General features: G+C 46.9%; 1 protein-coding gene across 1 annotated transcript; it reads right to left on the bottom strand.

The window, feature by feature from the left end:
* Positions 1–5173: 5173 nt before the first annotated feature.
* On the bottom strand, positions 5174–207463 carry TENM4 (teneurin transmembrane protein 4). The gene is made up of 27 exons (XM_033146027.1): positions 207222–207463; positions 199167–199265; positions 195737–195972; positions 168600–168770; positions 164014–164231; positions 162549–162759; positions 138238–138339; positions 137555–137749; positions 131856–132056; positions 120214–120399; positions 99591–99737; positions 93834–94050; positions 78461–78580; positions 73544–73805; positions 67643–67910; positions 65507–65650; positions 62855–63104; positions 58917–58937; positions 55482–55714; positions 54067–54221; positions 39451–40328; positions 35193–35365; positions 29333–29568; positions 24231–24527; positions 20750–22364; positions 11979–12121; positions 5174–6124 (listed from the first exon to the last, which is right to left on the bottom strand). Exons 2-27 carry the CDS (start codon positions 199211–199213, stop codon positions 5366–5368), a joined length of 7485 nt encoding a protein of 2494 aa, XP_033001918.1. The 5' UTR covers positions 199214–199265; positions 207222–207463; the 3' UTR covers positions 5174–5365.
* Positions 207464–209941: the final 2478 nt, after the last annotated feature.

The raw sequence follows: 209941 nt of genomic DNA on the forward strand, positions 1-209941 counted from the left end.
AAACATATTTATTTGGGACTGGAGATGGGAGAATCTGCCTTTTACCAATCATAAGTTCAGTTTTCCACATCTGCATATTAGCTTGTGCAAACTTTAGTCCAAATCTCTCCTAATATGCACAATTGTATACATTTCCCGAATTTTCACATTTTTGCAAAGAAATCCCCAATAGAATGCATTTTTGCATTTGACTTTCAGCAAGATAGGCTTTTTTTTGTATACCTTACTGGATAACTGCATTGCAAAATTCAGAGAAATGTGAAATTCCAAGTAAAGTTCAGTTATCATTTCAGATATTGTTTTGGACAGTGCCAATTGCTTAATTTGCTTTTAAATGCAAACTGAATCTAATTTTTCTCCTGCCCTCCCCCCCAAAAAATCTATTTGGGAGTAAGATTAACTGGACTCAGTGGAGCTTCTTCCTGAGTATACCTGCATAGGATTGCCCTATAATAAAGCTTCTTTTCCCTCTTCTTGCCTATAGAGCCATAGTGCACACAGACCATCGCATCCAAGAGTGGCCTTTACTCTATGGTGGCATTTAGGTAAAGGCGACTGCAACTCAGCCCCATTGAAATGAATGGTCCTCAAGTATTTAAACATGCACTTCCATGTCACTGATTTCACTGGGACTCCTGGTGCTGTTAACTTTCTCTGGACTGTGCCCTGTGGCCAGAATCACATCATGTTCTCTCTTTGGTGAGCAGGAGAGACTTCAGTGGTGAGGATAATGGCAGGATCACCCATAACCCCCAGAAATTCATTCTTGAAAACCTGCTCCGACAGAACAAGATCAGGAAAGGTAGATCCTATGCATAAGGAAAAGGGGAGCTGTAATGAAGTTCCATGTCTTCCGCAGCAGATCTCAAAACACCTTTGTTCTCTTATAATACACACACTGCATTCCCTTTAGCAAACAGATTCCCTTTCCATCTCCTTTCCAATACCTTTCCTGTCCTCCCCACGCTTCTCCCTTAGCTCTTGTCTTACAAATCTGATTCACGTATACCACCTGTGAGATAGAAAACAAATAATGTGCACTAATTTAGCGCACTGTATGCACAAGTTGCTCCCTGACTTCTTGCTTTGGTGTTTGAATAACACCCAATGTCCTTCTTAGGTTAAGGTTACCATACTTTTTTCAATGAATCCGGGGACACTTTTCAACTTCAGTCGGAATGATAGTGGAAATGATAGGGGACTGATTTGTAAATCCAGGGACTGTCCCCGGGAAACGGGGACGTCTGGTAACCTTATCTTAGGTCCCCACATGGATCAATGGATGCTGTCAGGTGCCAAGAGCATGCTATTGAAAAAAACACAGCTAAGACCCGACTTCCTAGTGGTGCGTTCTTACTGCTCAGCAACACACATGGTGGAGATGTGCACAGATATGTAGGATGGGCATGTACACGTGCAGAAGAAAGGTTTAGGTGTGGCGAAGTTTTCTGAAGCTCCTGCCCCTCAGTTTTCATGCATTCAGCAGTAAGTTCTCTCTAAAAATAGTAATATCTGCAGTCATTGAGAATGCTTTCCCGATATATTCAAGAGGTTAAACACCCTCCAATACATCTCTTCTGTCTTGCATGGTAGAAATCTTGATTTGCAAGTGTGTGTGCGGATATCTTAGCCCTAATTGGTTTTGTTAACTTGGGAGCCAGAAATTCTGGAAAGGAATGGTGGAAGAATTTGGTCCCCAAAACTGAAGCAGTTAAAACGTTTTGTAGAAAAGACCCAATTGCGGCCGCGAGGAACTCCCAACCAAACACGCTACACGAGGAGAGCTGTTGGGAACAGATACTTGTTTGCTTTTATATCAGATCAGTTACTGGGTTCATCAAAATGCCTTTGGACGTGCAGGCCCTTGGGGTGGCAACCGTCAAGAAATAATCTTTTGGGTGTGTTATATTAGTCTTCTTTTCAAAAGGAGCTCTGGTGTTCTTTGGAAGCTTACTGAGGATTACGCCGCGAGATCGATAATGGCAGACAAATGTCACTCAGAGACAACTTTAAGCAGAGGGAGCATTCGGGTGGGCTGAATTCAGTAAACAGTGGCGTTAAGACTGCGCTCTCAAACACAACCCAGACGCCTGCATAATACACAAAGAGTTTGCATGGCAGTGGCCCAGGGAGCCCTCAGCAGATCGGAGGATTCCCTGCACACAGGGAAACAAACCCACCTCAAGAGAAGAGGTTGCAGTAGACACACTAGGAAGACCAACGCCCATGATATACGGCATTGAACAGACTGCTCTCCTATCTCTCGACAGTTGCCAGTTTCAGTTTAGTCCCTGGTTGCTTTTCTGTCCTGTCCTTCCCCCAATAAGCTCAAGGTCATATCCTGGCTGTCTCACCTCCAGATATTGGCCAGTGCCTGATTGGAGCCCATCGATACATGCGCTTCCTATTTCGTGTCAAGACTTGACATCTGAGATGCCACCAATGGCCCTTGTCTGAAGTTCCTTCTCCTCGCTTACAAGATGAGGTGTAAACAAGGTCCAACCAATGGCACAGGATTCCTGTGAGTTAAGGATTTGCCAGGCAAAATTTATCTTGCTCCTTAGGGGAACGTTCTATAAATGTGTTATGGCCTGCCAGGTTCCAAACTACATGTAGGGTAGGTTTCAGCTGCTGTAGGTGAGGCAACTACACAAACCATCCAGGTAAGGCCAGAATTGTTGAAGTCATCCTGGTGCTGTGCAAAGGGTAGCTCTGGATTTTTCAAGGACTTGAAGTGGCAGTAATTTTCCTACAGTCTCCTCCCCGCTTCTCCTTGAGGAGGTCCTCTACTGCCCTCCTCACAATGCTAAAATGGTATGATCTGGTGCAGGGAGTGCACCTGCAGTCTAGACACATGGCAGTCTGTTTATCTCTCATCCTGTATCCGTACAGAACACTCTCCAAGGCATACACGCATAGACCAGTGTCGTCCTCCACTTCTCTCCCGAGTACAGCATTGCAGGAGAAACAACCAGCTGTGAATGGATGCAACCCATGAAGGCAGAAGACAGTGCCCCCTTTGGGCTAGCCATCACTATTTTTACTCTCTCACTCTATGGCTTCCTGAAACTCAGGAAAGCAGCAGGGAAGGACCACATGCCAGGAAGCTTGCTGGTTGGCCAGGAAGGACAAGGGTGGTGAGCAGTGAAATTTTAGAACCTTAAAGCCCTAAGAAGCCTTGGGTCAACTTACCCCACACTGTGCCCTGCCTTCTTCTGGGACACCATATTGGTGGCACCTTCTTACTTTATTGACGGCATGCAAGAGATGTTGCTTGCACCATGTTAAATGATGCAAGCAGCCCTGCCCTCCCCGCGCCAGGTTGCAGCTTCAGCAATAAAACACTCTTTTGAGATCTGGTGGCGTTTTCACTGCCGTGCAAAGTTGCACAACCAGGGAGAACGTGCGGGCTCACTGTTTTGGGTGCGTCACCAGATGAAAACCTTCTTGATGGTCCAGCTCTCACTTCCGTATATTACTACTGGGGAAACCATAGCTTTAACTATACGGACCTTTGTCGGCAAGGTGATGTCTCTGCTTTTTAAGATGCTGTCTAGGTTTGTCATTGCTTTTTTCCTAAGAAGCAGGTGTCTTCTAATTTCGTGACTGCTGTCACCATCTGCAGTGATCATGGAACCCAAGAAAGTGAAATCTCTCACTGCCTCCATTTCTTCCCCTTCTATTTGCCAGGAGGTGATGGGACCACTGGCCATGATCTTAGTTTTTTTTATGTTGAGCTTCAGACCATATTTTGCGCTCTCCTCTTTCACCCTCATTAAAAGGTTCTTTAATTCCTCCTCACTTTCTGCCATCAAGGGCAGTTAGGCCCAGAATTTGACCAAAACTGTGTGTGTGTGTTTGTGTGTGTATGTGTATTTATCTTTCCTCACAGACTATCTGCCCACTAAATATTATCCCCAGCTACTTTTCTACTTGAAGGGGAAAAGATACATGGACTGAATGCCTTTGTTTCCTGAGGGGGGGAAAGCATCAAGGGAGTGGGATTCTGATTGGGAAAATGGCCCTCTGAGAAAGGGGGACGCACCCCATTGCTGTTGCTCCAATCACACCTGATTCCCCCCCGTCCCCACAGCAACACTGAATTAACAACCAAAGCCATTGATTCTCCACACACTCACACAGCCTCTCACATCCACATCTGGTTTGGTCTATCGCCCTCGGGAAGCACCAAGAACACCCCACCATTAATGGCGATACTGCTGTTGGCCAGTTGCTGCCTCTGCAGTCCTCAAAAGATAACGGTTAAGACACTCAACCTGGTGTACAGAAATACTATATATTTAAGGAAGGTTTTGCCATTTGACAAATATACATCATAGGTGCTTTTTTCCATCCAACAGCATGTGCAAGAAATTTTTTTCTAGTAGAGCGTCAATCTCTCCCAACCCCCGCACCCTGGGACACCTCCCCCCCCGGTCTGAAATGGGGTTTCAAACTAATAGAAAAACAAACAAACAAAAAGAAGCAAGGAAGATTTGCAGCGATACGTACTCTTGTCGCACTCACACACAAAAAACCCAAACCAAACCGGTGAACAAAATAGCCTATCGTAGTAAAAAAGACTCATTTAAAAAAAAAAATTAAAAAAGATTATTCCGTCTCGGGAAGGGAAAAGACTCATCTCGCAAGTCTATAAGACGCAGCTATTTCGCCTTGCCCGGCTACTTCTGAGCTGCAGGATGGCCCAGAAACAAGTGTGAAGTGTGAAAATGACCAAGTTCTCATTTGGAGGCTCACGTTTCTCACGTAAAGAAGATTCAGAACAGTCTCTGGCTGCTGCTACTGCTTCGCTTTGCTGTGTGCAGCGCAGGATGCTGAGAGCTCGCATCCCTCCCTCTTCTTCTTCTGCCTTTTCTTCTTTTTCAACCCAAACAGGGTTTGCGCGGAACTTACGCAGAGACCCCTTTCTCGTCGCACAAAGAAACCTAACGGGTTTTGCATGGACAAATTCCCCGATTTTTCAGAACGTTGCACAAAGGGGGTAAGGGGAGAAGGATGGACGAAAAGGACACAGGATTTCCACCGTGCTCACACAAAGGTGAAATATACCTTCTGGTCCGTGTTTGTGTGTGTGTGTGTGTGCGTGCGTGCGTGTGTGCATGGAGGGAAATGATGATAGTAATGGGTGAGAAGGCCATTTTTTTTAAGAGAGAGAGAGAGAGAAATTAAACAATAGGATGTTGCATGAGTTACAGTGCAACTGTATTATCATTCCACCCCAACCTTTTTCATCACCGTTTCTTTAAAAAAGAGAGAGAGAGAGGATTGAGTACAACACAGTCTGGTATGCGGCCACAAAAGAGTAGCTGTCTTTGGCAAGAAGTCAATGCGCCGACCCTCCCTGTCACCTCCTGCCCATCTCGCTCTGTCTCATGAAATGAATGTTGTTGGCGCTGTCCGAGAGTTCTGGGTACTGCTCCACCGAGATCACAAAGTAGCCGTCGTAGCCCTGAACCCTCCCTGTGCTCAGCAACTGCTGCTTCTCCCCTTCTGTCCAGGAGCGTGTTCCCTCCTCCCCGTCCCGCAGTCTCTGCTGCTCCTGCGCCCAGGCTTGGGCCACAGCTCGCTGCCTGGCCAGCTCCAGCACGCGGGTCTTTTCCTCGTCCAAGGTGGTCCCGTACCGGGCGTTCAGGCACAGTGCTCCGTACTGGAGCTGGATGTCAGTGTAACGTCTAGTCCTTCCATTGAGCACCGTGTTGATTTGGGAGACAGTGACATTCACACCATTCTCCAGGGTCCTCCTGCCACCGCTGAGGCCCAGGATGGACAAGTCTCCATCCGACGGCCCTTGTTTGACGAAGTAGTGGGTGTCCACGCCCTCGATGGTGAAATGCAAGTCCTCTAGGTAGTGGGCGTTGTTGAGTATGGCCGCAACCCTCCGCCCGTCTTCGTTGGCCGTGCTGATGATGTCCGTGGCCACCCTGCCGTCTTTCATGGCGAACTTGACCCCTTTGCCGATGACGGAGCCCCCCGAGGCAAAGTTGTGGTTCTCCTTGGTTTCGTGGCAGCCGGCGATGCTGGAGCTGTAGATCTGCTCAAAGCGCTCCAGGGTGACAAAAGCCTTCAGCTGCTTCTGTACTTCGCACTGAACTCCCAGGATCGACTGAGAAAGTGGCAGAGAGAAAAAAAGAGGGAAGAGAGGGGCTCGTGTTAGCGATGGGTGCAGGTTGAGTAAACAACAGCAGCAGCAGCAGCTACAACAGCTTACGGTGCCTTAAAGACGAACACATTTAGTATTTACAGCACAGACTTTCGTGAATTAGCTGCAACACTTGTTAATTGACCTCCAGACTTTCCCCGGTTTTTGCTAAATAATAATAATAATAATAATAATAATAATAAATTTATTATCTATACCCAGCCCATCTGGATGGGCTTCCCCAGCCACTCTGGGTGGCTTCCAACAAAAGATTAAAAATACATTAAAACATCAAACATTAAAAACTTCCCTAAACAGGGCTGCCTTCAGTTGTCTTTTAAAAGTCAGATAGTTGTTTATTTTCTTGACATCTGATGGGAGGGCATTCCACAGGGCAGATGCCACTACCGAGAAGGCCCTCTGCCTGGTTCCCTGTAACCTTACTTCTCGCAGTGAGGGAACTGCCAGAAGGCCCTCGGAGCTGGATGGGGGGGTGGAGACGCTCCTTCAGGTATGCTGGGCCAAGGCTGTTTAGGGCTTTCAAGGTCAGCACCAACAATTTGAATTGTGCTCGGAAACGTACTGGGAGCCAATGTAGGTCTTTCAAGACCGGTGTTATGTAGTCTCGGCGGCCGCTCCCAGTCACCAGTCTAGCTGCTTCATTCTGGATTAGTTATAGTTTCCGGGTCACCTTCAAAGGTAGCCCCACGTAGAGTGCATTGCAGCAGTCCAAGCGAGAGATAACCAGAGCATGCACCACTCTGGTGAGGCAGTCTGTGGGCAGGGAGGGTCTCAGCCTGCATACCAGATGGAGCTGGTAAACAGCTGCCCTGGACACAGAATTGACCTTCGCCTCCATGGACAGCTGCGAGTCCAAAATGACTCCCAGGCTACGCACCTGGTCCTTCAGGGGCACAGTTACCCCATTCAGGACCAGGGAATCCTCCACACCTGCCCGCCTCCTGTCCCCCCAAAACAGTACTTCTGTCTTGTCAGGATTCAACCTCAATCTGTTAGCCACCATCCATCCTCCAACTGCCTCCAGGCACCCACAGAGGAACTTCACCGCCTTCACTGGTTCTGATTTAAAGGAGAGGTAGAGCTGGGTATCATCCGCATACTGATGAACAACCAGCCCAAACCCCCTGATGATCTCTCCCAGTGGCTTCATATAGATGTTAAAAAGCATAGGGGAGAGGACAGAACCCTGAGGCACCCCACAAGTGAGAGCCCAGGGGTCTGAACACTCATCTCTCAACACCACTTTCTGGACACGGCCCAGGAGGAAGGAGCGGAACCACTGTATAACAGTGCCCCCAGGGTGGAGAAATACCTGCATGCAACCTTCTCATGGCCTTTCAGAGGGATGAGCAATGCATTCAATCTATGTGCCAAGCACATTTTGGGCTGCTTTATCTTGTTCACTGTAAGCCGCTGCGTTAATTGTTCTGCATATATTGTCTTTGAAAGGGAAGGTCCCATTTTTAACTCTCATGACTCAGGAAGATCGCCCCAATTACCTGTCGCGAATTGCACAACACCTTCCATGCTAAGAGCCGTCGCCCCATCTTGTGGTACTGAACCCCACAAGCTAATTTATTAATTTTTCACTTAAGAGAAAATGCTCAAAGCAGCTTCCGAAAGGTAGTAACCCCGTCCCCACAATATTCAGTAGATTCAGTGCTAAAACGATTTTTTTAAAAATGTGTTGAGTTACTTCCTTTGGCCTGTCTCCAACTTACTGCCAAAATTTCACCAATAAAAATGCAGTATTTTTAGAGGGGGTGTACCTATCCACACTCTCAGTGCCAACGATATCACACTGATGCTGATGATAATGATAATAATTTTTATTATTTGTACCCTGCCCATCTGACTGGGTTGCCCTAGCCCCTCTGGGCAAGCTTTAATAATAACTCCTCTATAGTTCCCTATGCTGTCCAGGACAGCCTTGGCTTCAAGCAGAAATCAGGCATGGCTCTGTCCTTCTGGCTCCCCAGCCGGCTCCCCCAGCTCACATAGCTCAACTCTCCACTCTGCCTTTTGTCTCTCTAACTACTAGCAAGTTGAGGGAGGGGGGCCCACCCACTTTCCCTCTGGCACCGAGACACTTCCTTTGTTACCTTAGTGACCCATAATTAGGGCATCATCTCGCCTGGAAAGCTAGCCTGGCTGTTCTAAGAATTGAATCCAGGAATGAGAAGGGGGCCAAGGCATGAAGCCTACCTGTCCCCCCAAACTCATAACACTATTGTTGCTTTTTTGTGCCTCGGAAATTGAAAATAAAAACAACTGCGAACAGGATATCCCCTTTCATGGCTGGTTTAGGTGTAAATGAAGAAATCACGTTTTCTCCAAGACTTGAGAGTGTGGCACTCCTGTACTGCTCCCGGATTCGTTGGCAAGAGCTTCTGGGTTGTGCTGCACAACGTTATCAGGAACCTGGCTGTGATTGTAATTTTAAAAAAGAAGGGGGGAAAAACCACTTCCCTGTTATCTCAAAACAAGCTCTGTGCCTTTGAAAAGCTGCTTAATTTTAAGATCTAACGACCTTGAATGCACCCTTTTAATAATACAGCAATGCATTTGGGAAGAGTGTTTTCTTCCGCGGGAGAAAAACAACTCTTGGGCTGTGTGGCTGTGGAAATAAAAAAGGAAGGGGCACAAAACAGATTGTGCAGAGTTCAAAGAGACAGAGTACCCTGCCTTTGAAAATTGCTATCTGTTCCGTTTCATCTTCTACTAGCATGTATTTCCCCACCCATTTGCCACTGAATTAGCGAAGATGAGCGGTAGAAAATGCAACTTGAATGGAGCTAGCAGGCCTCTCATAATGCGGAAGCTTTCAGCAAACTGTTCAGGTAGAGAGAAATGGTACAATAAAACCCAGAAGTATCACAGATGGAAAGGAGAGAACTCATGTGCATCAGAAGAAGAAGAAGAAGAAGAAGAAGAAGAAGAGGAGAGGAGGAGGAGTTTGGATTTGATACCCCGCTTTATCACTACCCGAAGGAGTCTCAAAGCGGCTATCAATCTCCTTTCCCTTCTACCCCCACAACAAACACTCTGTGAGGTGAGTGGGGCTGAGAGACTTCAAAGAAGAGTGACTAGCCCAAGGTCACCCAGCAGCTGCATGTGGAGGAGCGGAGATGCGAACCCGGTTCACCAGATTACGAATCTACCGCTCTTAACCACTACATCACACTGGCTGAGGGAAAATCTGGGGATGGTGACATGGAGTCCTAGCTAAACCCTGGGAAAAAAGCAACTGTTTTGCTTGGTACAAAAGGAGCATCTGTCAGGACATTAGCAGCATGTCTGCAGGTTGCCAAAAGTGACTATTAAATGTGGCTGCCACATCTCACGAGGAGGGCAGATCTTTGGTCTGGTGAAGGATAAGTTAAACCACCACACCCACCCAATATGTTTTGAATGTGAGGGCAAAAGAACCAACTTTCTCCACATGTCAGGGGCGAGCCAAAATACCAGCCAATCTAACTGTGGAGCAAATTGCAGAAGCCATTCTGGCTTCCGCGATCCATTTCGCAGAATGGAACCAATTCCAGCCTACTCACTGCCAAAACCCTGCAGAGTAGAAACGGAAGGAAGGAAATGCCATGTTGCTCCTCCTGGGAGGCAGCATCGGTGGTGGTAGGAGAGCATGGCAGCACTTCCAAGTTGGAAAAAAGAGAGCTACAGCAATATCGTGGTTCACAGTGTAGGGAATTGTGGTTACGTGTTCAATTCCCTCCTTCACCAGCAGAGCCTGCATTTCACGTGAGACAGTGGACATGTTCGAGAAATACCTTGCCATGGTCAAGAACAAGTTCCAGAGACGATAGCAGAAAAGAAGTCTTCTTTTCCTCATCAAAAGGCCTAGGAGTCAATTGAATTTTCTGGATTTTTGAGATGGCTACTGTAGCTTTTGATAGTGATCTAGGCCGAGGCATGCCTGTGCTAAATGAACATAATTTTGTGCACTGGAAGCAATGCTTAATAGCACTTCCAGATGCAAAAGGAGTCCTGGGTGCTATAAAAAGCCCTCACAAAGATCCTACTGTAATGACACAGGGAGGCTGCTTCCCCTGGGTGAGGGGGGCGGGCCTGGATGGCACAGCCACGGCAGTTGCACATCGGTCTTTTAAGGATAGAGCACTACTCAGTCTTTATGGCACAGAACTGATTGGTGCTATGGCCAAGAGTTATTAGGGACGTGGGTGGCGCTGTGGTCTAAACCACTGAGCCTCTTGGGCTTGCCAATCAGAAGGTCGGCGGTTCGAATCCCCGCAACAGGGTGAACTCCCGTTGCTCGGTCCCAGCTCCTGCCAACCTAGCAGTTTGAAAGCACATCAATGTGCAAGTAGATAAATAGGTACCGTCCAGGCGGGAAGGTAAATGGCGTTTCCGTGCGCTGCTCTGGTTCGCCAGAAGCGGCTTAGTCATGCTGGCCACATGACCCAGAAGCTGTCTGCGGACGAACGCCAGCTCCCTAGGCCTATAGAGCAAGATGAGCGCCGCAACCCCAGAGTCATCCGCAACTGGACCTAACAGTCAGGAGTACCTTTACCTTATGGCCAGGAGTTGAGCGCAAGAGGCTGAAACACTAGGTGTTTATTTATTTAATGCAGTTTATTTAATGCAGCTTACCTGAATGATTTCCTCCTCCCATATATACCCAAATCAACCAGACATTGTGCATTCATTACTGTCTGTGCTCATGGCGATATTCGGGGTGGCTATTCGCAAACCCGTTTTTAATACTGTGGCGGCAAAAGTTTCCGGGTGGGCGTGGACCCTGTTTCCAACCAGTGCGTGTCCCGTAACTTCCTGCTGAAACCTTGTAACTTTTGACACCACCAGTACTCTGTTTTCGTCCTGCTTCTGTTGTGCAAGAGCTCCCCTCCGATGCAGTAACATTGGATGTGTGGTTTGATACAAATCATGAATGCAGTATTATTGTACCCACAGCCATTTGCAAATGAGGTATAGTGGGTAACGACTAAAGACACGGTCTTTTTAGTGGTGGTGCCCATTTGTCAAATGCCCTCCCCAGGGTGGCTTGCCTGTCACCTCTCAACATTTTGCATCCAGTTATGGTCTTTTAGTCCCGGGTGAAGATCATTTTGGCTTCCCAGGCTTTTCAATCTTAAAATCTTTTGGTGCTTTAAACATTATTTGCACTACTGTTGTTTGATTTGCATTTTTCTTCTTTACATTTCAATTCCCCCCCCCCCTGTAAACTGTCCAGGGAACCTTGGCTATCGGGCGGTATATAAAATGTTGTAAATACATACATATGAGTAAGGTTCTGTGCACCTGGAAGCAGTTATGGTTAGATCTGGAGAAGTGGTCCGCTGGCTATTTACCCCACTGAACAGGAGGGTAGTTTGTAAAATAATTTAATGACTCCAATAGAGGGCTCTCTAGAAACAGACAGTGGCCTGGTTTACACATCACATTAAACCATAGTTAACGTTTAACTATAGTGTAACGTGAATGAGCAGAATGCTGGTAGAATTATGCTTCGAAATCCCTCCTTCACACCTCTGTAACAACGGAGAAGCTTTAGCTTGTCATGTTAAGACTTGCAGTTGGCTTCTTTCCAAACAAAACAACCCAGGATTAATCTTGGCTTACTTCTCATGGGTTGCTTGTGGGAAACAAACCATGACCCTGGGTCCAAGCATCACGATAAACCAAGGCTTGTGGTTTGTAACTCAACGCATGGCTCAGCCAAGAGTCTGGGAGGAGCAAAACTGGATCTTTTGAAAAATTTAACTATGGCTTAATGTGATGTGTGGACAGTGAGGTAGATTACCTTGCTATTGTCCCATTCTTGAGTCTTTAGTTGGGTGTGGATGAGTTCATAGGACGGCTCCACAGCATCCATGTCTGGCTTAGGATATCCAGGGATGACGTTGTGCAGTTGAAACCCAAATGTGAGCAGCCAGCTGTTGACATCTGGGATGCGATAAACGAGAAACCGAAGGGTTAGCTTGTTCATTATACTTTATTGCCCATAGGCACCTGGAAAGAAAGTCAGGTAACTTGGAAAGACCTTCCACCCAAAGTACCGTATTTTTCGCTCCATAGGGCGCACCGGACCATAGGGCGCACCTTGTTTTTAGAGGAGGAAACAAGAAAAAAAATATTTTCCTGGTTTTCCTCCTCTAAAAGCCCTGTTTTTTGAGGATAAACTAAAAGTTTTGCAGCTTTTTTTGCAAAGGGAAAAGCCCTGTTTTTCTGAGGATCAGCTAAAAGTTTTGCAGCTTTTTTGCAAAGGGAAAAGCCCTGGTATTTTTTAAGGATCAGCTAAAAGTTTTGTAGCTTTTTTTGCAAAGGGAAAAGCCCTGGGTTTTTTTTTTTTTAGGATCAGCTAAAAGTTTCACAGCTTTTTTGCAAAGGGAGAAAAGCAAAGCTCCTTTTGCAAAGGGGGAAAAGCAAAGAGGAAAAGCCCCATTTTTATGGGGTTCAACTCACATTTCTGCAGCTTCTGAAGGAAAGGGAGGCATTTCTACAGTTTCCAGACAGATAATCTAATCAGCCAGTCACATGTCGCTGGGGAAACAAACAACCTCCCTCTGCAGCACATTCCACAATGGAGGGCGGGGCTGAAAGGGAGCCGGGACTCTTATCTCTCTCCCGATCTCTTGCTGATCAGCTGCTGAGCGGGGTCCTTTCAAAAACCCCTTTTCTCTTTGTAAAATAAAAAGCACTATCTGCTTTTGGCCCCTGGGCAATTCGGCTCCAAGGACCACCATTCACTCCATAAGACGCACAGATATTTCCCCTTAATTTTTAGGAGGAAAAAAGCGCGTCTTATGGAGCGAAAAATACGGTATGTGTGTGTGTGTGTGGGGGGAAGGAATTGGCTATATTTGCTCATGTCCATTCATGCAATGAATGATGTGTAAATTTGAAGCTGCAGATTTCCTAAGATGTCTATAGCGGCCACACAGCAACTCTGCTTTCTCCAGATTTTTGATTACATGCATTGGCCAAATGGGAAACACATCATGCAAGCAGGCTGCTGGCTTGCTTCTCCTCGCTATATTCTCAGAACTCCGTGTTATCTGCTAAAGATTCAGGAGAGGGAAGATCCTTTGCTGGCCACGGAAAAAGCCTTCCTTCTGTGCCTTTGAAAACCTGACAAAGAGGCAATGTTGCTTTTTTATTATTTCATTAAAATTAAAATTAAAGTACTTTGCTCTCAACAGCCATTTACTCTCTATATTAATAGCAGCAGTAACCTGTTTCTTAATAGCTTTGCGTTGTGATCTTCTAAGTTAGGCAGAAATCTACCCTGCTTCTCAGCAGTAGAGATCTCAGGTTATTATACCGCTAGGAATAAGCCAGTGTCATTTATTGGAAGGGATAGAAGTCAAGGGGGAGACATTTTTTTGAAGATGTCCGAATGCTCAAAAGAGAAAGGGACAGTCAGGGCAACATCCAGCCATCACAACGCAGAAGCTTAGTCCGATCGTTAAAACCAATGGAACCCCCAAAGAATTTAGGGTCTGCCCCCAATATCAATCTGCTGAAAATGAAGCAGCATTTTTTTTATCTGTTAAGTAAAAACAGTGCATTTCATACGACACTGGGTACATTTTGGCTTCCACTCAATTTGGTTCCCTGTATGTCAGAATGAATTCGTTTTGGGGGCAGATGGCTATTGGAAACAGGGGGGTAACAGAAATGTCAACTCAATCTGCTCCCTCCACACAAGCCAGTCACAAAAGAATTCCTTCTCCACTATAGGGGGGCTCTGAACATAAACTCCAATTAATCCTCGGTATCCTTTGCCAGTTCTCCTTTAGGTGATCTTTTGCAACGCTCACAGCAGAATCCTAACATACCGTGTTTCTCATAATATAAGACGTGCCTATAATATAAGCCATGGCAGGATTTTGAAGCAATCCAAAAATATAAGACATACCCCGAAAATAAGCCGCCTGGAGCCACGTGCCAGCGGGACGCAGCAAGAGCCGCCTCCTCCTCCTGCTGGCTTCCGGAGGCTCGGGGCGCTCAGTGCAGCGCTGCTGGGCGCCGACCCGGCAAGCCGCCTCCTCCCCCTCCTGCCGCCGCGGCTCGGGGCGCTCCGTGCGGCGCTGCTGGGCGCCGACCGGGCAAGCCGCCTCCTCCCCCTCCTGCTGGCGCGTCTCGGGGCGCTCCGTGCGGCGCTGCTGGGCGCCGACCCGGCAAGCCGCCTCCTCCCCCTCCTGCCGCCGCGGCTCGGGGCGCTCCGTGCGGCGCTGCTGGGCGCCGACCCGGCAAGCCGCCTCCTCCCCCTCCTGCCGCCGCGGCTCGGGGCGCTCCGTGCGGCGCTGCTGGGCGCCGACCCGGCAAGCCGCCTCCTCCCCCTCCTGCCGCCGCGTCTCGGGGCGCTCCGTGCGGCGCTGCTGGGCGCCGACCCGGCAAGCCGCCTCCTCCCCCTCCTGCCGCCGCGGCTCGGGGCGCTCCGTGCGGCGCTGCTGGGCGCCGACCCGGCAAGCCGCCTCCTCCCCCTCCTGCCGCCGCGGCTCGGGGCGCTCCGTGCGGCGCTGCTGGGCGCCGACCCGGCAAGCCGCCTCCTCCCCCTCCTGCCGCCGCGGCTCGGGGCGCTCCGTTACGCGCTGCTGGGCGCCGACCCGGCAAGCCGCCTCCTCGCCCTCCTGCCGCCGCGTCTTGGGGCGCTCCGTGCGGCGCTGCTGGGCGCCAACCCGGCAAGCCGCCTCCTCGCCCTCCTGCCGCCGCGTCTCGGGGCGCTCCGTGCGGCGCTGCTGGGCGCCGACCCGGCAAGCCGCTTCCTCCTCCTCCTGTCGCGGCTCAGGGTGCTCCGCATGGCGCTGCTGGGCTCTTTGCCAGTACTTCAGCAGCAGCACCAACAGCCAGTTCCGGGCGCCAAGCCGCAGCAGGAAGAGGAGGAGGCTTGCCAGGTCGGCGCCCACCGCCCCGAGCCTCCGGGAGTCAGCAGGAGGAGGAGGTGGCCTGCCGGGTCGGCGCCAAGCAGGGCCGTGTGCCCGCCCCAAGACAGCTGGACCAAGCAGCAGCAACACCGGCCGCGGCAAGAGGAGGCAGGTGCCCAGAACTATACAGTACTTAATTAAAAAAAAATAAGACACCCCCGAAAATAAGCCATAAGCTTATTTTCTTAAGTAAAATAAATATAAGACGGTGTCTTATTTTATGAGAAACACGGTAGGTTGAATCAGCCGTCCCCCTACATTCAATCAAATCTTATCCACCCTAAGTGTGTTTCGAATCTCAGTCTCCAATTCTGACCCCCCCCCTCAAATCCCCTCTACTTTAGGGATGGGAGAATCTGTAAATTGTGGTTTCAATCAGTACCTCAGATTTTCAATCTCATATTCAGTCCATATTTCTAAAACAATTTGCAATTATTATTATTATTATTAAGGGGTCCTCATGAAAACTGACCATCATCTAAGTGTGAATTTCTCTTAGCATTCGCATGATTGTATGCAATTCAGTCTAATACTGTACATGCTTTTCGCAAGCCAATATTGTCTTGTAATGCATTATCGGATGTTGTTTCTTAACTATATATTATTGATTTTGTTAAGAACAGCAAACAGAAAGAAAGAAAGAAAGAAAGAAAAGAAGACAAAATGTCAACTGTAAAGCATCACAGCCTGGAAGGACAAAAAGTACAAGCAGCTCCGAAGGAATAAAGTATGGACTCATGCAAAGATTCCCTCTGCAAATAACAAAGGTTTATAAAAATAAAGGCATTCCTCCACCTGTGAGTACAGTCATTATTGAAAATAAAGGTTCCCAAAAGGCTTAGATGAGCCAGAAATTTGCCTATACTGGTGACACTGAGCTACCGTGGGCCACAATATTCATATTAGAAATAAAATCATACCATATAGTAAAAATGCAACAAACAAACCCTGGTCATTAGAGTTTTCTTAATCTCAGGGTCGTGGGTTTGAGCCCCACACTGAGCAAAAAGATTCCTGCATTGCAGAAAAACCTTGTGGGTCCCTTCCAACTCTACAATTCTATGACAAAACAGGATGCAATTTGCTCAGCCCGCTGTCCAAATGCTAACTATGGATGGTCAACTTCTAGTTCACCCTGTCTCCCAACCTCTCAAGCTCTCCCATTTTATGGTTCTTGTAGCTTTTGACCAGCCAGCACTCCAAAAGAAGGCGATTACTATTCGATACCCTCTCTAAAATAGGACACTGGGAAACCCTCTCTCTGGGGTCTCTTCCAGCTCTATAATAATAATAATTTATTATTTATACCCCACCCATCTGGCTGGGCTTCCCCAGCCACTCTGGGCGGCTTCCAACAAAATATTAAAATACAATAATCCATCAAACATTAAAACCTTCCCTAAACAGGGCTGCCTTCAGATGTCTTCTAAAAGTCTGGTAGTTGTTGTTCTCTTTGACATCTGGTGGGAGGGCGTTCCACAGGGCGGGTGCCACTACCGAGAACGCCCTCTGCCTGGTTCCCTGTAACTTGGATTCTCGCAGTGAGGGAACCGCCAGAAGGCCCTCGGCGCTGGACCTCAGTGTCCGGGCAGAACGATGGGGGTGGAGACGCTCCTTCATATATACTGGACTGAGGCCATTTAGGGCTTTAAAGGTCAGCACCAGCACTTTGAATTGTGCTCGGAAACGTACTGGGAGCCAAGTTGTCTTGTGCAGAGTCACGACATGGACCATGTGGCTAAGCACCATGCCTTCCACTCAGACTGGTAACAACCACGCAAGGTCTCTAGCAGGAAGCTTTCTCACCTGTTCTGCCTGAGATCTTTTAACTAGCAATCCCAGGGGCTGAACCTGTGATCCTCCGATGCAAAGCATACGCTCTACCACCTGAGCTACGGCCTGCCCCCCTCATATATACTCTGCCATTCCTGTCTCTGTATCTTTTGCTTTCAAACCATCTCCCCAAACTTGCTGTGTTTTCCCACCCTACCCCTCTTTATCTGGCAGGCCATTTCCTCGCTTCAAGTCCTTCGAGACACGCTGGGATCTTACTGTGCCACTGAATCCTTCCCTACCGCATTCCTGATACTGTTATATCAGTGTGTTGTGTCTGTCCAGGCTGTGCTATCCGCCCCCCCCCATGCACACTTGCTCCCACCCGCAAATTACCGTATTTTTCGCTCCATAAGACACACTTTTTCCCTCCTAAAAAGTAAGGGGAAATACCTGTGCGTCTTATGGAGCGAATGGTGGTCCCTGGAGCTGAATTGCCCAGGGGCCAAAAGCAGATTGTGTTTTTTATTTTACAAAGAGAAAAGGGAGTGTTGAAAGGACCCCGCTCAGCAGCTGATCAGCAAGAGATCGGGAGAGAGATAAGAGTCCCGGCTCCCTTTCAGCCCCGCCCTCCATTGTTGAATGTGCTGCAGAGGGAGGCTGTTTGTTTCCCCAGGACATGTGACTGGCCGATTAGATTATCTGTCTGGAAACAGTAGAAATGGCTCCCTTTCCTTTAGCAGCTGCAGAAATGTGAGTTAAACCCCATAAAAATGGGGCTTTTCCTCTTTGCTTTTCCCCCTTTGCAAAAAAAGCTGCAAAACCTTTAGCTGATCCTCAAAAAAAAAAAAAAAACAACAACCCAGGGCTTTTCCCTTTGCAAAAAAGCTGCAAAACTTTTAGCCGATCCTCAAAAAAACAAAAAAACCAGGGCTTTTAGAGGAGGAAAACCAGAAAAATATTTTTTTTTCTTGTTTCCTCCTCTAAAAATGAGGTGCGCCCTATGGTTCGGTGCGTCCTATGGAGCGAAAAATACGGTACTTGCTCCAAATTTAATTTCGCAGCGACTCTGGTGGGAGTTTGGTCAAAGGCTGCCGCCTCTCTGCTCTGGCCTATATTTAAGGCACATGATACTTGTTTTTCCTCCATCCCTTAAGTAGCGCTTCTCATGGCTGAATTAACGCTTAATCGCATTGTTATTTTTAAAAGGCTTGATAAAAAGGTCATGATTAGAAAGGACTCAGCCGCTGCTCTCCTGGAGCGAGCCTCCTTAATGCAGTTTATTTAGATGCAATTTTGAATTTGGGCTGCCAGCTGATGCACAGAAGGATACCTCTGTGCAACTGATAGGAAATTAGGAGAACATTAATCATCCTTTAATCTGCAGGAAGGGGATTATCGTGTCTGGCTGAGCCCCTTGCAAAACGGAGAGTTTTGGAACGGGGCTTCGCAGAACCCAACAATCAGCTGATTGTCAGGCCGTGAGGAGTCCCTTGCAAAATCCTTTGGACAAGCATGGGTCACTTGACCCCTGCCCACTTGCCAAAATTGGCCATCAAGACCAGATCCAGCTCCCTTCCATGTGAAGGACTAAAAAGGGGGAGAGGGACCCTTTTTGCACGTTGGCTTAAACTACCAGGGAGGGTTTTTGATACAACCAAGCCAGAGAAAGTCTAGTGTCCATTGTGCCCTCTCTGGCAACCTCTAGGTTAGTTACAGGTAGGTAGCCGTGTTGGTCTGCCATAGTCGAAACAAACAAAAAAAAATTCCTTCCAGTAGCACCTTAGAGACCAACTAAGTTTGTTATTGGGATGAGCTTTCGTGTGCGTGCACACTTCTTACAAAAGCATCCATGGCAGATGGCTATCCAACCTCTGCTTAAAAAACCTTTCATTAAAGCCTACTGGAACAAGGTCATCTTCACCTGCTGCCAGAAGGACAACAGGGAGGGAGCTGGTTTAACTTCTCTAGGCAGGGAGTTCCAAAGTTATCTGGGAGCAGCCACCGAGAAGGCCCTCTCCCGCATCCTTACAAATATTATTGCTTAAGAAAACACTATATTATATTTTTTATTATTTACAAGACATTGTTATCATTGCCTAGCATGTGTATCTGAAGAAGTGTGCATGCACACGGAAGCTCATACCAGTAACAATCTTAGTTGGTCTCTAAGGTGCTACTGGAAGGAATTTTATTTTATTTTGTTTCAACCTCTAGGTTAGATTACTGCAGCGAGTTATGTGTGGGGCTGCCTTTGAAGATGGCCCAGAAACTGCAGCTGGTGCAAAAATTGGCAGCCAGATTGTCGAACAACACAATACGGTCTGAACATATAACACCAGTTTGGGCACAACTGCGCTAGCCTCCAATGAGTTTCTGGGCTCGCATTGAGGTGCTAGTTTTGAACTATAATGCTGTATGTGGTTCAGGACCACAACACCTCAAGGAAGGACCACCTCTTCCCACTTGAACCCGGACCCTGCATTCATCATCTGTGTGCCCCCTTTGAGGGAGGTAGGACTCATAATCTTGCTCCAGTGGGCCTTGGGGGCATTTCCCTTCCACCATGAGTAGGACTGTTCCCAAGTTAACCCCTGTCAAACCCCTGTCTGAAACTTGAGAGCGCTGCAGTCAAGTATAGATGATTTTGAGCTACACTGGCCAAAAGTCAGCTTTCTAAAATTATTAAGTTGTTTATGATGCACAGGCGGCTCGGCCAGCATCTGTCCACTTCCAGCTCACCTAAGTCAGTTTTACTTTGTTTTTCGAAATGAGGTCTGCTCATGCAATGGGACTTCCCCATCTTCTCCCTAAATCGGCTCTGGAGGGATGGGAGAAGCCCCAGATCAGGTTTAGGGGGCATGGGAGAGGAGAGATTGGAGGGAAGTCCTGTTTCATGAGTGGACCTTGTTCCCTATGTATGTACTCCTCTTAGTGCTACACCTTTAATGTTTTTGGGTGCGACAGAGATTTGTAGTCTTTTATAGCGTTTTCTGCTATAAACCAGTTTGCATAATAATAATAATAATAATAATAATAATAATAATAATAATAATAATATTTATACCCTGCCCATCTGGCTGGGTCTCCCCGGCCACTCTGGGCGGCCTCCAACACATATTAAAATACAATACAAAGTCACAGATTAAAAACTGCCCTAAACAGGGCTGCCTTCAGGTATTTTCTAAATGACAGGTAGTTGTTTATCTCTCTGGCTCCTGATGGGAGGGCGTTCCACAGGGCGGGCGCCACTACCGAGAAGGCCCTCTGCCTGGTTCCCTGTAGCTTTGCTTCTCGCAGTGAGTTTGCCGAGTGTTTAAAACAAAGGTTTCCACCTAGCTAACTGACCTGAGAGAATAGAAACCGCTGCATGAATCAATTATAGGGAAGGTTTTAATGTTCAATGCTTTATTGTGTTTTTAATACTTTGTTGGGAGCCACCCAGAGTGCCTGGGGCAAACTGGTCAGATGGGCGGCATATAAATAAAAATAAAAATATTATTATTATTATTATTATTATTATTATTATTATTATTATTATTATTTAGCTTGAGATACTCTTCCTTAGCAATCTAAATTAACATTGCTTCTTTTTGGCTTAGTCATGCTGGCCACATGACTTGGAAGCTGTCTGTAGACAAATGCCGGCTCCCTCGGCATGCAACAGTTGAAACAAAACAAGTATGGTGAGAGATTCAGCTTTTTAGCTGCTCTTCCCAATGAAGGAAAAAATAATTCGAGAGCAACTGAAAATACCTGGGTGCAGATTTGAAAACTGGCATTGTTTTAAAGAGACACATAGTCAAATACGGTGCAATTGAGCTGACTGGTGGACTCGAGGCCAGCTGGGCTGGCCAAAAATGAAACTTACCTGTCATATAGCACTTGATATCCTGAGAGTTACTGATAGGATTGTTATTCTTGAACATGTAGAGACTGAAAGGCATTATATTGCTGCTGCTGAGACGTTTCCAAATGTCGTGGTCTGGGCTGGTCCACCGGCCGGCGAGCACATCATAGTCTCTCTTCCCCATGTGTATCAGTTTGGTGAGGGGATCGTAGAGGCCTCCATGGTAGCCGATGATGATCTGGAAGTTTGGGTTGGTGTCAATGTAGATCTCCCCATAAGCCGTGTACAGGATCTGCTTGATCATGAGGCCTGTCCCGCTGAAGACAGCCAGAGGAGTCCCGATGTTGTCGCAAGCGATGTAGAACTCGTCCCCGCTGCTGAGCTCCATGGCAAAGAGGTGGCCCTGCAGGTCATAATAGAGGGACGTTATCTCAGAGCTGGAGTGGTTGTACAGGTGGGTGACTTTGGTGGGGTTGGTGAGATCCGCGTAGAAGAACTGCAGGTGGTGGCCATGGGCCGTTTTGCTGGAGACCCTCCTCCCAAGTCCGTCGTAGCGGTACTTCACGCTCCATCCACTGGCTTTGTTGTACGCCTTGATGAGCAGCCCTGCGGAGTTGTACTCAAAAACATCGTTCCCTCTTTGTCTCAAGAAGCCATCTTCGTCCATCTTATATTGCACGTCCCCCAGTCTCGTGATCCTGTCCCTGAGGTCGTACCTCAGAGGCGTGAGGCGGGCGCTGTTGCCGGGACTCAGCAAATGGAGATTCCCGTTCAGGTCATAGCTGTACCGCCATAGCGGCTTCTCATTGATCGACACGGTCTGCAGCTGCCCGTCGGCATCGTACTCGTAAGAATACCTCGTCGTGTTTGCATACGGGCCGACCTTCAGCTCCTTCTTCACCACCCTCCCCATGTTGTCGTACTGCACCGTCATCCAGTACATAAGGGACCTGAATATCTCGTACTGCACTTCCTTCATCCTGCCATAAGCGTCAAAGTGTTTCGTGTGAGTCATGACGGCGGTGGTGATGATCTGGTTGATGTCGTAGTAGATGACCCCGAACTTGCCGAACTGCTCCGTCTTCCCTGACACGTCGTCGTACCGGTAGAGGTCGATGGGCAATGGCGTCTCATTGATAACCGCTTGCATGCTGGTCACCCGGAAGCTGTTGTCGTAGTTGTAATCGAAGCGGGCGTTCACCATGCCTTCCTCCGTGAAGCGGAAGATCTGCCGGTCGATGAGCGGCCCGATCTGCCGGTACCGGATGGTGCAGGTGAACCCTTCGTTTTGCAGGTTTATGGTCTTCAGCATGCCGGCGGTTTCGTCATAAGTGAAGCTGATCTTGGTGGTGTCGTACAGCATTTCGGCCAGCTTGGACAGCTTGCCGTACTTGTAGATGACCCGCCTCCCTGTCCCCAAATGATAGGTGTGGAGAAGCTGCCGCTCTTCGTTGAAGTCCTGAACGACCGTGGCATTTCCCTCGGGGGGCCTGTAGATGTTCCGGTAGTAGCCGATGGAACGGATCGTTTCAAATGTCTGCCGGGCTACGTTGGGCATGGTCACCGATGACAAGCAGTCGTTCTTATCGAACTCGAATATGTACTGCCTCTGGCTGTGGAGAAGCAGCACCATGGACTGTAACCAGGAGAGAAAGCAGTTATTATCCTTCATTTTATAGCCATTGGAAATCTGAACTTTCTCAAGCAAGGAAATTCTTTAGGGCACTGGGGGGCATTCAGTGTAGCGCTATGGCAATTACCCCATCAGCTCAAGCATTTCAGCTTGCAAGACAGAATGATCCCCCCCCACTCCCCATGTGTACTAATTTTTGGGTGTGTGTGTCCCTGTGTAGAGTTCTGCTAGAAGGATTCGTGAGTTGGATCTGGTCCATTATTTTAATTTTAATTATTATTTGCAATTCTGCCTCTTTTAGAAACAGTGCCCGTTCCCCCTGAAATTTCTGTAATCAGGGCAGAGGAAGTACACTTGAAGACTGAAACATCGGAAAACGCCTTGCAGTCTCCTATTCTGTGGTACTGATAGCTTACTTCCTCCTGGTGCCCCTGTAATAAAAAATTTGGTGGATGTCAGGGACTGGCTGGACGATGAGGTGCCAGCTGGGGAACCCCTAAGGAGAACCCTAGAGAGGAGGGCTCAGAGCCTGGGGATTGGTGGTGGGGTGCTGAGGGGGAAGATTGGGAAGAGGTGCTGGATACCGAACAGACAACAGGGTTTAGTGAGCAGGAAGAACCTGTGACAGGGAGCAGTTCAGACTCTGAGGCTGAAGCAGAGGAAGGGGGCGGGGCCAAGGGACTGCTCAAGAATCCCGGGAGTCTCCCTCTCTGGCTGCAACAAGCTGTCCTCCCCCTGGTCTCCAAGAATGTGCAGGATAATCAGGAGAGCGGAACAGAGGCCAGAGGTGTGCAAACACCATTCGAGACTGCTTGGGAAACATCTGGGAAAGGAGGAGCCTTAGGAGGGGTGGAAGGCAAAAGACTGCAGTCCTGGCAACTTCTCTTTGTGGGTAAGACCTACTGGGAAGGTTGTATGCCGCTTCCCTTAATAAAGAAGACACAGACAACTGACTCTGCTTCTTTGTGCTGACCTGCATCTGACTCCAGCCCTGACAGAGGAACGATAGATAGCTCCAGTTTCCAGAGGGGTAGCTGTGTTGGTCAGCAAAACTGGTAGCGTGCCTTGCGGTACCTTAAAGAACAATGACTGTATCCAATGTAGCACTAAGTAATTCATTAGTGCAATGATTTACTGCCGTGTAATGGAGCTTCTTTCCCCATTCTCTTCTCTCTGTGCGCACTCAGTGCCTTGCCCAAATCTGCTCCAGGGAGTGTACGGGGTGGGACAAGGAGAGACAGGGAAAATTCTGTTGCACAACTGTAAATCCTTGGATTAGCTGGATACCATAGCAACAAATTGATTATGGCATAAGCATTCATGGACTGGAGTCCACTATCATCTGACGAAGTGGGCTCTAGTCCACGAAAACTTATGCCATAATTAATTTTTCAGTCCTTAAGGAGCCACAAGACTCTATTGTTGATAGATCCAGTTTCTGAAACAACCAAAATCCCCCCTTAAACTCCACCGCTGAACGCTAAACAGCCCAGAATTCTGTGAGAAGAGGGAATTGCTATGCTCAAAATTAAGAATAATGTGGATTTACTTGTCGACAAAGCGGGCTGGTGTCTTCTTGGCTTGTGTGGGGTATGGGAGTAGTGCTGTTGCGACCACCTCCAGAATCCCCAAAACTACGCTCCTTAAGACTGAATTTCAGGGTCACGTACATGAGCTGTTAGAATTATTAAATGGGAGTAAAAATGAGGAATAGGAGAAAACATAAATCAAGGGATGTCTGCATTAACTGAGACTCCTGCACTGCAGGGGGTTGGACTAGATGACTCTTGGGGTCCCTTCCAATTCTACAATTCTACGACTCTGTGCAGGCTACAAGTTTAGCAGCATCTTTTTACAGGCGGCCCTCACCTTCTCCAAGTAGGTGTAGCTCCAAGATTTGCCATCGGCAAAGATTCTGGATGTAATCCTGCCAGACTGGTCGTATTCCATCCTTTCCGACATGGTTCCCCTTTGGATCCCAGCAATATGTCCTCCCGAGGAGTAAGTTACGTTGACCCCGTTCAACCTGCTGCTAGGAGACCAAAGAGTGGGCCGGCCGGCTTGGTCATAAAGAATCCTCAGGGTGAACTTGCGGTGGTCGTCGTAGATCTTCTCTGTCCTCGTCACGCGGTCAAAGTCTAACGACAGCAAGTTCCTGTTATGAACCTGCAGCAGATAAAGGGGAACAGTTAAGCATCAGAACTGAACAGAAAGCTAGAGGGTGAACTGCTCTGCAAAGCAACCAAGTCTTCTGCAGGGTTACAATTTCGGGATTTCAGTTTCTTTCTTTCTTTTTTTCTTTCTTTTTTGCAAGCAACTCTAAGGGGGTCTCTGACAAGTTCCAAGACCCTGGATGCTGTTCAAATCCAAGTTGTAAGCAAAGAACACCTCCTGAAATGAATGGACATAACTTAGTCATGTCCACCAGTTTCAGTGGTTCTGCTCCTGAGTAAAATTTAGTTGCTGGCCTCCCGCAGCAAGAGAACAGGAAGGACAATAAAATGAATCTTCACACACAGCTCAGTTGCTGAATAGAGGAATTAAGGCCGCAATCCTATACAGCAGCCTTACTCAAGTTGGAGCCTTCCAGATGTTTTGAACTATAATTCCATCATTCATGACAATAGGCTGTGCTGGCATGATGGGAGTGGTGGTCCAAAACATCTGGTATGTATGTGTAAATTTGGGAAAGGCTGCTATACACAATTACCTGGGAGTAAGCACCACTGAACTCAGTGGTTAACCACACTCGCGTATCTTAGACTTATAGAGTTGGAAGGGACCATAAGGATAATCTAATCCTGGGGTCAGCAATCTTTTTTGGCTGTGGGCCGGTCCACCATCCCTCAGACAATTTGGTGGGCCGGACTATATTTTGAAAAAAATAAGGTGAATGAATTCCTATGCCCCACAAATAACAGAGATGCATTTTAAATAAAAGCACACATTCTACTCATGTAAAAACACCAGGCAGGCTCCACAAATAACCCAGGGATGCATTTTAAATAAAAGGACAAATTCTACTCATGTAAAAAAAACCAGGCAGGCCCCACAAATAACCCAGAGATGCATTTTAAATAAAAGCACACATTCTACTCATGTAAAAACACCAGGCAGGCCCCACAAATAACCCAGAGATGCATTTTAAATAAAAGCACACATTCTACTCATGTAAAAACATGCTGATTCCCAGACCGTTTGTGGGCCGGATTCAGAAGGCGATTGGGCCGCATCCAGCCCCCGGTCCTTAGTTTGCCTACCCCTGATCTAATCTAATCCCCTGCAATGAAGGAATCATTTTGCGTTTGACAGTGGAATTTGCTGCCAAGGAGTGTGGTGGAGTCTCCTTCTTTGGAGGTCTTTAAGCGGAGGCTTGACAGCCATCTGTCAGGAATGCTTTGATGGTGTTTCCTGCTTGGCAGGGGGTTGGACTGGATGGCCCTTGTGGTCTCTTCCAACTCTTCTATGATTCTATGATAGGGCTTGAACCCTGAGATTAAGAGCCTCATGCTCTGTCCTCAACCACTTCTTTATTAAAATAAACAACTCACCCATAGCTGCGTTTCGGTTAAAAAACACAACAACCTACCGGTACTTTTTGGAGATCCACCAACTCAGGTATATTAAGTATAAATGAACGAATGAATGGATATTAAGGAATCACAAATCTCTCAGTGCAAATATGGTTTGGCCCCAAAGACGTTTTAAGGTAGGAGTTCAGCTGGCAGTCAACAGAACTGTTTGCAGACATCTGTGGACAAGACCAAGCCAGGGGAGACATCGCTGGGATAGGAGAACATGCTAGGAATTCTATCCTGCTACGTTCAGCTAGGGATTTGATGGCTGAAATATACCGTTGCTAGTAATCTTGCAATTATAAGGTGTGGGAGTGTGTGATTGCTTTTAATTTTCCCGAGATTTTTATTTTATTGTTGCGTTGCTTACGCATTTGCTAGCCTGGGCTACCTTGGAAGGCAGGGAAGGATATAAGTTTGATAAACTAATGGCCCCTTGTAATAAGAGCTTATATCCCCGGCATAATGAGTCACATCTGCAAGGCAAAATCGTACGACCGCTGTGGATATTTCAGCACCAAATAAGTGGAGTGTAGCAAGCTGTCTACAGCGTGACTGTACACCATGTGAAAGGTTGTAGGGGCAAGGTTAGGACACTCTACTTAGCCAATCCACAGCTTAACAGTTGGCAAGGTAATCTCCGTGGTGCAGCTGGGAGCCATGGTGCAATCTGTCATTGTGACAACCGCCTTTGCTGTCTCCCCACCGGAATCCCAAAGACAGACCCCCCGTTTTAAGCACGTCCCAGGATAAATAGCCAAAGTGAATGTATCAGAATGCGAAGACACCGCCCACGCAACCAAAGCGACGGGCCGTTTTTGCACCGCTATTTGCGGAAGTTTGCGTTTGTGCGAAGGTTGCGGCATTATCCGGAGCGGTGTGGCATAGCAAGTGTTTTCGATCCAAGGGGGTCCGGCGAGTGACTGCTGGCTATGGATTTGTAACGTTGCTGAAGAGCGGGGGCAATCAATCCGTAATAGCCACAGGACCAATTAGAGGTCTAGAATGTTACAACAGCTAGAGGGCCATTGAAAGGTGTTGGCCTGTGAGGTGCTGTAAGAGGAAGCAGACACTGAAAACCAGGAGAAGGATGGAGTCCTTGAACAAGGCACGAAATGCAAACTTTGGGTGTGCAGGGGTGTCTCCTTTTTGTGTGTCTCCAAGGGTTCTCCTTGTCCTAATGAAACAGTCTGTACAAATAAGATGCCCTATTTGGACACAAACATCTTATGGATGCTCAGTAATGTATTTCTAGGGCAAACGGTACCCAGGGAAGCCAATACAGATTACTCCCCAATCCACAGATGTGGCAGATCTTGGTGGTTTTCTTTGGCTCAAACGCATTCCCCAGTGGTTATGTGGACTGACTTATTGTCCCTTGCAGCTCAGATGTCAAAAAGCGGGATGGGTGTGAATAATCAGTGTGGAACAACCTGAATACAATATTGGGAGTGGGGTGGTTTCCAGGTAAGTTCTGCTCTGCATAATTGATCACATGACACAGCACATGCACACCATTTGAATGGCAATGCACAGCAACTTTGGAGGGCCCAGGTCCCCTCTAATATTTTTTTTTGGGGGGGGCCAGGGGCGTCGCTGGGGAGTGGCGGTAGGGGCGGTATGCCCCCAGTGACAGGGTGAGCAGCGGCGGGCGGGGGTGTCAAGCGGCGGCCCCTCCCGCCACTCCCATGCGTCGCCGCTCCCTCCGTCACCCCGGGAGCAGCAGCGCTGCACGGACGGGGTGCTCGCCCGTCCGTGCAGCGCTGCTCCTCCCGGGGTGACCGGTGGTGCGTGGGGAGTGGTGGGAGGGGCCGCCGCTTGACACCCCCACCCGCCGCTGCTCACCCTGCTCACCGCCGCTTGCTCCGTTGCCGTGGGAGCAGCAGCGCACAGTGTGTGCGGTGCTGCTGCTCCTGGGGCGACGGAACGAACGGCGGCAAAAGGGAAAGGGGGGAGCAAACGGGCGCTCCCCCCCTTTCGGCCGCTTAAATGCGCCAGCTTTGCTTCTCCCCCCCCTTTCGGGCGCTTCTTTCGGCGCTGGCTGGGCTGCGGAGCCGAAAGGGGCGGCCGAAAGGGGGGGGGGAGAAGCAAACAGGCGCGTTTAGGCGGCCGAAAGGGGGGGAAGCGCCCGTTTGCTTCCCCCCTTTCCCTTTTGGACGCTTCTTTCGCCGCTGGCTGGGCTGTGGCTCTGCAGCCTAGCCGGCACCGAAAGAAGCGACCGAAAGGGGAGAAAAGCGCCCGTTTGCTTTCCCCCCCTTTTCACTTTCGGACGAAAGGGGAAAGGGGGGGAAGCAAACGGGCGCTTTTCTCCCCCTTCGGCTGCTTAAACGCGCCTGTTTGCTTCTCCCCCCCCTTTCGGCCGCCCCTTTCGGCGCCAAAAGGGAGAGAAAAGGAAGTAAAGCTGGCGCGTTCAAGCGCCCGCTTTGCTTTCCTTTTTCCCCCCTGCGGGGGCATCCCCAGGGGCGTGGCATCGCGCTGTGCACATGCGTCATGACGTCATGACGCATGCACATGCCGCAATGCCCCGCCCCCAGGGGTGCCTCTTGGCTTGCCGCCCCTGGCAGCCAAGGGGCTAGAGACGCCCCTGGGGGGGGGGGGGCTGAAGGGACCTCAAGCCAAGGAGTTGGCCCCTATGGTGTGTAGTTAAGGCAGTCAGGCTATGAGTTGGGAGAGACCAAGTTCATATCTCCATTTGACCCATGAAGCTCACTGGGTGACCTTGGGCCAGTCCAGGGCTGGATTTAGGTTTGATGAGGCCCTAAGCTACTGGGGCCCTTTATATGTCCAGCTGTCCTTTGTCAACAACAAATTGTCGCTATGTTTTGTGTTGAATATATGCTATATGGTAATTTATGGACCTCATAGGTTTCTAAAGCCATTTGCACATAACAAAATATGTATTTTATCAAAGTAATTGATATAGAAATGAGCAAACCAGTGATATTTTAGGGAGCAGGCTAGCAGGCGGGGCCCATTCCTTACATCATAGGAGCCTACACAACACAAATCACTGTTGTTGTATGTAGTTTTTATTTTATTTGTTCTTTATCTTATATTTTGGAAATGTACATCCAGTTTTTTTCCCCTTTAAATTTTTTGGGGGCCTCCAAGAGAGTGGGGCCCTAAGCTATAGCTTTTTTTAGCTTATACATAAATCCAGCACTGGGCCAGTCACACTGCCTCTCAACCTAACCTACCTCACAGGGTTGTTGTGTGGGGACTAAAGGGGGAGAGGGAGAACTACGGCATGTAGGCATGCCACCTTGAGCTTGTTGGGATGGAAACGCAACAAATAAATAAGCATCAATACCGCCGCCAACACCAGTTTCTTGTTCCGCATGGTGGTAAAGGTGATGTTTGGGATTGAACCTACAATGCACAGCTTTTTCCACTCACCCTCAACCTGCGCCCGAAGACGGTGATCTGACCCCTGGCCTGCTCTTTGCGCTGCCTCCACTCAACCAGGTTGAGACCATTGTCAATGGGGAGGGTGACATTCCTCTTCCCCACCGTAGGGTTAACTGTGCCGGCCAGAAGGTGAGGCTCAGTCTGCAGGGCCACCTCCATGCCGTTAGCCAGGATGAGCCGCAGGGAGCCATCTGCACCAATGTAATAGCTGTTTCGCACCTGATCTGTAAGAAAGAGGATGGGGAGAGAGAGAGAGTGATCCAGAGGGCTGAAACTCAGCTGCTGAAGTCATGTAAATGAGATGCAGAACGGGTGAAGCCAGGGAAGAAGAAGAATTGGGCTGTAGGCTCAATGGCAGAGCAGCTGCTATTCTGGTTTAACCCCTAGCATCTCCAGGTTGGGTTGGGAAGAACCCTCCACCTGAGACTTTGGAGAGATGATGCCTGTCAGCGTAGACCAGGGTTTCCCAAATGTGGGTCTCCAGTTGTCGGACCGCCATCATCTCTAGCTAGCCATCTCTACATGAACCATATTCTGACTCGGTATAAGATATTGTTACAAATGTTGGGTGCCTCCCTCTCTCTCTGCTGAGCGGTGGCAAGAGCTCATGGGGTTCCAGGCATTCGCCCAAGTTCTGTGTTCCTTTGGAGAACTGAAGACACGGCAGAAACTGTCGTTGCTTTAAGAAATATCCTTTATTCACCTATTTGCACCTTCAGTCTGCATGGATGGGGTCCAGATCTTACAGCATGGTCATTTCAAGAGGGGCTACTGCAGTGCAGCCTTGAAGAGAAAGGTCTCTCTCCAAGCCAGCCTTCAGCCAACCTGCCCAAGATGAATCCAAGTCTTTCTTCTTCCTTCTTCTTCCCAGTACACCTTCCTAAAAATTCTCTTTTCCTGTCACCTTATACCCAGCTACCCTGGCAACCTTCCAAACACCCAGTCTCTGTTTACACCTCAGGGCAAAAGAGCAGAACACTTAATCTTGCCTTGCCAATGGCTCTCAACGGCCCCATATTGTTTCTTACTGGAACTTAGCTTGGCCAGGTCATTTTGCATAGGCTAGCTCAAGAATTCCTGTGCAGCTTGTATCTTCCCCTTCACTTCCCAAATCATCAAAATCCTACCATTTCTTAATTTCTAGGGTTCTGCGACAATATTTTCTAGGGTTCTATAACAATAGTTTCCTATGTTGCTTTTTCATTATTAGAATACGGTAGAATTATTGTGTGCCCAACCAATTGCTAGTTTCCAATTATATGAATACAGCGGTATTCAAACTGCTTTTCAAACTGTTAGAATTGTCTCAAGAGTTATTTATTGCCGCTCTTGTGCCTTTAACAAGCTGTAAAACAGGCAGCAATTCAGTAGGTGAAGCTACACGTTTCTCCATGTTGGAAGGAGCATCCCCTGTTAATTTTCAGCCTCTCATGTTGCTGTTAAAAAGCCCAAGGTCTCACTGCCAGTTCACATGCGTTTATGTGTAATTAAGATTTTTTTTTTTTTGCCCTGATATGCATCGCTTTACACTTTCTTTTTTTAAACATTGCATGACATTTGTGATTTTTCCAGGTGAAACTACAGGGTTTGCCTTGCCCAGTTGCCCAACCCACCCCACTCTCCAGTCCTGGAGCTGGTGCTGATTTAGAATGATGTACCTTTATAGCTGTGCCGAGCTGCCAAACACTGAGATGCTTGACCACAAGACAATTATTAGACCCTCACCCCCAGATGCATAAATCTCAGCAAATCAATTAATTCCCCGAAGAGCCCTGAGCAGCAGCTACTGTGGCTTAATTAGACTCATGAGGAGGCTCTAAATTCCCTTCCCAGCATTTGCCAGACATCTGAATGCTTCTAAAATCCGGCTGGTCCAATTAGAAATGGGCTTCATTTGTCCACATGACAGGGAAACTTATGGGGCTGTAATATAATCCGGAAAGGGCAGGTAACATTTCCATCTCCTTTGCCAGGCATAATCAGTGTGGTCACTTTCAGATTGTTGCTCCTGGACTCCCAACTCCCATCAGTCCTGACCCCTGAGCCCTGCTGGCTGGGGCTGATGGGATAGGACGTCCCAGCAAGATCTGGGGCAGGGGTCAGCAACCTTTTTCAGCTGTGGGCCAGCCCACCGTCCCTCAGACCATGTGGTGGGCTGGACCATTATTTTGAAAAAAAAATGAACGAATTCCTGTTGTTGTTTAGGCTAGTCTTGTCCGACTCTTCGTGACCCCATGGACCAGAGCACGCCAGGCACTCCTGTCTTCCACTGCCTCCTGCAGTTTGATCAGACTCATGTTGGTAGCTTCGAGAACACTGTCCAACCATCTCGTCCTCTGTCGTCCCCTTCTCCTTCTGCCTTCCATTTCCCTCAACATCAGGGTCTTTTCCAGGGAGTCTTCTCTTCTCATGAGATGGCCAAAGTATTGGAGCCTCAGCTTCAGGATCTGTGCTTCCAGTGAACACTCAGGGCTGATTTCCTTCAGAATGGATAGGTTTGATCTTCTTGCAGTCCATGGGACTCTCAAGAGTCTCCTCCAGCACCATAATTCAAAAGCATCAATTCTTCGGCGATCAGCCTTCTTTATGGTCCAGCTCTCACTTCCGTACATCACTGCTGGGAAAACCATAGCTTTAACTAGACGGACCTTTGTCGGCAAGGTGATGTCTCTGCTTTTTAAGATGCTGTCTAGGTTTGTCATTGCTTTCCTCCCAAGAAGCAGGCGTCTTTTAATTTCGTGACTGCTGTCACCATCTGCAGTGATCATGGAGCCCAAGAAAGTGAAATCTCTCACTGCCTCCATTTCTTCCCCTTCTATTTGCCAGGAGGTGATGGGACCAGTGGCCATGATCTTAGTTTTTTTGATGTTGAGCTTCAGACCCTATTTTGCGCTCTCTCTTTCACTCTCAATAAAAGGTTCATTAATTCCTCCTCATTTTCTGCCATCAACGAATTCCTACGCCCCACAAATAACCCAGATACATTTTAAATAAAAGCACACATTCTACTCATGTAAAAACACACTGATTCCTGGACTGTCTGCGGGCCGCATTGGGAAGGCGATTGGACCGCATTCGGCCCATGGGCCTTAGTTTGCATACCCCTGATCTGGAGGGTCATGCGTTTCTCGTCTATCTGGATCACACCCCTAGCAAAAATCCAAGTACAGTAGTACCTCGATTTATGAACTTAATCCGTTTTGGAAGTCTGTTCTTAAACTGATACTATTCTTAAAATGAGGCGCACTTTCCCTAATGAGGCCTCCCGCCACCGGTGCCCTTCCACCATTCGGATTCCGTTCTTAGACCAAGGTAAAGTTCTCAAACCAGGACACTATTTCCAGTTTTGCAGAGTTTGTAAACCGAATCATTCTTAAACAGGACTGTTCTTAAACCGAGGTACCACTGTATTATGCACAGAATATATGAAAATATAAATTTAATGTGGTTTTCCTTGGTGCAGAGCTGGGCTGTTCGTTTTGCATGAAGTTGTCCTAACCCCATTCCCTGACCCCGATGACGATCTCCGTGCTATGACAACAGCAGCAAGGACACTGGAAGACTTTTGTCCTGTGAGAAGAGCATGCAAGCAAGGAAGCTGGCTGAGCCCCCAACAGAAAACAGCTGCAGTACCACGACAGGCCTGGCAAGGGCTCTGCCTCTTAATTAGGTGCGAGTGCGCGCCAATCAGCAAAGGAAAGCATTAGAAGGCGCCAGGATATGGGGGTCTCATGGTGCTGGGATTACCACGATGAGGTCTGTTTCCTGCTGCATAATCCAGTGTGTGCCGCTCGGCCCTTCCCAGCCCTTGCCAATAGCTGCAGAGCGAGATGCCGGTTCGTTATCTGAACGTATTTGTGTTAATGGCCTGACTTATCTCCGAGACTCTGGGGAAGTTACAGAAATAGTTTCGGCTTTACATTAACGCTCACCCCGGCCCCCGAAAAGGGATTCATACCAGACCTTGAAGCAAGCTCATAGTTGTAGGACGGAGGAGGTGGAAAGAGGTGGGGGGGGGGCTTCCCCCCTATCCTAGAAAATTGCATAGAGTTTAATTCTCCCTTTCCCTTTTGCAGATTCGGTTCGCGTTCCTTTTGGTCAGGGGTCTGCAAACTTTTTCAGCAGGGGGCCGGTCCACTGTCCCCCAGACCTTGGGGGAGGGCAGAGTATATTTTGAAAAAAAAATATGAACAAATTCCCATGCCCCACAAATAACCCAGAGATGAATTTTAAATAAAAGGACACATTCTACTCATGTAAAAACACGCTGATTCCTGGACCATCCATGGGACGGATTTAGAATGTGATTGGGCCGGATCTGGCCCCCCGGCCTTAGGTTGCCTCCCATTGCTTTCGGTGCTCGTAGCTGAGCACCCCTGCTTGAAATCTGGAGAGTAGAATTTCGGGTGGGCACAGTCTGATACAAATGGGCTCCCTTGCCCAAATTGATCACTGCACTCTGCACAAAAGGGCTCCTGCTGATACCATCTTATCAGGAGGTCTGTGGCACCTTCCCCCTTGGAATTCCCTCTCATTACATATTGAAGAGGAGCTGCCTTTGTTGTCTTCCCAGTGCCTATTGAGACCTCCCTCTTCCAACAAGAGGCACTCTGTATCCCAACCTGCACTTTGCTCAATCTACTTTTAACTGCTTTTGTACACGGAATTCTTTTAAAATGTTTTACACGTGGAACTGTTTCTACACTTTCCTTGGTTGTTTTTTTGGTTGCAGCTGTTGTTTTTGGTTTATAATGAGTGGCATCTGTCTGTCTCATACCCTCCAACATTTCTCCAATGAAAACAGAGATGTCCTATTGAATAATAAGGGATGCGGGTAACTCTGTGGTCTAAACCACTGAGACTCTAGGGCTTGCCGATCAGAAGGTCGGCGGTTCAAATCCCCGTGGCGGAGAGAGCTCCCGTTGCTCGGTCCCAGCTCCTGCCAACCTAGCAGTTTGAAAGCACCCCAAAAAGTGCAAGTAGATAAATAGGTACCGCTCCGGTGGGAAGGTAAATGGCGTTTCCGTGCGCTGCTCTGGTTTCGGTGTTCCGTTGCACCAGAAGCGGCTTAGTCATGCTGGCCACATGACCCCGAGAAACTGTCTGTGGACAAACGCCGGCTCCCTCGGCCTATAGAGCGAGATGAGCGCCGCAACCCCAGAGTCGTCTGCGGCTGGACTTAACTGTCAGGGGTCCTTTACCTTTTTATTCAATAATAATAATAATAATAATAATGATAATAAATCATATTTAAACCCTGCCCATCTGACTGGGTTGCCCAAGCTACTCTGTGTGGCTTCCAACATATATAAAAACACAATAAAACATTGAACATAAAAAACTTCCCTATACAGGGCTGCCTTCAGATGTCTTCTAAAGGTTGTATAGTTACTTATCCCCTTGGCTCAGGGGGTCGGATAGCTCCATACCCTCCAATCTTTGTTGGATGGAAATAGGGACGTCCTAAGGAAAAGTGGGACATTCCGGGATCAAATCAAAAACCAGGATGGCTTCTGTAAATCCAGGCCTCTCCCCGGAAAATAGGGATACTTGGAAGGCCTACAGAGAGGAGTGCACCTTCAGGGGTGAAGTCAAACCATTGGAGAGTTACAGCACCTGCTGTGGCTGTAGAGGCTGATGAAGGAGAGACATGTTTCGTTGCAGCTGGGGCAGATGAAGGCATCCGGTTGTGCAGATGCAGGTGCACCATAGCGTTGATAATAGTACGTTTTATTGCTGAAACCTGGCTCGGGATCTTTAGGTAAAGGGCAGGGCTGAAGGACAACAAAACAAAACCAACCCCTTCCCCCCCCCCGGACAAAGCCCGTTCAGCAGATCTGAAGCTCACCTTGCAAGAGGGTGTAGAAGGCACCTGAGGCTGAGAGGTTGGTTGTTATGGTGACGTCATCCTTGCTGGAGGTCTCCACCTGGACATGCACTGAGCTGTCCGTGTCACTGCGGAAACTGCTAACCTGACCGGTAGGGAATGTGATGTTGGTGAGGCGGCCAAAACTGTCGTACCTGGAAAGGTAGGAGATGCATGAGCAGCAAGCAGAGGAGAGAGAGAGAGAGAGAGAGAGAGAGAGAGAGAGAGACAGGAACCTCCACCCCAAAGCATTGGGTTTTTAATTTGCTGCCATCTGACCTAAGCCTTGCAGTACAAGAAAAAGAAAATCTTTTTTTTTTTAAAAAAAAGAAATGTTATCACTGATGCTGCGAACCATTTGAGCAACCACTTTTTAATTTTTATTTATTTGAGTTCCTGCCTCCGAGAGTGGCACATACTTGCTTCTTTGCTCACCAGTTAATGACCTCACTTACCATATTTTTCCATCTATAAGACGCCCCCATGTAAAAGACTCAGATTTGGGGACTCAGATTTAAGAAAATGGGGGGAGATGGGCCAGAGTATAAAACGCCCCTAATTTTTGGCTTTTTTTTTGTTAAAGGAAAAAAAGCTAGTCTTACACATGGGAAAAATACGGTGTATCCCCAGTAGCTGCTAAAAGGTTGCATGTTATGGAGGAAGGTTCTTTTGACGGTGATTTTTTAATTAGTGGCAGATGAGGTGTAAAATATTCTTGCCCAGAAACAAAGTCTGCTCTGCTACCGAGGAGGCTGTGCGAATGCAAATTCTGAACAGAGTTTGCTGCCGCCGTTCCTCTTGGCCACACAGGAATGCTTCTTTTAGCAAACGCTTTGTGCAACTCTTCATTCCTTCCTTCTGCCCGCTTTGCCCTGCTGTTCCTAAAGATGTCATTAGGGCTTTGCATACTGCTTTGCAGCAGAGTTCCTCTCACCCCTGGGCCCCAATCCGCACACGGCTCGACAGGTAAGTTTTGAATATGCAGAATTCTCGGCTTGCGAGAAAGCGGTTTTGATTCAAGGAGTGCGCGTGGAAAAATGGCACAAGGTGTTCAAATACACTGCTGATCTGGGCAGATGAAGTAAAAGCCAAAATGGCTTGAAATCAAAAGGGCTGAGTTAAATGTATTCTATGAATGCAAGTCCATAAGTGTGGACATTTCTAGCCTTTAAGGAACTGTTTTTACACATTTTTTAAAATTAATTGCGACCTAAAATTCAAATAGCTTATATCTATATATGTTTTTATATATGTTAGAAGCCACCCAGAGTGGCTGGGGCAACCCAGTCAGAGGGATGGGATACAAATAACAAAATTATTATTACTTATTATAATAACTGATTTGTCTGATTGAGTGATATCCTAGAATCATAAGAGTTGGAAGAGAGCACGAGGGTCATCTACTCCAACCCCCTACAATGTAGGAATCCTTTTGCCCAACGTTGGGCTCAAACTCACAACCCTGAGATTTAGAGTCTTGTACTCTACCGACTGAGCTATCCTGCAGGCTTGTTTATACTAACCACCCCCTTCATACTTCAGGAGTCGCCTGAACAGAAACGAACCAAGTTTCTCCTTTCTGTAACATCTTTTTGATGTGTGCCCTTTCGTAAGTGAGGAAACCCAGGGAAGCTGCAAGTTGGGGCAGACCTACAGAAAACCCCTAAAAAGAGTGTCCAGAAGACCCGTTCAACAACTGCATTGTTAAAATGAAAACAGACAAACCAAAAATGCCACCACCCAAAGGACATATATTCTGAAAACTAGGTAAATACAGATGGTGTCAACGACTTGCGATCTCTGCTCATTTCCACCTGTATGAAGGTGCATAATTCGGTTTGAAAAGGTAAAGGTAAAGGGACTCCTCACCATTAGGTCCAGTCGTGGACAACTCTGGGATTGCGGCGCTCATCTCGTGTTAATGGCCGAGGGAGCCGGTGTACAGCTTCTGGGTCATTTGACCGGCATGACTAAGCCGCTTCTGGCGAACCAGAGCAGCGCAAAGAAACACCGTTTACCTTCCCGCCGGAGCGGTACCTATTTATCTACTTGCACCTTGACGTGCTTTCGAACTGCTAGGTTGGCAGGAGCAGGGACCGAACAACGGGAGCTCACCCCGTCGTGGGGATTCGAGCCGCCGACCTTTTGATCGGCAAGCCCTAGGCTCTGCGGTTTAACCCACAGCGCCACCCGCTGTGGCACTGCAGGTGTATCTCAGTATCTGTAGGGAGACAAACCCTCCGCAAGTCAATTCATTCCACAGCTAAGCTGGCTGGGCTCTGTTTCCACAGTCAAAAGGATTCAGACGGTAGGCTGGTCTCCATCACACCCTAATGTTCTCATGTTCATTTAATGCTCCGACTTGCACCAGAATTAAGGACAAATGCCGTGACGCAGGGAGACTCCGAGCAGCCGGCGCCGGCAATGAATTCATCAACCCCCCCCAATGTAACCTGCCGCTGTCCGACCGAGCTACCCCAGCCTTTACAATCACGGTGGCAATTATGAGGCTGACAAAGGAAACCACGGCCATCCATCCCCAAATGGAAACGCATTTAGCCGCGGTTCACTGCACAGAATTAATGCAGTATTTGGTGCTTATGAGACCTAATTGTTTGCTTGTGAACATCCGACACCGTCATTTATCACATTACTGGTGCGGAAAGGAGGCAGTTGACTCCAGAAATGCCTGCTCAGAAGCTTCCAATCCCCCCCCCAGTCCTCTGCTTTCAGCAACCTTTGGCAGCTAAATGATCGGTGGGAAATGAGTCACCTTGAAATACTGCTACGTTCAGTGACTAGGAAGCAGAAATAGCATCAGTTTTTTTCCCCAAGGCACGGGGGTTTGGGAGAAAAGGGAAAAGGGGCCATATCCTCCAATTTCAACTGCCTCGCTAAACTTTCAGTAACTAGCAATGCCGCAGGCCTTGGAAAATGGGATGAGGTTCAAAATGCAATTTTCAGTAAAACAAACCTCCTCTTGCATGTTGGATCAGCCCAGGCTTCTCGGGAATTTAGCACAGCTTGACATGGGTTTCCTACTGCCCCTGTCCTAGTCCCAAACCTCTCAGGCTTGCGCTGGGGCCTCCATTAGGCCTCAGATTGTTCTGCACCAAGGCACTGGCTCCTGGGCTCTGAGGCAATGTGGCACCCCCCAATATTATTTTTTTTAGGTGGCTGGGCCCCCAGTGTTCAGAGGGCACCCTGAGCAAAGTTGGGCCCCCTTGATCCTACAGAGAAGGTGGTGTCTCTGTGGTTTGCACATGGTTTCAGCAAGGGGAGGAGTTGGGGGAGAATTCCACGCCCTGAATTCCAGGGGGCAAAATTAATTCCATAATTTGTTTGTGGAATTCGCTGCTGGAAGATATGGTGACGGTCACTGGACTTGATGGCTTCAGAAGGGGATTAGAGGGAAAATTCAACAAGGATGGGGAGGTGGTCTAACAGCAGCCATTAGCTTTGACGGCCACATGAGCAGACTTTCTTTGGATGAATACAATGATATTTGATAATATATCAGGCTACTGTCAATTACAGTCGTACCTTGGTTCTCAAACTGAATGCATTCCGGGAGTCCGTTCAAACTCCCAGAACCGTTTGAAAACCAAAGCGCGGCTTCCGATTGGCTGCAGGAGCGTCCTGCAGCCAATCGGAAGCCGCGTCGGATGTCTGGCTTCCGGAAATCGTTTGAAAACTGGAACACTCAATCGTTTGGGAGCCGATTTGTTTGGGAGCCAAGGCGTTCGGCTTCCAAGGTACGACTGTAGGACAATAAGAATACGCACATCTATATATTAATGTATGGTAACATAGCGGTATTTTTTCTTTTTTCCATTCTCACTCACTTTTTTTCTCTTTTTTCTTACTCTATCTTTTTATAAATGAAATTTATCATCATCATCATTATCATTATTATTAAGCTTTGGTAGCTATCTGGAACTTTCATGTCCCAAAAAGACAGTGTGCCACTGTTTACTGTTGTGGGAGGGCAACAATGGGAGAGGCCTATTATGTTCATAGTGTTCTGTGGGTTTCTCAAGAGTATCTGCTTGGCCACTGGACTACATGGGCCTTTGGTCTGATTCAGAGAGGCTCTACCTATCTCCTTAATGTTGGCTGTGGTTTTATTGTACGTGTAACCACTGTTGGACGATGCCACGGGGGATTTGGTTGGTGCAATAAATGATCGTGATATTCTTAATGCGATCTGGGTTTCTGTTACGCCCAACAAAATACTCACTCATAAAACGTCGTCCACCCGTTTTCATTGCTCTTGGTGGCAAGGAGGCCAGAGATGCCATGATAGGTCATCATGGCCACCTCGTGACCCTGGGCTGTCACGCTCTTCAGGGCGCTGTTGGTGCCAATGGTCAGCCAGTAGACCTGCCCGTCTGGCACCACCAGCCACAGCGGCATCCCAGTGGAATCCCTCCGGATGTTGACCAGGTTCCCATTGTTGTCGGTGATCAGGGTGATGTCCCCATCTCCTGTGTAGGTGAAGTTGTAGAGGTAATCTCCGGTGGGGAGGCTCTGGGTAAAAAGGTGTTTGCCACTGGTGTCAAACAAGTAGAGCTCTTGGTCGATGGGTGAGGACAATTCGTACAAGTTCTGCGTGTTGAGGAACGGCTTGTTCTTCCGGATGAAACGGATCCGGATGTTCCCGAGGTCGGCCACGTACAGCTCTCCATCCGCGCACACCGCGAGAGAGGAAGGGGCGTTGAGCTTGGCATCCTTTGCATAGCCATCGTCGCCGGAAAAGCAATCGCAGCTGACATCATTTTTGCAGTCGCAGCCGCTCGGGGCGCCGGCCACCAGAGAGATTTCCCCGTTGGTGGTGACCTGCCTGATGCGGTTGATCTTCTTCTCATCCGTCTCCGTGATGTACAGAACGCCGCTGTGAGAGACGGCCAGAGCTGTGGCCGATTCCAAGGTCGCATGGATGGCCACCTTACTGAGAAGGAAGTGGTCGATGCCCGGAACTTGGCAATGCATTGGCCTCCCTGCCAGGATTCGCACTTGGTGGTTTTCGGAGATCTGCAGCACGACATTGTTGTCGAGGACGTACAGAGAATTGTCCATTGGGTTGACCGCCAGGTCCGTAGGCCACTCCAGGCGGACCTAACAGAACGGAAAGAAGCAGAAACGGTTTTTATGACCACCACCATTAGTGTTAACATTTGAAGAATAGTGTCTTGGTTTATATGTGGGTTATGCAAGAATAAATGGATTGTTATTGTATCATATATCTGCCACGAGGGTGCCGTCAACAGCTCGCTGGGCTAACTGCCCGGTGAGATCGGAGACGCGGAGAGCTTCATTCAGTTCTTTTATTTAGATGGCAAAATTAACTGGGAGACTCAGGAATCAAGAAGATAAGGACTTTAAAAAAGAATGGGGAATACTAATAACCTACCTAAGAGAACATTGTAAGCAAATTAAAACGTGAGCTGGACTCTAAGAATCACTTGTAAAGCACCGAGGTGTATGCATAACTTATAGTAATGAGAATTATGGAGAATATATTGATATGTAGATTGGTAAAAAAAATTGTTACTAGGATCCTTGTAAGGGATGGTGGGGAAGTAACGAGATTCAGAGAATCTCATCGATTGATTTTATAAAGAATTTTGTTATTACTCTGTATATATAAAAACCATTTAATAATTATTGCAAAAAGAATCAGCAGAAATACACAGAGACATGGAATGTACTCTCCCTTTCTTGAGCTGTTGCTCCGCGTGCCCGCTTCTCACCCCCAGCAGTTACTTCCTAGCTCCTGCTGTTTACGGTGGCCAGCAAGGAAATATTTCTGGTTCTAGGAGAAGGATGAGGCTCTAGCATACTTGGCACAGACAACACGTCATTTGGCTGCTGCACTGTTTCTAACATATCTGACTCCTGTCTCTATTCAGGGCTAGTGCACCTGCTGTCTAGCTCCTTCTCTTCAGCACCCATTGTCTCCCAGCTCCACTGAGAGCCAGTGTGGTGTAGTGGTTAAGAGCGGTAGACTCGTAATCTGGGGAACCGGGTTCGCGTCTCCACTCCTCCGCATGCAGCTGCTGGGTGACCTTGGGCTAGTCACACTTCTCTGAAGTCTCTCAGCCCCACTCACCTCACAGAGTGTTTGTTGTCGGGGAGGAAGGGAAAGGAGAATGTTAGCCGCTTTGAGACTCCTTCGGGTAGTGATAAAGCAGGATATCAAATCCAAACTCCTCCTCCTCCTCTTCCTCTTCCTCTTCTTCTTCTCCCTTCTTCTGGGGGTGTGTCCCGTCTTAAACTACCACAGCCCTGGGTCCATACTCCCTTCCTCTTCCCCCCTCTCTGGAAGCCCCTTGGAGTGGTGGTCTCCACCACTCCTCCCCATCTGCCCAGTCCCTAAACAGTATCATACGATATATTATGAGATTAAAAAAAAAAGATGTTTAAAATGATTATACCAAACCCACCGAAGCTTTCCTTCTAGGGATTACAGGGACAGAAGTCCCTGTCCCCCCCCCCAAAAAAACGATTACCTTGTTTACATCTGTTAAGACAGCAGCGAGGATTTTGTATGCTCAAAAATGGAAGGGAGAAGAAATTCCCACAAAAGATGACTGGATAAAATCTGAAGAAGTGTGCATGCACACGAAAGCTCATACCAAGAACAAACTTAGTTGGTCTCTAAGGTGCTACTGGAAGGATTTTTTTGATTTTATATTTTGTTTCGGATAAAATAAGGTGATGGGCTATGAAGAAATGTCAAAATTAACAGCTAAAATAAGAGAACCCACGGCGGATGACAGTTTTGTGGAAGAATGGAAGCCCTTTTTGGACTATTTAAAGAAATACTATAGTTTGATGAATTCGCGAGCGGGATTTGAAGCATGAGCAACGGAAATAATTAGAACTTACTGTAATATTGTTATGACATAAGAGACAAACGACAGCTAAGGGGGAGAGAACAAAATCACCATGGGAAGCGGGATGTGAAGTCAACAAAACAAAACAAAACAAAACTAAATTATGTACTGGAGTGTATACGTGGAATTTTTTTAATTAAAAGATTTAAAAAAATAAAATAAAATGGATTATTATTTTTTGTTTGATGCATTGCTTACTAAAGGGACTTAGTAAGAGTGACCTAAAACACAATGTAGAACAGCAAAAGTGAAACGGGTTTGGGAACTGGGTCCTTATACTAAGATTCTGATAGGTCCTGATCGTAGCCCTTTAAACCCAAACTGCCACACTCTTAAAATCGAAGCACATCCTGCAGTTATAGAGAAGGGCTCATTGTGGCTCAGGATCCCCGGCAAATGAAGCATGGAGCCATTTCAGCTCAGGATCCAGGTATCCTCACCACGAGAGTGGCTGAATGTCCTGAGCAAAAAGCAGGTATTGATTTAACCATGGTTGAAGAGAAGAACGGACAAGAAACACGGCCACAAAAAAATTAAAGATGGCTGTTTTGGCTCAGCCCTAATGGTTGTGTTTTAGTTCGCAACATGTTTTAGAAAATGCAAATTGGATAAGATCCACCTTTAAATGTGAACCAAGCTGAGCCTGAATCCGTCCCTCCAGCCCAGCCCTAATTAGGTGACATCTCCTTATCTTCTGGACCTGAACGGCAGCAGCTTACCAGCTTGTGTTAGGCCCCAAAGCAAAGAAGTTGCTGCAAGGTTTTTCACCTGTCCATCTTAAGCAAAAGCCACTGTCATTGAGGTCGTCTGGGCTGGTCCCCTTTAGAATGCCAATGGGGGCCCATGTAAACCAATGCTCTTCTCTATAATTAGACTGGCATGCACCAGATACAGTGGGGAGACCCCCCCCCAAGTATATACATTTGGACATCTGTATTGGTTTTTAAACAGGCTTTTGAAAACCCATTAATTTCAAGCTGGCGAGCTTCTGATTATTTAATGGTTTATTAAATTGCTGCTGGTGGTTTAAAATGCCCCCCACCTTAATTGTTTAAATTGTTTGTGCTGGGCTGTGAAATGTCTTTTCAGACTGCTGTTTCAGTGCGTTCTAGTTTCACCTGAATGAAATGTTTTATTTTCTCAGTTTCATTTAGCCGAGGGCGCTGCTGCCTTGGAGGCACGATGCCCCCTGCAAGATGGCAAAGAAATATTTGAAAAGAAATAAAAATGAAATAAACAACATCAGATGTCCTGCAGATAGTAAACCGGTATATCATGGAGAGAACTAAGTTGGAAGGTGCAAAGTTGTTGGGTTTTTTTTGGGGGGGGTTTCTTTGAAAGTTTTGTTCTTCTTAAGCTTTTGGACGCAGCATTGCTAAATCAGAGGGCCATCTAACTTAACGCGCTGCACAATGCTGGATATCCAGGCCCAACCTAACCTCAAGAGATGGCTAATGTCCTCTTTTTTCCCAGGACACATCCTCTTTCCCAGGGGTAAAATTTCTGTCCGGGTGGATTTTTTTTTAAAAAATTGCCACAATAACTTGCCTACATATAATAAGGTAAAGGTAAAGGGACCCCTGACCGTTAGATCCAGTCGTGGACGACTCTGGGGTTGCGGCACTCATCTCGCTTTATTGGCCGAGGGAGCCAGAGTACAGCTTCCAGGTCATTTGGCCAGCATGACTAAGCCGCTTCTGGCGAACCAGAGCAGCGCACGGAAACACCATTTACCTTCCCGCCGGAGCGGTACCTATTTATCTACTTGCACTTTGACGTGCTTTCGAACTAGTCGTCACAGTGTCCCCTTTTTAAATATGGCAACCCTAGACATTACTGTTGTATGCAGTATAAGGTACCTAAGGGACCGCCTCTCCTGGTGTGTCCCGTGTAGGACCTTAAGATCCTCAAATAATAATATTTTGGAGGTCCCGAGCAACAAAGATGCTAGGTTGGCCTCAACTAGGGCCAGGGCTTTCTCGGTATTGGCACCGACTTGGTGGAACGGTCTGTCACAAGAGACCAGGGCCCTGCGGGATTTGGCATCTTTCCGCAGTGCCTGCAAGACGGAGCTGTTCCACCTGGCCTTTGGGTTGGTTTCTGTTTGATAGTTATGCATCATTCTTTTATTGGTGGGCTATTTGGAAATGAGACTGCAGTTTTAATTTTGAATTTTTAAATTTGTATTTTAAATTGATTGTTTTTATGTTTTTGCTGTGATTTTAAGTAGTGTTAGCCGCCCTGAGCCTGGTTTTTGGCTGGGAAGGGCGGGGTATAAATAAAAATTTATTATTATTATTATTATTATTATTATTATTATTATTATTATTAAGTTTGGGGAGGATGGGGGGAGAGACATAGTCTTCTACTTAGTGTTGGGCTTTTGTGTCAGCATCACTTGGGTAGGTTCTCTTCCGATTCGTTTATTATATTTCGTTGGTAGTGACAGAGCCACTGAGAGAGAGAGAGAGAGAGAGAGAGAGAGAGAGAGAGAGAGACAACCATCCCTTCAGGTAGACGAGAGATCAGTCCTACCTATACTCTCAAATGGTACCACCTAACAACGTAGGTTTACTGCCTCGGTGGGAACTAGGCCACCGACAAAGCTGCGTCTGGTCTCTCCCGCCCCCTTGGGCTCCTGGCCCTCCTTAACCCTTCCTGTAGTAAAACATGACAGCTTGTGGTTTCTCCTTCAATAATGCATGCCTCTCTGCCTTGCCGACAGCCTTCTGAGCGCCTGCTACTACGCTTGCAGCCTTGAGTTAGCATCAAGAATGTGAGTTTATTCGGAAACGACGAGGGAATTCCAGCCCCTCCCCCCTTTCTTAAAACCAATTTCTTGTCAACAACAACGGCTAAATATTTTATGGCTGCTGGTCCCTCACTGCCTGAGGGGCTCTGACTGAAGAGACCTCGAGAGCTTCTTTATAGGATGAAAGAAGGGAGAGTTCCCTAACAGGAGTGGTTTTAAAGAGACCTCTCGGCAGCATCTGTCTTCGGCGAGCGGGCGACTCGAAAATGGGTCCCCCGCATTTGAAAGAAGGAAGAATGGGAGCCTGGGCTCCAGATGGCTGCTTTCTAAAAGCTTTTGCAAGGACTACATAGAGAAGACATATTGTATGCATTTTTCAAAACACATCCAACGATGAGGTGGAGTTGGGGAAAGCTTAGGAGCTGGGGAAATATAATGGACCGTAAAGCTTCCTAAAGTCCAGTTGGAATAATAATAATAATAATAATAATAATAATAATACCGTGTCCATCTGACTGGGTTTCCCTAGCCACTCTTGGCGGCGTCCAGATAAATATAAAAAATAATAAAATGTCAAACATTAAAAGCTTCCTGATACAGGGCTGCCTTCAGATGTCTTCTAAAAGTTGTGTAATTCTTTATCTCCTTGACATCTGGTGGGAGGGTGTTCCATAGGGAGGGTGCCACTGCCAAAAAGGCCCTCTGCCTGGTTCCCTGTAGCTTCACTTCCTGCAGAGAGGGAACTGCCAGAATGCCCTTGGAGCTGGACCTCAGTGTCTGGGCTGATTGATGGGGTGGAGACACTCCTTCAGGTATACAGGGCTGATGCTGTTTAGGGCTTTAAAGGTCAGCACCAACACTTTGAATTGTGCTCGGATACGTACTGGGAGGCAATGTAGGTCTTTCAGGACCAGTGTTATGTGGTCTCGGCGGCCACTCCCAATCACCAGTCTAGCTGCCACATTCTGGAGTAGTTGTAGTTTCCGGGTCACCTTCAAAGGTAGCCCCACATAGAGCACATTGTAGTAGTCCATGCGGGAGATAACCACAGCATGCACCACTATGGCGAGACAGTCTGCGGGCAGGGAGGGTCTCATGCTGCGTACCAGATGGAGCTGGTGGACAGCCGCCCTGGACACATGCGCCTCCATGGACAACTGTGAATCCAAGATGACTCCCAGGCTGCACACCTGGTCCTTTAGGGGCACAGTTACCCCATTCAGGACCAGGCAGTCCTCCACACCTGCCTGCCCCGTTTCCCCAAAACAGTACTTCTGTCTTGTCAGGATTCAACCTCAATCCATTAGCCCGTTAGCATGCATATATATATATATATATATATATAACATACAAAAGTGAATTACATTAGGGGGAATTGCATACAACGTTGTGTACGTTCAGACAAATGGCTGCTGGCTTAGATGGCTTTAAGAAGGGGGCTGGACAAATTCACGGAGGAGGAGAGGTCTATCAACAGCTATTTAGCCATGTTAGCCAAACAGGACCCCCACATCCCAAGAGAGTATATCTCTAAATAACACCGTCTGCCAGGCGGGAAGCAAACAGAGGAGTGCTGTTGCTGCTATAGCTTTGGACATAGGTGCCAACTCCTTGGAGCCCTGGGTGCCTGAGCACCCACAAAATCCCCCATGAAGGGGCAGGGAACCCACAAATTTCGGTGCACGCTGCATGGCACCCACGGCACCAGGTACCCACAGTTGCGGGGTGTAACGGATCTGCCCTAAGTCAAGGTATGGTCAATAACCCCAGCGTGTTAGGAGTTAAAAATACACTGTGTGAATGGCAGCGCGTTCGCAGGAGGCGGGACTTTTCGCCCTTTAAAAGGAGGGAATGGCAGTTGGTCATGAGGGAGAAAGAGGGAGTGAGTGGTGACTGAGGGAGAGAGGGTTAGAGACCAGGATAGTGGTGGGTAGGTTAGGCTAGGTCGAAGGTTTAGTTGTTGTTGTTGTTGTTCAGTCGTTCAGTCGTGTCCGACTCTTCGTGACCCCTTGGACCAGAGCACGCCAGGCACGCCTATCCTTCACTGCCTCCCGCAGTTTGGCCAAACTCATGTTAGTAGCTTCGAGAATACTGTCCAACCATCTCATCCTTTGTCGTCCCCTTCTCCTTGTGCCCTCCATCTTTCCCAACATCAGGGTCTTTTCCAGGGAGTCTTCTCTTCTCATGAGGTGGCCAAAGTACTGGAGCCTCAACTTCAGGATCTGTCCTTCTAGTGAGCACTCAGGGCCGATTTCCTTGAGAATGGATAGGTTTGATCTTCTTGCAGTCCATGGGACTCTCAAGAGTCTCCTCCAGCACCATAATTCAAAAGCATCAATTCTTCGGCGATCAGCCTTCTTGATGGTCCAGCTCTCACTTCCGTACATTACTACTGGGAAAACCATAGCTTTAACTATACGGACCTTTGTTGGCAAGGTGATGTCTTTGCTTTTTAAGATGCTGTCTAGGTTTGTCATTGCTTTTCTCCCAAGAAGCAGGCGTCTTCTAATTTCGTGACTGCTGTCACCATCTGCAGTGATCATGGAACCCAAGAAAGTGAAATCTCTCACTGCCTCCATTTCTTCCCCTTCTATTTGCCAGGAGGTGATGGGACCAGTGGCCATGATCTTAGTTTTTTTGATGTTGAGCTTCAGACCATATTTTGCGCTCTCCTCTTTTACCCTCATTAAAAGGTTCTTCAATTCCTCCTCACTTTCTGCCATCAAGGTTGTATCATCAGCATATCTGAGGTTGTTGATATTTTTTCCGGCAATCTTAATTCCGGTTTGGGATTCATCCAGCCCAGCCTTTCGCATGATGAATTCTGCATATAAGTTAAATAAGCCGGGAGACAATATACAGCCTTGTCGTACTCCTTTCCCAATTTTGAACCAATCAGTTATTCCATATCCAGTTCTAACTGTAGCTTCTTGTCCCAAATAGAGATTTCTCAGGAGACAGATGAGGTGATCCGGCACTCCCATTTCTTTAAGAACTTTCCATAGTTTGCTGTGGTCGACACAGTCAAATGCTTTTGCATAATCAATGAAGCAGAAGTAGATGTTTTTCTGGAACTCTCTAGCTTTCTCCATAATCCAGCGCATGTTTGCAATTTGGTCTCTGGTTCCTCTGCCCCTTCGAAATCCAGCTTGCACTTCTGGGAGTTCTCGGTCCATGTACTGCTTAAGCCTGCCTTGTAGAATTTTAAGCATAACCTTGCTAGCGTGTGAAATGAGTGCAATTGTGCGGTAGTTGGAGCATTCTTTGGCACTGCCCTTCTTTGGGATTGGGATGTAAACTGATCTTCTCCAATCCTCTGGCCACTGCTGAGTTTTCCAAACTTGTTGGCATATTGAGTGTAGCACCTTAACAGCATCATCTTTTAGGATTTTAAATAGTTCAGCTGGAATATCATCACTTCCACTGGCCTTGTTGTTAGCGAGGCTTTCTAAGGCCCATTTGACTTCACTCTCCAGGATGTCTGGCTCAAGGTCAGCAACCACACTACCTGGGGTGTATGAGACCTCTATATCTTTCTGGTATAGTTCCTCTGTGTATTCTTGCCACCTCTTCTTGATGTCTTCTGCTTCTGTTAGGTCCTTTCCACTTTTGTCCTTAATTGTGGTAATCTTTGTACGAAATGTTCCTTTCATATCTCCAATTTTCTTGAACAGATCTCTGGTTTTTCCCATTCTGTTATTTTCCTCTATTTCTTTGCATTGCTCGTTTAGAAAGGCCCTCTTGTCTCTCCTTGCTATTCTTTGGAAATCTGCATTCAATTTCCTGTATCTTTCACTATCTCCCTCGCATTTTGCTTGCCTTCTCTCCTCCGCTATTTTTAAGGCCTCATTGGACAGCCACTTTGCTTTCTTGCATTTCTTTTTCATTGGGATGGTTTTCGTTGCTGCCTCCTGTATAATGTTACGAGCCTCCATCCACAGTTCTTCAGGCACTCTATCCACCAAATCTAAGTCCTTAAACCTGTTTTTCACTTCAACTGTGTATTCATAAGGAATTTGATTTAGATTGTATCTTACTGGCCCAGTGGTTTTTCCTACTTTCTTCAGTTTAAGCTGGAATTTTGCTATAAGAAGCTGATGATCAGAGCCACAGTCAGCTCCAGGTCTTGTTTTTGCTGAGTGTATAGAGCTTCTCCATCTTTGGCTGCAGAGAATATAATCAATCTGATTTCGATGTCGCCCATCTGGTGATGTCCATGTGTAGAGTCGTCTCTTGTGTTGTTGGAAAAGAGTGTTTGTGATGACCAGCTTGTTCTCCTGACAGAACTCTATTAGCCTTTGCCCTGCTTCATTTTGAACTCCAAGGCCAAACTTGCCAGTTGTTCCTTTTATCTCTTGACTCCCTACTTTAGCATTCCAATCCCCTATAATGAGAAGAACATCCTTCTTTGGTGTCATTTCTATAAGGTGTTGTAAGTCTTCATAGAATTGGTCAATTTCAGTTTCTTCAGCACTGGAAGTTGGTGCATAAACTTGGATTACTGTGATGTTAAAAGGACTGCCTTGGATTCGTATCGAGATCAATCTATCATTTTTGAAATTGCATCCCAGTACAGCTTTCGCCACTCTTTTGTTGACTATGAGGGCCACTCCATTTCTTTTACGGGATTCCTGCCCGCAGTAGTAGATATGATAGTCATCTGAACTGAATTCGCCCATTCCCGTCCATTTTAGTTCACTGATGCCTAGGATGTCAATGTTTATTCTTGCCATCTCATTTTTGACCACATCCAGCTTACCAAGGTTCATGGTTCTTACATTCCAGGTTCCTATGCAATACTTTTCTTTACAGCATTGGACTTTCCTTTCGCTTCCAGGCATATCCGCAACTGAGTGTCCTTTCGGCTTTGGCCCAGCCGCTTCATCAGCTTTGGATCTACTTGTACTTGTCCTCCGCTCTTCCCCAGTAGCATGTTGGACGCCTTCCGACCTGAGGGGCTCATCTTCCAGCGTCATATCTTTTATATGCCTGTTGTCTTTGTCCATGGAGTTTTCTTGGCAGGGATACTGGAGTGGGTTGCCAGTTCCTCCTCCAGGTGGATCACGTTTGGTCCAAACTCTCCACTATGACCTGTCCATCTTGGGTGGCCCTGCACGGCATAGCTCATAGCTTCCCTGAGTAATTCAAGCCCCTTCGCCACGACAAGGCAGTGATCCATGAAGGGGAAGGTTTAGTATGTTATACTGAATAGAAAACCTTTTATGCTGTTATGAAACTACGTTTAAACATTTGATTCTCTGAAACCGTTATGCTCTATAAAGAAAATAAAGACTAGTTTTGTTGCTATAAGTCAGTTGTTGTCAATTTTTGGGTCCAGCGGGTTATAACTGCTCATGAAGAGGTGAACCCAGGGAAGAGACCAAACTGTCCTGCGGGGTGTTAGTTTGTGTCTTAGGGGTTTCACTCAGGAGGGGCTGGGGGGCTGAAACATTGTGAATGCCACTGAGTTGCTAAAAGGGTTTAGCAGACTGCTACAGTGGGTGATCTAGAGAGAGAGACCCTGGGGCTGTAGGCAATAAGGTGTTTAACCCCTGAAGCCCAGAGCAAGGATTATAAAGGCCGCGGCAGCTGGACAAAGAAATTCCAGTTACTAAGATTCTCCCATATTATATCTACAAGGGAGTTAACTTCATTGACAGACCTCCGAGGGACAGGTGGGGTGGCTAATTCAGTCTGACCCGGAACACCTGAGCAATAAAAAAATATAAATAAATATACTTAGTAACAGGGGAGGGGAGTGTGACAGGGAGGTTCCTTGCACGCGGCCAAGTTGTCACTCCTGCTGTGGGATTCCCCCAAAGATGGCTACCGTGGGGAAAGAAGAAAGGAGCCACATCAGAGCTATGATTGTGTTACATTCCCTGTGTACCTTCTCCAGCTGCTTCCCCCAGGGAAGGCTGGTGCGAGGAGGTCTGGAGGCAGCCATTCCGAAGGCCCAGCAGATAACTAAGCAGGCTGTAGTTTGGTGCTGCTCTTAAAGAGGCCTATATATATATATATATATATATATATATATATATATAGTTTTGAGTGGACAGGTGGTGAAGGAAATCACAGGTCTAAGTTTATATTAAGCCCCTGCTTGCAGACGGGAAGCCACAATGTTCGCCAAGACAGATTTTTTATTTTTTTTTAACAATCAAACTTTACCTCTGGTCCACCAGGCAGGTGACTTTTGTAGGGCTGTAATTTTTATCCCGCTCGTAAATGGCAGACGGTGGGATAGCTGCCACAATGGAGCGGGAACAATCTTTTCAAATTAGGGGGAGAAAGAAGCAAAGGAACAGGTGCCAGGTGGACGCCTGGAAATTACATGGGTGGTTATGGAAAGAAAAGGAAAAAAAAACCTATTGACTTCCATTGTGCCTAACTTACAGTGCTCAAGCTTTCCAGCTAGGAACTGTGGTTCCGCAGAACAAAGTTTCATCCCCCAAGCCATAATAATAATTATTTGAGGCGTGCAACCCTTGGCAGATTTAGAGGTTATGGCTCCAGCCTGGTGCTGATTATCGGGACGGACAGTGCCCCTCAAAACCGAGCCCTGAGCAGCATCAGTTTGTCTACCTTGTGCTAAGAAATGCAGGTGTCAAAATAGATTTTTTTTCCTATATAAAAAATAAAATAAAAACTGAGCAGCTGGACTGAAAAAGCCCAGCATGAAAGCCATTTGCAATCTGAAGCAATTCAAGATTCTTCGTTTTCCTGCTGTTGATAATTTGGGCAGAACAGACTTCAACCACTGTTTCTGAGACATTAATTTGAACCAGTCCCACTCCAAAATGTGCTGTGTCCAATTTATGAAGTCTCCAACACAGACGGAAAGAAAAAGTACTTCCGATGAGCAAATGAGCTGTATATGTAACAGCAGACCTGAAGCCATTTTGAATTTGGGCTGCATTGCAATGTATATGCTGAGTCCTACTATCATATATTGATTCATATCTCTCTCTCTCTCTCTCTCTCTCTCTCTCTCTCTCTCTCTCTCTCTCTCTCTCACACACACACACACACACACACACACAAATTGCCAACTGCAGTAGTCTCTTAGCCATTGGCTGAGCTGCAGTGATGTCAGAGAATGCTCACATTCTGAGGGCAGAATGTTGACAAAGCAGTTCAGTGGCTGGAAAAGTGAAATGGCTTGAGAAGAATCCTCTTACAAGACTGGAAGGCAGGCGGGAAAAAACAGGGGGCTTAGATGGCAAAGGAAATGGGGACAAAGTCAGAAGGCAGCCGCAAAGTGTTCATCTAAGCCAAGGAGGCCGAGGAATCAGAGAAGCTAGAGAATATGAGCAGCTAATGAGAAAGGTTGGACAGTGTTCTCGAAGCGACTGGCATGAGTTTGGCCAAACTGTGGGAGGCAGTGGAGGATAGGGGTGCCTGGCGTGCTCTGGTCCATGGGGTCACGAGGAGTCAGACACGACTGAACGACTGAACAACAACAAATGAGAAAGGAAGATGAGATGGAAACCTGAATGAGAGCTGGGAATGGGCTTTCTCGTTACTACGGAACACCCAACCTGGTGTCTTCCAGGTGTTTAGATTCCAGGTGTTTAGATTACAACATCAGATCTGACCTGCTGGCTGGGGGCGATGGGAGCGGCAGTCCAAAATCTCTGGAAGGCCCAGGTTGGCAAAGGGTGTTGGCAGGCGAGAAGCAAATGAGACAAATAATCTAGAGGTCTTCATGAGCACTAGGGGACAGGCAGCCGAACGGGCCATGCAGGTAAAAGATAAAACTGAAATAAAAATGCATATGGATTTGACACAACCAGCAAAATATTTGCAGGTCTCCAGCTCCAAAATATTTATTGTGTGCACACTGGGTGCCAGTTACTGCTCTGATGTGACAAAGACGCTGTCCAGAGTGCTTACAGTCAAAAGGGATGTTTAAAGCCCAGCTTGGAACACAGGAAGGGGCTTGAGAATAAGGAGACAAAGTCAGGCTGTTTCCCCTCCCAGAAGACCTCTGCATTCAACCGGATAATCCAGTTTTCCAGACTGCAAATGTGTGATGATACAGAAGGGAACCCAGCTCCCCCTACATTACTGCAGTTTGAGGGCAGCTTGAGAATTCCCATGTACCTTCTTCCCAAAAACATTGCAGAATGCTGATTTCAGTGCAGACAGGCCAAAGATGAAGATATTGGAAGGTGGTGACTTCCTTGAGGTTGCATCGGAGACAGGAATGAAGAGGATTTATACGTGGTGGATAGTTTGGAATGAGCAGAGCTGGAGCTGCCCATGAGAACCTTTGCGGAAGAATCTCCTATTGAGCTGTAGTGATGCCACACAATAGCTTGACCGAAGTTGCCCATGCGTTGGCAACCTCAAGGTCAGATGACTGCAATGCCCTCTATGTGGGGCTTCTCTTGGGGGCTGTCTGCAGGCCAGTTAGGGCAGATCAAGGGGCAAACTGGTGCCAATTGATGCAAATACACCTCTCTTGTAGTATTCGCAATGGGTGCCAATCTGCTGCCAGGCCAAGTATCAGGATATTGATATTAAAATAAAAGGTCTTATGTAGCTCAAGACCTTATACCAGGCACCCCCAAACCCGGCCCTCTAGCTGTTTTGGGACTACAACTCCCATCATCCCTAGCTAACAGGACCAGTGGTCAAGGATGATGGGAACTGTAGTCTGAAAACAGCTGGAGGGCCAAGTTTGGGGGTGCCTGCCTTATACACTCAGAAGGTGACTCACTGCAATCTGCAGGAAAGCTTCTCCTACAGGTTCCTAAGATGTCAGAAGCCTGCTTTGCTGAAAATGTGGGAAAGCATTCCTGTCGATACATGACAGGTGCTCAGGATCTGTTTTTTCTCTGCTGCAGTAAGCTTTTCCAACTGGATGAAAAGCCTAATTTTTTTGAATTAAAAAAAATATGTATATTCTGTTGGGGGTTTTTTGGGGGGGAGTTGTTCTGAATTGCTTTTTAGTTGTTTTTATCACGCTCTGCACATTGCCTCAGTTACTAAATGGTGACAATAGAATATGCACAAACATTCCAACTTCTGAGCGAGAAGGCGCTGCGACAGAACGCGGTCAGGCAGCGCAGCCTGTAAGGAGAAGGTGCCTGGAGGAGGAAAAGTTAATTGGCTTGCCAGACAATCGATGGAGAAGTTCTGCTGTGGCAGATGACGCACAGTTTTGACAGTGGAGAAGGAATGAAGGGGCCTTAAATACCTGGGAGATATCCATGACTGAGTCACAGCTCAGAGGCCGGGCGGATGTTAGGTCATTGGAACCGAGCACCGTTGAGATGATCCCATTCTGATCGATGCGCCGGATCATGGTGCCATCCACAAAATAGATGAACCCAAATTTGTCCACGGTGATGCCTGCAAAGAGGAAACAAACCCAGCTTAGAAAAACACACACACACACACACAAAAATGCATGCTTGTTCTGAATATGTGTTTGGCATCAATGCATGGCTGTCAGGCACTTCAGAACTACGGCGCAAGGGATTCTGACCCCACCTGTCAGTCTTCTGACATTGTGATGATGTCATGTGATAGGCAGGTTGGACTGCCCCTCCCACCTGTCAAGGTTGCCCTGCAGGAAGCCTAAAAGCTTCACCCACTTCCTGGAAGGCTGGGATGAGGACTTTGGCAGCAACTGTTTTACAGGTAGTGACGAGATAATTTGAAAGTGAACCAAACTGTGCTTGGCTGAGCCGTTGACATACACCAATTAAAATTACATCTGCAACATAACTCCGGCAAAATTGGCAAAAATGCATAAAGGTGACAATAAGTGTTGGAAGTGCAAGGAAAATGTTGGAACTTTCTATCACATGTGGTGGGAATGTAAAAAGGTTAAAAATTATTGGAATGAAATATATAATGAATTGAAAAAAAATATTAGGATATAATTTTGTCAAAAAACCAGAAGCTTTGTTATTAGGCATTACATGTACAGAAATTAAAAAAGACGATGTAAAACTTTTCCAATATATGGTAACAGCAGCCAGAATTCTAATGGCACAAAAATGGAAACAGGATATATTGCCGACGAAAGAGGAGTGGATTATGAAAATATTGGAATATGTGGAGTTAGATAAAATGACAGGGAGAGTTAGAGAACCGCGAGATCAGAAATTTATTGAGGATTGGAGAAAATTGGTAAATTATTTGAAGAAAAATACACAATTAAGTACGTTAGTAGGATTACAGGAGGCTTTGTAGTAAAGAATAAATATTATTGTATGATGAAATAAGCAATGATTATGTTAGCTATGAATATCAAAGCAATAATATATGGAATAAATATAAAAACAAAGAGGGAAATTTTTGGAAACCATATGGATGGCTTGAGGGAAGTCCTGGCCTAGAGAGGTCAAAATACAGAATGTTCAATAAGCAATGAATTGTAAATATATTGTATGTTTGTAAAACTGAATAAAAAAGATTATGAAAAAAAATAAAACCACAAAAATAAAATAAAATAAAATTACATCTGCAGTGCTGCCAGCCAAAGATCAAAGGCATTAGGTCGCCCCATTTCTTTAAAAGTAAAACAACCTGTACCTCCTAGGTCAACCCAACCTGCCTGCTTCCAAGCCACCACATTCTCCCAAGGAACAACTGCTCTCTTACCTCTAGGGTTTGTGAGTGTAGCCTCAGTCGCTTTCCCCCCGTCTCCGCAGCGGGTGTCATCAAAGGGAAGACACTGGTCTCCTGTTCCGGCCACCACCTCCGAGTTCTTCACAACGTCTTTCACCACGGTGATCGACTTGATTCTAAAGACACGGCGGCTGTTGGTGTCGGAGAGGTAGATGGATCCGGAAATGGGGTCCGTGGTCAGGTAATACTTGTGAGCGGGGCTATGGCTGCAAAAACAAAGGAGGTGGGATATTGAACTTGTTCCCATTGAACTGGTTCCTACATTCGCAGGACAACCCATCAGGAATCCCGCTGCAAGTGCGATGATGTCACAGCACCATGTAGCCAATCAGGTTTGGCTATAGGAGCGATGTCAAATGAAGCCCACACATTGCCTGAGGGCAAAGACAGAATGTCCTCCCATTATTGGAGGAGGAGGAACAATGAACCTTTGTCCCCTGACACTTGGGTCTTATGTAACCGTGCAATATTTTTCAGACTCTTCCCCCCGAAAGCTGAAAGGTGGGGCACAAGAGCGAGACTTGTGAGACTCAGGCCTCACTTTATTCATGTGTGGCTCTGATCTGATCTTTTTATTCATTCCTTGATTTGATGTCACTAGACAGAGGGCGGGAATGAGTTATGTGGAGCGCCCAGTCCAGTGGCTGCGTTCACACATTACAATAACCTTGGTTTATTATGCACAAACAGCACGCTAGTGCATGCTGCTGGATCCTTCCCACTTTGCTCTTTCCCTGGAGCAAGATGGTGAAACAAACTAGGAGGCTGTGATTACGCTTGGCTTCCCATTACATCCAAACTTGGGATTGTGGCTTTTGGTTCCCTGATAATACCAGCCCCCCTGCTCCAACCCTCTTTCTGAAGATGTCTGAGAATTGTAGATTATGGGCTCATCCGCACTTACCTTTTGTCTCACATTTTGCTAGGCACTGATCCACACTTTCCTGGTTCGTCTCCAAGCGTGTTTTTTTTTGTTTTGGTTTGTTTAACCCCACCACTTTCCCCAAGAAAGCCAGATCTCTACTGCTGAATCGGAGCAAATGGCAATTCAGGTTTTCGCGGGGAAAGTGGCAGGGAAGCTCAAACCTGTGCCTAGAAATACGGAACAAAGATTAAGTGTGGATAAGCCCTTTATTGAGGGGAACAGGAGTCTCCCAGTGACTTTCAGAACCCTTAGCAAACCGTAGCTCCCAGGATTCTTTGTTTGGAGGAATCCACAGCTGTTTAAAGTGCCATGATACTGCTTTAAATCTATAGTGCAGATGAGGCCTAAGTCAGGAACCCTGGCCTATCATGGCAAGCAAGTCTGGCCACTGCCTTAATTTTGTAAAAACAAAAACAAAACCCACCCAAAGAACATGTTGCAAATTACTTAACCTAGCTAGCGTCCCACCTGGCTCATTCAAGTCTCATGCCGTGCACCTTGCTAGAAATGGCCATTTTACATAACCTTGCCCCTTTCTCTCACCTGTCTTCCAAATGCTCTCCATTCCTCAATTTGTAAAAAAAATTAATAATATAATAATACCTCTCTCCTCTGCCCTGCCTATTGAATTAACTTAGTACCTTTTTCATAGAGCGAGGGAGCTGGGCAGAAGAGAGGGGTGTTTGTGGGAAGACCTATCTGATTTATCCCAGAATATCCCCCTGTGATTTTACCTTATTAAAGTCTGAGCAGATTTCATCTGCGCACGATGACACTGATTCTTGCTAAATAAAATACTCTGACCTTCAGCGACTCGGGATGGCAGTTTGGGCTCCATCTGTATTCCTTCCCGATGACAGCCAACTGGCAGGGTATTATTTCATTTACCTGCCCGTCACTCAACCTGAGCATCCACTTTGTGTGTGTGTGTGTGTGTTGGAGGGAAGGTGCCCTGCGGGAATCCGCCATCCATTTGTATCAGGCCCCCAAGAGTTCGCCGCTCTTCTCCAGCAGGGCTCGGCTGAATGTCAGTCAGCTTTTGAGCGGCTCATAATCACCGGAGGTGGGCCGGAGAGGCATTAATAACCACCAGCTGACATTCCCCAGCACCTCGTTCGCTTCCAAGACTTTCAAAAGCACTTTCCGCGGAGCCTCTCGTCAAATTGGACGAGGCCGTGGCGGTGATTTACACACAATGACACGCAGACAATTTGGACAATGTGACCCCTCTAACCACTTCAGGTGTGGAGCAGGAGTGACAGGTGCTGGCAAGTCTCCCCTGATGGTCTTCTAGAAAAAGCATTTTTCACCTCAGAAAAGTGACGGACAGGTAGCAGCCGACAGGCCAGGTCCACCTCTTGAGTTAATTTGATCTGGCTGCCCGACCAAATTTCAATCAGCGCAGGGTTTAAAAAAGGAAAAGGAGGTCGGCCACATTTTTATGTAACCCTCAGGTCTGGCCTGCATTTGGGGTGGACTGAACCAGCTGCCTTGGGTGATGGAATCCTGTGGGGCGGCGACCCTGTGGGTGCCCTACCCACCTGGCAAATTTTTGCTGGAATTCACCACCACACAACCCTGATAAGTGAGGCTTCGGTGGGACAGGCCTCCCTTGAAAATATATTCCCACTTATGTCTCAATAGGCACACAAGCACCAACCCCCCCCCAGCAACAACAAAGATTTATTTGTGCTAGGAAAGTCGGATCTCCTTCCCTGCATAAGTGGTTTAAGATATCCGGATTCCCATACAACAACGTAGTAAACAAGTGCAACATTTTGATACCCAAAGCAGTCTGAAATGTCTGTGATTTATTCTAACCTAGGTATTTTTGTGGGGAATTTCCATTTATGCATGGATGAGGGCAGATGTAGATCTAAGTTCTAGTGTGCTTGGAGCAATCACCATTGTGCTTAACTCTGCTACCAGAGAATAAGAGATATCTCTTCCAAACATTTCTCTCTGGCAGAAAAGACCATTGAAGTGCAGAAAGCACATCATCTTGGCATGTCCTGAACATGTCCCTAGGAATATAAAAAAAATGCCCTGTTGGATCAGACCAATGGCCCATTTGGTCCAGCATCCTGTTCTCACAATGGTCAACCAGATGCCAATGGGAAGCCAGACATGAGCACTCTTTCCACTTGAGATGGGCAGCAACTTGTATTCAGAGCCAAAACACCTCCAATATTGGAGGCAGAATGTAGCCATTATGGCTAGTAGCCGCTGACAACCGTTATCCTGCATGCATTTCTATACTGCTCTTTGCAAGTATGTGGATCAGGCATGTTTCGCCTGTACTTTTGTGTGTGTGTGTGTGGCATCTAGCAATAAAATATCATTTGAGAAATAATCAATACACAATGTAAAAAACCAACCATCTACATATAGCTCAACAGGAAAGAAGTAATAAATAATAAATAAGAGAGAACACGCAACGGAGGAAGTGAGAGAAAGCGACGGTTGTCCGCTTGTTGGCTTACCTATGTCTGAAATCTTTATTTCTGACAGAAGAGCAGGAAAGCAGAGGAAGAACAAGACAGGAGGAGGAGGAGGAGAAGGAGGAGGAGGAGGAGAGAGAGAGAGAGAGAGAAGGAGAGGTTAGCGGCTGAGCTCCGAAGCATTATTAGCAGGCTGAAAACTTGACAGTAACAACCACATTGTACAAGGCAATAATAAATAAAGATTTAGCAAGCCTGACACTGATACATTTCATAATGGAGATTACTTGTCAGCGGAGCTGACTTATGCACTGCCGCTGCCCATCACTTGGGGGGTGGGGGGGGGAGAGAAAGTGATCTCCTGGATCCCTTTGGAGTTGCAGCTCAGGTACGGAGGGATGCAGAGCAGTTGTCACGGGGTCCGCGGTTCCCACGGTTGCCTCCGCCTTGAGATGTCATTTCTCGAGACGGATCTCCCTGGCGCTTTAGGGACAACTCATACAGCCATCCTTGCACATGGGTGGGGGCGGGGGGTACCTTTCCCCTTTCACTGCTGTGTCCCTGGGTATGCAAAGAGCAGCTGTGCGAACAGGCCCCATACCGTGAGCATTAATGTCTTAAGAGAAGGGGGGGGGGGAAAGCAGATTGTACCACCGGTCAGTGTGCTTCTTCTGTTTTACAAAAAGGCAATTTCGTAGCTGCAGCATTGCGGGCAACAATGCACGTCAGTGGTTTTTTATATATATATATAAAATGTTTTTACAGTGTGAGGCTCAAAAAGCAGCCACAGGGGAGAGCCGCACTGATGTTTAGGCTGCTTTTTTTTTTTTTTTTTTGCTGTTGCTCCCGAACAAAAGTTACAAACCTTCCTTCGTGGCAATCTTTTCTGAAACCCCATTTTACAGCCCTCTGGAAAACAGGGCCTCTCATAAATAAACCACACTGAAACGGCATTCATCTCCGAGGGAACACGCTTTGAAAAAGGCACAGAGTTTTTTAAAATGTCTGCGCCCTCCGAAAAGGCACAGTTTCCCCAGGTGGCCGTTAGCCGAGACCAGCCAGTCTGTGGGCCTTTAATAATTCCTTGATCCTTGAGTGTTTAAGCACAAAAGAAACAGCAACGGCTGAAGCCTTGCTTTCATACCAGAGTGAGTTTCGCAGCTACTTTGTAGGCAAGGAAGTAAGTTGTTCTTTTGAGGATCTGGGAAAGGATTTATTGGGGGGCTGGGCAGAAGGTTGCCTTTCAAGTGATTGAGACTATTTGCCCACCTAGACCAGTGTTGCCTGCTCTGACTGGCAGCAGCTCCCCAGGGTCTTTCCGACACTTGCTGCCTACTTGGAGCGAGTGATGCTGGAGACTGACGCTGGGACCTTTGGCATGTAGAGCATGGCTCCTTCCCCGATATGATCAAATCTAATTTAGGAATGGCTTTGTAAAGTCTAGGGCACGTCTGTCCTTTGTTCCAGACCAGGATTCCAGAACTAAGCTCTGAGCTAAGCATAGGCCAGTCCACCCCAGGATTTACAGAGAATTATGGAAAGAAGAGCTCCAGTTTGCATGGGATCATGGGCAAGGAAACTATTCTAAAGCAAACCTCTTTACCCAAAGCAGTCACAGTCCAGAATTTTTGTTTCTAAGAGCCCAGGCCATTGAATAGGTAAAGGTAAAGGGAGCTCTGACCATTAGGTGCAGTCGTGGACAACTCTGGGGCTGCAGCACTTATCTTGCTTTACTGGCCGAGGGAGCCGGCGTACAGCTTCTGGGCCATGTGGCCAGCATGACTAAGCCGCTTTTGGCGAACCAGAGCAGCGCACGGAAACACCATTTACCTTCCCGCAGGAGCGGTACCTACCGTATTTTTCGCTCCATAGAACACACCGGACCATAGGGCGCACCTCATTTTTAGAGGAGGAAACAAGGGAAAAAAATATTTTTCTGGTTTTCCTCCTCTAAAAGCCCTTTTTTGTGGGTTGTTTTTTTTTTTTTTTTGAGGATCAGCTAAAAGTTTTGCAGCTTTTTTTGCAAAGGGAAAAGCCCTGGGGTTTTTTTCCCGATGATCAGCTAGGTTTTGCAGCTTTTTTTTTTTGCAAAGGGGGAAAAGCAAAGCTCCTTTTGCAAAGGGGGAAAAGCAAAGAGGAAAAGCCCCATTTTTATGAGGTTTAACTCACATTTCTGAAAAATCTTAAGGAAAGGGAGCCATTTCTACAGTTTCCAGACAGATAATCTAATCAGCCAGTCACATGTCCTGGGGAAACAAACAACCTCCCTCTGCAGCACATTCAACAAAGGAGGGCGGGGCTGAAAGGGAGCCGGGACTCTTATCTCTCTCCCGATCTCTTGCTGATCAGCTGCTGAGCGGGGTCCTTTCAACACTCCCTTTTCTCTTTGTAAAATAAAAAGCATGATCCTCTTTTGGCCCCTGGGCAATTCAGCTCCAGGGACCAACATTCGCTCCATAAGACGCACAGGCATTTCCCCTTACTTTTTAGGAGGAAAAAAGTGAGTCTTATGGAGCAAAAAATACGGTATTTACCTACTTGCACTTTGACGTGCTTTCAAACTGCTAGGTTGGCAGGAGCTGGGACTGAGCAACGGGAGCTCACCCCGTCACAGGGATCGGTTTTATACCGCTTAATGTGCCGGCAATTTTGTCCCTGCATATATATTTTTAATGCTAACTAAGGAAGCAAACGTTAGCTTGAGATTGGGCTGTGGGAAAAGACCGCAACACTTCCTTTCCAGAGCACTTGGATCTTGAGTGCTTAGGAAAGGAAGTTTGGAAGCAGGAAGGCTGCAGTCTGGTTTGGACCACTGCAATTTCTTTAGAAGCCCCAGACTCAAACCGAAGGTAGGCTTGGAACGGACCCTTTCACAATCCTTAGATGTGTGGACATTATGGGTTGCATCCAACGTAGTGCTACGCTAAAGACACCTTAACTGTACTACTTGCTCTGCTGGAATGTTGTTGCACAAAGAGAACGCAACAGCAGGTTGCACAAGCACTTGTGCAAGGAGTTTCTGCAAAGCACAACTGTTGCGCCGGATTCTGCTGCTGCACAATATAAAAACCCAACCCTCTACGGCTCGGTGAGAGCCCTTGCTTGCGTTTCCGAGACAGTCGCGGGAGTCAAGGACAGATCTTTCTGGCAGCTTCTCAGCGCTGTTGCCGTTCCACTAATATGGACACAAGGGAAGCGCACAAGGGGAGAATTCCTTCAGACGGCAGGTCACCTTTCCATTAATTCTGATGGCAGAAAGCCCACCCTCAAATCCCTAAAGAGGCTTCCTGCCTGCCTGCTTCTACATCACCTATGAACTTAAAGCCCTTATCTGCAGAGCTCTCCACTGGCTTCCACTGTTCCTCCCTTTCCCTTCCAACTTGTTCCTGTTCTGCAGGGAGTTGGTAGGACGGCCAAGAAGGCAGCTTCAGAAAGGTTTGGGACCTATAAATCACAGCTAACTTGCTGTCCTACTTATGAATGACTCCATAATGTTGCCATTACCCCTGCTATCCTTCCAATATTAGATATTTCCTTGGGGCTGCATGTTATTTTTGCAGCGTGGGCAGCAGAAGCGCCGTCAAGGAGATGCCCGGCTTCTTAGGCAAAGCCTTCTCCATGCCTGTGCTCCATTTGCCCTGTCCGTCCTTTCATTGCAAAGTTTTGCTCTCACTTAACTACTGGATCCCATAATAGTCGGAGCTCAAGCTGGCTATCAGAACTGGGGGACTTGTGGAACTGGCTCTTTGCAGATTCTGAATGTGCAGGCGGTGTTGTCACAGTCCCTCGGATTCTGCATTTCTCTGGATTTTAGGATAAAATACGTTTAAAATGCACATTTCGAGAGAGAGAAATATTCATTTAAAACGTTACTTAAAAGAAAAATCACAGTTTAGCATAAAAAATGAGACGAAAGGGACTCAAATGTATGCACAAATTCAAAAGAGACACAGTAATAGACAGGTCTATCCCCTCCTAACCTTAATTCCAGTACATTGGTGACGTTTCCGGAGGGGAAGATTCTACGGATGTAGTTGAAGTCCCCGACATAAAGGCTTCCGTCCGAGCCGCAAGTCAAGGCAACAGGAGCCAGAAGCTTGTTCCCATCAGCAAGGCCATTGCAACTGGGGCAGGAGATGCTCCTCCTGCGGCCGTTCCCCATGATGCTCCCTATGACAGGTGGCTGCTGGGAGATGAACTGGTTCTCTCCATTCCCTTTGTGCAGGATACCTGGAGAGCAACAGAAAGCAAAACAGAGCGGGGGGTGACTCTACTGCGAGGGGTTTGGAGGCTGCAGCCAGGGTAGCTGTCGGGAAGCCAGCCAGCAGTAAATCACACAGTGTAAGTGAAGTTAACTCTTTACTAGAAGAAGCAGGATCTGCTCAGGGGTCTTGAAACTATGAGACAGATGTGGAGGCTGAAGGTCCCCAACGGCTGCCTAAATCTCCTCTCCTGGGCCCTTCCCAAGCAATCTGAGACTATGCCGACGCGCCTGTCTCCACTCCTCTCTCCTCGTTTCAGCTTCTGCTTCTGGACTTCTCTCTGCCATAGCCTCTTCCTGCTCACTAAACCCTGTTACCTCTTCAGCTTCTGACAGCGATGCTCCCTTGCCTTACCTGCTTTCTATACCAAGCCTCAGAGCAAGATAGGAACTAATTTTCGTATGCCGTCTCCACGAGATGTCCGGAGGGTGACAACACGAGAATGGGGGCTTTTCTGCAGTGGCTCCCCGTTTGTGGAATGCTCTCCCCAGGGAGGCTCACCTGGCACCTTCATTATACATCTTTAGGTGCCGGGCAAAAGCATTCCTTTGGCTGATTAACACTCTATGTCCTTTTAAATATGCTTATGGGATGGAGGGCGGCATTATTAGTTTGCTTTGTTTTTCGTTCTTGTTTTTATTTGTGTTTTTATGTTGTGAACCGCTCTGAGGTCTTCAGATGGAGGGTGGTATACAAATAATAATAATAATAATAATACAGTTGTACCTCGGAAGTCAAATGGAGAATCCGTTCCGGAAGTCTGTTTGACTTCCGAAACCAAAGCGCGGCTTCTGATTGGCTGCAGGAAGCTCCTGCAGCCAATCAGAAGCCACAGAAGCCCCATTGGATGTTTGGCTTCCAAAAATAGTTCACGAACTAAAACAGTCACTTCTGGGTTTGCGGTGTTCGGGAGCCAAAACGTTCGAGAACTAGGCTGTTTGATAACCAAGGTACGACTGTAATAATAATATTTTTTTCATTAAACACCTTCAAAAACACGACAAATATCGACCATCTCAAAAGGAAACATGACATCATGGGTAATCCTTCAAAAATCTCATATTTAGTACCTTCTGCTCCCCTGTCAAGGTCAGGGGCCTCTATTGGCCCACTCTAGTTATGTGTTAGGGACGTGGGTGGCGCTGTGGGTTAAACCACAGAGCCTAGGGCTTGCTGATCAGAAGGCTGGCGGTTCGAATCCCCGTGACGGGGTGAGCTCCCGTTGCTCGGTCCCTGCTCCTGCCCACCTAGCAGTTCAAAAGCACATCAAAGTGCAAGTAGATAAATAGGTACCGCTCTGGCAGGAAGGTAAATGGTGTTTCCGTGTGCGGCTCTGGTTTGCCAGATGCGGCTTTGTCATGTTGGCCACATGACCCGGAAGCTGTACGCCGGCTCCCTCGGCCAGTAAAGTGAGATGAGCGGCGCAACCCCAGAGTCGTCCGCGACTGGACCTAACGGTCAGGGGTCCCTTTACCTTTACCTAGTTATGTGTTAGTGAGCCACCAGCCATGCAGGAAACAACCGCTCTGCTAGATCTCCCAGGAAACGTCCCTGGCTGTCCCCCTGTGATCTACCTCCCTCTAGTCCTGCTCAGGCTTCTTTGCAATGCAGCTCCTCTAAAGAACACACCTGTGTGTCGTGAGCAGAGGAAATCCAGGGAAATCCAGGCTGGCCACCCCCAGTCTGCATGCCTGGATTTCCTCCGCTCACCCCAGACGCACCAGAATTCAAATGCTTACTCTAGAAGGACGGCGGAACCCGAGGCAATCTCTGCCAGGAGGAAAATGCTTGCAAGGGATTTGCAGAGGCCAGTTAGAATCATAGAATCATAGAATCCTAGAGTTGGAAGAGACCACAAGGGCCATCCAGTCCAACCCCCTGCCAAGCAGGAAACACCATCAAAGCATTCCTGACAGATGGCTGTCAAGCCTCCGCTTAAAGACCTCCAAAGAAGGAGACTCCACCACACTCCTTGGCAGCAAATTCCACTGCCGAACAGCTCTTACTGTCAGGAAGTTCTTCTTAATATTTAGGTGGAATCTTCTTTCTTGTAGTTTGAATCCATTGCCCCGGGTCCGCTTCTCTGGAGCAGCAGAAAACAACCTTTCTCCCTCCTCCAGTTGCTCCCCGGCTCCCCGCATGCACACCCAAAGAGGTTGGCACCGTATGTAGGTTGCAATAAATAATTTGTTAGCAATGTATGTGCGCACGCACACTTTGTGTGTGCGTCCACCCCCCCCCCCCCGGTTTGGGCTGAATTATTAATGGCGATCAAGCTACCGCTTGCCGTGCAACTGTGTCAACCCCTGTGCTATTTTTATTATTGCAAGTCGGGGAGGAGGAAGCTGGCACCAAGAAGACCCGACGCACCGCTCTGGATGTTGAGGGCGTGGTGCTTGTCCACAGACCACCCTCCGAGTTTGGAAGCGTCGATCTCGTAACCTTGAAGCACCGCCGTTCGCTTCTCCCACAGGATCAGGTCCGGACACGATTCGTATTCATAGCCCACCGAAACTGGGAGGGAGAGACAGAGAGAAATGGAGGCCCGCAGCTTAATCGCCTTAGAAGTGCACACTCAGCATCGAACGGAGGTTTCTAATTGGGTGGCCGGGTTTGGAAGAAGGGCATTTCTGCAGGCTGCAGCAGATACTTATTTAAATCACCATCACATCCATTCAGAGCACCCCTCTTTAAAGGCTACGGAGCATTATAAAAAAAGGTCAGCCTAGTAATAGGTGTTGGACAAATGCGCTAATTATTTAAAAACGGCCGGATCAGGGACGTGTTTATTAGACGCGGAACGCTCAAGGTCTTCCAATTTGCATTTTGTGCCTTTTTTCTACTTTAGTGGGCAGAGATGTCCACTGGTGCAGGAAAGGAGGAGGAAGATCAAAATGCAGAGGGAACATGCCGTGTTTCAGAACAACCCACATGTTGATTAAGCAGGTGAGCAGTGAGCTGGGGGGGGGGGAAGCTCCTTACTGTCTCCCTCTCGGGGCCTGGAGGCTGATGTTTGTCTGGGGGCAACAGAAGGTACCCCAGTTATGGAGTGTAAGGAAAGAAGGAAGTTGCTGCAGGATCAGGCCCAAGGCAGATCTAGCCCGGCATCCTGTTCTCACAGTGGCTAGCCGCATGCTCCAAGCAGTAGCTGAGCGTCACAGTATTCTCCCTGGCTTCAGTTCCCAGCAAATGGTAAAAAAAAAAGCAGGCTGAGCGATACTCCTTGCTCTGCCCATGATAATTGCTTAAGTCTTGGGTATAGGCTGGGCCCAGTTTTTCCACTTGGAAGGGAGGAAGCAACAAAATTTCTCCAGCCCACTCCCGTTCTTCCAGCTTGATGGGGGGACGGGACTGTCGGCACCAACAACCTTTTCCTCCTCCCATCATAGAAAACCCTTGAAGTGACTTGAACCAGACGTTTAAAAGCAATCGGTCCTCCCAAAAACCAAGCCAAGCCAAGCATAAAAGAAGAACAAGGAGCAGCAGATTAAAAAGAATAAATCACACACCCAAAAGAGCCAGGGGAAAAAATAGAAATGAATGAGAAATATATGAGCTGGGCCGAAGGCATGCAAAACACAAAATGGTATTTAGAAGTGCCAGGAAATCAATAAGGTGGAAGCCGGGGCAAGGAGTTCCACAGTTTAGGAGCAGCGATGGCAAAAGCCCTCTAGCGCAGACATAGGCAAACTCTGCCCTCCAGGTGTTTTGAGACTACAATTCCCATCATCCCTGACCCCTGGTCCTGTTAGCTAGGGATGATGGGAGTTGTAGTCCCAAAACATCTGGAGAGCCTAGTTTGCTGATGCCTGCTCTAGCGTCTACCAGATGGTGGTGGGCTCCTGTCTGCCAGATAGTGGTGGGCAAGTGCAAAAGGGCACCAGCCAATTGAATGGACAGGCAATGGATGAATTGAATGGATAGGCAATGGATGAATTGAATGGATAGGCAATGGATGAATTGAACGGATAGGCAATGGATGAATTGAATGGATAGGCAATGGATGAACTGAATGGATAGGCAATGGATGAACTGAATGGATAGGCAATGGATGAATTGAATGGATAGGCAATGGATGAATTGAATGGAATGGATAGGCAATAGATGAATTGAATGGATAGGCAATGGATGAATTGAATGGATAGGCAATGGATGAATTGAATGGATAGGCAATGGATGAATTGAATGGATAGGCAATGGATGAATTGAATTGATAGGCAATGGATGAATTGAATGGACAGGCAATGGATGAATTGAATGGAATGGATAGGCAATAGATGAATTGAATGGATAGGCAATGGATGAATTGAATGGATAGGCAATAGATGAATTGAATGGATAGGCAATGGATGAATTGAATGGATAGGCAATGGATGAATTGAATGGAATGGATAGGCAATAGATGAATTGAATGGATAGGCAATGGATGAATTGAATGGATAGGCAATAGATGAATTGAATGGATAGGCAAGCTCATGTGATAAGGGATGGAGAGTGAGCTCTTACCAAAGGCCTCTGATAACCCATACACCTTCTGGTTGTAGACGTCAGTCTTGTCCCAGATGAAGTAGTAGGAGAGATCCGGGGCTGCAGCGAACCACTTCCTGAACAGGCGTCCCTCTACGGCTACCATGAGATGGACTTTCATGAGGTTGAACGGGATGGTAGGATGGGTCAAGCTGATCTTCAGGACCGATTTGTAGCCGGGCGTACGGCTGCTCAGGTAGCTCAGCTTAATTTTGCTGCCCGAGATTTTAATCTCTTCTTGCAAGGCCTGGGAAAAAAGCATCCCACCACAAGAAAAAAGGTGTTATTATATCACATACTGAGCAGGTAAAGAAACACACGCAGAGCTGCGATTTATGAGATGTTTATGTGCCTTTCTTAAAAAGAAGAAGAATGAAAACTGGATAGAACTCTGGTTTTATACACCCACATAAGACACACGGATAAGAAAAAAACAATCTTATCCATCCATACCTTGAACTCAGCAGGACTTACTGAGAAAGAAATAAAACAATGTCTCCCCCACCCCTTTTGAGCTTTTGTTTTTTTTTCATGCATTAAGATTCATCTAAACTTAAGCAATCCATTGATTAGTCGACTTAAATCTCATATATTTTATCAACAGAGATTTCTTTGATTAGGTAAATCCTACTAGTCATTTTTTTAATGTTAGTTTTTTTCATCTGTCCCCAAGCCACTTTAAATTGTGAAAATGAATGAATGAATGAATGAATGAATAAATAAATAAATAAATAGGGTTGCTTTGAGCTACTTAGCAAGGACCCAAAATATTTCCCAGAAGTGGTAATTCGTAAGCCCGGAGCTTTTTGCATCTCTCGACAAACTGGTAGACCTGGAAAGTTAATAGTGCCGTTTCCTTGATCTCATACATATTTACTTTCCCCGAATGCAGCCTTTTCAATTTACTTAGCTTGCTGGGTATGAGGCGAAGAAACAACAGAACTGGGAAAAGCCAGGGACTTGTCTGTCTGTTTGTTTTTAAAGTTATTCTACAAGCTTATCTGCCAGGCATGCTGGAATCCAACGCAGCCAGTTACAAGCAGAGGACGGGGAGGTAGCCCTTTAATGCAATCTGTCTTCGCAGCCAGCTCACATGGGAGAGAAAGCGTTGTTTGCAACATCTTGTGCCCCGGTGCTGCGTTATTAAATTATTGCTTCGCTCTGCCGTGGTCCATCTTCCTTGCCCGACTGCAGTGTCTCGTAGCGAAGGTCAGTTGTGGGAGAAAGCAAAGAGCAGCGAAAGGCTTTTGTTGCAAAACGGTGGAAGGAATTCCAAAATGGCAGCACTTCGGAACACACACGGTGCGGTCATTCCTCCTCTGGTCGCCGCTGTGGATACACAATCTTGACTGCCTGCCTTCAGGTGCCATGGCAGAGTTTGGGCTTTAACATTTTTGTGGCGCCCTAGGCAGTGACAAAATTCCGTGCCCCCCATGCCTCTCGCCTTCCATTGTTCATCATTGCTGCAGCATCCCCCTCTCGGCTCAGTGCCCAGTGCACGCGAACCCCCTAAATCTATCTCTGCCAGGCACTGACACGGGTGGTGCTGTAGTCTAAACCACTGAGCCTCTTGGGCTTGCCAATCAGAAGGTCAGCGGTTCGAATCCTTGTGACGGGGTGAGCTCCTGTTGCTTTATCCCAGCTCCTGCCAACCTAGCAGTTCGAAAGCACACCAGTGCAAGTAGATAAATAGGTACCGCTGCAGCGGGACGGTAAACAGCGTTTCTGTGCGCTCTGGTTTCCATCACAGTGTCCCGTTGTGCCAGAAGCAGTTTAGTCATGCTGGCCACATGACCTGGAAAGCTGTCTGTGAACATACGCTGGCTCCCTCGGCCTGAAAGCGAGATGAGTGCCACAACCCCATAGTCGCCTTTGATTGGACCTAACCATCCAGGGATCCTTTACCTTTACCTATTTACCTGGTCAAACAGTCCTCTCTTCTAACTGAAGGAGTTACGTGGGTAGGTTTCTCCCTAGAGTTGGACAGCCTGCCACCCACACACCCAGTAGCTTCTCCTCACTTACGGAAACGGGTGGCGCTGTGGTCTAAAGCACTCAGCCTCTTGGGCTTGCCAATCGGAAGGTCGGTGGTTTGAAACCCTGCGACGGAGTGAGCTCCCGTTGCTCGGTCCCAGCTCCTGCCAACCTAGCAGTTCGAAAGCATGCCAGTGCAAGTAGATAAATAGGTACTGCTGCGGCGGGAAGGTAAATGGCGTTTCCGTGCGCTGCTCTGGTTTTCGTTGCGGCAAAAGTGGTTTAGTCATGCTGGCCACATGACCCGGAAAGCTGTCTGTGGCCAAACGCCGGCTCCCTCGGCCTGGAAAGCGAGATGAGCACCACAACCCCATAGTCACCCTTGACTGGACTTAACTGTCCAGGGGTCCTTTACCTTGTGCCCGAAGCCAGCTCTCCTGTCATTTTCTATTTTGTGGACACGACCAAGTCAGCCGCTGTGGCACAAGTGCGAACATGCTGGGAACGTGGGCTTGGGAGAGCACATCTATGCTCGAGACTCTGTCCTGCCATGTGATGGCCAAAATCTCCCTGACGCAGCACATTTAGAAGGCGTCGAGGTGCCGCTCCTAACGGTTTTAAGATGCCCATTACTCATTTCCATAAAGCAGCATTCTCTTCTTCATTTATTTATTTATTTATTTATACTTTTCAGAAATATGCATTTCACTGCTTTTACAATTATTTTAACATTTTAAAACAGGGGTCAGCAAATTTTTTCAGCAGGAGGCCGGTCCACTGTCCCTCAGACTTTTTGGGGGGACAAATATATTTTTTGGGGGGAAATGAACCAATTCCTATGCCCCACAAATAACCCAGAGATGCATTTTAAATAAAAGGATACATTCTACTCATGTAAAAACACGCTGATTCACGGATTGTCCGTGGGCCAGATTTAGAAGGCGATTGGGCCAGATCCAGCTCCCGGGCCTTAGTTTGGGGACCCCTGTTTTAAAGCTTGACTTCCTTCCTCCTCTTTCTGTGGTTCCTTAACTTTTAATTTTAATACCTTCTGCATATCCAAATTACCGTAATTTTCTCTCCATAAGACGCACTTCTTTTCCTCCTAAAAAGTAAGGGGAAATGTCTGTGCGGAATGTGTGGTACCTTAACTTACTCATTTATTTATCTTCTTTAAATATATACTCTTATGTAGCTGCAGGTTATTACAATAACCCAGGCAGTGTTTTTATCAGTTTACAATTTATCTGTAAATATTCAACAAACCATTTCCATTCTTTTATTAAAAGTTCTGTTATCTTCATTTCTTATTCTTCTGGTAAGTTTCGCCATTTCTGCGTATTCCGTAGGTTTTTGTATCCATTCTTCTTCTTTCCATTTTTGGGCAAGTAACTTTCTTTGCCGCTGTCGTCGCATACATGAACAAATTCCTACACAATTTAGGTTGTTCTATCCCTACAATTCCCAAGGGATAGGCTTCTTATAAAGCAGCATTCTCAACCCACAAGCCAGGTAGGTTTCACACTGGGATCTCCCTCTGCTTCTGAAAAATCTCACCCCATTGCTCCTTTCACCCAGTGGGGGCTGAGCATGAACAGGAAGTAGGAAAGGCAATGCAAGAGGCCAGATTCTCTGGATTCCTTTTGCCTGCTTCATTCCCCCTCTCTGCACACTGCAAAGCCTTGAGTGATAATTTCCCAATCCCTTTTCTTTCCTGTGTTTCCCTCCCATCGAATTGTAAATAACATAGCTCTGGGAGTGAAGGGTTCCCCCCCCCCCCCGCCTCCTTCTCCCCAACAGAGACAATTGCAGATTGTCTCTGCTGGTGACTGTTGTTAACCGGAGTTTCCCTGCCAGCCGATCAGATACGGGCAGAAACAAATAATGGCGACGTGAGCGGCAAGCTTTAAATATCAAAAATATGCAAATGCCTATGCAAATCAGTCCGAGACCCGGAGGGGAAGTCAGCATTTGTGCAGAGAGAAGTGTGTGTGTGTATTTGTATAAGGAGGGGAAAGGCCATGTGTACTTTGCATGAGTAACACAGGGAGCTGTTCTTTTACGAGTCAAAACTGCTGGTGCATCTAGCCCAGTTGTGTCTACTCTGACTGGCAGCAGCTCTCCAGGTTTCAGGCAGGGCTCCTTCAACACCTTATGCAAGGATATCAGGGATTGGAAGTAGGACCTTGTGTATGCAAAGCGTGGACGCAACTCCCCTAAATGCTAAAACCCTGCCCTCTTTTTAGATGCAAAGCATTAAAAAAGTTGTATCAGGTTGAAAAGGAGGAAGGAATGCTATGCGAGTGACTGTTTAACCCTCTCTTTGAAGGCATTGGTCTATTAAAGATTCTCCCCAGTTGGTTTTCTGTCATTTAAGGAAAGGGCATGGCCCTCCTGTATCTCTTTTCCTTCTCGGGAGGAAAAAAAGGCAGCTGAGGAGGATTTTGAACAGAAAAATTGGGGGCAAGGGAAGTGTTTTGCCTGCCCCTCCTCCAAACACATTGGTTCTTAAGTCTACCATCCATTGCTGCTTTGCATTTAGCAGTGCCTGCCCAGCAAATCTTCTTCTTCTTCTTCTTTGGTGATCCCTCGTAGCCGAGTAAGATTGTCTTCCATAAACATGGTTTTAACAGTGAGTCCGTAAGTGACTGTGGAGGCCAATTGTGGATCCACACATCCTTCCACAGTGGGGACATTGGTTTCCGGGCGGGAATTGATCCCAGTGTGGATTTGCCAAGCATGCCTTCCTTTTAGCACGTTCCTCCCTTGCATCCTGAGTTCGAGTGTCTTCAAAGCCCATGACACCTTTGGTAAAAGCTGTTCTCCAACTGGAGAGCTTGCAGGCCAGTGTTTCCCAGTTGTCAATGTTCATACTACATTTTTAAAGATTTGCCTTGAGACAGTCTTTAAACCTCTTACGCTTTCCATTTTTAAGTTTGGAATAGAGTAGTTGCTTTGGAAGACGATCATCAGGCATCCGCACAACATGACCAGTCCAACGAAGTTGATGTTGAAGAATCATTGCTTCAACACTGGTGATCTTTGCTTTTTCCAGTACACTTATATTAGTTCGCCTGTCTTCCCAAGTGATGTGTAAATTTTTTCGGAGACACTGTTGATGGAATCTTTCGAGGAGTTGGAGATGGCGTTTGTAAGTGGTCCATGTTTCATAAGCAGACAGTAAGGTTGGTAGTAGAATAGCTTTGTAAACAAGCATTTTGGTTTCCCTGTGAATGTCCCAGTCCTCAAACACTCTGCACTTCAATCGGGAGAAAGCCGCACTCGCAGAGCTCAGGCGGTGCTGGATTTCGGCATCAATGGAATTGATGGAAAGATAACTGCCTAGGTAGGAGAAGGGAAAGATAACTGCCTAGGTAGGAGAAGGGATCGACATTTTCCAACGTTGCACCACTGAGTTGGATTTGTGGCGCTGCAGAGGGGTTATTTTGTACTTTGGTTTTTTGGATGTTGAGTGATAGGCCAAGCTTTTCGTAAGCTTCTGCAATGATATACAGTGGTACCTTGGTTCTCAAACTCCTTGGTGCTCAAACAACTTGGAACCCAAACACTGCAAACTCGGTTTGCGAACTCTTTTCAGAAGCCGAACATGCTCTGTTTTGAGTGCTACGCTGATGTCTGTCTGGTTTTACTACTGTATTTATTTTGCATTTTTGTTTTTGCGGCTCTTTTTGTTTTGTTTTTGTGACTGTGTGGAACCCAGTTCAGCTACTGATCGATTGTGTGACTGCAGTACATTGTTTATTGCTTTCATTTTATGGATCAATGGTCTTGTTAGATAGTAAAACTCGTGTCAAATTGCTGGGCTCTGAGACCACAACCTCCCTGCTCAGTACCGACAAGCAGGACCTGCGATCAGAAATGCCCTTTCCCCCCCTTGTTTCCTACCTGTATCTCCGGGACGATGGGACCTCTCTCCGAGCAGGAGCTGGCGAACGCCGTCAGAGGGGAAGGCGAGACCACAGGGTTGGGCCGGGCGAAGTTGCTCAGGTCACAGCTGGGGATGTCGTTCTCTTCGTGCCTCATGACGATGGTCTCCATGACGAAGAAGCGGTCCCACGGCAGCCAGAGGGTGTGATCCTGGGTGATGAAAGGCGCCCGCTCAAAGTGCAAGATGATGGAGATGCCGCCGTTGGTCACCAGGTCAAAGCTGTCAATGTAAACACAAGAACCAGGCGTTGGAAATCTGTGCAGCTCAACCTTTCACTGAGCTTCTCAGTTCCTGGGTCACGCTGGAAACTGACCACCGGATGGAACCTAAGAACCAGTCTAATTTAAGCGGTGTACACAAGGGGCATTTTGTTATAGAATCAATAGAAACGACTGTACTTTTCCATGTATAAGACTAGTTTTCTCTCTCTAAAATTTATGCTAAAAAGTTAGGGTCTTCTTATACATAGATAGTGCAAAGTGAGGACATTTGATTGGTTGCTGCTGCTGCTGCTGTCAGCGGGCATTGTGCATGTTATTGGTTGCTGCGTCAATGGGTGGTATTGATTGGCTGCTCTTCAGGCAATTGGGCGGGTGATTGGCAGCTTCTGCCAGTGATGGGACAGACGAGAGGTGGATTTTTGCGGCGCCTGAGCCGTTTTCAGCAATCCTCCCCCCCCAGAAAGCTCAACAACCCTGGGTAATCCCTCCTCCCCAAAATTCAACAACTCTGGGCAATCCTCCGAAAAAAGTGCCATCTCCCCCCATTTCCTTAAATTTGAGTCCCCTCAAATTTATATGAGGGCATCTTATACATGGGAAAATGTGGTTATTTTTTTGTCCACAAACACACAATCGTGATCTATGGAGTATTCTTTGCCCCTGAAAAGTGCTTCCTGAGAAACCAGATTCATTCCGAAAAGAAACACTCGTTGCAGTTTTGTTCTGCGTTCCCCCACAGCGTGTCAGCTTGACAACGAATGAAAGCAAACATAGTAAGAAGAAGAAGAAGAAGAAGAAGAAGAAGAAGAAGAAGAGTTTGGATTTGATATCCCGCTTTATCACTACCCCAAGGTCACCCAGCAGCTGCATGTGGAGGAGCGGAGACGTGAACCCGGTTCCCCAGATTACGAGTCCACCGCTCTTAACCGCTACACCACACTGACCCACCACATAGGGGGTCCCAACAATGTATTCACACCTGCCCAATGGTACTGAAACCACCAAGATTGCTGGACTATATAAAGAAGACACTATGGAAAAAAAATAGATTTTCAGAGGTGGATATTCTCTTGAACTGTATGCCCATTGTATGGAAATTGACAACAGGATAGCGAAAATGGATTCCATGTGCCCTAATGGTGGCTGAGAGACTGATGCTGATGAACTAGAAGAATAGAGATGTGATTCTCCTTAATCAATGGCTTGACAACATGGCAACATTGGCAACTTATGAATGGACAGCTTATTGACACAGAGTTTCTTTGGATGAATACAATGATACCTGGAATGAACTTACAAAGAATATATTAGGTTATGGGCAATTATATGTATTTTAATTTAGGATAATAATATACATATCTGTATATTAATATGGTAATGTAACACCATTCCACCCCTACCCCTTTTCCCAATCTCACTCACTTTTTTATTTCTTTTCTCACTCGGTCTTTTTATAAATATAATTATTCTAATAAAATATCAATAATAATAAAGATTGCAACCACCACTTCTTTCTTTTCTTAATGTATTTTTATTAAAGATCTTCTTGATTTACAAATGTATGTGCAATGTCTCTCTCTCTCTCTCGTATTTCTTTCCATGTAACATTTTTACAAATGAGTTTCATTTGTTGAGACATTAGGAAGAAAAGGGGGAAAGAGGTGGATGGGGGGAAAGATGGGTGGGGTGGGGTGACGATGTTTCTATTTTACTTAATATATGTAGGGTTTTATGTCAGCGTCGCTTGTGCAGGTTCTCTGCTGTTCGCTTGTGTTCCTTTGGTGGTGAGAGAGGTTGGGGTTGGCTTAGGGTGTGGTTGTTCATTTGTGATTGGCTGTGGTGGTTGTTGTTTTCATGTGTGAGTGGGGTGTGTGTGTGTTTTGGAATCAGGTTAGCCGGATTGATTCGTATGCTGTTGGTGGATCCTTGTCATTGTCTTGTTGGGCTGTGTGTGTGATAAAGGGGAGCCATACTGGGGTGAAGGCATCTTCTTCTATTTGTCCCCGTGTCAGTTTCAGCTTATTGGTTAATTTTTCTAGTAAGGCTATTTCCCATACTATTTGGTACCATTGGTCCATGCTTACTCCTGACAGGTCTCTCCAGTGTCTGGTTATGATGTTTCTGGCTGCTGAATAACCTCAGGATAAGCAGGATAACCTCATGAAGAGGACAGCTTCCGACTGCGTATAAATAACTACACCCAGCTTTGGTTGATGGCAATCTAAAATGCAAACAGTATGATAAGGATAGGCACAAACAGCTCCACATTGGGGGAAACCCACACTTTTGTGCTTTGAACGGGTTAGTGTGTATGCAGCCTTACAGCCCTGGAGACAAAACCTGGGATCATCCCAAATGTGTGCTTTAGAAAGGACAGGTTTTTGTGTTTTTGTTTTTTTGCCATGAAGTGATAATAAAACACTTCCATTTTTAAAAATCTATTTTTATATATATATAAACGAAGTGTGATGTTTATTCTGCAATTCAAATAGGGACATCAAAAACTCTGGCCGCTCACTTTTAAAAGCCTGTGTTTGTTGCTTGCCAGCGAAATGAAGAGCATTTAAGTCTTGAGGAGGGCATTTTTAACAGTTAGTTAGCATTTGGCAAAGGCTAGAACGCAGCCTGGGGCTGAGTATCAAATGTGGTGGGGGGGGGCGACTACAAAAAGCGCTGGGGTTGTTTTCCTTTTAAACACTAAAAACAAAAAAGAGTTCAGCAAGCGGCTGGAAAAAGAAGGGTCGTTTATAAATGAAAACATCTCTTCTTTGCCTCACTGGCGAGCGGAGTTGCTAGGAACAGTGAACTCTAATGAGCTTTAGAAATGTGCTTCCTTTCGGCACAACCCTGAAACACTGCTGAGGGGGGGGAAAAGGGAAGGAATCGATCTCAAGCAGGTGATGAAAACACAGAGGCTACACTGTTGTTGCGGGAGATGCAGTTAGTCATCAGCTCCTGCCTTCGCCTTGAAGTTACCTTGATGAGGCCAAGAAGCGATGAAGGAAAGAGAAAGAGAGATAAGACCCACAGCGGTGGAATCAAAAGCGAAAACCGGCAGCAAAACTCTCCTCCTATCAAGAAGCATCAAAGCATTCTCTCTGACAAGGGCCGCCGATGATGCCCTGGCCTTTACGAAAGCTGTTCAGAAGCTTGTGGTCTGCAGGCCCACCTAGTCAACGGCTCAAAGCAAGAATTTTGTTGTTGAGAAAGAAGAGAGAGTTTTACAGCTCGGCCCTGCGAACTTTTCCACTGAGGTGGAAATACATGCAGCCTTAGTGGGGCTCTCCCCAGTCCCCCTGGAATATCCCATTTTCCTGGCACGGCTAGGACTCAGCCACAGCACCAGAATACAGCCACTACTCCACCGAGGTTTCCAACGTTTCAACGCAACATGCACCTGAGATGTTTAGAGGGCGCCGTGCAATAAGGCAGCTAAAACCAGTGTCAGTGGAGAGGAATGGCATGCCAGAGGCCGTCTCATATTGACACATTGTAGCTCGGCATCATCTACATGGACTGCAACCATCGCTCTGGGGGTTCAGAGAGGAGTTTACCTGGAGACGCTGGGGAATGAGCCAGGGACCTTCTGCAAACAAAGTAGATGCTGTACCACTGAATCATGACCCTTATTCATTGATTTAGTTACAGGTAGGTAGCAGTGTTGGTCTGCCATAGTCGAAACAAAAATTTTAAAAAAATTCCTTCCGGTAGCACCTTAAGAGACCAACTAAGTTTGTTCTTGGTATGAGCTTTCGTGTGCATGCACACTTCTTCAGAAGTGTATCTGAAGAAGTGTGGTATCTGAAGAAGAAGTGTGCATGCACACGAAAGCTCATACCAATAACAAACTTAGTTGGTCTCTAAGGTGCTACCGGAAGGAATTCCCTTATTCATCGAGGCAGCTTCACAAACCACAAAAGTATAACTCAAGCGCCTTCCATTGAATTTTCTGGAATTTGGCTGGTTTGGTCTTTTACTGTCTACACCAAGGCCTTCCATGTATTGTTGGATTCTATTTCCCACCAGCTCCAGGTTCCTTGGAGGTTTCTAAGCAGAGGTTGGATGACTGTCTTTAGTTTAGATTCCTGCATTGCAGGGGGTTGGATTAGGAGACACTCTGGGGTTCTTTCCAACTCTATGATTCTATGCACGGCGACCAATCCCTACTTTTTCCGCTGTAGTTTTAAGCCAATTCTTTCCCTTCTTTGCTGTGCCTTCTTTCATTCAGAATAGCCTAGTGGGCTCAGAGGCAATACCCCGTGGTGGGATTTATCTGGCTACCACTAACTAATGAATCAGGTGGGAAGGATTGTCTATTTTCCCCCTTTTCGGGGATGGACGGACAACGACTTTCCTCAGAGCTTGGAAGGTTCTAACTTCCCCACCTAATTCACAGCCTACTTATTTATTAAAAACAAAATAAAAAATTCCTTACAGTAGCACCTTAGAGACCAACTAAGTTTGTTCTTGGTGTGAGCTTTCGTGTGCATGCACACCAAGAACAAACTTAGTTGGTCTCTAAGGTGCTACTGGAAGGAATTTTTTATTTTGTTTTGACTGTGGCAGACCAACACGGCTACCTACCTGTAACTGTACTTATTTATTACTTGCACATCATGCAACGAAAAGGCAGAAAGGGGCCGACATACATACCTGCCATCCTGCCTACTGATAGTATAGCCGAAAAGAGGGTTGTTGACAAAGCTGATATTCACGCCGACGAGCGGGGTCCCGTCCGATGTCATCACCTGCCCACGAATCACACAAGGGTGGCTGCACGGAGGAGAGAAAGCACCACAAGCTTATTTCTTAATCCTGTCCTCTGACGTATGTTGAAGGGAAACTATATGAAAACGATGTACCCTTGGTACCTAACTCCTACTAAATCAGCAAAAATGTATAGAACAGCTACAAATATTTGTTGGAATTGTAAAGAAAAAGAAGGCACATTCTGCCACATGTGGTGGGGCGTGCAAGAAAACAAAAGCATATTGGGAAATGATTTATAATGAGTTGAAAAAAATGTTGGAAGTAACTTTTGTGGGGGGGAAAACCAGAAGCTTTTTTACTAGAAATTTTAGGTCCTGAAATACCGAAGGAGCAGAAAAGACTGTTTATGTGCACAATGACAGCTGCGAGGATACTTCTAGCCCAGAGATGGAAGGAAGACAACGTCCCTACCAGAGAAGAATGGTTAATAAAGATGATGGACTATGCCGAAATGGCTAAAATGACTGGGAAGATCAGAAACCAAGAAGACAATAAATTTAATAAAGAATGGGGAAAATTTATAATGAAGAACACTGTAAACAATAAAAAAACTGACAGGATTCTAACAACACTTGCAATGTAACAAGATCTATGGTAGCAATTAACTATTAAGGAAATATGGAGAACATTGTATGGTGCAGTTGAAAAAGAATAACTATGGAATCCATGGAAGGGTGGAGGGAAGACTGGGATTCAGAGAATCCTATTTGTATATGTAAGAGGGTTTAGTGGTTGCTCATGAGTAACCAGGCTGACGCAAACTTCTGGAACTAAGTTCCTTTATTGTGCAGATATATTCAGTGCAGCTAAAGAAAGAACGTCCAGCTCATCCTTCTGCAGAGTCCGGGAATGACCCCTTCCGGTTCTTAGCCCAGCATAAAAGGCGCGGGATGTGGAACCCCCGCCTCCCCCCTCTGAGTCTTTCCCCCCTGTGCAAAAGGGGAGACGGAAGGGGTGCTTCACCTCCCGTTTCTGCTCGGTGCGAAGGCTCTCCTCCCCTGTCACAGCCCCGCCTCCCACTTCCTGTCTCCATCTCCCCCTCCCCATTGCTGCTCCTCCCACTGGACGAAGATGAACAGCTCAGCACCGGAGACGGGGGCTCGTGATACTGATAAAGCCCTGGTACCTTCCTGGCTTCCGGCGAGGGGAGTCTCCTGACAGTATATGATTATGATCAATATACGAATGCAAATGTTAAATGTAGAACTCCTCCCAGTGGCCGAGAACCACCCCTGGAGGCTTTCAACAATTTGAAATCCCAGTGCAATTAACAAAAACAACAACATGTATTGAAACTGCAAAGAAATTGACAATAAAAAAATATTGTGTTTGTGTTTAATACAGTACATTTGGAAATAGAACTTACACCAAACCTTTGCACTAAATCTTCAGTACATAGCCCCAGTTTATGCAGTCAGCTCTGTGCTTTTGCTACTGCAACCTCCATTTGCGTATGGGTGTGTGGCGAAGGATCCTTCCGCATAGAGGGAAAGTCCCTCTAAGCACAGACTACTGAGGAGAGATTAGGCGGAACACTTCCGTTGAATTGCTGACACGCAGAAACTGTTTTCATGGAGAAGCAGCTCAAATATGTGAGTCCCCCACCCCAAGCTGCCTGAAAGGATCCTGCTCAGGGAAAGCTTTATCAAGGTGTGGAAGAACCTCTCCCAAGTTGTTGGACTCCAGCTCCCATCAGCCCCAGCCATCATGGCCACTAATTGGGGATGATGGGAGATGTAGTCCAACAGAATCTGGAGGGCTGCAGGTTCCTCATCGCTGCCATATTACTAAGGTAGCCTACCTAGGAGAAGGAAAACTCTGATCCTAAACCTCTGCAGCCTTGCAGGACCGATCCGGGAGAAGAAAAAAGCCAAGGAATAAACTTAGGGATTGGAGTCCCTAAGACGGTTGGATGGCGCCTTGTACGCTTCCTTCTGGCAACACCTGCAGCCAAGCTGGTGCCAAATGTGTTCATAGAATCATAGAATCCTAGAGTTGGAAGAGACCACAAGGGCCATCCAGTCCAACCCCCTGCCAAGCAGGAAACACCATCAAAGCATTCCTGACAGATGGCTGTCAAGCCTCCGCTTCAAGACCTCCAAAGAAGGAGACTCCACCACACTCCTTGGCAGCAAATTCCACTGTTGAACAGCTCTTACTGTCAGGAAGTTCTTCCTAATGTTTAGGTGGAATCTTCGTTCTTGTAGTTTGAATCCATTGCCCCGTGTCAGCTTCTCTGGAGCAGCAGAAAACAACCTTTTCCCCTCCTCTATATGACATCCTTTTATATATTTGAACATGGCTATCATATCACCCCTTAACCTTCTCCAGGCTAAACACACCCAGCTCCCTAAGCCGTTCCTCGTAAGGCATCGTTTCCAGGCCTTGGACCATTTTGGTTGCCCTCCTGCATTTTGGGGCACCTAACTAGCCACTGGGAGAACAGGATTTATTTATTCTCATTTATTTATTAAATTTGTATGCCTGCAAATCTCTATCCATTCTCAAAGAAATCAGCCCCGAGTGCTCACTAGAAGGACAGATCCTGAAGTTGAGGCTCCAGTACTTTGGCCACCTCATGAGAAGAGAAGACTCCCTGGAAAAGATCCTGATGTTGGGAAAGATGGAGGGCACAAGGAGAAGGGGACGACAGAGGATGAGATGGTTGGACAGTGTTCTTGAAGCTACTAACATGAGTTTGGCCAAACTGCGAGAGGCAGTGAAGGATAGGCGTGCCTGGCGTGCTCTGGTCCATGGGGTCACGAAGAGTCGGACACGACTGAACGACTGAACAACAACAACAAGATCTCAGGGTGGTTCACAACATAAAGTTACATTTATAAAGGTGGGCGCTGGGTTGATCCAGCAGCCAGAAATACGGTCCCTTCTCCTGCCTCATCCTCCTGTGGTATAGACCCACCCTGAATCTGGATTTAGAAAGAGGGAGGGAAGTGGCGCAGTCATCCCTGCACTTGGCTGAAGGGAGCCCAAGAAAGGATGGGAGGATGAAAAACGAAGAAGTTTAAGTCCTACACTTTGCCTGATGATATTTCTTTTCTCTCTCCCCCCCTTTTCTATTTCCCCCAAGTGATAAAAGTTACCCCATTTGGGAAAAGCAATTAACACCATGCCTTGTCAGCACCTGGCCTCTACTGGGTCAACGCGTCCTTTCTGGAGGCGAGGCTGCCTCTCCCACAATGCACCGAGCCCCACAGGAACCTGGTTAATGCTAATTTAGTCAGTCGTTTCCTTCAGAAGACCTTGGTCTAAATGCAATTACACTGCAAACAAGCTAACTGGTACTGCAAAGACCCTCCCCCCCCCTTCTCTCTGTCTCTCTGGTCTGCCCAGGGAAGTCTCTCGATATATGTACATAAAATTACCTCTCCTGTTAATAGGAGGAGATCTCTTTCAATCAGTCTTGCCTTGCTAATATGGAATGCATATTCGGTAATTTAGCAACACTTATTTCCACCCCCCTTGTAGCCGAAGCCTCAGCGATCCAATGAATTATTAACATATTTCCTCTTATGAATTTGCTTGCTTTTAAAAGTTATTTTGGAAATTGTTTTGATGCAAGGCTGGAGAGCTCTTTTCAGTGAAAACAGCCATTTAGTCAGCATTTTTAATTAGTCCTTCCCAAAGGGGCCTTCTCTACTAGGTTTTTTTTTTAATGGCCGTTTGGGGTTTCTTAATATTTTGGGAATGTTAATTCATCACTGGATTTCAAGAAAGAGGGCAGCAATTTAGGCATGTGGTAATTTCGGCCTGTCATATTATTAAGTAATGCATAATTCACTGGGAGAATAAAATTAATGTTTCTGTTTTCCCTTAGGTGAAATGGGACAGTTCTTCTCAGAGCAAAGGCAGTGCTGGGGTTCATGGTCCATGCACAGCCAAGGAAATAAAATGCCCTGCATTCTGCAACATGTCGCATGCAACCACTCCTAAACATTAATTTACCTTGTTGTCTAGGAAATAATAGACAGACAAGAGGGGAAAAGGCCCTGAGGCGACACTCGGTCCCATAAGCACTACACTTTCCCTTTTCCTGTGAAAGAGTTGCCTGTGTTTAAATGCAAGTGTAATATGTAAAATGCAATATTGTTGTTGTTGTTCTTCAGTCGTTCAGTCGTGTTCGACTCTTCGTGACCCCATGGGACCAGAGCACGCCAATCTTTCACTGCCTCCCGCAGTTTGGCCAAACTCATGCTAGTTGCTTCAAGAACACTGTACAACCATCTCGTCCTCTGTCGTCCCCTTCTCCTTGTGCCCTCCATCTTTCCCAACATCAGGGTCTTTTCTAGGGAGTATTCTCTTCTCATGAGGTGGCCAAAGTATTGAGCCTCAGCTTCAGGATCCATCCTTCCAGTAAGCACTCAGGGCTGATTTCCTTCAGAATGGATAGGTTTGACCTTCTTGCAGTCCATGGGACTCTCAAGAGTCTCCTCCAGCACCATAAGTCAAAAGCATCAATTCTTTGGCGATCAGCCTTCTTTATGGTCCAGATACTATAGGCTTGTGGTTAGCTACTTGCCAGGTCACCTGGGGCGAAGTCAAACAGCTCCCAGGTGAGCAGAGACGGCCCTTTCCAGTTTCCCTTCCCAAAGAGTCTGGTCATTCTTGAAAAACGAAACACACTGAACATGCTTGGTTTAGCCCCTCATTCATTCTTTCATTGCAGCCTATGTCCAATTCAAAGTGGATAAAGCGGGATATCAAATCCAAACTCTTCTTCTTCTTCTTCTTCTTCTTCTTCTTCTTCTTCTTCTTCTTCTTCTTCTTCTTCTTCTTCTTCTTCGGCTCATGGTTGTACATACCCAGTTATAACAGGTACTGTTGCTTTAGGTGTGAGCTCCAGTTGCTCGATCCAACTGCTGCTCATAATTGCCACCGTTCTTGACTGCACCACTGGCAGAAATTAACTCCACCGTTGGCTCACAGCTGCTTAAAAGCATTATAACTACAGGAGCGGAGAGAGAAAGGTATACACACACAAGGCCTAAATAGTTTTCAAGAGTCTGTTTCTGTGTTTGTTTGTCCCCACCCCACTTTCCCAAGTGTTAAATAAGAATCTAAAAGACATTACAGGAGATTGCTGGCAAGGGAAGCCGGAAATGCAAAAAGTAGCCATCCAGAAATGCTTGTGTACATCTGTGTACATCTGCAAGGGAGTTCTTAGAAGGAGCTGGTAGTCAGGAAACAAAACAAGCAATTAAGCTCAGCAGGAAAGCCCGGCAACAAACACAGAACCAGGCAGCGAATGTCAGGCTGAGTGTGGGGACCGCAAGCCTTGACGCGAGACCCAGAACCTGCCTTGGGGTTTCGTCAAGTGACATTGACAGGTGACAGGTCCCAGGCAGCCATTCGCTGAGGAACGGGCAGAGTGCAAGATGGAGGAAAGGAAGAAGAGTGACAAAATGTGTAACCAAACTGGAATTAAAAACGACAGCAGCACGGGTATTTTGCAGAAGACAACAACAACAACAACCCAGAATCGTTCTACTACCACGATTTGCGATGTTATGCCCTGCATCTACTCCAAGAAGCTCCATTGTTTTTATTATTTGCTATAGTCATTTGCTGGCTAAAGAAGAAAGAAAGATCGAGCCCAAAGCCTTACCAAAACTGAAGTTTAAAAACAGATATAAAAACAACCTATAATATGCACAATAAAATCCGTACAAGAGCAAATCAAACTGCACCCCACTTAAAAAATATGCAGAGAAATAAAGCCCAAAGGCCTGGGGGAATAAAAATGTTTTTACCTGATGCCTAAAAGGAGACAGTGAAGGTGCCAGGCATGCCTTTCTAAGGAGAGCATTCCACAAGTGGGGAGCCACCACTGCGAAGGCTCGTTCTCATGTTGCTATCTCCTGCACCTGCCTTGGAGGGGGCACATTAAGAGGACTTCAGATGAAGAACAGAGTTCGCAGGTTGCTTCATGTGGGGATAAGTGGTCTATGAGGTATCGGGTCCCTGAAGTGCGATACTGATTCTACAGGTCAAAACCAGCACTTTGAATTGGACCTAGAAACTAATCGGTGTCGGATGCAGCCATGCCAGAATTGGTGCTGTGTTCAGCCTGCCTTGCACCAACGAGCAACTTGGCCGCGAACCCAGCACCAGCCGCAGTTTACGAACCATCTTCAAAGGCAAGTCTCACATTTAATGCATTGCAGTAATCTAACCCAGAGCACCTCCCCTGTTCTCCATTGTCTCCTCACAACCACCCTGTGAGGAAAATGAAGTTTAGAGATGGTGCCTGGCCCAAATTCACCCAGGGAGCTTTATGTCCGAGCATGAATTTGAACCCAGATCTCCCAAGGCCAAGTGCCACACACTATTCACCACACCACTCTGGCTCACGGCTCCAGTTGAGATTTTTCAACTGAGATGTGACCAAAAACCACACAGCCAGCTGCCTTCCCCCTGACGTGCAGCGGGAATTATTTAAGCAGAGTTTTCATTGAAACAAATAAAAAACTTTTATTAAGCTTAAAATAAACTTCTTCTGAAAAATAGATCACATATAGAATATAGGCTCTTCTCTATACTGGCACACACTCTGAGAGAAACTAGTCACCACAGTCAAGGTAAGTAACTCACATAGCACTGACAGACAGTTACAGACTAGAATGGCAGTTATGGCAGTTAGACTCCAACAGCTGCTCCTGCTCTCATGCGTCTTTGTCACATGACACCCCCTTCATAACACCTACCATAAAGCCATGGTATTATGGATTTCCCTTTGTGTTCCACCTGATGGAACACAGACCACTGTGATGTCTTTAGGTATGCCCAAACATCTTGGGCGATGCAGGTTTGGGGTCTTTGGGAAATTTACACTCTTTAGGCATCCTTTAACCTAAATCAGGGATGGGGGGGCAGGGCTTTGATCATCCAGATCAGTGTTTCTCCAATTTTGGTCCCCAGCTGTTGTTGGACTACAGTTCTCACCACCCCTGACCCTTGGTCTTGCTAGCAAGGGATGATGGGAGCTGCTGTTCATCAACAGCTGAGGACCCAAGTTTGAGAAACAGTGCTCTAGGTCTTGTTGGACTCCACCTCCCATCAGCCCCAGCCAGCATGGCCAATGATCACACAAGATGTTGAGAGATAGGAGTCTGACAACATTTGGAGGACCACCTGAAGGCTGTAGGGTCAGGTTATTTGAAGAACTCTCCCCCCCATGGATCAACCTTTACCCTAAGACTGGCTTTGGAGACCTTGTCTCTTGGTTCAACATTCAGGTTGCTTAGATTGGTGGGCACCAGACCAGGGGTCCTGATCCATGGTGATGCCACCACCAAGGAAAGGTGATGTCCAAGCAAGGTGGAGATAAGTAGGTCAAGGAAGAGATGGAAGGTGAGGTCAGAACTGTGGATGAGGAGCAAGGTGTCAGTTCAAGACCATGGTCAGCGGCTTCAACACTATCATGGAGCTATTGGCACAGCTTTAGGTTGCTGAGATAGAAGCCAATTCTAGCCTTTTTCTAGGCAGTGGGGTTTCAGATTGTGGGAATTGCTTTGGAATAAGCTCCCCAGAGCTCTCCTGCTCCTCCATGGAGCTTGTAGTCCAGTCATTGGAGTCCAGTGGCAGAGATGTCTCAGGATTCAGGGCATGGGATGTGGGCTCTAGCAGTTTCCCATGAGAAGGACTGGGCAGGTGATTCATCTCCTCACCATCTGAAGATTACTGGTCCAGAGCCATGACAACAGGGTCTTTTTATTGGTTGCCCCTAGTTTGTATTAATCCCTCCCAAAGGATGTGGGATTGGCCCTGTCTGCGGCAACCTTCAAGAAGCTGTGATGATTTTACCTGTTGCTCCCTTTGGCTTTTGCCTAAGATTACGCTATCAGGGTCACTGGGCTTATTTTTTTAGATCACTGGGTTTAGATTGTTGGTTATTGGATTCTAGCATTATATTTATGCCGAGTTGACAAACGTTTTAAGCGATACCCAATTTGCATTCACTGCTCACTGGCTTACTGACATTTCGTTAGCAATTTGTTTTTAATTACACTGTATCATTGCAGTTCGTAAGTTGCCCAGAGAGGATATTTGTTCTGAAAGGAGGCCCCAAAATCCTCTGAACGAATTAACGAACAAACTGGAGAAGACCGGAGGTGTGCAAAAATAAAAAAGGGACAACTCTCTCGTGCTGGCCCTGGCTTTCTTGAGAGGCTCAACCAAGAATTAAGAGCTGATTAGGGTGTGGGTCCTTTGTCAATCTTGGGGTGCCAGCAAATGCCCGACCCCATGACCCTCTGGGATCAGCCTTGATGGAGACAGGGAGGAGTTAGGAGAGCAGCTACCACTTTCACAAATGATGGGAGTTATTGCTCTTCCACCGGCTACAGCCGACTGTCACAAATCCCAATTCTCCCCTTCTTGTCTTAGTAACGGTGGGGCTTTTGACAACTGAAGGAAGAACGCAGATCAAGGAGACAGAAGGGTGCTATTTTTGATGCTTTCCCCACCACCCCAAGGGACTGCCAGTGATTAAGGAAGTTTCAACACAGGAAAGAGAAAGAAATGGACAGGTGCTGCTGGCTGCCTGTCAGTCACACCAACAGGCAAGGGGAGCATTCTCTCTCTCTCTCTCTCTCTCTCTCTCTAGCTTCTACAGTGCTGCTATACTGCCTGTTTTATAACTACCAGGCAGAATTGTTCTACGAAACCAGGAATGGTTGCAAAACAAAACAAAACAAAGTGGTGAAACTTAAATGCCCCAGCAAACACAGTGGGTTTGGATTAACTTAGCTTTCTCCAGGAGCTGGGTTTTATTTATTTATTTCATTTCACAAAATTTATACACCGCTTGATTGGTAAAAAAAAACCCACACAAAACTCACACACCCTTCAAAGCAGCCTGCAAAACAATAAAACGGGGGGAACTTGTTAAAGTTAAAATACTAAAACAGCCTGGGAAAGAGGAGACCGAGAGGAGAGATGATATCCGTCTTCAAATAGCTCAAGGTCTGTCTCACATGGAAGATGGGTGCAAGCTTGTTTTCACCTGCTTTGGAGGGTGGGACTCGAACCCATGGCTTCAAGCAACAAGAAAGCAGATAATCGACTCAACATCAGAGAAAACTTTCTGACATTAAGAGCTGTTCAGCCATGGAAAGGAAGGTTGTGGGCACGCCTTCCTTGGAAGTTTTTAAGCAGAGGTTGGGTGGCCATCTGCCATGGATGCTTTAGCTGAGATCCCTGCATTGCAGGAGGTTGGACTAGATGACCCTTGGGGTCCCTTCCAACTCTACGATTAAGTGATTCTATGGTTCTCGGTTAAAATTCGCACCAACTTCCTAAGCACTTGGGTAGGCTTCTCTAAACAAGAATGTTTTAGCAGGTGCCGAAAAGAATACAGTGAAGGCACTTGCTTGATGTCAATAGGCAGGGAGTTCCAAAGTGTAAGACCTGTCGCAAGAAATGACCAAGTTCTTACAAATAGGTACTATGTGGCACTTGTGGAAGTGCCAGTTCTGCAGAAGGAAGTGGTTGAGTGGGCCATGTAAGGGGTTATACACTAATAGTATATGAGTAGCTTGGCCCAGTAATCAGATTATGATTTTCAAATCAGATTCTGATTTTAGGTTGCATGCTGTTCCTTGGGGCCGGGAGCTGATTCCTCCTGGATTACCCAAAATGCCTTAGACTTTGCTGCCTGCATTGATTCTGCCAATTACTGAAGCTCCCACCGTTCCATCTCAAATTGGTAATTTGTGATCGAGGAGTTCTTCATGTCCTTCAGTCCGGAGTCCTTTCCCTTCCAAAGGAAACTGATCTTACTCAGGCTGCCCTGAGCTTTCTGTGGCTCAGGAAAATGGAGATCAAACTGGGAGGGCTCAATTTTGGGTTAAGTAAAACAAGCTGTTCTGGTTCCTCCTGAGTGCTCCTAGGTTTCTGGGAAAAACGTGATCTCTAGTTGTTAAGGGATTCAATTAGGCAGAAAGCAATGGAGGGGAAACTGGAAATTCCTTGGGAAGTAATAAAATAGATAGGCAAAAATCCTGTTCCTTGGCTTAAAACACACAGATGTCATCCTTGCTCTGAGGCAAACGAGAGGAAGAGCCTGAAATGTTCTTCAAGCCCCCAAGTTTGGTCATGGCTGGGACTCATGTGTGCTAAGAACATAATAAGAGCCTGCTGGATCAGGCCACAGTCCATCTACTGTCACAGTGGCCAAACAAATGTCTGTGCGAAACCAGCAAGCAGGATACGAGCCACCAGGGCACCCCCCCCTGTGGTCTTCAGCGACTGGTATTCTGAATCCAAAGGAAGAAAGGGGAAGGCAAGTAGGGTGCCCTGAACCAACCAGGAACAACCTGAACCAACTAGACTGTAGGAGGGGGGACAGGGAAGGGTCTATCCAGCTAGAGTCCTAGGGGGAGAGGCTGGAATGGCTATGCTAGCAAGAACAGAAGATGCAACTTATGTGGCTCGATGCCTGCATAAAATACCCCAGGGGTGTTAAAAGGTACAGCTTAGAGCAGAGGTCAGCAAACGTTTTCAGCAGGGGGCCGGTCCCCTGTCCCTCAGACCTTGTGGGGGGCAGACTATATTTTGAAGAGGGTGGGGGAGAACAAATTCCTATGCCCCACAAATAACCCAGAGATGCATTTTAAATAAAAGGACACATTCTACTCATGTAAACAGGTGGGTAGCCGTGTTGGTCTGCCATAGTCGAAACAAAATAGAAAATTCTTTTCAGTAGCACCTTAGAGACCAACTGTGTTTGTTCTTGGTATGAGCTTCCGTGTGCATGCACACTTCTTCAGATACACTGAAACAGAAGTCCATGCTGATTCCCGGACTGTCCGTGGGCTGGATTTAGAAGGCGATTGGGCCAGATCCGGCCCCCGGGCCTTAGTTTGCCTACCCATGGCTTAGAGCTCCCCTTGCAAGGGAACAGCAGTTGCTCAATTGTCTGGTGGAGTGCAAGTCAGGGGCGCCACCTGGGAGGGGGCTGTGCTCTTTGACCCCCCCCCCCAATATTTATTTGGCCAATGTTCAGGGGGTGGAGGAGGCAAGGCTTCCATGGCTGGCTTCTTCTCCTCTTCCTGCTGCAGCTGCCAGGGAATGAAACCTTGGCTCTTCCCGATGGGGAACCGGCACGCGATGGGCAAGCACCATGCATGGAGCTAGCTGCACAAGGTGCAAAGGGCTTGCACGGCACCCAGGGTGCTCAGTGCAATGTCTGCAGGAGCTGGGGGCTCTTTCCCCGGCAGCCGCAGCCAGATCTTGGGATGCTTGGCATGCAGTGTGACATCATACACACACACGGACGCACGCAACACCGGCCCCCCAATCTGCCTCGCAAGTTGGCGCGTACAGTACAGGTAAACCAGTGGCCGAAGACAGTTCATGTTGGGCTGAACTTATCACGGAATTACACTCTGGCTTTCTAGAAGAAGAGTTAGGTTTTGATATCCCGCTTTTCACTACCTGAAAGAGTCTCAAAGCGGCTAACATTCTCCTTTCCCTTCCTCCCGCACAACAAACACTCTGTGAGGTGAGTGGGGCTGAGAGACTTCAGAGAAGTGTGACTGGCCCAAGGTCACCCAGCAGCTGCATGTGGAGGAGCGGAGATGCGAACTCGGTTCCCCAGATTACGAGTCTACCGCTCTTAACCACTACACCACACTGGCTCAAGCACTGACCCACCACATGGGGGTCTCAACAACGTATTCAAACCTGCCCAATGGTACTGAAACCACTGAGATTGCTAGACTACATAAAGAAGGCGCTGTGGAAAAAAATTGAGATTTTCAGAGGTGCATATTCTCTTGAACTATTTGCCCATTGTATGGAAATTGACAACAGGACAGCGAAAATGGATTCCATGTGCCCTAATGGTGGCTGAGAGACTGATGCTGATGAACTAGAAGAACAGAGATACGATTCTCCTTAATCAATGGCTTGACAATGCGGCAACATTGGCAACTTAATCTGGTTCACCAGATTACTAGTCTACAGCTCTTAACCACTACACCACACTGGCTCTCAGCAAACAAGCAGTGCCGACAAGCTGCCTCAACGCTGCTATAGAGAGAAAAGAGTGTAGGGTAAAGAGAGAAGCAAGAGATATAAAAAGGACAGTGATGAATTAGCCCAATGTGTAAAATGTAAAGGCCTCGCCTTCTTCAAAATATCTGTGCCGTGCTGCATTATTCATGGGCAAGAGGTTGGGTTTTGGTTGGTGGGGGGGGGGGTGTTGTGAAGCAAATGACTAAACTCAGAATGAGCACCCATACTGAAAACAAGTATTTTATGATGGCAAATCGAGCCTGCTGAGACAGATTCCGAATGCAAAGGACGTCTCTCCGCGTCATCTTGATGAACAGATAACAAGTGCTCTCGTGCCACTAGATCATTCCCTTTATTGATTTCCCGGCCACTTACTCCCGCTGTTTGCTTTGTATCCTTTAAGCCATTTTTAGCTGTCCGTCACCGTAAAGATTGGCACAGGAGATCCGCTTGCGGTATCAAGTCTCCAGCTTTCCAGGGCGACACCCAAGAGCCCTCTTCTCAATCTCTCCGGAGTGGCGAAAGGTCGCCGGATTGCAGTAGAGGGCAAAACACTTGACGCCTGCATGTCACAAATGAATACGGGTGCGGAAGAGCGCTTGCAGGGAGCTCTAAGTGCAGGCTGGTTTGCTGCGTATGGCCTCCTAAGTCTGGACCCGATAGGTGCTCAAGAATCGGTGCACAAACAGCGATATGTGGATCTAGGGTTATGTTGAAAGGAACACAATTTCCTTCCTTGTCTGCTCCAGAAATAACCTTGCAGAAGGAAAGAAGTTGAATTCTTCAGGTGTCCACTAGATAGTCCAGTTTTGAAATGGAGAGGATGGGAGCAGGCTGATGACCCAATTGTTGCTGCACACTGGAGCCTTTCTTGCGAACCATCTCTGGAAGTAAGGGTGCCAAAGAATTTCCCACCAGCAACTCAGGCCCTGGATGTGCTTGCAAGGAGGCTACAAACCCCAGGGGCTAGCCTGCCCAGGTCTTCCTGTGTGGCTCTGGACTCAGGACACATCCAGAAACTAAGTTCCTGCTTACAGCTTAACGAGCCACAGAAATGGTCTCATTTTTGCTGGATTATGCTTCATTTATTTATAAACACACACTGCAGGAAGGCAGAAAGCAGCATGTTCACTCTCCAAATGTGAGTGTGCTGGGCTCTACTGGCAGGAGATGCAAGGAGGAGATGCAGCGCACAGATAGATTTTGCAATTCCTCCAACCGGTATCTCTGCAGACTCTGCACAGTATTCAATAAAGAAGTTCCACTAGTGCAAGGATCTTTGGCTGTGCAACAGAACTACCCCTTCCTCTCCTCTCCTCTCCTCGTATGCTCCTCCCAGGTCCCCCTAAATCTCCTCTAAGTTTCCCCCCCCCCAAATCCTCCACTGCAGATTTGGGGAGTGCGCCGGGAGAGGAAAGGGAGGGAAAGTTAGTGGAAATCCTTGCGTGAGCAGAAACGCTTGACTGGATACTGCCCCCCTCTCCACAGGCATTCTGCTTATCATAATGATGGCAGGTGGTCTCCTGCACAAACGTGAGCTTCCCGATTCATGGGCACCACAAGCAGAAACCAAAACAAAGCATTGCAATATGGTGTGTTTCTGTTCATGCCAGCCAGTCAGCCATACCCTTCTCCGTGGAACTCCATTCCACTCTTCCCCTCCCCAACCAGTTTCCTTTCATTAATTGCCAGTCAGAATTTGCGTCCACAGAGCACACTCAATCCTCATTGGGCTATAGTAGGGCTTCTCCTTTTCCCTTAGGCTCCCCCTCCCACCCAAAATATATTTTTTGGTACTTTTGCAAACCTTGGGCTGGGGTGGGGAACTGCGGGCCTGCAGGTATTTGCAGACTTCTGGTGTTTGGACATTGCACATTTTTGGCTACCAATGCCTGGAGAAATGAAACCGCTATCAGTTTATATAGGCAGGTTTCCTAGCTAGCTGGTTAAGACGGAATTTAGAGCAGTCTGTTTGCAGGGAGAACATTAGTCGAACTGCAACAGGCAGGCAGGCAGGCAGGAGAAACCTTGCAGGTCATTGGGCTGCCAACTGGAAAAGCTCATTAAACGTGACATCAAATCTACGCGTAACAAAACCTACCTGCCTGTCGAAAGAGCATACAAACCCAAACCGAAAACAGCAGCACCCCCCTCCCCACCCCAAACACAACCTTATTAGGTATGGCTCTGGTGTGGTGTTCACTTAAAAGGAAGTTCCTGGGAGACAGAAATGCCACAGGAAATGTTTTTTTTTCCTGGTGGTGGGATGACATTTCCAACATCATCACTCCAGCGCAGGCTTGTTTATTACAAGGCTCGTGTTGGCACCGGAGAGCAGATCATAGCTTGTTTACTCCACCGAGATTGGGAGATTGATAACTCAGGGTCGCTGTCCTGAGAAAATAACTCCTAGCTACAGGATGAAGGCATCCTGGGGTTTTCTTTAGCAACAACCCTTTGCCGACTATTTTGGACCAGCCCTGTCTGCGCACACAAGGGAGTGAAGTGGTAGATCGCTGAGGCAACAGGCTGCTCCACTTCAGATTGCAAACCGGTGTGTGTGTTGTGTGTGCACCATTTCTGAACACTCCATGTAAAAGAGAAAATGGACAGAGAAAATAAGTTTCTCCTTCTCCCATAACATTAGACTCCAGGGTAGCCAGTGAAGTGGAAGGCCGGAAAGCTCCGGAAAGATTCTAAAATTACTTATTCACGCAGTGCAGGGTTTAAACTATGGAACTCCCTCCCACATGAGGCAGTGATGGCCACCAATTTGGACGGCTTTAAAGGAGGACTGGGCAAATTCACGGAGGAGAGTGCTAACCAGCTGATTTATTCCAGGGTCGTGTGTTCCTGACTACTATGCCCATGGCTACCAGCCACATCATAGAATGGATAGCTCAGCTGGTTAGAGCATGGTGCTGACAATGCCAAGGTTGCAGGTTCAATCCCCGTATTCCTGCCTTGCAGGGGGTTGGACTGGATGATCCTCAGGGCCCCTTTCCAACTCTGCAACTCTATGATTCTATGACCCTGAGGACAGAGCGTTGTTACGCTCAGGTCTTGCTTCTGGGCTTCCCATTGTGGCATCTGGCTGGTCAGCCAGGAAAGCAGGGATGCTAGACAGAGCAATCCTTTGGTCTCTTCCATCAGGGATCTTTCTTATGGCACAATAACACTTTTGATCCTTGTTGGGAGTGGGGCAAAGGAAAGAACTTACCCTCCGTTGAAAGGATTCTCCCCAGGAACGATGTGTGTGCTGTCCTTGCCAACCAGGAATTTGATCCGATCGTAGAACGAATAAAGGTTCTGCTGTGACACCGGGGGCTGTGTCTCTTGTATGATATCCAGGGGGTCCGGGGAGCCAAGGCAGAGTGTGTTGGTATGGCACAGGGGCTGAAGGCAGCAGTCTGGATCCATGCAGTCTATCAGTCCATCTGTGGGTCAAGCAGGAAAGGAAAGGTACACACTCAATAGGCATTGCGGGGAAGAAGAAGAAGCAGGTGGACAGAGCAATATTCAGAGAAGCGATAGTGTCAGGGCTGGTTCAGCTGCTGGTCAGCACAGAGTCTCGGAGACAAGCAGTGAAGTTAATTGTTTGTCCAAGAAAACAGTATACAAACAGAGAATACTCAGGGCAAGACTGGACCCCAGTAAAGCAGTTTGGTGCACCCTTCCCTCTGTGATTTGTTAGACTCTCCTCCTGAAAACAGCCCTTTCCTGATCCTCTAAGTTTAGATTCTCCTTCTTTGCTCGTCTGCTATTTTTTATTTTATTTTGCTGTTTGTGCACAGTATCCATGCAACTCACTCAGCCAGCCCAAGGATCCCCTTCTCGGTATTGGCGCCCGCCCTGTGGAACACCCTCCCGTGAGATGTCAAAGAGATAAATAATTGTACGATCAGCCAGTGTTTTGACCGCTTGCAAGTAAGTGAAGATGCCTGGGCGCCAGGATGCTGCCCGACATCTCCACTATCTGAAGATGAGGATACTTGGATCTGGGCTGTTTTCACACATGCCAATACCCCATCCTGTATAATTCTATCCGTTATATTTTGTCTGCACGATTGGAATGAATTTCAGGAACCAAAATGCTTTATCTGCATTTAGTTAGTTAACTGATCTCACTTGTCTTCACTTACCCCAACCCCACTGCCCTGCTCACAGTTGTGAAGAATATTCTTATGTTATGAATGGTCTGTGTTCACCATTAAGAAAAAGGGGTTGGAATGGGCCAATGTATATGCGTACCAGCCCTGGATCAAGTGACTTTTCTTCTTTAAGTTCTCAAAGCTCTTAACCCAGCTCAAGGTTGTCATCTGAACAAACCAAATGTTTTAACTGAGAATCAATCACAGTCGGTCCATACTTTGAAAAATAAGATTTGAGAGCCGCCTTGCCCCCAAAATGGCAACTAGACATTCTGTTTTGGCAACTGCAACCTTGGTTTAAGGAGACCATTTGGAACGTAGCTTATATATATGAGTTCCTAATACTGACACGACCTCCTGTAGACGTGTGAAGGCACCCTGCATCGGGAAGCTTTTCATGCCTGATGTTCTGTTGTGGTTCTGTAAATTGTGGGAAGCATTTCTGCCCCAAAATTGGTAGTGTGTGGGGGCCCTGATCCAGATCGGGACCCTGGATGGGGTTGGGGCTTTAACCATGGCCCCAGCTATGGGTCCGATGTGGATCCAGTCCTCTGCACCTACAATTTGCTCCCACTGACTTTGGAAGGCAAGAAGCTGCTGTACACAGAGTCAGACGATTGGTTCAACCAGCTCAGTACTGTCTGCGTTAACCGGCAGCAGCTCCCCAGGGTTTCAGGAGGGGCTGTCCTTTGTCTCCTCCAAGAGTGAGCCACGAGCAAAAGCAAAAGCTATACAGAACACGGAAGTTCCCAGCAATCTGTGCTGGTTGTAGACAGACATGTGACACACAACAGTTCCATGTCTGCAACTTAAGGTGGAACGGAATTTCCTAACACTCTCTACCAGTCCAACATTTGAGCTTGGACATGGGACCTTCTGCATTCAAAGCAGGCACCCTACCAGTTAGCTACAACGTAAGAACAGAAGGAGATCCTGCTGGATCAGACCAATGGCCCATCTAGTCCAGCATCCTGTTTTCACGGTGGCCAATGAGATGCCTGTGGGAAGCCTGAAAGCAGCACCTGAGCACGAGAGCAACTCTCCCCCCTCCTGTGGCTTCCAGCAACTGGCATTCAGAAGCGTTTCCTGCCTCTGGCTGTGGGGGCAGAGCACAACCAATCTGGCTCATAGCCATCGATGGCCCTTCTCCCAATGCCCCTTTGTCCCTGTTGCAGTTCCAACCTGGATCTTGTCCCCCCACCCCCCGCACTTGCAATTTGTCCTCATCCGCTTCAGCAGGACAGCTGGAACGGATGACTGCATCCGTTGCTGGCTTCCGCCTTGGCTTCTCTGCCTCAGATTAAGACTGTAAAGGCCAAAAATTAAACTGCCAATGGCAGTAGGCATGTGTTTCGGGGGGGGGGGAAACCATCAGCAGAGCATCTGGGACGAGGCAAGGATGCTGCAGAGGCAGTTCTTGCACCTAATATTTCTTCCTGTCCGTGTGCAGCTGAGTTTTCTTCCCCCTCTGCCGGCTCTCCTCTTTCCTCGTTTCCTTTATTCTGCTAGCATGACAAAGGACCTTTCCTCCCCCCTGACATCTTTAGAGCTCTTAGAAACTCTCTGAAAGCGAATCCTCAGCTCCCCTTGACTTTTAATGGGTGTTACAGGATTACGCTCCCTTTGGCTCAGGGAAAGTTTAGGAGCTGCGTATGCCGTACAGATCCAGCCACGCGCAACCTGCACAGAAACACACACGCACACAAAACCAGGAAGGCTTAAAGCCTCAAAGAGAAAGAAGCAAATAAACGGACCCTTGCTACCGTGTTCTTTCTTTTTCTTTTTAAATGACGACCATAAAAAAACACACCCAGTTGTCAACATGATGTCTTTTGGCAAACGGCAAGGATTTAATAAATAATGCTGCATGTTGCTCTCACTTCCCACAATCGCTTATCTGGTTATTCTGGGCGTCAGGAGACCAAAGCCACATTTATGAACCTGAGCTGCTACAGCTCAGTGGTTATGAGACTGAGCTATTGACTAGGAAAGGTCCCTGCCTGAGTCTTCCCACAGCCACGAACTCACTAGGTGGCCTCAGTCCAGCTGCCTGATCTCAGACTCTGCAGCCTTCCCATCTGCCAAGAAAGGGATAATATTATTGACCTTTCTTACAGGTAGCTTGAAGCAGGGACTGGGAATCTACGGCCTTCTAGATGTGGCAGCCAGGGGCATAGAAGCATAGAATTGTAGAGTTTGAAGGGACCCCAAGGGTCATCCAGCCCAACCCCCTGCAATGCAGGAATCTCAACTAAAGCACCCATGACAGGTGGCCCACCCAACCTCTGATTAAAAACCAACAAATGCATTGGTTAGGCACACTTTCTCCAAATACATGCATCGTTGTACACACTAGTTGGTCGGGAAACTGCACTGCAAAATCCAGAGGTGCGTGAATGGCACAGGGGACAGCTGTGTTTTGCTTCACATATTATTATTGGTAGTTTCCAGTTAAAATGCAATAATAATACTAATAATAATAATATTAAAATTTCTCCCCCATCCCGAGTTCCAGTTATAGTCCAAGCTGTCAGCTGAAAGCGCTACTTTGTGGGAAGGAAATTCTTGTGCAGGCATGTCCCAAAATTGCTCCACAGATAAATATATACAAATTCAGATGAGGAGCAACCCCAGCTTTGAGCAACACTCTCTGACAATAACAACCACAGCTTCCATTCTTCCATTCTGTTTTGGGTCCAGATTGCCTGTTCAGAAAACCATGTTTTCCCCCCCTCCAATCCCCAAAAAGGCAATATTTGGTCCTCTCTCGCAGAAGCAGAGATTACAGCCTAAGTCCACATATTTGACACATCTGGTGTGGTGAATGGCACCGCTGCTTTGAGCCTGTTGTAAACAGAAATGAAGACGGCGGTATCTAGTTTCGCGGGAGAGAAGAAAGTGTCCTTTGTTTTACAGCATGTATGTTTTTATACCGGCGTGGGGGAGCGAGAGACGGGTGCAGTTTCTGCACCTTAATTTCTGAATCTTTTTTCCAAAGGAAGTAATCTGGGCCATTTACCACACCAGATGTCAAAACTATCTCAAGCATTCAATATATGTTTTTTAAAAAACCACAACCTTGGGTCCTTCTGCAACGGATAATCTCCCTTGGTTTTACCTCCAACCTCCCTCCCCTTAAAATAGCATTGCTCTTGTAATAAGGTAACACAGACAATGCTTGTGTTTTACTGCTGTCTTAGGAACACAGGGAGCTGACTTGCAGAGTCAGGGCATTGGTATCCCTAGTTCCCTATTGTCTACACTGACCGGCAGCAGCCAGGGATTGAAACTGGGAACCTTCTGCATACCAAGCAGTTGCTCCTCCACTGAGCTACGACCCTTCCCCATAACTCATACGGCCCCTCACGACTGTATGGGTGACGTTGATGGGGTTTGCATAATCAAATTATTAATTCCTCTATCTCCCTTGCAGTGTGACGTCTCCTAACTTCTAATCCAAAGCTAGCAGCCGGCTAGAGCTTTCTTGGCAACACGATCCTAACCTATGCTGTTAACAGCCAATTTTAAAAAACTTGGCTGACGCTACTCAACGAAGCAGTATTGAAAGAAAAGTAAAAAGGCATGTCGCAGGAGAGGTGGTTTAGCCTTATGAGAATTTAAATTTGGGGCAAATAAACAGGTGTTTGGTGGGCAAGAGGGGCTTCTATATGGTTGCTCACTGGGGCAAGACGGGTTGAGCATATTACACCGATCCTGGTCCGACTGCACTGGCTACCAATTAGTTTCCCGGCCCAATTCAAAGTGCCGGTTTGGACCTATAAAGCCTTAAATGGCTCAGGGCCGCAATACCTCAAGGACCGCCTCTCCCCATATGATGTGTTCATCCTCCAAGGCCCTTCTTTGTGTGCCTCCTCCAGGAAAGGTCTGGAGGGTGGCAACATGAGTACGGGGCCTTCTCTGCAGTGGCTCCCCATTTGTCGAATGCTCTCCCTCAGGGAGGTTCGCCTGGTGCCTTCATTATACACCTTTAGGCACCAGGCACTTTAGGACATGTTGTGCGGATGCCTGATTATCATCTTCCAAAGCAACCACTCAATTCCGAACCTAAAAATGGAAAGCGTAATGCTGGTGGGTCAACAAAAGAGGTTCAAAGACTGTCTCAAGGCAAATCTAAATAAAAAAAAAAATGCAGAATAAACACTAACAATTGGGAAACACTGGCCTGCGAGCACTCCAACCGGAGAACAGCCTTTACCAATGGTGTCATGGGCTTTGAAGACACTCGAACTCAGGATGCAAGGGAGAAATGTGCTAAGAGGAAGGCACGCTTGGCAAATCCACATCATGATCACCTCCCGCCCAGGAACCAATGTCCCCCCTGTGGAAGGACGTGTGGATCCAGAATTGGCCTCCACAGTTACTTACGAACTCATTGTTAAAACCGTGTTTATGGAAGACAATCTTACTCGGCTATGAGTGATCGCCAGATAATGAGAAGGCAAAAATGTCCCTCTTCAGCCAGGCCTTTGGCCAACTAACAGTCCACGTCCTCTGCAAGACATTGAGCTTAATTCCAGAAGAGTTTGCCTGAATGCAATAATTTATCGAACCAGACCACTGGCTCATCTAGTTTAGCATTTCTACACTGTCCATTGTTTCAGGTGGGAGACACCCCAGCCCTACCTTGCGATTCCAGCGATCAAAGCTGGCACCTGGGACATGCAAGGCAAACTCTCTGCCTGGGAGCTACAGACCTTTGCCATTTGGGGACATTCAGGGACACCACCACCCCTTCTCCGATTTTCAGGGTGGTGCAGGACAATGCAGACCTGCGGTCTGACAAACCACGCCGTTGGGTGCCTTACCTCCATCATTGTCCTTCCCGTCGCCGCACGCTGTCTCCATGGACGTGTCGCAACCGGCCCCTCTCCAGCCCAGCTGGCAGACGCAGCGCCATCCATTCATGTCGAGTGTGCACCTGCCGTTGCCATTGCACAACCCGGGACACCCCTCTGGAATGGCAGAAAGGGAAATAACAGTTCCATCGTGCCAGGAAGCCATTGGGAAATTAAAACAGGGTTGGGGAGCGAGAGGAATACGCAATCTATCTGTTGTGACTAGACAAACAGGGACTTGCAAGGACCGTGGTTAACGGTCTTCCCTTGGAGAATCTTCCCAGGGCCGGATTTAGGTTTGATGAGGCCCTAAGCTACTGAATGTAATGGGGCCATTTATATGTCCAGCTGTCCTCTGTCAACAACAAATGGTCACTGTTTTTTTGTGTATGCTATATGAACAGGGACGCGGGCTTGCTGATCAGAAGGTCGGCGGTTCGAAACCCCACGACGGGTGAGCTCCCGTTGCTCGGTCCCAGTTCCTGCCAACCTAGCAGTTCGAAAGCACGTCAAAGTGCAAGTAGATAAATAGGTACCACTCTGGCGGGAAGGTAAACGGCGTTTCCGTGTGCTGCTCTGGTTCGCCAGAAGCGGCTTTGTCATGCTGGCCACATGACCCGGAAGCTGTACGCCGGCTCCCTCGGCCAGTAACGCGAGATGAGCGCCGCAACCCCAGAGTCGGACATGACTGGACCTTATGGTCAGGGGTCCCTTTACCTTTTTATATGCCAAATGGTAATTTATGGACCTAATAGCCATTTGCCCATGTTGCCATGCAACCAGTCCATGCAGAATGTAGGCACCCTACAGGTGAAACTCGAAAAATTAGACTATCATGGAAAAGTCCATTTATGTAAGCAATTGTTTTCATTAGCTACCGGAGTTTAATATATGAGATAGACTCATGACATGCAAAGCGAGATATGTCAAGCCTTTGCTTGTTATAATTGTGATGATTATGGCGTGCAGATGATGAAAACCCCAAAGTTGAAATTGTTAATTTGGGGTTCTCATCAGCTGTATGCCATAATCATCACAATTATAACAAATAAAGGCTTGACATAGCTCACTTTGCATGTCATGAGTCTATCTCATATATTAGTTTCACCTTTTAAGTTGAATTACTGAAAGAAATGAACCTTTCCATGATATTCTAATTTTTCAAGTTTCACCTGTATATATATAGAAAGGAGCAAACCAGTGATATTTTAGGGAGCAGGCTAGCAGGCTGGGCCCATGACCTATATCATATGAGCCTACACAAAACTAAACACTCCTGCTGTATGTAGGTTTTATTTTATTTGCTTTATATCTTATATTTTGGAAATGTCCATCCAGGGTTTTTTCCCTTTAATTTTTTGTGCACCCCCCCCCCCCACGGAGAGTGGGACCCTAAGCTATAGCTTGTTTAGCTTATATGTAAATCTGGCACTACAAAAGGAGGCTCGCACCATTTAAGTCAACATTTCTTTTTTTAAGAGGGCATGCAAGCATCTGAACCTGATTTGTGGGTGGTTGGACATGCAATCACAATGGAAGATATATGGGAATGCCCCCCCCCCTAAAAACAACAACTTCTTTTCTCATCTCCAAATGGAACAATTTGCAAATTACTGTAGCGAACGTCAAAGAAAGATTATACGCTGCATCAATTATACTGCAATTTTTCTTATTCCGAAAAAAATATGTGGAGGATCCATTTTCATTAACAAAAAATACTTTCGTTCGCTTTGCTCCTTTATGCCATAAATATGCCCATCAATTTATCCGTTTACATTATCTCTCTTCTTAGCCAACTATTTACAAAAATAAAATAAAATAAAATAAAATACATTCTCTCTTTTAAAAAATCCTACCCCAAAAAGTGATCGGGATTATCCTTTTTTTTTTTTGCTTCAGCATCTTCGTAAACAATTTCGTTACCTCCGTTATAATGGTATATTTTAAATAATCTAGTAATAACCGAGGAAACAAAGTGCCAAGTATTTGAAAAGAACTGGCAGTGACGGATTTATCGACTGCTGGGAATGTCAACAAGGTATTAAACACAGAGTTTGTCTTATCGAATTAATCATTGATCTGTTCCAGTGTGTTGCCCAAGTCCTAATTTTGAGTACCTTTTTGTCAGAGCAAATGAAAACAAAGTTAAGGCAGGGCCTAGCGTAAATTATACTTCCAACGGGCAGGGTTTCTCCCCGTTTTTAGCAAAATAATTGCAGGCATCCATTTTCATTTGCTTCTTGCATTTATCGTTGGCCAATTTCAATCTGTGTGGTGACTATCAATACGACATAACAATACAGTACATCTATTCATCCATCCATATCCTTTATTCGACCAATAGTCAGAAAGAAAAGAAAAAAAAAACATTTCTCAATACAAAATTATAGAACTAAAAAAACAAACAAACATCAGAGGGATACACAATTAAAATAGGACAGCACTAGTAAACCTCATACAGATAACCCACATTGAGGCATTCGATTTTGCGCTTCCATACTTGAGCGCCAGGAAGAGGAATTTAGCCACAGATAAGGCTATTTTCCCAGTGGGCTTATTCAGCAGATATGCTACCTGCCTTTCTCTTAATCGAGAGCTAAACTGTGATAAATATGGGGCTATGAGATATTGCCCTAAATCGTTATAAAAGGGACAACTGAGTAGAATGTGTTCTGTGGATTCTACCTCTCCTAAAGCACAATGGCGCGTTCTCTGATCATATGGAACTCCTCTAAATCTTCCCCTCAAAACTGCCGAGTCAAGAACGTTCAGTCTGGCCGCAGTGAGTAGTCTGCAGTATTCCACATAGTTTGGAGGATCTAGCAGGGGAGCGCAGCTATCGTATACCCTTGACCGAAGAACGGTACACTCCTTCTATCTGGGATGGTCGTCCTCTTCCACCGAGCGCGCAGCTTCGGGAGGGACGCACATGGAGCGGTGAGGGAGGAAGGGGACACCCGCCTAGCCAGCCAGATCAGCCAAATCAACCCTGGCGATCAATGGGGTGACATATGTCGCAGCCAGATAGCCCTCACATCCTGTTCCACATAGTGGATATCCGCCAGGAAACTGGCTGGTGCAGCCCGATACACCTGCTCCCCCAGAAACATCCCAGGTTTCATGCGGGCTATGTCCTCGTGTCTGGCGATATCCCCCAATCTCTGAGCGATCACCGCTTTAGCATGGCTATACGTCATGGACTCTATATAAAGGGAGGACAGTCCGCACTTCAGCACTTCCTCCACCACCTCCCCTTCCCATGGTGATTTAAAATTATCCCTCAGTATCAGAGGGGCCAAACCCACCGGTCTAAAGCATAACATCTATCCTTTGTCTGCAGTCTTCAGTCATTATCCTGTTTCCATTTAAACTTACAACCAGATCTTCCTGAGATTCTTGTAACTTATATTTTGCCTAGAAGCATGGTGCTGTGTCCCTCCTTCATTCCCTGAGTGCATATGTTCATATTATCTCAGACCCTCCAAGTGTCCCGGTTTTCCAGGGACAGCCCTGGATTTACAGAAGCCGCCCCAGTTTCTGATTTGATCTTGGAATACCCTGCATTTCCATTGGACATCCCTATTTTCATTGGAGAAACGTTGGAGAGTATGCTATCACAGGAGAGTCTCCAGTTCTCTCAATTTTAGTTCATTGAAAAACTCATTATTTGTCCTAAGCACCTGATAACAGTATGGATGGATAGCAGTTCAGGATAACTATTTCTGCTTTCCGAAATACAGTGGTGCCCCGCTAGACGAAAATAATTCGTTCTGCGAGTATTTTTGTCTAGCGGGTTTTTCGTCTAGCGAAGCGGCAATGTAAACCGCGGTTTTCGCTAGATGAAAAAAAACCCCGAAAAAATTCGTCTTGCGAGGCAGCCCCATGGACTTTTTCGTCTTGCGGGGCAGCCTTCCGCTAGACGAATGCCTTCGTCTAGCGAGTTTTTCGTCTAGCGAGGCATTCGTCTAGCGGGGCACCACTGTAGTTATAATTGGCTAGCATATCCAAACTAACTGTGGTAGAAGTATTCTTATCATGGATGGGGAACCTGTGGCCCTCCAAGATGTTGCTGGACTACAACTCCCATCAGCCCTGACCATTGCCCATGCTGGCTGGGGCTGATAGGGAGTTGCAGCCCAACAACAGCTTCCTCATCCTTCATTTGTAAGTACCCTACTTCCTGCAGCAACACAAGGGGAATTTCCTGTAGGAGAGATTCCACGACTAGAATGTCACCGTATGAATGGATCTCGGGTAAGGAGACCCAAATGGGAGTTTTAACAAGCGTGGTGCCAAAACCGAGCAAGCTTGAGTGCTCATCTGTTAGCACAGGTGAGCACCACCTGTTTATCATGATAGTTTGAGGGATAATGGACAAGCGGTGAGCACAAAATCCATGGTGCAGGAGGGCTACAAGACTGCTAAGCCAGGCCACTACTAATTTTTGAAAATGAGGTTGTCTGAGCCTTGCGACTGAGCATCCTCTCTCCCTTCACCTCCTTTAGCAATGCAGTGGAGGAGGAGACTAGTAGCATCTGCTTCCAGGTTTAAATTATGAGCTTTCGTGTGCATGCACACTTCTTCAGATACCAGTGTGCATACACACGAAAGCTCATACCAAGAACAAACTTAGTTGGTCTCTAAGATGCTACTGGAAGGAATTTTTTTATTTTATTTTGTTTTGACTATGACAGATCAACATGGCTACCTACATGTAACAGGTTTAAATTAAATGCAGTTTGTCATTGTGTTGGAACCAGGGTCTGTGTTAGTTTTAGCTATGGTTTGTTGGAACACAGCAGGACCACAAAACACGGTTTCACCTCGGCTCATTTCCGGAAGCCATAGTTTAAACCAGGGGTCCCCAAACTAAGGCCCGGGGGCTGGATGTGGCCCAATCACCTCCTAAATACGGCCCACGGATGGTTTGGGAATCAGAGTGTTTTCACATGAGTAGAATGTGTGCTTTTATTTAAAATGCATCTCTGGGTTATTTGTGGGGCATAGGAATTCATTCATATATTTTTTTTCAAAATATAGTCCAGCCCCCCACAAGGTCTGAGGGACGGTGGACCGACCCCCTGCTGAAAAAGTTTGCTGACCCCTGGTTTAAACTAACCACAGGTTGCCCTTGACTAACCACAGCTCATTTACACCTGGAAGCGGATGCTTCTCATCATCTTCCGTGGCACGCAGCAGAGGAGGTGGTGAACAAGACGCATGGGAGACTGAGGCACCAGGAGTACCAAACCGAGAGTCATTATTGCTTTCCCATGCACAGCTCTTGCCTGACATTCCGGCACAAATAACGAGCCAAGCTACGTTTGGGAGGGTGGAAGCAAACAAAACCAGTTGCTCCGTATATACAATGACATTTTCCCTCTTTCTGCCAAGGCTATTTACTCAGATTAGCGAGTGATTACCTTGCAGTTTTTAGAGACTGGTAGCCGGAATAATCTGCTGCTAATGATCTGGGCAATTAGAGCTCTTTAATTAGTCCCAGCCATAACCCTCCTATTTCCCTCAGAAGGCTCCTTCTAGAGGGTTGATTTAGAGATTAGAGTTGGACGCTGAAGGAGCTTGAGTGGGAGGAGGGATTAAAATTGGTTTCCTTCCTTGCCCACCCAGCAAAGGAAGAGGGGATGCCCTGGAATCAACATTTCAAAATCCCTGATAACTTCATCGCATCCCTGTCTACAAATCCAGATTACTTGCTTCTCTAATTTAGAGCCTTCACCCCCTGCCAGTCTTTACATGGCGTTAGCAGCACTGAAGTGACCTCCTCAGGACGCAAGCCTGAGGGCAGTGTGTCTGGAGGTCCTGGGCTGCCCAGATGACAAGACCCCCCTTTTTTGGTCTTGCTAATGTGGTCCAAAGGAAAGCAGAGCAAAACGTTTGGCACCAGCTTGGTGGCAGGAGCGGCCGGAAGGAGGCGGACAAGGCGCCATCCAACTGTCTTAGGGACTCCACTCCGGATTTGTGTAGTGTCTACTCCTTAGCCTTTTCGTCTCCTGATCTCTTGCAAGGCAGTGGAGGTTTAGCATCGGAGCTTTCCTTCTCCTAGATAGGCTACCTTCCCATCTCCAGCAGGGTTGTCCAACTCCCAAGAGACTGCGAACTACAAAAAACTGGCAGTGATCTACCCATTGGATTGACCAAAGTTCAACTTTGAGCTTTTTTGGGGGAACCAAAGTTGTTGAGCTTTTTATGGGGGGGTACCCAATTTTGGGGGGAGGGGGGTGATTGACCAGGATCGGCCAGGGATGCCCCGCGATCAACCATTAGATCACGATTGACCAGTTGGACATGCCTGCTCTACAGCATCTGCAGAAACCACCTTGACTGTTGGGTCTCGTCTGCTCAATCTGCCAGAGCCTGGCCTCACATGCAAGGGAAATCTTTAACTCACTGAGGGTTTGAGATCTCTCGGCGGCCCTCACCTGGTTTAGCCCGCAGGTGTATGTCTGTGTAAATCAACTCTCTGATTCCTTTTCGCACCCTATTAGCACACCACAAGTCATGGACTTTTAAAGCAGAACTCACATGGTGACTCTGCGAACATTCGCAGACCAAAATATGAAGGGTTAAACAGAATCACAAGCTTCAGATATATATATATATTTAAAGTATGGGATAGTTGTGAAAGTCTTATAGGACTGGAAAATATTTTCATTACCACCTGGTCTCTAAAAAATAATAATCCTTTAATTAATTTATTTATTGTGTTTCCTTTCCACGTTTCTCCTCCAATGAGCTCTAGGTGGCTTAAAAGGTTCTCCTGCTCCTCAACTAATCCCCAAGACAACCCTGCAAGGTAGGCCAGGCCGAGAGGCAGCCACTGGCCCAAGGTCCCCCAGTAAGCTTCATGGCCAAGTGGGGGATTTGAACCCTGCTCTCCCAAGCTCCTGATCAGACACTCTTAACCACTACTCCAAATTAGTTTTTGTATGTCTTGAGAAGATGTGGCTGGACTTGTTTTTCCCCAAGCTCAGTGTGCAGCAAAGCAGTTGTGCAAAAGTTTCTTCCGAGACTCCCTCAGCTTCTCTTTCAGCCTGCAACTGTATCTAGTTCCAACCCCTTTCCCTTAATGTTTGCTGACAGAACAGAGTGATGTATCCCTTACTGAGATGATGCGTATGAAGTGCTATGTACACGCTGCATGTGTTTATCACCAATCATTCCACCGTGCGACTGGGTCGAGTATAAAGATTTGCAGAAGCCTCGTCTGGCTGCGTGGATGGAAATGCAAACTGGCTCCTGGCCGCTGCGATTTGAGTTTGGAATTTCTTCAGCCACGGGCTTTGCCCCAAAGAACCCTGGGGAGTGTAGTTTTCTGAGCGTGCTGACAATCTGATGCTCGAGACCTGCCTTCTCTCTCCCTCAAATGGCTGCGGCTCCCCACAGTTAGTTCTCTGGGGGTGAGGGGACGGCTATTAAACCAATTCGAGTCTCTGGTGTAGATAACGCCCAGAAGATTTCGATGGTCTTGCTGTTTTGGGTTAGAGAAGACCAAAACCAACGGAGTCTCTCCCAGCTCAGATCAGAATGGCTGATTTGGCAATTCCAACCCAAAACGTGCTAATGATTAGGAATGCCTAAACGGCGTCTTCCTTCCAAGCCATGCATTCTGCTCATGTGAGCAAGTAAGAGTTATGGAAGCTGGAAGCTACAGCAAGTGCCGATCTCTCCGCAGTGCGTCGTAAACGCGAAGGTTTACGGCAAGCACGCTCGCTTTAACCTGCTGCAAACTTTATGGGAGGGCTGGCTAACCCTCGGACTGGGGCCTGATCTAGCCCCCAAAGGCATTTAATTCTGCCCTTGCCCTCCTCCGATTTCAGTGGTAGAAGCATAGAGAAAAATAATGTAAAGCAGACACAGTGCGGGTGGGGTGTGTCCCCCCCCCACCAGTCATCATATGAATGAATCATCTGATGAGCAGGTAGAGATAACCCTCCGCTTCAGCTGATCTGCATATATTCAGCAGGGACAGGGGGTATTTGCATTTGTGTGTGTGTGTGTGTGTGTGTGTGTGAGAGAGAGGGGGGGGGAGAGAGAGGGAGAGAGAAAGAGGGAGGGAGAGGAGGTTGCTTTTGGCCAAATCCATTGGCCTGCCAAAGTGTGAAGGTAACCTTTGTGTCCAACAACAACAACAGCTGAGGACCGCAATACCTCAAGGACTGCCTCTTTCCATATGAACCTTCCCGGACCCTGAGATCATCTTCTGAAGCCCTCCTTTGTGTGCCTCCTCCTCAAGAGGTCCGGAGAGAACGGGGCCTTCTCTGCAGTGGCTCCCCATCTGTGGAATGCTCTCCCCTGGGAAGTTCGCCTGGTGCCTTCATTATACAGTCAAACCTCGGATTCTGAACGCCTCCGTTTTGGAATGTTTTGGCTCCCGAATGCCGAAAACCCAGGAGAAAATGCTACGGTTTTTGAAAAAAAAAATTGGAAGCCGAACGTCCGACGTGGCTTCCACTTGAGTACAGGAAGCTCCTGCAACCAATCAGAAGCCACGCCTCAGTTGTTGAACATTTCAGAAGCCGAACAGGCTTCCACAATGGATTACGTTCGACATCCAAGGTTTGACTGTACACCTTTAGGCACCAGGCAAAAACATTCTTTTTAAACCAGGCCTTTGGTTGATTTGACTGACATCCTATGCTCTTTTAAAACGTGGTGGGCTTTTTTTTGGGGGGGGGGGGAATTGGGTTTTTGTTTTTATTCTGATTATATATTTTGTAGTTTTATATTTTGATTTTGTTCTGTGAACTGCCCTGAGACCGCCGGGTATAGGAGTGGTATATAAATTCAGTAAAGAAATAAAATAAAATAAATAATAGTAATAATAATAATGATAAGTTAACCAGCCCTGCTTAACAAAGTACAATCTACCCTCTCCAGTTCCTGGCTTGCAAGGGTTAATTCGAGGAAGATAAAGCAAGTATTTTATAGATGACTTTTTTAAAGGGGGGGGGATGAAAGGAGGGCAACGAAGAAGGAAGAATGGAGATATTCACTTCTTCACGTCTCTGAATCTGAAGGAGATGAGGTATGCCTTTAAAACCTCTTTCTCCACCCACCCTTGTTCCTCTGTTATCTTTTGATTTGCTCGGCCCCCCAGTCCTTGTCCCCCCATGTAGATGAGAGGCGGAAATAGAGTGACGCCACTCACATGCACCCTATTGTTCGCAAGAATTGCCACCCCTCTAAGTGGCTAAACAGAGACAAAAGCAGACCCTTGTCCCTTGAGCTAACAAAGGATACTTAAAGGGGGGGTGGTGGAGGAAGCAACATAAAGAAATTCAGGGGAATTTCATTCATTCAATTAAGGGAGAGCCGCAGAGATGGGCAGCCCTTCCGAAGCACAAAATTTGGCAAGGAGCAGTAGCCTTTGTCGCAAAGTTTCTCTGTTCCTGAAGGGCTAACTGGCTCACCAAAGCAGCTTTTGCTTGTTCCCGGGGATTAGCGTTTGTTTGGCGTCTCTTGCCCTCCCCTGTTTGCAAGCACGATTTGACCCCTCTCTGCTTCTTGGATGTCCAAGAGGGGCTGCCAAGAGGGAGAGGGTCAAAAACTTGATCCGGAGGGTTCGCCACCACCGGGAGGTCAAAGTCTACCACCGCGTAACGGAGAAAGGAAAGGCGGCAGCGCATTGCAAAGAGGGAAAAGCATATGAGTTGGGCAGGAGATATGAGTTGGGCATGTTCTGCTGAGGTTAAGGGGGCCGAGTTGGAGAAGCTCACGGAGGGTTAGGTGATAAATGGCTGTTTAAAGAGGTATGAAACTGCTACAGAGGTATACTGCACACAGGGCTATTGTCTAGAAAGGCTGCCTGATCAGCTGAGGGAGAGCTTTTTAAAAATTAAATTGCAAGTTGATTTATCTAACAGATTCATCAACCAGCAGCACGATCCAAAACATGTTTGCTCTGAAAGAAGCCCCATTGAATTAAATGGGATATACTCCCAAGTTCGACTGCACAGGGCTGCAGGCCTACGCATTGATATAAAAGGGAAGCGACCTGGTTTTGCTCTGTAGCCAATAACCTACCATCAAATGCTTTTAGTGGGGCAGGGGGCCTTCTTAACAGCACCCTCCCCACACACCGGCCTCACAACTATGCGCAGCAGTACCACTGCAGTTTCAAAAGGATGTGCTTGTCCAAGTCAATCAAATCTACTGCCATCATGACAGCCATAACAAGAAACCATTGCTGCCTGTGGCCGCTGTATATAATGTGCATAATTAGCAACACGTTTTGAAATGGCAGGCAATACTCTCCAGCATATCTCTCTCTCTCGCTCTCTCTCCGGCTGCAGCTATAATTCCATAAATTAAATTAATAAAGTGCGGCCTCCAACCCAGGAGAGTCTTGAAAGAGGAAGACTGACTTTGGAGCAGTCCTTTTACGGCTTTTTTTTGGGGTGGTGGTGAGACATTTTAGAAAGTGTGTGGTTTCAAAGGCTGCAAACAAAACCTGAATCTCATTCTCGCGTAATTTTGATGGATTTACTTGAAAAGCGGCTCTCTACTTTTTGTTTGTGAGGACAGACGCCAGCTTGGTTGTAAGCCAACATTTCTCTCAAGTGGGGATTCGGGTGGGTTTTGTGTTGGGGTGTGTGTGTGTGTGTGTGTGTGCGTGTGTGTGCGTGTGTGTGTGTGCACAAGCAGTGGGAAAGCTTCCATGTTTGGGGGCTTTTTCAGCAATAGAGGCTAGTTCATTAGTGCAAAGGTTCATTAGGGAATGCCCCACCAACTTCAGTTGACCCTCAGCCAAGAACTGCCTGCCTTATCCATCAGGCGTTAGATCTGTGAGGCGCAGATGGGGCTCATCCACCTGCGCAGGTAGCCCATCTAAGAGAAAAACTCTCATCCTAAACCTCCGCTGCCTTGAGGGATACAAGAAGAAGAGGAGGAGGAGGAGGAGGAGGAGGAGGAGGAGGAGGAGGAGGAGGAGGAGTTTGGATTTGATATCCCGCTTTATCACTACCCAAAGGAGTCTCAAAGCGGCTAACATTCTCCTTTCCCTTCCTCCCCCACAACAAACACTCTGTGAGGTGAGTGGGGCTGAGAGACTTCAAAGAAGTGTGACTAGCCCAGCAGCTGCATGTGGAGGAGCGGAGACGTGAACCCGGTTCACCAGATTACAAGTCTACCACTCTTAACCACTACACCACACTGGCTCTCACATCGGTCAGCCAATGATGCTGAATTGTGGGAGATTCAGGACACAGGGAAGGAAATTCACACAGCACAAAGTTAACTCATGGAGCTGGTATCTGCTTTTGGATGCGTGCACCAGAGCGGCAATACTTTGGCCCCCACCTGTTGCACAGTCACCAAAACCTCCGGTCACTGTTGCTGCACGTCGGGCTGCAACGTTGCTCAAGGAATCACAAGTCGGTTGACTGCATGCACTTTAGTCAACGAAATATGCATTAAAAAAAATTAAGATAACCCACAGTAGTTCTAAAGTAGCAAAAGCATGGTGTTGCAGGAAGAAATGCCTCTTCTGAGATGGAGCTTACAATCGGCAGTTTTTTGTTTCTTTTTGTAATGGAAACAACAGCAACAAAATTAAAAAGTCATTACCTGATTAATCAAGGGCACCACTTTAGTTGATGGAGACATTTCAATTTAAGCTTTTAACTGAACTGGGTGAACGTTGCTGCAACAGATGAACTGCCGACGAATGCACTTGAAACACGTCGCTGGCCTTTCTTTCGTTGCAACATGATGTTGAATTTAGCCAGTTTGTATAAACTGTGGCCCACCCTGACACCCGGTTGCAAGCCCACGCAGACTGCTGCATGGTGTGAACTGGCCCGTTTGTAAGCAGATTCACTCGCTGCTTTTCTTAAGATAGCAAAAGGACATGCTCTGATGCAGTCTGTGGGGCAGGTAGCGTATCACCCAGAAATCTTAGCCGACACAGTGCAGCCCAGATATTCCTTGATTCCAACTGCCATCAGCCCCTGTCACCATGGCTGGTGCTTAGGGGATGAGGAGGACTGGAGCCCAGCCAACATCCTGTGGGGCCAGCTGTTCTCTAGCCCTGATCTACAGCACGTATGCACCAACAGGTCAACTTGGCTTGGGGATTTGGCCCCGCTGAATTTTGCTGCAGTCAATATTACTCATTTCAAACTGAAAACCAACTTATCACCAAACTTAAAACCATGGAGAAACCTGGTCTGAACAAAGACATTGGATTCTTATCTCATTATACACAACAAAGCTATCTTAAGCTATCTCACCCCTTGCCTTTCCCTGCAAGACTAATTACAGCCGTTAAGAGTCGTCAACAGGTTTTCCACACCCATCAGCTGATCACCCATTCCCACCACCCTTCTGAGTAATACCCCTCCCCACTCCCTCACTATATTTAAGGATCTGGTGACTTCTGTTTCAGTGTATCTGAAGAAGTGTGCATGCACACAAAAGCTCATACCAAGAACAAACTTAGTTGGTCTCTAAGGTGCTACTGGAAAGAATTTTTTATTTTGTTTTGACTATGGCAGACCAACACGGCTACCCACCTGTAACCAAGAGACTTTGTATATCAAACACACTCACCTGTGTCTTCACCTCTTGGGCCATACAATTATTATTATTATCATTATTATCATTATCTTAAACCACATGCTGATGCAGTAATTGCTGCTATCTCCCCCGCCCCGAATAACTTGGCTAGGTGGGAAGGAGAGATGGAATGGGTAGGATAGAGGAATCATGGATATGGCATGATGGAAGTTGCAAAAAACAACATTCCCCCCTCCCTCAGCCTAAATGCCTGAAAAGCCAGTCTTTTCATACATTAGGTGAGAGTGCCTGTGAACATGGAGAAAAGATGGGATCTAATTTATTGACTTTTTTGGGGGGGTGCGTGCAAACAAATGGGGAGGGCTGTCTACCTGGGTTTCAAACACAGAGACAAACGAGGGAGAAAAAAGAGGAAGGAAGACCACCATACCTTTCACTACCTTATCCAGATAGTGAGCTTGGGAGATAAAAGACAAGGACAAGTAAAGTAGGGTTGAGTCAAGTGCAGTACGGATTAGTACGAGACAGTGCAGAAATGTTACAGAGGCGCGGGGAAGGCGAGGAGAAGGGTCAGAGGTTGGGGAAGGGGGAAACGACAACATCAGCAACAACAACAACAACAACAACAACAACAACAGGAGACCGAGCCTTTGTTACGAGAGAAACAGGAAAGCGGCAGGGAAGGAAGGGGGAGCATGTTGGTCAAAGAATGGCAAAAAGGTCTGTTTATTTATTCTGGGTGCTGTGAGTAATAAGGTCAGAATAAATAGCAGGCGGCCTGAAGCCTAGCCTACGAGCCTTTTCACGGCTACAGCAAGCTCTTACCACGGCCGCCGCTAAATGCATCCCCTCCCTTGCCTTCCTCCTGCCTGCCTATCATTCATTTAGAGGGCATCAACAATGCACACAGTGCTTTATGGGGTAACGTAAAGCAGAAAAGACCAGCCGCCAGCTCCAAGGGCCAGGGAATCCGGAAAAAAACAATTCCTTTTCTCTGCAATTAATAGTCCGTGCAGCACCATCATTGTACGTGCTGCTTTACGTTCAGCAAAAATGCCAGGTCTCTCCCGCAAGGAGCTTACAATCTGTAGCTTCCTGCCAGTTTACTGCCGGAAGCCCGGTTTTAGTTTTTAACCTTTCAATGATCCACATGCGATCAGCATTTCATAAGAGGCAGATAGCTCAGTTGGTTAGAGCGTGGTGCCGATAATGCCAAGGTTTGCAGGTTCGACCCCCCGTACGGGACAACTGCTTTGGGGGGGGGGTTGGACTAGATTGTACTCAGGGTCCCTTCCAACTCTATAGAAACGTGAGGTGGTAAATGTGTGCCAAAAGTAAAATCGGAACAAGTGGGTCACGAGTGCTTCAGTCCTGAGACAGGAAAGCAGCACCGAGTCTGAATATTCCTACCTCTTCCCTAGAGAGCTATCAGCACTAAAAAAAGGAAAGGGGGAAAAAACCCAACCCTGAGTGTTCTGAATTTTGACCGACCAGCTGTCTATCACAGTGGTCACAACTGGTGACGTCATCTCGCAACCCAGACTCTGAGAGGACCCTTCAAAATCTCTGCTAAGCCAAGGGAGACACAGTTTCTCCCCTCCACCTCATGTCTGGGGTGGTCTCATCCAGGTCCCCGGCTAAAAGGTGGCACACATGGACCAAGGAGTGTGACCACCTACGGGGGTGTGTATGTGTGTGTGGAAGTGGTAAGGTGGTAGATAAAATTCAGAAATAAGCGAATGACATGGGCCCCTAGGCCAATTTACGGCAAAAGCAAGAGTAAGTTTTGCAGGGAGTTCTCTAGTTGTCAGGCAATTCCCCCCCCCCATTTGTGCTTGCGGTCACTGTCTCTTAAGAGGGGTGTTGAACCAGGCCCCCCCCAAGACAGCCTGAAGCCAACTGCTTTGACTTTGTGGATTAACCTCGCTGAAGGGGCAGGGCAAATACCACGATGATATAAAGGGACTCGGCAGAAGAAAAGAGAGTTTAAATGGCTGGCTTAAGGTCAGAGCGGACGGGACGCGGGTGGCGCTGTGGGTTAAACCACAGAGCCTAGGGCTTGCTGATCAGAAGGTCGGGGGTTCGAATCCCCGTGACGGGGTGAGCTCCCATGCCTCGGTCCCTGCTCCTGCCAGCCTAGCAGTTCGAAAGCCCATCAAAGTGCAAGTAGATAAATAGGTACCGCTCCGGCGGGAAGGTAAATGGTGTTTCCGTGTGCTGCTCTGGTTCGCCAGAAGCGGCTTAGTCATGCTGGCCACATGAACTGGAAGCTGTACGCTGGCTCTCTCAGCCAGTAAAGCGAGATGAGTGCTGCAACCCCAGAGTCGTCCGCGACTGGACCTAATGCTCAGGGGTCCCTTTACCTTTACCTTTAAGGTCAGAGCGAGAGTGGCGAAAATATAAAAGCAGCCCGGGAAATTTAGCCGATGGGATGACTGAACAGCTCCTTTTCTTTCTGAGCAGTTGACGACTTTAGAAGTGGGCACTGGGGGCTGGGGGGTGGGGCTGGGGCTGGGGGATGCTTTAGGGGAGGGGAGGGGTGAGATATTTTTGGCTAAATCTCTCATTTGCTCTCATCCTGCCGAGCTCTTTGCTCTTATTTATAATGTTGTCCAAGTAAGAACCGGGCAGAGCTTGCTTCTCCAGTTTGGGCAGCGTTCCCACGCTCCTTCCAATCTGGCTCTCAAACAACTCCTTGTATTTTCCATTTCTTCCCCCACCCCACCCCACCCCTCCTGCACTGGCTCGGCAAGACCACCCAACTAGTAGGGTCGTAACCTCCGCAAGAATTTTTTTGGCGCGTCCCCGTCCCGTCCCCCACTTTCGAGTCTAGACTCTAGCGTGTCTAAACGGGCAGGCGGAAGCACGAGATTCATATTGGCAAGTGGGGAGGTGAAGAGATTGATGACTTGGCTCCAGGATGGGACAACCTCAGCCGTCGCCTGGCGGTTCAGAACATTTGCCCAAGGATAATGGAGAACAGAAGCTCCTGGGAACACCCTCAGGAGGAGACGCCTGGCAGGTTTAGAGCCTCATCCAGGCAACCCAAGTTACCTGGGTCACCATTGCAGTCTCTGGGGGAAGCTGCCATCCTTTTGCAGTGAAGAGCCAGGCCCGCAGAGTAACATGGTGCGATTCTTGGTGCACCCCTCCACTTAAGGCTGCTTAAGGTGGGAGATTCCATGGTGGGATGCTTTATTATTATTATTATTATTATTATTATTATTAGCCCAGTCCAAATCTCGTTGAAAGGTATAGGAAGTAATAAATGGGTAACTGACTGGGCAAAACATGAATTGGCTCAGTAGGTTGTAAGAAAATAAATAAAAGAAGAAACCCTAATAAAGGAAAGCAGGAGAGACCCTGACTGTCCATCAACAGCATGCTGTTAAATCAGAAGACTGGTGGTTCGTACCTACTCAGGGCAGGATTATTGCATTGCAGGGGGTTGGACTAGATGACCCCTGGGGTTCCTTCCAACCCTACAATTCTATGAGTCTAAGCATCCGGGAAGCACACTGAACAGTTACGAAACTCACCTGGTCACTGTCTCCCTCCGTATGGTGAGGTTCATTGCATTTCTGATTAAATTATAGCAATCATTTGGGTCTCTGGCTGTTTTATTGGGGACTACAATCCCCATCATGCCTAGCAAGCAAGTCCAGCAGTCAGGGATGATGGGAACTGTAGTCCAATTGCAGACCCAAATTTGGGAAACCCTGGTCGAACGTTAAGGAGAAGCCTCTCCTGCTTCTGCAATGTTTAACTGCAATGTTTAAATGTTTTCTGCAATGTTTACCTGCGCACATGTCAATTAAGGGTTAGGATGGGGGTTCAGCCACTTGGGGGGGGGAGGATGGGTTGGGGTGGGTGACACAATTTTTATCGGGGATAAAGCAGGATGGGAGACAAGATGTAATGGCAATTTATGGTCCATGATGTGTGTGCCCATGCAGGAAAATCGCACTGGAATAAGAGGGAATGCTTGCCACACACAATGACCTTCCACGCCAATGTCCTATCACATGTGCCTGTTCTGTTACTCCTCTCCGCTCTCTCTCCCCCCCCCCCGCCCAATATTGGATTTTTATGGTGGTGCAATGCTTGTTTTTTCAGCGATTATTGTGTTCATGAGCCTATGGTGCAGAGCCACTGGGAAGACTTTCTGGGTGGTGGAGAAAAGGGTGTGTGTGAAAAAACTCTCTATCTCTCTCCCTACACCCTTGACAGATCACACTGCATTGCGGGGGGTTGGACTAGATGACCCCCCCAGGGTAAAAGCAGCAATGGGGGCAGAGACAGCCTGCTAAACATGGACCGTCACCATGTTTTAAGCGTTCGGAGTAGTAAAGGCAGTATGTAAGACTTAAAACAGGGCTGTCTCAAATACTGCCCTGGGTTCCAGACTGGAAGAAAGGGTTGTGTAGAAATAAATGGGCATCTCCAACCCCATCGTCCAGCCCAGTCACTGAGGTCCAGCTCCGAGGGCCTTCTGCCTGTTTCCTCACTGTGAGAAGAAAAGTTACAGGGAATCAGGCAGAGGGCCTTCTCAGTACAGTGGTACCTCGACATACGAATTTTTTGACTTACGAATGAAAAAAGTGCCCGCACGCCTACAAATTTTTCGACATCTGAAGGACATCCGTTGGCGGTTTTAGATGGGGTTTACTTGACTTACGAATTTTAAATGCGTTTTACTCGACTTACGAATTTCTCCGAATTTTTCGTTTCCAATGCATTCCTATGGGAAAATCGCTTTTTTGACTTACGAATTTTTCGACCTACGAATGTGCATTCAGAACGGATTAAATTTGTAAGTCGAGGTACCACTGTAGTGGCACCCGCCTTGTGGAACACCCTCCCATCCGATGTCAAGGAAATAAACAACTATCTGACTTTTAGAAGACATCTGAAGGCAGCCCGGTTTTGGGAAGCTTAAAATATTTGATGTTTATGTGTGTTTCCTTTATACTTTGTTGGAAGCCACCCAGAGCGGCTAGGGCAGGCATAGGCAACCTTCGGCTCTCCAGATGTTTCGGACTACAATTCCCATCATCCCTGACCACTGGTCCTGTTAGCTAGGGATCATGGGAGTTGTAGGCCAAAACATCTGGAGAGCCGAAGGTTCCCTATGCCTGGGCTAGGGCAACTGAGTAAGATGAGCAGGGTACAAGAAATTTATTATTATTATTATTATTATTATTATTATTATTATTATTATTAATACTGCCAAGTACTCCTACTTGAAAAATCTGGCTGCTTTTCAGGCCACACCTTGTTGCTAAGGCCCCGATCCTGTGCAGCTCTTCAGGCTACCTTCCCCGTGCAAAAAACCCTCATTTGCATTTGGGTTTTTTTTTTAAGAAAGAAAAGAAAGACTTTCTCTTGAGTAATGCAGCAAGGAAAGCTGGAAACTACTCTTGTTGCATCATTTCCTGTGGCAGAAGTCAGTTTTCTAACTATAAGCTCCAGGTTCCCTTTGCAGAAAATGCTAGAAGTCCCCACCCCCCAAAAGAAGCCCAAATAGTTTTTACAGCGAGTTGGAGAAGGCTTGCAAACAGCTGATTAGGAGGTACAGAACAAATCCAGTGCAAACTCTCCACCCTGCAACTGGCATTCCCCATCTGCAAGAGCATTTGTTTGTTTTTTAGAATTTCTGCCTTAAGACAAAACAGTTTTGAATGTGGCTGTCCACAAGTGCATTTATGCAAAACAGAGAAACCAGGGGAAAAGATGTTTGGAGAAAGGGTAATGCCCTGAGATGGCAGCATGAAGGAGTTGGTCTGGGGAGGGCTGTGAAGCGGCTGGTTTAAGGTTGTGCTAAAATGGGGTGGAGAAACGACAATTGCATGCTGAACGACATGCTGGAACGGGCTCCCTGGTGAAATTGGGCAAAGATTCACCAGGAAATTGGACAGAATTGGAGGGAAAAAATTGTCAGGTGGGGAAGACCACACAAAACTTCCGGTTACACAAATGGTGCAAAGGTTTGTCTCTTGTTAAAGTGAAAGTTATAGTTAAAGCTATGGTTTTCCCAGTAGTGATGTACGGAAGTGAGAGCTGGACCATAAAGAAGGCTGATCGCCGAAGAATTGATGCTTTTGAATTATGGTGCTGGAGGAGACTCTTGAGAGTCCCATGGACTGCAAGAAGATCAAACCTATCCATTCTGAAGGAAATCAGCCCTGAGTGCTCACTGGAAGAACAGATCCTGAAGCCGAGGCTCTAATACTTTGGCCACCTCATGAGAAGAGAAGACTCCCTGGAAAAGACCCTGATGTTGGGAAAGATGGAGGGCACAAGGAGAAGGGGACAACAGAGGATGAGATGGCTGGACAGTGTTCTCGAAGCTACTAATATGAGTTTGGCCAAACTGCGGGAGGCAGTGGAAGACAGGAGTGCCTGGCGTGCTCTGGTCCACGGGGTCACGAAGAGTCGGACACAACTAAACAACAACAGAGTGAAAGAAGCCCTTGTGCCTAACTCAATGGTAAAAAAGGTAAAGGACCTCTGGATTGTTAAGTCCAGTCAAAGGCAACTACGGGGTTGTGGTGCTCATCTTGCTTTCTGGCCGAGGGAGCCAGCATTTGTCCACAGACAGCTTTCTGGGTCATGTGGCCAGCACGACTAAACCGCTTCTGGCGCAACGGGACACCGTGACAGAAACCAGAGCGCACGGAAACGCCGTTTACCTTCCCGTCACAGTGGTACCTATTTATCTACTTGCAGTGTTATGCTTTCGAACTGCTAGGTTGGCAGGAGCTGGGACAGAGCAACAGGAGCTCACCCCGTTGTGGGGATTCGAACCGCCAACCTTCCGATCAGCAAGCCCAAGAAGTTCAGCGGTTAAGACCACAGCACCACCCGCGTCCCTCTAGCTCAATGAATACTCAATGGAAGAAACGTTCTCAACAAGCTGGTAGAGAGAAACAGGCAAAGAACAGGTCTTGGGGGTTTTAAATTTGAAAACGAAGCACTTTTGTTGCTCCCTCTGTTCCACTTATTGGTAAATTTCAGGCTTTGGCGATAAGCTGTCAGCAATGCTTAGATGAGGCCCTTGTGTTTCTTGACTTGTTCTACTGAGAGCAAGAAAGAGGGGGGGAACCCCCAGGACTTGTCCGGGGATGCGGAAACTGGGGAACAACAAGCAGGTTCCTAGTCTGGGGCTAAAAGGGGGGGAGAGACCCAACCCGCCATGTCAGCATGGATCCCTCAATTCAGTTGAGCCCAAACCCCCATAATCTTGCAATTTATATGCGGTAAGCAAAAAAAGCAACTATTTTCCCATTTTGGATAAGTATTTCCCCCTATAATAGGAAACAGTTCCCCCGGAAACTCAAGATTCCCCATATCTAGGCTGCTGTAACGTTTCTGGTCACTTTCGTTTAGGGAAGTTTTTAATATTTGATGTTTTATCGCTTTATTATTATTATTATTATTATTATTATTAGTTTGTCAGGAGCCACCCAGAGTGGCTGGGGAAACTCAGCCAGATGGGCAGGGTATAAATAAATTATTATTATTATTATTATTATTATTATTATTATTATTATTATTATTATTATTCCTATGCACTCTGAAGCTTTACCTTAAACTTTTTTTATCTTGTGAACTGTCCTGAGATCTTCAGATGAAGGGTACTATATAAATTTAATTAATTAAGGCCTGGAAACTTGCTCCCCATGGGAAAAAATAAATAAGTGGAGGAGACTCTTGGGGTGCTGGGTGGTGTGTGTATACTCTGTGCCCCCTTTCTGAGCTGCTGGAGACTGTGCACGGCCCTGTCTTGAGCATGGGCAGAGCGTCAAAGGACATTGTGGGGGGCTGCGGGATGGGGAGTGCTGCGCATGGGAATGTATGGCACTGGAACACGGAAATCCAGGAACGGAAGGAAGGAAGGGGGTGTGCATGCTGTGGGGAATGTTGCGGCAGTTCGATTAAGCATGCTCCTTTCACCCACTTCCTCCACCCTTCCTTCAGCCCCACCACCCCACTGATTATCCCTTTCCGCATGGGTTTATCCCCGTAGTCGAAAGCGCTCTCCCCCTACCCCTACCAATGGTGCAGTGCTCTCCGTTCCAGCCCGGGCTGCATTCGCACTTTCCGTCCCGGCACGTCCCGTGCTCGTTGCAACGCGGGTGACACGATCGCTGGTCGCAGGCGGAGCCCATCCACCCTTCCTCGCAGCGGCAGGTGCCTCCCACACAGGTGCCATGCCCTCCGCAGTCTGCGGCACAAATCTCTGCGGAAGAGAAGAAAGGGGAGGAGGCCCAGGGTGGCGGGCGGAGGGGAAGGGGAGAGTCGGGTGAAAGGGAGAGAAAGTCAGAATTTTAGTGTTAGGGTGGAAGAAAACAAGGAAGAAGACACACTCTGCTACCGGGAAAAAAAGAAAGGAATTTCTGCAGCTCATAACGGTAATCCTTTCTGGCAATAAGAATCTAATAAGCAGATTACAAAACAGAGGAGACGGACACGAATCTGGCGAATGAATCTCCTGTTTACTTCCGGGTGCTATCACGGCTCCAGTGGCTTTTGAGTTGAGAAGGGCGAATCCAGAAGCCGTACGCTACTCTGCCACAGCAAAGGAACAAAAGCCGCTTTTTAATTAAAAACTGCTTAAGCGTGAAAACAACGAGGCCCCGAGTCGCCCTAAAATAAAGTTTAGTGTCCCAGGCAAAGTCTATTTATTTGCGGCTTGTTAGCCCTTCAGTTATGAGGCCGGGAGCCTATGAAAGCCTCGCGTTTTTGCTCTCGGACATTGCTAACCTTCGCAAAAGATGTTTCATTTTCTCTCCAATGTCTTGCAGGACTTTGAAACCTGGCGGGAAATTGTGGGTGCAGCTTAAGGAATCTGCTGGGCAATTGAATTTGGTCCCCGGCCCCCCTTTCTGAGGTCGATACCCACAACCCCAAGCGCTGCGGTTAATAAAAAAAAAATATGCTGTGGCCTTTCAATTCACTTCATCCAGCCCTTTCGGTGCAAGATGGACTGTAACCCAGAAAGCTCTCCTTTTGTGCACCTTGCTACATTAAGGGTAGGGCTAATCCCCCCAGAGAGTAGCTGGGGAAGAAGAGGGGTCTGGCGTTATGCAAGACATTTGTTTCAGGTCACTGCCTGCTGGAGGGGAGGCAATAGCGCCCAACCCATCTCAGCCTGTGCTAACGTTACACCTGGCTGAAATCCAGCCTTATATAACCATCCCTCAAAATATAATAGGCGGAGGCAGCAGCAATAGCAATAAATGAGAGCAGCAACACTGCGGCAGGAAAGGCCGTAGCAGAAAAGCAGATGTTCCCAGGATCAGTTCCTGCAGGCAGGGGCGTAGCAAGGGGGGGCGAGCCACCCTGGGTTCCATAATGGAGGGGGCGACAAATTACCAAGGAACATTTTTTTTTAAAAAAAATGTTTTTTTGAAATGTTTTTTGAATTTTTTTTTAAAATTCCTGCTCCGAAGCTCTTATCTTACTATACTAGGGATTATATAGCTATATATGAAATTTCATGCATATCAATTAATATCTTGACCCTCCTCCACCAAAATAGCTGTTCACTTGGCTGTTTTCCTATGTCGTGAAGGCTGGAATTTCAGTTCCCAACCCTAACCCCGTGGAAAGCCATCTAATTAGACTTCAATTTGATTTTGAGATGTTTTTAGGAGGTGATTTAATTATTGTTTGATTTTATACCAATGTTATGTATCTGATGTTAGCCACCCTGAGCCCGACTTTGGCCGGGGAGGGTGGGATATAAATAAAAGGGTTTTTTTATTATTACTTGTTATTATTCCTTTGTAAGAAAATATGAAATAATGTAAAACCATTTTTGTGGTGGGGGGGGATCAATGGGGGGGGGTTTGACAAGAATCTTTCCGCACCAGGTACCACCTGACCTTCCCATGCCGGGGGTGTGTGTGACAAAATTTTTTTTGCCCCCGGGTACCAATTTACCTTGCTACACCCCTGCCTGCAGGCATCTCCGGGTAGGGCTGGGAGACGCTCCCTGCATGAAACCCTGGAGAGCCGCTGTAAGTCGGTGTAGACACTACTGGGAACTGCAGTTCGCCCCTATAGGGAGCTACAAGTCCCAGGACCCTGAACGAGCTGCAGTTTGTTGCACCAGCCTACAAAGCTGCCTTGCACAGCATCGGCCCATTGGTCCGTGGAGCCATTGCCACGTAAACACAAGAGGTTCCCCAGCCAAGCTACCTGTGGTGCTTGTGAATGGGAACTGCTCAAGGCTCATTCAGGTGGGGGGCATTCTGCTAACCTGTGGGCGCTCCCCACAAGGCAGTGTGCACTGAGAGGTTTCGCCCGTCTAGAGGAGAGAATTAAAGCCTGCGTAAATAAAAGGAAAGGGAGAAGGCAAAATACATCATACGGCAATTAACACACATGGTTATCTTCCAGAATGAGCCCGCTTGTGGTTAGTGGGATAAACTTCCCGATGACTCTGCCTATTATTCTTGGCAACTTGGTGAAATTGAGGAGGAAATCCTCGAAAGATTTCCTTCCTGTTCCTTAAGAGAACATATTTACCAAATTTGGGGAGGCTTTACGAGAGATATTTTTCGGGAAGGAAGGCTGACGGTTGTCTGGCATCTTCTCCTCTACAGAAAGCATAAGCCATCCCTAGCCAGACTGATTGCATTTTACCCTTTGTGGTCTAGACAACTAAGAAAGAAATGTTGTGTTTTCTGTTTCTTTTCTCAAGTTGCATTTTTGAAACCTGCCTTTTAAGATCATCTCGCATTTTATACTTGAGAGAGATGCTCCCTGGGGGGCTCGGCGGGCTATAGACCCTCATCCCAGCAGGCTCTGCCAAGGCCAGGGTAAGTTAAGAAAAAAATTCACCCTGGATTGAGGGCAGGGGTGGGACTTGGCGGGGAGGGGGGGAGACGTACCCCTACTCCAAACTCCTTTCCGCTCAGTCGTTTGACCTAGCAACCCAGCGGAAGGGTAGAGTGTGGAGTAAGTCAAACTCCGTTTTAAGAGTCTTGTTTTCTCTCTGCAAAGCTTGGGCTGGCTCTGAAAAGAGTTTGGAATGCAAGCAAGTTGCGCCGGTCTAACTGACCCTGGAGCAAATTGCACCTGATTCCTATGGTTCGGGTTGCTCTTTGAGTTGGCTCTGGCTCCACCTACTGGTGGTCTCCCTGGCTCCCACCCAACCTAGTCCTCCTTCGCTGCCTTCCAAATGCCTAACCTTAGTAATAATAATAATAATATTTATTATTTGTACCCCGCCCATCCGGCTGGATTTCCCCAGCCACTCTGGGCGGCTTCCAACAAAAATCAGATACAAAAATATCACACGTTAAAAACTTCCCTGAAAAGGGCTGCCTTCAGGTATTTTCTGAATGCCAGGTAGTTGTTTATCTCCTTGACCTGTGATGGGAGGGTGTTCCACAGGGCGGGCGCCACTACCGAGAAGGCCCTCTGCCTGGTACCCTGTAGCTTAGATCAGTAGTTCCCAAGTTTCACTGGGGCCACTATTCCCTTGGTTCCATAAACTCATCCCCAGTGCCGCCTACTGTCTTGCCAGAGACTATCTCGCCAGAGTGGTACATGCTCTGGTTATCTCCTGCTTGGACTACTGCAATGCGCTCTACATGGGGCTATCTTTTAAGGTGACCCAGAAACTACAACTAATCCAGAATGCGGCAGCTAGACTGGTGACTGGGAGTGGCCGCCGAGACCATATAACACCGGTCCTGAAAGACCTACATTGTCTCCCAGTACATTTCCAAGCACAATTCAAAGTATTGGTGCTGACCTTGAAAGCCCTAAACGGCCTCAGCCCAGCATACCCGAAGGAGCGTCTCTACCCCCCTCGTTCAGCCCAGACACTGAGGTCCAGCTCCGAGGGCCTTCTGGCGGTTCCCTCACTGAGAGAAGTGAGGTTACAGGGAACCAGGCAGAGGGCCTTCTTGGTAGTGGCACCCTCCCATCACATGTCAAGGAAATAAACAACCACCTGACTTTTAGAAGACATATGAAGGCAGCCCTATTTAGGGAAGTTTTTAATGTTTGATGTTATGTCATGTTTTTAATATTCTGTTGGGAGTCGCCCAGAGCGGCTGGGGTATACCCAACTCTACAAAAAAGATTATTCAGAAGAGCGGTTTGCACAATCTGCTAAGGAAGGTAGTCACGCGATAGAATTCAAAATGGTAATGATGAACTGCACTTTCCTTCAAACTCCAATTGAAACTATTTAGCTCCATCTGGTATGCCGGCTGAGACCCTGCCTACGCACAGACTGCCTTGTCAGAGTGGTGCATGCTCTGGTTATCTCCCGCTTGGACTACTGCAATGCGCTCTACGTGGGATTGCCTTTGAAGTTGACCCGGAAACTACAATTAATCCACAGTGCAGCAGCTAGACTAGTGACTGGGGAGTGACCCTATAACACCGGTCCCAAGGATCTACACTGAGCACAACTCAAAGTGTAGGTGATGACCTTTAAAACGGTAAATGGCTTTGGCCCTGCATAGCTGAAGAATTGTCTCCACTTGCATTGTTCAGCCCAGATGCTGAGGCCCAGCTCTGAGGACCTTCTGGTGGTTCACTCATTGCAAAATATGAAGCAACAGGGAACCAGGCAGATGGGCTTCTCAGCTGTGGTGCCCGCCCTGTGGAATGCCCTCCCATCAGATGCCCAAGAGATAAACAATATGACTTTTCAAAGGCATCTGAAGGCAGCCCTGTGTTGGGAAGTTTTTAATGTTGGGTGTCTTACTGTTTTCTAATTTGTTGAAATCCACCCAGAATGGCTGGGGCAACCCAAACAGATGGGTGGCATATAAATACATTATTGTTATTATTAGCTTAACTAATTCAACAAAACTGATGAAGTTGATGTGCTGAGAGTGCGTTTTCAAAATCTCATAGTTATTTACAACTCCCAATGCCCCACTAGGAATCCTGGCCCCTACCTGGAGAGCATTATCACTGACTTTAAAGGTAAAGGTAAAGGGACCCCTGACCGTTAGGTCCAGTCGCGTCCGACTCTGGGGTTGCGGTGCTCATCTCGCTTTACTGGCCGAGGGAGCTGGCGTACAGCTTCCGGGTCATGTGGCCAGCATAACTAAGCCGCTTCTGGCAAACCAGAGCAGCGTACAGAAACGCTGTTTACCTTCCCGCCGGAGTGGTACCTATTTATCTACTTGCACTTTGACGTGATTTCAAACTGCTAGGTTGGCAGGAGCAGGGACCGAGCAACGGGAGCTCACCCCATTGCGGGGATTCGAACTGCCGACCTTCTGATCGGCAAGCCCTAGGCTCTGTGGTTTAACCCACAGCGCCACCCGCGCCCCACCACCGACTTTAGAAACCACTAATTTAGACTGCAACTTAAATGGCGAAGGAACCCTTCTATTTTTATTTGTTCGATGCTGCAAAGCACCTGGCGCAAGGATAAGGCTGTCTCTGTCTACACCATGCCCAATTTTTATGGGATGACAATGAATTACGACATTGCTGTTTGGTCCAAACAGGCCAGCTGTGGTCTCTGGTCCCCCTACCGCCCTCAACATAAAGGTTTCTGAGTCATATGTGCAGACTAAATTTCAAAGAATAATAATAAAATATGGGTTTTTTGGGGGGGGATGCAATGAAAAACGAGATTATATCAAATCTGAGAAAAGAAAGCTGGGGGGGGGGGAGGCTTTAAATACTCTTATTACAGCACTGCGAGCCCGTGGGGGCAGCTGCGTTGTGCCGTCTCCGCCTTTCTGAGCAGATCTAACAGACTCTCCGCGGGCATCAAAGCTTTCCCCCCAACAACAAATATTTTCACACCAAATGTTTCCCTCTACCCCTCCCCTCAAAAAAAAAAAGATGGTTAAATATTTCCTTTCATCTATAATCTCTTTTCACCGTTTGTGAGAGCAGCTCAGGCTGCTCCCTGCGCCTTCGTGGGGTGCTCAGCGCACTCCCGCTGTTTTTGCCTTGCACACCGATTCATTCGCCCTGCTGCTCAGAAAGTCTCGTGTAGGAGAGGGTTCGAGACTGTTTTTACGGCCGGAGAGCTCTCCCCCTTAAGACTTTCAGAGTGAATTTTGACTTTGGAGTTGCCTACAGGTCCCTCTTCAGACAGGGAGAGCTAAAATGTTAAGGGAAATTGTTATGTCTGTAGAAGGCATAGAAGACACTCTCTCTTTCTGCTCATGGTACAGGTAAAGAAAGGCACACACACACACACACACACACACAGAGAGAGAGAGAGAGAGAGAGAGAGAGAGAGAGAGAGAGAGTTGTTGCTGTACAGACACCAAGCTTCTCCCATGTGACTTTACTGGTGCAATTATTTTATTTTATTTATTCATTGCACATAAAGGACCTAAGGGTGGCAACACAAGAACAGGGCCTTCTCTGTGGTGGCTCCCTGTTTGTGGAATGCTCTCCCCGGGGAGGCTTGCCAGGAGGCGGATTGCCTGGCCTGGCACATTATACACCTTTAGGCACCAGGTGAAAACGTTCCTCTTCAACCAGGCCTTTGGCTAATTAACATCTTATGCCCCTTTTAAATGTGTCTGCGGGAGGGGGTGGTTGGAGGGGGTTTTCCCTCCTCGTTTTTATTATGTGTTTTATCTTTTTATCTTGTATTTTATGCTGTGAACCTTCCCGAGATCTATGGAGGAAGGGCGGCATACGGATTTAATAAATCAATAAATGGGAAGGTGATAAGATGAAGCAAACAACCTGGGTGAAGCTCATTTGTTGACGGTCAATATTTCTCCTTCGTTTTAAAGCACGTTGCTAGTATCAGATATTAAGCTCACAATTACCGTATTTTTCACTCCATAAGAAGCACTTTTTCCCTCCTAAAAAGTAAGGGGAAATGTTTGTGCGTCTTATGGAGCAAATGCATGGTCCCTGGAGCCAAATTGCCCAGGGGCCAAAAGCAGATCGTGCTCTTTTTTTTACAAAGAGAGAAGGGGGTATTGAAAGGAAGCTGCTGAACAGCTGTTCAGCCAGTGATCGGAAAAGAGATAAGGCTCCCTTTCCAGCCCCGCCCCCTTGCCCAGGCCTCCATTGTTGAATGCAGAGGGAGGCTGTTTGTTCCCCCAGCGACATGTGACTGGCTGATTAGATTATCTGTCTGGAAACTGTAGAAATGGCTGTAGGACTAGAAGCTGCAGAACTGTGAGTTGAACCCCATAAAAACGGGGCTTTTCCTATTTGAAAAAGAAGCTGCACCACTTTCAGCTAATACTCAAAAAAGCAGGGCTTTTCCCTTTGCAAAAAAGCTGCACCACTTTCAGCTGATACTGAAAAAAGGAGGGCTTTCCCCCTTTCGTCCTCTAAAAACTAGGTGTGTCTTATGTTCAGGTGCGTCTTATGGAGCGAAAAAATACATTAAGCAGCCTGGAGATGAAGAACCTGGAAAGGCCAGGATTTCATCCACATGCAATTCATCAACCGATATAAAGAGTGTGTTTTCCAGTTTGTTTCGAAGCACGTCGCTAGTGGCAAGAGAGTGCTCAGGATGAGCCGTGCGCAGTTAGGCGCCGCGCTGATTCTGCGCCACCGGAGGAGGGGGGAGGTCATGCACTGCATGCGCTTCCCGCAAAACACTGCAAAATTTACTAAATAAAAATAGCGAATGCCTGGCTTGAGAGTGCACTTCTTGTCTGTTGGAAGCAATCCCTCTTGGCTGAAGAAAATCTGCTTCGACAAAGTAATGAATTGTTCCTGGCTTGAGACAGGCTAGTTTTCTGGGGGAGGGAGAGGGGATTGGCTCACGAAACATGTGAGCGGGCTTAAGACGCTTGCTGTTTGCTTCCTGGCCAAACCTTTGATCCCAGCAAATGTCCTGTTCTTTCTTTCCCAGCATAACAAAAGCCAAACACCCAGGGGTGTGTTCTCGGGGCTTGCTGGAAACGGGAGAATTTGCAAACGTGCAGCAATGAGTGTGTAACACAGGCCTCCATCAACTGCTGCCCTCCAGAAGTCTTAGGCTACAAGTCCCATCATCCATGGCCGTTAGACATGATGGCCGGGGATGAAGGAAGCTGTAGAATCTTAGAATTGGAAGGGACCCCCAAGGGTCATCTAGTCCAACCCCCTGCAATTCAGGAATCTCGATCTGTAGCATAAAATATCTGGAGGACACCAGGTTGGTATAACACTGCAGGGGAAAGACAATTCTCACAAGTCTCAACAATGCAACTCCAGAGATACTATAGGCTTGTGGTTAGCTACTTGCCAGGTCGCCTGGGGCGAATTCAAACGGCTCCCAGGCGAGCAGAGACGGCCCTTTCCAGTTTCCCTTCCAAAAGAGTCTGGTTATTCTTGAAAAATGAAACCCACTGAACATGCTTGGTTTAGCCCCTCATTCCTTCTTTCATTGCAGCCTATGTCCAAATCAAAGTGGAGCAAGGCATGAGTAATATTACTGGCACCCCCCTCACTTTTCAAGCACACACCCTTCTCTCTATTAAGAGAAAGATCATACATTTGCCACCCAAAAAAATCTTCCACTCGTGGCGCTTACTGGTTTGCAAGGTGGCTGTTGGAAGGGGGGCGGAGATTACATTTGTATGCAAGGGAAACAAAGAGAGAGAGATAGCCGCTTCTGTTACCCGTGCTAAATCCTTTAATAAATGTGGATTTAATGCTAAGATAGAAGATCAGGTAAAAATTGCCCAGAGCTGCTTAAAAACTGGAACCGTTCCACTGACCTTCAAAACGTTATTAGAAAATTTAATAATTACAAACTGTCTTAAGTTGGATTTTCTGGTTTCAAGTGAGCTTAATTAAGCAGCCTCACCCCACCTCACTGGTACTCTTGATTCCCCCCCCCCCAGAATTGGAAGGGTGCAAGTTTCCTACTGTGTTGCAATCAAAACAAACAAACAAACAAACAAACAAACAAACAAACAAACAAACAAACACCCTCCCGGATAGGCTGCTCGCTGTCAGCTCTCACGCTGTATCACAAGGATGAACCCATGTGGAGCCACAACGTCAGTCATTCAGGCTACATAAGGACAGCAAAGTTGAAATAAATTATTCCTTATCTTCAAATGATCCCTGGGTGATGAATCAGCTCCTCTCTTTTAGGCACCACTTGGGTTATTTCTGATTTTTTTTAAAATGTTCATTAATTTTAATTTTAATTAAATACAAGCAGGTGGTGGTAGGGAACCCATGAAAATTTGGACGCCAACGGTTGTTGATAACACTCTGTCCCTCTGTGATGTTATCCCTCCACCCAACAGCTCCATGTTGGCCTTATGAAACACCTTGGCACCTAAACAGGGAGGGGGGGTCTGTCCGGATGAGGCCCTAAGCCCCTTCCAGTTTGAGGGTTCCTGTGCCCAGCAAGGACCGAAAACTAATGAAGGAGGTTGCTGGAATGGTCAGCAAATTTCTTTGTGCGACAATGACTTTAGCTGGCCACCTAGAATCATGGAATCAGATGTCGCCTAGTACCACCCCCTGCAATGCAGGAATCCCAGCTAAAGCACCCACCAGCATGGATGTGTCCAACAGCAACCCACCAGCAACCCAAAAGAAAGAGTTAGGTTGTAAGAGCTGCAACCAAGAGATGGTGCCCTCCGGGCTAATGGGTAGTCCACAGCAGTGACCAGAGGATGAATGGCCGCTGGGAGGAGCTCAGAGAGAAGAAACGCCATGGTGCACCTGCAGCAGCACAACCGGATGCCTTCCTCTGCCCCAGCTGCAACAGAACATGTCTCTCCCCTATCGGTCTCCTACAGCAACAGTGGGGAACAAAAAGACTGGGATCTATTGGCAGATCTCTGAGTAGAACGCAAGCGGCAAGCGTAGAAACAGCAAGGATTTCTGGCTGTTGCTCGCAACCAAAAAAGGAGGCTTTTCTCTGCATGCTAAATTAGGCTGAAAAGAAGAGTTTTGGGGAGCGCAGGAAAAGACCAGGAGCAGATTTCTGTTTTGCGTGGGAGGCGTGCGAGTTCAGTTCTGGCACTGAAACCATATTCCTGGGCTCCTTAACTTTAACTTAGGTTGCCTGTCTGCAAAGACCACCATTTCCAGGTGGCTGACTTTGGGATCCTAGTAAAGAACACAGACCCCATAAGCTTATATCCTGCCATTCCATTCTTTAAAGGTCTCCAGAGATGAGGGAGATATGATTATGCCTTCCAACCAACAACAACAACAGCAGCAGCAGAAGACCCCAAAACCGTTAACTATAATTCCTGAAGAAAATGAGAGGAAACTACAATTTGAGGGCTGGTTTAATACGGCAGCCTATCCTCTTTCGTTATTTCTGCTTATAACTCCTGTCCCCCAGCCCCGCCCCCCACCTCAGCCCCACGGAAAACAACCCCCTCCAGGGGTCGCATAGCAAAACATAACCTTTCCCCTTTCTGCATTTGCAGAATGCACCTTAAGTCACTCTTGTCAGGCAGCTCAGTATTACACTCAACCTTCGGCTCCAGGACTCCATCCCTCACAGAGCTGTTTCCGATGTTAAGAAAGTTATTATTGTTCCATGCCTGGTGGCGAGAAATCTCTGCCAAGGTGGTTTGTAAACACCCATTTGTTACCCAGACCTCTCCAGTCTATCTCGGCCTCAGCTCCGAAAGATGGATTTGCACGCCAACCGTGGCTGTACTCCTGAGACTGGCATAGCTCCCCCACCCCACCTCCCCCGGCCCCACAAAATGAATAGTTTGCATGAACTATGGGCCTGTATCTACACTGAGGAGCAAGGAGAGTTATGGGTGCAAGCCGGCAGGTGTCTGGAGACTACTGCAGCTAAGCGGTACAGTGGTATCTTGGGTTAAGAATTTAATTCGTTCTGGAGGTCTGTTCTTAACCTGAGGTACCACTTTAGCTAATGGGGCCTCCCGCTGCCGCACAGTTTCTGTTCTCATCCTGAAGCAAAGTTCTTAACCCGAGGTACTATTTCTGGGTCAGCGGAGTCTGTAACCTGAAGTGTCTGTAACCTGAAGTGTCTGTAACCCGAGGTACCGCTGTATATTGTTGGCATCCAGAGACAATGGAGTGCGGCTCTGAGGGCTGAAGTCAAACGGCTGTGTTAGCAGCACCGAAGTTACTTTCCTGGAGCGCAAGCCTGGGCAGCGTGAATTGAAGTCCTGGGCTGCCCAGAAGATAAGGACCCCCCCCCCCCAGCCTTGCTGATGTGATCCAAAGGAAACTGGAGCAAGATGTCCGGCACTATCTTGGCTGCAGGAGTTGATGGAAGGAGGCGTACAAGGCGTCCAACCATCTTAGGGACTCCGGAATTACCTCCTTAGCCTTTTATTCTCCTGAAGATATCCCACAAGGCAGCGGAGGTTTAGGATCAGAGTATTCCTTCTCCTCAATGGGCAACCTTCCCATCTGCCCCTCACTTTCCTCTACAGCATGTGCAGAAACTGCCTTCTTGACCATTGGACCCACTCTTGGTCTCATCTGCTCATTCCATCAGAGCCTGTCTTTGCATGCAGGGAAAGTCCCTAACTCACTGAGGGTTTGAGCCCCATCAGCTCCCCTTAATCAGGCCAGCTGGAACCATATCTCAGAGTGTGGCTGCTGTCACATGCTGGCAGCTTCTAGGAGCCACAGGTGAGATCGGAGTGCAAGCTAGGGACCGACGGTGGGCAAACTACTCCAGAAGGAGCCGGACGTGTCTCCCACCACCCCTCCCCTAAAACCACCATATACTGTTGAAATAAATAAATGGGGGAAAGCCGCAGGTGCAATTACCGATGGCACAGTCGTGTCCAGTCCAGCTGGGATCACAGCTGCACAGGCCGGTTTCGGGCACGAACGTGCCGTGGCCAGAGCACTGGTCCAGGCAGGTTGCTCTGGGGGTCTCGCAGTTGGTCCCTCCCCATCCAACAGAGCAGTGGCATTCTCCTCTCACGCACACGCCACGTCCGGAGCAGGTGGGGTCCATGCAGTCCACTGCAGCAGGAAGGGAGAAAAATAGATGCACATGTAAAACCAAGCATAGGTTCGCATTCATTGCCTCATTTCTTCATTCATCTTATGCCCCTCCAGGGAGTGCAAGGAGGCCAACGTACTCCGCCCCCCCATCTCATCCTCACAACAACCTTGCAAGGTAGGCAAGGTAAGAGAGGGAGCGGCAGGCCCCGAGTCACACCCAGGTGAGCTTCACGGCTGAGCGAGGATTTGCTATAGATAAATGTATCTATTCAGCGCTTCCGTTTGCAGATTTGCTTCCCGTGGAAACATCGCCAAGTGCTTTAACAGCAGAAGCACCAGTGACAGAAACATAGTGAAACAATCCCATGCATCAAACCACAGGGCAGGAAGGTCTTCCATATGTGTTGGAAAGAGAACATGAATTCCAAAAGGATGGGCGCTGCCATGCTATGTCTCCACTTCCTCCCTCTTAGCTGCGATTCCTGTGGGTCTAGAAGACCCTCTGGGTCCACCCCCCCCCGACTCTACAACTCAACGACACCCTCCCATGTGCTGAACAATAGATTTCAAGCTCATCGGGGCAGGGACCCACCCTCCTGCACTATGCAAAGCCAAATGTGCATCTAGGCATGGCACAAAGACAATAGGACCATAGAGCTGTAGAGCTAGAGTCTAGTCCAGCCTCCTGCAATGGAGAAATCCTGTGTAGGGCTCGAACCCACAACCCTGAGATTAAGAGCCTCATGCTCTCTTGGCTGAGTTACCCCAGCAGACAGACGCCTTTGTCAGATTCTCCTGCCAGCATCAAGCTACCGGACAGACCACGTGTCTGGTGTGATAAAGTCCCCTGCATTTTACCTAGGGACCGAGCTGGCTGCCCAGCCCTTTCCCCGAGCTGCGCAAGGATATATTTCTGTGGCATGAAGACTCATACTCTTTTTGCATCATCAGAAAAGCAGCAGGAGGAGACCCAGCCTATAAAAACTTCCAAGAGCGAAGGCACCAATTTTAGAATGCAGGGACCTCTCTCAGCCCCCCGACTTGTCTTCTTCCTCAGAAGTAACAGCCATGAAAGGGAAAACAGGGAGAGCAAGCTGGCAGCACCTTACGGCCCCCGGCAGATGGTTCAACTGTGGGGAACAAAGATTGCCGGCTAACTGACAAGGGGCAACGGAGAGGCAATTAATCATCCTCTCCGAAGGCCAACGGGGGGAAGGAGGTGAGCGGTACAGGGGTCTCCATCACAGGCGGCAAGAGCGCTCTGCTACCTCAGCGTTAACACAGGATTACCGGGGGGGGGGGAGGAGGTTGCATGCATGTCAGGACACCTCATTCATCATAATCCCAGGGCCATTTTTCATGTTGAAACGAGCCCTTTCAGAAGGCGCCCGGTTACAATGGCTACTTTAATCTTGCCCTCGCTGGCCGCATCGCTTCAGACTCTTGGCACCGTGGCAAGGGGTCTCGGATCGGAGCGTTTCGCCGCCTCCTTTGTGAACAAAAGCTTCAATGTGTGTGCGTTTTCTCCCTTTTCGTTCCCCACTTTCTTCTTCTTCTTCATGGTTTCTTTTTTTTTGTTTTAACGGGAAGTTCTGCTCAGCAAATCCCACTGCTCCGCTGCAAACGAGCGAGTGGAGGTTTCCAGCCTCTTTCTAGAGATCCGTTCCGGGTGCGAACGGCAGAAGCCGTGATTCGGGGCACCGATCCACCGGGGGACGTCTCCCGGGTCAGTCCCACTGAAATGACAGAAGCCTCCCCGTGGCTCCCATTCATTTCTGTGGGGCCGGCGCCGGAGAACTTCCTTGGCCCAGTGTGGCATTAGGTTGCTGAAGCTAAAACAGCATTCTCCGCTGAGCACGGAATCGTAGAATTGTATAGTTGGAAGGGACCTCCGGGGTCATCCATACCAACCCCCTGCAATCCAGGGATCTTTTGCCCAAAGGGCTGCTGGCAATTTCAAAGGTAAAAATGGAAAAAAAACGCCGCAGAAGCTGTTTTGACTTCCGAGGCACGTTGGAAAACGGAAGCAATTACTTCTGGGTTTCCGGAGCTTGGGTTCCGAAACGTTCGGCTCAAAAACCGAGGTTCCACTGTATAGGCTTAATACAGTGTGTGTGTGTGTGTGTGTGTGTGTGTGTTTAGGAGATAAAAGTTAAGAGAACATTAACCAGAAAAGGCATATTTTAAACATTGGAGGAAGAAGCACTGAGGCTTCAAACCAAAAGAGATCAAGACCAGATGGCCCTCCTTTAAAGAAAAGAAATAATATTTGTGAAATATTTGAAATCAACTTTTATTAGAGGGATTTACAGGTTTTTTTTTAGGGGGGGGAGAATCCCACAGATTTCCTAAGTAACATATTTCATAAATCCTTTTTAATGTTCCTTTCTTCTTGGCAGAAATACGAAATATTGTCTTGCATATGGGGAACAAATGCTGAGTAGGAAAGGGGAAAGCTCCCAACCACTCAAAGGCTCCTAGGAAAATGTGCTTCATTTGGTGCCTGCCCTGCTAATTCGGGGCTGCCATCCAATTAAATAATATTGGGCTTTTTATTTTATTTTATTTAAGAATCTCTGTCCAACTTTGTATCCTTAACAGACTTTCAAAGCAAAGCTGTCTGAATAGAGCTGTAATAAAATTGCAACTGATATGAACAAAATCAGAACCATAATTATCTAAAAGCAGCAACCATTGGAATAATCAGAAAAAGTTCTGCCTGGTAAGTCATGGCTTGGCAATACGATGGAAATTCATCATGGAGAGTGTTATGTATTGAAGTTCTCACCCTAGGCCACTAGGGGTGTTGTGTATATAGTTTCACTCTGCCCATCGTGACTGCAGTTCTCACTCAGGTCCACATGCAAATGAAGGATTGAGAGTGCCGTTCACGGACTGGGTAGCTAGAGAGAGTTGTTACTGTTGCATGTTACTGAGTACTATATAAGCAGGCTGGCTCAGCCCTTCAGTTCAGTTCTGTTCCAGCCTGGGAATAAAGAGAGCTGCTTGGAGAATCACTGTGTCGTCTGCTATGTCCACCCACTACTTAATAGAGAGGGTTCCATTTTGAAATGTGGTGGTGGGTGGTGGGGTTGGGGGGGGGGAGAGGTTATTGGGTTGTTGTTTTTATTTTGATCATGTATTTTGTAGTTTCATGATCACTGCAGATGGTGACAGCAGTCACGAAATTAGAAGACGCCTGCTTCTTGGGAGAAAAAGCAATGACAAACCTAGACAGCATCTTAAAAAGCAAAGACATCACCTTGCCGACAAAGGTCCGTATAGTTAAAGCTATGGTTTTCCCAGTAGTGATGTATGGAAGTGAGAGCTGGACCATAAAGAAGGCTGATCGCCAAAGAATTGATACTTTTGAATTATGGTGCTGGAGGACACTCTTGAGAGTCCCATGGACTGCAAGAAGATCAAACCTATCCATTCTGAAGGAAATCAGCCCTGAGTGCTCACTGGAAGTACAGATCCTGAAGCTGAGGCTCCAGTACTTTGGCCACCTCATGAGAAGAGAAGACTCCCTGGAAAAGACCCTGATGTTGGGAAAGATGGAGGGCACAAGGAGAAGGGGACGAGATGGTTGGACAGTGTTCTTGAAGCTACTAACATGAGTTTGGCCAAACTGCGAGAGGCAGTGAAGGATAGGCGTGCTCTGGTCCATGGGGTCACGAAGAGTCGGACACGACTGAACGACTGAACAACAACAACAAAATTTTGTGGTTTTATATTTTGATTTTATTCTGTGAACCGCCCCGAGACCTACAACCTGCTGCTGTACTAGCTGAAATCCATAAAGAATCCTTTCTTTAAGAAAGAAAGAAAGAAAGAAAGAAAGAAAGAAAGAAAGAAAGAAAGCGTGGATCGTGATGACGCCAGGGTACCACGTGTTGGGACAGGGAGAGGAGAAGGCTTGCCATTTTCAAGGGCAGCCTTGCACTTGCTATAACATGCTGTCCCTGCTTGTTGCCTCCGAAGGAGCTGACTGACGGGTGTCTTGCTGACACAAGCACATCCGCCCGCCAGCGCTGTCCCAAGAGCCGCTTTGTGCATCGCATCACAATAACGGGAGGTCTGGTGTTAAGAAAGCAGCTCCAGCCACCCACGTTAGCAACAGGGCTTCCATCTATCTTCCACGCACATAAAGGAAAGAACGAAAACACAGCGCCTTAGAAAAGACATGGAAATGAATGCAGATCAAGGAGAATCGCCACAGCATTTCCATCTCGGGCCCAGAACGGAACGGAAAGTGTTTCTTAAGGCAAGACTTTTTAAAAAAGAGACGTTCGGTTCTGAAGCTGGAGGACCGCCTGCTGAGGGCCTGAAGGACCCTGCCCTTGCCTCTCTCCCCCTGGCTTGGGGCGGGGCTTGGCAGGCTTCACAAGGACGGCAGCTGCTTTTAAACTGTTTTTTAATTTTTATCTGCATTGTTTTAAATGAGACCATCGTGGCTGTGAGCCCCGGACGACCTGCACCCTGCCTTGCTGCCCCTTTCCCATCTGGCCTGGGAGAGTGGAGTGCGGACTGACTCCAGCTACGAAAGCTGAAGCTGTTGAACGGAGTGTTGTTTATGGGGGGCTGAGAGAGAGCTGTTGCTTGCTGTTCCTGATATTATTGTTCTATCTTTTGTTTTAGATCTGATGATTTACGTGGAAATTGTTTCCATTCGGTTGTGTACTTTTTGATGTGTTTCATTTATCGTTTATGACTTCGGTTATGTTTGTAATTATGTAAAGTTTGTCATTTTGTAAACCGCCTTGAACATAGTTTCAACTGTGGAAAAGCGGCATACAAATAAACTGATGATGATGATGACGATGATGAAGCAATGCTTGAATCCAAGGCCAGAATATGACACGGCTTTCAGACTCTGAAAGGCAAAGCAGCACACAGACACACCACTTCACATGCGCTGCCACTCCAGAAACAATGGAATCAGTCAATTGCTTACTATGGCACACCGGCGGGGACGACGACTAGTGCATATGTTTAGATGTGCAGATGGGGGAGGAGTTTCAAGCATGTGATTATATGAACTGCCTCTGAGAAGCCCTCTCAGGAGGATTGGCCGTTTTCTCACCCAGTTACTGTACCAAAAATGAAAGATAACCAGCCTCAAACAGTGGTGTTGGCACATGAAGGTTTGTGCAAAGTCTCAGCCAGTGTGGTGTAGTGGTTAAGAGCGGTGGACTCGTAATCTGGTGAACCGGGTTCGCGTCTCCACTCCTCCACATGCAGCTGCTGGGTGACCTTGGGCTAGTCACACTTCTCTGAAGTCTCTCAGCCCCACTCACCTCACAGAGTGTTTGTTGTGGGGGAGGAAGGGAAAGGAGAATGTTAGCCGCTTGGAGACTCCTTTGGGTAGTGAAAAGCGGGATATCAAATCCAAACTCTTCTTTGAAACGGCCTCGGCCCCTAGGACTTGGTGCGCCTGTGAACAACTCCCCTCTCTCTTGCGCTGAAAACCCAAGGAGGGAAAATAGGACCCATTGGCCAATGCTTGCAAATACCTTCCTCGCAGCTCTCTCCTTTGTATCCCGGGTTGCAGATGCAGGTGCCCATGATGCAGGTCCCGTGGCTGTTGCAGGCGATGTCGATGCACTGGTTGGTTGGGACGTCGCATTCGGCCCCTTTCCACCCACTGTGGCACAAGCAGCGCCCTTTCATATACTGCCCGTTGCCGCTGCATAAGACCGGGCAAGATGCTGGGAAGCAGGGAAGAGGAAACAACAACAAAAGCAACAGTTAAAAACTCTGTTCGCAAGGAGCCGAGGACTTTGCAAGTACTTAATCATTTTGCATTTGATTAGCATCGCTCCTACTGATAGCCATCCTTACCTGTTGGAGCACCTGCCTGTTTCATGAGCAGTTGCTCTGTTCAGTTGCAGGGGTGAAGGAAGGGGGGGGGTGATGGGAGCACACCGCCCCCATTGGTGCGATCCCGGTGGGGTTCCATTGTGGCGGTTTGCGCGCTTTGGGCAAAACACATTTTTCGGGTTACGTATGTTTCGGGTTATGTACAACGACCCGGAACCAATTAAATACGTAACTTGAGGTACGACTGTGTTTATAGACTAGGGGGTGGGCTCCGAATCCACCCTTGCCCTTTGCCTGGAAGCCCCCCCTCCCCACCTTCCACAAGATACAGTAGGGACAGTAACAAACAACAACGAAAGTTAACCCGAATCCCTACCTCGTCCACAATCGGGACCCAGGAAGCCGAGAAAACAATGGCAGGTCCCGGAAACACAGTCCCCGTTCCCGTAGCAGTTGCTAGGGCAGTTATCCACTGATTCTGCGGGAAGGAGAAACAGAGGCAACAAAAGAGTGTTTGAAGGAAAAGCAAAGGACATCAGTCATGGGAGTGGAGAACATTCATTAAAAAAAAGGTTAACGTAATTCAACAGCAAACTCCTAATAATAAGAGAATATATTTTGAAAACAGAAAGAACAACACTTAACTCATTCTCTGCACCAGATGACTGAGCAGAAAGCATTCCTACGTAAGGGTGACAGCAATTAAGTACGCTACACTAAATGCCAACCATTGTGGATTTCTCCATACAAGTCCAGAGAGGAGAGGGTTCTATGCGCCCAGTTTTGCACGAACAGCAGGTTCCCTTGCATTAAAACAAACACGTGGGCACTTTATGTGCCAAAACGTCCAAGCTTGTTGTAGGAACATAGGAAGCTGCCTTATACTGAGTCAGACCACTGGTCTATTTAGCCTAGTCTAGTGTTGTCTACACCAACGGGCAGCAGCTTTCCAGGGTTTCTTATAACTTGAGTCCATTGGTTTGGGTTCTACCCTCCGGAGCAGGAGAAAACAAGCTTGCTCCATCCCCTACATGACATCCCTTTAGATATTGGAAGATGGCCATCATATCTCCTCTCCAGACTCCTCTTTTCCAGCCTAAACATACCCAGCTCCTTCAACCGTTCCTCATCAGGCTTGGTTTCCAGGCTCTTGATCATCTTATAGCAATAAATGTAATTTAATTATATTAACACCGCCCATCTGGCTGGGTTGCCCCAGCCACATCTTGGCTGCCCTCCTCTGCACACATCCCAGTTTAACATCCTTCTTAAATTGTGGTGCCCTGAATTGGAAACAATATTCCGTGTGCGTTCTGACCAAGGCAGAATAGAGTGGAACTATTACTTCATTTGATCTAGAAATAATAATAATAATAATAATAATAATAATAATAATAATAATAATTCATTATTTATACCACACCCATCTGGCTGGGTTTCCCCAGTCACTCTCGGCGGCTTTCAACACAGCATTAAAGCATTAAAACAGAATAAAACTTTAAACATTTAAAACTTCCCTAAACAGGGCTGCCTTCAGATGTCTTCTAAAAGTCAGATAGTTGTTTATTTCTTTGATACCTGAAGGGAGGGTGTTCCACAGGGTGGGCGCCACTACCGAGAAGGCCCTCTGCCTGGTTCCCTGTAACCTCACTTCTTGCAGTGAGGGAACTGCCAGAAGGCCCTCGGAGCTGGACCTCAGTGTCTGGGCTGAAGAATGCAGGTGAAGACACTCATTCAGGTATACTGGGCTGAGGCTGTTTAAGGCTTTCAAGGTCAGCACCAATACTCTGAATTGTGCTCAGAAACGTACTGGGAGCCAATGTAGGTCTTTCAAGACTGGTGTTATATGGTCTTGGCGGCCGCTCCCAGTCATCAGTTTAGCGGCTGCATTCCGGATTAGTTGTATTTTCCGAGTCACCTTCAAAGGTAGTCCCACATAGAGCACATTGCAGTAGTCCCAGCAAGAGATAACCAGAGCATGCATCACTCTGGCGAGACAGTTTGCGGGCAGGGAGGGTCTCAGCCTGCGTACCAGATGGAGCTGGTAGACAGCTGCCCTGGACACAGAATTGACCTGCGCCTCCATGGACAGCTGTGAGTCCAAAATGAACTCCAGGTTGCGCACCTGATCCTTCAGAGGTACAGTTACCCCATTCAGGACCAGGGAGTCCTCCACACCTGCCCGCCCCTTGTCCCCCCCAAAACAGTACTTCTGTCTTGTCAGGATTCAACCTCAATCTGTTAGCCGCCATCCATCTTCCAACTGCGTCCAGACACTAGACTTCGGTTGATGCAGCCTAGAATAGCATCAGTTTTTTTGTTTGTTTTTTTGCTGCTACATCACACTGTGGACTCATATTAAGCTTGTGGTCCACCAAGAGCCCCAGATCCTTTTCACATGTACTGCTAGTAAGCCAGGTGTCCCCCGTCTTATATTTGTGCAGCTGGTTTCAAGCCAGAGACATTCCCAGCCCCTTCCTGGAGACGCCACCGGGGATTGGACCTGGGACCTTCATGCAAAGCAGATGCTGTCCCACTGAGCTGTAGCCTTGCCCCCTAACAGATCCACAGATTAGGATACTTGCCTAATTGTTTATTTTCTTACAGCGCATTTATTTATTTTAGCAAATTGCAACTTCCGAGGACGTCAAAGTCAATTAACGGCAAAGAATCAAAAAGCTGTATCAAAATCAGAGACATCCAGAGCAACTTCTACAAGGACGACATCCGTAAAGATGTGTAGTCATTTACATAATTCAAAATAACTAAGTAACAGAACTGCTGCTTCTTGCCTGGGCAGGCAGCATTAATTTATTCCATATACGATGTAATGCTTTTGCTAAGTAACTCCAGAAAAACCAGAAACATAAGCTATTTCTCGTCTTCCAAAAGCCAATAAGCGAGGGAAAACTGTGCCTAGCACTTCGTTTTGTTTTAATGACAGCTCAAACTATTAGTGTTTACAATTTGCTTTTAATACAGGGAAAAAAACACATGGCTTATTAAACACACTTTCTTTCTTTTTTCAACCCCGAAGAGAAAATAAAGATCATTTTGATGATTTATTCGCCGGCGTTTGCATAAAGACAGGTACGGCGGGGTGTGTGGCGTTTGGCGAAATGACAAAATAGCATAGTTCGTTTGAGTCTATTGTTTCTGGTCCATACTCCATGCAATGTGTGTCATATTAAAATGGGATGTAATTATATAGGAGCAGCCTTAACTTAGCTAGATCTGTGTGTCCCCCCTCCCCCCTTGAAACAGGTTAGAAACAATGGAAGCGGTGAGCAAACAAGTCCTCTCTCTCTCTCTCTCTCTTTTTAAAGACCTTGATTCAGGTCTTTGCGGTAACTGAGCCATTTGACAAACCTCTCACAAAAATTAACCATTGAACTATCCAATAAAAGAGGTCTTAAAAACACGAGCCTTTCTAGATGATGCACTGCTCACTGTGAGGCACTGGTCACTATACTCTGACGTGAAAGATATTCGTACTGGGTCCAATCTGGTGGGATGATGATAATTTCAATTTACTTCATCTCCAATAAAAGGAGAGGGGTACACGCCGCTCCAAAGAGAGGTCTAAACTTGTAAGTCAAACCCCGCTGGGTTAGAACACAGGTTATGCCACATGGATCTGATTTGCCCAAGATCACAGGGATTTGAATCCGGCTTAGAATAACAGAATAGTAGAGTTGGGAGGGGACCCGGGGGTCATCTAGTCCAACCCCCCTGCAATGCAGGAATCTCAGCTAAAGCACCCATGGCAGATGGCCACCCAACCTCTGCTTAGAAACCTCCAAGGAAGGGGAGTCCATAATCTCCCAAGGGAGACTGTTCCATGGCCAAACAGCTCTTGTTGTTGTTCAGTGTCCGATGCTTCGTGACCCCACGGACCAGAGCACGCCAGGCACCCCTATCCTTCACTGCCTCTCGCAGTTTGGCCAAACTCATGCCAGTCGCTTCGAGAACACTGTCCAACCATCTCATCCTCTGTCGTCCCCTTCTCCTTGTGCCCTCCATCTTTCCCAACATCAGGGTCTTTTCCAGGGAGTCTTCTCTTCTCATGAGGTGGCCAAAGTACTGGAGCCTCAGCTTCAGGATCTGTCCTTCTAGTGAGCACTCAGGGCTGATTTCTTTGAGAATGGATAGGTTTGATCTTCTTGCAGTCCATGGGACTCTCAAGAGTCTCCTCCAGCATCAGAATTCAAAAGCATCAATTCTTTGGCGATCAGCCTTCTTTATGGTCCAGCTCTCACTTCCATACGTTACTACTGGGAAAACCATAGCTTTAACTATACGGACCTTTGTCGGCAAGGTGATGTTTCTGCTTTTTAAGATGCTGTCTAGGTTTGTCATTGCTTTCCTCCCAAGAAGCAGGCGTCTTTTAATTTCGTGACTGCTGTCACCATCTGCAGTGATCATGGAGCCAAAGAAAGTAAAATCTCTCACTGCCTCCATTTCTTCCCCTTCTATTTGCCAGGAGGTGATGGGACCAGTGGCCATGATCTTAGTTTTTTTGATGTTGAGCTTCAGACCATATTTTGCGCTCTTACTAGGTCTTAATCCAGCAGTTGCTGTTTTTCTCCTCTTTAAAGGACTGTGAGCTGAATAGAGCATTGTGCATGCACAAGGACAAACTTAGTTGGTCTCTACTAAGGTGCTACTAAACATTTTTTAATTTTTTTAATATATATTTCGACTATGTCAGACCAACACGGCTACCTACCTGAACCTAGAGCATTTTGCGGTGTTTAATCACCTGCCTTTTACCTCATCAATCCCAAACCCAACATCTGTCAGGGTGAGTGAGTTTGGAACAGGCGGATATTGGGCTGTCCTGGGGCTACGTTAGTCCTTCATCCCAGCTCAGGCACGACCGCATCAGTGGAATATTAAAATGGTGGAATTTAAGTAGGCATTAAAAGGTAAAGGTAAAGGGACCCCGGACCGTTAGGTCCAGTTGCGGATGACTCTGGGGCTGCTTCTGGCGAACCAGAGCAGCACACGGAAATGCCATTTACCTTCCCGCCGGAGTGGTACCTATTTATCTACTTGCACTTTGATGTGTTTTCGAACTGCTAGGTTGGCAGGAGCTGGGACCGAGCAACAGGAGCTCACCCTGTTGCGGGGATTTGAACCGCCGACTTTCCGATCGGCAAGCCCTAGGCACTGTGGTTTAGACCACAGCGCCGCCGTCATTGAGTCCCCCCCCCCAAAGGGTGTTCCGGGAGCAGGACAAGGGCAAGAGAAACTTACAACCATTCCAAACCTTTCTCAGCTCTGCCACGTGACGGAGAAACCTGGCGCAACTTGCGCGGGGCGAACATCTAAGGGCACCACATTGACTACTCCTGTCTCCTTAGTGGCGCACCTCTCAGGGCATCCGTTCACGGAGCTGTGGGAGCCTGTTTAGCCCCCCGCGACCCACAACGCAGACCTCGGAGACAGCAGAGTCACGAAACACTTGCCAGTTGGCAAGCAGCGAGCCTGATATAGTGTGGCGAACTTGTTAAAGCTGCCTTGCCCTGTCCTGCAATTACCCATGTGAATTACTTTTTCGCTGGACAAAATGCAATTATATATATTAAAGAGATGGACAAATTGGCTGGTCTCCCAATAGATCTTCCTCCTTTCCCACCCCCACCTCGCTTTCCGATTAATTATCCACCCTCTGGCAGGCTTGGGTGGGCCAGCGGAACAGCAAATGTTGCAATATTTCTTCCTTATTTATCTACTGGGTAGCATCATGCTTAATTACTAGGGGTCTCTCTCTCTCTCTCCCCCCCCCTCTCTTGGGCTAGAGGCCAAGGCAATGCCTTCCCGACACCAGGCCTTATTAGAGGCTTTGCTAATGAAAATGCATGTTAAGAGTTACATATTTTATAGCCGTCGTGCATTGCTTGCGGCTCCCCAGGCATCGAGGAACGAACAAGCCGGCGCCATGGAGAAACAAAACCAAACAAAACCCAAGCACTGCGAGTTTAGCAGGGCAGACTCAGGTGGGAGGGCAGCAGTTAGAACCAGCAGCAGTTTCAAGGAACAGATCTCGGCTCTGGTTTGTTCCTGCAGCCAACTGCCTGCAACACCTGTGCCCATGTTTTTGCAACAGCAGCCGCTCCCCGTCGAAACCAACGGGCTTCTGGACTGCAGAACGGCCAAAATGGGCTCAGGGCAATAGATCAGCTACAGTACTCTGGCTGCTTCCCTTCCTCCTGGTTTCCGTGTTGTGGTGCACGACGGAGCTGGCTGGGGACACTGCAAAGGTACGCTAATACGTGTCACAAGCCAGAAGACAAACTTGTACAGTGGCCTTTCTGGAAGCTGCAGCTAAATCCTAACTCTTGCGTACCTTTGGGTGTTGAGTCAAATTGTTGGAAGGTTGCAGCGCCTGCAGAGAGACACCAGGCCCGTTGGCCGACCAGCTCTGTGTTACAAAGACGTCTGCAAATGTGAGATTAAGGCTGGCAGCAGCAACCCTGCTGTGAGGGAATCCTTTTCTGATGACTGCAGGGCCTACAGATTTGTAATGAAGGCGCCTGGCGAGCGTCCCTGGGGAGAGCATCCCACAAGCGGGGAGCCACCGCAGAAAAGGCCCCGTTCTCGTGTTGCCACCATCCGGACCTCTCACGGAGGAGGCACACAAAGAAAAGCCTCAGGTGGTAATTGCAGGGTCTGGGTTGGTTTCTATAGGGAGAGGCGGTCCTTGAGTCACTGCAGTCTTGAGCCATTTAAGGTTTAATAGGTCAAAACCAGCACTTTGAACTGGGCCTGGGCACTAAGTGGCAGCCAGGGCAGTATTCACATTATATGCTCAAGCCAACTTGCCCTGGTGAGCAACCGGGCTGCTCAATTCTGCACCAGCTGAAATTTCAGAACCATTTCAGAGGAACCCCCACATATAACATGTTGCAGTAATCTAGCCTAGATGTTACCGGAGCATACAGCATTGCTTTTGACTGTACAACAAATCTTTGTTTGTTTTGTTTTGTTTTCCCTCTTCGCTTTAAAAAATAATATCTGTAATTCTACATATTATTATTATTATTATTATTATTATTATTATTATTATTACCCCGCCCATCTGGCTAGATTTCCCCAGCCACTCAGGGCGGCTTCCAACAAAAATCAGATACAAAAATATCCCACATTAAAAACTTCCCTGAAAAGGGCTGCCTTCAGGTATTTTCTGAATGTCAGGTAGTTGTTTATCTCCTTGACCTGTGATGGGAGGGCGTTCCACAGGGCAGGCGCCACTACCGAGAAGGCCCTCTGCCTGGTTCCCTGTAGTTTTGCTTCTCGCAGTGAGGGAACCGCCAGAAGGCCCTCGGCGCTGGATCTCAGTGTCCGGGCTGAATGATGGGGGTGGAGACGCTCCTTCAGGTATACAGGACCAAGGCCTGGTCTTCCTCATGAACACTGAGAGATCCCTCTCATGGCTAAGGCTGTGTGCACCTCATCCCTTACTCCTGGGTCCATTATGCTCCCACTACTAGTGCCTGAAGCCAAGTGGACTTGCTTTTTAAGTCGCAGTCCATAGGTATCCCGCAGCTTCCTGAGAAACACTCCTGTTTCATGTGCCTTCCCTCAAGCCAGCTTCCGAACGATTAGAAAAGGAAAGCCGTGGTTCAGCTGAGGTGTGTACAGTTCAGGCAACCATTGCACATGCTCAGATGATGGCTCCAGTGAACTGGGGTTTGGAGGGGGAAACCAATGGGTGTCGGGGTGAAGACATCCACATCCTCTCTCAGGTGTGAAAGGCAACATAAAAAAGCACATTGGAACACAGCTTGGGGGGGGGGAAGGGAGGGAGGAGGACAACCTCACTGCTTTTCAGGCCGCTAATGGGTACACAGCAGAATTTCTGGCTCCACAGATATTGGCATGCATCACCCGAGTTCGCTATTAGGGTGTTAAGAGGATACATTGCAGAAGGATAAGGTGATTTTTGGTTTCAGCTAATTATCACTTAAAGAATTTGCAAGACACTTTACTGCTGTTATATTCAGGCGATGTGCAACCATTACAATGCAAATTAAGAACTGGGGAGTGGGGTGGAATCCACAATTAATCAGCTGCACAACAAACAAGTTTATATATATGTATATGCAGGTCTCAGCACTGACTAGTTTTGCTTCCCTGCACATCTGTCACAAATCGTATTGCCCAACGTGTCCGAATGATGGAGACTCAGCTCACCGCCACCGCCACCCTACAGATAATGTGGCGAAACACAGTTTAATACTGATTGATGAAGGCAAGGGAAGCCCAGCAAATAAATGATAATTTCTCGGGAATCACAAGGCCACGTCCTCAAAATTCTTGCTCTGTCTTATTCCTTTTACGGAACCTTCTAATGTTGGTCATTTATCACACACGTCAGTAAGCTGATTGGTGCAGACACCCTCGCCAAGCAGAATGCTTCATCTACGCTTCTGCAGACTTAAAGACACGGTTCTCCGAGTGGAGGCTCAAAAATGTGGGCAATTAGAAAAAGGACTTGGTGCCTGTCCCAAAATTTGCACGCTTTGACCATTGCTGCTGTCCCCCCCCCCCGGTATTGGCTGAACTTTCTTCTTGGGCCTAAGTGCCTTTAAAGATAATGGCCATATTCACATCACTTATTCAATAGTATAGAGTGTCACACCTTGATGAGCATTACTTCTGACCAGACCGGGCGGGGAGAGAACATTGGAGCAATAAACAAGCCATGCTGGATCAGATCGAATGACACATTCAGAATCTTTTTTCCAAAAGCATACAGCCCTTGTGTCCAGCACATGAATGCAACAGGCCTCTCACACTGCAATTCAGGGTTGAGTATGCTTCCTCTGAAGAAGAAGGTCCTATATACAGGTGACTCCCCATTTACGCAGAGGTTGCATTCCAAACCCAATCGTGCACCAGTGAAATCGTGTAAAATGGGGAGTTATTGATTCATAGGGGCCCTGTGGGTCACCTAGCCACAACATCCATGACAGATGGCCAGACAACCTCTGCTTACAAACCTCCAAGGGAGGAGAGCCCACCAACTCCCGAGGAAGACCAACAGTCTTTCTGTCAGAAAGTTTTTCCTGATGTTTAGTTGGAATCTCTTTTCCTGTTGTTTGAAGCCACTGGTTCAAGCTGTATCCTCCAGAGCAGGAGAAAATAACCTTGCTTGTTCCCTCTTCCACATGACACACCTTGAGATATTGAAGGTGGTTATCATCACAGTGAGAGCTGGGCCATAAAGAAGGCTGATCGCTGAAGAATGGATGCTTTTGAATTATGGTGCTGGAGGAGACTCTTGAGAGTCACATGGACTGCAAGAAGATCAAACCTATCCATTCTGAATAGCTCACTGGAAGGACAGATCCTGAAGTTGAGGCTCCAAGACTTTGGCCACCTCATGAGAACAGAAGACTCCCCAGAAAAGACCCTGATGTTGGGAAAGATGGAGGGCACAAGGAGAAGGGGACGACAGAGGATGAGATGGTTGGACAGTGTTCTCGAAGCTGCCAACATGAGTCTGACCAAACTGTGGGAGGCAGTGGAAGACAGGAGTGCCTGGTGTGCTCTGGTCCATGGGGTCACGAAGAGTCGGACATGACTAAACGACTAAACAACAATCATCATAGCTCCTCGCAGTCTCCTCTTTTCCAAGCTCATCATACCCAGCTCCTTCAACTGTTCCACATAAGGCTTGGTTTTCATCATCTTGGTTGCCCCATACTGCACACCTTCCAGCTTGTCAACATCCTTCTTAAATTGTGGTGCCCAGAACTGGACACTGCACTACAGCTGTATAAGTTCAGCTGGTGTGCAGTTTCTGCACATGGCGTAGAGGGAAGTGAGGGGCAGATGGGGCTCATCAACCCAGGAAGGAATCTAGAAGAAGGAAAACTGAAGCTCAAAACCTGCACTGCCTTGCAGGATATCTTCAGGAGAAGAAAATCCTAAGGACTAAACCCTACAAATCTGGAATCCCTGAGATGGCACCTTGTACACCTCCTTCTGGCAACTCCTGCAGCCCAGCTGGTGACAAACGTCTTGCTCTTCTTTCCTTTGGACCACAACAGCGAGGCCGAGAGAGAGGCCTTGTCTTCTGGGCAGCCAAAGACCTCCATAAACACTGCTCAGGCTTGTGCCTCAGGGAGGTCATTTTACTGCTGCTAATGCAGCGGTTTGACTTCATCCCCGGAGGCGCACTCCATTGTCTCCTGAGGCAGATGGATGTCAGTGTGGTGTAGTGGTTAAGAGCGGTAGACTCGTAATCTGGTGAACCGGGTTCGCATCTCCACTCCTCCACATGCGGCTGCTGGGTGACCTTGGGCTAGTCACACTTCTTTGAAGTCTCTCAGGCCCACTCACCTCACAGAGCGTTTGTTGTGGGGGAGGAAGAGAAAGGAGAATGTTAGCCGCTTTGAGACTCCTTCGGGTAGTGATAAAGTGGGATATCAAATCCAAACTCTTCTTCTGTTCTTCTTCTTCTTCTTCTTCTTCTTCTTCTTCTTCTTCTTCTTCTTCTTCTTCTTCTTCTCAGAGCAGTTATTAAACTACAGAATTCTCTACTGCAAGATATAATGGTCGGTACCAACGTAGATACAGTGGTACCTCGGTTTTCGAACGTAATCCATTCCGGAAGACCGCTCGAGTTCCGAAACGTTCGAAAACCGAAAACTGAATACAGAAAACTCATTACGGAAAACTCAATACGGAAGCCGCATGGCATGTTCGACTTCTGAGGCATGTTTGGAAACTGAAGCATTTACTTCTGGGTTTACGGCGTTCGAAAACCGAAATGTTCGTCAACGGAGACGTTCAAAAACCGAGGTACCACCGTGGTTTAGGAATGGGTGGGGGACAGTTAGGGAAATTCATGGAAGATTAATTAGTCATGGTGACTGTATTACCTCTGCTATCAGACACACTGTGCCTCTGAAAGCATTGTGATTGGGAATCACAAGCAGGAGAATGTCACTGGACTCATGTCCCGCTTGGAGGCTTCCCATAGGCATCTGGTTTCCCGCTGTGAGAAAAGAAGGCCGCAGCGGATAGGCCTTTAGTCAGATGCAACAGAGGTGGGAAACGACACAAAGGGAATCAAAGGAGCAGAAAGGAGGCAGGTAACTGTGCATGCTTCAATTGAATTTCAGAAATCCTCCTAGTTAAACTGGGATTCAGGAGCGGCATGGTGCAGGGCAGAGGAACAATGCAGGAGAAGAGCCAAAGAAACCCACTCATCGCTGCTCTGAATGTCAGGCGCCTGGGGACAAACGAAGAAAGCTACTGCTTTTTCAAGCTCTGCTTGTGAGGTTACAAAGACATCTGGCTAGCTGCTGTTGGGGAAAGGATGCTAGGCTGGTTTGGCCTTGGTCTGATCCGCCAAGTTTGATTTCCTAACGCCAAAAGGTATGCTGCCCAAGCTTGCTTTAGACGGGGGAAGAAAAGAAAGGGAAATAGCAGGCTGCGGTTAATTCCCCTTTTTGTTTCTAGGTCTTGCTCTGCCCTCCCCAAAGTCGGGATATTTTTAAACCTATGTTTTGCTGCACTAAAACGAAGCACTCTTTTCTCGCCAATTTTCCTCAGGGACTGAATGTTAAGTCTAAAGGGTTTCTGTGTATATATATATATATATATATATATATATATATATATATATATATATTCTCTCCCTCTCCTTTAAACTCATACCAACACTTGCAGAAGACTAGAGGAAACAACAATTATGCAACCTTTGGAGTTCAAGTCGCAGGCCCTTTCGCTTGTAAGCAGGAAGCTCTTTTATGTTCAGTATATTACAATCTCTGCTTTTCTAGCTGGGGGCAAGGCCAGTGCTGGCTTTTGAGTTTCGCTGCAAATGATAAGTTGAAGGCCATTTTAGAAACAAGGGACAAATCATGTTCACGAGTGCATATTAGCTTGGAAGGCCAGGCAGGAGCCACAGAGGTGGGTGGAAACAGCTGCAGGAGCCTGGCTCCTTCAATATTACTGCTGCCTCCCTTCTTGACTTTTCAGCTTTCTGTCATTTTCTCAACCCTCCCCCCCCCCGAAAGTGTCAGGAAATCTCCTACACACAAGTAGGACCTTGGCAGAGACACATGCCCGACTGGCATGTTCCCTCCTTCCTTGACGATCATTCGGGAGCTTCATAAGCATTCCTTAGCCTGAACATCACAGCAACTGATGCCAGAAGACATCAGCACACTTAGGGATCCGCAGAGGTTGCGCAGCTGTCTAACAGAACTCAGCAACTCAGCATCTTGGCTAATCTACTTTATTTACATATAAACACACAATGAGCTCTTCATCATGGCTCCCTCTCTCGCCAGCATCAGGCAGCAAAGAGAAAGAACAAAGGACAACAGTCCCACTTCACGGAACACAGCAATACAAACATCCTGTCTTCCGTCACATCCCATTCCTGTGGAATCAAAACACATACCCAGTCATGTGATAGACAATAAACCCATGACTGCACACGGGGAATGAATCTCTGACAGAAATATGCCTTTAGCCCTTTTACCTAGGAAGCTACTGGGAAACACAAGCACACAGTATTCAAAAGAGAAACCGAAAGCAAGAGCGAGTGTTTCCCTGTCTTCCTCCTACTGTTGTGGCCAGTGAGTGCAAGCGATCTAGGACTTGGGCTGTGTGGCACTTACTTCTTTAAATCAGAGCTTTCCAAACTCTGCATGGCGACACGTTAGTGCATCAGCCGTAGTGTGTAGTTGCATCTTGTGAATGCCCCCCTATGCTCTTCCTGGGGCTGGAAAGGGGTTAGTTTAACCTCTGGTTTGCTAGTGAAAGTGAATTACTGTGCCATGAAATGATGCATGTCACCAACATGAAAAGTTTGGAAAGCTCTGCTTTTAAATATTACTAAAATTAAAGTGGAACTGAAATAACGTCAATGGAAAACACACTAGATTTTTTATATCAAGGCTGTTGATGCAAATAAGCAATGCCTACCCCCTCCTACCGCACAGGAAACTTCCAGAGACCTAATGAATGTTTCAGACTAAATATAGGCCTGCAAGGATGGTATGGTCTAAATTTATTTATTTCATAAAATTGACAAACTGCTTGAGCGTAAGAAACCTCAAAGTGGTTTAGCAAGAAGAACGAAACAGTAAAATGATTAGTAAAAATCTATTCAAATTTTTTATAAATTAAATTAAATTAAAACCCATAAACTGGGTGGGTGGCAGAGGCGGAGCTAGGTGCCGCCCACAGCAAGCGTCCCAGGGGGCGAGACATCCAGGGGGCAGAGCGAGCCGCCCATGGCGGGCTGCTTCATGGGTGGGGTGGACATGTAAGGTGGTAAAAGAATTTTGGGAAATGATATATAATGAGTTGGGGGGGGGAGAAATGTTTAAAATCACTTTTTCTTAAAAAAAACCCGAAGCCTTTCTTTTAGGAATTTTAGGTGCCGAAATCCCAATGGAGCAGAAAAGACTATTTTTGTATGTCACCACGGCTGCTCGGATGTTATTGGCCCAGAGGTGGAAAGACGATAAAGTCCTGACCAGAGAAGAATGGCAGATCAAGTTGATGGATTATGCTTAAATGGCAAAAATGACCGGAAGATTCAGAAATCAGGAAGACCAAAATTTTTAAACAGAATGAAGGAAATTTAAAATTTATCTTATAAACCATTGCAAACAAACTTGTTAGTAGGACTGGAATAACACTTGTAGTTTAATGGTGAATTTTGGATATATAGGTAATAGAGATGCAAAAGATTTGGATTATTATAAAACATGCAGGAGGAAATGACTACCTGTCAGGGAACTGCCCTCGGCCCCGCGAGGGCTGTTGCCGATGTATAGAGAGCCCAGACACTTCCTCAGCAGCGATACCCCTCCCAGCGGGCAGAGCGACTCCTCCTCTGGTGGGGAGGGGCAGGGAACCAGCAGTCCGGAGAGGCAGCAGCTTGAGGATATTACTGAGATCCCCAGAGCCTCCCATGACATTTGTTTAGAGGGGAGCACGCCACTTCCGTCGCCCCAGTTGCACAGGGGGGGGGGGTCAAAAGGAGACAGGGGAGGAGGCACTTGGGGATGCCGAAATTCCTTCGTTGGGGTCACAGCCGGAAACCGGCACTCCCGGATTCTGCTAGCGACTGATACAGTCACATTTTTCAGCTCTCTGAATTGTAAATAGCTTAGCACAATAAAACTGTTAAAAGACAGTTCGGACTCATGCCTGCTTGTTGTTGTTGTTCAGTCGTTCAGTCGTGTCTGACTCTTCGTGACCCCATGGACCACAGCACGCCAGGCACGCCTATCTTCCACTGCCTCTCGCAGTTTGGCCAAACTCATGTTAGTAGCTTCGAGAACACTGTCCAACCATCTCATCCTCTGTCGTCCCCTTCTCCTTGTGCCCTCCATCTTTCCCAACATCAGGGTCTTTTCCAGGGAGTCTTCCCTTCTCATGAGGTGGCCAAAGTACTGGAGCCTCAACTTCAGGATCTGTCCTTCCAGTCAGCACTCAAGGCTGATTTCTCTAAGAATGGATAGGTTTGATCTTCTTGCAGTCCATGGGACTCTCAAGAGTCTCCTCCAGCACCATAATTCAAAAGCATCAATTCTTCGGCGATCAGCCTTCTTCATGGTCCAGCTCTCACTTCCGTACATCACTACTGGGAAAACCATAGCCTGCTTACTCGTGAGCAACTCAAGCCACACCTGGCACTATCACTAGCGCTTTGGTTTTTGAACGTTTTGAAAGCTGAATGGACTTCCAAAACAGATTCTGTTCGACTTCCAAGGTACAACTGTATATACATATACATATATATATATATATATAGAGAGAGAGAGAGAGAGAGAGAGAGAGAATTTTCCTAATGTTTGGATTTTTGCAGTGAAAGCCGTCCTTTGAATGAGGTAGGTCAAGTCGCAGTATTTTCATCCGCACCCACCCACTTCGAGAAAAACTCTGGTTAACAGTCAAAAAGTGTCAGCTTTTTAACAGCGTCATACGTACGGATGTGCTCAATTGCACAGTCCTGTGTGCAAGCTCTTCGCTTTTATGGGTACGAGTTAAGAGCAAGTCTCGGGGAAAAAACTGCCGTTCTTAAGAAGCCCCATTGTTTGGGGGCCATAAAGATTTTATATCTGATTGCCAAAACATACAAACAGTTCGGTACGCGCCCCCTCTCCGAACCTCCCCCCCCCCCCGCAGCCGCTAATTTATACTCTACACTGTTAGGGCTTACATGGAAATAAGAGCCAGGCAGTTCTATAATGTGAAACAGGAACAAAACATGCTTTGCTTACATTATCCGAGGGTCCAAGAACATTATACACCTAACAGAGGCTGCTCAGTCTTATATAAAGGGCAGAAACTCAAACCATACTGACTCGGGTTTCCAGGTTTGTAGGGGGCAGGTTCCTCCAGTAACAACTGCGGCTAACACTGCAAGCCTTGTCGCAAAGGTTGAATTCGGGTCTTTGGAGAAATGTAATAGCAACAACCCCCTCCCTCCCCAAAATGCATGTGAATTAAGTTTTAAATTATGTAAACCTTTCACTGACCCCGAAGCTAAAAGTAATTATGCCAGTCAATGAGCTTTTTGTAGAAACTCTGAGATCAAGAGAAGTTACCTAGCTGAGATGCTGAGCAAATTGACAAGCTGTGGTTGAGAGGGAGTGGCCGTGAGGAAACAATGGACACACACTGGGTATATATATATGTGTGTGTATATATTTAATGGGGAAAGGAAGAAAAATAGAAGTAAATTTGATGCTGCTCGTTTTCAATAGTGCATGAGACCGAAGGAAAAGAAACCTCCTTATGCAACAACTGGCTTGCTTTTGGTATGCCTGTGGTGCTAATAATAATAATAATAATAATAATAAACCTGCTATTTTTCTAGAAAAAGAGGTGCCAGGACTCACCATGAACGCCTCCCTTATTTTCTTATAATGGCAATGGTGCCCACCTGAGAGGTGCTGGAACTGAGTTCTGGTGAGTTCTGACTGAAAAAAGTTCTGATTAATAATAATAATAATAATTATTATTATTATTCACACACATATCTTATGGGGTACACTTGTTTTCACATTTAAAGGCAAACCTACCTAATCCACACTTTTTGAAACAGTACACAAACATCTTTTAAAATTCGTTCTTCTCCGAATTTTGCAGCGTGGTTCCCCAGCCAAATGATGGGCACAAAAACGCAGAGATAAAGTGTGCATAAAATTGCCCACCTTACCGAAACTGACATTAAAATGCATTATAGATGGGGAAATTGCTTCAAATGTGAAGAAATGAACTGAAGATTGGAAAAAATGAGAAACGGACAGATCCGCCTGTCACTAACACCCCCATACCCCCAGAGCAGGCAAAGTTGGTCTTGATAGCACTCCACAAATCCCTGGTTGCATAAACTTCCCAGAGCTCTTTGCTTGGAGCAAAGCCTAGACTTGCTGACTCAAGAGCCTTTTTGCGGTATAATAATTCATTTATCCTTCATCTAACCACTCGGATCTAAGATCAACAGGATGCATGAAAGAATGCAAGTAAGAAGGAAAACACATGAGAAGCATTGGGGCTTGGGAGGAGGGGGCTGGGAGATGGGATTTCTGGGTTTTGACAGAACTGCAGGATCACATAGAAGCATTCGTTTAGCTTACAAACGAGCAAGAGTTTGGCCACCAGTCTACCTTGAGTGGAGATTCCTCTGGAAAGGAGGATAAGAGATGGGAGATGACTGATCAGTGATCTGGGATGTTAGGAAGCCAGTGTGGTGTCGGGTTGGAGTGTCGGACTAGGGTTAAAATCCCCACTCAGCCATGACCTTGGGCCAGTCACCAACTCTCAGCCTAACCTACCTCTCAGGGTTGCCGTGGGGGTGAAATGACGAGGGGGAGAACGATGTACGCCACCCCAAGCTCCTTGGAGAAAAAAGGTGGGATGCAAATGCAATGAGACAAATCAAATCAAGGAAAGTGAAATGTGCAAGGATCATGAAGAGAACGCAACGGATTCCTCATGGGGTAACTACAGAAGAATGGCTCCAGAAGGACCCCATGGAGACTCTGGGCAGGATCCAGCAAACTCATTCTGCCAGCATCAAGATTTCCGCTTGCACAACCTAAAAACATAAGAAGAGACTGCTGGATCAGGCCAATAGCCCATCTAACCCAGCATCCTGTTCTCACAACAGCCAAACAGAAGTCTTTGGGAAACCTGCAAGCAGGACTCGAACGTAAGAGTCACCTTCTCCCCTCCTGTGATTTCCAGCAACTGGTCTTCAGAAGCATTGCTGTCTCACAACTGTGGAGGCAGAGCTTAGCCGCCATGGCTAGGAGCCATTGATAGCCCTCTCCTCTGTAAATTTGCCTAATCCTCTTTTAGAAAACAGGAGCACCGAAGTGCAAGAGCCAATTGGCCCACCTGGAAGACCTCTCTGACTTGACGCCACACCAACCTTTACCTGCAGAGGACATGCCCTTATTCTGACATAACAAGGCCACTCTTTCTTTCTTTCTTTCTTTCTTTCTTTCTTTCTTTCTTTCTTTCTTTCTTAAAAAATAATAATAATATTTTTGTCCTATCTTATATATTCCTCCTCCCTGAGCTGCCTGGTTCTTCAAGCTTGACAGCAACAGCTGCGGAAAGGCTCCATAGATGACTCGAGCCGGGCTCTCGGCTGTTCCTTGCCATCTCCGAACAGGTTTTTGGCCAACATCTGTCCCAGATGCGCTGACTCTAGCTCTCCCTTGACCTGCTATTTTGTTCTACTTAGACCAGATTGTCCCAAATAAATCACTGCTATCTGGCAGAGGTGAATCCGCCAGGCGCTTTGGCGAGGAGCATCTGTGTTAGAAAAACGCTGCCAAAGTCATTTACAAGGAGGTTAATTTATTACGGAGAGAGACCTTGGTCTTCCTGTGCTGTAATTTGTAAGGACAGGGGATGAAATGGGCTTATTGCAAGGAGAAACCTCCACTTTGTAGTTCCTTCCTTTCGTCCACTGCCAAGAGGCCAGCATTAGATGGTTGCAATAGCTTAGAAGTGGACTATAATGGGCCTCTTTCCCAAGGTTTTCCTGACATGGAAAGAGACTCCTGGAAGGGCAGCTTTTGAGAAACGCGGGTGCTCTTGGCTTTGACCTTCCTGCATTGGAGTGGACTGTCCTGACTAAGAGGGGAGATGATGGTGGCTTACAAAATAATGCATGGTGTGGGTAGAAAACCAGTGGGTCAGGGCCAGTTGTAGAGCATCTGCTTTGCATGCAGAATGTCCCAGGTTCAATTCCTGGCATCTCAAAGTAGGACTGGGAGATAGTCTTGTCTCAAACCCTGAAGAAGCTGCTGCTGTCAGGCGGCACTGACAATACTGAGCTAGGTGAGGCAATGGGTCTGGCTCAGTATAACTTGGTGCTTTGACGTCCTGTCTTCGAGACGTCAAAGCGCAAAGACACCTGACATCATGCCGATTGATGCTGCACTACGAACTAGAGAGTCTTAGTGGGTTGAGCCAAAGCCAAAGACTTTGTGAACAGCTTTGAGGTTTTCCACAATCAAGTGGTTATAAATCTTATGAAATAAATCTGTACATGAATAACTAGGGTTGTTTAGCGACGCAACGGGAGACCATGACGGAAACCAGAGCGCACGGAAACGCCGTTTACCTTCCCACCACAGTGGTACCTATTTATCTACTTGCTTTGTTATGTTTTCGAACTGCTATGTTGGCAGGAGATGGGACAGAGCGACGGGAGCTCACCCCATTGCGGGGATTCGAACCACCGACCTTCTGATTGGCAAGCTGTGTGTGGAAGCAACACCAGAGATGCAACAGAAGGGTGATGTAGGGGAAAGTGTCTAGACAAACACTTTTCTCCCTCTCTTGCAACACTAGAACTCATGGGCATCCCAGTCATGACACCTGCAGCCCAGGGGCGGAGGAAGGAGTGTGCAATGGGTGTGGTCCGCCTTGGGTGTCACCGCTGAGAGGGGTGACAAAATGTCGGGCAACACTCACTGCTGGGCCTGCAGCATGCCTGAGCCTCGTGTCTCTCCTGGGAGAGATGCGGTGGCTTGGGCGCATGCAGTCCCTGTGCTGCCCAAACGGTCCGCCCACTGCCTCCCCCCCCCAGCTGTAGGCCGGCTGAGTGGGAGGAGGCAGGCAGACTTCGGAGGCGCTGCCCCTATGGGCAGCTTGCCCCACCCCCACCCGGACCCCTAAGGGCGGCTCATCCCACCCCTGCACGCACCGCTCCAGGCACCCAAGCGGTTTCCTCCATCGCTGCTGCCGCCTCTCCCTTGGGGGGGAAAAACCCTGGCAATTGAGCCAGGGACATTCTGCATGCAAAGAGCTGAGCTATCCCCCCTTCCCCAAAAAGTCAGTAATAAACCACTCTTCAAGCCCCTCTGTACAAGGCAGCTAGCTTTCCACCACTTGGGCAGAGAAAACAATTGTCTCTCCGCGATTCTCCCCAAGACTCTGCCTACATGTTTATATTTTTTTTAAAAACACTCATGACTCAGCCACCATGCCTTTATAAGCCAAAACAAACCGAAGCGTTTAAAAGAGGCGGGTGTTGACAAGCACACAGCCAAAAGTCTCGAAATAACTCCCGATTTAGACATGCCAGCACTCATGCGTCTTTTTTGCCTGCCCGTATTCTGGCATGGCACAAATGTGCACATCCCACCCGCATTTCTTCTGATTTTTGAAAGCCAGTCACAGGGAGACGAAACGTGTTTAACGGCTCTTGTATGAATCACAAGATCGCGGTTAAAATTAGGCATCTTGGAGCTTGCCTCTCACCCTGCAAACTTGCCCTCCTGGCCCAAATCAATCTATTTCCCCTCTTCCTGCACAGATCGAGCCTCCCATCTGCTTGGTGACCTGGAACATCGCACCCTAGTTAGTATATGCAGTGTCTCACTCAAAACCTTATATCGCTCTTCCTTGCTGCACAGCAAAACACACACACACACCCCAAAAACCAGAAAAGGAGGCTAAAACTCCTGAGAATAATTTAAAGTGTGCCCATAGTTCTTTCTAAAATATATGAAAATAAACAGCCTGCCTTTTAGCCCCACAAATGGGCTCTCGGTGTGGTTTTGTTCTCTTACCTTTACTTACAGATTTAACAAACTTTGTACACAGTACTGCTTGACAGTGATAAACCCTCAAAGAAGTTTATAAAAAACAAAACCCCACTGTAAAATCATCAACAAAGGACAGTTATAAGCAGGTATTTAAAAACTGATTAAAACCAAGCTCCAGATTAGAACGCATATAACTTCTACATGTCTGGCTAGGCTTGTCTAAACAAAAATGTTTTAGGCAGGCTCCTGAAAGGGTACACAATCGTAGCGTACAGCAAAGGTGCCTGCCTGGTCTCAATAGGCGGGGAGTTCCAAAGTGTATGTGCTGCCACACTAAGATATCTATTTATTACCGCTGTGTAATGGGAATTATTGTTATAAGATGATCAAAGGTCTGGAAACCAAACCTGATGAGGAATGGTTGAAGGAGCTGCGTATGTTTAGCATGCAAAAGAGGAGACGGAGGGGAGATAGGCTAGCTATCTTCAAATACAGTGGTACCTCGGGTTAAGTACTTAATTCGTTCCGGAGGTCCGTTCTTAACCTGAAACTGTTCTTAACCTGAAGCAAAGTTCTTAACCTGAAGCGTTATTTCTGGGTTAGTGGAGTCTGTAACCTGAAGTGTATGTAACCCGAGGTACCACTGTATCTCAAAGGTTGTCACATGGAAGATGGAGCAAACTTGTTTTCTCCTGCTTCCCCAAACTAATGGCTTCAACTTACAGGAAAGGAGTTTCCGACTCAAAATCAGGAATAACTTTCCCATGGCAAGAAGAAGAAGAAGAGTTTGGATTTGATATCCCGCTTTTCACTACCCGAAGGAGTCTCAAAGCGGATAACATTCTCCTTTCCCTTCCTCCCCACAACAAACACTCTGTGAGGTGAGTGGGGCTGAGGAACTTCAGGGAAGTGTGACTAGCCCAAGGTCACCCAGCAGCTGCATGTGGAGGAGCGGAGACGCGAACCCGGTTCCCCAGATTACGAGTCTACCGCTCTTAACCACTACACCACACTGGTTGTTCGACAGTGGAACGGTCTCCCTCGGGACTCTCCTTCCTTGTTGGTTTTTAAGCAGAAGTTGGGTGGCCATCTATCATGGATGCTTTAGCTGAGTTTCCTGCATTGCAGGGGGTTGGACTAGATGACCCTTGGGGTCCCTTCCAACTCTACAACCCCACAATTCTCTGATAGGGACACTGAATCCGACCCCATGGGTCCATCTAGCTCAGTACTGCCAACACTGGCCGGCAGCTGCTCTCGAGGATTTCAGGCAAGGCTATCTCGCAGCCCTACTTGGAGATGCTATTGGACCTAGGAGCTTCTGCATGCGAAACAGATGTTCTACCACGGAGCTACGGCCCTTCTTGATCTAGAGGCCAACTCTGCAAGTGCATCGTAATGCGGACGTGAATATACTTTTGCAGTTGAAGTGGGAGCTTCACGGGCAGGGGATGTGGGACTAGATGGAAAACCTTCAGGAGCAACCTTGCAAAGTCCTCTGGAGGGGAAGATCCTGTGCAGAGGGGTAAAAGCTCATCTCATTTCCAATCGTAAGCTGCAAGAGGATCACGTAATTAAAAAACTGCATTCCGTAGGGTCAGATTACCACATGGTAAATTAAAGTGCAATTATTTTCCGCACTACTTAACGATGAATAGGCTCATGCACACACACACATACGTGTGCATGAGAAAACGTATGCGTTCCTGACAGTGAATACCTGTTCGAAGTTCCCACCCAAAAGCAGAATATTACCATTGCATTTCAAACTGTGATTAAGTAAACTTTCATGGTAAAAAAGAAAAAAAAGAAAAAAGGTATATTGCAGCCTTAATGACTTTGCTTTAATAAGACCTAAACTTTTAATTAACCTGCCAAGACAAATTACAGCCAATAGCTCTCAGGTAACTACTGCAGACAGCTGAGACTCAGAGCCAAGGCCTCTTTGGGGAAGAAGGATTAATGGAAAGCTCGGAACGGCCCCTCGTTTCGCAGTCCAGGGAAAAAAAAAATTGAACCATTAAATAATCATTGTGGTTAGGAGAATGCTAAGTGTTAATTTTTATGGGAGGGTCTGTGAATTACAACAAGATGGATTAGGGGCGAAGGAACATGGTTGGCCTGATTCCGTGAAATATAAAATAGCTGTTAATTATGGCCACCCTGTGTGGTTTTTATTGAGAGCCTCCTGATATTTAGTAGCTTTAAAAAATATATAAAACCAGAACAAAACCAAATACTGACTCTTGAAAGAATTTCCGTCTCAGCTTTCAGCAGAGCAAAAAATAATCTAGGCTACTTGACGAGGCTTCGTAATGTAGAGGCTGCGAGCTACAAGCAAAGAAATTCCTGGATCAAATCTCTCACCAGCCCTGAATTCACTGGGTAGGCAGAGGCAAAATGCTCTGCCTAAATGCTCTGCCTAAACCTCACCCTGGCCCAGCAGTATGAGCAGATTAATGCTGCCCCGCAATGCAGGGTTGTTGTAAAGAGTGTGGAAATATACAACGCCCTTCAGACAGGACCAAATCACGACACAATTACTAATTGATTTATTGTTGTTTTTCTCGAGCTGCAGAAGCAAGTTTGGGAATGCGGCTGTCTTTAAGATGAGGGCTGAATCCCACATTGGAGAAATCGTGGCTCCCTGCATCCCCACAAGTGTCTCACCTGTAGCATGCTGAAGGGAGGTATACAAAGGCTAACTCAGGGATAACACACTTCCGGCTGGCTGAGAGGTAGATGGGGGGAGGGAAGAGTTTACTTAACAGGCTTAACTGGATAGGAGAGAGGTGAGTTGCGGCAAGAGATCAGTGAACACATCAGCAGGAGCTCTGGATTGGTTCTGCCGGCGCAAATGCACTGCGCTGACCATTTCCCTTCCCAGTAAGCCTGAGGAGCACAGCCCATGGAGGGGTTTCGGGTGAGTATCACCCACAACCCCCTGATACTGGCTTCCAAGGTAGGTGGAGCATGTGGAAACCGCTGAATCGAGAAGCAATGGTGGCTACCGTCTTGGATGCCTTCTAAAGGAGGGCAGGTGTAGTGATGGCTATCAGCCACCTCCAGGTTTAGAGATGGTTGTACACCAATGGATACCGGCAGCTGTGAACAGCAGCAAGAAAGGCTACAGCCCTCGTGCCCTGGTTTGGTGGGCTTCCCAGAGGCATCTGGTTGGTGCTGGTGGATGCTGGATGAAGCAGTCCTTTGGTGTGAATGGGGGTTGGGACGCTACAGAAAGGAATTGCCTAGCGGAAATCTAACCAGCCTGCGAGCGGTTAGAGTGCTGGACTAAGACCTGAGACACCAGGGCTTACATCCCAACTCAGCCATGAAGCTCATTGGCTGGCCTTGGGCAAGTCACCACCTCTCTGGAAGGTGGGAGGGGGTTATTGTTTGGTTTTTTGTGTTTGAACAATTTATTCGTCCTTTTATCTTGTATTTTTATCTTGCGAATGGCCCTGAGATCTTTTAGCGTAAAAACAACAACACTTGGACTCTTCCAAAGTAGAAACGGCTCAGGACCACAATACCTCAAGGACTGCTTCTTTCCATATGAACCTACCTGGACCCTGAGATCATCTTCTGAGGCCTTTCTTCATGTGCCTCCTCCGTGAGGGGTCTGGAGGGTGGCAACACAAGAACGGGGCCTTCTCTGCAGTGGCTCCCCGTCTGTGGAATGCTCTCCCCAGGGAAGTTCACCTGGCGCCTCCATTAGGCGCCAGGCAAAAACGTTCCTTTTTAACCAGGCCTTTGATTGACCTGATCAACCTCCTAGATCCCTTTAAAATGTGGCTCTTTTTGGGGAGGGGGTGTATTATTGGGTTGTTGTTTTGATTTTATATATTGTGATCTTTGTTGTGAACTGTCCAGGTATAGGGCAGTATATAATAATAATAATAATAATAATAATAATAATAATAATAATAGAAAGTGGGGTCAATGGAAGACGTTGCCCAGGTGGTGCCCACAGGAGACAGGTGTGCTAGCCAATACTTGTAGTTTTGCTCATGGAAGGCCTCAGTAATTCTCCCTTTAATAACCCACAATGCACAAGGAACTCTCCTCACTTCGTTCCTGCCTGCACTTGCCCAGCTTCTGCTGTGTTCAATGTACTCCCATAAATGTGTCCCCATATCACTGGGGTACTTAGATTGGCTCCCCGTCTCCCTTCCTTTCTGAACACGGGAGATGCATGAAGAGTTTCTCTCTGCGAACGAGTGTGGCTGACGGAGGCTGAATTCCACGCAAACCCTGATGGGGCGAGGGGGTGCGTGGACCGCTTGCAACCATTTTGTGGTCTTGCCTTTTCACTGCTCTGCCCAATCTGGCAGCCATTTTGTGCTATGCCACGAGCCCCACAGCAGCCGATTCGGCACCCGTGGCAGTGCCTCAAGATTCCAAACATCCGCACGCCGGCCAAAAAAGGTTGCCTGGTCTGCGGCGTTCCTGCGACGGAGAAAATATGAGCACCTGAGCAAGTTTGGGTCAGGACAGCATCCTTGCGAGAAGTATTGTTTGATCGGGTTTGGCATGGCGGAAGACAGGAAGATGGCCGCCCCGGTACCAAAGATGTCTGAAAAAACAACAACTAAAAATCATACATTCCCAAAAATTAAGTTCTTACCAACGGCAGTGGTGAGAAACGAGACCACCTCAGACTCCTTCCCGTCGTTGTAAAAGGCGAGGTGCCACATCCCTGAATCCAAATACTGAATAAATCCCGTCTCATGGCTGGCTAGTGGCACAAAGCCCTTGTGCTGCCGCTGGGGGCCTTCCAGACTCCGGGCCTCCTGAGTTAGCAGTCTCCTCCCATCCAGAAGCTCTACAAAGTCAAACTGGAACACAAGGAAACCAGGTGAAAAGGGGCGATTCAGAAACCTTACCCAAGTCAAATGACTTCCAATTGTTGTTGTTTTTTGGGATGCAGCCTGGTGAAATCTGCATCTGTATGTAGGTTACAGGTGCACCACAGAATTTCATTAACAGGAAATACATCTATTTTTCATTTGCCGTACTATTATTTCCTTTGGGGGGGGGGGGGAGAGAACGCACGTGAAAACAATTACATGCAGGGCTTTTTTTCCCTCCAGCCGGAACTCGGTTCCGGCGCCTCTCAATTGAAATTTGGGGTCGGGGGTTAATAAAAAATTAAGGCACCTCTCAAAGGCAGGAAGCAAAAATGTGGGCCTCCAACAGTGAAATCTTGTCTCCTCAGAAGACCTACTGTGTTTAAGGGTAAGAGAGCATAAGACTACACTCAAAGGGACTACTGTATTTTTCGCTCCTCTAAAAGCCCTGTTTTTTTGAGGATCAGCTTAAAGTTTAGCAACTTTTTTTGCAAAGGGAAAAACCCTGGGTTTTTGAGGATCAGCTAAAAGTTTTGCAGCTTTTTTTGCAAAGGGGGAAAAGCAAAGCTCCTTTTGCAAAGGGGGAAAAGCAAAGAGGAAAAGCCCCGTTTTTATGGGGTTCAACTCACATTTCTGCAGCTTCTAAAGGAAAGGGAGCCTTTTCTACAGTTTCCAGACAGATAATCTAATCAGCCTGTCACACGTTGCTGGGGAAACAAAGGGAGCCAGGACTCTTATCTCTCTCCCGATCTCTTGCTGATCAGCTGCTGAGCAGGGTCCTTTCAACACCCCTTTTTCTCTTTGTAAAATAAAAAAGCATGATCCTCTTTTGGCCCCTGGGCAATTCAGCTCCAGGGACCACCATTCGCTCCATAAGATGCGATATTTCCCCTTACTTTTTAGGAGGAAAAAAGTGTGTCTTATGGAGCAAAAAATGCGGTACCTCTTCCTATATGAGCAATTAAAAAAAAAAAGCAGGAAAACAGCTAAAAACAACATGAGAGCAGATAAATTTAAAAACTGTACCAAGTAGACACCCATGGCAGAGACCTGTTCACCCAGCAGGGATGAAGTTTGTTGGAACAAAAAAAAAAAATGTCTTTTGTTGTTCCAATTTAATTGCAGTAATAGCATTACTGGTAGTATTAATCATGACCTCCTGTCCTGGTAGGTTAGAGGGCTCTGAGCTGCATATATTACCTGAGCTCAACATATACCCTCAGGTGGCAACATTCTTCTTACCTGTGTGTGAGAGGGGGGGAGGCCTTTCCTGCCATAAATCCCAACCAGAGCAGACTTCCCTAATGAAACGTTGAACTTCAGATGTACCGGGTGGTCAATGAACACCTGAGATCTCCAAAAGATACCGGGAGGGATCTTCTGCATGGCTCGCCTGCCAACATCAATCTCCCCAGTGTCTATAAAACTGTCTTCTGGAAAGAAACTACTGGGCTTCCCTGCTGAGATACAGGAAAAGGAGAGAAAATATTGGATTAGGTTGTTATAATGCATCGCCTCCGTGGCAGCCTATGGTGATGGCTTCTGGGAACGAACGTGCTCCTGCCTGCATTGTTATCCACCCCCCCCATATTTTATTATCAAAAGCCACAAAGCCAGGGGGGTTGTTTGCCCTGAGTTGTGGGGTGTGTGTGTGTGTGTGTGTGTTTGGACATCGCAAGTAAGTGCAATGGGGCAGATGTGGGGTCATGGTCATCATCAACCCTGCTTGAAGGAAACATCTGAGAATGTTCAAAGGAAGGGAATTTGGGTAAGACCTGTGGGATTTCTGTGTAGGACCCCTGAATACTGCAGTCCTTTGCCTGCTGGGCTGATTTACTGCTTGTGGAAAGTTTATTATTATTATTTTTTGCAAGGGGGTAAAGGCCACACGTAACTACAACCTCAGCTTCAGCCAAACCTTTAACCTGTAGTAGGAGCCTAATCCCTCTGGACTGCACTGCTGGGTTGTTGTAAACCACTCAGAGCCTGTTCTGCAGTATTCAGCCTGAATAAGGGTAGGGCTGTCATAAGACGTGTTGTCTTCTGCACATTTCTCTTGGGGGAAATGGGAGACAAAACCATTCTTTCTTTCTCTGTCAGCTAGACTCTCCTTCCACCTGACCAGAGGCACTTTGAAACGTCCCAGTCTGCCCAGTTACACGCCCCTCTTCACCAGACACTTCCAGTGAGCTCGCCGACTCAATTTTCTTTTTTCGATTAAAAATTGTGAGGTTTTTCTCCTCGCCCCTTTAGAAAAAAGGCCACTTTGCAGATCCCCCCCCCAAAAAAAAACCCTGGTGAAATTGCCCACTCGAGTTCCTTCTTGACAAACAGGGGCAGTAGAAATTCAAGAGGCACAGAGCACCATGCTAAACAGGAAAATAAAATAAAATAAATGGAGCTCTCAGGAAGATAAAATAAACCAATCATCGGAACTCATGCCACGTTTGCGGGGATCTTTGTATTCTTTCCTTTTTGGGGGTGGGGGAAAGAGTAAGCCTCGTTCTGGGAAAAAGGAATTAAAATACCTCCTCCACGCACCACCTTTTTACATAGCCAAATTCCCTGACAATGCATGCTTAGTGGCAAGATCATGATTGGTAGCACATTCTTGCAGCCATAAAATAAAATAGTTAAAAAAAACACAACTATTCTAGACAGTAAAAGTCTACTTAAAACGTTCCATCTGTTATCAAGTCAGCATAAACTCCCCCTGTGGACACATCAGGCTGGATGCGACTTCATTTAAAACAACTGCGTGGCGTTGCCGTACGTGTGGAAATGCAGCCGTCAGGGGCGATATTCAGATTTGTAGTCGTGGCTTGGGTGAGGATGGGGTCAACGGGCTAGTCACCTGGAGGTTCCTCCTTCCCACCCAAGTAAAACTAGGGGAACATTCCACTCTTAGGTTGCTATTTCAAGTATTTCAGAATACAAAAGCATTCATCCACAGAGGAGTTTGTTCCCTGTGTGTCTGAGTCTCTGTTCTGCATGTGCCTCCTTAATCAAATCATGCCCATAATATTAATTAATTCAGAGCATGTGCACCCGCCTCAACTTGAGCACCATAGAGACAGGACTGTAGAGCTGGAAGGGACCCCGAGGGTCATCTCGCCCAACCGCCTGCAATGCAGGAATCTTTTGCCCAACGTGGGGCTCGAACCCACAACACTGAGATTAAGAGTCCCATGGTCTCTCTCTCTCTCAGCATCCTCTAGTCTAATTGTGTTGGCTGAGTTTTTGAGGCTCCAGGATAGGGTGGATGCAGGCTTCTTCCTACCACTTGATTACTTGGACTCCTTGGTTTATTTGGCATCTAGCAGGAGATAGAGGATCGCTGGAAGGAGGAAGCAATCAATGCAAGAAGGGGCGGTCTCAGCTGCCCTGATGGAGGCGGACAAGCGATAACTCCCAAATAAACTCTCTCTGGGTAGTCACAAGTCTTCCCTTTGGGGGCAAGATTCCAGAGTGAGCGGTGGCTATGCAACTCTTCAACGGCACCAGTTATCTGGATACTTTTCAATCTGCTTTCTCTTTTGGCGATGGACCATCCTTTGGCCTGGTTTGCGAAGGCAAGCTGTGGTTTAGCCATCAGGACCATGAAAACAAGCTGTAGCTTGTGGTTAAGCTTGGAAACTTGTGGTTAATTGCAAACTCGGGCTCAGACCAGCACGCTATGCCAAAGCTTGGCTTCGTTCAGCACGGCAGCAAATTGAACCACAGAGAAAGAACATAACTATGAGCTCTGCTCCCCATTTGTGCAGTTCTGCTAGGCCATAGTTTACCTTAGCATGACATATGAACCAAGCCATTGTCCTTCTAATGCATGAGCTTGGACAGGGGAAGTGTAACTGTGCTAATTCTTCTGGACTTTTCCATAGCCCCCCCCCCCAAAAAAAAAACTGACCATGAAATCCTCCTGTCTCAGTTTGGGGAGCACATCATTCCAAGTTTCCATTTCTACCGGGATGACGAATTCCAGAAGATACTTCAACCAATTATAATTTAATTTCACAGAATACCTTACAGCAGTGCTACCCAAGTTTAAATGGTCAGGAAAGCCAGCCTGGTCTCTAACCTTTTAATCCTGTGTTAACACAATGCTTGCAATATCCTGTCTCCATAACAGGCTACCTCCCCCAACTATGACTGCTATGTTTTCTATGTCTCCTTTTTGCTTGATCATATATAGTGGCATACATACATATATATATGTACACCACATCATTAAGAACATCCAAAAACATGGCAGACCGGACTTAGAATGTCAGTGATCACCAAGAGCAAATCTTGGAAGTGGCAATGCCCATGGGTGAAAAAGAAAGACAACTCAGGGCTTGGAATGTGATTCACAAGTGGGAAAGTTTGAATTAACTCAAATTTGGCTTCGGACACATTGGTTCCATCAGCACAGCACCTTTCATTTTTTGAAGGGATGAAAAACCTGCCCATTCCATACCTGGAGCCAAATTCTGACTCACCACCAAAGTGGTTAATGATTGCTCTTTAGAAAGAGTCAGAACTTCACCTTTTGCAGGTATTTCTGCCATGGATTCCTCATTAGATTTTATCTCATAGGTTGTCAAGCTGTCAACCCCCCCCCCCCCCAGAGCAAAGGCTGGTCTTGCATAGGCCTGAACAGCTGCAGCTTACTAATTCCAGTAAGTACTAATTCCTCTTGGCATCTTGCAAGAAGCCAGAAAGCCACGTACAAGACATGGACCCTCTATAGGACAATTGAGAAGAGAAATGGACAGCTTCCAGATATTAAACTGGCATCCCTAAGCATGCTCACTTAGAAGTAAATAATCACTCATCTTCGCTTCTATTTAGGACAAGGGTGATAAATTGCAATGATAAAGTTAACTACGCTGGGAATAAGTTCTCTGACTGAAGGAGAAGGGTATCTGAATTTTGTTACTTGTGGATTTTTTGTTTTGAGAAAAGTTAGGTGGGAGAAACAGTGTAGATACTGTGAAGTGTTTTTTTTTTTTTTTTTAGTATCCATAATTACTAGGTGAAGTGCCAACATCAAATTTTGATTCCTGACATTCTAATGTTTAATTCTGAATATTAAATTTAAGTGAATATGTAGGGATCCAGTAGGATATCTTAGAATTGGGTCACATGACTGAAGAATAGGGACACCCAAATTTCATCATCATCTCCATTTTGATAGGAAAATTGAGCTGGTGTTACTCAGGTCAAAGTTGAGACATGTTGCGAATTTGATTCTAGCTATTACTATTAATTAAATTTGTACACCGCCTTTCATCCGTAGATCTCAGGGCAGTTCACTAATTACCCTACTGACTTCCAAAATGGGCTTATTCAGTAAGTGGTTTGAGGACTGCCAATTGATGCCTGTGGTTCCAGCGATTCTTAATTCACTTTAAGGCACGGCACCCTGTGGCATCACCCCCATTCCAAGTTTGCCAACAAGCTGAATAAAGCAAAGTTTTTTTAAAAAATCAGCATTCAGTAGCCCTGTAAAAAGAAGGAGCGTTGAAACAACATTTGAGATCAGCAAAACATTTCTGGTGAGAGGAAATGGAAGACAGGAGGATTTTGGTGAAGAAATGTTGTGCCCCCCCTGCCCCCAATGCATATGGATTCTTCCCAATTCCCTTTATGAATGGCTCTGGATAAATCACCATGAGGCAATGCACACTTCAGGACTTGTAGGCAATCCTGAGCGAGGGACAGATGGAAACATAGATGGGCAACTACTGATTCTAGGAGGAGAAGGTTATGGAGTTATGAGGATGGATGTCTGGAATTCAGAGGCAGACAGAGGACTGACAACAAGGACAACACACCAACCGTACCTTCGCCGGCTCCTTTGCCTTTCCTGTCAGGTACCTCTAACCCCGTGCCCCCTGAGGAATATAAGGAGACGTCCGTTGGCACTGGCCAACTGCTGGCCGTGTCTTCCGTCATCTCAAACATCTGCCCTTCCATCGGCTGCAGGTGCCAGTTTAGGCCAAACAGGTGCATGGCTGTGGTGAGCAACGAGAAAAGTCATCTTTTTGTGTTGGGGGGGGTGGGGGTTGTTTCTCTGCCGAGGACAATCTTGAAATACAAAGACTGCGCCCCGAGTAGCGTGTTCACTGCTCCTCTCGGTTCGACCCCCAGGGCTCCAACATCAGCACTGGCTTCGGCACTGCTTTGGGCCTACGAAGATCACAATGGCTCGGGCCTAGTAGGGATGGAGAGCCCCTGGTCCTCCAGAGGTTGCTTGGCTACAACTCCCATCATCCCATGCCACTGGACACGGCTGGCAGGGGTGTCTGGGAGTTGGAGTCCAGCAACACCTGGAAGGCTACAGGTTCTCCATCCGTATCCCACCCACAACTTGGGAGAGCTGGTGACTGTGGATTCTTGAATCAGGACAGCCAAGCGCATGCAGGTATTATCAGTGGCTTTTCCCAGCTCCACAGATCTCTTGCCCTAGAAATACATGGAAATCTGAGCTAAGTACCTTTCAGAGGTTCAATAAGAGAGGCCATTTGGTCCTGATTTTTTTTCAGATGCTGGGTGTGAGAGCAGAACATTTTTATCTTGGCAAATACGTGTTCCCAAACCCTCAATGTTTTCTGAGATAAACATGGATGTAGGGCATGGAATTGAAAAAAAAATCTGTGGGTGTTAGGGGGGCTTCCATGCCCACTGATTATCTTGTGCAAAGGCCTCAACCTCACCCCATGGGCATGTTTCACCCCAGTTTCAGAACCAGCTGAGGGGGCAGACATTTTTAAACAACCTAGGAATGTCTGACAAGGAAGAGTTCCCACACCTGACAGCTCAGATTGGGACCATGTTGCAACGACCTGGTTGAAGCCGGGAGCTGAAAAGTTGGCTAAAGATATAATTCCACAGGGGAAAGAATTGGGGCTCAATCCAAATCAAACTCAAACTGATTTCTTTGAGGTGAAGCTTTCTCTGAATGGAGAATGCTGCACAAAACCAATCCGCAAAGGAGGCCAGCATCCAATGGCATAGGAACTGTTTCTTCTTTTGTTTCTCTTTCCACTGTACACAGGAAGAGCGAAAGAGAACAGAGCGGATCTTATACCTTGATGCAATGCCAGCATTCTCCTAATCAGGTCAAGGGGTGCATTGGATAGGATGGAAAAGCGAGGCATAAATATCTATGGGATTTGTTCGATGCTACGATGCATTGTTGGCTCGTCTATGTGCATCATGAAAAGTCAAAACAGTGGAAGAATCAACTCCACAGAGTTGGACGGACGTAAAATCCAAGGAATGTGGTGGCTCCATTTTTAAAAACAGTAATAACAGAGCAGTGCACTGGAATGGTATATAGAACAGGGCATGTTTATATGATTAGCCATTGCCTCCTGAAAGCAAAGAGGAAAGCCAAAACAGCTTCCTGTATCCTTTCTCTCTCCTCCCCAACATAAACATTTCATATTTAATCACGATCCAAATTTCCCTTTGGGCTTTCCGCAGTTCTCAGATTCGCTGTTCCCCACTCTCAAAATGGCATTTCCCGATTCAGGGGGCACATGTACCCACCCCACCCCACAAGAGTGCACGGCACACCCTCCAGGAAAGTGTCCGGTGGCATCAGCATCAAGTCCACTCAACGTAATTAAGAGCAGAAAAACGGAAAGAGAAAGGCTCCCCAACATTGCCGTTTTGTTTATAAAACCATGCCAGAATTTGTCGAGCGTTCCAGAAGGCAGCTTAGCGCTGAGCGTAGGGGAGAAGGTCAAAGCTGCAAACTTGTCGCACAAGCGGAATCCGAGGTTCCTGAACTCTCATAACAAAGAAAAACAAGCTTGGAACAGGGCGAGTACTTTTAGCTGCCAGTCTCTAATAACAAATTCCCCAATCTCTCAATGGATCAGATACCATGCCAAGCCATGGTTTGTCGAACTCATCATTTAGAAGCAATGAAAACAAGCACTGTAACTATGATTTGTCGATTTAGATATCATGCCAAACTATAGGTAGGTACTAGCCGTGGTTTACAAACTCACATCAGAACTCACATCTAATAAAAAATAATAATCCCAAATCTCTCAATGGATCAGATACCATGCCAAGCCATGGTTTGTCCAATTCATCATTTAGAAGCCAGGTAAACCATGGTTAAGAGCTGCTTATCTCCTTCACTGTGTTCTCTGAGCTCTCAGCTCCAGAATTTGACCTTCCCCCTCATATATAATAAAGTCCAAGTGTCTCTGCGTCCAGTCCCTGTGTCCGTGGGTTTGCGCTACTGCGCATGTGCCCCACGGACAGCCGTTGGGACTTGGAACGCAGAGACACTTCGGGACATGCCAGCTGCGGAGGCTGCGCCGGCGCTGGGCACGGGAGAGAGCAGGAGACTGAGCAGCCACTGCGGCATCGTGCTTGCCAGGGACTCGCGGTGCCGGGGCTTGCGGGCGGCTCTTGCCTTGCCGCCCTTTCTCCAGCTCCCGGGGGAGAAGCAGCTTCCATCCCCCTTTGCCAAGGAAACGGTCCGGGGGAGAGATGCCAGAGTAGAGGCGTCCCCCGCCCGCGGATCCTGTGCACCACCTGGCTGTTGCCGCCAGCGAAAACGGCAATGTTGGGGAGAGGGAGTAACGTTGTCCGCTGGGCTGGAGCGAGAGGGAGGTGGCGGCGGGCGTGGCTGCGGAGAGGCCACACCTCTCCTCCAGGGATCCCCGCCCACTTTCTTTCCCCATCTTGAGGGCCTGTGAGGGGGCTTCGAGGGCAGGGAAAATGGGGGTGAAGAGTGGGGTGGGGGGAGCCCTGTTCTAGCGCCTGTTAATTTAACGGGTTTAAACCACTAGTTCCTATGGTTTGTTGATTTAGGTAACATGCCAAACTATAGGTAGGTGCTAGCTGTGGTTTGCAAACTCATATCAAAGCCATGGCTTGCTCCATCAATGACTGGTATCAATTCAGACATCTCATGCAGCTATAGGAAAGCTTCCTAAGTAGCTATTATTTGGTTTTATTTAAAAAGCCCTACTGGAACAGTTCAAAGGCAGTTGTCCCATTTCAACATATAAACTAGTTCTAAGTAAGCTGACTAATTGTACACACCTCTCATTTTGCCATGTAAATAAGGAGTGTTTGTTACAAAAACTGCAATTAATCTTTTGGATAGTCCCTGAAGGTTACTATACAGAACAAGATTTATCTGAGCTGTGGGAAAGAGTCGGGTCACCAGGAAGTCTTCAAAACCTATGACACGCAAAAAGCTTTCAAACTTCCAAGGCAGGCCAATGCAAGATTTCTCCAAAACACTTATTCTATCACTGAATTGCTTTTACCGTTTGGCAGCTCTTAATGTCTAACCTATATCTTCCTCTGTGTAGCATAAAATAAGTGACAGAACTGTGGGAGAAAGATTTAAGAGAGAGAGAGAGAGAGAGAGAGAGAGAGAGAAAATATCTACTTCAAAGCACTAAGAGCACTTAAAAGCAAAATGGAAGTATTAGAAAGAGAGGAGTTGGGGTTCCAGGAGGTTCAGCCTGGACTATTCAGGGATGGTTCCTCAGCCGCCGGTCTACACAGCAAGATGGAAAGAAAGGGGCTCAAAGCACAAACACCTTCTTAACAATATTTCTCATCTCATGCAACATTCAATGCATTTTCAGCCACATTGAAGGCTTCCCACCCACTCAAAGAGCGCTGGTTAAAAAGAGCCATTTCCTACAGCACTTAACACCTCTGAATGCACACACTTTTGTTGTGTTTTAGCTACATTGCTCCCAGTTAATTGAAAGTATTTTATTATTTCGTTTTCTCTTAAAGCTCCTTTTCGGCAGCCGACGGACCAAGGGTATTAAAGTAGAAGTTAAGCGCGATTCAAACTGTATTTATATTTATGTGGAGCGCTGCAACTGCAAACTCATGGGGGGGGGGGGAAAGAGATGCTGCCTGGCTGCGAATATTATTGCAATGTACACAATCCACCATATTAAGTCCTTTACGGGGCCGAGTTAATAAGTTGTGCCTCTGGTTACTGCTGATGAAACGCCACTGCTGGTCATCCTTCCCCTTAGGAATTCAGTTCTTGCATTTCATTTTGAGGGCAGGCTCATTAGCTTTTAATGATACCAGATTCTCACATGGTCACTTGTACTTTTAAGATCCCTTGCTCTCTGTTCGCTTAGCCTCCTTCGCTTCCCTACGGCTACCTTCCATTCTATTGAAATTTGGGGCAAGGATTCAGCCTTTCAGGCGAATCTGGTAATTTGTCCCATATCAATTCTGCATGTTCATTCACTCAGAAGTCCACTCAGTCCTATAATTGGTTTAATCTACGGTTTAGTTTTTAAATAAATCAGGCTAGACTTTGATCTTTTCTGAGTGTCTTTCTGTATTATTGTTATTATTTTGTAAAAAGCTCCTACTCACTCTGTTGAGGCTCACAGAAGACTTACTGCCGGCGCCATCTTGTCCGCTGGCCGATTAAAAAAATCTTTTTAAATAAATGAACATGGAAATTTGTATTCAAATGGGTATTTGATCACATAATATACATTTCAAAGTCTAGGTAAAAAAAAGGTAAAGGACCCCTGGATGGTTAAGTCCAGTCAAAGGCGACTATGGGGTTGTGGCGCTCATTTCGCTTTCAGGTCAAGGGAGCCTGAAAGACAGCTTTCCGGGTCATGTGGCCAGCAGGACTAAACCGCTTCTAGCGCAACTGGACACCGTGATGGAAGCCAGAGCGCATGGAAATGCTGTTTACCTTCCTGCCACAGTGATACCTTTTTATCTACTTGCACTGGCATGCTTTCAAATTGCTATGTTGGCAGGAGTTGGGACAGAGCAATGGGAGCTCACCACATTGTGGGGATTCGAAACACTGACCTTCTGATCGGCAAGCCCAAGAGGCTCAGTGGTTCAGACCACAGCGCCACCCGCGTCCCCTACTTCAAAGTCTAGGGTAGGGTTGTATGGTGGTTATGCCATTTTCTCTCTGTTTCTCCATAGAATCATAGAATTGGAAGGCACCCCCAATTCTATGCAATGCAGGAATCAGAACTAAATAATCTTTGACAAGTGGCCTTCCAACCTCTGCTTAAAAACCTCCAAGGAAGGAGAGTCCACCACCTTTTGAGGGAGCCCGTTCCACAGTTGGACAGCTCTGACCATCAGAAAGCTCTTCCAGATGTTTAGCCGGGATCTCCTTTCTTGTAATCTGAATCCCTTGTTTTGGGTCCTACCCTCCGGGGCAAGCTTGCTCCTTCTTCCATGAGAAGACAGCCCTTTAGATATTTGAATATGGCTATTGTATCACCTGTTGTCTTTGTCCATGGAGTTTTCTTGGCAGGGATACTGGAGGGGCTTGCCAGTTCCTTCTCCAGGTGGATCACATTTAGTTTAAACTCTCCGCTATGACCTTGGGTGGCCCTGCATGGCATAGCTCATAGCTTCCCTGAGTTATTCCAGCCCCTTCGCCATGACAAGGCAGTGAAGTTGAGGCTCCAGTACTTTGGCCACCTCATGAGAAGAGAAGACTCCCTGGAAAAGACCCTGATGTTGGGAAAGATGGAGGGCACAAGGAGAAGGGGACGACAGAGGATGAGATGGTTGGACAGTGTTCTCGAAGCGACTGGCATGAGTTTGACCAAACTGCGGGAGGCAGTGGAAGATAGGGGTGCCTGGCATGCTCTGGTCCATGGGGTCACGAAGAGTTGGACACGACTGAACAACAACAACAACAATCGTATCACCTGGGGAGGTGGGTGGCGCTGTGGTCTAAACCACTGAGCCTAGGGCTTGCTGATCGGAAGGTCGGCGGTTCAAATCCCTGCGATGGGGTGAGCTCCTGTTGCTCGGTCCCTGCTTCTGTCAACCTAGCAATTTGAAATCACGTCAAAGTGCAAGTAGATAAATAGGTACCACTCCAGCGGGAAGGTAAATGGCATTTCCATGTGCTGCTCGGGTTCGCCAGAAGCAGCTTAGTCATGCTGGCCACATGACCCAGAAGCTGTACGCCGGCTCCCTCGGCCAGTTAACGTGAGATAAGCACTGCAACCCCAGAGTCGTCTGCGACTGGACCTAACAGTCAGCGGTCCTTATCATATCACCTCCATGATTCATATTGCTAAGCAGCGTATTGTTCCAGGTTTTATGTCCCCGAACGACATATTGTTCTAGGAGTGCAGTGCCACAAAAAAGGAAGAAGATGTGAATAAGGGGCACGGGAAAGTTGCGCCCCAAAAGCGACACATTATGCCCAGATGAAAATTGACTGGTGTGGACCCACGTTATAATTAGCATCCTAACAGGTCCGTTGCCCCCCCCCCCCGCTACCTGCTGCTATCCATTTTTGCAGGTTCAAAATGGGGTTTAAGGGACTAAGCAGCACTTTGCATTGTCAACAGTGAATTATGAAAGAACCGAAGGAAGCAGGCAGAAGTTTGTAGAGAGCAAAGAAGGGAGTGGAATTGGACCAGACGGAAAGGAATGAAGAGGATTTTGTGTGTGTGTGTGTGTGTGTGTGTGTGTGTGTGTGTTTGTGGTGATGAGGGAAGACAAAGGTGGCCAACAAAATGGACTCCTCTCAGGAAAGGTTGATGGAGTGAGGGAGTTAGCCGAGACAAGCCACTGATTTTGATAGATCACTGAGAAAAGTAGAGACCAAGACATGCTTAGCGAGGCGTAAGAGGCTTCTTTTCGGGGTGTGGTGGGTGTGGAAGGAGAAATCCACAGAAGTCAGCAGGGAAAAAAATAACAGAAGGAGGGGTGAGGGGGTGGGGTAAAAGAAAGAGAGAGAAAGAGAAGCAAAAGAACGAACCTCCCACATTGCTGGCCTTTTATTAGCTTGTTGACTTGCTAGAGCTGGGCAAAGGAAATGCAATAAATAACCAAAGTGATCAATTACAGCGTTTTAAATTAAGGCCTGAGTAAAAGCCCAGAGGCTGGAGAGAGTAATTGATTTCTAAGTTGGTGTTGAAAGAGGGATCCAGGAAAAAAGCCTCCCTGATGGTGCCACTCCTTGTTTAATCTTCGGAGGGGGGCGGTGGCAAAGTCCTCTAGGCCAACATTTTAGTCTTCAGTCCTGAGCCACTGATCTTTAATTGAGGCAAATCTTCCAGTGAATGCAATTTTCTTAAATAAGGTCTCTCTCTGTGTGTCTCTCTCTTTCTCTCTCTGTCTGTAAACCACACCTTTTTTCTTTTTCTTTTTTAAATCCCTTATACTTTACAGAGCCTGTTGGCTGGATGAAGTCAGGACTCCTTCACTAGCTAGAGCACCAGCACCAGTCAGCAACACAGGTAGGTTGCTACAGGTAAGTTTACCTGCTTTTATATTTTTTTGCTGGTGGATAAGGGGAATAATGTCCAGATGGGGCATTTGCCTTGCACCGTCTATTCACCATCTGTTCTGTCAGAGTGGTTACAGAGCGCGGGACTTGGGAGACCTGGGTTCGAATCCCCACTCAGCCACGAAGCTCACTGGGTGACCTTGGGCCAGTCTCCGCCTCTCAGCCTAGCCTTGTTGTGGAGAATTAATGAAGAGGGGCAGAACCATGTACACTACATTGAGCCTTGGGTGGGGGGTGGGAGACGAAGCTGGCATATAAATGTAAACAAACAAACAAATAAAATATTCCAGAAGTGAGGGCTGCATAGCTTTCTGGGCAACCTTCGAAAGCAGGTTATTTTTTACCTTTGTGCAGTAGTAGCTTAGAATCCTCCATATAGACAAACATTTAGACATTTAAAGCACTATTGCACTGCTTTCATGGTTCCTCCCAAAGAATTTTGGGGAACTGTAGTTTGTGAAGGGCACTGCGGAGTTTTGTTAGGGGCCCACTATCCCCCTCAGAGAACTACACTTCCCAGAGTTCCCCGCAAAGGAGGATGCATTGCTAAAGCGCTCTGGGGATTGTACCAATTGAGCCTTATGCCCATCAAATGGCAGCAGCAATAGAACAGGTAGCTAGAAATCTGATGTTTTATGTGTTACAGGCTGAGGAACTTTCGACAGAACTCTTTTGGGGGGGGGGACTATCCAGATCTGTGCAAACCACCCATGGGTTACAGTAAACGGGACTCAAGGGGTCAGACAAAAGGCGAGTGGTTTAATTTTATAAATGTATGTTCAAGCATACAGAGATATGTGATCTCACATATGATCAAGGGGTTTTCTTGAACCATCACAAGTTTTAACTGGCATGGGAGAATATACAGGAGTGGGTATCAAAACAGCTTTAAAGGAAGTCTGGGGCTTCACAAAACTTTGTCAACTTTTATTTCAGGAAGCTTTTAATGTTTGATATTCCCCCCCTCCCCTTTCCCTTTTGTATTTTGTTGGAAGCCACCCAGAGTGGCTGGGGCAACCAAGCCAGATAGAGAGGGTATTACTAATACTGTTGTTGTTGTTGTTGTTGTTGTCGTCATCATCAGAATCCATGAATCACCTCTGAGAGCCAGTGTGGTGTAGTGGTTAAGAGCAGTAGACTCGTAATCTGGTGAACCGGGTTCGCGTCTCCGCTCCTCCACATGCTGGGTGACCATGGGCTAGTCACACTTCTTTGAAGTCTCTCAGCCCCACTCACCTCTCAGAGTGTTTGTTGTGGGGGAGGAAGGGAAAGGAGAATGTTAGCCGCTTTGATACTCCTTCGGGTAGTGATAAAGTGGGATATCAAATCCAAATTCTTCTTCTTCTTCTTCTTCTTCTTCTTCTTCTTCTTCTTCTTCTTCTTCTTCTTCTTCTTCTTATTCTTCTTCTCTGTTCTAGCCTTTCTTGATAACGAAGATGCTCAGGCCTTGATCATTTTTTTGTTGCCTCTTGAACTCCCACCAGATCTATGGAGTCCTGTTCAAGATGTCTAATGTGTCAGCCAGCTCAGAAAAGTAGCTTACATGAATAACACAGTTACAGGTAGGTAGCCATGTTGGTCTGCCATAGTCAAAAAAAAATAAAAAAAATTCCTTCCAGTAGCACCTTCAAGACCAACTAAGTTTGTTCTTGGTATGAGCATGCACACAAAAGCTCACACCTAGAAGAAACTTAGTTGGTCCCTAAGGTGCTACTGGAAGGAATTTTTTAATTTTTTATTTTGTTATGAATAACACAGTTACTTTCCTAGGCCTCTACTAAAAAAGCTTCAGCAAGCCAGGAAACCGAGAGACCAAGCATTATCACCGCATGCCAGCATTTGCCCGTCTTACTGTACCGGAACGGTTCACCGCAGGCCCCGCCGGCGCCAGTAAATTTTGTATTATGCATCCTACAAGGGCCTTTCCTAGTAAAATAATATTTTTCCATCTAGATCCTTTTACGACGGGAACCATATTACTTCCTAATCTATATTGCAGCATGTTTCTCCACGATCAAAGTCAATTACCACTTGGTCCCAGCACACCTCTAAATGGAGTTTTAATTTGTGTAAATTAAAGAGGAATCTTCCCATCGGGGTATTCGCTGTAATTAGAGAAACCAGGGCAAGCAGGTTTTTACAGGGAGCCTCCCACCTTGCGTCGTAATTGCTAAAGGATAGGACTGGTCTGTTATGGTCAGTATAACTTTATGCAAACCATCTCATTAACCAACCTGTTATTAGGGGAGGGCACTTAATTGATGAAGCATGATTCCGATGCTAACTTCAGTCACCTCCAGCTCATTCCCCAGCTGCCCCCAGTATATCTACCAGAACACATCCGGTGAGGCCACCTCATGCCATTTATCAAGGTGATATATTTATTACATTTGTGCCCTGCTCTTCCTACAGGAAACTCATGAGTGCAGGCATCCCACCCCCCACTAACAAGCGATCGACTTGCATGCAACTGTGTATATGTACGGCACCGGGAAGTAACAAAATAATTGAATTGGAAATGGCGGGAGAGAGCTGAAGAGTCCATGGGGCTCACGAGGAAGCCCTCCCTAGAGCCTGAAGAGGATGTCAGTGAGGGCAGAGGAAGCCCCGAATTGGCCAGAGCCACAGCAGGGCTTTGTTTCAGCTGCTTAGCCTCCCCGCGTAACAGCTGACACTCAGGGTAGCGCAGCAACAAGTGCCATTTTCCTGCACATCCAGCCTCTAGCCGGCTCAGAGCTTCAACTCCAGATATTTGGGTCTGGACTGGGGAGAGCGAATGACCTGGAGAGCAGGAAGAAATGGGAGTTTGGAGGATTTTTAGAGGGTGCTCCCCTCCATGTGATTTCAGTTATGCGCAGGACCCCCCAGAACGCAACCCCTGCATAACTGGGGAGATACCTGTAGCTCACATGAAACTACCCATCTCTTGTCCAAGTTCAGCTTAGTTTGAATCACAAAACAGCATCATCATGGACTCTCAAACCATCCCTTCTCATGGCTGTATTATAATCAGGCCTGAGCTGAAAACACCCCACCATTTCTCACGGACATTTTTGATAGCGCTGAAAGGCGCCTTCCACGTCCCGTGACCATTTGGTATTCTGCGTTTGCTCATTTGCGAAATCGGTCTCACTTGTCCTCACTTCCGACTGCCCTCGCTGATATGACCACACGGTCGAATCTGACTGGTTGCAATATTAACTACAGTTTTTCTGGTTGTATCATAACATCGGGCTCAGTAGCCTCCATTTCATTCATCACATACACAACTAACGTCACGTGACTCACTCAGAAATAGGTAGAAGCAGCAGCTAGTTGAAAATATTAGCACTGCATGGAGTTTTCATTTTAAACATGAGCCCTTTGCACCATTTAAGTCTTGGGGGAGGGGGAGAATTCTACTCCACTAAATCAGCATTTAAACAATTTTTTTTAAAAAAATGTTTTTAAAATAAAGGGAAGAGCAGAAGAGTTTGGATTTGATAGCCCGCTTTATCACTACCCAAAGGAGTCTCAAAGCGGCTAACATTCTCCTTTCCCTTCCTCCCCCACAACAAACACTCTGTGAGGTGAGTGGGGCTGAGAGACTTCAGAGAAGTGTGACTAGCCCAAGGTCATCCAGCAGCTGCATGTGGAGGAGCAGGGAAGCGAACCCAGTTCACCAGATTACAAGTCCACTGCTCTTAACCACTATGCCACACTGGCTCTCACTGGAAGAGGACATTGCCAGGAGAAGGAAAAAGGCAAAGCAAATGAGAATCATCATAATAATATTAAAACTAGTGGAAGAGAGCAAAAGAAGAAAGTCTTGAGGCATAATAGAGACTAAAAAAAAAAAAAAGTATTACGGTATAAGCTTTGGTAGAATAACGTCCACTTCATCAGATGCATGATGTTTTACTCTCAGGCATGTATTCACAGAGAGGAGAGTGTAAGCAGTGAGGGAAGAGAAAAATGTGATGCTCAAAGGACGGAGAGACAATTCAATTAGACCTTGAATGTATGCAAAACAAGCACAGTGACCCTTCAGAACAGCAGCGACAGGTGATAACACAAGCATACATTTGGGCTCTAATGGAGTTGTCACTGTCTTCACCTTTCTCATTTCATTTGCCCCTGACCTCACTGATTTTGCAACTTTACTTGGCATTTCCAATGGAGGATTGGATACTTCATGGATTTGACAATGTGGATGCTACGTTGGGTACAAAGCTTATAGCCTAACAAATTTGTTGACTGCTGCGGCTCTGGCCTTCTGGGAGCTGGAGGAAGGGAAGGGTTAACTGAGAGGTTATTGATGAATGCCGCAAGATCAGAAGAAACTGGGCAGATTTGGGTTGAAACTGGAGACCAAAAGGAGTGGGACTGGGAGAAGCCATGGATGTATCTGACGGACTCTTATTCAGAGCAGACTCATCATAATTAATGGACCCAAGTTAGCCATGGCCATTCATTTCAATGGCTCTACTCTGAGTAGCACTAACACTGCATACAACTCTATGAATTGAAGTGGCAGAATTGCGGGTGGAGCTTGGATTGAGGGCAAAGGAGGAAGGTGGAGAATTAAGAGTGGAAATTCTGAGGAATTGGGAAGAAAACTGTAGCAAATGAGAGGGAACCGATAGGGTCTAGAAAGCTAAGGTCCTGCTGGCCGCTGTAAAAACAGGATGCTGGGCTAGACGGGCTTTTGGCCTGATCCAGCAGGGCTCCTCTTATCATAGAATCGTAGAATTGTAGAGTTGGAAGGGACCCCGAGGGGCATCTAGTCCAATCCCCTGCAATCCAGGAATCTCAGCTAAAGCATCCATGGCAGATGGCCATCCAACCTCTGCTTAAAAACCACCAATGAAAGAGAGTCCACAACCTCCTGAGGGAGTCCGTTCCACTGTTGAATGGTTCTTAGTGTCAGAAAGTTCTTCCTGATGTTTAGTCAGAATCTCCTTTCTTGTAACTTGAAGTCCTACCCTCCAGAGAAGGAGAAAACAAGCTTGCTCCATTTCCCATGTGACAGCCCTTGAGATATTTGACTACAGCTATCGTATCTCCTCTCAGTCTCTTCTTTTCCAGGCTAAACATACCCAGATCCTTCAACCGTTCCTCATCAGGCTTGGTTTCCAGACCCTTGACCATCTTATAATGATAAATATAATTTTATTATATTACTCGCACCCATCTGGCTGGGTTGCCCCAGCCACATTCTTGGTTGCCCTCCTATGCAAATGTTCCAATTGTCAACACCCTTCTTAAATTGTGGGACCCACAACTGGACACCGGGCTCCGGGTGTTCACAGAGTGCGATTTCAGCGGCATCTCCACACAAGCAGAACTTGACCCGAGAAAAGGAGAGTTGAAGTGGGGGCTAGCTAGACACAGCAACCCTTTTCAGCCGTGAGACCCAGAGCGGCTAAGAAAAGCGGGCCAAGAAAGGCCCACAACTGGCGCGAGATGAAAAAGCAAAGTGGGGAGAATTGAGAGAGAAGAATGCCGACCACAGAAATGATTGGCGCGGAGCCAGGTCTGAAGGGTAACAACAGGAGCTGGAGAGAGAATTCAGTGTGGAAGTAAATTCACCACAAAGGAAAGGAGGAAGGGTGTAGGGGAGACTAGTTGTACACAGCGGGGTGTATGTGCATTCCTCTTCTGTCCTTAGACTGGAATTTTCAGAGCTACAACTAAGACTGAACGAAACTTCTCGGGATGAAAACAGTCTGAGGAAGTGTGTGTGTGTGGAACGGAGGCGGATAGATGCTCCTAAAATAGGGACTGCTTCATTCAGCTAGGAAGGTGTGAGCGAGACCAATTTAGATTTTTATTTGTACAGAGGAAGCTTTAAGAATGGTTTATTCCAACCTGCTAGTCCTCTTCCTCCAAACGAGCTTCGGTCATAAAAACCCTCTCTTAAAAAAATGAAGGGCAGTGTGAAGACGACAGCGGGGAGGGGGAGAACGGTCCGAAAGGAAGAGAGGCGCTTTTTTTCTTCTGCAAAAACAAGGCCTGGCAAATTGTTACAAATGGACCCAAGTCTGGGAGGGCTGATTAAGCAGCTGACACTGCGGAATTAATGACCTTCTCCCCTCCAGAGAACAGGAGCAAAAATCCAGCACAGGGAGTCGGGAGGAGCATAAATCTGAGGGAATGGGACAGCGTTAAGAGTCCTATCAATAATGAAATTTAACACAGCTCGGCAGCTGGCTCAGACAAGCCTCAAACGAAGGCGGCAGAGAAAGCGGTGGCTTGTTCGCGCTGGGGTTGCCCCATGTTGTTGTTGTTCAGTCGTTCAGTCGTGTCCGACTCTTCGTGACCCCATGGACCAGAGCACGCCAGGCACGCCTATCCTTCACCGCCTCCCGCAGTTTGGCCAAACTCATGTTAGTAGCTTCGAGAACACTGTCCAACCATCTCATCCTTTGTCGTCCCCTTCTCCTTGTGCCCTCCATCTTTCCCAACATCAGGGTCTTTTCCAGGGAGTCTTCTCTTCTCATGAGGTGGCCAAAGTACTGGAGCCTCAACTTCAGGATCTGTCCTTCTAGTGAGCACTCGGGGCCGATTTCCTTGAGAATGGATAGGTTTGATCTTCTTGCAGTCCATGGGACTCTCAAGAGTCTCCTCCAGCACCATAATTCAAAAGCATCAATTCTTCGGCGATCAGCCTTCTTGATGGTCCAGCTCTCACTATGGGTTGCCCCATAGCAGAATCCAATTTCCTCCCCCCACCCTCTGACCCCAAAATACCACCTTGGAAAGTTCAACCACACATATTATCACAGGGCAAAGATCCCCAAGTTGCAAGACAAATCTGTACCATGGGCTAGCTAACGTAAGTTCTCCCCAGGTAACAATCTCCGTCTCGCTCGATCCAACTTGCAATTTGTTTAAGTATGTTAAGAGCGGTGAGCGAGAGGCTGGCGTGAGCCAAAACACCGATCAAGGGCTTTTCATCTGACTTTTGGGATTAGTGATCATAAAATTAAAAAAAAAAAAAACCATAAATGGAGGAGTCGATGTTTTTCTCCGTTTCCCAGTTGCAATGCTGTTTGTTCACTCTGGTTGTTATTTGTTTTAAAAAATAAATAAATGTTGATTTGTTAACAACAGCAATGTTCAGAGATAACAAAAAGCAAGAAAAGAACCAACACTGTAAGCTGTAAAGCATCATAGCCTGGAAGGACAAAAGTACAAAGGTACAGCGTTGCTCCAAAGGGATAAGAAAATATTAACTCATACAAAAATTCACTTTACAAATAATATGGATTGGTGAAAAATAAATGTATTCTCCACCATTGTTGAGAATAAAGGTTCCATACGGGTTTAAATGAGCCAGATATTTGCATGTACATGTGGCACTGAGTGACCACGTACCTCAATATTTGTATAAGAAAAAAGAGAACATTAAAAAAAAATTAAAAAAGCCAAACAGTAATACGAGCTCTGCATCAAGTTTATGGGACAGCTGTCCAGGAAGGGCAATTTGCCTTTAAAAGTAAAATAATTTAATAAAACAATTCAGTAAAATAATTTTAAATAATAAAATAACACAAGATTCACTTTCGAAAAATACTTTTTTTAAAAAGGCTACGAGGCACCAATAAGCCATTCCTACCCAGGCATCCCCAAACTTCGGCCCTCCAGATGTTTTGGACTACAATTCCCATCATTCCTGACCACTGGTCCCATTAGCTAGGAGTTGTAGGCCAAAACATCTGGAGGGCCACAGGTTCGGGATGCCTGAAATAAACTCTTAACTGTAAGCTACAGCAATCTGCTGCTTGCTATTACAAGTAAGAACACTTCACATATGGCAAGTGTGTTCTCATGCAATAAATCCATTGTTGTGACAGAATCGCGAGAAAAAACACGTTATTGGGTGGGAAAAGAATCAGATACCGGCTTGAGTGTCAGAAGACGATGTTGCATTTCAACAGCGTCGCCGTCTCCAGGCATGTCTTTGTAATGGAAACAGGAGATTGAAAAGAAGATGGCCGAGTTTAATTCAACAAATCGGCCCACCCTCACGTGCTGTCACAGACAACTCAATCTGACGGCCATTATTATGACTGGATTGCCCCACACAAATGTGTGGTATTTGAAAACAGTGAAAGCAGCCATTGTGGGGGAAGTTTCTCCCTCCCTCTCGTTCATCCCGCTCCCTCTGTGTCTGCGTTTAGCTGCAATTAAAATACACTATTTCATGGTAATTAGCGTGAAATAAAGACCGGGACTTGAGGAGACCTCCTTTCAGAAGTTATTAAGATCTGTAGCACCTCCCCCCCCTTTCCCGGCCACTATTCCATTTTCAGTACTTGTGGGCAAAGGCTGAAGAAAGCTGAGGAATGGAGGATAAGTCTGAGCATCTGCGCTACGCTTGTTAAAAAGACCACGGCAGCCGTGGGACCCCCCCCCATCCAATCATCAGTGTCAGTAGGGACTTACAACTAGGGATTTATAATGACTGTTAAAACAAATCCCTCGTGACAAGTGAATTTAAGACTGGGGCAGAGCGTTCGGAGCAAAACTTGAAGCAGAAACAACCAGCTCCATCACAGCCCACAAGGAGATAGGGCCTGGAAGGAATCACAGAGGTGGAAGGGAACCCGAGGATCATTTAGCCCAGAGGTTCCCAAACTTATTTGGCCTACCACCCCCTTTTCAGAAAAAAATATATATATTACTCAGCACCCCCTGGAAATCTACCTTCTTTAAGCAAACGAACAGGAAGATGCAGTTCCCAAGGGACAGACCAGAGTGAAGCCTGCCAGCTCTGTTCGATCTGCCCCAGGGGCAGGGCTGGCGCCCCCCCCCGCCATTAGCCAAAAGGACAGGCAAGCTGAAAGGCAGGATGAAGCTGAAATGGTCTACCCAAGCCCAGGAAAACCCCTCAGTTTGAGCATGACCGCCAGGTCCAGGGGAGCAGTCAACAGGGGAGCGGGTCCCACAACAGTGCCCGACCTGGCAGTAAACGTCATTAAGCAACAGATGAAACACGTATGAACATGCCCCCCCCATTTTCTTCTTTGCTTTCTTTATGCTTCCAATAAAGAAGGCTGATCGCCAAAGAATTGATGCTTTTGAATTATGGTGCTGGACTGCACCCATGGACTGCAAGAAGATCAAACCTATCCATTCTGAAGGAAATCAGCCCTGAGTGCTCACTGGAAGGACAGATCCTGAAGCTGAGGCTCAGAATACTTTGGCCACCTCATGAGAAGAGGAGACTCCCTGGAAAAGACCCTGATGTTGGGAAAGACGGAGGGCAAAAAGAGAAGGGGATGACGGAGGATGAGATGGTTGGATAGTGTTCTTGAAGCTACCAAAATGAGTCTGACCAAACTGCGGGAGGCAGTGGAAGACAGGAGGGCCTGGCATGCTCTGGTCCATGGGGTCACAAAGAGTCGGACACCACTAAACGACTAAACAACAAATGCTTCCAATGTCCCCCCCAATTGCACTGAGGAGGAGGAGGAGAAGAAGAGTTTGGATTTGATATCCCGCTTTTCACTACCCAAAGGAGTCTCAAAGCGGCTAACATTCTCCTTTCCCTTCCTCCCCCACAACAAACACTCTGTGAGGTGAGTGGGGCTGAGAGACTTCAAAGAAGTGTGACTATCCCCAGGTCACCCAGCAGCTGCACGTGGAGGAGCGGGGACGCGAACCCGGTTCACCAGATTACAAGTCTACTGCTCTTAACCACCACACCACACTGGGAGCATCAATAGGCCCAAGCCCATGACAAATGGAGTGACGTCCAAGTGTCTGGGCCTGAGGTGGCGCAAACAGGACTGAGGGATAGTCTAGTGCAGCTTTTGCTGAGTTGATGCCCTCCAGATGTTGCCAAGCTACATCTCCCATCAGCCCCAGCCTGTTCTGGGAGTTGTAGTTCCAACGACTGGAAGGTGTCAGGCGGGCAACGCCAACTTGTGGAACGAAGCATATTGTGCAGCTAAAGAGATGGCACAGGGCACGGGATGGGCAATCTTTGGTTCACAGGGTAGGATTCTGGTCTGTGGTGCTATCAGCCCATCTTGAACTGCCTGCGGCTGATTTTTTCAGCCGGCCATTGCAGTTGTGCAGCAAGCAAGCAGATAGATAAGAGCTCAACCTACAGAGCTCCCCAACTGAAGCTCTGCAGCGCCTGACAGATATAAACCAAAGTGGAAACGTGAACGTGCAAAGCTGCTCGGAGCAGAACTTGACCTGATCCCTCGAGACTGCATCGGAAAGAAATCTTTAAAAAAGCAAATGAAAAGAAAGTCTGCTTTGCCCTTTGGCACTCCTGCGTGCCATTTCCATATCATAAGGTTGTTGAGTTTGGGCTTGGTTTGTTTTCAAAGTTAAAACCTGCGCTGCTCCTTGCTTTGGGCTGCTTGCTGAACTGGAAGATCACTCTTAACATTTTTTAAACAATTATTTCGTGGCACAGAAAGATGCTCATCTCCCGCAGCTCCTATAGGACCGTATATCTCCCTTACTCCGCTGCTTTTAAATGTCAGGCTAGAGGTCTTGCTTAGATTTGGAGCAGAAAAAGGACCAATTCATTATAGCCTTTTTTTTCCCAGGTTAGCTCTCCACTCCAGTTTGGGGGTGGGTGGAATGAATCGATCTCGAGAAGGAAGGCTCTAATGCAAGATCTTGTATCTTCAACGCCATTACTTTCAGAGCTGCCGTTAAATCATTTTAGCCTCCGCAGTCCCAAGGCTACAAAAAGCTATCCGTGGCTGCTGTCCAAACCTATAACGCAAGATCCCAAAATCAGCCCCTCTTAAAATAAAAGGGACAGTTCTCCCCTAACGAAAGCAAGCAGGCCTCCAACAGCACTGTGGATTCGGAGAACAAAAGAAAACGTTGTTTTTTGGATATATTTAGTTCTCGCAGCGGGCTTGAAGCAGCAGTCGAAACGAGGAGAGGGAAGGACGAGAGAGGCAGGGTGGAACTGGAAGCAATTTCCCCATCTTGGTTTTGTTGGGAGGTACTTTCCTCACTTCCCAGAGTTAAAGTGCAGCTTTTAACGGCTCAAAGGCGGCTGAGTCAGTGTTGCTTTTAACTGCGCTCTTGGCACAGCCACATGTATTTGATAAAAAAAAAGTTCCCAGAGAGAAAGCTGGTTTAAAACAAAAACAAAAGCCTCACACAACTCGACTGCGGTAAGCCTTTGAGCCATTCGTCTGGAGGAGGGAATCCTTCGGATGCGCAGATTCTCCTCCAGCTCAACCGTCCTCCAAGCACTTTATTCTCCCACAACAGATGGGAGTCAGAGTGCGCAGGTTCTTTAATGAGGGGAGGCGTGTTAATTAGGCTAGAAAGCAGCCAGGAAGGCCTCCGGGGTTTCCCACCATCCACATGGCGAGGGGAGGAAATACCTGAGAGAGCTGTGCCCCCGAGACAATATATATATATTTTTCAATGGCCACCCCTTTGGTATGTCTCTTGAGATGTTCCATCTGTCTATTCATCTACACATGGAACGCTGTTGGGCTCAGGTTCCCAGAGACGCTTCACAAGGGTGCATTGTGGAAGTCTAGGGCGGAATTAGCGGAGAGATCGTTAGGCTGAACGGTCTGGCAGTGAGCAGAAGCGAAATCTGCATGTCGTTAGTGCACATGGGTTGCGTCACCGTCAAGGAGGTGGGGGGATACCAGGTAAAAATAACAGTCCCTTCCCTTGCCCCAATTATCTGGGTGAAATAAATGCTTCCTAATTTTGGTTGCTCCTTTATGGATCACTGCCTTGTTGTGGCGAAGGGGCTTGGAATAACTCAGAGAAGCTATGAGCCCTGAGCGCTCACTGGAAGGACAGATCCTGAAGCTAAGGCTCCAGTACTTTGGCCACCTCATGAGAAGAGAAGACTCCCTGGAAAAGACCCTGATGTTGGGAAAGATGGATGGCACAAGAAGAAGGGGACAACAGAGGATGAGATGGTTGGACAGTGTTCTCGAAGCGACTGGCATGAGTTTGGCCAAACTGCGGGAGGCAGTGAAAGATAGGGGTGCCTGGCGTGCTCTGGTCCATGGGGTCACGAAGAGTCGGACACGATTGAATGACTGAACAACAACAAAATCTTTTTGCAGACTGAAAGCAACAGCGACAGTTGTTTCCATTCCGGACATGAGACTAATAAGTGAATGTCCACATTTTCTGGCCCCGTTTCCATTTTTCCCAGAATGCTCCGGCACCCATATCCAGAATGCATGTCAGAATGGGACTCCCATAGCCTCTCTGTCTCAAGCCATCTCTAGCTGAGATGTGCTTCCTTGCCTTCGCCTCTGTACACACCGCTGCGAATATTTGAAAAGGGAGTCACTGGTGACTCAAAGCCTGTCTAATTCCAGCAGGGATGTAATGGCTTCCTCGAGTTAATGCACCTTTATCTTTCTGTTTGCCCATTATTCCTCTTGTACGATGAGTCAGCCTTGTGAAAGCCTTCTGCTAAATCACAGTATTTACACATCACACCAGTCGTACAATTTCGATGGGATCACATTCTTTCCCCGCACTCTCTCCGCCCCACCCCCCCGCTCCGCCTGCGGAAAGCAGAACCAAAGCTTCTTCTGTAGATCTTTGAACAGAAAGAGAGCTAAACCAAGTTCCCTCCATTTGTTGAAAGCTATGAGAATGTCACTGAAGCACAATGAGTATGGACATTTCTACAGAATGTCTTTCTCCCTTAAGCGGGCAATTTATTGCAACACCACAGATGTGCAAGGTACACACAAAATTCCCAGGATGGACCAATTCCTTCTTTCTTCTCATATACAGAATTTTGTAATATCTGTCAATTTAGGGCTCATCCCCAAGGATGTGGTCTACGGAGAGCTGGCTTCCGGCACCAGGCCGGTTGCAAATAATGTCTGCAAATGTGACATGAAGGCTGGCAACATCAACCCCACGGTGTAGGAATCCCTTGCAGATCATAGAATCCTAGAGTTGGAAGAGACCACAAGGGCCATCCAGTCCAACCCCCTGCCAAGCAGGAAACACCATCAAAGCATTCCTGACAGATGGCTGTCAAGCCTCTGCTTAAAGACCTCCAAAGAAGGAGACTCCACCACACTCCTTGGTAGCAAATTCCACTGTCCAACAGCTCTCACTGTCAGGAAGTTCTTCCTAATGTTTAGGTGGAATCTTCTTTCTTGTAGTTTGAATCCATTGCCCCGTGTCCGCTTCTCTGGAGCAGCAGAAAACAACCTTTCACCCTCCTCTATATGACATCCTTTTATATACTGTATTTGAACATGGCTATCATATCACCCCTTAACCTTCTCTTCTCCAGGCTAAACATACCCAGCTCCCTAAGCCGTTCCTCAATGACCACAGTGCCTGGAGACAGGCAGTCAGACAGGTAGTCAGATTGTGCATCCACAGAAGTGACCAGAGGAGGAATGACCACTGGAAGGAGCATGGGGAAAAGAAACTCCCTGGTGCATCTGCAGCAGCACAACCGGACGCCTTCATCTGCCCCAGCTGCAACAAAACATGTCTCTCCTGTATCGGTCTCTACAGCCACATCAGCTGCTGAAACTCTCCAAAGGTTTGACTTCAAGGCACACTCCTCCATTGTCTCCTGAGAGAGATGGATGCCAGCAACTGACAATTTAGGGTTTATCCAGGCTTCCTTTTGTGCCATGTTCCTAGGCACAGGACCCGGCATTAAAGCTCCACACACCTGGATAGTTTTGGGGTCTTTTGGTCCCCAGGAAGACCTGCATTTTATCACTGAATTGCAGCTAACAGCAACTGAGTTTTCTGCAGATTACTACTGGCTCTGATGCAGCAGTAAAACGTGAGTTTTACAAATAACCAACAACTCTCAGACATGGAGCTTTGAAGTGAGGATATGTGCCTGGAAAGCACAGCACAAAAGGAACTCTGGATGAGTGCTAAATTGAGTGATTCCTCAACTGTGCAATGCAGGACACAAGCAGCTGCTTTAACGGAGACTTGTGACACCCTTAAAGCCTAGCCAATTTATTGTGGTATAGGTTTTTGTGGACTACAGTTAATGTATCTTGAATTGCAGGTATGTAATCAAGCAGGAGGTGCGGGGAGGACTGTAAACAGTGAGGCCAGGAGGAAATAAAATGCTGGAAAAGTACAGAAATGGATAATAATGCACAGTTATTAAACATGGCAATTCACAAAATAATGACTGTGTAATATGTGACCTGCTATTTATGGCCAGCGCCTGAAAGTTTATGCCATAGTAAGTTTGAACAAATCATGCCATGGGTTAAGAAGAGAGCGGAAAATGATATACACCGGCACTCTTGAGATAACAAAATTAATCACGGCAGTAGAATTTTTACACTAGAGTCACGCTCTGAGTTACTTTAGCGAACTATCCAATATTGTTTAGACATTTTAATGCAATGAACTCAAGCTCGTTCCACTCCATAACATAATCAAAGCCAACAAGAGATGCATTTTGTCAACCTTTCTTAAAATTAAATACTGCAACTCAATTGAAATCAGTGCTACAAAACCAAAGGTTAAATATTGTCCCAGAAGAGCCAAACAATTTAAAACCGTAAACCTAGAAACGCACCCCAAAGTTCAGAAAGTAAAAATCTGTTGTTTTTTAAAAAAAAGTTAGGAATCAAAAGAAGTACTTTCCCTGACACCTCTATTTTAGTAAGGAAAGGGAAATGTGGAGGAAAGATTTATAGGTGTGTTTGTGTGTGTGTGCTTTCTAGTTAGTGATACAATTTTTATCCTCAACTTGACAGGATGTAGAAAATAATTACAAATGAAAAGGTTATTCATAATTTTTAAATGAGTTAATTAGTAAACCCAGTCAGAGTCACTCATTACATTAATTAATAATTGATTATACTTGAAATTAAACACAGTTTTTCATTAAATCTAATTAAATATCTGCATCCCCCCCCCTCAACATGGTGATTAGATCAGTGGGCCCGATAGCAGCTCTCCTCGTTAACTATGTTTACGCAGTGCTCAACCAATTACTTTTGAATTTGAATAATTCTTTTAGAATTTGGAAATTATGGACTCATGATCCCCACCAGCATAACATGACCAATAATTCCCCCCCACACCTTTATTTTTGGTGCATTTTGCCAATCTACTTTGGCATGTGGAAGATACTTAGAAACCATCAGACAGGATATGAAAAAGAGTTAAGGTTTATATCCGAAGTAGCGCTACGTAAAGGCCCTGTCTGCACAGGGATTTCTGTTTGTGCAAAGGAACGTTCTCCAACTCTCTTCCCCATGTAATACTACCTGAATCTGGTCCAAGGGTTCCCCCAACCCACTCGAGTAATTTGGGTAGGGTGTGGGGCACACACAGGGGTGGGGAGAGTGGAAGTTTCGTTGCAAAAGTGTATATCGTTGAGCTGACGACACATGTGAACTGGACAGCCCCTAAACGCTAATGTAAAAAACTGGAAAGACATTTTTGGACTCACAGCTGTCCATGGAGGCGCAGGTTAATTCTGTGTCCAGGGCAGCTGTCTACCAGCTCCACCTGGTACGCAGGCTGAGACCCTCCCTGCCCGCAGACTGTCTCGCCAGAGTGGTGCATGCTCTGGTTATCTCCCGCTTGGACTACTGCAATGCGCTCTATGTGGGGCTACCTTTGAAGGTGACCCGGAAACTGCAACTAATCCAGAATGTGGCAGGTAGACTGGTGACTGGGAGCAGCCGCCGAGACCACATAACACCAGTCCTGAAAGACCTACATTGGCTCCCAGTACGTTTCCGAGCACAATTCAAAGTGTTGGTGCTGACATTGAAAGCCCTCAACGGCCTCAGCCCAGTATACTTGAAGGAGCATCTCCACCCCCATCATTCTGCCCGGACACCAAGGTCCAGCTCCGAGGGCCTTCTGGCAGCTCCCTCACTGTGAGAAATTAAGTTTCAGGGAACCAGGCAAGAGGGCCTTCTCGGTAGTGGCACCTGCCTTGTGGAATGTGGAATGCCCTCCTATCCAATGTCAAGGAAATAAACAACTATCTGACGTTTAGAAGACACCTGAAGGCAGCCTGTTTAGGGAAGTTTTTAATGACTGGTGTTTTAATGCACAGTGGTACCTCGAGTTACAAACGCCTCAGGGTACAAATGCTTCAGGTCGCAAACTCCGCTAACCTGAGTTACTTCGAGTTGAGAACTTTGCCCCAGGATGAGATCGGAAATCGTGTGCCGGTGGCGCAGCAGCAGCAAAAGGCCCCATTAGAGAAAGCATGCCTCTAATTAAGAACAGTTTCAGATTAAGAACGGACCTCCGGAATGAATTAAATTCGTAAGTAGAGGTACCACTGTATTTTAAATCTTTTGTTGGAAGCCACCCAGAGTGGCTGGGAATAAATAATAAATTATTACTGTTGTTGTTAATGAAGAAGAAGAGAAGAAGAGTTTGGATTTGATATCCTGCTTTTCACTACCCGAAGGAGTCTCAAAGCGGCTAACATTCTCCTTCCTCCCCCACAACAAACACTCTGTGAGGTGAGTGGGGCTGAGAGACTTCAAAGAAGTGTGACTAGCCCAAGGTCACCCAGCAGCTGCATGTGGAGGAGCGGGGAAGCGAACCCGGTTCACTGGATTATGAGTCCACCGCTCTTAACCACTACACCACACTGTTGTTGTTGTTGTTGTTGTTGTTGTTGTTGTTGTTAGGAAGAGGAAACCAGACGGCATGGCAGAAGTGAGATTTTCACACATACAACCCACCCCCCTGGCCAACAAGTCCTCCCTGCTTTTGATGGATGCAGAAGTTCTACATGAACTAGGGACAAGTTCCGCTGACATGCGGAGATAATGTCCCAACATCTGCTTGGCGCATAAAGATAACGCAAGATAAATGGGATGCCGGGGTTGGACATACTTGGCAAATGATGAAAGGTGACTGCACCTTCCATCAAGCTGCTATCAATTTAATGCTCGCTGATTAATCACTTCTGCTCCTACTATGGAGAACGCTAAAAAAATGTGACCGTAAGCACGGCGGCAATCTTTTGAGAGCCGGGGTTGAGGGTGGAAGAGAGATTCGGTCATTAAAGAAACATCCGCCGGAAGAATACGGCAGCGGAAGAAATAATCTGTTGGCAACAAATGGCATGCACGAGGGACGCAAGCAGGAAAGTCCTATTTTCTACTCACATGTGCAGCTTGCAGCAAGTTATAACCTAATGCTTTAAAGTTCGATGGCATGGAAGAAGCGAAGGTAAAATCAGCAGGGAGCTCGATGCTGCTGCATGGGAACAAGTCCTTTTACCTAGGCTTAAAGAGTCCTAGGAACATAATTACAGGTGAAACTCGAAAAATTAGAATATCGTGGAAAGGTTCATTTCTTTCAGTAATTCAACTTAAAAGGTGAAACTAATATATGAGATAGACTCATGACATGCAAAGCGAGATATGTCAAGCCTTTATTTGTTATAATTGTGATGATTATGGTGTACAGCTGATGAGAACCCCAAATTAACAATTTCAACTTTGGGGTTTTCACCAGCTGTACGCCATATTCATCACAATTATAACAAACAAAGGCTTGGCATATCTCGCTTTGCATGTCATGAGTCTATCTCATATATTAAACTCCAGTAGCTAATGAAAACAATTGCTTACATAAATGGACTTTTCCACGATATTCTAATTTTTCGAGTTTCACCTGTATAGCAGCAGCACAACCATCTCCATTTATTGGGTTGTGGGTTTGTTTGTTTTTTTGTAAGGTTTCAGGGATTTTTTTTTCTCCCTAATGGAAACAAATACAAAATTGGGACTGACGTGTTAAGCTGGTGTCTCATCGAAGGAGAAAAGAGAGACACAAACTGCAAGTACTTGTTTTCTGAATTGCAGGAGCATCATCGGTAAGAGAGCAGCAGGGAGGTAGAAAATACAGGAAAAGAATTCCAGGTGCAAAGAGGTATGTGTGTTTTCACTGAGACCGACATATTTCAAGTAGAATTCTTTAGGGACTCTCTTAGGCACAACCACATTCCAGAGATAGCCTCCCTGCTCAATTACGCAATAATTCTGAGAGATGATTTAGAATTATCACATAACAGAGTTTGGAGGCTGTTGTGCCCAAGAGCAACCCAAAAAAGAGTTGAAGAAGAAGAAGAAGAAGAAGAAGAAGAAGAAGAAGAAGAAGAAGAAGAAGAAGAGTTTGGATTTGATATCCCGCTTTATCACTACCCGAAGGAGTCTCAAAGCGGCTGACATTCTCCTTTCCCTTCCTCCCCCCCAACAAACACTCTGTGAGGTGAGTGGGGCTGAGAGACTTCAAAGAAGTGTGACTAGCCCAAGGTCATCCAGCAGCTGCAAGTGGAAGAGCGGAGACGCGAACCCGGTTCACCAGATTACGAGTCTACCGCTCTTAACCACTACACCATCACAAATGGGCTGGGCTTAATAAAGACACAGTTGAAGGCTTTTATCCTTCTTATCCCGCAAGATCACTGTCCCCACCCCTCAAAGTCTTCCATCCTTCCATGCCTTAAAAGTATTGGAAAAGCTGGAAAACTGAGGAAGCCCACTTCCCATGTTTGCAAAGCTATTGTGCGAAGATTTTGAAAGGGGATAAACAATATTCCGGATTTAGTATCTGGAATGTCTTGCCCTAAATTACGCAGATTTCATAGATAAGTAAACCTGAAAACTGCTCTTCCAACTACCACCACCCCATTTGCAGCTCCATTCACTTAATTTATCGGAGAATGGGGTGGAAACAAAGAAATCAAGAATGGGTACTAATCTCAAGGTTAAGTTGAGTACTGGGGTACTTTGGGGGCAAGCTGACTCTTCTACTAACCTGCCCCCTCTCCCTCCCCACAAGATGTTTCCCTGTCAAAATTCAGAAATCACCAAAAAGGAAGTAACCACATGCCGCCACTCCAAGTGAGCTGTTATTTATTGTTACAGGTAGGTAGCCATGTTGGTCTGCCATAGTTGAAACAAAATAAAAAATAAAAAAAATCCTTCCAGTAGCACCTTATAGACCAACTAAGTCTGTTCTTGGTAGGAGCTTTTGTGCATGCACACGAAAGCTCCTACCAAGAACAAACTTAGTTGGTCTCTAAGGTGCTATTGTAAGGATTTTTTTTTCTTTTTTCTTTTGTTCTGTTATTTACTGTTTGCCCTCTAGGTATTTGTAGATGTTTCTCTAAGAGCAGAATATGCATTTACCTGTAGCATATGGCGCAACAGACTGTTTAAAGCAAAGTTTCCCAAACTTGGGTCTCCGGCTGTTTTTGGACTACAACTCCCATCATCCCTGGCTAGCAGGACCACTAGTCAGTGATGATGGGAATTGTAGTCCAAAAACATCTGGGGACACAAATGTGGCGAACCCTGGTTTAAAACACAAGCAACTTTTTGGAGCTATCATCCTGATGTTCTAGATGCCTACTGGAAGATTTCCTATATGTATGTGGGTCTTTTACTCATTGATGAGCTGTTTGGAGAGGTTGGGAGTAGATCTGTCCAGCAAATTCCTTCATCTCCCCCCAGCAGAGAAATCTCCCTCCAGCAGAGAAATTCTCCCCCCAGCAGAGAAACAGGCAGCACACAGTATGCAAGGCAGACGTTCTTTCTGGGCAACTCGGCCAAAGGAGCAGAATCGCCCGATGAAAACAGCAACAGCAACACCAATATTTTCACAGGGTACTGAAAAGGGCCGAAGGAGAAAGAAAGGGGTGAAGAAGGGAAAACTTACCGATAAAATAAGCCAGCAGTATCACCAGTGTGACTGAGATGATGATGGCACTCAAGGCAGCACATTTCCATGTACAGTACTTATAGGGTTTCTTCAGGTTAAAGGCTGGCCTAGAAAATGTACTTCTGGGAAGAGGTCTAGGGGGAGGCGAGTACACAGTGCTGGACGTCAAGGGGTATCCTGGAGAAGTTGTACAAAAGAGGGGAGAGGTGCCACCTGGTTTGAACAGGAAGTGCCTGTGGGGAGAGAAAGAGAGAGAGATTGCAAACGATTGAGGCACAAGGAGGATTTTAAACTTAGCAGCACTTGGCTAAACACACACAAACACACACACACATAAAAACAGTGTCATGCATCGAGGACAAGGGCTTTGTAAAAACAGGAATGAAGAAGAAGAAGAAGAAGAAGAAGAAGAAGAAGAAGAAGAAGAAAGAAGGAAGAAATGAAATGAAATGCATCCACTGAAATTAAAAAAGTAAGCCTGTTAAAAAACACTGAAGCTGCTAATTCATGTCTCCATAAGAAAGCCAAAGGACAAATTATATTGCTTGTATACAGCGGTGACAGGTGTCCAATAGAGCAGTGCTCAGGGAGACCGAGAGGAGGTGGATCCAGAGTTAATGACACACAGATCCACTCTCCTGGGAGGTTGTAAATAAGAAGGCAGGCAAGTGACGAAGGGAGAATGCCAGGCTGAGGCTCGTGGGACACTGGCCCACTTGCCCAAATAGACCAGCCTTCGCTAGTTGTGTGAGAGTGTGTCCCCAAATGTTATCTGCTACACTGCGCAGAGGGAAGGACGATGCATGTTACGTTTGCGCCACTGGCATTTTGTGACAAGTGTTGAGATTTTTTTGTCAGTGGTGGTCTTTTGGCACCCCTGTGGCGGATCTTCACATCTTTCCTGTACTCTCTCCGTAAAGAGAAGGGCACCACCCAAAGCCGAGCTGGTACACACTGGGAGATGGTTTCTCATCAAAATGGAAGGAAGGAAGCAGCAGCAGCAGCAGCAGTAATGGCAGGATGTGCAGGTCTAAGGGTAAAACTCCACATTGCAAGAAGCAAAGGGGGATTCCCAGCCTAGTGTTACCCTCCGAGTGGAGATGAGAGAGGGCCATGTTTGCAGGAGAGAAATCAGTGGTCTTACACCATTGAGAGAGCCAGTCAACATGGGTGAGGTTAAGGCTGTCTGATGCCAAGTCTCCCCTGCAGGTGCCTCATCCTGTGCTGCATTCACATGACTTTCTGGTCAACGCCATAATCTCCTGGCTGAACCTCTTCCTAAGGCACCTTGGTTGGCCAACCCCAAATATTCTAGATCAGCCTTTCTCAACACTGGGTCCTCAGATGTTCTTGAACCACAACTCGTATGAACCAAACAGGACCATGCAATCATCATCTGAGGCCCTTCTTTGCATGCCTCCTCCATGAAAGGTCCAGAGGGTGGCAACACGAGAACGGGGCCTTTTCTGCAGTGACCCCCTGTTAGTGGAATGCTCTCCCCAGGGAAGCTCGCCTGGTGCTTTCATTATAAACCTTTAGGCACCAGGGGAAAATGTTCCTTGGGCTGATTAAATAATCTATGTCCTTTTAAATATGTTTGTGGGAGGGGAGTTATTCATTTGCTTTGTTGGTTTTTGTGTTATACACGTTATTGCCCTTTTTATTACATATTTTGTGTTCTCATTTTGTACACCGCCCTGTGATCTTCGGATGAAGAGTGGCATTCAAATTCAATCATCACCATCAGCAGCAACAACAACTCCCATCATCTTTGACCACTGGCCATGTTGGCTAGGGAAGATGGGAGTTGTAGTCCAGCAACACCTAGGGACCCAAGGTTGAGAAAACCTGCTCTAAGATGGATCACTGGTATGTGGTCCAAAATGACAAGCTTTATTTACATCATTGACATTCTCCCGTTCTTCTGCGAAGGCCCAGATGGCATGCATAAGGTTTTCACAGGCAGCTCACCTATCCATGTACTGACCAGCCCTAGACCTGCTGCTGGGGAAGTTGCCTCCAGGACCACAGCCCTGAGACCAGGTACAGAATAAGCGGCTGGGGATTAAAACTATCCCGATCAGGATTTTTCTTTTCTTTTTTTTAAAGAACGGGCTGCATCCCACTTGCAGAATGATTTTCATGCAATGGAACTTGCAGGCCTTCCCCCTGCACGTCCGCCCTCCAAATATTCTCTGGGTGCTCCCCCCCCAACAAATTTGGAAGGGGGTGCAGGGGTGTGCAAGAAGAGGAGATGGAGCAAAATTTGTTTGCATGAGTGGAAGTTGTTCCATGAGTGCAAAGACTTTGTTGGATGCTACCTTTGTTAGATATGCTACCTTCCGCTGTTCTTGAAGGCCGATTCTCAAGAACACCATTCCAGAATCAACTCTGCCCCTGTGGAGTCGGTAATGTGGAGACTGTATCACATGTACTCCTGTCTTGCCCCTTATATAAAGACTTGAGGGAAGAGATTGCCATTCTGGGCCGCCTGTCCGAGGACATACAGTTTTTCCTCCTGGCAGACCAGAATACCCAGACAACGGAGAAGGTAGCCAGATTTGTTGAGAGGGCCATGAAATTGAGGTCTGCCAGCTGAATGATAACAGTGCCCCCTCATAATTAAGATCTCATTTATTCTTGTTTTAATTGTGCCGAACCCCAATTCAGCTCATTTTATTGGTTATATATGGTTTTTATCAGTATCTGTGATATGTGTCTTTTTGATGCAATGGACTGTAGGCTATGCAAATAAAGTTTGTTGTTGTTGTTGTTGTTGTTGTTGTTGTTTTGTTGGATGCAGTCCCACTGGCTCTTACCAAAAGGGACACCATCCCCACCCCCTTAGGGGAACGAAATGTTGCCAGCTCCACGATTCCCTGAAATACATGCCAACTTCTCCAATCAAAATGATGGACACATGGGGAAAAGTGCCGCCGAAGCAAACAACCGCTGTTGTCAAATGGACACAAACCCTCCCACCACCACCCCAAAGTTCAGACATGAAACCTGGAAAACATCGGATTATGACATTTAAACCATCTCAAACGAAGCACAAAGCAAAACACAGTGACATGCCTAAGAAGACCTGCTATCCCGCTGCAGCTGCCTCTGTGTTAGTGAAATGGCTTTCAAGCTGTCAGGAGGAAGCCAATGAGATGCTATGGATTGGCATATTAACGAGGCTGCCATTAATATGTGCAGGACGATTTGCGTTCCATACTGTCATGAACCTCATTGTTCTGATTACGACTTTTTTGGGGGGGGAGGTGGGGGGAAGAGAGCAAAATAGGGTGGGGGGGATAGATTACGTGAGACAAGAAAGTGAGAGGGAAAATAATAATATGACAGATTAATTTTTCATGCAAAGGACCAGGGAATGGTTGCAATATTAACAGAGCAAAGACCACATTAAGCGTCAACGTACCCATCATTGAAAGAACCGTCATGTCGGGAGGAGGTGAGAATGTCCATCTCAATGAGGTTGTCCTGCAATGTCTCTAGGAATGTCTGCTTTGCTATGTTTCTACATACATATGGAAACATGAATGAAGCCAAGTGAGACATGCATCTATGAAGTGTGACCTCATAAACCCACAAATGGTTATAGTGCAGCTGTGCATGGGATTAGAAATGATGGGCCACTCATTGATATGTATAGCATGTTACAACATATACATATATAGCATTTGTGAATGTTCACTTCCATATATACACATATCTACTCTATGTATGCACACACACAAGAATATATACGTGTGTGTATTGCCACGAATATCTTAACGTTTGTTGAATGTTCGCATTCACGTCTCAAGGTTGGTGACCCGACACGAACTTTGGGAACATGTGAAAATTCCTTTTGTCGGTGAATGCCAACTATCACACTCAGGTGATAGGAACACTCAGCCGTGTTATCCTCTTTTTGAGCTTTCAGACATTCACAGAATTCATCTGGGATTGCCAACGGTCACAGGTAAATTCATCAGATTTCAGACATCCAATGCAATAAGTAGCTATATCTACACACACATATACACACAGATCTGTGAGCACAAAACATTGTTTGGTTCTATGTTCGCATTTCATGGCTTTGCTGCCAACGCAGCTGTCCAAACCCACCACGCATGAATCTATCTAATCCACTGGACGTCTTAATTTCACGCAGCAAGCGTCCCTAGTAATGAGTCTGCCTCCGTGGGTGCTCCGGCAAGAAGACAGACTATGCCAGTCAGTCAATAATCTTCCTATAGAAACCCTATTCTCGCCGATCCGCAGATAAGAATTCAATCAGTCTGAATCTCATTCTCTTTCTTCTTTTGGGTTACATTTCACGTTGCCGCTGCAAGGCGAATTGTTAATGCCTAAGACAAGCTCCCCCCCCCCCCAATATCCTTACCTTGTATCGCTGGAGCGCATAGTTCAAGAAACATTCGAGAGTTACAATGCTGCGTCTCGTTTTTCACTCCGAATGTACACAGCCCGAGACACATCAGTACCAATTCATTTTATCCAGGAAAACAGGCAGACAACATAATTATGCCCTGTACACATCCCCTGAATAAGCACCCTTGAACTCACGTCAACCTCTGGTTTGCTTAAAATTCAAAAGCTGAATCAGACACTGGAGCCAATTGAAAACAAGTCAACAAAGGTCACTCCCGGCGAGGTCAGGAGCTCTCGAGTCAACCCTTATTTCATCCAAGAATAAGCGACCATGTAAACAAGGTGATCATACCTTGATATGCAGATGAGGCTGGAGTGCAGGAGATTCCTTACAGCCGTGGTTTACTATGAATGCCCTAACATTAGAGGATAGCCTTCCTATCTTGAAATAAGCTGCCTGAGTGGCTGGGGAAACCAGCAGGGTATAAATAATAAATTATTGTTATTATATGAATGTTTCTGTGATGCTACTGGACTTTCAGCTTTGTAGGGTCTTCCTTTCTAGCTTTACCAAAACACACTGGCTTGGATTCAGACCTAGTTATGCTTACAGTAGACCCATTAAAATCCATGGAGCTTAAGTTAGCCATGATTAACTGGCCTACTCTATGTATGATGGGGCAGAGCAACCCAACCCTTTGATCCACCATGCTAGAGAAGGTCTGGGTGTGGTGGAGGTGTCTCTCTACTTGGCTCTGCTGGCAGGGAGATCTGCCAGGGTGAACGGTGCTGCTGCAACCATCAAGGTTTCCCCTGGGACCGGAAAACCACCCCCTGGATCGAGGCCTTGCTGCTGTTCCATGCAGCAGCTGGCATGATGAAAATCCAGTCAATTGTTGCTCTCCCCACCGTCAGTCTTGGCCAACATAAGCAGCAGAGCTTCGGATGCTGGTCTTGCTATCCGAACACAATGCATTCTCGGGAAATGGTTTGTTAGGCGGCTTCTGCACATGCTGTAGAGGGAAGCGAGGGGCAGATGGGGCTCGTCCACCTGGGAAGGGAGCCCATCTAGGAGAAGGAAAACTCTGATCCTAAACCTCCACTGCCTTGCGGGGCATTTTCAGGAGAAGAAAATACTAAGGAGTTAACCCTACGCACATCCAGAGTGGAGCCCTAAGACGGTTGGACCGTGCCTTGTTCCAACAACTCTTGCAGCCAGGCTGATGCCAAACATATTGCTCTGGATAATAATATAATAATAATAATATTTATTATTTGTACCCCGCCCATCTGGCTGGATTTCCCCAGCCACTCTGGGCGGCTTCCAACAGAAACCAAATACAACAATATCAAACATTAAAAACTTCCCTAAAAACTTTACAGGTGAAACTCGAAAAATTAGAATATCGTGGAAAAGTCCATTTATGTAAGCAATTGTTTTCATTAGCTACTGGAGTTTAATATATGAGATGGACTCTTGACATGCAAAGCGAGATATGCCAAGCCTTTGTTTGTTATAATTGTGATGATTATGGTGTACAATTGATGAAAACCCCCAAAGTTGAAATTGTTAATTTGGGGTTCTCATCAGCTGTACGCCATAATCATCACAATTATAACAATTGTGATGTTATGCATGACATGAGTCTATCTCATATATTAGTTTCACCTTTTAAGTTGAATTACTGAAAGAAATGGACCTTTCCACGATATTCTAATTTTTCGAGTTTCACCTGTATTTGCTGCTTTGCATATTGCGGGACCCCAGGCCCCATCACCCCTGGCTACTGGTCATGATGTCAGTACAGAGTCAGGCAACATCAGAAGAGTCTCAGGTTCCCCGCTCTTCCTCTATACCGTGCCCTCATTTTGGGAGGGAATCCCACTTTCCCTTGGCAGAGGTGAGGGGCAATGTTTTCTTTCCATTTCCCCCACTCTTGCCAGCCTTTGCTGGGGGAAGCTGAGTCTTTGGCCATCAGTAGGCCACTTCCTGATCCCGAGAAAAGAAACGCAATTCATGTTTATAGCTTTGAGGCGAAGAGGATCGAGCTGCGTGAGCCGAAACGCGGACTCGGAAACCGTTAAAAACCAAGCCGGGCGTATTCAGAAGTTGTATGTCAAGAAGAAGGCAGTAAAAACAAAAGAAAGAAAAAAGAGTGCTTTTGATGGATGCACCATCAAGAAGGGTAGCAGCGAGGATATAAATATGAATTTATCAGTAGTTAAAAGCTTGTGTGTAAAAATGGGTTTCTACAATGGAACTGTACGTTTCAGTGGGAGATTGCCAATATAACGCTAGGCAGGATGTGGGGTTGTATAATGTTTAATGCAAGCGTCAATAACAGCACAGAAGAAGGAAGGGGCTTAGCGGAGGAGAGAGAGCGGAGCCAGCCCTCCCAGCCAAGATGAAGAACAATCAAAATCAAATAGGAAGGAGAGAAGAAAGCTGCAAAACCCTGCTAAGAATGATGGCTTTATTTCTGAAACTCGGACACATTCCTAAGTGTTTTTTTTTTTGGGGGGGTGATATTCTTTGTATTCATGCCTTTTAAAAAGCCTTTCTCCTGAGAGAGCAAGCAGCTAGGACTTAATAAAGAACAATGCTGAAACAGGAACCCAACTCAGCTCGCTCCCCCTCTTCCACGTAACGTGGAAGAACGGTGTGATGTCATTACTCAGAATGTAGGAAGCGCTTGGCTGTTCAAGCCAATGGCCCATCTCGTCCAGCATCTTTGTCTCAAAGTGGCCAACCCGGGAAGTCCACAAGCAGAAACCTGTTGCCGCAACAGCACCCTCCGCACTTGCGATTGTCCACAACTGATTGATAGACATGCTGTCTCTGAACATAGCCTTATCTTCCATGAATCTGTCTAATCTTTCAAATCCCTCCAAGTTGGCAGCCATCATTGCTGATTTTGGGATTGGCTTTAACTCTGTGATGTGTGCATTTTCTTTCCCGGCCTTGTATCCTCCAACATTCGGTTTCAATGGATTTCCCGCGTTCCAGTAACGAGAGGAAGAGAAACCCTTTGTCGACTTTATTCACACCTCACAAAACGTTATACACCTCCATCAAGTCCCCTCATGCTACAAGATATAGCTGAGAAGAAGGGGAATGTGACACAAGGCAACTGAACACTGCAGGCCACCCCAAGTCCTGCCCCATCTCTGCCTCCTTCCTACTGCACATGTGGTTCAAGTTTGAAAAGTGTTCCATGTGTGCCTTTGAGCAAAGCTAGGGACACTCCACAGGAGGGAGGGTCTTAGTCACCTCCCCTGTTCCTGAGAGGCATCCCACAGCTCAAATCCACAAAACAGTGCAGTCAACAAACACCTAGCAGCAGCTAGACTGATGAGTTGCTGCATTTTGCAACCCTAACCATGTCTTCAGGGGAGTAAGATCACCTTTGAAGGTGACCTGGAAACTACAACTCATCCAGAATGCGGCAGCAAGACTGGTGACTGAGAGCGGCCGCTGAGACCACATAACACCGGTCTTGAAAGACCTACATTGTCTCCCAGGACGTTTCCGAGCATAATTCAAAGTGTTGGTGCTGACCTTTAAAGCCCTAAACGGCCTCGGCCTAGTATACCTGAAGGAGCATCTCCACCCCCATCGTTCAGCCTGGACACTGAGGTCCAGTGCCGAGGGCCTTCTGGCGGTTTCGTCACTGCGAGAAGCAAAGTTACATGGATCCAGGCAGAGGGCCTTCTTGGTAGTGGCTCCTGCCCCATGGAATGCTCTCCCATCAGATGTCAAAGGAATAAACAACTATCTGACGTTTAGAAGACATCTGAAGGCAGGCCTGTTTAGGGAAGTTTTTTTAATGACGGATGTTTTAATGTATTTTCAATCTCCTGTTGGAAGCCTCCCAGAGTGCCTGGGAGACCCAGCCAGATGGGCGGGGTAGAAGTAATAAGCTGTTGTTGTTGTTGTTGTTGTTGTTGTTGTTGTTGTTGTTGTTGTTGTTGAAGTAATACGTTGTTGTTGTTATAGTAGTATAAGTAATAAGTTGTTGTTGTTGTTGTTGATGATGTTGTTACAGTAGTATAAGTAATAAGTTGTTGTTGTTGTTGTTGTTGTTGTTGTTGTTGTTGTTGTTGTTGTCGTCCTCCTCCTCCTCCTCCTCCTCCTCCTCCTCCTCCTCCTCCTCCTTATATATGCACTTTGTGACAGAGACTGATAATCCAAGAAATGTGAGACTCCCGACAGTAGTTTGTTCAGGCAGCAGTTTCAGCACCACAGACAGTTCCAAGTAGACAGTTTGCTTCGAGGAAAGGCTGAATTTGTCCAAGGTCCCTGGCATCTCCAGTTGAGAAGATCAGGTAGCATAAGAACGTATGAGCATCCTGCCTGTGGGGATCCTGAAAGCAGGACTGAGCAAAAAATGCACTGCCACCTGCTATTTCCAGCAACTAGTATTCAGAGCTGAACTCCAACAATGGAGGCAGAACACAGCCAATGTGGTTAGTGGCCATATCTAGCCTTGTCCCCCCATGCTTCTTGTGGGAGGGAGTTCCACAGTTTATCTCTGAGCTTCATGAAGAAGCAATTTCTTTTGTCTGTCTCAAATCTTCCAGCACCCAGCTTCATTTCGTATAGATGGGTTTTAGTGTTCTAGCATTAGAAAGGCCCCAGTCAAGATCCTGGAAAGCTACTGCCAGTCAGAGCAGACAGTACTGGATTAGATGGACAAATAGCCTGATCTGACAGATGGCAGTATTGTAATGCTCAGTGGCAAAAGGGGGGGGCAGGAAAGAGGTTAGTCAACACACCAGGGCCCCCCAAATAGATCCGATTAGATGTGTCCATAGACTCAGAGTACATTTGCAGCAGTTTCTGACAACCTGTGGTTGACAACACTTTTAAAAGTGATGGGAGTTTCTTAGGAGCAATAAAGCCTCACCTGTAACATGCAATTATCCAAAGACAGAAGGCAAGGAAAGAGATGTGGCAAAGGAACTTGGGGAAGTGGAGGGAGAGACTAATGGGGAAGGATACTAATTGATTGATGTGGTGCTTTGTAGGGTTCCAGACTTGCCGGAGCAATATTTTAGGCAGTGGAAAATGCATCCGATGACATCTCCCCCATTATGTCTTAACAAGATCAAGTTCTGCTGCACTGCAGACTACAATTATACTCTCTGTGATCGGCACAGCTAGGAGGCTAAATCTTTTCAATATATTGACTGATTCCAGTTTCTTAAATAGGATATTGATTTATTCCGCTTCGGGGGGACGAAGCTATACAAAAGAAACGTACGCACGCGTAAGCCCATTCTGAATTTATGTTTCTCATTCCCGTTTTAAATGGGGAAAATAGCCTTACAAACTACGGTTAATGCCGATGATATTTCCAAACTGTGGAAGACGACTGCGAGGCAATTTCCTCTTTCTCTTCGTCCAAGTAAAAATGCGTCAGGAATAAGCGATGAAGCTACTACTAACACTAAAAAAAAAAGAGGAAACGAAAGCTAAACTAAGTCCCCACTGAAAGTAAGGAAGAGCCATAATTCAGTGGCACAGGATGTGTTCTGCATGAAAGAAGCCCCATGAAAGACCTACATTGGCTCCCAGTAAGTTTCCAAGCACAAAGTGTTGGTGCTGAGCTTGAAAGCCCTAACGGCCTCAGCCCAGTAGACCTGAAGGAGCATCTCCACCTCCATTGTTCAGCCTGGACACTGAGGTCCAGCTCCGAGGGTCTTCTGGCGGTTCCCTCCTTGCGAGAAGTGAGGTTGCAGGGGACCAGGCAGAGGGCCTTCTCGGTAGTGGCGCCCGCCCTGTGGAACACCCTCCCACCAGATGTCAAAGTGAAAAACAACTACCAGACTTTTAGAAGACATCTGGAGGCAGCCCTGTTTAGGAAGTTTTTTAATGACTGATGTTTTAATGTATTTTAATCTCCTGTTGGAAGCCTCCCAGAGTGCCTGGGAGACCCAGGCAGATGGGCAGGGTATAATAAGTTGCTGTTGTTGTGGAGTATAAGTAATATGTTGTTGTTGTTGTTGTTGTTGTTGTTGTTGTTGTTGTTGTTGTTGTTGTTGTTGTCCTCCTCCTCCTCCTCCTCCTCCTCCTCCTCCTCCTCCTTATATAATGACTGGTGTTTTAATGTATTTTAAATCTTTTGTTGGAAGCCACCCAGAGTGGCTGGGGAAACCCAGCCAGATGGGTGGGGTAGAAATAATAAACTATGAAGAGGAGGAGGCCAGACGGCATGGCAGAAGTGAGTGGGTGGGGTATAAATATATTATTATTATTATTATTATTATTATTATTATTATTATTATTATTATTATTATTCTAGAGAAACTGGAAAATTGCTGCCAGTCTGAACAAACAATACTGGACTATTCTATTGACTGATTGATTCCAAACAGTTATATTCTGCTCCAGTGCTATTTTTCTAGAAAAAGAGTTGCTGGAACTCACGACGAACGCCTCGATGGCATGAAGTGACCACTGCATCAGCGAAGCTTCCCATGACACCTTCCTGCAGCGCAGAGGAGCCACTCGGCGCTCACTAGAGCAAGCCAAACAAAAATGAAGACAATCTGTCCTCGGTGAGAAGATGGGAGGGAGCGGGCAGATCGCTCTGCCTTCCCACCCCCTTCTCTCAACAAGAGAGACAGCAACAGATGGGAGAGATGTTTGCATTCGGCACCCCGGCAAAAACAAAATTCTGCGCTAAGGAAAATGCAAATGTCATGCTCGGAAGGCGCCATGCAAATGAAATCCATTTGCAAATATTTATCTGTTTAGCATAAATTCTATTCATTGCCGCTGATTCACACCTGAGAGAGCCACTGCCGGCCCTGGGCTAAGTGGACCAAGTTCAGCTTCAGAAGGGCAGTGAAACGGGCCTCATACTGTCAAGACTGCTGGGGGTGTCACTATAAAATATATCCATGGATAGAGATAATGAACATACATGCGCAAAGCCCAAATCCCCATCTCTGGATTACGGTCAGCCCCATTCATTTCTCTGGCGCATCACCAGGTGCCCTAGACATAACTCTCAGCCTTTTCTCTACATTCATGAGGACTAGATGCCTGGCACAAACGGAGCATCTTACACCACTCCAGTCAAACAGGACTTACCTTGTCTCAAGGGGGATGTTACTGTTAAGTAGCCAGTTGTCCTGAGCATGGGTGGACTCTTGCGTCCCAGCTTGCTGCTCTCCAGAAAGGGAGTGGTCTGTCGGAGCGGGGCTGGGATTGCTCCGCGGGGTGAAGTTCCCTCGATTGAGAGAGTTGAAGGAGGCCGCGTGATGTTGGTTTGGCGTGTGAGCGTGGGAAAGTGGAGGTGGGGGGGTTCGGAGCCTGGAGTGGTTCTGAAGACTTGTCGGGTGATCTACGGGGGAAACAAAAAAAAACCCAATGGTGAGTTTCGAGAACGATTTACTTTCGGACATCTCTATCCTTTTTATATATATATATTTTTAAATTTATTTTTGATGCATCAACAACAAACAAACAGAAAAAAAACATAAATACAAAACTACACACAAGAATAGCAACAAACACAGAACTCAAACAACAAAAACACAATTTGATCTTAACACCATAGACCCGACCTCCTGTCTATTCCATATTTCGATTTCATATTACTTATTGCCAAAAACCCCACATGTTTATCATAATTTAACATCTTCTTGATATATCTTAACTTTTATATCTAGCTTACAATTATTACTGAAATTCCTCGAATGCTGCAACAGAATTTAAACAGCAGTAATTATATTTCAAATATTCTTTGTAAACCTCCCATTTTGAAACAAAATCCTGTTTTGGTTTATCCTTTATTTTCTCTGATAGACCATCTAATCCAGCATATTCTGTCAGCTTTTGGACCCAACCATGTATAGAGGGGATTTCAATACTCTTCCATTTTGCCGCAATGAGAACTCTTGCTGCTGCCGTAGCGTATAAAATGAGACAACATCTTCCATGGTGGAATCTAAGGCGCCAGGCATCTGGTTCCCTACAGGTGAGAAGATACCTTTCCAGCGACTCCTTTTGCTAAAAGTGTATGCAAGCTCACCTTTATATTATTGCACTTTAAAATAAAACACATGCATTCCCATTAACATCTTACACCCTATATTCCAGCAGCCAAAAGTCCCCCAAGAGGTTTTTGTAGCTCCTTGAGGCAATTTGCCAGTTTAATTTCACAGTGTTTTTCACTGCACCCCAAGCAACTTGGTGTTTTGTTTTTGTTTTTACCGTATTTGCCCAAATATAAGCCACACTTTTTTTCCAAATTCCGATCGTGAAAAATTAAAGTGCGGCTTATATTCATGACCTTACGACACCTGCAAAGAGGCATGGCTCCCCCCCCCCACCGAGAGCAGCCTGGGAGTGTGGGGCAATGGCGCCCGTCCTGTCCAAGCCGCCAAATTTTAAAGGCATGGCTTATTTGCAGGTGCGTCTTATATTCGGGCCAATACGGTATTTAAAGCTTTCTAGTTCAGTTTATTAATTGTGCACAGGAATATCACAGTTTGGAGTTGTGCAAAGGAATATCATCTACTTTGAAACTAATGTGTGCATACAGACTAAGGAAAGGAGATTGATGGCCACAAATGAGAAGAAGAAGTCTCACAAGGTCTTTGCACTCTCAAACTCGCCCTTATTTTGGGTGGCTGGGGAGGCAAAAAGACAGCAGGGAAGATTGCGCCAATTAAATTTGGAAAGAAGCAGACAGGTTTCTTTTACCTCGACCACACTAAAGCATCATTTGCTACTACTTGGCAATTTGACGCAGGTATAACGGTTGTGTTGACTGCTACAGCAGTCTATCTCCTTCCACTATGTTATGCTTACAATATTCACAAACAAACCAAGTATGATACAGACACTGTAAGTCTCTGCTGCTCTGTCTCATGCAAAGCAAGCTACCTCTCTTCTGGCACCACCCCTGGCACCCAGATATATATATTGTCATAATAGTATTTCTCGCGAAGTTTATTGGCTGACTCTTCCTACTAGCCGCAACCCAAGTTAGACTCTGCTTCTATAAAGCTGCTAAGTAAATTCCTATTTTACATCCTCATGATGCAGTTGCTATTACTGACAATGACTTTTGAATTAAGGTAGGCGGAAAGTGTCACTTCTGTTCTCTGTTTACATAGTTTCTCCAATTTCTTCCCTAAATGCAGAGCAGCAAATTTCTCCAGCTCCTGCCAGTGTGATTTCCCCCCACAGGGATTTATAAGGTACATTCCTTTCCAGATAGTCATTTACTATTCCACACATACCCCCTCATCCTGAGCCCTAGAGCCTTTCTACTATATTCATGCACACTTATGTCATGTTTCAGCATTGCAATCGTAATATACCTTGACTGGGATTAAAAAAGGGATTTCTAAAGCTTTTCTCTTTTTCTCGCTCTTTTCAAGTTCTCAAATCGGAGCCCTTAACTAAGCAACCTGTGAAATCTGAGTGCCGCAACGTACCGCAGGAAAGCAACACTTTCGGAGAATACCTGTACCATGACACACCTTTTAGGCTGACAAATATATTACGGTATATGGGACACTGGTGGAGCTGTGGGTTAAACCAGAGAGCCTAGGGCTTGCCGATCAGAGGGTTGGCGGTTCGAATCCCTGCGACGGGGTGAGCTCCCATTGCTCGGTCCCTGCTCCTGCCAACCTACCAGTTTGAAAGCACATCAAAGTGCAAGTAGATAAATAGGTACTGCTCCGGCGGGAAGGTAAACGGCGTTTCTGTGCGCTGCTCTGGTTCACCAGAAGCGGCTTAGTAATGCTGGCCACATGACCCAGAAGCTGTACACCGGCTCCCTCGGCCAGTAAAGCGAG

This window comes from Lacerta agilis, chromosome 4, assembly GCF_009819535.1.
Source record: "Lacerta agilis isolate rLacAgi1 chromosome 4, rLacAgi1.pri, whole genome shotgun sequence".
NCBI classification, from domain to species: Eukaryota; Metazoa; Chordata; class Lepidosauria; order Squamata; family Lacertidae; genus Lacerta; species Lacerta agilis.

Bases quoted from the DNA above. Each gene is read 5' to 3' on its own strand.
- TENM4 (XM_033146027.1), bottom strand. From the start codon at position 199,213: ATGGACATTCTCACCTCCTCCCGACATGACGGTTCTTTCAATGATGG. The intron at 94,051-99,590 runs GTAAGGCACCCA...CTTGACCCACAG, and splicing joins CGGGAAGGACAATGATGGAG to ATGGACTGATAGACTGCATG. The intron at 58,938-62,854 runs GTTAGGAGGGGA...CTCTTCTGTCAG, and splicing joins ACCAATGTACTGGAATTAAG to AAATAAAGATTTCAGACATA.